At 44.4% G+C, this 288358-nt stretch overlaps 2 pseudogenes; both read left to right on the forward strand.

The window, feature by feature from the left end:
* The first annotated feature begins 219666 nt into the window (after positions 1-219666).
* Positions 219667-219784, forward strand: LOC126426392 (5S ribosomal RNA; annotated as a pseudogene).
* Positions 219785-226437: 6653 nt separating this feature from the next.
* Positions 226438-226555, forward strand: LOC126425949 (5S ribosomal RNA; annotated as a pseudogene).
* Positions 226556-288358: the final 61803 nt, after the last annotated feature.

Consider the following 288358-nt stretch of genomic DNA (forward strand, 5'->3'; position numbering starts at 1 on the left):
GCGCGCTGGACGGGGATGAAGACAACACAACACAACACGCAGTTCCTGAGCGGAGAAAATCTCCGACCCTGCCGGGAATCGACCGGACCCGTAGGACGACAATCCGTCACGCTGACCACTCAGCTATCGGGGCGGACATTTGAAACAATGGTGAGTGATTTTGAAATTCCAGCGCACCCTGCAATTCCCAGCTTATTGAACGTTCTCCGCAGTTGTCGTCCTCTTATTTTTCGTGACAATACTTGTCAATGACTGTCATGAACAGCAACAATCTGCCCACATTCGAATTTACTTAGCTCCGATCGTTCTGCAGTGCCTTTTGCAGCTGCCGCCCCGTTAATTTTCGGCACAATCAACTTTAATCACGTTCTGGCACGGTCACTCGACACACAGTTTCTACTGAATTCTGACGAAGTGGGCGACGTTTTTCCGCGCTTCCTGCATAAAGTATAAATGTTGCATACGGCACTTCTTGAAAGAGGAGACACTTCGACTGCTTTGATTACGGTAGCATCTACCTACGTTCGAATTCCCCAAGTTCCGGCATAACGCATTCATAACTAAACCAAGGTCACAAAAGTCATGGCACAGTGATATGCACATGTACGGATAGCGGTAGTATCGTGTACGCAAGGTATAAAAGGGCAGTGCATTGGCGGAGCTGTCATTTGTAATCAGGTGATTCATGTGGAAAGGTTTCCGACGTGATAATGGCAACACAACGGGAATTAACAGACTTTGAACACGGAATGGTACTTGGAGCTAAACTCAAATGAGACCTTCTGTTTCGGAAATCGTTAGGGTATTCAGTATTCCGAAATCCACAGTGTCAAGAGTGTGTCGAGAATACCAAATGCGAGGCATTACCTCTCACCACGGACAATGCAGTGGCCAAAGGCCTTCACTTAACGAGCGAGAACGGCCGGCGTTTTCGTAGAGTTCTCAGTGCTAACAGGAAAGCACCACTGCTTTGAAATAACCGCAGAAATCAGGGTAGAACGTACAACGAACGTATCCGCCAGGACAGTGCGGCGATACTTGGCGTTAATGGGCTGAGACGAGCGACGCGAGTGCTTATGCTGACAGCACGACATCGCCTGCAGCGCCTCTCGTGGGCTCGTGACCATATCGGTTAGCCCACAGACTATTCGAAAACCATAGTCCAGGTCTCAGTTGATAAGAGTTGATGGTACGGTTCCAGTGTGGCACAGATCCACGGACGCAAGATGCGTCAACAGGTCATTGCGGAAGCTGGTGACGGCTCCATTACGGTGTAGCTGTGATTACATGGAATGGACTGGGTTCTACATCTACATCTACATGGTTACTCTACAATTCACACTTAAGTGCCTGGCAGAGGATTCAACGAACCATTTTTATATTACTTCTCTACCATTCCACTCTCGACTGGTGCATGGGAAAAAGGAAAAACTAAATCTTTCCGTTTGAGCTCTAATTTCTCTTAATTTATTATGATGATCATTTCTCCCTTCGTAGGTGGGTGTCAACAAAATATTTTCGCATCTGCAAGAGAAAGTTGGTGATTGAAATTTCGTAAATAGATCTCGCCGCAAAGAAAACCGTCTTTGTTTCAGTGACTGCCACCCCAACTCACCTATCATATCAGTGACACTCTGACCCCTATTGCGCGATAACAGGAAACGAGCCACCCTTCTTTGCACTTTCTCGATGTCCTCCGCCAATCCTACCTGGTAAGGATCGCACACCGCGCAGCAATATTCCAGCAGAGGACGGACAAGTGTAATGTAGGGGCTTTTCGCATCTCCTAAGTGTTCTGCCTAAGAGTTCTTACCCACAATATTATCTTTGTGGTCTTTCCAATTTAAGTTGCTAGTAATTGTAATTCCTGGGTATTTAGTCGAATTGACAGCCCTTAGATTTGTGCAATTTATCGTATACCCAAAATTTATCGGATTTCTTTTAGTACCCATGTGGATGACCTCGGACTTTTCTTTGTGTAGTGCCAATTGCCACTTGTCGCACCACACAGAAATTCTCTCTAGATCATTTTGTAATTGGAATTGATCGTCTGATGATTTTGCTAGACGGTAAATTACAGCGTCATCTGCAAACAATCTAAGGGGGCTGCTCAGACTATCACCTAGATCATTTATGTAAATCAGGGACAGCAGAGGGCCTATGATTCCACCTTGTGGAGCGCCAGATATCACTTCTGTTCTACTCGACGATTTACCGTCTATCACTACGAACTGTGACCTCTCTGAGAGGAAATCACGAATCCAGTCACACAACTGAGACGATACTCCATATGCACACAATTTGATTAATAGTCGCTTGTGAGAAACCGTGTCAAAAGTCTTCTGGAAATCTAGGAATATGGAATCGATCTGAGATCCCTTGTCGACAGCACTCATTACTTCATGGGAATAAAGAGCTAGTTGTGTTGCACAAGGATGATATTTTCTGAATCCCTGTTGGTTATGTATAAATAAGTCATTTTCTTCAAGGTGACTGATAATGTTCGAGAACATATATGCTCCAAAATGCTACTGCAAATTGAAGTCAGTGATATGGGTCTCCAATTCAATGGGTTACTCTTATTTCCTTTCTTGAATATTGGTGTGACCTGTGCTACTTTCCAGTCTTTAGAAACAGACCTTTTGTCAAGTGAGCGGTTGTGTATTATTACTAAGAAAGAAGCTATTGTGGCTGCATACTCTGAAAGGAACCTGATTCGTATACCGTCTGGACCGGAAGACTTGCATTTGTTAAGTAATTTAAGTTCTTTCGCAACACCTAAAATATCTATTTTTATGTCACTCATGTTAACAGCTGTTCTGGTAGCGAATTCTCGGCCCAACTGAACCAATCATTGTCTGGAAATGATTACGTTCGGATACCTGGAGACGATATGAGGCAACGGTCTTGCCGCAGTGGATACACCGGTTCCCGTGAGATCACCGTAGTTAAGAGCTGACGGGCTTGGTCGGCGCTTGCCATGGGCTGTTGCCAGTTTTCGGGGTGCACTGAGCCTCATGATGCCAGTTGAGGAGCTACTCGACCGTATAGTAGCAATTTCGGTCAAGAATACTATCATAACGACCGGGAGAGCGGTGACTGACCCCACGCCCCTCCCATCCGCATCCTCCACTGAGGACGACACGGCGGTCGGATGGTCCCGGTAGGCCACTCGTGGCCTGACGACGGAGTGCGGAGTGCTTTTTTTTTTTTTTTTTTTTTTTTTTTTTTTTTTTTTTTTTTTTTTTTACCTGGAGGCGATATGCAGCAACGGATTGATTGCATGTTCCCGAGCAGTAGTGATGGAATTGTTATGGATGACAATGCACCACGTCACCAGGTCATAGTTCTTTCTCGATTGGTATGAAGAATATCCTGGACAGTTCGAGCGAATGATCTGGCCACCCAGATCGCGCGACATTAATTCCATCGAACATTTATGGGGCATAATCGAGATGTCAGTTGGTGCACAAAATCCTGCACCGGCATCACTTTCAAAGATACGGACGGCTATAGCGGCAGCGTGGCCCAGTATTTGTGCGCGGGACTTGCAGCGACTTGTTGAGTGCGTGCTACGTCCTGTTGCTGCATTACGCCGGGCAAAAGGAAGACCGACACGGTATTATGAGGTATCCCACGAGTTTTGTCACCTCAATGCAGGCAGAACACTGTTCTGGCCAGTTATTGTAACGTGTTGTGGTACAGGTGCCGTTCCTGATCAGATACAACACCGGAACCTGCAGGGTTTGCAGGCATCTGCATTCACACTATTGGCCATCAAAATTGCTACACCACGAAGATGATGTGCTACAGACGCGAGATTTAACCGACAGGAAGAAGATGCTGTGATATGCAAATGATTAGCTTTTCAGAGCATTCACACAAGGTTGGCGCCGGTGGCGACACCTACAACGTGCTGACGTGAGGAAACCGATTTCTCATACACAAACAGCAGTTGACCGGCGTTACCTGGTGAAACGTTGTTGTGATGCCTTGTGTAAGGTGGAGAAATGCGTACCATCAATTTTCCGACGTTGATAAAGGTCGGATTGTAGCCTATCGCGATTGCGGCTTATCGTATCGCGACATTGCTGCTCGCATTGGTCGAGATGCAATGTCTGTTAGCAGAATATGGAATTGTTCGGTTCAGGAGGGTAATACGGAACGCCGCGCTGGATCCCAACGGCCTCGTATCACTAGCAGTCGAGATGACAGGCATCTTATCCGCATGGCTGTAACGGATCGTGCAGCCACGTCTCAATCCCTGAGTCAACAGAAGGGGACGTTTGCAAGACAACAACCATCTGCACGAACAGTTCGACGTCGTCTGCAGCAGCATGGACTATCAGCTCGGAGACCATGCCTGTGGTTATCCCTGATGCTGCATCACAGGCAGGAGCGCCTGCGATGGTGTACTCAACGACGAACCTGGGTGCACGAATTGCAAAACGTCATTTTTTCGGATGAATCCAGGTTCTGTTTACAGCATCATGATGGACGCATCCGTGCTTGGCGACATCGCGGTGAACGCGCATTGGAAGCGTGTATTCGTCATCGCCACACTGGTGTATCACCCGGCGTGATGTTATGGGGTGCCATTGGTTACACGTCTCGGTCACCTCTTGTTCGCATTGACGGCACTTTGAACACTAGACGTTACATTTCAGATGTGTTACGACCCGTGGCTCTACCATTCATTCGATCCCTGCGAAACCCTACATTTCAGCAGGATAATGCACGACCGATTGTTGCAGGTCCTCTACGGGCCTTTCTGGATACAGAAAATGTTCGACTGCTGCCCTGGCCAGCACATTCTCCAGATCTCTCACCAATTGAAAACGTCTGGTCAATGGTGGCCGAGCAAGTGGCTCGTCACAATACGCCAGTGACTACTCTTGATGATCTGTGGTATCGTGTTGAAGCTGCATGGGCAGCTGTACCTGTACACTCCATCCAAGCTCTGTTTGACTCAATGCCCAGGCGTATCAAGGCCGTTATTACGACCAGGGGTGATTGTTCTGGGTACTTAATTCTCATTATCTATGCACCCAAATTGCGTGAAAATGTAATCACATAGTATAATATATTTGTCCAATGAATACCCGTTTATCATCTGCATTTCTCCTTAGTGTAGCAATATTAATGGCCAGTAGTCTATGTCCAACCATGCATTTTTCGCCATGTTTTTGTCCAGCCCTTTACATGTAGATGCGGACAGCGCACTCGCGTGTGGAAGGCTTTGTGAGGTGACAAACACAGTACAACAGGTGCGGCGGGCAGGCATCACTAAACGCGAGAGGAAGCTTCAGATGCAAACGGTGCGGCGTGAGCTGCAGTCTGCGGCTGCAGCCGGCCTCTTAGTCACGGCGGTGTTTGCGGCGCGGGCTCGAGTAGCACTTGAAGCGCGATGCGTTGTGGGAGAGGCCAGCCGCGGCGGTTATTTTGTTGCGGCCGTGGGAGCCACCCACCGCCCGTCGCCAATATCCTTGATTGAGTTACGGCCGGCGCACGCTGCCGCAATTACTCGACGCCTCTCGCCCGCTGTCGGGCGGCCCGCTTCCATTCAGTTCTCACCGCACGGGGACAGGGGTGCGCCGCCGATTGGCCACTCTGCGGGGTGCGTCTGATGGCCGCGCCGTCGACGTCACGGCGCACTTCACAGGCGGCAAGCACATGGCCAGCTGCCGGCAAGAGCGGTCCTCGGCCTTCAGCCACACAGCTCTTTCACACTCTTCGCGTGTGGCACTCCTCTTTTACCGCGTGTCGAATGGAGACATTTTGTGACAGGGGTGTAAGTGGTGTGCCGACAATGTAAAAACTAGAAGAGAGGGCACGACACAGGCATCAAACATATCGTTTTATCTCTTCCTCGCAGATCGCAGCAACGACAAGTTGTTAACCACAGTGAACAGTGTGTTACACAACGGACAGCTAGGCAGCAGCTGTGCGCGTGTAAACTGTTCAACAGGCATGCACACCATTGTAAAGTTCTACATATCTAGTGGTCAGATTACTCAACAGCTAAACGAGATATCTACTTAAATAATGTGAGGTATGGCTCAAATGGCTCTGAGCACTATGGGACTTAACATCTATGGTCATCAGTCCCCTAGAACTTAGAACTACTTAAACCTAACTAACCTAAGGGCATCACACAACACCCAGTCATCACGAGGCAGAGAAAATCCCTAACCCCGCCGGGAATCGAACCCGGGAAGAGATACCTACTTCACGGTCCATTATGGTTCACCTGTAAATAAAAGAAAATGCTTTTATATACCAACTTATAGCTAAATGTTCCAAGTATGTTCACAAAAATAAGAAAATTAGAGGCGACTGTGCAAAACGATTTGAACGTCCTTTGTATGCGTGAGTAATTTATATGTCACAAAATCGTTGGATCGATTTCAACCAAACTTGGTACAGATATTACTTATTATCTGGAAAGAAACGCTGTCCAGGTAAAACCACAAGTGATCGACGATGAAGTGGGCGGGGTGGTGACTGAAAATGGACACGCCAAGGTAGAAGCACAGTTAAAACTACACTAGCCAGACCTCTTGTACTGACAGACACGAAATGTCGAGCATCGCGGATTTTCGTTGTAAAAATTGCACGAATTCAGCGAAAAGAAATCTCTCGCGGACTCTACAGTAGTACCAGCAGCTCCTCATAAGCTACACATTTTTGCAGTCCTTGTTAACCAACGCTTGACTTGGCGTAAAGAACAAGGCCTCTGGACCATGACTGACTGTAAACGAATTATTTGGAGTGGTAAATCACGCTATACACTGCTGCAATCCAATGGAGGGCTTTAGGTTCGCGAATGATTTCAGAACGTTATCTATTTATATATATGAAGATGGTATCTGTTCTTTCGGACATATCCGAAAGGACAGATATCATCTTCATATATATAAATACTTAAGGCTCACCGGCCATTTGACCATCTTCTTCTGTGCGGATGCACAGACAGTGCCCTAACTCTTACGGGAAACGGTAAAAAGCCGAGAGTAATGAGTATAATGGGTAGCGACACTAAGAATGTAGTGTGTGGACATATAAGGTGAGAATGTGGGTCTTGCGGGAGGCGTGGGTGAGATAGTCCCTGCAGTCGCACTGTCCTCCATGGCTCAGATGGATAGAGCGTCTACCATGTAAGCAGGAGAGTCTGGGTTCGAGTCCCGGTCGGGGCACACATTTTCAACTGTTCCCGTTGACTTATATCAACGCCTCTATGCAACTAGGGGTTTTCATTTCATTGTAAGAACGTTATCTGCCAGCATGTGTAGTGCGAAGAGGGAAACAGAGACGAGCTGGTGTTTCAGGATGGGGATGTCCTTCATAGTTACGGTGTGGTCTCCTCATTGCGATTAAGTCAGCGCTAAACATCGAAGGATATGAACATATTTTACAGCATCGTGTATTGCATGCGGTAGAATAACAGCCCGGAGATGATGATTAATTGTATCAGAATGAGAATGCACGCTTTCATAAAGCAGGCAATGGTTTATGGACGATTACAGTCTTGAAATGGACGGGCCTGCCTATAGGCCCGATCAGAGTCTAATAGAACACCTTTGGCATAGATCAGACCATCGACTTCATTACAGACTCCATCGTCCACCAACATTAGTACCGTCCCTGGCTTCGGCTCTAGACGAACATGTGCTGCGATTCCTCCACAGGCATTCAGACACCTCATTGAAAGCGTCCCCAGTGGATTTCAAGCCGTTATAAAGGCGAAGGGTGGGCGCACCCCTTATTAACGTCGACTAATAGGCGTTCGGATACTTTTGATCAGGTGTGTATGCAGGTGGTAGGAAGTTGGTGATGGTCGCTGCGTGATGATATTGTTTAGAAGCTTATTGCCTACGGCGAGGGCTGCGACCATGACACATCATATACGGTACGTCCATAATTAAAGTTTGAAAACGCCGTAGAAAGAGATGGGAAAATCGGTTTTTGATTGTCCTGATACGTAAAATCGCGTAAAAAGCAAAATGACACGGATTTTTAATCGTAGTTGGGCCAAGGACACGTAAAATCGCGTAAAAAGCAAAATGACACGGATTTTTAATAGTCGTTGGGCCAAGGACACGTAAAATCGCGTAAAAAGCAAAATGACATGGATTTTTAATCGTCCTTGGGCCAAAAACCGCATGAAAAGCATATCCTGTCCACTCTTATTGCCACAAGTTGGAATCGAGGAACAGCATGTTCCGTAGCAGAGCGGAGTGTGTCGGGGGTTACGTTCAGAATGCGTTGCGCAACCCGTACATTGAGTTCAGTAACGTTCGTAATTGGAGCACGGAGCACAACATCTTTCAGATAACCCCACAGCCAGAAGACACACGGATAAAGATTAGGTGATTTGGACGACCAGGCTGTCCGGAAATGACAGCTGATAACTGTAGCACTTCCGAAATGCCTCCGCGACATCTGCTTCCCTGGCTGTGCAATAAGCGGAGGAGCGCCATCTTGCGTAAAAATGACCCTACCCGCACATCCACGCTGCTGAAGGGTGGGAACGACTCCGTTTACTAGTGACAGTATAGGTAACAGAACTCGCAGAACTCATCTCCTAGAAAAAAGGCGGCCCTATGATAAACGGTGTCGTTAATCCGCATCACAAAGTTACCTTTGCAGACTGAAGTGGTGCATATTTTCCATTGCCCATATTCTGCAATTATGCATATTGACATGTTCCTGGAAATGGAAGTGGGCTTCGTCTGTCCACAGAATGTTCCAATAGCATTAATTTTCCACTTCCATGCGAGTGAGAAATTACAGAGCGACCATTTGTCTTGCTGCCAGGTCAGCGGGAACCAACTCCTGGACATGAGTGATTTTGAATGGAGAAAACGCAGGACGTTTCGTAGGATTTGATGCACCATGCTCGCAAGGATGTTCAGCGTTCGGGCAATTCCCCGTGCATTGCTGCGCACCGCCACTCCACCCCTCCTGCAATGCTGTGGCCACATCTACGACAGACGCCGGATCAACTGCTTTCCTCCCTCTGACACACTGCACTTCAAAAGAACCTGTCTTTTCAAATTTTGCAATCATTTTCTTCAGACCCTTATCAGATATCAGTCCAATGCCTGTTTTCATACGTATGAGTATCCGGAATTTCTGTAGGGCTGCTGGCGCGCAGTCACTGTTCTTGCAATAGAGCTTTACCTTCAGCGCCGGATCCTTCATGGACACGGTCATGTTTGGTGTCTCGGACGCAAAATGAAGAACATCCGTGTGCTGCGCCTTTGTTGGTATGCATATTCTGAGGCTTACAGCGCCATCTGTTGAAGTTTCCCCCTGCGTCAATAATATGCTGTTCAAATTTGACGCCATTCTGTCTGAGCAGTGGTTCTCTTGCTACAGCGTTTTGAAACTGGAACTTTTACTTGTGGATATCCTGTACTTGAGCTATTTATTAGGTCTACAACTTTGCTTTCGCCGTTTTGCAATAGACGGCAGTAGTGGAAAGTAGTGGTGCAAGTCATTCATCGTAAGTGTCATACAGTAAGCTTCTGAGAACACAGCGCCATCAAAATGCCAGTCGATTTTTGATTACATCATAAAGTTATTCTCGACTGAAAACGTCACCTTATGAGCCCAATTATCGTCATCTGCTGGAGGTTTTAATTTTCTGCTTTGATATGAAGAAATGTGCGGCTGACGCTCATAAAAAGCTGGGTAAGACCGATGATGAGACGTTTGTTAGTGACAGAACTCCTCAGGAAATGGTTTCCATGCTTCAAAAATGGTGATTTTGACGTTGAAGACGGGCATGGTTGTGAACGAAAGAAAGTTTTCGATGCTACTGCAAGCGACAGGAGATCGTTATCGAAAGCAATTGATGTGTCTGAGCCGAGCACTGAGAGACAAACGGCCACACTACAGCGATAGACATGAAAAGGTGATTTTGCAGCATGACAGTGCACGACCCCATGTCGAAAATCCACTCAAAGCATGCTTGGAAACGTTGAAATGGGAAGTTCTATCCCATCCGCTGTATTCTCCAGATATTCCTCCCTATGACTGCCACCTTTCTCGATCTATGACACACGACCTAGCTAACTAGCACTTGCGGTCATATGAACAAGTGGAAAATTGGGTCGATTCATGGCTCCCCTCAAAAGATGCCCAGTTTATACACTGTGGGATTCGTATGATGCCCTAAATCTAGGAGAAAGCAGTGGCCAACGATGGCCAATACTTTGAATTGTAAATTTTTTGTAAGTTTTTCACAATAAAGTCTCGAACTTCGAGAAAAAACGGCGGAAACTAAGTTCTAGACCTAGTAAGCTTGATTTCTAGACGGCGTGTTGTGCGCCTGAATCATGTAAAGTCGAGCCCTCGTACCGACATAGTAAACCCACAGTTGAAATGATGGCTTTGTGTTGTACACCTTCCATGAGCCTCATTACATTGTAGGTATAAGTTTATATTACGACCAGACTGAGCTTAGTGGCGACGCCTTAGGAACTGCAGGGTGCAAATGTGGGAATTTGGTCCCGTTTTGTGTTACAAAAGCCAAAACGAAGGGACGGACCTACGAGGCAGTACGTGGGGCGAAGCACCTGGAGCCGCGACTAACAACGTGAAAGCATCGTAGCCGCGCGCCAAACAAACTCGATCACGTCGGTCGCTACAGTGGCTGCCCCAACGGTTGAGGCGACAGGTGCGCGCATTGTCTGCCTTGTAGTCCGGTAACGGCGCAGCGGCGGCTCGTGCTCTATGGTGACGCAGTGGGCTGTATCGGGCGGCCCTTCCTTCCTTCCCGTGCATTGTGTGGCGTCTCGTCTCGCCTGTGACAGGTGGCGTCTGCCGCTGCAGTCACCGTTCACTGTAGACAGGCCGTTAAAACCAACTCATAAGCACATGGCAAGCCAGATGGTGTGGCACTGACGAGCCGTACGACATAGTCGATGAGAACACAGTCCAGGACCATGACGTAGCGTACTATTAAGACTGGAAATTTTAACGATACAACCTTTTGTATTCCGCCTGGAAGGCGTCGCGTGGATCTGCTCCTGCAAACTGAAGGGTAGGCCGAATGAAGAAAGCGAGTAGGAGCAGGAGGGGACAAGCACTTCGGGACTGCGATTAAAATATTACATGTTGACTATAGGCAAAAAGAAGTTAATAAATGGTTACAAAACTTTGCGTACATCCCGTCGTGAGTAGTACAAGGTCTCAATAGCAAGTCAACACACACTGTAGTTTAAGCGATGTTCCAGGCAGTGTGCTCTCGATGAAATGGGGAGAATCTGTAGGGGAGCTCGTAGAGCTCTCCCGTTCCGGCTAGAGTGCGCTGTCGTCGGTGTCTGTGTCGTAGTGTCAACCTACGCTGTGGCATCGTAGCTATCGATACCACACAACCGTTCCGTGGAGCTGTATTTCGGGTCTCTGCGTAGTGAGTGGTGCCGCTTACAGACCAAAGCCACCGCGGATTCTCCGCAGTAACCAGCCTAGAGGCTAGAACACTGGTGCAGATGGGCTTTCGCGAGCAGCAAGGACGCTTTAGGTTGTCGTCATACTATCCGCGGCATGAAACTGGCTTGATCCCCACCGTGCTGCTGAATCTCCAGAAGCGACCCAGCTTGCGCACGTGTGCCTAAAAGTGGTATACCCGTCAACATCGTGCTCCAGCGGCAATCCGTACTGCATGTGAAACGCGGGAAGTACACAGTACACACGAGTTCTCAAAATGGGCAACCGTAAACTATCTGCGGTAGACTTAGCCGTCCCCGAGCGAGACGAGCCAGCTGACGACGTGAACATCAAGCGATAAAACCAACCGTGCAAGACGCAGCGCCACCCCCCCCCCCCCCCCCCCCTCACACTGGACGTGCTGGTCAATGTTTATACATACATGGTTCCGATACTAGGGTCGTTCCACTTCGTATATCTAGCAGAGCATGACGGTACTGGAGTAAAATATTTGCCATAAAGGCAATAAAAATCCTGTAACATCACAAGATACAGATGAGAATAGGACATGGATTGCGTTTTTGGGCTGCACGCACTAGGTCGTTAGTAGCTCTAAATAACAGAATATTTACAAATAACCTTATACATATCTATTGGACAGCATACATTGCCAAATAAAAGAGCAAAACTTAATTTACAGTGCACAATATTACAATTACAACATTACCGTTTATAATATTACAAAACATTATTAACAGTGATGAATGACCGGCACATAAATAAATATGTGAGAACAATGGTTAGGATATTGCATGCCGAATGTCAGCCTCAATTTGAATTACCGACGCGGTGACAACGCCAGTTTAGGTCATTTATGTTTGTGTTGGCCATAGAGGTCATACGTGGATAGACGAATTAATGTGTTGGTGGAGGAAGGAAGTTTCGCATAAAAAAATTCAGATATGGATCGGATCTACTCTGGAACAGTTTTTATTTGTAAGTCATTGTGAATAATAGCATTCATCACGACCCATGGAGAATTTAATGCGCAGTGCCTTGTTTTGAACAAATTCAAGATGTCCAGACGCGGCGTGTCCCCATATGGGGCAGGCATACGACTTGAGTGGTCGTATTACCGATTTGTAAAGTAGTAGACTGTTTTTTCCCTGTTTAGAAAGGACCTGTTTGTTAAAGGATACAAGGTAGCTAATACTCTGTGTGCTTTATTCGTACCTCGGTTATATGCTTAAGTGTAAGACGTTTATCGACGTGAACTCAAAGATATTTTGCGGAATCAGACGAAGGAATTCTTCCAACGAATAGCAGAAGCGAGGTGCGTAAATCCTGTCTTTTCCTTGTATAAAATCTGACTTGACTTTTGCCCACATTTGTCTTGACCCCCTATGCCGTAAACTTTTTCTCAAGCTGCTGTAGAGCCAGAAGGAGTTAATCTTCAGTGTTTGGTACGTTGTTGTCTGTGTAATATATTACCGCATCATCAGTGAAGGAAGTTATGTTGACCAGTCACAAGTCTGTTATGTCTGATAAATATATATGAAACAGTGTCCCAAAAGGTAACCTTGTGGCACGCCGGCGCTTATGGGGTAGACATCAGAGGCAGTGTCACCAATGAATATACTGAAAGTACGGTCTGTAACATTCAAAGTAATTCATCTGACAACGTACCGTGGGTATTGTAATTTCATGAAGTTATAGAGTAAACCATTTTGCCACACCGTATCGAAGACTTTAGCAATATCAAGGTATATTATGCTGTGGATTGAGCACCATTATAGCCTCCTGTAATTGCTTCCATAAGAGGCAGTAAAAGTAGTCGAACTGCATGTTTTGGACGAAATCCAAATAGCGTATTTTGGAGAACTGATTTGTCGTTGCATGCTTACAGAGTCGAAGTATCCTCGACTTTCGAAATGTTTGATGAGAGACAAATTGTCCGTAATTTTTGGGGTACCTATGGTGTTTGGTTGGTTTGCGTTTGATGATATGCTCCCACTGACAGGGGAAATGCTTTAGTTTTAACATTGAATTAATTACGATGACCAACACTTTTTGTGCTCTGGGAGGCAAGTTTCCTAACATCATGTTGCATATCCCATCAATACTAGGGGATTGAAGTGATTTTAGTGGAGGCAGAATTTCCCACAGATTAATGAATCGATGCGCTCATTTTCATCATCGATGTAATTGCTGACAGTAATTATCTTCCCAAAGCCTGCGCCTTTTCTCTTGGCGGAATAGTCACAGTGCGTGACTAAAGTCGACTTACGAAGGATTTTCCGAGTAACAATTAAGACAGAATTTGAACCTGAGGTGATCAGCTTAAGTCAATAGTGCCATGAGTCGTTTCGATGTTGCTTTATTTTTCGCTGAGTTCCCTAGTTAGCATATTTAATTCAGTCTTTACTGCTGGATTACGCGTCCGTTGCCAGAATTTCCGACCGTAGTTCTTGGTTTTCTTAAACCGAAGAAATTCAAGAGGAAATTCAGGGGTGTAATTTGTGCGATGGAAGTGGTAAAGAGCTGAGGTTAGCCGCTGTGGTCAAAAGGTCGGCAAATAATAGAATTTGTAGCAGTCTTTATGTTGGAGACAACATCAATCATTGCTTAAAGTCATTGCTTATATAGTTTCCAGTTAGTATTCCTGGGCGACTTAATTATCTCTCTGCCTGGCGACGTACCTCCGACGGATACTAATAACGGGTTATGATCAGAATTTAAGGTACAACGAAGATGGGCACGTTATTATACAGAATGACATCCTGAACGGTTGGGGTGAACGCCGTTTGTGGAGTAATAAGGTGGTTTATTTGGTGAAAGAATCACTAATTTGGAGGTGTTATAATAGGTAAACAACATATTTCCGTTGGGGTTGATTGTCCTTGAATGCCACGTTGGATGTTTAGAATTCAGACGACCCGCTACTATTACGGTATCAGTAGGGCTGCTCAAGACAGTATTGAGGTCAGCCGGTAGAAGTTTTCTCAGAGGTGGCTGCTACGCAGAGACTAACGTTTTGGCACACTGAAACGTTCGTATCTACACAGCTGTTGCTCCTAGGTTAACTGTCTGCGGCAAGAAGAGTTTCCCAGTGCTGTATATTTTGGCGGACGAGTGCGGCAGTGCCACCGCCTCATCGGGGCTGTCTATCAATACGATAGCAATTTAAATCGTGGCATCTTAAAAGCTTCTGAAGTTTGCGAGTGAGTTTCACTGAGTAAGATTACATCAGGTAAGATTTCACTAACGAAAAGTTTCAGTTCATGAACATTGTTTTTTATGCTGTTTGCATTCCAGGAAATGACTTTAAGGTTTCCCCCTGCTACAGCGTTTGCCATTTAAAATTTTTTAGTCATTACATGTGTAAGGTGTCAGGCAAACCCAACACCTTCCATGAAAACCCTGACATGATAGCAAATCCAACAGTACGTCACATAGTTCCGAATAAATCCTGACATTAAATTAACCAAAGTAATACGATCAACGAGTGAGCAAATGGAATACCAGAGACTAACACAAGAACGCCTAAATGCATGACATACCTTCCCACCGTGAAACAGACGCAGTTCCGAGGGGAGAAACGAGAACAGAAGCCGAGAGCAGAGTCGCGTAGGCTAGGAGGCCCTACGATAGGGGACGGACACCTACGTCGCCAGCCGACCGCCAAGACCATGTTAAAAGATAGAGCGCTCCATAAGAACAGTATAGATCTTATGATAACACTAAAAGGGCCACACCAGCTGCAAGTTTTAGCGTGAGACTATACGCTTCTCTGTTAAGTAGCAAACATTAAAAAACATTGCCCCACCATGAAGAATATAACGTTTCTCATTGGATAGACAGAATTTTTGTAGGCGGAGCTTAAGGTTAACATTGAGACCCTGATTGGTCAGTTGAAAACACAGCCAGATAACTTTACTTAAACCAACTTCGGTAAATTGTAGTAAGGAGAAGTTAGAGAGAGTTGCTTCCGAGACGGCGATGTGTGTGGAGCTGCGTCGTCCGCCGCCCGCCGCCCCCTGACGCTGCCTAACCAACGACATGGTAATGAACGCACGCGATGCTGCATAACAGCGCATAAGGCTTCACTCAGAACTGCAGAAGTCTCATCTGTTACACCCCTTTTCACGTAATACTAGTGTCGATCGTGAATTAAACTTTGTGGTATTCACATTTGCTATTAGAAGTCAAAAATCTGAAACGCGATGATTTTTCTGTTATATAATTATTGAGAAGCCACATCAGCCACTGTAATTTACGACAAGTTAAACAAGTAATTAAAGATAATTGAGGGTCACTGTAGACCATTTTTGATAGTTTTCTCTTTTATGAAACTTAATTTAAACCTAGATTATAGATGTGATATGGCATAGGTCATCCTTCGATTCATTGTAGAACCTGGAAACCCATTTAGGGAATATTCGTTCACATTTTTGTTCGATGTACTTGGTTTTTATCATCGTGTATTAAAATTTTTCCATTTATCCATAGTGCAATTTATAAACAATGTTTTGTGAGGAGAATAAAATTTCCAGTGGTAAACGTAACTGCTTTTTCGACGTTATTTTACCAGCTAACTAAAAATAGGAAAGCCTTGAACCCCTTCCACTAAATTTAGTTAGTATTAAGATTCTTTTACAGGGTGTGCAGTGGAGTTGACGCTGAAATCATTAAGTATTTGATTATATCATCGCTAGTCTCACTGAACTCTTACGAACGCTACATGTCATGTGTGGTCTGGCGTCTCCTTACCAGCAATAGGTCCCAGGTTCAAACTAGTTAATTCCCTAAAAAACACGCTCAGAGCGTCGTTGCGCGAAAGTGGTAGGGAGACACGACTTAGGACAAACAGACAGCACGCAGAATGTTAGACATGTAATAAGATTCCTGATATTGACGTATTTTGTGGTGAACTGATGATCATTGCTAGACTTCTACAGAGCCGGTCTAAGAGATCTATTACTCTGCGATGCGCTAACATTTCTAAAAGATTTGTCAGATTATTTCTGAGAGGAGATGTTGGAGTATGTAATAGTTCCGGAGAACTCAAGTTTGGCCGTAGAAATTGCTGGTTAGCTGACGGCTGCGAGAGATGACGGGAAATCCTTTGCTCCATTTGCGGCGTTCTGCAAATGATACTTGCTTTGGAGGTGTGATGTCCAAAGACCTGCATTGTAATGTCCGTAATTCTCAAACCTTTGTGCTACTCTTGAAGTGCTTTCACAGTGTTTCTCATTTGTTTCATTTGCTGGTATTATTTATTTTTTCTTTCAGATGGCTTACTGGAAAAGGTTTTAATTTTAACACAAAGTGCTTCTCCTTCTTGAGTCTCCAATGCCAATACTGGTTCAGATGAGTCTTAGATCACTGTTCTTTTAATCCTAGAAACAGATTAGATAGAAACCTGAATGTTTGATTGCTACGTTTCTCCAGCGAACAATGTAAAATAGCTAAGCCAGTTTCATTCACAAGTAAGAGTATGCTACATGACACCTGCTGATAGTTTATGTAGTCAACACAAAAATGAGCATTTGTGAAGACTGCGAACTTCAGTCAGCAACTTGTTTAACGATTATATCCGGTAAAATGAGTTTCGGTCCTCTTTCGCCTTCTACTCAAACCGGAGTTCCATATGTAGCCAACACAATACATTGATGTTGGTTACAATGTGCTCCGGTAGAAAGCAAAACCTTCTTTCACCTGAAAACAGTTTTCCTTTTCCCATTAACTTTCAATGGAACTTCATTTTCCTTCTGTGTGGTTTCTCCAAGTGGTGGAATGAACTCTTCATAATTTGGAAGCAGTAGGTTTGCTTCAGCTGACGAGAAATCTTTGTTTCTCATTTCTCCTGCAGCTATTGGTTTCCCATCAGCATGTGCGAAAACTGCCTTAACTGTCAAAGTGATGCTGCATATTGCGAGGTGTATGCATGGTGAAGACTAGGTGTCAAGTACATGACCTCCCAATTTAGATACCATACTTCGACATCTCGTTGCTCTTCTACTGGCAGCATAGAAAGTGACACAGCAATGGGTTTGTATTCCAACTTCCACAGATCCCGTGCAAACCGAACTGTATCTGATCTCCATCCTTAATTATGTACGTTGAATCAGCAAGTAAGGCTTGTATCTCTCAACCCTGGAGGATTAAAGATGTGACATACTTTGCTCCAGCTTCTATCAGTTGTACCACAAGAGGCTTCTGTGGATTTGCTTTATTCTCACTTTTGTGTTCCACATCCACTATCATGTTTTCCTGTATATAGACTGAGCTTCCAACAAATCTGTGTTCTTTCATCCGACGGTATTTTTTCTCCCAGTCAAAAAATGATATGTATCGCGTTGCGAATTACTGAGGATCTACACTCTCTACAAACGGAACAAAGTATTATTAGCTGCATATTTGCGACGCAGTCATAGTAGTTATACTTGTAAACGGATACCAGTAATGAGACATTTTCTAAATGGTTCAAATGGCTCTGAGCCCTATGGGACTTAATTTCTGAGGTTATCAGTCCCCTAGAACTTAGAACTACTTAAACCCAACTAATCTAAGGACATGACACACATCCATGCCCGAGGCAGGATTCGAACCTGCGACCGTAGCGGTTCCAGACTGTAGCGCTTAGAACCGCTCGGCCACACCGGCCGGCTGCACTGTTCATGTTTGGCACTGCCGGCAGTTTATGGCAGCAGGGCTGGTTCCTGCTGGGCGTTCACTTGGCGGTGCTGGCGCGAGCGAAGTAGCTGGTAAACAACACAACCCTTGTATGAAGCGGGATGGCTTCCGCCACAGTTAACGCAAGAGGCTGTAGTGTCTCTGGGTTTTTTACAATCTGACGTTAGGTGATTTTGCGAGGACGTTACACAAAGCGCTTCCACATTGCAATGTACTGATGAATGATTAAATCCTTGACGCCTATGACAAAGGGTGGAACAACGTGATCTGTGACCTTCCACAGTTAGACCTGAAATACGACATAACTTTTGTGTGTAGCTTTAGCACTACGAGTTAATATTACTAAGAAAAGGGATATGGTCGTTTGTCATATGGTGAATGCATTAGTAGGACAAAATCTACTTGCTATCCTAAGCTAGTTAATTCAATAGCTATCTCCTCCTCAGATGTTGTAATTGGTAGCCCTCTAATGACTGCTTTTAGCGGTTTATTAGCTGATCAGTTTCATAAAAGTGAAATTCTTCAAAGAAACTGATACAATTCCTGTAATCGTAAGTGTCTCAGTGGTAGTGCTTACGTCGTGATCACGTCGTGATCTAGCCAAATACGGGTGAGAAATGATCCTCTCTAGGTCTCTTGCTATTTCTTTCCACTTTTTAGCGTCGTATAGAAATACGGGAGAGACCATGATTTTTGTAGGTAGTTACGGAAGGTGTTTGTTGACGGGAGGTTCACTCTCACTGGCAATTTTGAACTGGCATGTTATACTGGACTCCTTGATGCCACAGGTGTTCCATTCCTGTCGAATGGATAGCTGCTGTCTGCCGTGGTTGCTGGAGCAGCTGGACATGTGGAAAGCTGACGGCTGACAGTACATCTGCATGTCTTCGGTGGGCGACGGGTGCTGGCTTTCTGGTCAATGTAATTTACCTTTTCTACGTTGGTGATTTGCGACTGCAGCGCTCTCCAACGCAGATGTTGGCTGTATGAGCTCGATCGTGCAGTTTCTTTATAAAATAGACAAATCTAAAGTTCCTACATTAGCTCTAGTAACACGCATATGCTGTTCATTTTGTTCTGTCTGTAACAGGGCTTACTTCGACCGGAACGCGAAGGAACTGTGTACCGGCACTTCTCAAGGGATCTTCTTCTTCTTCTTTTATCAATCGCAACAATTTCCCCCTCCTACTCATACACATGGAACACCTCTGACTCTCCTATACCATACGCAAACTAGATTCCAATAATCCAATCATCTCCCTTCTGCTCATCAACACTGGTACGCTGCCGCGCCTTTACACCTACAGCTACACCTATACCTATACCAACATGCACTCCACATCCTATCCAAATGCGACTTCAATCAATACACTCTCCCAGTCAGTCAGATCCGGCCCGATATTTATCCCTCCTACTAACTTTCAATCTTAGCCACCTATCCCACTCCACATCGGGGCTCCTCATCCCTATCCCTTTCCATCCCTTCCCATCCCTTTCTTATGGTTACCCACACACCATACCCCTGCCCACCCCGCAACCCTGTGGAATATATGTATTCTTTCCTACCGAAATAACTTTATCTCGGTGCAGGTCCTTCAGTTTTTAAGTGCAAGTGCAGTGCGTTAGTGCCTTTTCGTAGAATTTCACCACTCTGTAATGTGTTTTAATTTTCGTTTTAGATGTTCGTGTTTAGTTTTTGTTTAAAAAAGTGAGTCCGCCCACTTTTCTTTATCTCATTCTTGTCATATTTTTAGAAATGCTCTTGGCTGAAGATCGGAATATTGTATTGTGGTGGCCCACCCCCGCCCATATAGAAGAGAGACATAAAACTACGAAAAAAAAATAAAACGCAACGTAATTGTAATTCAACACACCGCCAGCACCACTGAACGTGGCGAACGTGATGTGATCGGCGGGGGCGTGGTACTCTCGTATGTATTTATGTGTGTGTGTGTGTGTGTGTGTGTGTGTGTGTGTGTGTGTGTGTGCGTGTGCAGTATACCCAAGATGAGCTACGTTGCGAAGCTGTGATCGGTACACACCGGTAATCTTCGTGTCGTCTCAGGCAACCTCAGCAATCTAGGAGCATGGCGATGTCTGGTGTTGCGTGGGTCAACGGGAAATAACTAGCGTAAACCGGCCGGAGTCGCCGTGCGGTTCTAGGCGCTACAGTCTGGAACCGAGCGACCGCTACGGTCGCAGGTTCGAATCCTGCCTCGAGCATGGATGTGTGTGATGTCCTTAGGTTAGTTAGGTTTAATTAGTTCTAAGTTCTAGGGGACTGATGACCTCAGAAGTCAAGTGCTCAGAGCCATTTGAACCAGCCAACTAATGTAAGGACTGTTTGAACATGAGCAACTGTATAACGTTCTTTCAGAAAATCTTGTTTCTTCCGTGTCGTAATTTCTGCCATAGCTGCCGACAAGTTACGTTTAAGCCGCGCGGGATTAGCCGAGCGGTCATAGACTGTGCGGCTGGTCCCGGCGGAGGTTCGAGTCCTCCCTCGGGCATGGCTGTGTGTTTGTCCTTAGGATAATGTAGGTTAAGTAGTGTGTAAGCTTAGGGACTGATGACATTAGCAGTTAAGTCCCATAAGATTTCACACACATTTGAACGTTTTTGTTACGTTTAAAGCATTTGGTAAACGTATAAATCGGTGCTTCATGTCTCATCGTGTTCTGTTTTTCCTAACTCTTCAGAAAGGCGGAATTACACTTGAGCCCGACAGACCAGGAACATCTTCTTCGTTCATCGCCAAATGCTTCATTAATTAATACTGGATACGCGTTCACCGAGCAGCTGCAATGGAACTGTTTGAACGTTGCGGCTGGCAGCAGTTGAAAACATGACGTCATAGTCACTAAAACTACCGACTTGTGTCGATATTTATCGAACAGAACAAGGGAGAAAAGTGGTACTGCTACGGGGACAGACGGTAACAACTGTTGTTTTTATTAAATCTTGCTATTTTATTGTTTTGATTATAAGAAATTATGTTTTAAATAACCATATTTCAGAGCAGTGTCTTGTGAAAAATGATTTCCCATTGTTCTTTTATCACAAGCTTTCAAAAATCGAAATTTGTAATTTTGATGGCTAAGGGGGAGGGGGGAGCGAAGAGGGTTGTGCGACTGAACAGATGCGTTCCGGCTCCTAATTTTTTCGAAATTAAACACTGAGCTGTCGTATACATCAATAACAACTTCACTCTCTCTTACTTGATTCTTTTTCTATTCAGACCATGCGAAATACAAAGTTTGAAACAACAAAGCGCAAAATATCTTACTGCAAGTAGGGCATACTCCCTTGTAAACGTAGTCAATTGATCAAGCTGACACCTGAGGGAGAGAGCACATTTGTGTTTGAATAATTTCGAATATTACAAATCACGCTCCTGTTAAATTAATAATGAAGTACCAGAACCGTTTAGAAAAAGGGAAATGAATAAAAATGTTTCGCATTTAGCAGGATGCAAAACGCCGACATACCGCTCCCTAACTCAGTGGCTCTATTCACTGAGCTACACAAAACTTTTGTACCATACCACCATGTCTTCTATCTTATCGTGTCCTGAAGACTTTTATCAGCGATATATTATTAACTGTCGCAGCTCGTGGTCTTACGGTAGCGTTCTCGCTTCACGCGCACGGGGTCCCTGGTTTGATTCCCGGTGGGGTCATGGATTTTCCTGCCTCGAGATGACTGGATGTTGTTGTGTTGACTTCATCATCGTCTTTCATTTCCTTTACGGTCGGAGGAAGGCAATGACAAACCACCTCCGCTGGGACCTTGCATAGTCGGCGGTGCGGGTCTCCCCTACGCTCCTCGGAATATGGGACCCCATCATCATCATATAACTGACATTTATTGGGTTGGTAAATAAGTTCGTAGCGTTTTTCCATAAGTTTAATAAATGTAACTGATACACATAGGCCGGCCGGAATGGCCGAGCGGTTCTAGGCGCTGCAGTCTGGAACCGCGCGACCGCTACGGTCGCTGGTTCGAATCCTGCCTCGGGCATGGATGTGTGTGATGCCCTTAGGTTAGTTAGGTTTAAGTAGTTCTAAGTTCTAGGGAACTGATGACCTCAGAAGTTAAGTCCCATAGTGCTCAAAGCCATTTGAACCATTGGATACACATAATAGAGACATTAGTCATCAATAACATATTCCCCTTCACTATTTACAACAGTCTGCCGACGCTGGGATAACTTTCCGATTCCGCGACACTAGAAATAACATACTTTTGAGACGAAGAACACGTCGAGCCATGTTCGGAGAGCATTTTCATCCCGAAAGTAAGTTGTTTGTAGCTTGTTCGAAAGGATCATCCCGAAAGTAAGTTGTTTGTAGCTTGTCCGAAAGGGAGCAGAAAAGGTGACTAAGGTGGTTGTGAAACTACAATAAATGTCAGCAGTGATGCTGGATCTCGGGGAACCAATTCGCAGTACACCACACCGCCGCTGTTCTATCATATGCATGGCATTACTTTTTGTGAGTGCGCGCAGATCTCTGTACGGGGAGTTGCTGCTTTGTTCGGACTCAGTTATTCCTTTCTTTTCCCTATATTAGCATGAAGACACCATTTTTCATCACTAGTAACAATACAGGATAGGAATGGCCAGTGCCGTTGACAAGCCAATGTCGTACTACGGTGGAATGATAACATTTCATCACATTTGCCAGTTCCCGAGTACACTGACGCGTATCATTATGGATTAATGTCCTTGAATGATCTTCTTGAAACCCCGAAGGTCTTCCTGAATGTATAGTCATTAATGTCAAACCGTTTCTCCTTAAAACGAGGAAGCCGTTTTCTTGTCGTTCTCTGCCCAGTGACATGATCCCCATGCATACGCAAACGATTCTGGCTGCCTCTGTTGCTGTGATACCTTTACTGAACTGAACCAGAAGAATGTGTCGGAAATGTTCCGATTTTTCCGCTTGGCACTCCATTTTCTAGAGTCCACAGATTCATTCATTATCTCCAAATGGCAAAATGACGATATGTAAATTGAGGTAGCAATAGTGAACTACAAATAAAAAATGACAATCGATAAATAAACCTATAGCAACAGGAAAACCAACATGCAAAACAAAAGCGCTATGAACTTATGCACCAACCTATTAATTATAACAAACCGTACCGAGAACAACGCATTTATAATGGAAACTGAGTGTCCTTATGCCTTGAGGTAGTGTACTTTCATAAAATGCAAGTTATAGTACGAAAATTCTGTAACTACCAATACGACGTTTCTCGTAATTTTATTACAACAAATCGTACCAATAACGGCGTATTTATTCTGACGTTTTGAAGCGGCATATATTCAAAGGACGTAAGTTATAAGCTAATGTAAAACCCACCAAATGATAGCTTCAACCAAAATCCAACAGGGCGTCTACCAACTCTCTCATGAAAGGAGAGAGGGCCTGCATGTGAAGTAAGTGGCGTTCTTCCATGTCATTGGTCTACGTTCAGCTGCCATATCTGACATAACTGGTACTGCCCTTTGTGTTCCTAGAAGACTCTGCAGAGTACCTTTTCCACAACAGGACGTCAGAAAGTCGGCCCGCTGAACGCTGACATTCGAATGAGCGGTCTGTGCTCCCGCCGGTGGGTAGCCCATAGTGTATGCCAAATGCTGTTAGTAAGTCAGAAAACTAAGGTAAGTAGAGACAAAAACCAAATATTACAATTAATGTTTAAAACCGAGAAATAATAGCTGACGGCCTAGTGAAGTTCACTGACGTAAGGAAACGTGAAAAGTGATTTTAACAGTAAGCAGCGTGGGTATGATGGTCGCACTGTGATTGGCTAAGCTTCTTTGTAAGTGCTTAACTAGCAGAATGTGCCGTCTGTTCAGTACTGTCTCTCGCTTCTAGAGGAGACTAGGTGGCGCTCATCTTCACAGTTTAGTGGTGTTTGCTTCAGATGGAGGCTTATTGGACTGCAGTTGACGTGAATAGGGGGAGTGGTATGCCGTCTTGGTACCTAGTAACGCTATTGGAGCACATTCCTTCTTGCAAAGTTTAAATCACATTTGTGTTTCTGCTGTATGTTTGCGCGTAGATTTTCCGTAGCACATACTTATGACCAGCAAGAAATAAAACGTACTTACGTTTGTAATACTGCACCAATGCTCTGCTAAAAGCGATAGTAATAGTTGCTGTAGTTAACATAAATGTAACTCGTCACATGGCCTATCGGACTGTTCACGCTCCTAGAGAGCCGATCATTACCTATAAAGAAAAATAGAAACCCCGCAGCCGGGTCCTGAAGACCACGCGACGGTCGACCAACCGCCGTGTCATCCTCTTTCATCATCGGATACTGTATGGGATGAACTCACCGCACTCCCGGCCGTTGTCGACGTTCGACCTTGGAGCCGCTACCTGGTAGCTCCTCAGCTGCAGTCACGAGACTGAGTGCACCCCAGTCCAGTCCTCGCACCAAGGAGAAATCCCTGGCAGTACCGGGATTCAAACCCAAGTCGCCTGCATGTGAATCTGTTGAGTTAACCACTCTTTTGTTTTTATTTTCTTCGCAGAAGGATCCTTCCTAGGTAGAGGCAAAGTGGACAGCCACCATGTCCCGTTCCCTCCTCCATGAGCAAGGAGGCATAGGGAACGTGGAATAGAGGTACAAGGAAGATCAGTGGTACAGGTTTTGAGTTTTGATTTGTTTATTTGTAATCATTTCCTTCGTAGCAGGAAACGAGCATCACGAGATGGAGGGAGCGGCAATTCGTCACACTCAAGGGCGTATCAACGCAAATTTTTTCGAAGAACAACATTCCTATGACCACAGAATAACCAGTACGAAGAACAGAAAAGCCGTGAATCAACTCTTCATTGCAGTATAACCACCCAACTCCGGGGTGGTTTAAGAAAGATACTACAAAGAAAATTAGAGAAGGATTGTCTTTATTTGGGATTAGGGAAAACTGCACAATCTCTTTCATTAAGAAAGTGTCGAAAATCATGGACATCGTTCTTTATTATTGCTGTCTGTGAGACATTTTATTTCGTCTGGTAGTTTATCGAAAGCTCTTACAGCATAATATTTTACCCCTTTCTGTACCAAAGATAGGTTAAGCAGAAGTCTTACACTGCCTTCTACTTAAGCTATCTTTGGCACAGAAAGGGGTAAAATATGCTGCTGTTAAACTTTTCGATAAATTACCAGATGAAATAAAATGTCTGACAGACAGCAGTAGCAGTTTCAAAAATAAATTGAAATCGTATCTCCTTGACAACTCCTTCTACACCATACATGAATTCTTGAATAGGAGTAAATAAATCTATAGATATAATATATGCATTTTGTGCTATTTAAGGGAATGGGGTAGGTAATAAAAATCTTAAGCTTAATAAAAACCTTGGGCCATGAGTGAATTTCTTATCCATTTGACCTGTTCCACATCATAACGGCTACCTTAAGCTTAAAACAAAATCCTTGATTTATGTGTGCATTTTTATGCATTTGACACGTTCCACATTATAACGGTTATCGTGAGATTGATCAGTGAAACACGTAACTAACTAACTAGCCATCAGCAAACAAGTAGTGTACTACGTGGCTACAAATCCGTTTCACAGAGTTCATCTTCGTTTGTGGAAAGTATCCCGAGTCTGGAAAGAGGAGCATGTCAGGAAGTATCTGGTATGGAGTCGTGCGAGAAATTAAGGCCAGCATCTGTCGCACTAAGAACCAGACACCTATCGCCGATCCGCACACCAGGCGATGCTTGCCCGTGTGCAGAACATCACAGGTGACTCGCAATAGGATGACTGCGAGGTGAATTCTATGAAGGCTTGAATTCTATGTAGGCTTGACCGGCATACTTGCTTCCCATTGGCCATAAGGTACCATGTAGACTCGATGTCAATAGCAAAATAAGAAGCGCACACCGATCGCCGGAGGCACGCCAGTCGTCGCGGAGATGCTTCCTCTCAACCACATTTGGTGACCCATTCTGCTGAAGAAAACCATATATCGCCTTCGTGGAGATGCAGCACTGTGGCAGTGTTGCATTATGGACATGGCTCATTTCAAGGAAAAAGTGGCGGAAGTAAAAGAAGGGCGGCGTGACGTCCGAAAACAGGATACGGGCTGAGAGAGAGTGTGGTGCAAGGGTCTCCAGCAACAGGCTGGTAAGGTACATGGGACAACGGCACCACAGTCCGTGACATGATGCAGGCCTAAACAGCTTCTGCGCCGCAGGAGGGTGAAGGGGTCACACCGTATCTTGAACAGATAACTGTAGAAAATATATGAACCCGATGCCAGTGGCTAGGATGGCGGGATGGAGAGTGTCTTTGTGACGCGGAGATACGTGACGCCAAAGTATATGCATTAACATATTAGGTCAGTTACAGAAGGTAGAGGGCTCGTAAACGATGATCTAGGAGGCCAGCTCGTAATTGGGACAATAGGCGCCGGCAGTTGAGGGCAATCGTGCGCTGCAGATCACTTGCGAAATCGAGTCCTAAGCGATGTACAGTAGGAGCTCCACGCAATGGAGCAGCGCTGTACGCAGGAATCCCGCACCAATGGCCACAGCGCTCGATTTGTGGACGTTAAGGCAGCTATCAGTAGCTTTGCCACAGATGGCAATCCAAGCCAATCACTATCTGACCTCAGCACCACTACAGAGAATGAGGACACAGTCTGCATAAGCAGTGCAGATGAATACATGACCACCAAAAGTGGTTCAAATGGCTCTGAGCACTATGGCACTTAACATCTGAGGTCATCAGTCCCTTAGAACTACTTAAACCTAACTAACCTAAGGACATTACACACATCAATGCCCGAGGCAGGATTCGAAGTTGCGACCGAAGCGGTCGCGAGGTTCCAGACTGAAGCGCCTAGAACCGCTCGGCCACTCCGGCCGGCCCCATGACCACCAAGAGACATCTCGGACAAGCTTTGACGGAGGCCACAGAGCAACGGTTCCATGGCAAAAGCATACGACAATGCAGAGAGCGGGCAGTCTTGACGCACTGAACGACAGACAAGATGAGAGGAGTGAGACGGCCATTGTAGAGTGCACGGAACGCTGTTCTGCGATGGACATCGACGGTAGTATTAGGATATTCCATATTGCGGGGCACCCCTTTCAGTTAGCTGTGATCGACCCGGTGGAACACCTGGATGAAGTCAAGAGTGGCCGAAAGTCCGGGCATACGACGAGCGTGGCAAAGAGCAGTTATGACTCGATAGTGACAGAGGGCAGTGTGGATATTACTAGCACCTTCCAAAGAGGTCTAATCAGGAAAAACCACATAGCAGGCTGTCAGTTTAAACTGTGCAGCCATCAACTGGGTAAAATTCTTCGTGTGGCTGTTGAGCAACGTCAGGTAGCGATAACTGCATCTCTGTCATGTACCTTGAGACTTGTGGATAGGAATGAGGGCACCATCGAGGAAACCATCTGGAATCTGCACGACAGGCAGCATAAGGTCCCCACAAATCCGCCCGTACCGGTGCATGTAGAGGACGAAACGTCAGATAAAAGAGGCGACATGTTCATAGAACCCGCCCAAATAGCATCTTGTCCTCGGTGACTTCTGCAAGCAGATCCATCGTTACATGTCCAGGAACCGAGCCAAAGGAGAGTCAGGAGATCACTATGATGCTGGCAGGGTCATGACGTTTTGCAGAGTAGAGCATAACATAATGTGTGTGGAACACAGATCTATGTCATGTTGGATATCTAAGCGCCGCCCATCATCAAAAGTAAGAACATTAATCACAGTCCTCCGATGGTGGCACTATTCGGCTATCGTGCGGTACATAGACGGACGCTCCTGGGTTAACCCATAGTTTGTGCGTGCGCTGACCATACTTTCTTCCAGGTGAGCTGAGAGAGGGTAGTGAGCTGTGCCTTGGCATGATTCACCATTACCTGATGCTCTGGTGAATACGGCATCGTAGTATATTCCCAGAGAATGGTGAAGTAGAAATCCTGGATTCGTGAGCACCTCGCCGAAACCTCCCTTCTGCAACCAATCAAGGCCTTGTGGAGGGCTGGCTCCCTGTAGAGGACCCATCATGACCAGACATACTGATATGCATCACAGCATCGATAACAAGCTACCCATGTAGTCTTGATGAGCTGGCATCAGTTGGGTAAAGTAATATGGATTGTTGTTTGTTTGCATGGTCTCCAGCTGCGCCACACGCTTCGGCAGCAGAGATTGACGGCAAAGATATATGGGTCACGGTCAGAAAACACAATGGGCTAGACTACTGCAGTCTGCGCCCCACTGACAATATTACAGGAGACACAAATTCGAATGAAGCGACTGGAAGAATGGCCAGTGAAATGCATAAACCCTGGACGATTACCATTAACATCCTCGCAAGAGTTCACGAGGCTGAGGTGCTGGACAACTGCCTCTAGCACCGCACACAGAGGGTGACATGGTATCTGATCTTTGGGCACTTGCAGGGAGTTGACGTCACCTACTGTGATTAGGGTATCCTGTCATCCCAGGAAGAGAGGTATGACCACCCCAGAGAAGAAAGTTGAACGTTCCCTGCAGTGACGCAAACCAGATGACACGTAGACATTGATGGTCCTGACGCCACCAAACGTGACAGCCATACCTGTGGCATCTGGGAGTTAGAGAGCACGTCAGCAAGCATGCCAGCGTATAAGAGGATCGCCAGTAGCAGAAGCATGAGAGACTATGGGAGATGTATGCCATAAAGCAATGGGGAGAGCAAAAGGTTGCAACAAGTACCTCCTGAAGAAGTACAACGTCAACAGCAGCAACATACAGCATGTCATGGAGTAATGCCAGTTTATGGCACACATGAATGATACTGTTATTGACCGTTTGTATGCGTGAGTTTGAAAAGTTGCCATCGTTAGGAATGCGGGTGTTGCAAACAAGGAGAAAGCACGGGACTCTTCCCATTAGGCCCTCGTGTAAGGGCACATCACTGTAATGGGGTGGGAGCCGACCCCATCAGGTGGGTCTACCGTACTGTACCTCTCCAGAATATTCATCCTCAGCATCAACGTCGTCTGTCCAAGAGACAGGTTTCTTACCAAGCTGGTTCAGTGGAACACTATCAGAGATGCACCCACAGTTAGGGTCAGACAATAAAAGGGAGCAACCACATCAGATACAGGTGAGTGCTGACTGGAAATGGAAGTGGAGGGAGGTGTTGCATCGTCCGGTGCCAGGGCGTAAAATGACAGTGCATCATTGGTAGGATGGTAGTCATCGTGTGCACATATCCAATTTAGGCAGTCATTAGAAGGTGTACTATCTGTCGCTTCTGTTTACTCGGTGACCGTTGCTTCCTAACATGCTTTTCTTTGTCGGATGACGGACAGCTGTCGTCCAACATGCGGCCAGATGGCGGAAAACGGAGTTAGGTACAGCTCCATGATCAAAAACCAACGGCTTGCTTCTGCTGATGGCCACTATCCGTTGGTACTGCCTTCGGCAGCAGTCTAGGAGAGGAGTCGACGCTGGTGCTGACTGATTTCGAATGAGTGCACCAGGCAGCCTCGTCGCAGATGATAGGGTACCGTGACACAAGTGGGTCGGTGGAGTGCTTAGTTAAGCAACACGAAGTGGAACGCTGTGTCACCGGCCAGCAGAGGACGCACACCAGGGTACGATCAGCAAGGGTGGTAATCGGGTCAGTTATGCCAGCCGAGGAACACCAGAACATTTCACCGACCTACTGAGGAAGAAGAAGAACCACACACGTCAGTGGTGGAAAGGCATGTTTAAGGACTGGCTCGTCGTCAATGTAAGTCGTGAGGTCTTGGAATGATGCAGAGCCTGAGTCATTTAGCTCTGCCATCAATTCGGAGTCATCACTGTCATCGAAGTCATCATAACAGTCACCATTGTAATGCAAATCATCGCCTAGAAGGCGCCAGAGTGACGCCACAACTGTAACTATCGTCGGACACCGTGAACAGGTCATGGGAATCATCGTTTGGGGTGCGTTGTGGTAATACTGTCACCATCGTCCTGGGATGTTGTCTTCACAAACGCAATGACAAGGGCAGGAGGTGGGAGGACACCGGGCCACAGACACCAGACAGTCGCGGGGAGGGATGGTTGCTGAGGCTGAGGCAGGAACTGAGCTGTTCCACCGCCGCCGCCACGCCGCCCCCCCCCCCCCCCCCTCCCTCCAACCATCCAGTAGTGATCACAACAGAGGCCCACGGCCCGAGGTTCCAGTCGCCGCAGTACTACCAAGCAAGACACCATAGCGCCGCCACTGAGGCGGCGGATTCCAGTTGCGCCAGGGCAGCTAGAGTCGCCGCAGTCAGCGCGTGTGTGTGCGTCCGCCTTCCACCTTCGTCGCCGCTGAGAATCTTAGGAGCGGAATCAAACCTCGCCCAGAAACCAGTTGAGCAATAAATGTTGTTATTCTGTCATCAGCCATCGGTGGACATATCCACGCCATCCTCTTCTTACACCCAGAAGAGAACCCACGTTCAACCCGGCGACGGGCAATGCCCGCTAAGACAGCTCGTTTACACTGTTGTCAGGAGGACTGCTGAGGCGTTGAGGAGGACGGATCCCGTGGAGTTAGGCGTCACCTACAGCGATAGTGTGCCACGCAGCAAAGGAAGTGAGTGCCGATTTCGGCTCTTTTTGTTTAGAGCCTGTTGGGTTGTCCCTTTTCCTGTCTTTTTCCTGGATCATTTTTTGTATTCTTTGGATATACTTTCCTGTTGATTGAGTTGTAGTCATACTAAAGGAACTTTCAGCCGCTGAGGTCATCAAGCAACTCAGGGATCAGATAGATAAATTACAGTTAGTGATAAATAAACTCAGAGCGGCGAAGAGGGAGCAGTCAAATCCCAACCCACCCAACCTGGATGGCACTGCTGCGGGATTGGTTACCCCGTTTTCAGGGAAACAGGGGGAAGATGATTTTACCTTTCTAGAAAATTTGACTACAGCCGCCAAACTGGGCGAAAAGGGCCATTTGCAACGTTTTGCTAGACTGAAATTAACGAGAGATGCTAGAGCACGTGTTATGTGTAATGAGAATGTAAGGGAGGCTAAAACATTTGAGGATTTTCAAGAAGGGTTAATAGAGAGATATCGGAAGAAGAACACGATAAGATACTGTCGGAAACAAAATACTAGAATTTTCGGTAAGCAGGATGAATAAATTGAAAGTTTCGCCGATGGTATTCGCAAAATCAATGTAGGTGCCTATGAGCTCACGAATGATGGTAGGGTTAACTCAGTAATTTTTCTGGAAGCAGAGGAAAAGGCTCTTGATGTATTTTTGAGGAGGTTACAACCGGAAATGTCAAGAAAGACTGGTTTGGAATTTCCTAAGAGTTTGAGTGAAGCAATGTATATTGCATCATCATTAGAGGAAACTGAGTCACTGGCTAGGACACATGAACGTTGGACCGTGTTTAGTAAAGACATAAATTGTTTTCAGTGTGAGCAGAAGAGTCATGTACAAAGAGATTTCGGACAGCAACGTTGCAGGTATCGTAAGAAATTTGGTCACTTGGACCGAAAAATGAATTCCGAGAACATCTTGCTGCGGGAGACACTTTCGGCCGTTCATGATCCAAAGGAAACATTAATTTAATAGTGGCTTGGTGATAGGAAAACGCCATGATGGTTGATGAATTCGAACACGAAGACAATCCGCTAAGCGGAAGTAATCAAACGCTTGCTTGCTTCGCAAGCAGCACAACAGGCGGGAAGCAAACAAGGTGTGATCACCTCAACACTGTCAAAGGCAGACTTAACCACATAATAACATACGGATATTAATTAATGTAATTGCCACATTTTCGACCAGCTTCCTCGTATCGTGTGTCGGCTGTTTCGTAGAAGAGCCAACTGAGATAAAGCAAATCTACTCAGGCACCAGGCTATTCTCACTATTGCCATGAGCGTGTATAAAATCCACTGAGGCAACCAATCACGAACGATTTTTATTACGCTGCTTTTTACAACCGACTGTACAAGGCACGAATATTAGCATTTTCGAAATGGTAGTCGATAATATTCACCTTCGGGATAAGCAACAAAGAAGACAAACAGTAATAAGTACGTGTCAAACAAGTTTATAACATAAACATCAGCAAAACTGAAGTATGGTTAACTGAGTGTATTCCACACAGGTTAGGCGAGTTTTGCTACTGGGGCAGCAAAATAACTTACGCATACAGAAGCGGAGGGGATGCAAAATGTTGACTGGCGTTAACAGGAAAAGATTTACGAAAAAGACAAAAATGTTAGTGTCACGAACCCTTTTTTGAAAAGAGTCGTGCGGAATGTGGTATTGTATGGAAGCGAAACGTGGGCGATAAGCAGTACTGACGTAGTTTCTACCCACATTTATGTAGAATGTGAAATACGTTGGATCTTTCTTGAAGCACCCGGCTATATAAACTGAGGAGAGCTGCTTAACGCACTCTGCCTGGTACATGGGTACGGGGTTGCAGAAACGTTGTTTGAAGTTTTCATTAATTTCCTCAAATATTGCTTCCAGACATTCTTCTTTAGATTTTCTTGATTCCCTGTTAACTTTCTTAGTCTGTTGTGTTCTGACTTATTTTTATGGTTTCTTACCTCAATCGGTAGAAACTGAATCATCTTAGTTGTCTGTCTGTTTGCCCGTCTGTTAAGATCACTTTTCCTCAGGAACGCGTAAAAGTATCAAGTTGACATTTGTCGCATACTAATGCCTACAGTCCCATTGCAATTTTAAAAAATTAAGCTTCTAAGCCTTGCATTCAAAAGATACGGCCATATAGTCATATATTTTGACAATCCCAGACTCATTCACAAAAACCTATAAATGAGCTATAAATATACACATCGGGGCTGGGGATCTAGTGTTGAAGCACGTGCACGGAAACGCAGACGCAGAGGAAGCAGCACGATTGAATCTCGGTCGGACTACGTATCTTTCAGTCATCGTTTAACCCAACCTTCACCTCTCAACAACGTCAAGAGTCCATATTAAATTGTTAAATTTTGTGTGTGTGTGTGTGTGGGGGGGGGGGGGGGGGAGGGTGACTGCGGGTGACTGCGAATCCTCCACTACAGTCCACTGTTCTACCAGCTGAGCTACCACAAGGACTTTTTTATCAGAATTTTTTTATTTATTACACTGCAATGACATTTTTCATACAAAGAATTATAAAATTTTTCAGTCTATCTGATTAGCAAAACCTACCTAGTTCTTTTTGGTTTCTGTGAAGGCTGGTATGCGCATTGATAATGCTCTTCCTCATCAACTACATCATTACCTCCCTCATTTTAATGTGGTTTGTTGAAGGAACGTGTGCTGTTTCACACAAAACTTAATCCTTGACTCCAATGTGAGTAGTAGAACGTTAATGCGGTAGACGATCGTTTCCGAGATTTTTGAAGTTTTCAGCTGTTTTATGTTCAGAAGAAAACGCAAATAAATCTTCCTCTTTTATTTCTTCCTCTTTATCGAAGGCAAATGAAAATAAATCTTACTCTTTTCTTTTTACTTCTTTATCAGAAGAAAATTCAAGCAAGTCTTCTCTATCATGGCTTTTATTAAAAGTAAACGAAAATAAATCTTTTCTTTTTCCCTCTTCACCAGAAGCAAATGCGAACAGTTCACCATTATCCTGATCTCCAGTGAGGCCTAGATGTTGTATTTTTGCTCTACATGGAGCAAGTTCTTCATCGGGTCGCCCCTTGAAGTGACTGAGCAAAGGCCTTATTTTATTTGATAACGGGAAATCCTTTGCTCCTTTTGCGGCGTTCTACAAATGATACTTGCTTTGGAGGTGTGATGTCCAAAGACCTGCATTATAATGTCCGTAATTCTCAAACCTTTGTGCTACTCTTGAAGTGCTTTCACAGTGTTTCTCATTTGTTTCATTTGCTGGTATTATTTATTTTTTCTTTCAGATGGCTTACTGGAAAAGGTTTTAATTTTAACACAAAGTGCTTCTCCTTCTTGGGTCTCCTGTGCCAATACTGGTTCAGATGAGTCTTAGATCACTGTTCTTTTAATCCTAGTAACAGATTAGATAGAAACCTGAATGTTTGATTGCTACGTTTCTCCAGCGAACAATGTAAAATAGCTAAGCCAGTTTCATTCAAAAGTAAAAGTCTGCTACATGACACCTGCTGATAGTTTATGTAGTCAACACAAAAACGGGCATTTGTGAAGACTGCGAACTTCAGTCAGCAACTTGTTTAACAATTATATCCGGTAAAATGAGTTTCGGTACTCTTTCGCCTTCTACGCAAACCGGAGTTCCATATGTAGCCAACACAATACATTGATGTTGGTTACAATGTGCTCCGGTAGAAAACAAAACCTTCTTTCGCCTGAAAACAGTTTTCCTTTTCTCATTAACTTTGAATGGAACTTCATTTTCCTTCTGTGTGGTTTCTCCAAGTGGTGGAATGAACTCTTCATAATTTGGAAGCAGTAGGTTTGCTTCAGCTGACGAGAAATCTTTGTTCCTCATTTCTCCTGTAGCTATGTGCGAAAACTGCCTTAACTGTCAAAGTGATGCTGCATATTGCGAGGTGTATGCATGGTGAAGACTAGGTGTCAAGTACATGACCTCCCAATTTAGATACCATACTTCGACATCTCGTTGCTCTTCTACTGACAGCATAGAAAGTGACACAGCAATGGGTTTGTATTCCAACTTCCACAGATCCCGTGCAATCCGAACTGTATCTGATCTCCATCCTTAATTATGTACGTTGAATCAGCAAGTAAGGCTTGTATCTCTCAACCCTGGAGGATTAAAGATGTGACGTACTTTGCTCCAGTTTCTATCAGTTTTACAACAAGAGGCTTTTGTGGATTTGCCTTATTCTCACTTTTGTGTTCCACATCCACTATCATGTTTTCCTGTATATAGACTGAGCTTCCAACAAATCTGTGTTCTTTCACCCGACGGTATTTTTTCTCCAAGTCAACAAATGATATGTATCGCGTTGCGAATTACTGAGGATCTACACTCTCTACAAACGGAACAAAGTATTATTAGCTGCATATTTGCGACGCAGTCACAGTAGTTATACTTGTAAGCGGATACCAGTAATGAGACATTTTCTAAATGGTTCAAATGGCTCTGAGCACTATGGAACTTAACATCTTGGGTCACCAGTCTCCTAGAACTTAGAACTACTTAAATCTAACTAACCTTAGCACATCGCACACATCCATGCCCGAGGCAGGATTCGAACCTGCGACCGTAGCTGTCCCGCGGTTCCGGACTGCAGCGCCTAGGACCGCACGGCCACCGCGAGACATTTTCTAACCATTGTTATTAGGCAATATAAACATTAACACGCACGCATCATGCAACTGTAGCTGCACTTTCCCCCGTTAGATAACTGGGGTATGATAGATACACTCGGGTCGTTGAAGCATCGTCCACTAGAAAGACTTGACCAGGCCGTTGAGCCAGACAAAGTTACAGTATTTTTATTATTATCACCCGTATGCAAAGATAATAATACTGCGCGCGAATCCCACTCGCAATTGTTTGGTTTTTCTCTTCGAAATATCTTCTTTGTTCTATTAATGCTACTGTCACAATTTACCCATCACTTCCTGGGTTAGATTTGTGAAGGATCAGTTATGTCATTTTCTGCAGTTGTTATTGCTTTTTTTTAGTTTTTCCTAACAGTAGTTTGTTGTTTGACTTACATTGTCTTACAGCTAGAACTTCAGGGCGTTCCTATAGTTTTCTCTGCTACTCAACTTTTTAATTCAGCTGTCGTAGATTTTTCAATTTTTACTTTGAATTTGCAATTACTTCTTGGTTGTAGTTAGTACTGCTTTACGACTAAGTTATGGTCGTTGCATACATCAGATCAAGGGTAAAATCAACAGTAAAATGTACTTTGCATAATTTGATTTCTTTCTTTCTTTCTGACCGTGATGTAGGGTGCAAACAGAGCTCAAAATCTGCAGCATCGTACCCAGAGTCTATTGTGTTCCTTTGATTTGGAGCCGAGAGGATGGTCTCCACCACAGACTCCGTCGATTCTGTGACGGTCATGGCTACAGACTTCTATACCTGCGTTACGAGGTTTCTAAGATCCGAATACATGAATACCAAGCTGGAAGCCAGGTCCTGCCTCCGTTACACTATTCATAAACATTTAGAAACCTTTAGCATACTTTCACATAGAACAACACTAAATGCATACAGTTGGGGTACACAAATTTCATGCCGCCTGGGACGGGAGGGAGAGAAAGGGGGGGGGGGATACAGGAAGAGCACACTCCACTCTCTACAACTAACATTACTAAATTCAGAAATTAATATAGAAACCCCGTGAAGACATAGGATAAGCGTTAAAAAAGAAGAAAATTTTTTAGGTGGGGAGGGGGGCGGCAAAGGGGATTGGCGATCGAAACATGAGTACATTAAGGAAGCTCAGATGGTCGTAGATTCCAGCAGTTAAGCAGAGATGAAGAGGCCTGCATACAGACTAGCGTGGAGAGGGAGATGTAACCAATCTTCAGATGGAAAGCCGCAACAACAATGTTTATCATGTAACTTGAAGATGGAGGGTGGTGAAAGCAGACGAAAGGGAAGAAATTATTGATTTCAGATACAGACGGGACTTAATGTGACATCGCCCACCCGGTTGGCCGTGCGGTCTAACGCACGGCTTTCCGGGCGGGAAGGAGCGCCTGGTCCCCGGCACGAATCCGCCCTGCGGATTTGAGTCGAGGTCTGGTGAGCCGACCAGTCTGTGGATGGTTTTTAGGCGGTTTTCCATCTGCCTCGGCAAATTAGGGCTGGCTCCCCTTATTCTGCCTCAGCTACACTATGTCGGCAGTTGCCGCGCAAACAAGTTTTCCACGTACGCGTACACCACCATTACTCTACTACGCAAACATAGGGGTTACACTCATCTGACGTGAGACGTTCTCTGGGGGTTCTACCGGGGGCCGAACCGCACAATAACCCTGGGTTCGGTGTGGGGCGGCGGAGGGATGAAGTGGACTGCGGTAGTCGTCGTGGAGTTGCGGACCACTGCGGCTGCGGCGGGGATGGAGCCTCTCCGTCGTTTCTAGATCCCCGGTTAACATAACATAACATAATACGACATCAGCGGCGACGAGTGAAAATGTATGCCAGACTGGGATTCGAACGGGGGTCTCGTACTTACTAGACAGTTGCTTTAACCGCTGCACCACCTGGACACAGTGTCTATCCCTCTTGCTGAATGTCTCAACCCGTCTCCCAGTCGACGTACATTTCCACCTAGCGCCACCTATCCGCAGTCCTCATCTGTGTTCTCCATGCTCGCTACTTTGAGATCTCCTTTGAAGATCGGACGTATTTGTGCATCAGCACTGACGGTGGTGGACGTGTCCGAAAGAACAGACACCACGGATTCATATAAACAATGTTTGTTCTAGCCCTCTTCGATCTAAGGCTACATTCGTGGCTGGTACCAAACTGATTTTGAGCACTTTCTCAGTTGGCACTCGGAAGATTGGCGGCTGTCTCTCCTGAGATCGAAGACTGCGTTACTGTGGCAACTGAACGTCATATACTGTAAGAAACGAGTGGGGAGTGAGCGGCCCCCCTGTTGGCAGCGTTGTCGCGAATGAAGAGCGAGACGGCGGGAAGGAGGGAGGGAAGGATGGCCGTGCTATCGAGCGGCCGCGCGTGTAATCCCCCGGCGGCGGCGGCTGGTGGCGGAGGGAGCGACGGCCCGCCGCCGAACAAAAAGGGCTCCCGTGATCCCCAAAGTAAACACCGGGGGACGCGCATCTTCAATAGAGGCCGATAAAATTCGCTCGCGCGCTGCTTTGATGCAGCGCGGGGCACAAGTCGGCGCGTGGGATTATGGGAGCGGCGCGGCGGAGCCCCGGGCGGCGCATCTGCCGTCGCCGGCACCGTGGCCAGGGCCGCGGCAGCCCAAGCGCCGCCTGCCAGCTGCCGCCCCGCACCGCCTATCGCCTCCCCACACTTACTCGCCCACGGCCCGCCACTAGTGGTGCTCTCCTCATCACAACTCGTCTTCATTCTCCAGCCATCTCCGGTCCGCGTGAGTGACGCTCTTTGTCGATTCTCTCGTATTGTGGAGGCTTCTTCGCTATAAATAATCCAGATCGGCATCCAGCGGTAGTGTCGGCCTTCGAAGTATTGGCGGCGCCTGGTGGGGATGGGCCAAAGGTATCTATATTTCAAATTTCGATATTTTTCACTCCATCGATATACACTATCGACCGAAATTGAAGCAACAAACTGCTATTTCCCCATCCTGCATCTAATTCACGATATAATCATACAAACTGTCAAGAGATTTAATTACGATTGTGTTCTGCACGGAAGGTGACATCAGATCAACGGAAAACCACGTCAGGAATGACGTTACGGTACCTACCAAACGGGGCGGTGTTTCAGGGTAGTCCCTCATCCACAATCGGTGTGTACACTATCACAGACGGTGCAGTATGGCACAGAGGAGATGCCTACACTCTCTCTGCTGTGGAGGAGGGTCATGGGAAGAATGGAAACAAGATACTGTTGTGCCTTGATGGCTTAATGTGAAACGTTCTGTTGTTTCTCGGATGAGGCGGCTGTTTGTAGAGACCGAAACTGTATCCCGCAGACGAGGACAGAGCCGATCACGTGTGACAACACAGTGAACCGTTATTTGGCTATAAGTGCATGATGGTACCTCTTTAATGCTGGACTGCAACTGGCATATGCCCTCGCAGCATCCCCTGGACGTGTTGTATCGAGGAAAAATACGCACAGAAGGCTTCAAAAATGGTTCAAATGCCTCTGAGCACTATGAGACTTAACCTCTGAGGTCATCGGTCCCCTAGAACCTAGAACTACTTAAACCTAACTAACCTAAGGACATCACACACATCCATGCCCGAGGCAGGATTCGAACCTGCGACCGTAGCAGTCACGCGATTCCAGACTGGAGCGCCTAGAACCGCTCGGCCACAGCGGCGGGCCAGAACGCTCCAGAAGAGTGACCTTTATAGTAGGAGACCAACAGTCCGTTAACCTCTGGCGTCTGTTCACTGAACGGAACGTCTACAGTGGAGCTGTCACTATGCCACCTGGATCAACAAGCCACCTGGACGGTCGAAAGTTGGGCCAGGCCAATGTTCTTTTCCACAGACGACTCCCGATTTGGTCTGTAGAGTGACTTTCTACGGATTCGCATCTGGAGGGCACGTGGAACACGATTTCGGAACCCAAACATTGCCAAGAGAGACCGATATCGAACATGATCCTTAATGGTGTGGGCAGGGATTATGTTGGCCATTCGAACATCTCTTCAGGAAACTGTACGGGTGAATCGGCAAGGTTTAATTGTTGTCATGTATCGTGACGAGATCTTGGGACCTCAGGTGCAGTTGTTGCGCCGGCCGGAGTGGCCGATCGGTTCTAGGCGCTATAGTCTGGAACCGCGCGACCTCTACGGTCGCAGGTTCGAATCCTGCCTCGGGCAGGGATGTGTGTGATGTCCTTAGATTAGTTAGGTTTAAGTAGTTCTAAGTTCTAGGGGACTGATGACCTCAGAAGTTAATTCCCATAGTGCTCAGAGCCATTTGAACCATTTTTCATTCAACTTTTCCGCTTTGCTTAGTGTGGTACAGTCTTCGGATACTTACGATTAAAAGAGTCAAATACCCTTCATATCTTTCCATACTCTTTGCTTCTTTGATAGCAACTGACTCGGCTAGAAATATCGTACTTCCATTGGGAACTAAAACCTGACTACTACTTGGGATGTGTATTTGGATAAAATTGCTATATTTGAGTAGCAACAACGTAATAAGAATTAGGCAGGCACTATACTGCACTGACGAAAACTTTGGAGTAATTGGGCAACATTTACGAACGTACAACACAGATGCAGTCTTCTAGTTGTTTATCGACAAAAGACGAGTGATCATTTTAAGTCGATGTAAGGTTAAATTTTTTGTAATTTAGAAGACAACGAAAAACAGTGAACTTTCGAATGTGAGTCTAGGCAACCTACCCTGTGCTGTTAAGGAACCTGGTATCTGACTTCCTGAAGACAATAAACTGAGTGCTTAGTATGCTTTTCAGTCCGAGCAACGACATTTCACGAGATCCGATGTGGAGAAAAGAAAGGCAGTTGTATGAATATCAACACCTGAGACAAGAAACCAGTACAGAGCAAGGAAGGAAATGCTGAAAGGCAGACGGAGTAATAAATACTAAACAATGGAAATGAATTTCAGCAAAATGTTATAGGAAGCGAACAGGAGGTAGATGAGAAATAGATGGGAGATACGATTTTGCGACAAGAAATTGATAAGCCCTGAAAGACTTAATCGAAACAAGGCTCCTGGTGTAAACGGCATTCCCTCACAATTAGTAAGACCCTTGGGGGATCCAGCGACGAAAAAACTATTTCACCTGGTGCACCAGATACGTGGTGTTAAGTGCAGAGACAGTCAAACCTCTGTATAACGATTACCAATCCAACGATAAACCCGGGTACAGCGATAATTTTATATCGCCCCAGCTGATTTCCTATATTGCTATAATTGGTCCCTTAATATGAATCCATTTCGTCGTGTTAGTTGTGTTTTCTTTGCTCCTAACAGTCTTCTCACAAAAACGTCAGATAATTTACTGGAAGGGAGATTAGAGTACAGCGTCCAGTAGATAGTGCGGTCATTGGGAACGGAGCAGAAGCTCGGATGTGGAAAGAAAACGGCCGAGACCTTTTGAAGGAGACATCCCAACATTTTCCTGGAGCGATTAAGGAAAATCACGGGAAAGCTAAATCTGGGTGGCCGGACGAGGATTTGAACCACCGCCTTCTCCCAAATGCAAATCCAGTGTGCTAACCACTGCGCCACCTAGCTCGGAATATACTCGTAATTCACTACCTGATGTTTTCTGCATAGTCGTAACTGCATCACTAAGCGGACTACGCTTGTCAGTATAGACTAACAGTTTTGCGTCCACGCATCCACAATTCAGCATCTGCTGCCCAGGGGTAAATAAGCATTAATGGTTTGCTCTTGCCACATGCACTTGGAGGCACTAACCAAAGTACTACCCCTAATAGCTATAATTATTAGTTTGCAAATGGAGAAAATATTGTTGTATTGTTTTGTACGCTGTCCACAGTCATCAACAAAAATATGTGCACTTATACCCCTAAAACGGTTATATGAGACTGGCGAAGATTTCAACGAGAATGTAATAATTGTAATACCAAAATTTCATCTTCTGGATCGATTCGGTCCAGAAATGTATTGCTTTTGACCTGGAAACGTCGCAGAAGCTCCTCACAGGCATCACCGAGACGAATTCTTAATTTATGACCAATTTTGAGCTTGATGTCCTTCAATATATGTTAGTGTCATAAAATCAATCACTTGAAAATGGCATACATAAACAACAATACAGTCAAATGGCAGTGTGTTCATTTAAAAATTTATAAATCTCAATTCAGCAGACTGACGTGGCTCATCTTGAGGGAACTTCATTGCAACTCAGCACATTATAGACAATATTGTGTGCTGAAGCAACAGTAATATTCAAACTGGGGGATGTTTCATTTACAGCAATAGGCCTCTCGCCTTCCACAGGCTCTTCCACATCGGCAACGTTATCGCTCGCCACTACGCGGTGTGACTGCCTGGGTGCGGAAACCCTTCGACTGAAGTTACACCGCTTTTAAAATTTCTGCACCACTCGTAGAAATGTCGCAGAGAGACACACGACACGCCGAATGCGCTTTCATCCTGCGACGCATTTTCATCGGATTAAAAACTTCACTACTCAAAAGCCATACCAAAGATCACTGCTCCAACAAAGTGTAGATCGGCAATGGGATGGCTATTTTCCTACTGAAACCATTGGTCGTACACCGAAAAACAAAGGTAATTTCTGTCAACCGCCAAATCAGTATTACAGCTTTTAGGAATTTTACTGCGATTTTAAGGTTTTCTTTTGAGTCTCCCTTGTATCCACGGTGACGTCACATTTTCTGTAAATCTATTTCTGAGTTCGGTGTATTTTTGATTTACATGCCGTTCAGGAATTTTATGAAATGGATGCGAAACAAAATGTGAATAATTGTCAAAATGGAGCTGTCTCTCACCTTTCAAACTCCACGGAAGTTCTCCTGCAGGAAACCATCGGGCCACAAAAGGCGAAGGCCCCACGTTTGAGTTTCGGTCAAGACACAGTTATAATGTGCCAAGAATGTTCAGATCAGTATTGCAGAGCGAAAATTCCTTCCAGGTGTCAACGTAATAGAAAAAGTGCTATATACAGGGAAAAACAATCAGTTACAATGTTTGAAAGACTCTTTACTCTCTTTTCTTTTAAAATAAAAAGCTGGTGAAAAATTATTTGTGGTCATTGTCCCTCTTCAGTTTCCAGATATTGCTTAGTGACTTGCACTTTCACAAAGAAATCCAATTTTACTCTTTATCAGTTGAGGCATGTAGTACCAAAGGAAAGAGACGTGTTGTACTGTATCAGATTTGGCACGTATACTGATGGAAAAAAATCGCAGCACCAAAATGTAATTAATGAAATTTCGGGAATACATTTCTCAATATAAGTGATTACCATCGCGAGATCAAAGATTAATGGGGCACGTGATAAGCCATTGCAAATCTGAAATGCTGGTACATTATTAAGTAGTGCATAGGCAAAGTGTCGAATTCAAGCATGCAAACGGGCATGCTTTGTCTTGTACAGGTGCCGGATGTCAGTTTGTGGGATGGTCGATCAAAACGGGGACATTGTCATCCGATGATGTCCCATAAGTGCTCGACTGGAGACATATCTGGTGATCGAGGAGGCGAAGGCAACACAGTAGAGCATGTTGGGTTACAATAGCGGTATGTGGGCAAGCGTTATCCTATTGGGAAATACCCCTGTTCATGAATGGCAAAACAACAGGTCAAATCACAAGACTGAAGTCTATGCAGTCGGGGTGTGTGGGGTAATCGCGAGAGTGCTGTTGCAGTCATACTAAAGCGCACTGCGGACCCTAACTCCATGTGTAGCTCCAGTGTGTCTTGTACGCAGAGAGGTTGGTTGCAAGCCCTCAACTAGCCTCCTCCTAACGAAGACACAGCCATCACTGGCAGCAAGTTAGAAAGAGCTTTTATCAGAAAACGCAATATATCTCCATACTGCCCTCCACTGAGCTCTCGCTTGACACCACTAAGTCACAAATGGCGGTAGTTTGTGGTCGGTGGAATGCACGCTGCAGGGTATCTGGTTCGTTGCGTTACTGTGATGCCAGCTGCTGCTCAAATTGCTGCCGCAGATGCAGAACGATGTGCCAGAGCCATACACTGAACACGACCGTCTTCCCCTCCGTAGTGCCACGTGGCCGTCCGAAGCCCAGTCTTTATGCGACCGTACATTCTCGCGACTACCGCTTCCAGAAATCATGTACAGTGACTACCTTCCTGCGAAGTCTTTCTGAAATATCGCAGAAGGAAATCCACCTTCTCGTAGCCCTATTACACGAACTCGTTCAGACTCTGTCAGACGTTGGTAATGGCGTCTTTGACGCCTTAAAGGCAGTCTTGACTGATACCAACTCACCACGTCCAATCTCATCAGTAATTAACTCTCACGATCGTTACAGCGCGTATGTAAGGCAAGGCAAACGTGATCTACATCGTCACATTGACATCAATGAAATCTACTGGCATGAAATTTGAATAGACATCATCTTTCAAACGTAGAAATCGCATACCAACTTTCGTTTATATTGCACAGCTCTTTGGTGTTGCAGATTTTGTCCGTCAGTGTAAAAAAAAAAAAAAAAAAAAAAAACCACTGTTGCCAGCTCTGTAGTTTCGTTATATGCACTTTGTTGGGATCTCTAATAAAAATGGTTCAAATGGCTCTGAGCACTATGGGACAACTTCTGAGGTCATCAGTCCCCTAGAACTTAGAACTACTTAAACCTAACTAACCGAAGGACATCACACACATCCATGCCCGAGGCAGGATTCGAACCTGCGACGGTACCGATCGCTCAGTTCCAGACTGTAGCACCTAGAACTGCTCGGCCACTACGGCCGGCGAACTCTAATAGTAAGAAATTGCGTGCACATTATTAGACGAGTCTCGTTTATTTCGGAGTCTTAGTGATTCAGCTGGTTATGTACTGAACAAGTAATGGCAATATTATTTTTTCGTGCGCTGTCAATTTCAATAAGACTTCTTTTATTTTTCCTTTCGTATGATGTGATTTGTATCTTGGGCACTGATTTGTGATAACTATGCAGTTGCACACGTATTAGAAGCACTAGCTGAGACAGGAGAGGACGTGACAAATCGGATCATAAGAATGACTCTCAGCCGTGCTGAACTGCTTCAGTATCTTTGTGCACCAGAGGCATTAAACTCTGGCCTAAAATACTTCAAACGAATTCCAGGACTTCGGTAAATAGGTCTCGGCTGCTTTCTTCACTTTACCTCCTACAAGTGTTCCTGCTCTATCGAGCACACTGGACTCGCATTCGGGAGGACGACGGTTCAAGTCCGCGTCTGGCCATCCAAATTTAGTTCTCCGTGACTTCCCTTAATCGCTCCAGGCAAATGTCGGCATGATTCCTTTGAAAGGCCGATTTGCTTCCCCATCCTCGAAACATTCCGAGCATGTGCTCCGTCCGTAATGTCCTAGGTGTCTACGGGACGTTAAATCCTAACTTCCTTTCCTCGTCAGAGACACCATTCCAGCTAATTTTAAACCTTTCCTATTCTAGACCCACGTCAGAGGCGTCCTGCCACGATTGGTTTACCTGCTAGAAGTCCGGGTGCTGTCGGTTAGCTGTCATATAAGCCTGATATCCTCGCCCCGTAGATTCTACGCTATGATTTGCAGTTGTTATTTTAAGCATGATTTTGATCAAGATCCCGTCGTTACCTTAGACTGGTAGCTCGACATCGAGTGAGGTTTACAGTTCCACCGTATCCCCAAGTAGATGGCCTGAGGCATAATGGAGCAGATGAGGGGCAGGAGCAGGTGAGCGGAGAAGAGGCTGTAATGCGAGTCGCGCCGCTGATTGCCTCCCGCGGTGGGGGCGGGGCCTCAGTCCCAGCAGCCAATGGGATGGCGCGGCGCGGCGCCAACCCAGCCCGGCCGCAGCCCCAGTACAGGCGCCACGGCGGGATCTCGCCGGCAGCTGGGCTCCTGCCCTGTTTCTCGGCTCGTGTGCGGACGACAGCTCGGTGGGGAAGCGTATGGCTACAACGGTTCGTCGAGCCTTTCTGCTGGTTCCGAGTGCGGAGTCTTCAACAAGAACATCATCTACATATAGATCTCAACCAGTTAGACGATAGGCAGATGCGAAACTGAGCTTCATTTGAAGAATCCTCGGGAAGTTTAGTGCACCAATTGCTCTTACCTGGAACTCTTAGCGAACAGGACTGACAGAAGAAAAAGAGAAGACCCAAAGAAAGGAGAGTAGCACGTTACGACACCAGTTACTATAGTAACCTCTGTCTGCCGCTGTCATACTTCCTGGAAGATACTTTTCAGCAAGGACAGAATGTCCATATATGAGGTTTCTTCTTAACCGGAAGGGGGGGGGGGGGGGAGGGGACGTTCATGAAATAGACCGAAAATGTAAATGTTCAATTTATTTTTTATTTATAAGCACAAATCATGGAGAATCAGTTTCGAAAGTTTCAACGATGATGCAATCGCGTTCGAAGTACCTGAAAAAGAATTAAATGCGTGACGTGCCCCTCCTGTCACACTCACTTGTAGAAGCAACACTTCACTAGCTCGGTGAACAACGAATCCGTCGACAACTTTCATGCAAATTTCCATGGAATACATCTAGACGGCTGTGTTATGTATTCCTTGGTTTACAGGTCATCTGTGACTCTGTTCCGTATCTTAAAAACAATAACAAACCGGCTACTTTGTTCATGAAGTAACAATTCTTGATTTGGTTTGTGCTACAGACGGGGACTTACGGAAGGCTATCAGACGGAACCTAGTCAGTGTAAGTGACATGAAAACTGCAATATGGGCTACACATTTCCACATGGTGTCAGCAGATGCACATCACATTCATCATCTGTGATACAGTAGCTGATGTAAATATCTACAGAGTTGGAGGGATAACGACCGTTACACTCACAAAGAGAGGCTTTCAAATTGTATCCCGGGTGTTGTCAAGCCCACTTTACGGGATTCTGGCCAGTCCTGGACTTCTAAAATAGTGTGTTCATCGCAAAATCCAGAATCGATGGAAAATATGTCTTAAAACCACATTTTGATCTGCTACAGTTATCAGAATTGAAACTTATGGTGCAGTTCTTGTATTTAATGATGGGAAGGTAGGAAGGATGAAGGTATTAGAGAGAATGGGCTTTAATATAGGAAATTTCTCTCAAGACATCTTGAGGAAAACGGATTTACAGCACTTCTCTGCAGCTTAAAAGTCAGTTGAAGACCTGGTAAACGAAAGAAGCCAGAAACAAGAAACCAGAAGAGAACCCTGAGTACTAATCTGCAGCGTTGTGAAGAGACGACGTAAGGAAAACGTTAAGGTTGAACTTTGAATTGAATTTCTCGAAAATATTTTTTTTAATGTTTAAGTAACTTTTTCTCAAAATCAATGAAAGCTAGAATTATAAAATTTTGTACACTTTCTCTCTAAACCAAATAAATGTTGTCTCAAGAGTAAATTTTGGAATTGTGAGTGTAAACTGCCGGCCGCTGGTGGCCGAGCGGTTCTAGGCACTTCAGTCTGGAACCGCGCGACCGCTACGGTCGCAGGTTCGAATCCTGCCTCAGGCATGGATGTGTGTGATGTCCTTAGGTTACTTAGGTTTAAGTAGTTCTAAGTTCTAGGGGCCTGATGACCTCAGATGTTAAGTTCCATAGTACTCAGAGCAATTTTTTTGAGTGTAAACTGAGATATGGGGGCGAAGCACTTGTAATTTTGAATGAATTTTATATTATACTTAGAAAATTAGTGTTACAGTTATCCTATTAGACAAAATGGTTCAAATGGCTCTGAGCACTATGGGACTTAACTTCTAAGATCATCAGTCCCCTAGAACTTTGGACTACTTAAACATAACTAACCTAAGGACATCACACACACCCATGCCCGAGGTAGGATTCGAACCTGCGACCGTAGCGGTCGCGCGGTTCCAGACTGTAGCGCCTAGAACCGCTCGGCCACCACGGCCGGCCCTATTAGACAAATTCACAAAACCTCATGAGAGATGCTTACTGTACGCAAAGAGATTAAACACAAAAAAATTTGTGAACAGTTTCTGAGAAAAAGTACATACGTTATTTTTGTAACATAAACGTCTTGAATTCCATAGAAAAGTTAAATAAATGTTATCCAAGTAACTTAACAGTAAATGTGTTAATTTCATGTAAATCATGGCACAAAATTTCAGTGCCGTATCTTCAAAATTGTGGATTTGTGCATCTTTTAAATAGTGCGTGTTTTTCATGAACGTCTGCTCTTAAACCGAGTGTGAGCAGTAATCAAATGTTCTCCTCTTTGAAACTGATAGTCCGCAGTTCTATGTCATTTGTCCTAGCATGGACTCCCGCACTCTGGTTATCGATGGACAGGTCGCAGTGAATGACCTTTCGGTTCCTGAGGCAAAACATTCGCGCCCATGAGTCGAGCCACGAATTCCCGCCTGTGTTGAGACGGAGTACACATCAAACATCAACAGACAGAACTGATTTTTCTCCAGGCTGCATCACTCGTGCAGAGCCTACATACCACAGTCCTCTGCGTCACCACATAACGTAAGCCCAGATGTGTTCTGTCACAAAGCTCCTCCACCAAACCAAGAGAATTTCTGAGGCTCTCTCTGAGCTGAACACTTGAGTACTCTGGCACTGCACCACTTTCTGCTGCTACTGTGTGCGAAGGAAACGCCTTGTACCACACCGCTTTACTGGTTGCAAAGTATTTTTGTTGCTTTGTTGTTGCGTCTATAGCATTTCGTTCCACTATTGCTTAGAAGGCGGAGATTGTTAATTATTCACAACAAAATAAAATAAATATATGAGTCATGCACACGTCTTTTGATTACATCCTCTCCTTGTTTCGAAAATTTACCGGAATATCTTCAGAATAAGATCTAATGCTGACAACTGTCAGCTTACAGTGGGAATACACACTTAGCCATCACATGGTACGTACCCGTATAAGCTGACTGTATCGACCTGAAGAGGGCAGCTTAAGCCCTAGAAACGTAACATGGATGTAACTGAAAAATTGTTTTACTGGTGCCCGTGAACTTTGTTTTTATCCCAAGGATGCCCCAGAAAGTATGAATTTAGATTTAAAATAAATTGTCATTTGATATGGAAATTACATGAAGATAAACACGTTCAATTTTTTAAAGAACTTCAGCTCCACAAATTTTGTCACCAGCCGTCGGATTACAGCTTGCTTACACCCTCCCTACTACCGCCGCTATTTTTTGCACAAAATACAGTATCACAATAAGCAGCGTGTCGAGATAAAGCACTGATATTTCACTAACGTTTGGAGAATTCGAAAGAAGCTTTTTGGTAGCTAATCACATCTTTAGAGCTGGTAATTTACGGCACCATTTATGTTTACACGTTTGTAACAGTTGAGATGCCGAAGTTTATTATTACTGGTCTAAAAGATAATGTTGACGTAATCGATGGCGTATAGAATGTCAAACATGTCTACGTTAACTGGATGTCTTGTTGTTGTTGTTGTTGTTGTTGTGGTCTTCAGTCCTGAGACTGGTTTGATGCAGCTCTCCGTGCTACTCTATCCTGTGCTCGCTTCTTCATCTTCCAGCACCTACTGCAACTTACATCCTTCTGAATCTGCTTAGTATATTCATCTCTTGGTCTCCCTCTACGATCTTTACCCTCCACGCTGCCCTCCAATACTAAATTCGTGATCTCTTAATGCTTCAGAACATGTCCTACCAAACGATCCCTTCTTCTAGTCAAGTTGTGCCACAAACTTCTCTTCTCCCCAATCTTATACAATACCTCCTCATTAGTTATGTGATCTACCCGTCTAATCTTCAGCATATCTTCTGTAGCACGACATTTCGAAAGCTTCTATTTTTTTCTTGTCCAAACTATTTATCGTCCATGTTTGACTTCCATACATGGCTACACTCCATACAAATACTTTCAGAAACGACTTCCTAACACTTAAATCTATACTCGATGATAACAAATTTCTCTTCTTCAGAAACGCTTTCCTTGCCATTGCCAGTCTACATGTTATATCCTCTCTATTTTGACCATCATCAGTTATTTTGCTCCCCAAATAGCAAAACTCCTTTACTACCTTAAGTGTCTCATTTCCTAATCTAATTCCCTCAGCACCAACCGACTTAATTCGACAACATTCCATTATCCTCGTTTTGCTTTTGTTGATGTTCATCTTATATCCTCCTTTCAAGACATCCATTCCGTTCAATTGCTCTTGCAAGTCCTGTTGTGTCTCTGACAGATTTACAATGTCATCGCCAAACCTCAAAGTTTTTATTTCTTCTCCATGGATTTTAGTACCTACTCCGAATTTTTCTTTTGTTTCCTTTACTGCTTGCTCAATATACAGATTGAATAACATCAGGGAAAGGCTACAACCCTGCCTCACTCCCTTCCCAACCACTGCTTCCCTTTCATGTCCCTCGACTCTTATAACTGCCATCTGGTTTCTGTACAAATTGTAAATAGCCTTTCGCTCCCTGTATTTTACCCCTGCCACCTTCAGAATTTGAAAGAGAGTATTCCAGTCAACATTGTCAAAAGCTTTCTCTATGTCTACAAAGGCTAGAAACGTAGGTTTGCCTTTCCTTAATCTAGCTTCTAAGATGAGTCGGAGGGTCAGTATTGCCTCACGTGTTCCAATATTTCTACGGAATCCAAACTGATCATCCCCGAAGTCGACTTCTACCAGTATTTCCATTCGTCTGTAAAGAATTCGTGTTAGTATTTTGCAGCAGTGACTTATTAAACTGATAGATTCACATCTGTCAACACCTGCTTTCATTGGAATTGGAATTATTATATTCTTCTTGAAGTCTGAGGGTATTTCGCCTGTGTCATACTCCTTGCTCACCAGATGGTAGAGTTTTGTCAGGACTGGCCCTCCCAACGCTGTCAGTAGTTCTAATGGAATGTTGTCTACTCCTGGGGATGTCTTGTATAAACTGCAAATCTGCCATATCTAGATTGATTATCTGTCCTAGAGTAGGGCTACAGCGGTCTAAAAGAATGCAGTCGCTGCTATCCACACTTGGTTCCTTACGTCTCCAGAATGTCGAGAGGATGTTTGTACTGGAAACATTCAGAAGCGGCATAATTGAGCATTTAGTGCGACGAAATAAGCGTTTATTTGATGAAACTACTCAGCAATCCGCTTTTATTTACGCGCCACTTATTCAAGTTCGCGTGTTTGCTGTGCTATATGTGTGTCTGCTTGTTTGTTGAAACTGAACTCGCATCTGTTGATCAGAGGCATTAAATAATTGTCAGTGCAGTGATTGTGAGGGGAGAGAGGCGTACAGAGGAAAACTCAGCTACTGATGCGCGGGAGGGGAACAACCCTGTGAATACAGAGTGCGAACTTCCTTTTATGAAACGTCAGTTTGCAGCTAAACTCTGCCAGGAGGCCTCAAGTCCGCTAGGGTGACGCCACGGCACCTGCTGTTTATATCTCTGGTTAGCAAACCAAAAGTTATTGTGCAGTTGCAGATTGGTCCGACTTTTCCTTGGTACGAGACACGCGTTAGCTGGGAGTAATGTATAATGAGTTAAGCTCTCCTCGTTGATTGGGCTACAAACACCACATTGCATTACTACGAGCAGACATGCCATCCTGAAGGTATACTGCGCATGTCCTACTCTGCTTGAGAACCGGCTCATCCACTCAGTTACACAGTGATTAAGGTTAAAACAACCTCTAAACGCAAGGCTTTCGATTTATAAAGCTTGAAATTTTGATAGAAGAGTGACGATTCATGCAAATTTGTGTATCGAATAGCTGTTTAGTTAAGGCGAGCACAAAGAAAATTGTGATGAATAATTCTAGTGCTATCCACATTTGATGCTTGATCACAACTGTTTTTCATATAGTCCATGTAAATAACCGCTTATTAAGTATACAGAGTTCGTTTCGAGATATCAGAAGTACCAGGTGGTTACAATTAAAAGTGCATATACCTGGAAGGAGAGACAGCATTGGTCGTATATTTTTGCTTATTATCGCAAAATCGATTTTCGGTCACTTAGTGACCATCTTCAGTGCTGTAATATACACTCCTGGAAATGGAAAAAAGAACACATTGACACCGGTGTGTCAGACCCACCATACTTGCTCCGGACACTGCGAGAGGGCTGTACAAGCAATGATCACACGCACGGCACAGCGGACACACCAGGAACCGCGGTGTTGGCCGTCGAATGGCGCTAGCTGCGCAGCATTTGTGCACCGCCGCCGTCAGTGTCAGCCAGTTTGCCGTGGCATACGGAGCTCCATCGCAGTCTTTAACACTGGTAGCATGCCGCGACAGCGTGGACGTGAACCGTATGTGCAGTTGACGGACTTTGAGCGAGGGCGTATAGTGGGCATGCGGGAGGCCGGGTGGACGTACCGCCGAATTGCTCAACACGTGGGGCGTGAGGTCTCCACAGTACATCGATGTTGTCGCCAGTGGTCGGCGGAAGGTGCACGTGCCCGTCGACCTGGGACCGGACCGCAGCGACGCACGGATGCACGCCAAGACCGTAGGATCCTACGCAGTGCCGTAGGGGACCGCACCGCCACTTCCCAGCAAATTAGGGACACTGCTGCTCCTGGGGTATCGGCGAGGACCATTCGCAACCGTCTCCATGAAGCTGGGCTACGGTCCTGCCCACCGTTAGGCCGTCTTCCGCTCACGCCCCAACATCGTGCAGCCCGCCTCCAGTGGTGTCGCGACAGGCGTGAATGGAGGGACGAATGGAGACGTGTCGTCTTCAGCGATGAGAGTCGCTTCTGCCTTGGTGTCACTGATGGTCGTATGCGTGTTTGGCGCCGTGCAGGTGAGCGCCACAATCAGGACTGCATACGACCGAGGCACACAGGGCCAACACCCGGCATCATGGTGTGGGGAGCGATCTCCTACACTGGCCGTACACCACTGGTGATCGTTGAGGGGACACTGAATAGTGCACGGTACATCCAAACCGTCATCGAACCCATCGTTCTACCATTCCTAGACCGGCAAGGGAACTTGCTGTTCCAACAGGACAATGCACGTCCGCATGTATCCCGTGCCACCCAACGTGCTCTAGAAGGTGTAAGTCAACTACCCTGGCCAGCAAGATCTCCGGATCTGTCCCCCATTGGGCATGTTTGGGACTGGATGAAGCGTCGTCTCACGCGGTCTGCACGTCCAGCACGAACGCTGGTCCAACTGAGGCGCCAGGTGGAAATGGCATGGCAAGCCGTTCCACAGGACTACATCCAGCATCTCTACGATCGTCTCCATGGGAGAATAGCAGCCTGCATTGCTGCGAAAGGTGGATATACACTGTACTAGTGCCGACATTGTGCATGCTCTGTTGCCTGTGTCTATGTGCCTGTGGTTCTGTCAGTGTGATCATGTGATGTATCTGACCCCAGGAATGTGTCAATAAAGTTTCCCCTTCCTGGGACAATGAATTCACGGTGTTCTTATTTCAATTTCCAGGAGTGTATAACTTAAATTTGTAAGCACTGGTGTCAATAAGCTTGTCTATGTGATCGCCGTAAGCTTATTGACACCAGTGCTTACTAATTTAAGTTATATATTGCAGCACTGAAGATGGTCACTAAGTGACCGAAAATCGATTTTGCGATAATAAGCAAAAATATACGACCAACGCTGTCTCTCCTTCCAAGTATACCCATTATCTGGTCGTAGTGCACAGGACACTATGGAGCCGCCAATCAATTAAAAGTGCAGCTACTTATCGGAATTCCAGTGTGGGCTCTACAGTAATTATTATACGGCAGCGAAACTTGGCAGATAAGCCAAGTGCTCCAATTCGGAACCGATTTACGCTGAAAAAAAAAAAAAAAAGTTCCAATTTTGGCCACAAGGTGCTAATCTAGTGCTATACAACATCTCGTCGATGTCTCCACTGCCCATGTTGAACAAAGCGGCATTAAGCCTTTCTCACTTATTTGACATGTTCTGCCAACGCCCGATTCCTAATCAGTTATATATGGAAACATTTCAATAGAGCTTTGTTACATTCACAATGCCAGATTTTGCCCCTGGTAACCGAAATTGGAACTAATTTATTTTTTGGTGCATGGCGGTTCCGCATTAGCGTATTGGAATATCTAGCAATTTTCGTTGCGATACAATAATTACAGCCCACACTGGATCTTTGTGAGTAGCTGCACTTTGATTTTAGCCAGTTGGTATAATATGTCTAGTGGACATTCATCAATGGAACTGAAAGGGTACAGTACCGCCCGACATTGAAAATAGGTACAACATACTTCATTATTTTTGTCAGAACAACACATTTCTTTTTGTAAAACTAACTCAATTTCAATTAATACAGCGAAGCTGGATACCAGTGTGGGAAAGAATGACAATTTATTTATTTAATTGATCACATGTGCACTCCCACAAAAATAAATCCCTACATCCAGTTTGGTGAGATCTGTGAAATGAATGAATGTATGGTCGTCTGCTAACCGCAGATAGTGAATGTGAATATATGATCATCTTTGAGACGATCCTTTGGCCACCTTTGGTGGGACCAACGAGATGAAACTTACTGGAGCTTTGAGCGCCTGAAATGTGGCTGACCAATACGGTAGCATGGTCTTCCCCCAACCCGACAGAGGTGCGAGATGACCTGGAGAACGGCCATGTTTCAACACTCTGCCGCTGGATCTTGTGCTGTTAAGACCTGTTTTAGTTGTGCTCCGTAAACACAAAAGAGTGGAGACATGGTATGCATGTGGAATAATTAAGAGTAGTTTGATATAATAATTTCCTATTTCAGGAACTTTTGTGGGGAGAATTAAATGTCAGGCAGGTAATACTGATGGGACTGTAGTAATCTTCGGAAGTGACCAACGGTCACAATGAAACCACGTGTAGCAGTAAGTTGAAATACTTCCGTGTGCTTAAGTTAAGCTGAATTACTAGCGTGTGTACAATAAGTTGAAATATTTAAGAAATAGCGTGTGTACCATAAGTTGAAATATTTAAGGAATGGCGTGTGCAGGACTTGAAATTAGAGACGAGTGCTTCCACGTGGTGAGTACTGTGTGAGTCTCAATCTGTGTATAAGACAAAAGATAAAGAGAAGTACTCGTCCATGGTATCAGTTGAGGACTCGCGTGTGTGATGAATACGTTCTTAATATTACTTTGCGTGATATGATTCCGTGTGACGCTAGATTCAAACTCTGAGAGAGAAGCAAGGTGAGTCGGCCGTCTATCCAGCAACGCCACTTGGCTTGCATTGCACAGGAAGACGTGCAAATATCTCCAGAGTTCATAGTAGGAAAGTAGAATTACAAAGTGGGGCAGTGTCGTGTGAAACTGGGATAAATACTAATTGAAGTGGGAAAGCTGAAAGTGATAGTGTTGTGACTATTTAGTGTTTTGTATTCCATGTCGTAGTGTGGTGTATGTCATGTAATTTGGGTATGTGTGGTTTGCATGGGAGAGTAGCAAGGTAGTTTCAAAAGATTAGTGGGATATGCTTGTTCCTTCTGTACCGCTCGGTCTGGAGGAAAGTTACGTGATGATGATTGTGGGAGTCGAAGTGTGAGAAATAATAAAAGATCCACCATCCTATTCAGAAAGTGCACTGTAGCGTTAAATAATTACGAGACCATAATATAGAGATTCACCAATGTAAAGCCATGCCCACTGGGCGGAATTTCTCATGTGTTATTGTTGTAGGTTATAGAATTTGTGTGTTTAGGTTATAGAATTTATCGGAATAAATAAGTTAGTGAAAAGAAAAAGATTGGTGGACTTTTCCTTCGAATTGTATGTTGTCATGATGTCCCGAATTTATAATGTGTGCGCCATTCATATTCAGTGCGGTGGCCACGTGTTGATAAAAGCCGTTAAATAAAAGACAAAAAGAAAATGTGGTATTGCCAGTGCGTAGTGAACAGTCAGAGTTCTGTAAATTACTGATAGTCAGATGCGTGTTTCCGTTGCGTATTATTCATACAGGACGACAATTTGTAACTTAATTGTGAGTACGAGAGTTCATGTTACTCGATAAATAAGAATGAATCCACTCGCTTGGCAGACCACTCATCTTGCAGGCCTCACTGCTTGATGCCACAGTATGAGCAAGGCATGTGGGTGCCTCTCAGAACAAAAGCTTTTTTGAACTCTTAATGGTTTTTTATTGAATGTTATTATTATTGAAACGTAAATTCCGTCCACAGGCCCTTGCGGACCCAGCGGTACCGACCGTCCGCCGTGTCATCCTCAACCAAAGGCGTCACCGGATGCGGATATGGAAGGGCATGTGGTCAGCACACCGCTCTCCCGGCCGTATGTCAGTTTACGAAACCGGAGCCGCTGCTTCTCAGTTAAGCAGCTCCTCAGTTTGCCTCACAAGGGCTGAGAGCACCCCGCTTGCCTACAGCGCTCGGCAGACCGGATGGTCACCCATCCAAGTGCTAACCCAGCCCGATAGCGCTTAACTTCCGTGATCTGACGGTAACCGGAGCTACCACTGGTGCAAGGCCGTTAGCCGCATTTGGTTATTATTACTACATCGAATAAAGTACCTGTTTTATGAAAGAAGTACACTGAAATATGCAGATCAGTCGTAAATTTTATAATGGCCAGGAATCACTAAGTGGGAGGGTTTAGTTTGTCTCTTAACGTCATTCACAAGTCTTGTACCGCAGAATGATTTATTTGGTGTGGCTGGGGAGAAATAAAGACATATCCTGGGCTAACGCAAGGAGCTGCATTAGTAGGTCAGACCAGAAGTGACCGAAAGTTATTGGTTCGTGGGCTGCTTGCTGACAGAGCAGCAGCTACACTATGATGCCATGCAGCCTTAGTGGAAACACCGCAGACACAGTAGGACGGCAGAACTGTCGCAGTGTCCATGGCCCGGTTACTGCAAAATGGCTCTGAGCACTATGGGACTTAACCTCTGAGGTCATCAGTCCCCTAGAATTTAGAACTACTTAAACATAACTAACCTAAGGACATCACACACATCCATGCCCGAGGCAGGATTCGAACCTGCGACCGTAGCGGTCGTGTGGTTCCAAGCTGTAGCGCCTAGAACTGCTCGGTCACCCCGGCAGGCCCGGTTACTGCACACTCGAACCGTGCATGGACTTGTGACTTACGTGATCAAAACCAATGTAGAAAAAGCAAGTTCGGGCCAAGACCATATAAGTAGACCTACTCATCATTTTAAGTCAGTCGTAGTCTGCCAGCCACCAGTCTCCAGGAGGGACGTACGTCGGTTCATTAGTCCACAAATCCATGTGTCTCAGAATCTACGAGTCATCATGGTTCAACCAGTTACCCTCTGCCAGAGGTAGCTGTGGTGCTGGTGCTGCCGCGGACTTAGCGCTCTCCAGCTGGTGGATCACCTGGAGCGCTTATTCTGCTGCCGCTAACTTCGAACCTTGATGTCTCTGGTTACTGTCCGAGGACGTACAGGGGCTTGTCCCGCCATTTCTCCTGTGGGAAAATTTCTAGCTGACCGCCTCTGCCGTGGACAGACACTGCTGTTGTGAGCTGCCTCTTCTGCGTGGCATCCCCACTGTCGTAATACACACTATATGTAAAGTGGAGGGGGGGAAAGGAAAGGAAAAAGAAGGTGAGAGATTGCAGGGCACTCTCCCATCTAATACGGTGTTGTGCTGCATAATGTTCTTAGAGAAGTTGATCTTTATTACTTGGTTGCTATATCTGGATACGATCTGGCTTCATTCATGTGATGAAATGTTTGGCAGTAGTTAGTGCTCTTGGTGGTGTGCTCTCGTGAAGGAATAGCAGTGAGCTTTACCTGCGTTCAAAGGAAGAGGGTGCCGATTTAAACAACTGCAGTAGAAGCGTACAGCGGCTGAGGGCCGAGGGGACCGTTTTTTCTGCAGAAGCTGGGTGAAAACATTTGCGGACTGGCAAGTTCCGCAGTTTCATTGTGCAGACACGTTGGATGGCGCCGGTCGGTCGGTGGCCGCGTCCAGGTAGGCTGACTAGCGCCGAGAAGTTGCCGCTGCAATGGGCAGAGCATTGAACACCGGCAATAAAGCAGAGGATGGGCCCTTGTTAGGCAGGAAGCCGATGAGAGGACTGTGGGTTTCTGCGAATTTCCATGGGACAGGTCACTGGCTCCCAGACGTCCAGACACGGTTAAAAAACATATTTGTGAAGGTACGAGACTTAGTGAATTTATGGCCATTCTTTGGAAAGTTCTAAATGGATACAACAGGGGAGATAATGATCTTTTTATGGAGGGCTGTGGTTCCATCCAGGTCCTGTTTTTAGCAAAAGACATGGCGTAAATGGGTGGGAAAGAGACTTTGATGCTGAATCCTTTTTCCTTTTCTCCCAATTAACTTTAAAGTATCTGGTTGGTCAAATCTGTGTATGCAGAGCAAGGGGCAGTCTCCCAGTTCTGAATGCGGCGCTGCAGCTCGTGATTGGCTTGTGGTAAAGTGGAAACAGCCTAAGATGTAAATGTGCTATGCTGCCGAGCTGCTGAGGAAAGCTGAGAGAAAGAGAAGTACAGACTGTTGTACTGGCGCTTCGCTAGTAAAGAACTAACGGTGAGACTTGTGTTCTTTGCTAGTGTGCCACTTAGAGCCTGTACCAGTCACCATCTGAATTGTCAGAGGTACTGCTTCTACCATCACGCACACAACGAGTGATACATGGGTGTAGTTATTTGTTTTGAGTCGGCTGTCCAAACATTTGATATATTCCGCCACGCATAGCCGTGGCACAGAGTCAAATTGGTTTGGTAGACCAGCAGACAGACGGGTTCACCTGGTCACAGGAATCCACGAGGGTTTCAGAGGCTCGTGGGGAAGTACCTGCGTTCCGGATTAGCCTAACGCGAGACCACGTACTTGCATTTTTTCAGGCACGTTCTATTAATAACAGATTAACCGATTGCTGCCGTCCACGACTCCAGTCATTGAGCACATCGTGGTGTGCCGCCCTGAAAGTATTCACTCCTAGAGTGTAGGACTCCAATATATGCTTCTCAGCACCCTGTTCTTTGGAAACATATTTTTCTTTATGGAATAGTAGAGTACGAATCTTTTATAGTAGTGTAGTTTTTGGTCCATACCACAGATTCACATTGATGAAGTCAGATAAAGCGATTAGTTCTGGTTAGTATCGTGTGTTAATCCCCAGCTGATCACTTTGTTCACCATAGGCTGCATATTAGTGAAAGCGTTTGTCAAATAAAAATGATTGTGTTACATTTCTTTAGCCATCTTTTGTCATGTAATGTTAAGAATGAATAAATTAATTCTTATCTGGACCACAACTCCTCCCAGTGTTCGGATTAACATTACCTTTGCCATTTTTATTAAGGTCTTGATTACAATTGAAAGTAGGAAACTTGCAATGGAACTAATGATATCAGCTGCATAGAGACTGTATGGAGTCAGCGCCAACGAATGAAAATGTATACTGGACCAGGACTGGAACCCGGGAACCCCTGCTTATTAGGCAGCTGCATTAACCACTGTGCCACCAGGAAACAGTGTTTATCGCAAATGCGAGATATATCTGGGCTTGCATCTCACATTCCCATCTAGCGCCACCTATCCACCGTTCACATCCACGTCCTCCACTCTCGCTAGTGTTAGATTTCCGCTGGAGGTCGAACGATGCATCTGAAGCGATAGCTGTGGATTCATTACTCATCGAAGAGAATCAATTACACGAATGCGTGGAGTGTGTTCTTCTGGACATGTCCAAAAGAACAGACATCACGAATTCATACAATACATACTTTGGACGTCCCCACGCGGAGCTGTTAGGGGCCTCTAGCCGGTGCGGTCGACGCGGTGCTGCTGACCTGCCGGCTGTGAGGTCTGTGCTGCTGCTGGCGTCGGCACTTCACCAGCTGCCCCTGGCCACGTGTCGCGCGCCCCTTCTTTGACTGAGCTCGCGCTGTTTGCGCCGTCAAGGGCGCTGGCATCCCAGGGCAACGATACAACGAATGTACTTTGAGTAACAAAAGAATGGTTTTCCATTACAGTTTCTCTGACGTCCCGTCGGGCGTCTAATAGCCACCTAATCACCAGTCCACTGCAACCCTCTCTTGTGTAATCATCCAATGTAGGCTTTTACGGCCGGTGTTGTCTTCAGTTAAAACTTCCGGGTGGAGAGGCAGTGGTCGATGTATAAAATTTCCACCTAACGTTTCGTCTCCATCTGCGGGAGACATCTTCTGAGGTCGAGCCCTCCATCAAAGAAGAAAAGAAGCCAGAAGTCAACAACGGTCACCTACTGGAAAAGTTTTCCTACCGTTTATTAATAAAGTCACGGACCGTATCGGGAAAGTTCTGGCCAGTTATGGGATCGAAACAATCCTCAGACCCACCAAGAAGATTAAGGAATATTTAAGAACTGTAAAAGACGCCCGACACCCGCTAGCAACACCTGGGGTATACAGAATTCCATGCAGTTGTGGACAAGTATATATTGGAACAACGGAAAGAAGTGTCAGCACCAGCTTAGCCGAACATTAAAGAAACTGTCGCTTAGGACACATCGAAAAATCGACTGTAGCTGAGCATATTGTTCGAGTGGGAACCACGAAATTAAATTCAAAGAGATAAGCGTTCTAGCACGAACATGCCATTATCATGCGCGCATGTATAGAGAAGCAATAGAGATTCACAAACATCATAACAATTTTAATAGAAAAGAGGAAGTTTTAAAGTTGGACAAAATATGGATGTCGACGTTGTACCAGCAGAATGACAATCGATTACTCTTAATCGAGAATGATGACTCCTTCTAAAGACAGACATACCGTCGGCATCACGTGACGAATGGTGGTGCCCTCTATACGCTCTATAAATGCGAGAGTACCTGGAGCCTCAGTGGCAGTAGTCGGACGACCTCAGAAGATGTCTCCCGCAGATGGAGACGAAACGTCAGGTGGAAATTATAAAGTACGTTAGGTGGAAATTGTTAACCACGGCCTCTCAGCCGGTAAGTTTTAACTCAAGGCCTCTCTTGTGTGGTGGTATACTACCATCCTGACCGAAATCTATCCAGTTCCAGTACCTATTATAGAGGGTGATCAACCAGGTCATTCCATATTCTGGCCCTTAAGAAACAGCTAGATTCAACAACCGCATTACATGCATTAAGAGTCTTCGATGCAAACGAAGCTTTAATTCGTATGGAAATGACGTTTCTTACGACGTCATTTATCCTCCAAGTTCTTGTCGCATTGTGTTTAAATGATATTTGAAGCTTTTAATCGACTTCTCCCGTCATCATCGCCATGAGCTGACTGTTGTAACTGATAGTGTGCTGGTATTTTTCATGCAACGGTGCATCGAATTACATCATGCCAAGGTCAATCAACTTAGACATAATAACAGAGATTATGTGAATATGTGCAACGGAGGAATACTAGTCAAGACTTCGATGTAGTTGCAAAGAAAAGAACTCTGTATATTTCTAGGTAGCCTCTCAGGTAGAACGCCCGCTTCCACTCACCGCTAGGAGAACAGACCCTGTTCCGTTTAGAAGCGTTCTCGGTTCTCACGTAGGGTATTAGCGTCGCTAAGGTAAGAAACGAGTTCTTGTCTAATTTTCAGTTTGAGTATGACCCATCGAGTCTTTATTGATGTTCCTCTCCCCTCTGCACACGGCGCCACATGTTTACAGACCACGGAAAAAGTTTTCTTATTTAAGTATACATGACGGAACGTATTCCTTGCTAAACACGAAATGACAACGTCATCGTATATTATTTATCAGCTTAATGCCAATTTTCCTTTGGAGGTTTGTATCCAAAAAGTATAAAGCTACGTTTTATAACGACTATGTAGCGCCGGCCGGAGTGGCCGAGCGGTTCTAGGTGCTACAGTCTGGAACCGCGCGACCGTTACGGTAGCAGGTTCGAATCCTGCCTCGGGCATGGATATGTGTGATGTCCTCAGGTTAGTTACGTTTAAGTAGTTCTAAGTTCTAGGGGACTGATAACCTCGGAAGTTAAGTCCCATAGCGCTCAGAGCGATTTTTTTTTTACTATATAGCCATGAAATCGCATCGGGGTAGTAATAATCCCTTGAGAAACCCTCATTCCCTTGGATTCAACATGAAATAGACGTATGTCTGGAATTTCTGAGAAGCTCTCCGCTAGCACTCCCAGCATCTCCATATAATAGTGCCAGTTTATACTGTAGTACATGTCGAGCAAGTCATCGGCTTCACTTTCACCACACACACACATACACACACACACACACACACACACACACACACACACACACACACATATATATATATATATATATATATATATATATATATATATACTCCTGGAAATTGAAATAAGAACACCGTGAATTCATTGTCCCAGGAAGGGGAAACTTTATTGACACATTCCTGGGGTCAGATACATCACATGATCACACTGACAGAACCACAGGCACATAGACACAGGCAACAGAGCATGCACAATGTCGGCACTAGTGCAGTGTATATCCACTTTTCGCAGCAATGCAGGCTGCTATTCTCCCATGGAGACGATCGTAGAGATGCTGGATGTAGTCCTGTGGAACGGCTTGCCATGCCATTTCCACCTGGCGCCTCAGTTGGACCAGCGTTCGTGCTGGACGTGCAGACCGCGTGAGACGACGCTTCATCCAGTCCCAAACATGCTCAATGGGGGACAGATCCGGAGATCTTGCTGGCCAGGGTAGTTGACTTACACCTTCTAGAGCACGTTAGGTGGCACGGGATACATGCGGACGTGCATTGTCCTGTTGGAACAGCAAGTTCCCTTGCCGGTCTAGGAATGGTAGAACGATGGGTTCGATGAGGGTTTGGATGTACCGTGCACTATTCAGTGTCCCCTCGACGATCACCAGTGGTGTACGGCCAGTGTAGGAGATCGCTCCCCACACCATGATGCCGGGTGTTGGCCCTGTGTGCCTCGGTCGTATGCAGTCCTGATTATGGCGCTCACCTGCACGGCGCCAAACACGCATACGACCATCATTGGCACCAAGGCAGAAGCGACTCTCATCGCTGAAGACGACACGTCTCCATTCGTCGCTCCATTCACGCCTGTCGCGACACCACTGGAGGCGGGCTGCACAATGTTGGGGCGTGAGCGGAAGACGGCCTAACGGTGTGCGGGACCGTAGCCCAGCTTGATGGAGACGGTTGCGAATGGTCCTCGCCGATACCCCAGGAGCAACAGTGTCCCTAATTTGCTGGGAAGTGGCGGTGCGGTCCCCTACGGCACTGCGTAGGATCCTACGGTCTTGGCGTGCATCCGTGCGTCGCTGCGGTCCGGTCCCAGGTCGACGGGCACGTGCACCTTCCGCCGACCACTGGCGACAACATCGATGTACTGTGGAGACCTCACGCGCCCCACGTGTTGAGCAATTCGGCGGTACGTCCACCCGGCCTCCCGCATGCCCACTATACGCCCTCGCTCAAAGTCCGTCAACTGCACATACGGTTCACGTCCACGCTGTCGCGGCATGCTACCAGTGTTAAAGACTGCGATGGAGCTCCGTATGCCACGGCAAACTGGCTGACACTGACGGCGGCGGTGCACAAATGCTGCGCAGCTAGCGCCATTCGACGGCCAACACCGCGGTTCCTGGTGTGTCCGCTGTGCCGTGCGTGTGATCATTGCTTGTACAGCCCTCTCGCAGTGTCCGGAGCAAGTATGGTGGGTCTGACACACCGGTGTCAATGTGTTCTTTTTTCCATTTCCAGGAGTGTATATTCTACGACGTACCCGAGCGTACAGTCACAAATCAAGCACAGAATTACAATAGGCCGAGTCTGACGGTTACTGCTTAGTTATCGGAAGATTTCACTCGATTAAGGCCAAAGTAGCTACAATAATAAGTCCCAATCACTGGAATTCCTATCATCATTACCAACTCACTGCTTTCTGATCGAAAAGTATGGTGAATAAAGAAATTTAAAACCGTGGCAGAAAACGAAATGTGAATTTTCCCTCAGAGGCGCAGTGCCTAACACCAGGTGTGTTGTTAAATGTTAATAACGCGTCGTCTTCTTAGTAATTTCTTCAAAAAGTGTCGGGCTCGTAAATTCAGTCCTGTATGTTACTGACGCAAATACTTGCTGAAAGTTCTGTGAGGAACGTAAGAACTACACATCTCCTTGGGATGGGCGACATTTCATGTAGCTACCATAAAACAACTACAGAGTGCAGGGTCGTTCCTCTGTGGAAGCAGTGCTAGTATTCCAACGCGGAAGCTGTGACACATTTATAGCAACAAGAGCGCTGTATGTTTTTGACTGCAGTCCTGTACTCCCGTTTCGTATAAATGTGATATACTGTAGGAGAGTGAAATACAGAAATTTTACATTCACTTTTAATGTGTGGTTAGGTGTGGTTGTCAACAAAGAATAAAATACATTAATTTTGTTATTTATGGGGATATCTTTCATCAAGAGACAAAGGTAACAAATGGCTCTGAGCACTATGGGACTTAACTGCTGTGGTAATCAGTCCCCTAGAACTTAGAACTACTTAAACCTAACTAACTTAAGGACATCACACACATCCATGCCCGAGGGAGGATTCGAACCTGCGACCGTAGCGGTCGCGCGGTTCTAGACTGTAGCGCCTAGAACCGCTCGGTCACTCCGGCCGGAGCAAAGCTAACAAGTTCATTCAGTGCGAAATCTGTAGTCAAACATTACGTTCCAAAGCAACTGGGAATAACCTGAAAACATATGGACCAAAGGCATCCAATAACTCGTTTGTCAATTCACAGTAATGCATTCTATTTCACATGTTTCAGTGTTCTACACACTCTACGTGAAACCTATTACATAATAAGTTTCTGAAGTCAGTTACCTGACAGTAACTGCAATGGGTAATCTGTTACTAGTAATTAATAGTTTAGCGCATCGTTACTATTTCTAAGAGCATTGACCTATCGAGAGACAATGAATGGTTGCACCGATGCTATGACTGTAGAGGGCCACGGATGGGGGGAGGGGCGGGGGGGGGGGGGTGGAGGAAGGGGGAAGAGGGCAGGGCCGGGCACCGAGTATAGTTCGCAAACCGCGCTGAGCATTTCGCTGTTTGCAGCCTACTCAACAGCAGGGAAGGGAGGGACATCGAGCGAGAGCGCATACAAGGAACGAGACACAGGCGAATGTTGGTTGAGCAAGGCTTGAGACGACAATGCGTGGCACGGCAGGGTAATGTGTTGATAAACAGCCAGATTATGGCGCACCCTCCCCTGCGCTGGCGCTGTGGGTACAGCCACTACCGCCGCCGCCGCTGCCGTTAAATATTGACACGACAGTCGAAGCCGCATAAGAATTTGCTTTCGAAGCGGCTGGGCGGGCCGTGAGGCGATTACGGCTTCCCGGCCGCCGTACTCCGCAAAGCTGCCTGCGCCGTAATTGTCGCAAGAGAGCCGGGCCCGTTCCAGAACGTACTGTCTACGGCGGGTGATCCCCCCATAACGCAGCCAACGATCATAATCGTTAACCCCTTTGTTTGGATACTTGATAATACACTGACGGAAAAACATCAGTACACGATTCTAGTCGGTTCCAATTCACTCAAGATTCATTGTTGCAAAAGCACAAATGAATGATGATGATATTTGGTTTGTGGGGACTCAGTTCCGTAGCTGTCAGTGGTCTTACAAATTCCCAGTCTTTTCACTTCCCAATTTTGCAACTTAACCAGATGATGATGAAATGATGACACTTTTTTTTTTCACTAGCTGCTTATATTTTATGACCGTCTAATTTCTTATGGTGGGTCGTATGTTGCCACTTAGCCGCTGTGACTGGGTCCGGGGTCCGGAGTGACTGGAGGTAACTCCACCCCGGCTCCCGTCGCCACTCACACCGTTGCCTGTGTCCCTCCACGTGGAGGCGGGCTCTATTTGTTTACATCCATTTGATATCTTTTTCTTGTACAGCATTAGAAAAACTTATAACTAATACCAAATCAAGTGAAATATTACTAAACAAAACGAAATTAAATATTTAAACAGAAGGAAGGAAGAGAATTGAATAGAGAAGAGATAGGTATAATATTGCCCGTCACCTGGTTGTGGGCGAGGCACCGGGTCTTGGAATGACCCTCAAGACGCTGGCCATCGCTCACCATGCCTTTAACATCTACCATACTAAAAACTAACTTAACTAGAAGAGATTAGGATACGTTAAAACTAAGACTAAGACTAAGACCTCCATGTCCAGCCTGCTAAACATTTTACGATATACAATAGAGAGGTAACTAATTTTGTGCTTGGCTCAAAGTTGCTAATGAAAGGGTACTTGTGGTAAAAGTAATAAAGGTAATGACGCTAACGGTTTGTGTTGAGCCTACAAGGCTCCTAGTAGAGTACATCAGGCGCAAGCACCTCGCGGCCCCGCCGACAACACGACCTGAACGGTGGTTTTCCCCGGTCCACCATAGACAACACAAACACCCATTCCCTGGGCGTAAAAAAATCCCAGACCTGCCCGGGACTCGAACGCAGGACCCCGTGATCCAGCGGTAGTAACGCTAGCCACTGGACCAAGAACTGCGGACAATCGATATCGCGTACATGAAATGATTACATTTGCAGATCAATGACGTAAGCCGTTTCTGTTGTACCAGGTATCTGCATGCTGCATCATCCATAGTAGTATATGCCGTAGCTTCCATGGACGGTAATGCAAGCGCTGACTCTGGCAACCAATCGGTGGTACAGATGGCGAATGCTGTTCTGGTAAACATTATGCCACGCCTGCTCGATCTGCTCACGTGGTTCTGTAACAGTTGTTGTACGAGTCACTTCTCGCCCCATCACACCCGACACGTGCTCGACTGGAGACAAGTTCGGAGATCAAGCTGGCCAGGGTGAGAGGTTCCATGCCCTCTTCTGCATGTCGCCTCTCGTTTTCATCAATTTTATTAATGTTCTATATAATTGCATGGTGGTAACAGACCGAATAAGGTTATTGTAATGAGAGTGTTTGTACTGAGAGCTCAAAATACTTTTCACTTGATTCCTATGCATGTTGGGTTATTTCCCTGGGTGGCCTGTGTGAGGCGAGCATCGGAGGACGCGGCACACTGCGTTTCCGGTTGGGGGCTGCACTTCTCCGAATACTGGGAGGGTCCTACAATAGGCTTAAGCGCCTCGCGGAAAGACTGACGTCGGTGGGGTTTCGCCTATTGTATGCAGGGCGAAACGACCTGCGAGACGTCTGAGTGTCGCCGCAGTTCACGTGTTTACCATTCCGGCGCGTCTGGAACGAAGACTCCTGGCACCGACAGACTGCATTATCCTCTCGATTCTGAGAATACTTGTGGACTGTGCCTTGCTGGGTGCGACTGTCTGGCACCGGATGGCCGTTGGTCTAGGCATGTTGTTTTCATAGCCGGTCAAACGGCGAGTTCAGTGCACTCAGCTGAATAGCAGAGGCATGATTGGTCAACTTAAACTGAGGTTAGTTGACGTCATAAAGCCCTGATCGAAATTGGAGGGAACGGTCGCTATTGGTGCAAGTGATGTTCTGAGACAGTGTGGGGGAAATCTTGGAATCAGAACTGAATGCTGATTCCCGGTTTTCGCGGATGGTAGGGAGTTGAGCAATGTTGGCTTCGCTCTTGCGTTGTGCGGGCGCAGGGATTCGTTTCCTGATCTTTGTCGGAGTCTGACGGTCTTGCGACTTCGTCGCACCTTTTCGACAGAACTTAGAATTCTCGTACAGCCATCGAGGCCAGGGGTTGACACAGAGTTGCTGCACAGCTGAGGTCGGCGCCTACGTCATCAGAACGCTGCCTACCGACGAACTGCTACAGATTTCAGGATTGGTAAAGTAGTTTGAGGCTCCGACATTGTAGGACCTATCAATTTTATACTCAAGTCCTCAACAGCACACTTTGCTACAAGTCCACTTTGCTTGTTTCTCCATGTGATCTCATTTGAGCTCTCACTACTAATCACGATACTGCAATATACTCAGGAGAATAATATTTGATTCACTAGGACATCCAGTCATTATCGTCAGTCTATCACAGAGAGTAGGAGCCCCTTGTACTCGAGCCAACTCTTATTCTCATAGTAGTTCAGTATACCGTATCCTTTAACCTACTGTTTGTGTTGATAATCATGTGCCTTTATGTTCTGATGTATTTATCTCATTGCAGTATTTGATCCGCATATCATTTCGTAGATATATGCAGAATCCCACTTCCTCTTATTATGATAAACTTCTCTCTTTTTTTCTCTGAGTGGATTACGATTTTTATTAAATTATTGTGAGTGTGAACTCCTTATTCTAGCAACTAGCAGGGTCCACCATCATTTCCTTTCGTTACCGTTGTGCGCATAATTAATTAGGTGGTAGGTAAGGGGGGTCGAGTGTATGTCTCGTTCTCATGCAAAAATCGACAAAATTAAAGAGTTACAAACTCTTCTCCATCCTGGCACCTCGCAAGGGAAGTTGCTACACGTTGATTTTCATGGGCAGTGTGTGGGCAAGCAATATCCTTTTGGAGCAACAAATCACCGTCCTGTTGCAAAAACGGCAAAAGAACAAGTCTAATAACGTCCTGCACGTACTGAGCACTGATTAACATCCCCTCCAGAAACACGAAAGATGAACGAGAATTGCAGCTTATCGCACCTCAGAGTGGGCTAGAGTCTCTTGAACGATTTACACTCCACGAGACAGCGCTCACCAGGTCTACGTCGTACACGCAAACGACTATCACTTGCGTGCAGGCAGCATCTGCTTTCATCGCTGGAAGATAACGGTGCACCATCCCATCTTCCAAGTGGTCCTCTGACGGCACGAGTCGAGCCGTGTACGTCGATGCTATGGCGTGAGTCAAGGATGGGCTAGAGGTGTGTGTGCCCGTTAGTCTGTACTGATGTGTCCGAGCTCACAAGCCCTCTTTATCTATGCTGTGGTAGCTGTACGATCTGCCACTGGTGCCCTTTCAATAAGACGATCGTGCGGGTGCCAGTGCTGCGTGGACGTCCACAACCTCACCTACGGATGTGAGAGTGTTCACGAGATCATTTACACCAGCATCGTTGCGCAGCTGTCTCAGCACGTCCAACTTGAGTGGCAGTTCTCCGAAAGGACCATCCCGTCTATCGGAATGCGACAGTTTGACCCATTTCAAGCTCGCTCAGTTGGTTGTAGGAAGAAGGAGTGCATCTCCACAGCATGGGTGCCTGCTTGCTTCACGTGTTTGCGCCAGACTGAGGTTTCTGGATGTGCGCATTCCCTGTTAAAGGGTAGCTATGTCACTACGCTATCTGTCTGCGGACAATGCTGAAACCATTATCAGTACATCCACTAACACCCAAGGGACATATGTCGTGATCAGATCAAAATTGACGTCGTCCTTTCAAGTGTACTATTTTTTTTCACCGTTGCATGAAATGTAGTGTAGGACATCCGCCATGGTGAAAAAGCTTATGCTCTTCTTTGTCAGCTCTGAGATGCACATACCGACAGCTAAAACTATGTAGCGTGTCCAGCTTTAATTGACTAGTTCAAATGGTTCAAATGGCTCTGGGCACTATGGGACTTAAAATCTGAGGTCATCAGTCCCCTAGAACTTAGAACTACTTAAACGTAACTAACCTAAGGACATCACACACATCCATGCCCGAGGCAGGGTTCGAACCTGCGACCGTAGCGGTTTGTAACGAATGAAGTTGCAGGGAAGGTTATCATGATGGTTACTGTCCCCCTGGCAGCTAAACAACATTCTCTAGACACATTTTTTATTTTACTTCTGTATGGGAAGTTATTTGGACTAGTCAATTGCGGGCCGGTGTGGCAGAGCGGTTCTAGGCGCTACAGTCTGGAACCGCGCGACCGCTACGGTCGCAGGCTCGAATCCTGCCTCGGGCATGGATGTGTGTGATGTCCTTATGTTAGCTAGGTTTAAGTTGTTCTAAGTTCTAGGGGACTGATGACCTCAGCAGTTAAGTCCCATAGTGCTCAGTGCCATTTGAACCATTTCTTAATCTGGCGGCCACATCGTCAAACAGGGGATGCTCATAGACCACGTGGCCTGGAGTGCCTTCCTCAGCGCCGCATTCACACGAGGAGGTAGCTCGCTTCCCGAACCTCAAAGATATGTCGGGTACAGTCCATATCCCGTGAGGGAGTGCAGAAGCCCTTTACTTGGCTTGAAATATTTAAGTTGTAATCGTTCTCTGATACCAGGTAGGAGCTGGCGAGTCCTTCGGCCAGTATCTTCGTTGTCCCAGTATTCCTGCCAAAGTTCTTCCCCCCTTCTTTTGATCGCAAACTTGTTTTCTATGTGAACTCCCAAAATTTGTTCAGTCTTGTAAAATTTGCATTTCTTAACCCAGTACCATGGTGCCTCTTCCCTTATTTTTATGTCCAAGGCACAAAGCCCCCTAAATACATCAATGACCCCTTCTCCCAGGAGATGTTCTATAAGCCCCAACTGAACGCAAGAGCATGTTACCCTGCATCCTCCTCACGGCTGTGGCAGGCATGACCCTCCTGAGCCTCTGTGCCTAAACTCCTGACCTGTAGTCCACTGTGGAAGTTAGAATGGTGTGGCGGAACCTTCTATGCCCAATACCGATTAAGTTATTTAGTACTTCTAACGACCGCTGGGTCACTGTGTCGATATGCTGGGCGAAACTCCATTTTTCTTCAGTGGCAAGACCCAGGTATCGAGCCTCTCTTTGCCGAATAACTGGTGAGCCCTCGATTTGAATTGTTGGATCCCTGGCTAACTGACCCTTCAATATAAAAAAATTGGTAGACTTTTGGTATTTTGGCACCATTGCGTCAAGATGGTCATTGCCCTCTCTGCCTTGGATTCTGGATCTTCGCGTTTGTTGCAGCCTACCAGCAGGAGGAGGTCGTCCGCTTAGGCTATCGCCTCTAGCACATCTGCACTGCTCTTCAATTTGTCCAGGACAGGCTCCATGTTCATATCTTAAAAGAGTTTTTTTGCCATATAGTTCAATAATTGTCACCCTGTAAATTGTGAAAATAATTCTTTCGCCAGCAGATTCAAAATCCCTTCGCGACCTGTGGACAACTGCCAGACACTCAGAAATTGCAGTGCTTGGTCGAGTGGATGAGGCACTCGGTCAGCTGTACGTGAAATGAATATTTCAAAGGAAATTGCGTGGCGAGTTTTGCAAGAAATGAAGCTGTATCCCTACTAGCCACAGAAAGTGCATGCTTTGTCTCTTGCTGACTTCGGTGCTCATTTCATGTTCTGTCAACAGTTTTTGTAGCGCCTTATAGTCGATCCTCACTTTCCTGCGTATGTGCTTTTCCCGGATGAAACCTGTTTCACCAGAGACAGAATGCTAAATAGTTGCAGTAGCGACGTTTGGACCAGTCAGAATTCCCCTTGCTACAGTTTTGAAGACAGATAAGGCGTCAACATGGCATAGTCAGTGGTTACGTGCCAGGCCCATTTCTTCTTCCTCCTCGCTTAAACGTGTCAGTGTACACATTGCTTATCAGAGATGTGCTACCGAGGTTCCTGGAACATATCCCACTTATCATTAGTCAGTGGATGTGTTTCGTACATGACGGAGTTCCGTCTCACTTTGGACTGATCGTGATGAGCCCCGACTCACTTTCGCCCGAGGATGCAGTTGGTTCAGATCTGACATTCCCTGAAAAGTGGATAGGCAGAGAAGACCCTGTTCTGTGGCCAGCAAGTTCATTTGATCTCACCCCACTTGATTTCATCTTGTGAGGCCATGTGAAAAATATATGTAGACGACGCCTGTGGAGACTGAAGAGAATTCCTGTCGAGAATTCTTGCTGTCTGCGACACAAACGACACCGGCATGGGGGGTATTAGAAAAGGTACTGCAAAATTTTGTGAGATGCCATGACGCCGGTGACACTATTCTGAACGCCTGTTAAGTTTAGAATCTTGTGAAGCTTGTGCATGTAAATAGAATTCATTATTGATGTACCGTAGACTTAGGTTTTCTATCTCCCTGACATCAAGTTACGTGCACCGTTACGTTACTAGTCTGTAAACAAGTGAAATTATTTGATGGTATTGGGGAGCATTCAGGGAGAATTTTGTACTCACGATCAGGTTTCGGGAGTTGGGGCGCTTAGTTTGAGCGCTGTGTTAGGTTGTGGCGGAACTTGAGTAGATTTTCGCTTATACCTTTCGATACTTTTTTCTCCGCACTAGGGTCCGTTAACACAGATTGAAAGATTTACAACTCTGAATAACAACTGAACTGGTTTCTCGATTTTACTCCTGCCCAGTTGGACAGTTCTCAGCCAATGTCACGACCTCACAAACTATAGCATTAGGACCCTATTACCTGCAATGCTGTAATATTGTGTATTTCCATTACGGATTATGTTTAATATTGTCCTGTATGTAAAGTGTAGTTTACAATGTTACAAACAAATCTGGTGCACAAAATAAGTGAAGAGTGCTCAGTTTGACGGTTTTTCCACCAATTTCGCGACCTCACAAACTTTAGCATTATAACCATACAACCTATAAAACTCTAATGTTGTGCAGTTTATGTATTGCATTTCGTATTGTTCGTTGCTTAATGTGTATTAAAAAACAAGTTTGCTGCACAATATTCTGTCCAAGTGGATTCTATCTTTGCTTATAATATTTAAATACCTAAGCGCTAGAGCCCCTCCCGACACTAGTTTGGTTTTTTGCTGAAGGTGGCGCAGTAAGCCGAAAACTAGGTAGAGAAACTAGTTGTTCGATCTTAAATATGGAACTGACCTACCAAGAAATGACGGAAAAATCCGTAAATAAGAATGAAACATTCGCCCTTCTCCATCATTCCTGAAATTTTGTAGCGTCATTACGGAATCACATTGTCCATTGAAGTGGCAGAAGTAGTGGGATATCTCCTGACGTCGTGTCGGACTTCCTTTTGCCCGCCACAGTGCAGCAATTCGACGTGGCGTGGACTTCAGAAATATTGAGCCCTGCTGCTTCTATATCCATACATATTTGCGAGAGTGTTCCCTCTGGATTATGTCTCGTAAACGATCTATTTGTGTCCAAATTATTCCTTCGGATTGTCCACAATGTTCCTCGAACCAATCGCGAAGAATTGTTGCGTGACGCGTTGTCATCCATAAAAATTCCAACGTTGTTTCGGAACATAGGGTCCACAATGGCTGCAATGGTATCCAAGTAGCCATATATAACCATTTCCACTCAATGATCGGTTCAGTTGGACCAGAGGACTCAGTCCATTCCATGTAAACATAGGTCATTCCATTATGGAGCCACCACCAGCACACAGCCTTTTTGGGTCCACCCCTTCGTGGGGGACTGCGCCTCACTCGAACCATACCATCAGCTCTTACGAACTGAAATCGGGACTCATCTGACCAGGCCACTGTTTTCAGTCGTCTAGCGTCCAACCGATATGGTCACGAGCAAAGGAGACGCTGCAGGCAATATCGTGCTGTTGGCAAAGGCACTCGCGTCCGTCGTCTGCTGCCATAGCCCAATAACGCCAAATTTCGCCACACAGCCCTCACGAAAACGTTCCTCATGCATCGGATATTGATTTCTGGGCTTGTTTGACGAAGTGAACAGGGTTGGAGCGATCAGATAGTGGTGCCGAAAGTACCGTCCGCCACACACCATTAGTTGGCTTCCGGAGTCTGATGTAGCTGTAGATGAAGTGTCGCTTGTATGGCCGGCCAGAGTGGCCGAGCGGTTCTAGGCGCTACAGTCTGGAGCCGAGCGACCGCTGCATTCGCAGGTTCGAATCCTGCCTCGGGCATGGATGTGTGTGATGTCCTTAGGCTAGTTAGGTTTAAGTAGTTCTAAGTTCTAGGCGACTGATGACCTCAGAAGTTAAGTCGCGTAGTGCTCAGAGCCATTTGAACCATCGCTTGTATGCTATCAATGGCAACTCTACGCAAACGGCGTTGCTTTCGGTCGTTAGTAAAGCCCGTCGGTTGCTGTGTTTGTTGTCCGTAATGAGAGGTAATGGCTGAAATTTGGTATTTCGGTACACTCTTGAGAGTGTGGATCTCGGAATGTTGAATTCCTCGATGATTTTCGAAACGGAATGTTCCATCCCTCTAGCTCCAACTAACATTCGTATGTTAGTTCACGTCGTACTGCCGTAATCACGTCGGAAACTTTTCCACATGAATTAAATGAGTAAAAATGACGGTTTTGCCAATGCACTGCCATTTCATAGCTTGTGTACGCAGTACTACCGCCATCTGTACATGTTTATATCACTATCCCACGACTCACGTCACCTTAGTGTGTACCGTACGCGTCTCTCTGCTTGGTCGGTCAACGCACACCCGCGTGGTGCGAAATTGATCATATCCGTTTTGGAATAAGAAACATCCTTGATATTGTTCCCGATAGTTGCTATATCACTGGTCGACCAGACAGGGAAGACTGATAGGTGACATCGTTAATAGCAACCACACGGGCAACAATAGGAAGACTCAGCTCCACGGACAGAGGTGGCTGCTCCCGATCCTGTCTGAATCTTTGCTCGCCTCTGTGTCGCAAACACACGCAGTACGAGTACCCGTTTCCGTCCGCCATCCCACCATTTATAGCGGGGTCGCCACTGCCTTGTCACGGCACGCGTTGCTGTTTGCGCGACGCCGAAAATGTTTAAGCTGGCGGTGCCGCGCCGGTTGGCCGCTTGGCTTTTCGGACTTCGAAAACAAACAGCGCGATGGAGGTGCATGAAAGATGCAGGCCGGCGCCGTTTTGCGAAATTTGCGATCCTCGCGCTCGGCGCTTTTCCGCGCCGCCAGCCGTCGCCGGGTAACAAAACGGGCATTATTCGCCGTTGTTGGCCGCGTGTATACACGGCCGTGCACTTGCCGCGGCTGTTTCCACACGGCACGGCCGCCGGCTGCTTGCCCGCCCCCGTTCCGTTCATTCCGGTGATTAAAGTGGCGCCGATACAAGGCGGCGTGTGTTCAGAGCGGTGGAGCTGCTCGTGCATCGAGTGCGCTCCGCATGGCACTCCCCGATGGCTACATCGCCGGTCAACAAGCTCTAATGCTGATTCTCAATACTTCACTCTCATCAGCCAGTCCTACACAGGTCGTCAGGACACAGGGACCGCGACAGCAGATGAATAGCGACTGCTCGTACTCCCGATGCCGCTGTCTTTATTGTGTTAGGTCCACGTCGATAGTTGAGGCTTCTCGAATCTTAGTACTTTCTCATTTTTAGGGATCCGTGTCCCTGTCGGTCAAAATGGAACCCTTATATTCTCATTTTGATGTCTGTCTGTCTGTCTGGCCGAGCGGTTCTGGGCGCTACAGCCGGGAACCGCGCGACCGCTACGGTTGCAGGTTCGAATCCTGCCTCGGGCATGGATGTGTGTGTTGTCCTTAGTTAGTTAGGTTTAAGTAGTTCTAAGTTCTAGGGGACTGATGACCTCAGAAGTTAAGTCCCATAGTGCTCAGAGCCATTTGTCTGACTGTCTCTCTGTTTATCTGGCCTCTCAAAACCCTTTTCCCAGGAACGGACAGACGTATCAAGTTGAAACTTATGTCACCTATTTACGTCTATGGTCCCCTGGCAATATAAAATGATTCAAGCTCATAACTCAATGCAATCAAAAGATACGGCCATGTACGTCACATATTTTGACACTTGGAAAATCAATCATCAAAAGCTACATGGTACTTCTCGTTGACGTAGAATCATGAAATTTGTCAAAAAGCAAGGTTTTACAATACAACCTAAGGAAAAAATCGAAAATATGTATTTTGTAATTATATCACAAATATTATTATGTGGAATAATTATATACTGCTGCAGTCACTTTTTACTAATATTTTATTAGCACAATACATTTCGGCAGCATGCTGCCATCATCAGGTGGATCATACAGTTATTTATACATCAGCTGATACGTTATGTACATTAGCTGTGTGTGCCAGTGGGGTTAAAAATCGAAAAATAAACATGTGTGGAAGGATAAATCTGTTAAAATGTGTACATTATGTGAATAGCATGGTTAGGTAATACGTTTACTTACATTTTTGATGGTGATTTCATTATCTGGCACACAGAGCACAGTAACAGGTAAATCACAACTTAGCATTTTCACAAACGTCTGTTTACTACTTTCCAAAGAGCTTTAAAATCTAAGATAAACTACTTACAATTTCAAAGACAGTTATATATACCTGTAGTGAAGTTGAAAACTTTTATCTAGATGTATTGGGAATACGGAGAATGTTACATGGATACTTAATGAAAACTATTCTGTCAATGAAATAAACATTTAGGGTTGGAGAAGTTTTTGAAGAAGTTAACATTATTACTTTCAAGCTTATCATTTAATAATACATCTCCATGTGCTGTGACATGAATGAAGATTTCCAGTTTTTCATATAAGTTCATTAGGTGTCCCTTATCCTTTTGTGCAATATATGAAGATCATTCGCTATATCATGGAATGGGTGGCCTGTGTCTTTTATGTGTGTGGCTATTGCTGATCTATTGTAATTGTTAGTGTGGTAAGCATTTATATGTTCATTATATCTTATTTGGAAGTCTCTCCCAGTTCGGCCTATATAAAAGGATCTGCAGGTATTACTATTTTATAGATGCCTGACTGCGCGTGTTTATCAGTCTGTGTGAGTATATTGTGTCTCAGTGTGTGTTGCAGTTTGTTGTGTGTTGTAAAGGCAATGTTAGTGTCGTGTCATCTGAGAATGTTTGCTGTTTCGTAGGAGAGTTTGCCTATGAGAGGTATGTAAGCCGTGGGCTTCTTTTTCGTTTCATGTATGGAAGGCGATTTGTCATTGTTTTTCCGTTTTTGAGTAAGGTTATCAATTAATAATTCATCATAGCCATTTGCTGAACTATTTGTTTTATTATGCTGAGCTCATCAAGATGTGCATATTTATCCATTGGTATATTGTTGGGTCTGTTAACTAGTGCTCTGTATGCAGCAAGTGTGTGTGTTGTGGGGTGACATGGTGAGCTGTGTATTGTGGTATCTGTTGCTGTTGCTGTTGCCTTCCTTTAAAATTTGAAGCTGCGCGAGTAGTTTTCTTTACTGATGTTTAGATCAAGAAAATTGATGCTACCATTGCTCTCATATTCCAGTGTGAATTTTATATTACTATCTTGTTTCAGTTTTAAATTTAAAAAAGAAATCACAAATAATGTTTGGCATCTTTTATCAGACTGTCCGTTTGTCCATCCATCTGTTAAGTCCCCTTTTTCTCAGGAACGGTTACACGTATGAAGACGAAATTTGTGTCACTTACTAAGATCTCTTGTACCTTGGCAGCATAATAAACGCCAGGTTAGAGGTCAGTAGAGTCAGAAGATGATATGCCCAATTACGTCACATATTTTGGTACTCTCAAATTCACTCATCAAAACCTACAGTGTACTGCCCGTCAACCTAGAATTATGAATTTTGCCAAGGAGCATGATTTCACAGTACAACCTAATGCAAAAAATTCGAAAATGGACAACGAAAAAGTATTCTTTCGTCATTTGTTATTCAAATTCAAACTTGAAATTAAAATATTCCGAAAGTCTTGGAATCCCTGAGACCGATATCTCACCGGTATCAGTGTCGATAACAGGCAAAAGTCGTCGAGATTCTCGATTTCCGGAATGGATCAGCTATCTATTTAGAAGGTCTGACGAAAAGACTTCCCTTATTACAAATGACAGTTATAGACGAACTAACATACTTTTAGAAATGAAATACAACGGTAGGCTGAATTAAAAGATAAGTTGTTGTTGTTGCGGTCTTCAGTCCAGAGACTGGTTTGATGCAGCTCTCCATGCTACACTATCCTGTGCAAGCTTCTTCATCTCCCAGTACCTACTGCAACCTACATCCTCTGAATCTGTTTAGTGTATTCATCTCTTGGTCTTCCTCTACGATTTTTACCCTCCGCGCTGCCCTCCAATACTAAATTGGTGATCCCCTGATGCCTCAGAATATGCCCTACCAACCGGTCCCTTCTTCTAGTCAAGTTGTGCCACAAATTTCCCTTCTCTTCAGTTCTATTCAATACCTCCTCAATAGTTATGTGATCTACCCATCTAATCTTCAGCATTCTTCTGTAGCACCACATTTCGAAAGCTTCTACTCTCTTCTTGTACAATCTATTTATCGTCCACGTTTCACTTCCATACATGGCTACACTCCATACAAATACTTTCAGAAACGACTTCCTAACACTTAAATCTATACTCGATGTTAACAAATTTCTCTTCTTCAGAAACGCTTTCCTTGCCATTGCCAGTCTACATTTTATATCCTCTCTACTTTGACCATCATCAGTTATTTTGCTCCCCAAATAGCAAAACTCACTTACTACTTTAAGTGTCTCATTTCCTAATCTAATTCCCGCAGCATCACCCGATTTAATTCGACTACATTGCAGTATCCTCGTTTTGCTTTTGTTGATATTCACCTTATATCCTCCTTTCAAGACACTGTCCATTCCGTTCAGCTGCTCCTCCAGATCCTTTGCTGTCTCTGACAGAATTACAATGTCATCGGCGAACCTCAAAGTTTTTACTTCTCCTCCATGGATCTTAATTCCTACTCCGAATTTGTCTTTTGTTTCCTTTACTGCTTGCACTATATAGAGACTGAATAACTTCGGGGTTAGGCTACAACCCAGCCTCACTCCCTTCCCAACCACTGCTTCCCTTTCATGTCCCTCGACTCTTCTAGCTGTCATCTGGTTTCCGTACAAATTGTAAATAGCCTTTCGCTCCCTGTATTTTAACCCTGCCACCTTCAGAATTTGAAAGAGAGTATTCCAGTCAACATTGTCAAAAGCATTCTTTAAGTCTACAAATGCTAGAAAGGTAGGTCTGCGTGTCCTTAATCTATTTTCTAAGATGAGTCGTAGGGTCAGTATTGCCTCACGTGTTCCAACATTTCTACGGAGTCCAAACTGATCTCTCCCGAGGTCGGCTTCTACCAGTTTTCCCATTCGTCTGTAAGGAATTCGTGTTAGTATTTTGCAGCCGTGGCTTATTAAACTGATATTTCGGTAATTTTCACATCTGTCAACATCTGCTTTCTTTGGAATTGGTATTATATATTCTTCTTGTATTCACGAAATATAATATAGTGCAGAACTGCCTTTGGCATTCGTTACATTCTGAATTCTCTTGGTCTTTGACGCTTATTACTCCTGATACTTTGATTCACTACCTGTTAACAAATTTTTGAGACACTCTCTTGGAAGATATCGAATTCTGAAGAAGTTTTTCAGTATAAAACGTAGTGGCTCGATAATCAGTCGTAAGTTTTAAAAATTCTTTTTATCTCTTTCATTCCCAACTCGTGACAACTTGGAAAAGGGGAAGAGGGGGGTGACTCTGTTATAGGACTTGGTTCTCTCCAGCCAATTTTCGCAAGCGGTTGGGTATGGGTCAAAGAAAATCGTAACTGAGAATAAGCATCTGTTAGAACACTGTTGCTACGAGACAGCTTCTAAAAAATTAAAATAAATGTTTTCAAACAAAATGGCCTAGGATCGTTGTTAGAATTTAAAATTTATTAACCTGCTGACCAGTTTCTATCGTGGTATGATGATCATCAGACCAGTAAAGCACCATTACGACGGAAGGAGAGAGCGGCAGTGAGAGCGGCACTGTTGCGAGCGGCACGCGGCGGACCGCTCCTCGCCACTCTCTCCTGTCTTCGTCGCGGGCATCGAATGCTCTGATGTTGATCGCAGTACGATCGAAACCGACCACCTGACTGATAAATTATAGATTTTAACAGCTTACATGCGATTCTAGGCTGTTTTTATTTTAAAACTTTTATTCCAGTTGCGAATATTTGGGAGAGGATTCCAAGTTACGGCATTTGCGAAATAACCAAGTTAAGCCTCCTGGAAACGTTGGTCGAACTTCGAGATTGAAAGTATTTTATTTGATTTCATCGATAATGTCCATTTGTCAGATAAAAATTGAAATCTGGTGTGTGAGTGTGTGTTTGTGTGAGGCCTGGAAAAAGCGTTCGATAGTGTCAAATGATGCAAGATGTTCGAAATTTCGAGAAAAGTAGGGATAAGCTATAGGGATAGATGGGTAGTATACAACGTATACAAAAGCCAAGAGGGTACAATGGGAGTGTAAGACCAAGAACGAAATGCTCGGATTAAAAGCGCTGTAAGACAGGGATGTATTCTTTTGCCTCTACTGTTCAATCTACACATAGAAGAAACAATGACGGAAAAAAAGAAACGTTCGAGAGTGGAGTCAAAATTCAAGGTGGAAGGATTTCAACGACAGGATTCTCTTACGACTTTAGCGGCCTGAGAGAAAGGTTCAAATGACTCTGAGCACTATGAGACTTAACATCTGAGGTCATCAGTCCCCTAGACTTAGAACTACTTAAACCTAACTAACCTAAGGACATCACACACATCGATGCCCGAGGCAGCAGCGAGGTTTCGGACTGAAGCGCCTAGAACCGCTCGGCCACAGCGGCCGGCTCTGAGTGAAAGGGAAGAACAATTACAGGCTCTGTTAAATGGAGTGACCAGTCTAATGAGTAAAGAATATGATCTGAGATTAAACCGAAAAAAGACGAAAGAAGTAGCAGATATGAGAACAGTGAGACACTTAACATCAGGATTGGTGTTACGAAGCAGATGAAGTTAAACAATTCTGCAACCTAGGCAGCCAAATAACCCATGAAGGTCGGAACAAGGAGGACATCAAAAGCAGACTAGCGCTGACAAAAAAAAAAAAAAAAAAAAAGTGTTTCCTGGCCAAGAGAAGTCGAGGATTATTATAGGCCTTAAGTTGAAGAAGAAATTTCTGAGAATGTATGTTTGGAGCACAGCATTGTGTGCTAATGAAACAAGGACTGTGTGAAAACGGAATAGAAGAGAGTGGAAGCATTTGAGGTGTGATGCTACAGAAGAATGTTGAAAATTAGGTGGCCAGTTAAGGTAAGGAATGGGCAGGTTTTCTGCAGAACAGCCGAGGAAGGAATACAGCGAAAACACTGACAAGAAGAAGGGACAGTATGGTAGGAAATCTGTTACGACATCACGGAATAATCCACCCAAATCCCCACGCGACTGCGGGGGCTATTACAAAATCCCGTTTTGCAGCAGGAATAATACTGTCTGAACTGTACACCTCCCCTGGCGTCCACGTTACATATTTCATTTGTCCTCTTCTTTCGTTCCCGTTCCCCTCCCGTACATTATGTTTCAATGGTTTGCGCAGTTTCAGTTCTCACTGTTTCCACGGTTCTCTAGCCCCTTCTGAGCTCATTGATGAAGAGCTCCAGGTATTTAATATGCCCTTTTTCCTGTACTAATTACTTTCAAGAACGAGGTCGCCTAAACAAATGAAGTTTAGGACCTATACTTTCTTATACAAAATGATTTTTATTATTTACTTCATCTTCGTTTGGGATCTGAGAGAGGGTTTTCTCGTATCGTGTATATTGCGAATCACTCTCCTCTGCTACTTAGCACCAGAAAAATTACTGTCGAGTTATATATAGCACCACAATTGATTGTTCAGGTAAAGAAAATAAGTTCTCTTTCCTCACCCACTACCAATGGGATTGCCCCGTTTGTGGATGGATGAGAACACTCACGACATTAGTTCCGTTCTTTCGTTAGTCCGTCAATTAGTTCGCTGTTGGCGACTCAGACCGGATAAGCAGTGAGCAATTGCTACAGTAAACGGATCAAGAACGAAACTGACTCTCATTCGAATATGTGAGGGAAAAAAAAAACCGGTTCAAATGGTTCTGAGCACTATGGGACTTAACTTCTGAGGTCATCAGTCCCCTAGAACTTAGGACTACTTAAACCTAACTAACCTAAGGACATCACACACATCCATGCCCGAGGCAGGATTCGAACCTGCGACCGCAGCGGTCGCGCGGTTCCAGACTGTAGCGCCTAGAACCGCTCGGCCACCCCGGCCGACGTGTGAGACAACAGTTTATCGCTTTAAAACAAAGTCTTCAGCTAATAATACCAATATTTGGAATCTCTAAATAACTGATACTTATTATTGTGCTGTGGTACTCACGGGCGGTAACTATTTTTAATAATACTGATTGTCGTTTCATCTTGTGCGTGGGCTGGAGCGGCGCGTACCTGGATGTTTTATCTGGAGTGAGGATAGCGGGCTATTACTGCCGGTTATCGCGGCCGATACCGGGCCCTGCAGAGCAAATAAACACGGCGGCCCGATAGCGCGCTCCTCGCCGCTGCGAAGCGTGAGTCTACGTCTCGGCTGGTGGAAGCGCCCGCTCACCGAATGTTTCGGCTACGTGCGTTTCCCTGCCGACGTATTCCTGATTATTTTATAGGTGCTGCAACTACAGTGTGAAAAGATTCTATAGAGCAGCTTGGTAAGACTGTTGCCCCATTTGATTCTGTTTACGTCTCAATCTCTGCACCGCTTGCTTGTCTGCAGAATAGATCTATTAACTCTGAGCAGTGAAGTTAAGGGCAATTCGGGGTTTATCTGATGTTAAATGCAAGCCAACTTGTGCTTCGCGTCACTATTCCACGAATACTTTTTGTAACCCACTTATTTTCTATGTGTAATCCAGTCACATACTTAACATGTCCTTCCTTTACCTACCTTGTGAATGTGAGTGAAATCGTATTTTCATGTGTCTTTTCAGGTTTTTCCTGTGTTAGGAAGTTGAGCTGCCGTGCGGTTAAAGGCGCTGCAGTCTAGAACCGCAAGACCGCTACGGTCGCAGGTTCGAATCCTGCCTCGGGCATGGATGTTTGTGATGTCCTTAGGTTAGTTAGGTTAAACTAGTTCTAAGTTCTAGGGGACTAATGACCTCAGCATTTGAGTCCCATAGTGCTCAGAGCCATTTGAACCATTTTTGAAGTTGAGCTGCTTTTTGTCTGGTGGGAGTACAGGATAATTAACTTCGTATCTCTTACCGGGGCAGAGAGGTCTATTCCTCGTGTGCGAGAGTTGTCTGGTTGTTAGGCTGGTGGCAGAAACCATATTGAGCCACGGCGCCATTGAGTTGGTGGACTGTTACGTCTGGCATCACAGGCTCAGGTGTAGTATAAAAAAAAGTTGATGAATCAGCGATGACTTTGAACTAGCGCCATCGGGCGTCCGCCCCGAAGGAATACAACAGACATTAACGTACAAAAACGAGAAAAAAGTGCCACGAGCTGCGCAAGGAGGGCCTGCGCACAGCGAAGATACCGGAGTACTTCGCAGCGGTCAGCGTCGACTACAAGCAGCAGGCCGACATCCCGTCGGCTGGTTGGCAACATTCGTGTCGGACGACCGCTCGTGGCCTGGCTGCCCTCTTCTACCTGGCTTTCATCGGCACCACTCAGTAGCCGTTGCGAGGCGCCGTGGATCTATGGAGTAGCATTCTGTAATCTGTAATTCTGGTGATTTGTGTCATTGTCTAGCTGCCCTCCTTATTATTTTCTGGTTTGCACGTGTCCCCCGGAGTTTTACTCGGTCGGCTCTTTGGTAGGCTGTAGTACTGTACTAAGACATCAAAAGGCTGTAGTACTGTACTAAGACATCAGTTGTCGTTTGAATACTTGTCCCGCTGTTATATTGCCTTTCCTTTCTGGTTTTTACTCGATCATTAATGTTGTAATTAATTTGATCTTGGTCGTAGATACAGCCGGAGAGATTGTACTAAGGCAAAGGTTGCCTTGTGGTTAGCTTTAGCTGTTAACCGGTTCAGTTCTTTGATTGCAATTGCATTTCTGATTCATTAGTTATAATTTGAGCAAGCTGTTGTACTAAGCTGTTCGTTTCTGTGTTTGAAAGACCGCTTCATTATTGGTGCATTTTAGCTGGATCTTGTGGTTCCGCAAAGAGAGTAATGTTTTAAGACGTTCCTTTAGAGCGGTCTTAATAACTGACAATCTGTTTAACTTTGAAAATATTAACAGCCATCTGTCACCAGAGCTTTAGTCAAAATAAAATTGTCAGAAGGGACGGGTCTGGATCCAGTCGCACCTTCGTTGACAATTGAAATTAAGAGGTTGGTTCGTTTGAAATAAGCCTTATCATTGTCATATTGTTTGCTAATTTGTTTAACCTTTAAGCACAGGTGCGCATCTTAACCTCGAACCTTTCGACAGGCAGCTTTCAAATTAAAAGTTAAGTCATCTGTTTTGAGTAATTGAATCACTCTTGTCATCAATGGTGCTTATATAGTTTTCATGTGTTGTTGCAGAAGGGCATTTAATAAGACAGACTGTGTCCAGCGCGGTAGTTAACACCGCTGTTTCGCCCGATAACGGGCGGGCAGCAAGTCCGGCTGTCTTGTAATCATTGTCATATTGTTTGTTGTTTTGCAGTACAGCACTCCAGATTTCTTTTGCAAACATCAAAAGCTTATTCAAACTAAGGTTTAAGGTCAGAAGAATTTTGCAAGTTTGTTCATTTTGTTAAAGATAATTTTATGGTTAAATGCTTTGATTAACTGCCAAACACAGTTTATATATCGTTAAATAAACAGGTTGTGTGAAAAGAAAGTTATTGGTGGGTCCTCCCTTCCACGTTGGTTGGCACGGGAAACTAAATTCCTCAATAAATCAAAAACACCCGAACATATACTTGTGACAAAAAATGGTTCAAATGGCTCTGAGCACTATGGGACTTAACATCTGCGGTCATCAGTCCCCTAGAACTTAGAGCTACTTAAACCGAACTAACCTAAGGACATCACACACATCCATGCCCGAGGCAGGATTCGAACCTGCGACCGTAGCAGTCACGCGGTTCCGGACTGTGCGCCTAGAACCGCACGGCCACCACGGCCGGCACGTTGTGACAAACAAGATGAAGAAGGAAGTAGAAATTCCTACTTCTGAAATTAAAAAAAGATTCTACTTACCTGCCTCTTCAAAAAATAAGAAAAACGTACATATATGTTGACAAAAGGTTAAAAGACGTTATAAGAATATACGTATTCGTAAAATAAGATGCAGTAATTGTGGTGTCACCGCCAGACACCACACTTGCTAGGTGGTAGCTTTAAATCTGCCGCGGTCCATTAGTACATGTCGGACCCGCGTGTCGCCACTGTGTGATCGCAGACCGAGCGCCACCACAAGGCAGGTCTCGAGATACGGACTAGCACTCGCCCCAGTTGTACGGACGACGTAGCTAGCGACTACACTGACGAAGCCTCGCTCCTTTGCCGAGCAGATAGGTAGAATAGCCTTCAGCTAAGTCCATGGCTACGATCTAGCAAGGCGCCATTAGTAACATTGCATGTATCTAAAGAGTCTCACTTGTATCACCACAATCTCCAGATGTTCCAAAAGGATGGATTAAAGTTAAGTATTCCAGAAGCTACGTACTTTTCTTTATAGCATTCATTACGTATCCTGTTTCAGACCTCACGCCCATCTGCGTGAGCGTAGCGCGTGCCTTTCGGCTTCCTCTCATTGTGTCTAGGCTGTCTTGTCTAGACACAACAGTAATTTTGTAGAAATAAACATAGGGGAAAAATAAATAAGTAAAAAAAAAAAAATAAACACGCTGACGGTTCGTGAAGTCTCCTCGGAAACAAGGCGTAAATATGCGTTCCCAATTATATACATGCACGACTGGATGATTTTTGTCTTTCAGGCTACATGAATTGAAGATAAGGCTTTTGAGGATTCAGAACTCATAGCCTAAGTAAAAAGCTATAATAATAATAGCTATTGGAATATTAGTTTTACATCTAATCGACCAGTTGCAACCCCTCACTCTATAACGGTGTTACGCTTACTAACAGGATTTTTGCGTATGACCGGCCCGGTGGCATCGACAGCGTACCGCGAATGTAGAAGAGTTTTAGTTGTTGCTAATTTTTGTGTCCAGCTTTCCTCAGCTACTTCTTCAGTGCTCATTGATTTTGCAGAGAACAGTAACTACTCCTCGTATTTTGAATTTAACTTTTATTATTGATTTTAATTAAATATAATTTCACTTAATTGTTTTAGGTACCTTCAGTTGTCTACTAAGAGGTAAGAGATAATTATTTGCTCAACTATTCATATTTTTATGAAATTTTCTTGGTTTTCAAGGCAAGTCAGTTGAGATGAAATTCTCGAGCTTTCGACAACATACATTGATAGTCCTCGAGAGTTGAAAATCTGACTGCCGCCATAGTTATGGCGGTCGCCTTGTAAAGGAGTAACAAAAAAGGTATTGCAAAACTTTCAGGAAACGTATCTCAATCGTAGACGAAGAAAATATGTTACATGACACGGGTCCGGAAACGCTTTATTTCCACGTTAGAGCTCAGTTTCCGCTTCTGTTCATAATCACATTAATCATGGGAAAGACACAAGATACGAACTTATCAATACAGTATGAAAGACTTCTTCAATGAAATGTTCAAGATGACTTCTGTTAGCAAGGATACGAGCATCAACGCGCCATCGCACTGAATCAAATATTCCAGCCTTTACTACCTGCTAATCCGTACACTAAATGTGCATCTGCGAACTCCGCATTTGAGTGCACTTCCATTAGCCGGCCGAAGTGGCCGTGCGGTTAAAGGCGCTGCAGTGTGGAACCGCAAGACCGCTACGGTCGCAGGTTCGAATCCTGCCTCGGGCATGGATGTTTGTGATGTCCTTAGGTTAGTTAGGTTTAAGTAGTTCTTTCTAGGGGACAGATGACCTCCGAAGTTAAGTCCCATAGCGCTCAGAGCCATTTTTGAATCATTTTGAACTCGTCTATGCATGAGAAATGTTTCCTGGAAGTTAGACCTTACCTTTTTGTTATACCCTGTATACTAATCAAGGCTGTCGTTGAACCTGTTCTCTTGCTTTGCAAGATGGTCGGCTTACCGCAAAAGACATAAAAGCCATCTTGAAGACTTCAGGGGCTAAAGTTTCTGATCGAACCGTCAGACAGAAACTTTGCGACAATGTTTTGCTCCAAGGAAGAAGCCTTGTCTCAACAAAACGCAAGGGCTGAAACATGTGCAATGGGCATTATTACACAGGGAATGGACGAGAGCAGGCTGGCCTAGAGTTATTTGGAGTGCAGTGCCATGATGTGGAGCTGCAAGGCAAGTCATGTCATTGGACATCTGGCAGTGTTACAGGGCAACATTACCGCAAATAAGTACCAAGACGAAGTCTTAAATGTTGAAATTGCTACCCTCCCTTCGCGATTTGTTTTAAGGCAACGACCATTCGTGCATCTTTCAGCAAGACAGTACGCCATGTCATACGGTGAAAATCAATAACAAATGGTTCGGTTGCCATCAAACTAGTGTGCTGCCTTGGCCTGGCAAAAGCCCCGTCCTCAACTGAGAATTTGTGGTCAAGGCTTAAAATCATGGTTTCACAACAAAATCCCAGTAACAAGAGGGAGCTCACAGAGACAATTGTCAATTAGTGGGTTCAGAGTGATAAAACCAGATGGTGGACTCAATGCAGTGCAGAGTCGAGATAGTGATTAAATCGAAAGCATATCTCACAAAATATTAATAAATATTGCAATAACTTTTGTCCCAAATAATTTTTGAAACTGTCTGGTTGTGAGTATTTTATTTGGCTTTTTAAAAAAATTAATTACATTTTTGTATTTGAACTTTAATTTGCAAAATAATGAACATCAAGGTATGTTTTCTGAACATTTTTAGTAAAATGTATTGTACATTTCAGCTCCTGAACCCAATATTCAGTGAATATCTACAAAATATCCATAATTAAGGCCACTATTGTACATCATTCTAGTACGACACGGAGTTCAGGAGATATGAACTTACAAACATTAAGTACAAGGCCAGACGCTGTGAGGTATGGGCGTGGACGCGCAGCTATAATCTAAACACCTGGGCAAAGCCGGATTTCTCTGTTAGTGTAAATACACTACTGACCATTAAAATTGCTACACCAAGAAGAAATGCAGATGAGAAACAGGTATTCATTGGACAAATATATTCTACCAGAACTGATATATGATTACATTTTAACGCAATTTGGGTGCATAGATCCTGAGAAATCAGTACCCAGAACAACCACCTCTGGCCGTAATAACGGCCTTGATACGCCTGGGGATTGAGTCAAACAGAGCTTGGATGGCGTGTACAGGTACAGCTGCCCATGCAGCTTCAACACGGTACCACAGTTCATCAAGAGTAGTGACTGGCGTATTGTAACGAGCCAGTTGCTCGGCCACCACTGACCAGACGTTTTCAATTGGTGAGAGATCTGGAGAATGTGCTGGCCAAGGCAGCAGTCGAACATTTTCTGTATCCAGAAAGGCCCGTACAGGACCTGCAACATGCGGTCGTGCATTATCCTGCTGAAAATTAGGGTTTCCCAGGGATCGAATGAAGGGTAGAGCCACGGGTCGTAACACATCTGAAATGTAACGTCCATTGTTCGAAGTGCCGCCAATGTGAACAAGAAGTGACCGAGACGTGTAACCGATGGCACCCCATACCATCACGCCGGGTGATGCGCCACTATGGCGATGACGAATACACGCTTCCAATGTGCGTTCACTGCGATGTCGCCAAACACGGATGCGACCATCATGATTCTGTAAACAGAACCTGGATTCATCCGAAAAAATGACGTTTTGCGATTCGTGCACCCAGGTCCGTCGTTGAGTACACAATCCCAGGCGCTCCTGTCTGTGATGCAGCGTCAAGGGTAACCGCAGCCATGGTCTCCGAGCTGATAGTGCATGCTGCTGCAAATGTCGTCGAACTGTTCGTGCAGATGGATGTTGTCTTGCAAACGTCCCTATGTGTTGACTCAGGGATCGAGACGTGGCTGCACGATCCGTTAGAGCCATGCGGATAAGATGCCTTTTATCTCGACTGCTAGTGATACGAGGCCGTTGGAATCCAGCACGGCGACCCGTATTACCCTCCTGAACCCACCGATTCCATATTCTGCTAACAGTCATTGGATCTCGACCAACGCGAGCAGTAGTGTCGCGACACGATAAACCGCAATCGCGACAGGCTACAATACGACCTTTATCAAAGTCGGAAACGTGATGGTACGCATTTCTCCTCCTTACACGAGGCATCACAACAACGTTTCACCAGCCAACGCAGGTCAACTGCTGTTTGTGTATGAGAAATCGGTTGGAAACTTCCCGCACGTGAGCAAGTTGTAGGTGTCGCCACCGGCGCCAACCTTGTGTGAATGCTGTGAAAAGCTAATCATTTGCATATCACAGCATCTTCTTCCTGTCGGTTAAATTTCGCGTCTGTAGCACGTCATCTTCGTGGTTTAGCAATTTTAATGGCCAGTAGTGTATAAAGGTAAACAAAAGTTTCTGGCGCGAGACACTGAAAAATATTTACACTTAAGCAAGCAATTGTAATGTCTTACTTCTTTTGAGATCACCGAATAGAGCTAATACAAACAATTGTTCGGTTAAATACAGTTGCAAAAGACGAGTATTTGCTATCCTTCTATACAGCATTAAACCAGGTTATATTCGTAGCTCATTTTCGCAGACGCTTAAATGTGTGACGCCCCGCCCTCGACGTAATATATTTCATAATGGAAATGCTGTCGACAGATTTCCCGGAGTGTCCCACGTCTCGTGGAGTAGAATAGCGAAGACAAAGGTGAGGGAAGTGGGAGTGGAGGGACGAGCACTGGGGGGTTCGTATTTTGGCGGGCCTTACCATTGTTGGCGGCGACCTCTCGACGCGCCCCCTAAGCGGCCGGCCATTGTGTACTCGCTAAGCTGGTGCACCCTCCGCCACCCACCATACGCCGCGGAGACCACCTCGTCTCAGCCGAAGCCGCGGCCCACGCCAGCGCTCTGACACCAAGTTACCTACAGATGCGCCAAGTCAACTGCCTCCAGGTAACTCCGCAGGTAGGTGGGCCTTCAGACTGACGAGCAGAACACAAGTGCCCTAACCCGATTACCCAGAAACTTCTCTCACAGGAAGAGGATTTGTAGTAAATGAACACGTGTCTCAGGCCTACCTATAGATACCTAAACGTTTATAGAAAACGGTATTCAAAGTTTTTGAGGTACAGTGTATGGCTTTTAGCGAGAGATAATCTCAGCCGGAATGGTGGCGTAACGGCTAGTCTCAGTATCTGTCAGTCTTGCCTTCCGTGTTCGCAATCCGATTATTTTTCTTATTTCTTTCATTTATTTATTTTTAATGTATCTATCCATGTCCGTAGAAGGTACACAAACTTTTCTTATCAAATTAGGAAACACAAGGGCGTTAAATTAATTGTAAAATTACAACCGGGTTTCACAATAAGCGTCATACATTTATTATATGATATACAATGAAGAACCAAACAAACTGGTACACCTGCCTAAAATCGTGTAGAGCCCCCGCGAGCACGCGAAAGTGCCGCAACACAACGTGACATGGACTCGACTAGTGTCTGAAGTACTGCTGAGGGGAATTTACAGCATGAATCCTTCGGGACTGTCTATAAATCCGTAAGAGTACGAGGGGGTGGAGATCCCTTCTGAACAACACGTTGCAAGGCATCCCAAAAATGTTCAATAATGAAACTTCCTTGCAGATTAAAACTGTGTGCTGGACCGAGACTCGTACGCAAGATCTTTGCCTTTCACGGTCAAGTGCTCTACCATCTGAGCTACCCAAGTGCGACTCACGACCCGTCCTCACAGCTGTAATTCCATCAGTTCCTCGTCTCCTACCTTCCAAACTTCACAGAACCTCTCCTGCAGACCTTGTAGAACTAGCACTCCTGGAAAAAAGGATATTGCGGAGACATGGCTTAGCCACAGCCTGGGGGATGTTTCCGGAACGAAATTTTCGCTCTGCAGCGCAGTGTACGCTGATGCGAAACTTCCTGGCAGATTAAAACCTTGTGCCGGACCGAGACTCGAATTCGGGACCTTTGCCCGGGGAAGGCAATAGTTTAGTGGCGATACTTTAGTGGCAACTCACACATAATGTATTACTTTATTCAAAACTAGCACTTGCAGTTGATGGTATTATGAATCAATGTACACAACAGAAATTTCACCAAAAACAATTTCAAACAATTTGAAAGTTAACCCTAATGGTGACTGTTTAAATGATTGAAAATGTTGACATCATTTTATTGTTCAAACAACATTTATTTTTTTCTAAGAAAAGACATAAAGTATGCTAAACAAGTTATTGATTGAATAACATAAACAACTAACAAGTGGTTTAAAACTACACTGGACAAGGATCCTGGGTTGGCAAAGACAACTTACCTCTCGCCCTAAACGTGTGAATAACGCAATCTGAATTGATCTAACGCTGAGCAGACTTTGATCGATCAAATCTACTGAAGTCTCTCTATATAGGTGCAGCTGAGAGCAAGTGGCGATTGAGATCTGTACCCCATGACAATGCCAGAGCGGCAGTACGTTACCCTGTTTGCTTCGTGCGGCGATGTAAATTGCAGCTGGTGAGATGTGTGCGGCTGAGGTGAGACGTGGAGGCGGCACCTGTGAGTCGATCGCGGTCACGAAAGAAATGGAAAAAATCTCACAGTCTAGCGATCAGACAGACGGATCGCAATTTACTCTCTACCAGAGTCCTGAAATCACGGTAGATTTCTGTGCTTGGCACACCCGTTTGCTCGTCGTGGCAAGGACCAATTTGGCTCACTTATACGAAAAGTGCACAAGGATACCAAATGTCAAGATTGGTAAATCAAAAACGAAAAAGTGTACCCTGGGCAAATGAGCAGTTCGAGACGTTTGAAGTCACGCTGTCAGTACAGTAAGAACTTCACCACAGGCTCCCCAATCTAAACTATTCGTAAGTGACGTCAGACATGCCAGAGCCTCGACCAGAAGTGCCTACCAGTCCGAAGTCCAGCACCCAAGAGCTTCGCACCTCTCCGGAAAAAATTCCATTTTCCCCTCAAAGTGCATGAGCGACACCACCTTCACGCTGTGTTGAGCCAATCACATGGCTCTAGAGGCGCTAACTCTCCCCTCCCACATGACAGCACAAACTCATGTCAAACCAGAGCAATAGTTAAGAAACCCACATCTTTGGAAAAAAAGTAACTGCCAATTTCACACAGGGGGAAGATGAATTTCTTCGAAGTCGTGTCATTTCCCTCAGCAACATGCAAACAAATACAATCTTAAAGATCTTTATCTAAATCGCCTGTGCCTTGGAGCTTGTTAGTCCTAGCCATGAGATGTAATAAGTATTCTACCTCTAAACGTTTCTCAGACGCCGAAGTTTCTTATGCAACTGAGGCAGGCAATGGAAGTGGTTCACAGGCCTATTTGCAGTATTTGCAAACACAAAAATTTGTGAATTTTTATTACGCGTAGCCCTGCACACAATGCCTGGTTTACGAGTCCACTGTATAGACACATTCCTCCAGACCATCGCCCACAGCCCAGGCTTTGACTGGTGCCACAGCAGGTATCGCGGCATTGTTCTGCTGGAGACCTGTCTTCATGAGGGGCTGCCCTGTCCGCACTGTATGGCTGTGGTCCTGTCTGGCAAGATTTACTGAGGGATGGGCTCGCCGCCAGTTGCTTTCAACTTCCAGCATACCCTTTCTATAACCATAAAAATACCTCATTCCTTTAGTGCCCTACCAGGCTCCATCACTGTCTGCTCAAGCCGTTACCTTTTAGAGTCTCACTCAAGCTGTGTCAGGTTGTAACAAAATCTTTAATTATTTTCTGTACATGAAAAATAGGTGAGGGAGTACCTGTCCTCTCCTAAATTCTCTGATTCAGTTTTTTTTTCTTTTTAAATTCCTTTAGCAGGCATACATTTTGTAGTCGAATAAGGATAACGTTATTTCAATATATATTGGAAACATTCATGTAGTAATCTTCTGTGGACAGGGGTAGAAAAATGAAGAACAAAAATAAAAATAATAAATGGCATTCAACGATGGGACACAAAATTGAAGCCGTGATGCTAGCAAAATGGAGGCACAGCTTCAACTACCTACTTGCTAAAAGGCACGTAAAGTACCTCGTTTTCTCAGAGACGGTCGAATATATAAGTGTAAACCAATATACGTGTTTGTTTATTATGACCCACCGTCCACTGTGCAAACGTGCTGGAAAATGAGGTTATGGCACTCGCCATATTCTCCTCATGAGCCTCGCAGTGCATTTAGCATCAGATTTACCATTGAAGGTCGGCCTTATAGTGGCCGCTCGTGTTAAAAAACTCCGGCTGATGTTTGCTATCTACACTTATCCCTATTAAATACCCCTAGCAGAAAGCAATAGAACAGCGCGCAGCCCTTTTGGAGGCCGTCTCGGCGAAAACATTACGCAACCGTCTGTACAGTGCCAGTTTGGCCTCTACACATCCATCAGAAGCAAGGTGCAAAGCGCGACACTTTCCCTTCCACCCACCAAAGCACCTCGGGCAGGTATGGAACCAGGATCAGTGGCGTCAGGCTCCCTTCACCGATGAGTGCATGATTTCCAGAATGAATTTTCATTCTGCAGCGGTATGTGTGATGATCTGAAACTTCCTGGCAGATAAAAGCTGTGTGCTGGACCGGATCTGGAACCTGTGACCTTTACCTTCCCCAGACAAGTACTTTACAGACTGAGCTACGCAGCGCCACTCACAACTCGCCCTCACAGCTGTGGTTCCGCCACTACCTCATCCCCTACCTCCTAAACTTCATAGTCGGCCACGGTGGTCATGCGGTTCTAGGCGCTGCAGTCCGGAACTGCGGGACTGCTACGGTCGCAGGTTCGAATCCTGCCTCGGCCATGGAAGTGTATGATGTCCTTAGGTGAGTTAGGTTTAAGTAGTTCTAAGTTCTAGGGGACTGATGACCTAAGATGTTAAGTCCCATAGTGCTCAGAGCCATTTGAACCTAAACTTCATAGAACTCCTCGCGAATATCTCGCGCAGCTATATGGTCCAGTCATAATAATGTGACCATCTGTCAAAAGAGTGAATAACCAACTTTTGCTGAGAGTATGTGCAGGAAGACAGTCAATGACGTTCTCGAAGGTATCGAGAGGGATGGGACTGACTCCATTGTTGGGGCCACCTGCGGTGGATTTCATGGTTGAGAGTCCATGGCGCGAACAGTCCTGTTGAAGGGGTTCTACATATTCTCGACTGCTGCTCTTCCCAACACACACGCACACTGTGAGCCGTGTGACATGTTGCATTGTGCTGCTGGTTGTGCCATCGTGCCAAGGAAGAAGAAACTGCATGTAGGGGTGGAAATGATTCCCAAGGATAGATGCATACATGTGTTGATCCTGAAACGTCCCCTTGGAAAAATTAGTGAATTACTGTGCTGCTAAACCTCTTACATTATTTGCTTTTCAAACAGCTGAGCAGAACTGAACGTACTCAGACATTACTCTCTTTACTTATTCTGATGAACACTAAACTGACACACAATATTTTTAGCGCAACGAAGTCTGACTTTCAATAATCCCAACAAGAGAATGGCCCTGACTAACATCAACCTATACCTTTCACAAATCACTTACCTCACAAAAATCTTCGTTACTCGGACTACTGCAATACAGCGAGCGCCACTACTGCCAGCTAAATAAAAGATTCAAACTACTGAAGGCACTAACTACTGATAGGCATAGTTAGCAAATGAAAGATTTTGATAGAGAACAAACAATGTATTTACCTTAATAGTGTTCAAAAGTCATAATATATGTATCAGTCCATGATATCCAATATTACAAATTTACTCTTTCTGATGGACACACGTCCAGATCGCCCGCTCTCAAAATTCCGCCATATCTCTTCCCACATCCGCCACTGCTGGCGGCTCACCTCCAACTGTGCAACGCTACGCGCTGTCAACAGCCAACTGCCCAACAAAACAATAGCGAATATTACAACAATGCCAACCAGCCACAGATTGCACAAAGCACATCCAGTGATTTTCATACAGAGTGCTACGTGGCGTTACCAACATAAAAACCTAAACACCCTACTTACAATCTGTTTGGCTACCAGAAAGACGAGATCGCCTATGAAACTTCACGAAAACATGCCCCTGACCATAACATTCCCTCATCCGGCCTGGAAACCTACGGCAACGGTTAGGCCATATACGACATCGGTTATCTGTCCAATGGAGCACAAAGGTCAGTCACCTAAAAGGCTACCTGTTGCCATTCAGTACATGTCCAGCTGCGGTACTGGTGTCCAAATTCCAGCGTTCGTCGCCGATGAACACCAGTCAGCATGGACTGCGGAGGCCTATAATAGCACGTTCGCTGAAGGTCGTTAAAGTTCTGGTAGCCTTTGGTTCCACTGGGTGGTCAGTTAACTCAGCACTTGCACGTCTATTCGCCCGTACACCTCTCTGCAGCCGTCGTTCACCCCTGCTACCTATGGCCCGTGGTGCACCACAGTTGCGTCGGCGCCGGTTTTGGCTAGCACCATTTTGCCACACATCGTATACTTTAACCACGGCGGCACGCGAACAGTTTACATACCGGGTGATCAAAAAGTCAGTATAAACCACGGAATAATGTAGACAGAGAGGTAAAAATTGACACACATGCTTGGAATGACATGTGGTTTTATTAGAAACAAAAAAAAAAAAAACAAAGTTCACAAAATATCCGACAGATGGCGCTGGACAGCAAAACGTCAGTGACTGCGCATGACAATCGTGTATAAAAGGAGCTGTAATGAGAGAGAGGATCAGATGCGCCACAGTCGCAGCATGTTGACGTTACCTGAAAAGGCGCTATTAGTGAAGCTGTATTATTAGAATGAGGAATGTGCTAGTTCAACGTTACGATCCTATCGCCATAGGAAGGGGATTCGAACGGGTAAAGGTCCGTTGACAAATGCAGCTGTGGCGAGAATGATTTCGAAATTCGAAGCCACGGGTTGTTTAGACGATAGACCCCGTAGTGGCCGACCGAGCACAAGGCGTAATGCTGCTGAGACAGTTCAGGAAGAAATGGAGACTGTAGCGGGTTCGTCTATGCACGGGGAAGTCAGCGCTCGTGCAGTCGCACGTCGCATCGGCATTCCATACACTACTGTTTGGTTGGCACTTAGGCGTACCTTCCGATGCTATCCGTACAAAATCCATCGGCATCATGAACTGTTACCTGGCGATTTAGTGAAGTGGAGGGCATTTGCGGTGAGGGCGTTTCAATAGATGGCGGAAGATGACGATTGGTTGAGTAACGTGTTGTGGACCGACGAAGCTCATTTCACGCTCCGAGGGTCTGTCAACGCCGACAACTGCAGCATTTGGGCTACCGAAAATCCTAGAACTGTCGTGGAAACTCCATTGCACGACGAAAAAGTCACGGCATGGGTTGGATTTACCACATCTACCTTTATCGGGCCTCTTTTCTTCGAGGAAATGCGTGATTCTGGTTTTGTAACTGCTACCGTGACGGGGTGAGAGGTACGCCAATATGTTACAGAATCGTATCATCTCCAGCCTGGCTGATAAACACCTGCTGGAACGTACGATGTTTATGCAAGATGGCGCTCCACCCCATATTGCTACACGCGTGAAAGATCTCTTGCGCGCGTCGTTTGGTGATGATCGTGTGCTCAGCCGGCACTTTCACCATGCTTGGCCTCCCAGGTCCCCAGACCTCAGTCCGTGCGATTATTGGATTTGGGGTTACCTGAAGTCGCAAGTGTATCGTGATCGACCGACATGTCTAGGGATGCTGAAAGACAACATCCGACGCCAATGCCTCACCATAACTCCGGACATGCTTTACAGTGCCGTTCACAACATTATTCCTCGACTACAGCTATTGTTGAGGAATGATGGTGGACATATTGAGCATTTCCTGTAAAGAACATCATCTTTGCTTTGTCTTACTTTGTTATGCTAATTATTGCTATTCTGATCAGGTGAAGCGCCATCTGTCGGACATTTTTTGAACTTTTGTATTTTTTTGGGTCTAATATAACCCCATGTCATTCCAAGCATGTGTGTCAATTTTTACCTCTCTATCTATATTATTCCGTGATTTATTCAGCCGGCCGGAGTGGCCGAGCGGTTCTAGGCGCTACAGTCTTGAACCGCGCGACCGCTACGGTCGGAGGTTCGAATCATGCCTCGGGCATGGATGTGTGTGAAGTGCTTAGGTTAGTTAGGTTTAAGTAGTTCTAAGTTCTAGGGGACTGATGACCTCAGAAGTTAAGTCCCAAAGTGCTAAGAGCCATTTGAACCAATTTGATTTATTCAGTTTTCAAATTTGTACTGACTTTTTGATCACCCGGTACTTAGCTCTTTCTAAAATGCTTCCGTGCTTGCCCGAAAGCCAATGATAGAGCCGTTTTGGATGTCGGATAAATCATTTCGTTTCTGCATTGTGACAACGACTGCAGTGTTTCCCACATTCCCCGTCTCGATTCATATACCCTCCACTGCTAGTGCTCCGCCCTGCTGTTTGAGAGAAGTTACTGCACGCTGACGTCGAACTTGTAGCTCTCGTGAAAGAAAGGATACGCAGAGACCTGGTTTAGCTACAGCCTGGGGGTATCATTTTCGGAATGGATATCTCTTCTCTGGAGTGGAGCGTGTGCTGGATTTTGCTCGCAAAACTTGGTCGACGTTACCTTATTTACGGCTTTTCTTTTACGCAATTCCAAATACTGATCATTTTCTGGCGTTGGTGCATATGTTCCATGTTCGCATCGATACTACGCACTTCTCATAATACTGAGGGATTACTTCGCTATTACATGTATTAGCAAAATTGGGTGGATTTCGGTGACGAAATCTAGCCACTTAGCTCTAATGTTTGTGTGTAAAATTTTTGCCTCAATATTTCTTCAAACTACCGACCAATTTGTGTAAGGATGTTTGGCTACCATAGGATGAATAGGATCGCATTGTGTTAATTCTTGATATACTCATGCTGAGAACTGCTTCATTGAATCCTTTCTCAGATAGGTTGTTTCTAGTAGCAAATTTTGCATTCTGGATCGATATAAATTGGCGACCTTGAAAGCAAGGTTCGGAACGTTTGAAAGACATTTTCTGTGATGCTTCCTGCGCCTTCCCTGAACAGCTTGCTTGTCTGTTTTAGGAATAAATGCATTATACAATAAATTGACATAAAATTGAGGCACGTGAGGTACTGTACACAGGGTGCAAAATTTAAGGAAGAAAGCAACTTTCTCGTAATGTGTCACTGCCAATAACCGCAACTCGATGGAACTTGGGCTATTCGTAGATAGAACTGCGACAGCATGGCACAGAAAGTAACTGGAAGAAATGGACAGAAATGCCACTTTCATTCAAAGACAAAAATTATCCGGAAGTTACCGTGATGCTCCCTTGCACATTACTACCGGTAGGACACGGTTATTAATAGGGTGTGTGATGACCACGCACGGCAATCCACGCTCTGCAGCGTACTCCCGTGCTGGCTACGAGTTTGATAAGGAAATGTTGTTGCAGGGTTTTGCATTCATCCACCAGCGTGATTGACAACTGTTGGGTGGTCGTTGGTACGTGTGGACGGACGTCTCCCCAAAGCACCCCACACGTACTCGACGGGATTTAAGTCGAGAGAACGAGCAGGCCAATCTATTCGTGGAATATCGTCTCGTTCCAGGTGTTCCTCCACATATGTAATCTGAAGCGGTCGCTCATAGTGTATGCATATTACTTTGATCACTCTACAAATTCTGTTTCTTGCGTAAATATCGACGTGCATACCTCACATAGAGCAAACCCACGTAGCCGAGTGATCTTCGACTATTTCTGCAGTATCTTTGCTTTGCTACACCGCCTTTATCTGAAAGCATTCCATGTTGAGCAGTATTGAGTAGCAGATGTACACTCCTGGAAATTGAAATAAGAACACCGTGAATTCATTGTCCCAGGAAGGGGAAACTTTATTGACACATTCCTGGGGTCAGATACATCACATGATCACACTGACAGAACCACAGGCACATAGACACAGGCAACAGAGCATGCACAATGTCGGCACTAGTACAGTGTATATCCACCTTTCGCAGCAATGCAGGCTGCTATTCTCCCATGGAGACGATCGTAGAGATGCTGGATGTAGTCCTGTGGAACGGCTTGCCATGCCATTTCCACCTGGCGCCTCAGTTGGACCAGCGTTCGTGCTGGACGTGCAGACCGCGTGAGACGACGCTTCATCCAGTCCCAAACATGCTCAATGGGGGCAGATCCGGAGATCTTGCTGGCCAGGGTAGTTGACTTACACCTTCTAGAGCACGTTGGGTGGCACGGGATACATGCGGACGTGCATTGTCCTGTTGGAACAGCAAGTTCCCTTGCCGGTTCAAAATGGTTCAAATGGCTCTGAGCACTATGGGACTCAACTGCTGTGGTCATAAGTCCCCTAGAACTTAGAACTACTTAAACCTAACTAACCTAAGGACAGCACACAACACCCAGCCATCACGAGGCAGAGAAAATCCCTGACCCCGCCGGGAATCGAACCCGGGAACCCGGGCGTGGGAAGCGAGAACGCTACCGCACGACCACGAGATGCGGGCCCCTTGCCGGTCTAGGAATGGTAGAACGATGGGTTCGATGACGGTTTGGATGTACCGTGCACTATTCAGTGTCCCCTCGACGATCACCAGTGGTGTACGGCCAGTGTAGGAGATCGCTCCCCACACCATGATGCCGGGTGTTGGCCCTGTGTGCCTCGGTCGTATGCAGTCCTGATTGTGGCGCTCACCTGCACGGCGCCAAACACGCATACGACCATCATTGGCACCAAGGCAGAAGCGACTCTCATCGCTGAAGACGACACGTCTCCATTCGTCCCTCCATTCACGCCTGTCGCGACACCACTGGAGGCGGGCTGCACGATGTTGGGGCGTGAGCGGAAGACGGTCTAACGGTGTGCGGGACCGTAGCCCAGCTTCATGGAGACGGTTGCGAATGGTCCTCGCCGATACCCCAGGAGCAACAGTGTCCCTAATTTGCTGGGAAGTGGCGGTGCGGTCCCCTACGGCACTGCGTAGGATCCTACGGACTTGGCGTGCATCCGTGCGTCGCTGCGGTCCGGTCCCAGGTCGACGGGCACGTGCACCTTCCGCCGACCACTGGCGACAACATCGATGTACTGTGGAGACCTCACGCCCCACGTGTTGAGCAATTCGGCGGTACGTCCACCCGGCCTCCCGCATGCCCACTATACGCTCTCGCTCAAAGTCCGTCAACTGCACATACGGTTCACGTCCACGCTGTCGCGGCATGTTACCAGTGTTAAAGACAGCGATGGAGCTCCGTATGCCACGGCAAACTGGCTGACACTGACGGCGGCGGTGCACAAATGCTGCGCAGCTAGCGCCATTCGACGGCCAACACCGCGGTTCCAGGTGTGTCCGCTGTGCCGTGCGTGTGATCATTGCTTGTACAGCCCTCTCGCAGTGTCCGGAGCAAGTATGGTGGGTCTGACACACCGGTGTCAATGTGTTCTTTTTTCCATTTCCAGGAGTGTATTTTGAAGAATGACCAGGAAATTTTCTTTATAAGCGTGGCATGAGATTCGTGGAATTAGAGTACGAGTACGTTTTATGCAGTTACGGAGAGAGAAGCTAAGGAAATTATTTGTGAGTTTTTCTGGAGTTTTGAGAGACTGAGGTTAGCACCAAGCGCGGAGCATTGTCTCATGTACTGAGGTTGTACTATCGAAGCTCAGACAATAGGATTGTTATATGGACCGCTCTGATTACAAGATGAGAGTCCCCTTGCTTAATGTTATTTCTTAAAGTCATGATGTGGAAATTGTATTGTGAACTTGCCCGCCCGGTTAGCCGTGCGGCCTAACGCACGGCTGTCCAGATTGGGAACGAGCGCCTGGTCCCCGGCGCAAATCCGCCCGGTGGACTTGTGTCGAGGTCCGGTGAGCCTGCCAGTCTGTGGATGGTTTTTAGGCGGTTTTCCATCTGCCTCTGCCAATACGGGTTGGTTCCCCTTATTCCGTCTCAGCTACACTATGTCGGCTATTGCTGCGAAAACAAGTTCTCCACGTACGCGTACACAACCAGTACTCTACCACGCAAACGTAGGGGTTACACTCGTCTGGTGGAGGCATTCTGTGGTGTCACCGCCAGACACCACACTTGCTGGGTGGTAGCCTTTAAATCGGCCACGGTCCGTTAGTATACGTCGGACCCGCGTGTCGCCACTATCAGTGATTGCAGACCGAGCGCCGCCACACGGCAGGTCTAGAGAGACTTCCTAGCACTCACCCCAGTTGGACAACCGACTTTGCTAGCGATGGTTCACTGACAAAATACGCTCTCAATTGCCGAGACGATAGTTAGCATAGCCTTCAGCTACGTCATTTGCTACGACCTAGCAAGGCGCCATTACCAGTTACTATTGATACTGAGTCATGTACAGTCAAGAGCGACACTCATCATTAGCGGATTAAAGTTAAGTATTCCACCAGCTACGTCCGTTTTTCTAAAGTCTAATTTCCTTGTCCTGTTCCAGACCTCACGCCAGCCTGCGTGAGCTAAAACGTGTGCCTTTCGGCTTCCTCTAATAATACGGTGTTGGCTCTTCTGCCAACCCACAACACATTCCCTGGGGGAGGAGGGGGGGGGTTCACCGGCGGCCGAACCGCGCAGTAACCCTGAAAGTGTGGTTCGGCGTGGGGCGACGGAGGGGTGAAGTGGACTGCGGTAGTCGTCGTCGGTTTGTGGACCACTGTGGCTGCGGCGGGGACGGAGCCTCTCGGTCGTTTCTAGGTCCCCGGTTAACATACAATACAAATGTGAACTTTTAGTTGGTTTTTAAAGCATTACTTTTAAAATATACTTTCATCTGAATTTTGTCAGAAGTCATGTGTTATCGGTTAAATTCCCACGCTTCATTCAGTATATTATGCACGTACGTACATTGCACTTTGTGGTACGGAATTTTCAGTCGTAGCTTTTCCAGCTTCGCTTTGCTACTGACATGTGAGTGCTATTTCGAGAAATCTGCAAAAACTTTTGCAAAGACATCAGGTAAGTGAAAATACAGTTTAGTGGCAGGAATTTCTTTGTAAGTTCAGTTGCGCATTTATTTGAGAATTCAGGATACATTCAGGGTAATATTGCATTTGTATAGAAACAGTTGGCCTGAATTTGAAGACTGAGTTAAGCAAATCACATTAAGTCTTCGTTGAATTCGATATACAGGGTGGTCCCGAATTCATGGTACAAACTTTAATGGTAGGTACAGGACATTGTAACAAGGATTTATTGTATAGGAATGTATAGTCGCAGGTGACGCGGTGAGGCGTAAACAGGGGAAAGAGAAATGGAGTGATCGGTTGGTGTCACTGCCGGTAGAGGGCAGTAGATGAACATGATGTATCGCAGTAGGGACAAGCGCCATTCACAATTGTGCTACCGTAGACGATGGGTGACTTTACGTATGCAGAAAAAGCAGACATGCATTACATGTACGGCCGTGCAAATGGTAACGCCAGAGCTGCGTTACGAATGTATCGCGCGGAGTATCCTAATCGACGAATGCCGGATCATAGAATTTTTCAACGGTTACATCGTCAACTTTGTGAAACAGGTACGTTCGACGTCAACAGACATGACGCTGGTCGATTAAGAGCTGTACGCACTCCAAGACTGGAAGAACGCATCTTGAACATAGTGGCTGATAGACCCGAGTCAAGCACAAGAACTGTTGCGCGTGACGTACATGTGAGTCATCAGACTGTATGCAGAGTGTTAAATGAAAATCGCTTACACCCCTTCCATTTTCAAAAAGTACAAGCATTGAATCCGGCAGATTATCCTCTTCGCGTGAACTTCTGCCAGTGGTTGTTGCAGCAATGTGCGTTGCAGCCGGATTTCGTAGGTCATGTGCTATTTACAGATGAAGCGACATTTTCACGCGAGGGTGTCTTTAATGCGCACAATTCCCATGTGTGGGCAACAGATAATCCACATGCAACGCGTCCACATGCGTATCAACAACGTTTCGGTATTAATGTGTGGGCTGGTATTGTGAACGACTTTTTGATTGGGCCATACTTACTACCCACGCGACTCTGTGGCGAAAGCTATCTTATTTTTCTGCAAGAAGTGTTACCAGAACTGCTGCAAGATGTTCCGCTCGCCATTCGTAACCGCATGTGGTTTCAGCACGATGGAGCGCCAGCACACTTCAGCACTGCTGTACGGAATTACCTGAATGCCACGTTTGGTGCTAGATGGATTGGGCGTGGTGGACCAGTCCCTTGGCCACCCCGATCTCCTGATTTCTCTTGCCTCGATTACTTTTTATGGGGACATCTTAAGAGTCTTGTTTATGAGACTCCAGTTGACTCAGATGAGGATCTCGTTGCTCGCATATCTGTAGCTGCTGCAGGTGTGCGTGAAATACCAGGCATCTTTGAACGTGTACGCCAATCGCTGCACCGACGCTGTCAAGCATGTATCGCTCATGGTGGACGCAATTTTGAACACTTACTGTAAACATGACACTTGTCAACAACGATTTCAATAAAATCTTTCGTTTTCCTTTCGGCCGTTATTTCTCCTGTTTACGCCTCACCGCGTCACCTGGGACTATACATTCCTATACAATATATCCTTGTTACAATGTCCTGCACCTACCATTAAAGTTTGTACCATGAATTCGGGACCACCCTGTAGTCAGAGTTTTGTACAGCGCACGAGAGGAATTGGTTTGGTAATCATTTCTGAGAAGTTTTGGTAGTTTTACGAAGGTCAACTCAGGTAGGAGCAGACAAGCAGTTAAGTTACAATTGATCCACAAAAAACCAGTCAGAGCCGAATGTACTCCTTGCACTCCTGAGGAGTCGCACATGGTGATGGCGTATAGTGCCACAGTAAAGTTGATCCGTGAGTTTAACGTGTCTATGATTTGGAGATCAGTATGCCCGCCGCTCGGGGTAGCCGTGCGGGCTGGGGCGCCTTTTCACGGTCTACGCGGCTCCCTGCGTTGGAGGTTCGAGTCCTCCCTCGGGCATGGGTGTGTGTGTGTTGTCCTTAACGTAAGTTAGTTTAAGTTAGATTAAGTAGTGTTTAAGCTTAGGGACCGATGACCTCAGCAGTTTGCTCCCATAAGACCTTACCACAAATTTACAACTTCAGGACGTCACGGCAACATTATGCCTCTCCGCACCATAATACCTGAACCACGGAAACGATCATGTCCAACAATGTTCCTGGGTGAATTACGTGTTCCCACCCCTCGTCATATGAGGATACGTCCAAGTAGTATCGAACCTGATCGTTTTGGTAGTACAAGTGCTATGGTGTCGGAAGGCATTATGTTACACTGGTGTACTGATCTCCAAATCTTTAACCACTTCACACTCAGCGGTCAGTGTTAATGAGAGTCTATAGACCTTCCGCTTGTGCCTCTTTTTAGATATGCATTCGGCCCTGACTTCATTTTAACGGACGACACTGAGCCCAGCATCGAAATGCGTTGGTGGAGGAGCTCGTGCACGAGAAGATATTCGGCGAATGGACTGCCGCTGCCCCGAGTTAAATCTCGTGGAACACGTGTGGGATGCGTTGGGTAGACGTACTGCAGGACGTCTACCTGCAGTAAAGACCATCCAGCGGCTGTGGTCCGCGTTGCTGGAAGAATGGAGCGCCCTGCCACAGGGCTGCTTACCAACCTCGTGACCAACTTGGGAGCAAGCATTGGCGTCCTTGGCGATCAAACGCCTTATTATGAATCACACCCCGCTTCTGTTATGTCCAGGGTATCAATTGAATTGCGTTTACATCAGTGTTATTATTTTCTTTTAGTAAAAATTTCATTTCTGCTCGTCTCATGGTATATTTCTTTTAGTTAAATTTTGTAATATACTACAGCAGTTATGGTCCAAATTTCATTGACATATCTTACTTTGCAGTGATATATCATGCAGAAGTTACTTTCGTCCTTAAGTTTTGCACAACACATACGAGTGATGCCCAGAAATTAATGCAGCTCATTTTTTTTCTCAGTCTAAAACAATGTTACGAATGCTAGACGTTACGTATGTATTATCTGAAGTCTCCTGAGTCAGTGTGCCAAGTTTCCCTACTTCCGAGAGATAGTGTAGCTGCAGGACAGTTTCAAAAAGGCGTCTGTAGGTGATGTACGTTACAAGCAAAGTGCCGTCATTGAATTTCTCACTGCAGAGAAAAAAACTCTGGGGAATATTGACAAACGCTTGTGCAAAGTCTATGGAGCGTCTGTTAATGACAAAAGTACAGTTAGTCGCTGGGCACGGAGGGTGAGGTTTCAGAAGGCGGTCTGGCAGAGTTCCACTATTTGCAAAAATGGTTTAAATGGCTCTAAGCACTACGGGACTTAACATCGTGGCCTAGCCGTTCTAGGCGCTTCAGTCTGGATCCGAGCGACCGCTAAGGTCGCAGGTTGGAATCCTGCCTCGGGCATGGATGTGTGTGACGTCCATAGGTTAGTTAGGTTTAAGTAGTTCTAAGTTCTAGGGGACTCATGACCTCAGATGTTAAGTCCCATAGTGCTCAGAGTCATTTGAACAATTTTTTGAACTTAACATCTAAGGTAATCTGTCCCCTAGACTTAGAACTACCTAACTAACCTAAGGACATCACACACATCCACGCCCGAGGCAGGATTCTAACCTGCGACCGTAACAGCAGCGCGGTTCCGGACTAAAGCGCCTAGAGCCTCTCGGCCACAGTGGCCGGCCCCGATTTGCAGCGGTGGGGGAGACCATTCACGGCCGTCACACCTGACTTGTTGCTGTGAGCTGATGTTGTCATTCATTAAAGGATGCTATTCGTGAACAACATTTAGAGGAGGTGATTCACACAATGAAGCGCTGGTTCCACCACCAGGTCAACGAATGGTACCGACAGGGCATACATGCCCTTGTTTCGTGCTGGAAGAAGGCCATAAAACGGTATGGAGACTACGTGAAAAAATAGGGTGTCATGTCCATTATAATTATCCGGGCTGTTATGCCGTGGTCGGTTGATGAATTCTGAGGTGATTCCCAACGTTTCGTCTCCGACTTCGGGAGACATCTTCAAGGGGGTCCGTAGCTTGATGGAAGGTCCAACACACACACTGGCTCGCTTTGTTGGACCTTCCATCAAGGTACGGACCCCCTTGAAGATGTCTCCCGAAGTCGGAGACGAAACGTTGGGAATCACCTCAGAATTCATCAACCGACCACGGCATAACACCCCGGATAATTGTAATGGACATGATATTTCCGGCCGTGAAAGTTTACAAAATAGGGTGTGTAAATAAAACACCATTTTTCTAGTATGTAGTTCTCATTATGTTCAACAAGGAATTGTTGAAGAAAATATGCGGTGCACTGCTTCCATGGCAACCCTCGTATGTCACAACGATATAGAAACTTGGGTGTAGAGTATAACAAACAGTTGTTTTGTTGTGGTCTTCAGTCCTGAGACTGGTTTCATGCAGCTCTTCATGCAACTCTATTCTGTACAAGCTTCTTCATCTCCCAGTACTTACTGCAACCTACATCCTTCTGAATCTGCTTAGTGTATTCATCTCTTGGTCTCCCTCTACGATTTTTACCCTCCACGCTGCCCTCCAATGCTAAGTTTGTGATCCCTTGATGCCTCAGAACATGCCATACCAACCGGTCCCTTCTTCTTGTCAAGTTGTGCCACAAACTCCTCTTCTCCCCTATTCTGTTCAATACCTCCTCATTAGTTATGTGATCTACCCATCCAATCTTCAGCATTCTTCTGTAGCACGACATTTCTAAAGCTATTCTCTTCTTGTCCAAACTATTTATCGTCCATGTTTCACTTCCATACATGGTTACACTCCATACAAATACTTTCAGAAACGATTTCGTGACACTTAAATCTATACTCGATGTTAACAAATTCCTCTTCTTCAGAAACGCTTTCCTTGCCATTGCCAGTCTACATTTTGTATCCTCTCTACTTCGACCATCATCAGTTATTTTGCTCCCCAAATAGCAAAACTCACTTACTACTTTAAGTGTCTCATTTCCTTATCTAATTCCCGCAGCATCACTCAACTTAATTCGACTACATTCCAGTATCCTCGTTTTGCTTTTGTTGATGTTCATCTTACATCCTCCTTTCAAGACACTGTCCATTCCTTTCAACTGCTCTTCCAAGTCCTTTGCTGTCTCTGACAGAATTACAATGTCATCGGCGAACCTCAAAGCTTTTATTTCTTCTCCCTGGATTTTAATACCTACTCCGAATTTTTCTTTTGTTTCCTTTACTACTTGCTCAATATACGGATTGAATAACATCGGGGAAAGGCTACAACCCTGTCTCACTCCCTTCCCAACCACTGCTTCCCTTTCATGTCCCTCGACTCTTCTGCCATCTGGTTTCTGTACAAATTGTAAATAGCCTTTCGCTCCCTGTATTTTACCCCTGCCACCTTCAGAATTTGAAGGAAAGTATTCCAGTCAACATTGTCAAAAGCTTTCTCTAAGTCTACAAATGCTAGAAACGTAGGTTTCCGTTTCCTTAATCTATTTTCTAAGATGAGTCGTAGAGTCAGTATTGCCTCACATGTTCCAACATTTCTACGGAATCCAAACTGATCTTCCGCGAGGTCGACTTCTACCAGTTTTTCCATTCGTCTGTAAAGAATTCGCGTTAGTATTTTGCAGCTGTGCCTTATTAAACGGATAGTTCGGTAATTTTCTCATCTGCCAGCACCTGCTTTCTTTGGGATTGGAATTATTATATTCCTCTTGAAGTCTGAGGGTATTTCGCCTGTCTCACACATCTTGCTCACCAGATGAACAAACAGTACCCTCTGCTAATTCTCTTGGAGTGCACAGCAGATGACGATAAGCAGTGACGTGACGCGGTGCTGTGTAGCAGGCGGAGCGGCCAGGTGGGCGGGCGGCGGCGACGGTTAAGATGGCAGCGGCGGCTGCGGCGGCGGCGGAGGGGTGTGGCAGGGGAGCGCGCCGTGGCCTGGCGAGTGTTTACAGTATATTGTGGCGGCTGTTTGCTCGGTTCGCCTTGCTCTCCACTTGTGTTTGCAACCTGTTGCTAGACAATGGCCAGCCGTGGTCAAGACACCACCGCACAGCCTCGGCCAACACGGCGTGTGCCCCCGTAACGAGCTGGCGCTCCCTGACCACGCCCACCCAGGTAAGTACGTAAACTGCGGCCGGGAGCTGCAGTTTCTGTATCCGGGAGGCACTTTGCGATGCTACACCTGCGATTCTGGATGCTTCAATTTCGCGGGATTGCCGAAACAGCGTTGCTGCTAACAACATGACGCTTTTACTGCGTTTGCTGATAGATCGAAATTAGCATTATGAAATAAATAACTTCTGCAGTCAACAGCGCCTATGACGCCCTTCAAAACGTTTCTTTTATTGGTTGAAATGGACAATGAATTACTTGCTGGTCTATTGCGGAAATTACCTGCAACAATGAGAAGTAATTTTCGTGAGATAACTAAGCGTATCGGACGTATACGTCTCAATGTTACTGTCGTAGAGACTTGGTACATAGTATGTGTATAGTGTGTAGACGATGTGAGAAGGATATTGTTCATACAGCCGTTGCACGAGCTATAACCTTCATCACGTGGTGTTACGCATTAATAATATAACTGGAAAGAATATAAACTGAAGCGCCAAAGAAACTGGTATAGGCATGCGTATTCAAATACAGAGATATGTAAGCCGGCCGGTGTGGCCGTGCGGTTTAGACGCTTCAGTCTGGAACCGCGTGACCGCTACGGTCGCAGATTCGAATCCTGCCTCGGGCATGGATGTGTGTGATGTCCTTAGATTAGTTAGGTTTAATTAGTTCTAAGTTCTAGGCGACTGATGACCTCAGAAGTTAAGTCGCATAGTGCTCAGAACCATTTGAACCATTTTTTTAGATATATGTAAATAGGCAGAATACGTCGCTGCGATCGGAAACGCCTATAAAAGACAAGTGTGTGGTGCTGTTTTTAGATCGGTTACTGCTGCTACAATGGCAGATTATCAAAATGTGAGTTTGAACGTGGTGTTATTGTTTGCCCACGACCGATGGGACACACCATCTCCGAGGTAGCGATGGGGATTTTTCCGCACGCACCATTTCACAAGTGTACCGTGAATATCACGAATCCAGCAAAACATCAAATCTCCTAAATCGCTGCCGCCGGAAAAAGATCCTGCAAGAACAGGACCACCGACGACTGTGCAATCCTTCCACAAATTGCTGCAGATATCAGTTCTGGGCCATCAGCAGGTGTCAGCGAATGAACCATTCAAAGAAACATCTTCGATACGGGCTTTCGGAGCCGAAGCCACATTCGTGTAACCTTGATGACTTCTCAACACAAAGGTTTACGCCTCGCTTGGGCCCGTCGACACCGACATTGGACTGTTGATGACTGGAAACATTTGCCGAGTTTCGTTTCAAATTGTATTGAGCGGATGGACGTGTACGGATGTGGAGACAACCTCGTGATTCAATGGAAGGTCATCAGGGCACTGTTAGAGCTGGTGGAGGCTCTTTAGTGGTGTGGGGCGTGTGTAGGTGGAATGATATGGGACTTCTGATACGTCTAGACACGACTCTGACAGGTGACATGTACGTAAGCATCCTGTCTGATCACCTGCATCCATTCATGTCCATTGTGCATTTCGACGGACATGGTCAATTTCAGTAGCACAATAAGACACCTCACAAGTTCAGAACAGCTACGTACTGGCTCCAGGAACACTCTTCTGAGTTTAAACAGTTCCGCTGGCCACTAAACTTCCCAGAAATGAACATTATTGAGCATATCTGAGATGCCTTGTAACATGCTGTTCAGAAGAGATATCCACCTCCTCGTACTCTTATGGATTTACGGACAGCCCATCAGGATTCATGGTATCAATTCCCTCCAGCAGTACTTCAAACATTAGTCGAGTCCATGCCATGTTGCGACACATCTGCGTGCTCGCGGGGGCTCTACACGATATACGGTAGGTGTACCTGTTTCTTTGGCTCTTCAGTGTATAATAATTGGTGACTTTCGCAATCAGTGTTACGTAATAATAGCAATGATCTTTTAATAATAATATGGTTTCGTGACTGACACATATTTGAACCCTTTCGTTTCTATCCCATAGAAAATTACATTTTACCCCTCGAGGATTAATTACCCCCAGGCTGCTGGAGATAACCGTTTACTATGGAACACTTTGACATCGGTATCTTTATCAACAACACAGCTACATCTTACTATGGGATGGTTGCGCTACTCCCAGCAGTGCCCCGTTCCCGAATAAAGAAATATATTATTAATATTTATGTTATGTTGAGTTTATAAAAGTTACTGCTGACGTTTATAGGTTCTTGATAGCTGATACACTCAATCGAAGCTAGATGACATCCATTTTATGTATGGAGAAGCATAGTGCAACAGCCGAGCACCAATGCGCCAGTTTCAAAACTATTTCTAGGATGGAGGTCACCAAATCATGCCACATTTCAAAGACTTGATGGTCGTCTTCTTGAAACAGGATCCCTTGGACCGGACCGATAGAGACCGATAGGCTCGCATCGTGCAGACTCTTCAGTTTGAGAATACTGTGTCACAGCGAATTTAGGATAACCGCAGCACCAGCTTACTTGCAATGGCCAAGTAACTAAATACCTTGAACACCAGTGGTAGGACGTTCTGTACGGGTTGGGCATGCATCCATTTGGGTTTAGCTGATGGTTTTCCTCAGCACGTGGAGTTTTGCCAATGGCATTTACGCCAAACTGTGAACATCCTATAATTCGAAACGTGTGTTTCGTTTACTGACAAGGCTGCATTCACAAGGGAAGTAATAATCAACAGTCACAAAAACCATGTCTGGGGGCTGGGAAATCTTAAGGCAAGTCATGTGTTCCACCATCAACTGAGATTTACCGTAAATGTGTGAGCTGGTATTATTCACGACCATCTGTTTGGGCCGTATCTTCTGCCAAACATGCTTGATGGAGGACATTACAGTGTGTTTCTCAGAGAAGTATTTACGGAAACGTTGGAAAAAAAATGGTTCAAATGGCTCTGAGCACTATGGGACTTAACTGCTGAGGTCATAAGTCCCCTAGAACTTAGAACTACTTAAACCTAACTATCCTAAGGACAACACACACATCCATGCCCGAGGCAGGATTCGAACCTGCGACCGTAGCGGTCGCGCGGTTCCAGACTGTAGCGCCTAGAACCGCTCGGCCACTTCGGCCGGCAAACGTTGGAAAAGTCTGTCTTGTAATCAGGCAACGATAATGGTACCAGCACGACGACGCGTCGCGACACTTCGTCCTTTATGCCAGAGAACATTTAGACAATGTTTTCCTCAGTTAAAGGGCTGGAAACAGTGTGACAGTATCGTGACTGCCACGTTCTGCCGACTTCATTGTTGAGGATTTTCTTGGTTCAAATGGCTCTGAGCACTATGGGACTCAACTGCTGAGGTCATAAGTCCCCTAGAACTTAGAACTACTTAAACCTAACTAACCTAAGGACAACACACACATCCATGCCCGAGGCAAGATTCGAACCTGCGACCGTAGCGGTCACGCGGTTCCAGACTGGAGTGACTACAACCGCACGGCCACTCCGGCCGGCGAGGATTTTCTTTTTCTTTTCTTATGAGAGGGAGGTGAAGATTTGGTGTACAAGACGCCGACGGATGCTGGTCGCCGTTTGACTGAAGCTGCAACCATTACTCGTGAAACACCTTGTTGTTTTAATTGTGCAAGACAAGCACTAGCACCCTGATGCCAGTTGTGCATTAGTGTAAGCAGACGACATTTCCAGCAGCATCTCTAAAACAATAACATCACACATGGCAATTTGAGCGCTATGTCTGACCATCACTAGCAGCTTAACGGTGCACATATATAGAAAAGTGTCCTTTCTTTTATATCCTCTTCTTCCTTTTTCTTGTTTCCGTCAAGGTACAACCTGTCTAGGATGGGATTCATTGTACTCAAGTTATGGCAGTTTTTTTTTTATGTGCGATTGGACCCATACGGATCACGCAAAGCTTTTCCGATTCAATTTTTTAATTCTCCAAACTTCTCTCATTCTTTCCCCATGAATTCTCTTTCTTTCCTCTGTCCATTTTGTCCCCTGTCTCTTGCAAACTTCATTCGCGGGTTGTACTTTCCAACTATTGATTTTTTGCCTGTATACATTTCTGTTTATAACTTCTGAAGAATTTATTTGTGCATTTGCTAGATCTGTTTTGGTTTCTTGTATCCAGGGTATGGTTTTCTATTTTTCAATGTATATTAAAATTTTGTGGGAGAGTCTGGGTGTTGGGAGTCTGTGGATATGACCGTAAAATTTTAGTCTTCTTTTCCGGATGTCTGCGGCGAGGTTAGATAATTTTTCTGTAGTTTTCCGAGACTGTAACCTGTATCCATCTTCCGTTCTTTTTGGGACAAGAATCTTTCTGATAATTTTGCGTTCCTCTTTCAGGATGCCTCCCAGGTCGCCTTTTCTATGGAGTGTGAGTGTTTCGCTGGCATATAGTGCATCGGGCTTGATTACTGTATTGTAGTGTCGTATTTTTGAGTGAATGGAGAGACACTTTTTATTGTAGATGTTGTGGGTTTTCCAGTATGCTCTTTTCAGTTTTTGCAGTCGAACTTTTTGTGCAGTTTTCTCTCCCCCTGTGGGTTCTAGGACCTCGCCTAAGTATTTATTTTATTTAACGTTGCGGTCGGGGCTCTTCCCGTTACCAGTTACCTAAGGGAAGGTCGTCGTCTGCGCCTCCTGACTGCGAACTACCTACACATTGTTCTGTATATGATCCTATTTTAATTGCCTGTGTATCGTGGTTGCCTAGGTGAGGCAGTATTTACGTAAATGATCGTGAGAAACCGCCTAAAAATCAGACTGAGTCTGGCCGCTGTACCAGCCAAGGCTCGCCAGTACACCGCGCGCTTTCTCGTAAGCAAGCACTTTGCGCATTGTGCTATTTAAGGCGGACGTTTTATCTGTTATAAACACTATAAAACAATTTTAATATTACTTTTTACAACTTCGTATTTCCTGTATGTTTATTATTAGGATTTAGGAGTATTTTATACTTTACCGTACATGTAGTCTATTGAGTTACGAATGATGGACAACGTGTCTCTGGTAACAAAGATAATGAAGCAGTAAAGATAGGTGCACCTGTCTGAGTGCCACAGTACAAGGCCCGTCTTCATGCGTCCGTGGCGGCCAGGAATGTGGCTGATTTATCGCCGCGTTATCAGAACGCGGCGTACGCTCTCCTACAGACTTTTCTGCACCTCTTCCACAGCACCAGGAGTGTAATATTAGTGTGGTGCACGCATCGCAATCTTCTCTATTCTCCGCTGTCAGTCAGTGTCGGTAAATCGAGAAATGATAGCATGTACAGGCGACGAATGAAGAAGGGTTACAAACATATTACACAGTTCAAAACACTAAATTATGCAGAAACTAATGACGAAACAAAACCAACAACATGAGCTATAATTTCGAATGAAAATATGCGTTACCCAGGAAATATTTACGAATCGTTTTGTCTTGCCTGTGGTTAGCAATATATTGTAGTTTTACTTTATAACGTTATTCTTTCCACCATCGCGATGTAAATTGTTTACGACTTGCAAAGGAGCTTTGGTAACGTTATGAGACCTTTGTAAGCTCTTCTGATTGTCCAGAAACAAATAAACTCATCGGACAAAATATAAGACACCCTTTTAAAAAGACCACACTGGCGGCTTTAAAGCATGGCAGATGGTGCAAAACTGGTACGAGGAAGCAATTTGACCTCCATCGCTGACAGAATGAACTGGTCTATATAGAAGAGTCGCCAGTGTGGAATCAACGCAATAACGTGGATCGACGTAGAGACGTAGCATAATGTCAGTAAGGGGCTATAGCGTCCATGACTACACCGTGAATGAAGTTACCCAATTTGTTGCTGTTTCAACGCGGACTGCCGACGTGTATACAAAATGACCCACTCCCAGTCACGTAACACGACGTAAGAACGATGGTCGTGAGGAAATCCTTGCCGATCGTGACGGAAGACGAGTGTCGAGCCTTTGAAATGACAATCGGTTACAGATCCGACACGAATTGCTGCTGCCATTTAAAGCAGGCACATCTTAACCAGTTTCCGAGCGACAGTTTCAAAGGGAACTGTTTTCATTGGAGGTAGGTACCTCGTATTTGATCATTCCTGCACTTCTTTAGTGGATCAAACAACACAGAAACTGAACAGCACCTATCTGGAGCCTTGTAGTGTAGTCCTAAGAGTCGCGAATTTCCCTCTTTTCAAACGATGCAAGTCATCGGGTGCACGGACGGCTCGATGCGTAGGTTAATCCTCAATACAAGGACGCTCTACGTCACCTGGACATGATTTGTTATGATTCAGAGGTGTTAACTGCAACAATCTCGGTGTCCATTGCCCTTTATTTCGCGTCTTCGTGATGAGTGTGCTGCAAATATTCCCGTCTTCCAAGATAACAACAGTCGTATCCTTGGTTACAGGTACGATCGTTGTCATGCACGATATCAAACCTCGATTGGTCGGCTAACTCCCATCCTATCTTAATCCCATACCAAAAGCCTGCGCCTATTGGGAAGAGAGGATGAAGTCTGTGACCCCGTAATTTGGTAGTTATGCAGAATATAACAATCAATTACTGGTTTTAGCTGGATGTGCCACGACTGAAGACACTTGAGTACTACCTTCCTTGCTGAACTGAGGGCGTTATAATTGTTAGATGCAGTATTATACGACGTTAGTCTGACGTCTTCTGTGAATCACAACTTCTTTCTGTCCATAGTTAGTCTGTGTAAGGTAACTAGTTTCACATTCTCTCTAAAGTCACCGCGCCACGTTACTTACGTCCAAAATTGAGGCCTTCGTGGTCATTTGTTGACACATCGCTCTTTGGTTTCTGTCTCGGTTTCTACTGCCAATACCTGTTTGACGATGTTTCTGACATTTCATCAGCATGAGTGGCTGGAATTATCAAAGCTTTACTCTCCGTTGCTCATGTCGGACTGTAGCGGAGCTCGAGACCAGAGATTATATGTACCTGGCGCTCCAACGTCTGAGGGCCTTCATTACTGATGTGGTGTCCGCCTACATAGCCGAGTGGCAGTTTACCTTTGGCAGGCAACAGAGCGGACAAGCCAGTGTTTCCGTGTGCGCAGCGTGAGCTCGCCTTGTTTACATTCTGACAGTCGTTGCTTAGGTGCCGGCCTTACGTCTGCGATACATAGCGGAACGTTACCGTGAATCTACACTCTGATTTACTTTCTGCAACGATTATGCCCGACCAACACTACCAAAGCACTCGAGGTGGAGCGCTTTCTGCTAGAGGATGTTAAGATCCCGGCCACCGACATTACAGGAACGCATTTGTCGATCGTGAGCAGCAGAGTCTTTGTTAATATCACTAACGACGCGGCATGCGAACGTATCCTGCGCGAGACCAAACAGGGGCTCCGCTTCTGTCATGGTGACGGCAACGTTGGGGTGGCAACCGTCGACCTCGCGGGCTAATGTATGCGAACGATGCACATTTTCGAACTATCATTCGAACTTCCTGCAGAGAAAGGCTTCGTAGCTCTCCGATCATACGGCACAGACCATGGGCCATACTGCGAAGAAATGGAAGCAGTTTCGGACGTATCCTGTCCTAAACGGAGTCCGACAAGTCACCATTGATCTCCGAAGCCAAGTCCCGGTCTACTTACCGATCGGCGGATGCCGTGCAATAACTGTGTACGACGGCCAGCCTCGGACCTGTTTCGGGTGCGGCAAAGAAGGCCACCTTAGATCCGAATGCCTACAAAGGCGTATTACGCAACTTCCACACGCCGACGGACCACCCGCGTCGCATCCTACGGTTCTAACCCTGACCTACGCCGCTGCTCTCGCGTCTCCTACCGCCTCGCAAAGCCCCCTGAACGTAACAACCCCAGTCGAGGACGCCTAGACCGAGCGAGGTGGCGCAGTGGTTAGCACACCGGACACGCATTCGGGAGGACGACGGTTCAATCCCGCTCCGGCCATCCTGATTTAGGTTTTCCGTGATTCCCCTAAATCACTCCAGGCAAATGCCGGGATGGTTCCTTTGAAAGGGCACGGCCGACTTCCTTCCCCGTCCTTTCCTAACGCGATGAGAGCGATGACCTCGCTGTTTGGTCCCTTCCCACCAAACAATCCAATCCAATCCAATCCGAGAGGACGCCTAGGAAGGCTCGCCTCCTCGGCTGGCCATCGACGTCGCTCTGACGGTGCCGACTCTGCCGGTCGTTGACCCAACCTTCGGCAACAAGATGGAGATCGACCTGCTCATCATCACTACGGTGGCCTCCTTGCCAGAGCGACGCTACGCCCTTCCGTCGTCGGACACGGAAGGTCGCGGAAGGAAACAATGTTCTCAAAAATGGGTGTGAAATCTTACGGAACTTAACTGCTAAGTCATCAGTCCCTAAGCTTACGCACTACTTAACCTAAATTATCCTAAGCTCAAACACACACACCCATGCCCGAGGTAGGAATGGAACCTCAGCCGGGAGCAGACGCACAGTCCAAGACTGCAGCGCCTTTAGACCGCTCTGCTAATCCCGCGCGGAGAAACAATGTTCTCCGAAACGTCGCAAGAGAAGGCGCCGAACCATCTGCAGCCTAAAGGAGACGTTGCAGGTCGAGGATGAAGCCACCATCGACCCCATCGACGTACACGAATCCGCCACTGCCGAAGGAGACGGTGTGCCTGCGCACATCCCCCCCCCCGCCCCCCCCAAAGCACCATGCGGACTCTGAACTATTTAATGAACATAGCAAGGACCGCTACTCCATCTTCCGAGAACAACATGGACGATACATCGGAGACCGCCTCCGCGGCATGGCAGGACGATGAGGTCAAGGAGGAGGACCCATTACAGGACCCTGTGTCGCCGGCGCCGGCGCTTAGCAGTTAAGTCCCATAAGATTTCACCTACGCCCTTCCGCTGACGCCAGAGTGGACCAGCCTCTAGCAGTCCGCCACCTGGCCTATCAGCAACCATCAACAACTGAGAGCGAAAATCCGCATCATGCAGGAGATGTTCTGGGCTTCTGATACTGATGTCACCCTCCTACAGGTAGTTCACTTGGCCAGCCTCTGGGATATCGATGGCTTTAGTGCCCACGCCTCTGCAGGTGATCCCATGGCCTACAGAGTGGCCATCTACTTCCATGGAGGGATTCCTGTCACCAAGTCACCTTCCTTCCATCATCTCAGAGAATGGTACTCACTCCCATGGGACACTTCTTGTTAATGTCTATGGCCCTTCAGGAACCGACCAACGACATGAGGACATGGGCTCCCTGTTTTTAGGATAATACGAATAGTGCCAGCTCAGAGGTAATTTTTACTGCATTCTGCAACAAAAAGATCCGGTTCTACACTATACGACATGCCAGGAACCTCCTGCTCTACCATATCTGGGAAGGTCAAATGGTTCAAATGGCTCTGAGCACTATGGGACTTAACTGCTGAGGTCATCAGTCTATCTGGGAAGTCCGACATGGCGACCGTACTGGCCATACCTTTCTTACCAGTCATTCTGAAAGCCTTCTAGACAGGATACATGCCTTAGGATATATGACTTAGATCTGCGATATGGGACCAAAAACGTTGGCTGCTGGATTCTCCCGACCACTGCACTTTCATCTGAGTAGTCCTCCCCCTGCCTCAATCTCTATGGCCAGCTGTGCGCCGTGGAAACTGAATAGTTCTCATCTGTATGATCTGGCTTGTCACCAGCAATTCAATAAGACATGGGCAACCTGCAAACGACGCCCTCCCAGCTACCGCTCAACACTGATGTGTTGGGTGGACTGCGCCAAACCAGCGATCTGGAGTACACCGATGAGATACGGGAAGGACTTGGTCAAATGGCATCGCAACACCAACAGCTTCTACTACACAATCCTCCGAGATATAGTTGTCCTGCCGCCAAACCCCAAATGACCATTTGGAACAGGAAAGAACTAAGGTGAGGATAATGGCCCTGGCACACTGCAGGTTGCAGGGAGCAGTGATACAGACACAGCGTCATGATGGGGTGGGACTGCAACTTCCCTGCATGCCTCATATAGTGTACGACGAACGACAACGTCGTCCACATCTCATAAACACTCTGGTGACGCTTCATGGTCCACAGGTGACCACTCAGTATGACATCGTTAAAGCATTCGTCAGACACTACCGACGTACTTACAGGGAGGAAGATGCCGATGCTGAAGCAGACGATTTCATTTTGCATTACCACACCTGCACCCCCCCCCCCCACCCACCCACCCACATACACAAACAGAGGTAGACGCTTTCTCAGTGGCGGTCGCACGAGACGAAGTCGATAAGGGTACACTCAAAAGATGGCACGGCATTGATGGTTTATTTATAGAATTTTACCGAGCCTTCCAGGGGCTCGTGGCAATGTGGTGCACCACTGTTTCAGGAACTGATGACACATGACCAACCAGTCCCACCCACCTTTGTTGAGAGCATCATCATTCCAGTCACAAACCAGCCAGTGGTTTGACGGTTAGAAGCTATAGATTGCACACCTTACTCAACGCTGATTATAAGATCTTCGCCTGCTTACTGGCGATGCATCTCCCAACAATACTACCCCATTTCCTCTCTCCAGAGAAAACGACTCCTCAGGGACAGGTTAACATATAAACTGCCACAGGGGAATGCCGTACCTTGATTGTAATGGCGGCGGCCTGCAGATTCCATGCAGCGATTTTCGCTGTAGATTTCGATAGCACCTTCGCTAATGTGCGCCACCTTTTACAGTTTTCGGTGGAAGCCCACAAGGGCATCACTCCCTCCCTTCATCGACGTCCTCCGGTGACTTTACAGCAGTGCCATTTCACGAGACCAACTCAATGACGTTTAGCAGGGCCGCTACCCATATCCTGTTCAATTCGGCAAGGGTGTCTTCTTTCTACCCTTCTGTATGGTATTGTCCTAGAGCTTATAATTGGGGACCTGACGACCGACCTCTCTGATCTCACCCTTCTTGAACACACTTTTCACTGTCAGGGCACATGCTGATAATCTTCTCCACCTCACCTGCTCCGAGATTCGAGCAGTCCTCAAATTCATTACACTTTATGAGGCTGCTGCTGGCAGTGTCATGAACGTTGCCAAATCTTCTGCACTGTACATTGGACGAGGCCTCCAGGAAGGAGAAGCGCAACCCTGCAACTCTTGCAGATGTTCCGGTACTGCGGCATTACCTTTATCCTTACAGTTCCGCACACAATGGCGACGACCTTCAGTCGCCTGTTACACATCATCCATAACGGCGTCCGCCGATCATTATGTGAAATCAAAATTGGTCCACAGCATGCAGGTTCTCGCTCTACCAATGACAATTGGGCACAATCTTCAGGCGTCCATTGGTTATTAGCTTATGGCAGGTTCCATGTTCGAAGACCATTATGAGACACTTTCCCTGGCCCCATGGGATGGTGGCCTCAGACTCGTCAACGTCCGTATGTGAACTGTGGCCTTGTGTATGAGTACTATGAGGAAACAATGGACTGGATGGGACACATCCTTAACATGCAGCTTGCTTGAGGTTCCTTGCCTGCATCCACCTCAACACCAGTGTCTGTCGGCCACATTGTGCCTCATTTGTCTCACATTTAGGCCTTTTTCGTCGATTACAGTTCCACGCATACCAGCCTCCTAGATAGATGACCACCCAGTACCAAGGATTTTTACAGCTTACTATTGCATCGTAATCCCTGTAATGTGATGGAGACAAAATATCCCTCAATCCAGTGGCCCATAGTGTGGAGTACATCCACCAGACCTTCCTTCTTACAGGTGTCTGGTCAATATGGTATCACTTAGTCAACAGGAAATTTGCCACAAAACAGCGACTACACAACACAGGTTTGTTGGATTCCTCTCCTTGTCTCCTTTGTCAGCAGCTCAACACTGACGACCACCGTCTGAACTGCACCTCCTTGCATGACTGCCTGCTATATCCAGATGCTACCAGATACGATCGAACTGCAAATGTTTCTACTCTTGCAGGACAAACATTTTCCCATCGCCAAATGTCATGCCATTACATGGGTCAAGGGATGGGTAGTCGGTTACCTATTCCATGAGGGATCAAAATCCCGCCTCGACTTCTGGACCTATTTACAAACAGCCCATGAAGTGCTCTAAAACACGCCTCATTACCAAAAGTTATTTGCGAACTATCATTGAGAGGTCTTTGTTAGCCATCCACTTACCTGGGGAGTGCCTGGAGCTGAGGATATCTTCTTCCCCCCTCCACCTTCTAGCGATGTCTGAGTTTAAGCCGTCTATGATCGATTCTACATCCTACCTCCGCTGATGGGAGAAAGCGCCGTAAATGTACGGATTTTCTTTTTTATACCAGTATTTTGTTTTTTGTTCTATGTGTATGGCGTCTGTTCACCTAATATCATAATAATAGTAACAATTACAACAAAAAAGTAAATAAACAACCACAAAGTCCCCCACTTCTGTTGATTTTTGTGCCTCCCACTTTCTGTGCCCCATAGGCTCAGTGGCAGTGAGGAGGACACTGTGGCCAGGCATTGGCATTCGACCCTTGCCCACTCTGTTTCCACAGCCCCCACCAGTCCATTCCTAGAAGAGGCTATTAAAGCAACTGTAAAAAAAACTGTGGTCAGAGCATCTGACAGCTATGCAGTGGACCCCAGTGTGATTCTTGTCTTTGGGACTGGGAGTTGTTTTGTCCCTATCATCATTGACACGCAAGTCGTCCAAAATGGCATCAACTGAAAAGACTTGCAACTCGGTGCCCGGATTTCCACAAGGCGGGTCTCCCAGCCATCAATGCCATATGATCATTTCATTTCACTGCTTTGGTTCTCTCTTGCTATCTGCAGCAGCCATTCACTGCAGCATGGGAATGCAGGGTGCATTCAGCTTGAGGCTTTCCTCTTCCATGTTGAAGCTGTTATCATGTTTGTGGATTTTTATTTCTTCTCTGAACAAGCGGCCGTCGTAGCTCTTACCCACAACGAGACACTCCGTGTCGGTGTCTTTCATTAGCCCACTGAAACCCAGATGAGTGTCCCCCACAGCTTAACACTGCACCCACTGGCCCACATCCTTGCCGTGGTGCTTGTTTCAAGCAGCTGTTCTCCTGGTTAATGTTGTATTCAGACACGATCTTTGCCTAGGTGTAGCAAGCAACATGGTTCATGTGAACAGACTACATGTTTCCATCGATCCACTTTCTAATGTCGAACATGGGAATATGTAGAGGTCTTCTGCTGTGCAGCCCGATGTTCAATAGTGTGTGCTAAGCGGTGTGCTCCGAAACGTCTGCGTCTGCACCATCATATTGCTCTGTCAGATCGACTGTAGTTGGTCAGTTACCGTGCTCTTCAGAGCGGGCAACTTTCTGATCTTCTCGTTCTCTGCTGTGGCGTGGACGCTCAACACCATCTCGCCTATTCGTAGTTCCACTCTCCTTCAACCCTTCGATGGCTTTCCATAAATTCTCATGACAGGAGCATGCAAACACCTACAGCTGTGCCTTTCCAGCATGCTCATTCCCAGCACTATGCCATGACAATCTGCCGTTCGTTAAAGTCGCTTAAATCAGTCAGTTAGCGCATTTGCATCCTATATCGCTAGAATGATTCCCTATCCTTCTCAGCTCCACAATTGAACCTACCTTAGAGCATCGTATGGCAGGAGTGGTACAAGGTGGCGTTCGGTCTTGAGGTGAGGGGAAGCACCCAAGGGGGAGGGGAACAGAGAAAGAGAGAGGGAAAGGCAATGTCATTTCCATGATTACAAAATCGAGTTCATTATATAAAGAACTTTGCACTACATCAACCCACTTATCACTGTGATGTTGCATCCCCACTGGCCTGGGTGCTTGTTTGGGAAGGAAGGATGCAATAAAGCCATTGCATTCAACATTCTGGTCATTGGTAACCCAGTCACTAGCATGAAGATGGAGTGATGTCTGAGCTCGTCCAACACATGTGCTATTGGGTTCAGGTCTGGGGATCGTCCTGACCACGAGAATACCTCAATATCATGCAGACAGTTCATAGAGAAACCTGCTGTGTATGTTGAAAAATAGGACAACAGTCATGTCACATGAGAAATGACATAGGAGGTCACTCAAAGTCCATCAGTGCTCCTTCTATTTCTTGAATTCGGAATTCTATCTGTAGGATAGGTGTGTAAATGTGGGAAAGAAAGAAATACAAGTGATATCAAAAGACATTTATGGTCAAACTAGCATAAAAAATCAGCTTCTTAAATTTTTTGTCTCATTTTTTGCAAATACTATATTTTTTAATCTAGTTAAATGGAAGTTTCACTGAGTTTACAGTAGCTCAGCTCTGTGATTATTGCAGAAGGAATAATTTACAAGTGTATAGCAGATATAGAAAAAATGATTTAATTAATTTAATTGTTTCAAATAATTTACCTCATCCTGCAAGAACTCTTGACAATTTGAAAGCAATGGAACTCGAAGCTAGAGCTATTAGAGGATACATTAAATTAAAGAAACCAGAGTTAGTTAATTCTATTGACTTACAGGTGTTTAAATTTCATCCAGAACTATTTCGAAACACTATATCAAGGCCAAAACAAGAACCTAATATATTATCACTTTTACAGATTTGATGAAGAAAAAATCGACCACTGAGGTAAGAAAAAGTAGTGAGACTAGATCAAATTCACCCATTCAGCAGCAAACTATTCGAGTAAGAAGAAGACAGAGGCATCTTTAGAGTTGACTATCAAAAACAGACTCAATCACAATTCATTTATTAAGGTGACAAGTTTCCACCATTGCTTCAGACCAGTGAGTAAGAACCTCCTTCTGATGGTAAATCGCTACTGACAGCGAGTAGCGATTTACCACCAGAAGGAGGTTCTTACTCATTGGTCTGAAGATGATCACAGTAGTGGTCGACACCGGTCACTGTAATAAATAATGATCAAGACTGTTTTTGATAGTAAATATTTATAACACATTGATCACTGTTCACTCCCACAATGTATTCAAAAGTAATCCATCTAAAGAGCATTTGTCTGAGATTAAAGAAATAAGATCGAGATTTAATGAAAAATTTCAAGCTTGGTCTGTTGACTATAAAATTGTCCTTAATGATGCTAACATTGCTAAACTCGATAGTGCTTGTAATCAAACACTAAATTCAATGGTAGAAGTAACAAAAAAGAGCTAAATTTAGAAAAGTTGAATATAACATCCAAAAATATTTTATCCAATTTCTACAAGATACAAAGCATCAGATAATACTAGAGAATCTGTTCAAGTTTTGTGGAATAAGATCAGATATATGTACACATGTACACATCTTATGAGACTATTGATATAGCAGATTCCTCACTAAATATTCAAATGATAGTAGTTCCTAGAGGCAGTAAAGGTAAAAATTAATAAACATAGTTGATGATTAAAAAAATGTCACAGCAAATATTTATAATGATAATCCATGTTGTCCTAGAAAAATAATATCTGCATTAACATACTAGACAAATAAAATTTTGGGCGGAGAACCAACTATGAACAATATCAAGAAAATTAGACAAGGAGTTAAATACAAATTACAAAAAGAGGTAACTGACATATTATGCAACAAATTTTTTGAATACAGTGAAGAAGCGTTTACTTTAGATAACATTAAAAATGTTGAAGAATTATTGGATATTCAAATAAATGTCATACATGCTGAGAATTTCAATACAGTTACTTATAGTAGCCCTTAGAAAGAAATAAAGATTTATCTGTATAAATATCACAACCATTTTGGTGTAATTATCAGTATGAAGGCTCTTAGGATTTCTGTAGTATATGTAATAAGCTATATAGCAACAAAGATAAACATAATTGCAAAATAGAAAGAAAAATCTGTACACTATGCAAAAGTCCAGAGCACGAAACTTTGCAAAACAAAATATACTGTGAAAACTACAGTAGCTACTGTTATAAAGGATTCTTAAAAATCACCAAGAAGCCTGTAATACAGCTTGTAAAGGATGTAAAAAGATTTGTTTGAGAAACTGTAGGAACTGTAATCGAGTAGTGAAAATTGGAAATCATAAATGTACATGCAATACAGATTGCAAAAAGTGGTTTTTGTGAAAAAAAGAATTGGTAAAGATTTTGTAATCCAAGGTTGTCCAAATAGTAGTAAAGATGATTGTTATATTAATGGAAAATTCAAAGACTTCTATGTTAATCAGTGCCAGAAATGTAGAAAAATAGTTGCTGGTGAACAGTTTGAGTATTGTGAAGATGGATTCTCTATGAGAGTGAATTGTGCCTATACAGAAGGATACATATGGTTTGATTATGAAGCTCAAGAAGCAACTGGTATATACATATCCCAAATCTCATAATAGTTCACAATTTTAAGGGAGATACTGTTTATAAATTTAAGACAAATGAAGAATTCTGTAAATGGATGATATCTGAGAAAAACAAATATTATACTTTCATAGCTCACTGTACAAAAGGATACAATTCACAATTCATTTTGAAGTACTGTGTTGAAATTTAAATAAAACTGTATACTGCCTATACTGGAACTACATTAATATTATAGGAGATAAAACAGTTAGGTTCCAAAAATTAGAGAAAGCATTACTTTTGTACAATGGCCTCTTAGAAGTTTTCCAAAAACATTTGATTTGAAAGAATTGAAGAAAGGGTACATCCCACATTTATTCAATATACAAGAAAATGAAAATTACTTAGTACCAATTCCAGATATACAGTATTATTGTATTGACAGTATGAAGCCAAAAGATAGAGAAGCATTCTCAAATGGCATAGCTCAAGAGTTAAAAAACATTGTGTGTTCAATATGAAAATGAAATTGTTGAACACTTTAATTCTGATGTAGATTTCTGAGCAGAGGTAGTTTAGAAATAAGAAAACAGTTCCTGGAAATAGCTAGTATTGTTGCAGGCTGTTATTTGACGATCGCTGGGGTTTCTATGGCTATATACAGATCTAAATAATTACCTGAAAAAACAATCACTGAATTGGATAAAGAACAGAAAGAGAATTATTGTAAAGAATCCACTGCTTCAATAAAGAGTATAAACAATAATAATATCTCACATGCTGTTAATGGTGGAGAAGTAAAAGTAGCTGACGGAAAAGTAGATGGCTTTGATAAAGAAACTAATACTATTTACCAATACGATGGTGGCTTTTGGTATGGCTCTGAAACATATTTTAAAACTGAGACAATTAACAGTAAAAATAAAAAAACAATGGATGGCCTTTATCAAAGAATTTTAACACAAAGCGCAGAAATACGAAATATGGGATATAACTTAGTGGAGCCGTGGGAATGAGATTGGCTTAACTCCTCAGAGTATAAAAATCTTAAAAAATTAAAACAGTTACCAGAAATTGTTGAATCATTGAATCCTAGAGATGCTTTTCATGGTGGTCGTACAAATGCAGTAAAATTAAGAGTTACAGCTGGTGGTGTTAACACGAAAATATGACATGATTATGTATGCAGCCATTATCCAACTGTACAACAGTACTATTATAATCCCACACAACATAAAACAAAAACATATGGACCAAGATATTATTCTAAAAATTAGTATGAATTTATAAAATGTACAGTATTGGCACTTACAGAATTGTATCATCATGTTTTCCTTTAAGAATAAATGAAAAACTATTGTGTCCCTTGTGCATCAGATGTGCAGAAGAAAAAATCAGCAAATGCAATCACAATGATGAAGAAAGAAGTTTTATTGGACCATGGGTAACTGATGAAGTAAAGTTGGCTGTAGATATGGGATGTAAAATTTTAAATCTCTCTGAAGTGTGGGAGTTTAGAAATAAAAACAACAGCTGCACTCACTACATATGCTGCTAGACTTAGATTGTATGATAGACTAAATGAACAAAGAAAAAATGATGTATATTTTGAAACCGATTCTGCAGTATATATTGATGATGGCAATGCCAACTTAAAGAAAGGTTGTATGTTGGAATATGGACTGACGAGCAAGGAGATAATAAGTTGATTACTAATTGGGTTTAAACTGTACCAAAAAGTTATTACTATGTGAAAAATGATATAAAGCACCGTGATAGAATTAAACGGATTCATGTTAAATTACAAGAATATTCCAATATAATATTAATTGAGAGTGAAGTGAAGTAAAAGATACAATTAGAATACATTCAGATCACTGGAGATGTTGATACTAAAAATCTAGTTAATGTTCTAACGAATAAAGAATTCCTATTTCAGTATGGTAAAAAAGTAGTTCTAGAAAATTATCATACATTACCTTAAGGATATTAAAATAATTTATTATTTAATAAGTTATAATAAGTTTAAAATAAATTTTCCATGTCTTCTAAAGTAAAAATAAAATTCATATCACATTTCTTATACTAATGATACAAACTTATTAGTTGAGTTTTGTTGTATTCACTATCTTCCAAATTTACAATTTTTGAGTGATAAACCATTAAAATAATGAATAGGATTTAATAGATTTTTGTATCATTTTTGGTGAGTTATTTATTGGTAAATTATAATTCGCTGCTTTTTTTAGTCATAAAAAGAGAGAATCTGAATTTTTTATTTCCCCTCATATCTCTATATCAGTTCATCATAACTATGAAATTTCATATTGTGTTCTTCTGCATAAATTTGCTTTAATATATTAATACTTTCAGTATGGTCTTCACTTCTCAAGTGTTGTATAATTAAAGATGGTTTACAATATTCTTTGCAAATATTACATTGCACTTGCCTCTCTCTTGGTTTATTATTTCTATCAACAAAATATCAAATTTAAATGTATCCCACAATTTAGTCATATTTATAATATTAAAAATTTATGGACTTATTAAAATTTATTCTATGTATATGGATACTCTACTTTAAAAGTTTAATAACGCAAACAATTCTAATTTGTTTACAAAGATTAGTGAGATAGAGGTAAATGAATTGTGTTACATTACAGGCTGTGAAAATTTAAAAACTAGATATGGAGAGAAAATTTGTATGGTGCTTGATAATAAATTTAAAATAATTTTGCCAGACAGGTTTAATAAAATAATAACTGGGACTTTCAGTTTTTTGAAGATGGCAATATTAAGCTGAAGTATAAAGGTAAGAAGACAACTAAAAATAACAATAATGAATCTCACGATCTGGAGTAATATTTTAATTCCTAGTTGATCTCAGATTTAAATTTTAAAATAGGATGTTATTGATTTAATTTTTATATTTATTTTTTGCAGATGGGTGGGTTTTATCATTAAATAATTCCCTAGTTCACTGAATGTACCCACTTATTATTAAAAATCTTATGGGCTAATAGGTAAATTTGCAAGAAAGACAACTTCCAAATTAAAAAGCTATTGTTATGTCTTTTCAGTAAAGTATCAGTAAAGTATCAATATTAACCCAAACTTAATTAGTTTAAAAGGTACTGTTAATTTAAGATTCCCCAGATCCAAACTCTCAGTGCCAATTACAGCAAACTGCTATAATTTCCGTGATCTGTTGATATACTTCTGATTGCCTGATTGTTCTGAATCTATTGACACCTGTATTAATGAGCAAAGATTCTTAATTAAAAATCACTAAATTTTCAATAACTAAATTTAATTTACAATATGGATCCCTTGATTATTGCTAATTGTGTAAGCATAAATTAGCATTGCATTACCTAAGTAATAATATGTAAAATAATATATTCAATCAAATTATAATGACAATATCAGTAGACACCAAAGATGAACTTTCTGATCTATAGAAAGAAGTTGAACAACATTCTGAAGTGAGTCTTTAACACTACAAAGGCAGAGTTTCAGACATTCCTAACATGGTGGAAAGGGTCATTTTTATGCCACATAATATATTTCCATATTTGACTTAAATAAGTACTTCATGAATGTTTGTTAATCCATACTTTATTTCTAGTCATCACAACCATTATTTACAATTATAAATAATAATTACTAATTTACTTGAACAACGATATATCACACAAATTTATTGTTGCTGCTGCTAACAAGTTTCTTAACGATAGATTTTAATTTATTAACTATCTATACAACCTTCTAGACACATTAGTATATTTGGTCCATTTTATTCTCACATGCACTTTACAAACAGCTCTGTATTACTTTTCACTCAAGTCATTTGAAGCTGCTAGACGCACTTAGCACAGGTGATTTCTGTTTTATGTGCATGTTCTCTGCACACGGCTTTGTGGTACTATACACAGTTTTTGTTGGTCTTGTAGCCATTGCAGAGGCTGCTTTCGCACTTCCTCCACTTTCTAGGTGGTTTCAGTCCTATGTCCTCTTCCATTGCCTGATGTTCTTGCTCTTTAGTTCCCTTGAGTTCATTTGTCAATTGAAGTATGAACTCCGTCCTTTCCATTTTCTTGTTCATTACTAAGTTATAGATGACCCATGCATTTATTGCCACCGTGTCCAGTATGTTGTAGAAGATATGCATTGGCCATGTCCTACATGCAACCTTCATAATATACACTCCTGGAAATGGAAAAAAGAACACATTGACACCGGTGTGTCAGACCCACCATACTTGCTCCGGACACTGCGAGAGGGCTGTACAAGCAATGATCACACGCACGGCACAGCGGACACACCAGGAACCGCGGTGTTGGCCGTCGAATGGCGCTAGCTGCGCAGCATTTGTGCACCGCCGCCGTCAGTGTCAGCCAGTTTGCCGTGGCATACGGAGCTCCATCGCAGTCTTTAACACTGGTAGCATGCCGCGACAGCGTGGACGTGAACCGTATGTGCAGTTGACGGACTTTGAGCGAGGGCGTATAGTGGGCATGCGGGAGGCCGGGTGGACGTACCGCCAAATTGCTCAACACGTGGGGCGTGAGGTCTCCACAGTACATCGATGTTGTCGCCAGTGGTCGGCGGAAGGTGCACGTGCCCGTCGACCTGGGACCGGACCGCAGCGACGCACGGATGCACGCCAAGACCGTAGGATCCTACGCAGTGCCGTAGGGGACCGCACCGCCACTTCCCAGCAAATTAGGGACACTGTTGCTCCTGGGGTATCGGCGAGGACCATTCGCAACCGTCTCCATGAAGCTGGGCTACGGTCCCGCACACCGTTAGGCCGTCTTCCGCTCGCGCCCCAACATCGTGCAGCCCGCCTCCAGTGGTGTCGCGACAGGCGTGAATGGAGGGACGAATGGAGACGTGTCGTCTTCAGCGATGAGAGTCGCTTCTGCCTTGGTGCCAATGATGGTCGTATGCGTGTTTGGCGCCGTGCAGGTGAGCACCACAATCAGGACTGCATACAACCGAGGCACACAGGGCCAACACCCAGCATCATGGTGTGGAGAGCGATCTCCTACACTGGCCGTACACCACTGGTGATCGTCGAGGGGACACTGAATAGTGCACGGTACGTCCAAACCGTCATCGAACCCATCGTTCTACCATTCCTAGACCGGCAAGGGAACTTGCTGTTCCAACAGGACAATGCACGTCCGCATGTATCCCGTGCCACCCAACGTGCTCTAGAAGGTGTAAGTCAACTACCCTGGCCAGCAAGATCTCCGGATCTGTCCCCCATTGAGCATGTTTGGGACTGGATGAAGCGTCGTCTCACGCGGTCTGCACGTCCAGCACGAACGCTGGTCCAACTGAGGCGCCAGGTGGAAATGGCATGGCAAGCCGTTCCACAGGACTACATCCAGCATCTCTACGATCGTCTCCATGGGAGAATAGCAGCCTGCATTGCTGCGAAAGGTGGATATACACTGTACTAGTGCCGACATTGTGCATGCTCTGTTGCCTGTGTCTATGTGCCTGTGGTTCTGTCAGTGTGATCATGTGATGTATCTGACCCCAGGAATGTGTCAATAAAGTTTCCCCTTCCTGGGACAATGAATTCACGGTGTTCTTATTTCAATTTCCAGGAGTGTATTTACAGGTCATTTGATCAACTACGTCCACCCTGTACTTCGTTGCATTGTAGGACGTTACAATTTCAGCTTTTTTCTTTCCTTCCTTTCTTGCTGCTACTTCAGCATGCAGCGTATTAAGAAGAATGACTTTTTATTCTTATTTCATTGTTATACAGTCAAGGTGCAGTCTGTGTCGCCACTATTGTGCCATTTTGTGGTGAAGTGTATTTCAGCATTTGGCTTCCTTACTGCCATGGCGATTTCATGGCAGATCTTGTTCATTGCACCACCTAATGAAGTTTTCTTTTCTTTGAGTTTCTTAGCAAGTTGAAGAGACACAAAGAAATTGTCTGTGATCACATTTCTTCCTTTATTTACAAATGGCTCCATGAGATGCAGAACGAAGTACTCTCCAAGTAGTTGTTTCTCTCTATGTGTGTCCTCTTTGCCAAGGTATGGGAAAGTATTAAATATATACTTTACCGTTACATCAACAGCCAACCAGAATTTGGGACCATATTTGTCTGGTTTTTTGGCCGTGAACTGAGTAAACCTGCATCTTGCATTTCTTGGTAACAGTTGCTCGTCAATGGTTATATTTTCTCCAGGGCAGTAAGAATTAATACTGTTTTCAATGAACGTGCCCCAAAGTTCAGACACAAGAGCGAATTTGTTGGCTGCCAGGCGTTCAGCCTGGGTTGATTTTTCATCAAAACGGAGAAATCTGAGAAGCTCCTGAAATCTGTCTCTTGGTATAATATGCTTGATAAAAGCAGGCCCCCAGTAGTGCGACCATAGATCATTCACAGACATACCTTCTGTGCATAATAAGCCCTGAACAAACATGGTGGCTACCAGTTTCACCAGTTCCTAAAGTGGCATAGTCCAGTCATTGTTTTTTAGTACTTTTCGAGCATTTTATTCTGGGTAATACTTCATGAGACATAACATTGCTTCATCAAAAATATGACAAAAGGCACTGATGACAGAACTGTCTACCCGTTGGTAACCATAAGCAGTGGGACCTCGTCTCTCCTGCAGAACATTCACAGCTGACTGCCTTCCAGCCGGCCGGGGTGGTCGAGCGGTTCTAGGCGCTTCAGTCCGGAGCCATGCGGCTGGTACGGTCACAGGTTCGAATCCTGCTTCGGGCATGGATGTGCGCGATGTCCTTAGGTTAGTTAGGTTTAGGTAGTTCTAAGCCTAGGGGACTGATGACCTCAGATGTTAAGTCCCATAGTGCTTGGAGCCATTTGAACCGTTTTTGAACTGCCTTCCAGAAGATGAATAGTTTCCAATTTCCCACACCGTTACGTCCCTTGCAATCAATTTTGTAGACGCTTCCAACTGTATCTGCTGTGGTGAAAGAGGTGATGATTGACATATACCAGCATCTGAATCCTCTTTCATTAATCGCTCTCGTTCACAATGTATTCATCTTCACTTATGTCAGGTACATAATCATCATCTTCATCACTGAAGTCAACTTCCGATTGAACTTCAGAATTCTCTAAGAGATATAATACTTCTTCAACAGAAAGTCCACTCTGACGATGCATGTTCGAAAACGTGTTTCACGTACAAAGACTGCCTTAGTGACACAACGTAAGTTGTGGTGGACTAGAATGTACACGTGCCAAGTTGCAACAATGGGGAGCAACTGTTCTGGGTTACTGCTCACTGTTGCCACTGTATTGTTGGATAATTTACTTATATTCAGAAGAGACGTTACAGTGGGGTCGAACTCACCCCTCCGCTGTTCTAGGTATACTGAATGAAATGGCGAAGAAAATTAAAATATTTTGTAAATACTAAAATATCTTCAGAAAGAGGAGAAAAATTAGAAAAATTATATAATTTCATTAACGAAGTAAATAAATTGAATATGACAATGAACGAAAAACTTATGAGAGGGGTCATTTTGACTCCTTCCGTTGTTCTAGTGTTAAAGGTTCAAAACTCGCACCACTTTCAGTCAGTGTTGTTCCAGTTCGCGCTCTCACTGAGCCTGGCCATTCCGTTGAGTCTGCCCTAAGTCTTCGTATGATATAGCTTCAGCTGGTCTGCATTTTAATACAGACTCAGCGAATCGTTGGTGTTGCCTCTCCATTCATTTAACACAAGCTTAGAGAACACGTTTTATAATTATGAGCAATAGATATCAAAATGTGTATTTTGGTCATGAGAGAAATTTTTGTGACTGTAGTAATGGTTTTGTGACTGTTTCTACCTAACTGCGTATGAGTCAACTTTTAATCACTTTATCTGTACTGCATATTCCTTTACTTTCTGACGATATTAGAACTATTGAGCTCCTCATGCCTGTACTACCTCTTTGCAAACATTGTTAGAGACTGTAAGAAACCTATCGACCACCAGCAGAATCTTAAAGACGTGACTGAAGATTGGTAAATTTCCACTTGTGAGCTCAAAAAACTTCTCGCTATTCATTTTAGGGATAGATCTTATATCATCATTTTTAGGTGGTGATCCAGCGAAACTGCGCAGCTGTTGTGGGCTTGTACCACACAGATACGTTTAGTTACATGACATATCCCCAACTATTATCGTCTTTTGAGCTACAGAACTCATGTTTAATATATTCAATTCATTAAGTTGTCCGTCACACAATAACTGTTATTTAATTCATGTGATATGTGGTGCGATGTACTTATCAGTAAGGTCACCCGATACAGGTCTTCCTGACTCCCTCAGGGATTTGTTAATGTTTCAGTCGTAACCTCACAACCTGCCTTTGTAAATGAATGCTTCCTTAAAACAATTGTAGGATCTCATTAAAGAGTCATCTCCACTTTAGTTGGGAAAAATAATAACAGAATGTCATCTAAAGTATTTTAGTGTCGTGATCTGTTACTGAAGTCGAGTGAGAACAACCTACGTTGAGCAGACAGGGATGTTCTTGACGCTTTACATAATATCGATTCAGAATGTCAAACAATATGTAGCTGACATCCTCTGTCGTAATCGCAATCAGGAGTTAACACCTTTCAGACTCTTGTTGCAGTGACAGTCTATTCGGAAAGACGGCTTATGGAGAAAATAGCGTTAGCGACAGCGTGACTTTTAGACTTCATGGAGCAATATAACTTTTATGAACTGTTTCTCCTTACAGAATATAATTCCGTTTGTGACAAATCATACAGGAAATGAATTATGTTAATGAGTCGTGGTGGATGCATCGTGGTACGGCTACCATTCGCATCACGCACCACGCAAACGTTGCCTCTTTGATATGGTATATGTGCAGGGTGATTTTATTTAACGTTTACATCACCGAAGCGACGTAGTTCATACTGAGACAAGTAATTCAATTTAAGACACATTGAGATGCAAATGTCGGGAAATACTCCAAAAGTGGATGACAAACGTTAAACATGTGACGTACCTCGCCACATGTGCAGCGGTGGAGCCTGTTGGTCTGTCGCACGTGATCATCCCAACAGAAAAATATTGACGTTAGTGTGGCTCCGGCAGTGTGAGCGCGACTTTAGCGCTTGGGGCTCAGGGCTCGAATCTTGCGTCTGGCACGCAATATTTTCTTTTTTGCACTGCGTTACACAATTATGAGTTTACGTTGAGACAGTGTTCGTTAAATTACTTATTGCTCTTGGGGTCATTGTCATGTACAGCATAACAAAACCTTATTGTGCTGCATCACAAGTAAATAAGCGTAATCTTCTAAATTGCATCGCTAGTGGTAAATGACCTATGTAATCGTCGCAAAATAATGTCTGTAAACGGATCAAAGGGAAAGAAACACAGAATTAGAACAGCTCTTGCTTGGGTACAGCGAGGAGGACAGTAAGTTCGTGACTTTTACGTTTACAACAGATCACTTGGACAACATGTACAAAACAGAGTAGCCTAGCGGAGCGATGTGTAGCACTTCCCCCTACCGGAAAGGGTAGAAACGACAAGCTCAGTCGCTACACGTGCGGCTAGGTACGTCATCTGAAGACGTCACATTTTCAACACTTGTCATCCACTGTTAGAGTATTTACTGACATTTGCGGCCCGATGTGTCTTATATTAAATTACTTGTCTCAACGTCAGCTGCATAGCTTCGGGGTTTTTTAAACTTTAATAAGACTCACCGTATATGATTTTCTATTTAATTGGAATCTGTCACGATTGTCACTGCACATACACGAAGGTGATCTGATTTTATACATTATAAATGGTTCTCAAAAGTTACGACTGTGAAAACAACAGGTTTGTTTCTTCTGCTACCAGTCACGATTTCCTTTATTTTATTTTTCTCACGACCTGTTTCGGGAAATGATTCTCATTTTGAGTGCGTTTTTTTGTGTTTCTTATGACATTTCTATGTGCTGTTGTCAATGTGTGAGAGTCTGCTTCATTAGGTTGACTTTACTACAATATATAAGAAACGCGCGATTTTTAGTTGGTTGTCGATCTTTTTGTGAAGTTGGTTGCGAAATTTAGAAGAATTTGTACTCACAGTTTTCTTATGGTTCATTTGTGCAGAGTCTCGCACATTAAACATCACACAAAATTTGCTCTGCACTTTAAACATCGAAAACAGCTTAGACAAACAAAACATTACAAAGATGTTCCTACAAGTAGTCAACAGAGATAACATTATAGGTTTTCCACAGAGTATGATATGCTTTTGTACAGAAGTTATTTACCTTAACAATTTGGATCATAATTTACTTATATCGATTTTACAATTGTGCTTGCTTCTATGTGCTACTATTTTTATTTAAATATACGATCGGAACATCTGAAGAAATTCACTGATTCACTTTCAAGTTTTTCGTTTAATATTTTAGCTTCATATTTTGTGTAATGTGAATATATCTCCAGTTCTTCTAGAAAATCCATTTTATGTCCTTTATTTAGTCGGTGGAATGTTTTGACATTTTGCTCTGTTTTTCTAAATGGGTGTCCTGTATTGTGTATGTGTGTTGCTATGGCTGATGTAATGTGTCTGTTGTGTGTGTAGGTTTTTATGTGCTCTGTGTATCTGGTGTTGAAATTTCAGCCTGTTTGTCCTAGGTAGAACATGGAGCATTCCTGGCATGTTACCCTGTATATTCCAGAGTCTGAATAAGGATCATGATTACACTTTATATTTTGTGTAGTTTTTGTGTAGTTTATTAGCTGTAGAAAACCCAATTTTGATTTTTTGATTTTTTAAAATATTTGCGATCTTCTGTAATACATTGCATATGTATGCGATACCAGCCATACATTTGTTTTTCTCTTTTTCTTCTGTGGTGCAGTTTCCACCTAGATCTTTCTTCACTCTGTCTAGGATTGTGTCACCCATGGAAGCATTATTGGTAACTGCAATCTTTTTCACTGTATTTATTTCGTGTTGCATGTTTTCTTAGTTCAATGGTATTTTAGTTGCCCTTGTAGCACTGACCTGTACGCTGCCTGTTTATGGATATTTGGGTGACATGAGGTTGCAGGGATTGTGGTATCGGTAATTGTGTTTTTTCTATGAATTTGGATTGCATGTGTTGTTAGGTCTTATAATTTTAGGTCCAGAAAATTAATGCTTTTATTTTTCTCATGTTCCACTGTAAATTTGATTTTCTCATGTAAATTATTGAAGTAATTTAGAATGTCTTTGGTATCCCCTATCACTAACAGTAGTATGTCGTCTACATACCTCCTATAAAATTTAATTTTCCTTAGACAAGGTTCGTGGCTGTTAAATGATTTTTGTTCTGAGTGATTTGCTGATTGATGTCCCCCTGTCGGCTGAAGAACATTTGCTTGAAACATCTTGCGATTTGCAGGTGGACAAACAGTTATTTAGGGTGGTCAAGATAAATGGGACACCCTGTATATGTCAGCTATGGTACCAGATATACACGAGCCCATTGCTAGGCTATTTGGTTGTTTATAAATGTTGACATTAAGAGTGAAGTAGTTTTAACTTAGGGTTAGCTGAAGGAGATCCGAAATTCGACAATTTCTGTGTATGAAAGTTTCTTGTGTTTCATAAGGTTCTTTTGTATTACTGTTACAGTTTCTTGTACGGGTATGTTTGAGTAAAGATTGGTGATGTCAAGTGATATAAACTGAGCATCTTGGGGGAGCTTTCTGGTTTTTAGTGAGGTTTTTTATGGAATATGTTGCTTCATACGTATAATTTTCATCAGTATATTATTCAGTTTTTGTGATATTTTGTATGCTGGGCTATTTATAGAGCTGACCACGGGACGTATCGGATTTCCATCCTTGTGTATTTTTGGCTGTGCTCTTAGGCGTGGTGCATTTGGGTTCATGCGTGAAAGAAAAAAAAAAAGATATTTTCGATATTTAAAGTGTACAGCCAGTTGTGTGTGATGTTAAGTGTGTGTGAGACTGCACAAATGGACCACAACAAAAATGTAAGTACAAATTCTTCTGCCACTAACTTCACAAGAAGATCGATAACCAACTAAAAATCGCGTGCTTTTTTATATATTGCAGTAAAGGCAACGAAATGAAGCAGACTCTCACACGTCGACAGCATCACATAGAAATGGCATGACAAACACAAAAAAATGCACTTCAAAATAGGGTTCATTTCCCGAAACGTGTCGTGTGAGAAGCAAAGAAAATCGTAAGTGGTAGCAGAAGAATTTTTTATAAACTAACCTATCATACACGAAGGTATCCGTAATATTGATATCCGACACCTGTGTAGTACTTTCAGGAAAGAGACGGCTGGAGGGACGTAGTGACAGGCGAGCGGCGTGTTGACCTCTCAGACGGAGCCGCCCGCCGTCTCGGGTTGCGGCTAGCGTCCCGCCTGCCGCCTGCCGGCTGGCAAACAGCGGTGACGACTTGCGCAAGGCGCGCCGCCTCAGCCGCGACCCTCTGCTTGCGGAAACCATCAGCAGGCTGTGTTTGTCCACGGCTCCGGCGCTCACCTTACGTTACAGCCGGCCGTCTCACGCACGTTTACTTTCCATCCGAGTACGACACTGTATTCCACGTAACCTATGCCGTAAGCACCGCATTCGCACGTGGGCGCGAGAGGGTACAACGATTTTATGTCAAGAGCAGTCCAAATTGAGAAAATGGACACTGTCTGTCTGTCTAACTCTCTGTCCGTCCGATTGTTAAGACCTGTTCGTCTCAGGATCGGTTAAAGGTATCAAGTTGACAAATGCGTCATATACTAAGGCCTAAGGTCCCTCGGCAGTGTAAAAAATTGAAGCTTCTAAGTCAATACAATGATCGGCCGTTTACGTCACATATTTTGATACTTACAAACTCACTCACCAGAACCTATAGGGCACTTTCCGTTGAGCCGCGCGGGTTTAGCCGAGCGGTCAGGGGAGCTGCGCCGGCCGGAGTAGCCGTGCGGTTCTAGGCGCTACAGTCTGGAGCCGAGCGACCGATATGGTCGCAGGTTCGAATCCTGTCTCGGGCATGGATGTGTGTGATGTCCTTAGGATAGTTAGGTTTCATTAGTTCTAAGTTCTAGGCGACTGAGGACCTCAGAAGTTAAGTCGCATAGTGCTCAGAACCATGGACTGTGCGGCTGATCCCGGCTGAGGTTCGAGTCCTCCCTCGGGCATGGGTGTGTGTGTTTGGAAGTCTAAATAATTTAAACTTTTAAGTCAACGCAGTTAAAACATACCGCCATATATGTAACGTATTTCGATTCTCGCAAACACATTCATCAAAGCCTATAGACGAACTACTTATATATGTGTCGGACCTGGTGGCCTATAGTGCGATCCACGGACGAATGCGATTCTCACAGCTCGAGACACGGACGCGGATCGTATAGCTGCCGGTTGCGACCAGTGTATAGACGTGCGTTGCGCTTGAGGAGAGGGCGTATACTTTCGCTTAGCACCACCATCAGCTGTGACAACTCGCAACAAATAGAATAATCTGTGGTGTCACCGCCAGACACCACACTTGCTAGGTGGTAGCTTTAAATCGGCCGCGGTCCATTAGTACATGTCGGACCCGCGTGTCGCCACTGTGAGATCGCAGACCGAGCGCCACCACAAGGCAGGTCTCGAGATACGGAATAGCACTCGCCCCAGTTGTACGGACGACATTGCTAGCGACTACACTGACGAAGCATCGCTCCTTTGCCGAGCAGATAGAATAGCCTTCAGCTAAGTCCATGGCTACGACCTAGCAAGGCGCCATTAGCCTTACAGAGTTTGATAGTTATCGTATGAAATGTCTCATCAAGAACGATGTATACAACAAGGATGAATTAAAGTTAAGTATTCCCAAAGCAACGTACTTTTCTTTATCGCATTTATGAAGTATCCTGTTTCAGACCATCAAGTCCGCCTGCTTGCTTAATGGCCGCTTCCCTTAAATAATGTGCGTAGTGTTGGTAATCTGTCAACACTACATAATCATTCACCAGATAGCTCTCTACGATCAGGTTTAGTGCTCGCATTGGCAAAGACATTCGCAGCAGAGCGCTGAAACTCTACAGAACGCTCAGTGGTTGTCGGAGAACGAGGCAAACGACATATTTGGGCCCTGCAACGAACTGTGACGTCACACTAGTAGGCTTGCCGACGCACCTTGGGAACGTTTGACTCCGTGCAGGGCCCAGGGTCATCAATATTTTATTGGAAATTTGTGTCAAATACTAAGGTCTACAATCCTTTGGACGTCTAAATGCTTTTAAATTTTAAGTCAATGAAGTCAAGGGATACTGCGCTATATGCAACTTATTTTGATACTCGCAGACTCAAAACCTATAGACGAACTTCCTACATACATGTCGGACCTGGTGCTCTCAGCCGGCCGCGGTGGTCTCGCTGTTCTAGGCGCGCAGTCCGGAACCGCGCGACTGCTACGGTCGCAGGTTCGAATCCTGCCCCGGGCATGGATGTGTGTGATGTCCTTAGGTTAGTTAGATTTAAGTAGTTTTAAGTTCTAGGGGACTGATGACCACAGCAGTTGAGTCCCATAGTGCTCAGAGCCAGAGCCTGGTGCTCTCAATTTTGTCGTGGCTATCGAAAACTTGCTGCATTTAAACACGCGGTTCAGAATTATTGATCTCGACTGAAACAGACGGCTGCGACGTCACGTGCTGTGACGTACGCGCCATGGCCTGTCTTTTGCGTGGGCCTCTATCGGAGAATGCGTGACGTAGAAGCGCAGAACGACCCTAAAGTCGACCGCCATCGTTCGTGACTCCAGCTATAGCGGTAAAGCGCGTGCCTGGAAACCGAGAGATCACAGGCTCAAATCTCGGTCGGATTGCGCATTCTTTCGAAAGTCTTCGCTTGCACTTAAGCTTCACCTCTCAATGATGTGAGGAGTCGCTAGAAAGAGCATCCGTTTAGGATTTCACATTAAACTGTAGATTTGGATGACTGGCGAGGCTTAGGAATACGCAAGTCGCCGGAGGGACGTCCAATATAAAGACTTACCCAAGACCACTGAGCCGGACGAACGTATTATTATTATTATTATTTCCTCTATCGTAATTAAGTTTGTTGGGTATCCTCAGAGCGGGAGTCCTTCTCGCACTTGTCCGCTTTTTTAAATGATTTTATCCACCAGAAATGGTTCGTGAAAGCCTGCACATGCCAAAACAATGCTTTTTTTATGATATAACTTTTTATGCTGCCAGTTATGACTTCGTCTTGCTTATTTCTTGTATGATGTATTTCGGGAAATGATTACCATTTTCAAATGCGTTTACGTGTATTATGGCATTTATGCGTTCCGTTTCTCATTTGTGAGGTGCTCCATTATTCATACGCAATTTTGTAATGGAGCTTTTTACATAGTTATTGGCGAATTAGGGAAAAAATTACTTACAGTGTTTTTTGTGGTCTTCTTAATCTTCACATCCATTTGTTATAGTGCATTTACTAGTTTCAACATCTACTGCGCACTGTAAATTGTGTTTAATACGTGTGAGTTAAATATAAACTCACACGTATTAAACAAAATTTACAGTGCACAGTACACGTTGAAACTAGTAAATGTACAATAACAAATAGATGTGAAAATATTTTACTTGTCGACAAAGCTAACTCTTCAGATCGTCCACAGGGCATGCATACTATTCTTTCGTGCAGAGGGTATTTGCTTATGTTTTATTTACGAAAGTACTTATTTCTGTATATCAGTATTTTATTTGCTTATTTAAACGTAACAGAGAAACATCCGAAGAAATTCCTTGAATCACTTTCCAGTTTTTCATGCAATATATCCTTTTTTTCCCCTTAAGAGCCGAATATATCTCCAGACTTTCCAGTAGATCCGTTTAACGACCTCGGTTTAGTCTGTTAAGTAATTTCACTTTCTGCTCTACATTTCCACATGGCGTCCTTCATGGCGCTTTGTTGCTGTGGCTGACGTGTGGCTGCTATTACGTGTTTGCGCTCTGTATATATGGAATGAAAATCTCTACCTGTATGCCCTATGTAGGACATGCAGCATTCGTGGCATGCCATTTTATACCAGGGTCGCTCACGGCGTGCAGAACTTGACACGTGCACTATAAGCTGCACGGGAGTACTCCGAATTTCAGCATGTCGGCAAGTCTCGGCTTTGCTCGGTCCTTGCTCGGGACGGCTCTGTCCGACGAGACATTTCATTTAGCAGTGCGATGCGTCCCAGCTTCTTCCAGCAACTGGTGCCGTATTTTGCGGTTGACACGACTTTTTGTCCGTTCAGCAGAATCGTGGTGTCAGCGCTGTTTATCTTTCACTATTTATTCGCGATACAAAGAAAGTTCAGAGGTGCAGCGGTTGCTTGCTCAAAAAGAGGCCGTCCAGTGATCAGTCGTCCCGACGTTTAAAAATGAATGGGAGTCACAGGAGAGAAGGACGAGAATTCTGATTAGGTGTTATACAATCGTATAATCGACGGGTACAGCAGATTTGCTATGGAACGACAATACAACGCAGTTGCAGATTTAGTTGAAGGTGAAAGAGTAAAACATTGCACAACTATCGACAGAAATTTTGTATGGGATTCGTTGTTGTGAACATGAGGAAGCACTATGTGTTAAATGAGCAGGCATGGAGGACATGATGAAATTCGTGATACAAGTAGTGTATTTTCTGAAATCGCACGCATTGTTATATCATCAGTTATAACAGTTTTTGATGGAACTGTACAAAGTGTATGGAGCGGTCATATACATCACATATTACTCCAAAGGACGTTGATTAAGTCGAGGGCAATGCCTGGAACGATTTTTCGATTTAACACCCACTGTTGAGTTTCTGAAGGAAAAAGGAAACCAGGAACGATAAAAAGAACTAGCAGAATAGATTGCAGGCTTGTCAGTTTAAGTGGGCTTCACTGCACGCCACCCATAGTAAGACGTCGGAAGGCGAGAAATTTCTTGTTTCTGATTTGGCTGGGATGCAGTTAATAAGAAAATCGCATTGTAGAAGGGATAACTTCCGAAAAAAATGTCCATCTCCCTGAGCTCACTGGCGTGAGAGAAAACGGGAATTTTGAAGAACCCGTTTGGGCGTTGAAGCATTTTGATGACACTGCCCGTTTCACATGTTTTTGAGACCATTTCCTTTTCAGTTGAAAGCGCCCCTCTGCATGTTCAGGTGGAACTGATCGATCGGAAATGCAGTTGCCGTTTAAAAGACAGTTTCTTTTATGATAAAAGTAGTCATGGTTTCTACGTTATTTCCCTCAGGAAGAGTTTTCATGTCTCCACAATGATGTTGCTAACGCGATACAACGTTTCGATCAATTTGCTTGAAAAGCTCTTCCTTTTGTGAAATTGAGTCACCATTACGTGACAAGACGAGTGCAAAAAATCTGCGAAATTGTCTGCATCTGTCTAAATGTCTACAATTACAAATTATGTTATGACTTAAACGTGCGAAATATAATTAAATAATACAGAATTCTTTGTTTTTGGTATTTGTTATTATAAAAGAAAAGTAGAGCAGTCAGCTTCATGCAAGGGGTGGCCACGATGCCTCCTCCTTCGTGTCCTTGAACTATCCCTTCCTATTTATTTATTTTTGTGGAGCAGGAAAGGCCGCGCGCAGTGGCCGTGAAGTCAGAGGCGCCATGTCACGGATTGCGCGGCCCCTCACGTCGGAGGCTGGAATCATCCCGCGGGCATGGGTATGTGTAGACAGTGTTCATCTCTATCAGACAGATGGCACTATATGTGCCATACACATCGATGGAGTGTCTCGTGATTCGTATATTTACGTTTGGCTACCAAATATCAGGCCGCTTTGACGTTGGAATGGAGAAGAGCGCCATGCACTGAACGCCAGACCACAGACCAAGTAACAGAGGGTGGACGGCTTTCAACCGGATTTCGTGGAAGACATCGCATCATCTACCAACAAACATAATGTGTGCCCTCTGCAGCCGCTCTCTCGGCAGGCCAGTTTTGACATAACTGAAGTCCACAAAAAAAACTCCTTAGGCTGAGACAGTGTCGGTGAAATATGCGCCACTGCAGTCGATGGTTTTTGAGAGACGGAGAGCCAGTTCTTCAATCAGAACTTCCGTGAAGCTGGGCTGGCGGTCATTCCACATCTTCGTCCGTAATCGTGACGTCATGTATAGCAGCTGCTCTAACCCGCACATTGACCGTTCCGAGACCGCCCTTTGATCATTCTTGCACTGGCGGAGTAAGCAAAGACTGCCTGTAAACTGCGTGCTCTCGTCTTCGGCATCAAGAGGACCGGAGCCAGGTGAGGTATCCCGGACGCCGGATGGATGTTGACGTAAGCCACCCGCTGGACCAAGTTCAAAGATCGCAACCAGTTGCTACAGACATCCGTAGCCTCGGCCATCTGGACGCACTCTCCGTCAGACACAAATTCCTATCATCCCACTAACTGCACCGCAACGACACGATCAAGAGCACTACACGCCTGCAGAATTCTTGGCCGTCCCTATTTCAGAATCTGAACTTGGATCAAGATGCCATAACACACGAACAAATCGCATTTTAGAATGGGAATCTTTCGAAATGCGTTGTGCAAGAGGTAAATAAAAGAAAATCGTGTCTGGCAGCATAAGAAGTTATTTCATTGACAATTTCGTAACATTTCTCTTTCTGTCCAGTCTATCTTGTGATTTTCTACAGGAATCTTGACGTTGGTTTCTTCCTGCCTTTATCGTCTGCCTCCACTATAAATTTCTTTGTCACCCCAGTTAATTCACAGTAACGTAATTGTTGCAGTATACTTCAAATATAATTTTACTCTGTAGAGAAAGAGGATCTAATCCTCAGTGGATAGCTGAGCTGAGAATGACATACTCGAAGAAACTTGAAAAGGTCTTCGAATTGGGGGCATTGTCAGGCGGTGTTACGTAGTATTAGCGCGTTCTGTCTTGCGGGTAAGAGAGAGGGAGGGAGGGGACTGGAGGGAGATGACTGGTATTTTTTGCGGTGTGTCCACCGTTACGTGTGCACTCCCTGCAGATGACTTTACAGTGTATGTCTGGTAGCTCAGGAATGCGTTAGTAACGAGAGGATAGAACGCTGTGCTGTTATCACATACGGTGTTACCTGGTTCACTGAGAGAGTGGTGGCCTCGTAAAGCGGTCTGCGAAAGGGCGGAGCAGTGAGGTCTTAGAGCCGGAGGCGGCTGGGTCCGGCGCGTGCCGCGCTGCGTCCAGCTGGTAGGTAATCCCGCAGCGGCGCTCTAAACTGTTGCGTCACTACACAAACTGCAACACGGCCCGCGTAATGCGGCTGTAATCTCCGATGCAGCAAAGCTGCGAGCACGCGGCCCGCCCTTCTCCAAATATTTATGCAGCGCACGCGGCCGGCGGCCGGCCAGCGCGGCAGCTCTCCTCTCAAGGCGGTCAGCACGGCTCCCTGCCGTTCTACGTCCGCCACACAACGGGATAAACTTGCACACTTTTCATTCCGTCAACGACGGTACCGAGGTACGAGCAAGACCACCGAAGTGGCCAGAACTTGGATGGATGACGTGCGCTGTTCACTATTTTCCCTTTGCAGTGAGGATCGCGTAAAGGGTGTCCCAGACATTTGCTGTTTTACCTGCTCCGTAGGGTTGAGTACCTTCTCTCCTCGTCCTCCTCCTCCTAGGTCATGCTTGAAACCACTTTTCTCGTGAACCGATAACAATAAGGAACCTTGGCATAAAAAAGACCAATTAATGCAATTCATTCAATACGTAAATATGTGCTGGGGCACTTCATCTGTGATCAGACAGCGTATTCCCACCTACTTCATACGATAATATTTGTTTCGCCGCTCCGGGCGTACAATGCGGTAACGCTCGTTTCACAACAATTCACAAAAATGTGTCGTCTTTTTTACACACGCGATATCGACGACCGCATAATCGGCTATCGACTTTAGTTAGCATTCGATACGGGCCTCTCACAAGATTTCATGCATGCGTATCTGAGATTTACATAAACACTTCATTTCTAACTTGTGTGAGACTGGTTCCATCTTCCTAGAACAGTTGCGCAAGGACGCTCTATGAGTGTTTTAGGAATTTGGTGTTGAAGCTACGGCCTGCAAGGTAGGAAGATACCATCTCTCGCATGCAGAGTTCAGAAGAATGCAGCAGTATGGACAGTGATGTAATCAGACAAGGATCTCAATGCCGCTTCCACTACACTCCCTGTTAAGGGAACGTTATAGCTAACAGAAAGTAATGGACAGGTTGTCCGGCCCCGGTAGCTGAGTGGTCAACGCGACAGACCGTCAATCCTAAGGGCCCGGGTTCGACTGGATGTTGTCTTAATCATCATCATTTCATCCCCGTCGACGCGCAAGTCGCCGAAGTGACGTGAAATCGAAAGAATTACACCCGGCAAACGATCTACCCGGCATGAGGCCCTAGTCACATGGCATTTCCAATGCATGCCACACTCTAATAAAGTCGTGAAACTCTCTGCTGCGACAGTTGTCGTCTGACACCTGGAGCAACACTAGCGCTGCAAGCGATGAGAAAGCAGCGTAATAAGGAAAATGTTGGGTTTTAATTACGTTTCTACTTATTTAACGAGGTAGTTGTTATATTTTGCTTTCGACGCGTTAGTAAATTACGGAGAGACATGAATTATTCTGAATTACTTTAAAACAGCCGAATCTGAGGGTAATTCAATGACACAAGCTACAACTTATTGATGAAGGAGTCACTTTAATATGTGAATAATTGTTCACTCCGCTGAAAGTAAGAGAATATAAGCACATAATTAATGAAGGAGAATCATATATCTCTGCTGTTATTTTTGTATAGAGCCTAATGATTCATCCACGCTTATACTTCACTCGACTTTCAAGTACTCGAATATTTTTGTAAATGTAATTACTTTTGCTTCGAAAGCGCACGTGTTGAAGATCCTTGCCGTTTGTAGCTAAAATGTAGCAATAATAATTGTGGAGTTGGTATCTTCCGTGTTGAGGAGGAGTTTTATTGCTTTTGACATTTTAAGATGTGAGCTACAGTTGTGACGGATTGTTTGGTACGGTAAATGGTACGTTGCATTCCACACAAATTTCCTCCGTTTCCCATTCATTGATGTGGCTGAAAGTGTACTCAACAAAACTTCGCGTTTATGGGTAGATACACGGCGTCTTTCTGCAAAAGGACAGGTCTTTCACTGATTACTAGCTATTTTTGTTTTTAAAAGAAAACGATATTCGTCAGTAAGTAATTGTATGTTACAAGAGATTAGTAAATTGTCCTGTAATGTAACGTTTCATACCTCTCAGGAACCTTAGAAAACTAAAGAAAGACAAATGTAGTGTCATTATACAATTATTGTCGATTTTTATGGCACTGTATGAACTCTGTACTGTCAAAACTACGTCACGGATCAACACGATCAACAAGCTACAATCCGATGTCGTATTTAAAATTGTAGCCCTATATATATATATAGGGCTATTACAAATGATTGAAGCGATTTCATAAATTCACTGTAGCTCCATTCATTGACATATGGTCACGACACACTACAGATACGTAGAAAAACTCATAAAGTTTTGTTCGGCTGAAGCCGCACTTCAGGTTTCTGCCGCCAGAGCGCTCGCGAGCGCAGTGAGACAAAATGGCGACAGGAGACGAGAAAGCGTATGTCGTGCTTGAAATGCACTCACATCAGTCAGTCATAACAGTGCAGCGACACTTCAGGACGAAGTTCAACAAAGATCCACCAACTGCTAACTCCATTCGGCGATGGCATGCGCAGTTTAAAGCTTCTGGATGCCTCTGTAAGGGGAAATCAACGGGTCGGCCTGCAGTGAGCGAAGAAACGGTTGAACGAGTGCGGGCAAGTTTCACATGTAGCCCGCGAAGTCGACGAATAAAGCAAGCAGGGAGCTAAACGTACCACAGCCGACGGTTTGGAAAATCTTACGGAAAAGGCTAAAGCGGAAGCCTTAGCGTTTACAATTGCTACAAGCCCTGACACCCGATGACAAAGTCAAACGCTTTGAATTTTCGGCGCGGTTGCAACAGCTCATGGAAGAGGATGCGTTCAGTGCGAAACTTGTTTTCAGTGACGAAGCAACATTTTTTCGTAATGGTGAAGTGAACAGACACAATGTGCGAATCTGGGCGGTAGAGAATCCTCACGCATTCGTGCAGCAAATTCGCAAGTCACCAAAAGTTAACGTGTTTTGTGCAATCTCACAGTTTAAAGTTTACGGCCCCTTTTTCTTCTGCGAAAAAAACGTTACAGGACACGTGTATCTGGACATGCTGGAAAATTGGCTCATGCCACACCTGGAGACCGACAGCGCCGACTTCATCTTTCAACAGGATGGTGCTCCACCGCACTTCCATCATGATGTTCGGCATTTCTTAAACAGGAGATTGGAAAACCGATGGATCGGTCGTGGTGGAGATCATGATCAGCAATTCATGTCATGGACTCCACGCTCTCCCGACTTAACCCCATGCGATTTCTTTCTGTGGGGTTATGTGAAAGATTCAGTGTTTAAACCTCCTCTACCAAGAAACGTGCCAGAACTGCGAGCTCGCATCAACGATGCTTTCGAACTCATTGATGGGGACATGCTGCGCCGAGTGTGGGAGGAACTTGATTATCGGCTTGATGTCTGCCGAATCACTAAAGGGGCACATATCGAACATTTGTGAGTGGCTAAAAAACTTTGAGTTTTTGTATGTGTGTGCAAAGCATTGTGAAAATATCTCAAATAATTAAGTTGTTGTAGAGCTGTGAAATCGCTTCAATCATTTGTAATAACCCTGTATATATATATTTTTCCACGCCTCCACGTCTCCTCCTAAACTACTGGATCGATTTGAACCAAACCTGATACACACATCACTTACATTGAGATGACAAAAGTCATATGCAGGTATATTGATGGCGGTAGTGTCTCGTACACAAAATATAAAAGGGCAGTGCACTGACAGGATAGACATTTGTACTCAAGTGATCCATGTGAAAAGTTTTGCTACGTGATTAAGGGCGCACGACTGCAATTAACAGACTTTGAAGTAATTGGAGCTTGACGCACGGGACATTCCACTTCGGAAATCGTTAGGAAATTCAATATTCCGAGATCCCCAGTGTTTAGAGTGTGCCGAGATTACCAAATATCAGGTATTACCTCTAACCACGGGCATCGCCTTCACTTAATGATTGAGAGTAGCAGCGTTCGCGTAGAGTAGTCAGTGCTAACAGACAAGCAACAGTGCGTGAAATAACAGCAGAAATGGAATGTACGATGAACGTATGTGGTTCGGTAGTGCGGCGAAATTTGGCGTTAATGAACTACGGCAGCAGCCGATTGATGTGAGTGCCTTTGCTAGAAGCAGGTCATCGCCTGCAGCGTCTCTCCTGGGCTCCTGACCATATCGGTTGGCCCTGCACGACAAGAAAACTGTGGCCTCGTCAGATGAGTCCCAATTCCAGTTGGTAAGCCATAAACGCAAGTTGTCAACAAGGCACTGTGCAAGCTGGGGCAGCTCCACAGTGGTGTGGACTGTGTTTTCATGGAATGGACTGGGTCCTCTGGTACAACAGAACCGATCAGTGACTGCTGCTCCCAAGCAACCATGAAATATTTATGGATAACAATGCGCTATGTCACCAGTCCACAGTCTGAAGAGCATTCTAGAAAATTCGAGTGACACTAGCGTTCCAAGCAGTGAGAAAGCAGGCCACCCAGATCGCCTCATCGAATATTTTTTGTAAAGTTTAGTGCGTAATAGTTACTTGAGTTCCATAGAACTACACAAAATCCTGCTGATTATCCCCGGGCAAAAGGAGGTCCGAGACGCCATTAGGAAGAATCCAACGACTTTCGTCACCTCTGTTTACTATCTGGAAAGAAATACTGCGGGGATAAGAACCACCAGTCTCCTATTAGAAATTGGAAATATGTGGTAAGGACTATGGGACCAAACTGCTGAGGTCATCAGTCCCTAGACTTACGCACTACTTAAACTAACTTACGCTAAGGACAACACACACGCCCATGCCCGAGGGAGGACTCGATCCTCCGACAGGGGGGAGCCGCGCGAAACATGACAAGACGCCTCAGACTGCACAGCTACCCGATACGACAGTCTCCTATTGGGTTGGGGGTGATGGATAGAAAAGGCTAGGGGAGGAGAAGGTGGAGAGGCAGAGAGAAGGAGAAGGAGATGGACACAAATACAGGGAGAAGAACAAAGAGAAGAAGAGTAGATCGGCAGAGAGATGGGGAAGAGGAGATGGACTCGGATAGGGGGTGTATGAGATGGACAGAGGGAGGGAGAGAAGGAGATGGGGAGGTAATAGGAGGGGATAGGAAGAGAGAGAGTAGGAGCAGCTGGAGAGTCAGGGAGGAAAGATGAGATAGAGAGTGAGGGGTTTAGGAGTCGGACAGGGAGAGGGGGAGGATAGAGTTAGAGGAGGGAATATGAGATGGACAGAGGTATGGGTTGGGAGGTGGAAATGAGCAGAGAAGGAGTGGAGGAAATGCATAGAGAGAGGGCAGAGGAGGAGATGGACGTAGGGAGAGGAAAGGACGATGACAGAGAGTTTGGAGGACGGGGGGGGGGGGGGGGGGGGAGGTGGAGGAGAAGGTGGAGGAGATGGAATGAAAGCGGGGCAAGGAAGAGATAGACCTGTTTAGAAGATTTGAATGAATACAGACCCAGGTAACGACCAGTACACAACTAGTATTCATTACATAAAAAGATTACTTGACTGCACTCGGTTGGAAATAAAAGTTCACAGTGTGAGTTAACGAGCATTTCTCTCTCATTTGACTATATGGCCGAAGGAGTCAGCTTTCAGGAATTGTAGAACGAAGCCTGTCATCCAGGACCGGATGCCATAAAGGGCGCAGATTCACCACGAGATAGAGAAACTCACAGGCTTCTATTGTCTATTGAGACCTAAGCGCTGCAGTGTGCGAGTGAGACAGACGAGAACCTACGTCATAGGGAAATCCAGTAGAAGGCTTTGTGGCCAAGGAGACGTAGTAGTGTTAAATATGGCGGACCTAAGGTCGGTCATAAAAGGGAAACATTTATGAAAATTATTTAATTCTGTAGTAGTGCAGGGAATTAAGCCATAGCTATTTTAATCTACCACCTTTCACAAATTTTCATGATCATCCCAATAAAACTTGAATATTGATCATATCTATGATGGTTTAGGATTTACTGTTAAAGTGAAATTAACAAGTTTTGTAACAAAGACCTGAATGCTAAAATCTGAACGCCTTGGTCGATCTTGACGATCGACATTTCATATAGAAGCGCAACATTAAAATGACAAACGTTGTAGATATCAACTCTGTAACTTTATTTGTTAAAATGATATAGTACATCTAAATTATCAGTATTTTCAGTTAAGCATCAGATCATCATTTCCTCCACACAGAACACATTGAACAATGACAGCATGGCACGTTATTGAATCACTAGGTAATAGAATATTTTTTGTAAAGTTTAGTGCATAATAGTTACTTTTGTTCTTTATTTATTTATCAGAAAGAACATTGGGACAAGGCTAATGGCCGTGACTTTAGAAGTTAAGAAGGAAATTGCATTGGTTTTATGTAAAAGAATTTAACGTTCATAATGTAATGGATATTATTGTCACTTTATTTAAAACGTGAAAGCGGCCAAGCTTTATTTTTTTTAAATATGTTAAAATGTAAAGTAATGTAGAAAAACCTGTAGTCAATCAGATGGACGGCTTCAGGAAAGGGAACTGCGCTAGTCAGTTGAGCGAAGATGTTCGGCGCGCGGGAAACGCGATCGGAGACGGGCAGAGGGCAGTTATGGTCTAGACACCAAACAGGACAGTTCGGCTGGAGACACCAAAGGGTACAGTTTTGATTGAGACGCGAAAGCGGACAGTCGGTCTTTAGGCAGCTAGGAAGTGAGGCGACTTCGCGTTGTGTGGTATCGCGGGACTTAGTCTCTGAGCGGTGAGCAGCCGCGTGCCTGGTGTGAACTCTAACTTTTCGTGAAGATAACGAGGTTAAATATTAGACTTGTATTTCGCGATGAAATTGTGAAAGATCGAACTGTGTCAAATGGATATGCGCTCGAGCGTAATAGTAACTCTAAATACGACCACTTTCGCTATTAGTTTGTTTGCTGTATAAACATTCTAACCAAATGGCAACTGTGTGGTCTACATCATTTATGGGTCGTTAATTTAGCTCCCGATATTATTATTTCGGTTATTATATGTTATATCAACTGTGTATTTCGCAAACTTGCCAACAGCCAGACAATTTAACCAAAGGGTCACAAGTGTCTAATTTAAGGCGTGTAATGCGACACGTGCGGTTCAACCCCTAGACGAATTTGAGGCAAGACATTACGATGAAGAGGAACCGCATGTGAGCCAAACATCTTTGGGATGTTAGCTCGCAATTGGGGGCTCGTCCGGGGTAGGAACTTGGAAAGTGTTAGTTGAGGGATTTGAATTCTGCGAAGTGTTTCCAAAAGTATTATCTGAGCTTCGATAGGCAGAACCTCTAGTAGGAGATAAATGTGAGATCGGTTCAGGACTGAATATTAGGTTCCTTTAACAGTTGTGAAATTACAATTGTAATTCTCACAGTTAATGACGTTCTGTGACCTAGGTCCCAAGTCTGTGGCAATTCAGGCAGTTTGCGTTGGGGGCTCTGAGCTACGAATTGTGCAACATTTGTGTGCACCGAGTTTTAGCAGTGATTAGGAGTGATAATGAAAGTAACGCGGAAGAAGAGGCGACATCGAAAGCACGTGGTTCCAGCCGGCAGCGGCATCTTCAACAGCGATTCATCGCGCGGCGGCAGTTGCAGTACCACAGCAGAAGCTACGAGATCTACAACGTCGGCTTCAACTGCAACATCGGCAGCAATACCATGGCAGAAGGATCCAGCACGACAAAGCTACGTACCTGCGCTGATACCGAGATTATGTATGGTTCCGTATTTCAATCGCCAGTAATAGACGTCGCTAATATTAAGCAGTCGATCAGTTTGTGTGGGTCCGAAAATACTAATGAGCCGTTTAGCCCAAAGTCGGAGCGGAGGAGCGTGATCGGCGGTGAATTTAGTAGGGCAAATAGTCTGAAATCAGGCAAGGGAGATAAATTGTGGGAGACAAGATGTCGCAATTAATGCAAATGATAAGAGGATTGGGACCCAAAATTGATTCTGTTAAAACCGATATGGGATCCAAAAACTGATTCTGTTAAAACGGATATGGTTGACATAAATTTGATTCGGTTCAATCCGAAATAGCTTCGGTTGTGAAAGACGAAGTAGGTAAAATGGCTAATGGAATCGAGGAATTGATAGATGTAAAATTAAAAACCGTTTAGGATGAAATGGGCAAAATTTCTAATGAATTTGGTATACTTGACTCTAAGATAGTTCAAACGGAGAAAAGTTTCAATGATAAGGTGGAGAAGTTGCAGGCAGATCTGCGAGGCAACGTAAGAAATTGTGTGAGTAGGCAAGATGCTCTAATGCTAAGATGACAGACGCCATTAGCAACTTATCCGTTCAATGGTAATGGGGAGAAAGAAGCAGATAAAATAAAGGAACAAGTAGAATCTGGCATTAAAATTGAAAATAATATAGTCAAAAAGCAAATCAATGAAATAAAAATCGAACTGAATGAGCCTTGCTGACCCCAGCTTATGCGTTATTTTAAAACTTGGCTGTTACTCTGTGTTTGTTTTCCCACAGTTATTGTTGTTATGCCATGGTTCTTCCTCTTTCTACGTGTGACAGCAGTGGTGTGTATCGATATTTGCACCATATACCATCTTTGGTCTGGTGTGCAACCAGTCGGTCGGTTGGAGCGGATCAGCATGCAAGTGTCTGCGCGGAGAAGTCGGCCGGGCCCGCTGGCGGTCTCTATGCAGTGCTGGGGCTTGTGGGGGCTATTCCGAGTGCTACGAGGTTCGTGGCTCACCGACCCAGGACATGACAGCTGAGTGGTGATTTTAATTACCAAAGCCACGTCTGTTCACGTTGTCCCCTTGGTTGGTGGTTCGATGTTGGCGGTATTCCTGGGAGCAACAGCAAGTCTTCGAGTTGGTGAAGATTTAGCTGCCGTGTGGTGGAATTAACTATATTTGTCGATTTGAAATTCAAGTGCACCAGCGGAATTTTCTGCCTTGTGGCCGTTAGTGTTCCAGTTACCTGCCATGGTCGCTGACATAAATTCAGGTTTAACGTATATTTGGTTGTGGGTGGCTGTGTCTGTAACGTTTTGGCTTTGGAATCCTAGTATACTGGTTGTCTTGTCAGTGGATCCCTGACTGTCTCTTGGTTGTGTTGCCGACGGATCAAGTGTAGTTGGGCCGACTTCTTGTCTCACCTAAGCGAATGTTAAGATTTCAAGGGCAGACTGAGGGCCCTGGAAACTTCTGACCGCTGTTGCCTATACTGCCTTTCTTGTTGGCGTTTAATTGTGTATTTTTAATGGCTCATAGCCGATGGTTGGAATTTGTAGGCTTGTAATTGTGTTTTTAAAATCAAAGGCCTTCATCCGTTTTAAAAGAAAGTTTTTCTAAATTGGGCAAGTCTTACATTGTCTGAAGATAAATCTTGGGCCTTCTGGCTGATGAAAATTTATTGTATTGTTTTAAAGCATCGGCCTTCAGCCGCTTTAAGTTTTAAGGATCTTACTTATCAAGTATTGCCTTTTGGAAGATAAAGCTGTGGGCCTTCTGCCTGTTAAAAATTTATTGTAGTTTATTATTTTTGCCCGGCCGGTGTGGCCGAGCGGTTCTAGGCGCTTCAGTTTGGAACCGCACGACCGCTACGGTCGCAGATTCGAATCCTGCCTCGGGCATGGATGTGTGTGGTGTCCTTAGGTTAGTTACGTTTAAGTAGTTCTAAGTTCTAGGGGACTGATGACCTCTGATGTTAAGTCTCATAGTGGTCAGAGCCATTTGAACCATTTTTTGTATTGTTTTTAAAAGCATTGGCCTTCAGCCACTTTATGTTTTAAGGATCCTACTTATCAAGTATTACCTTTCGGAAGATTAAGTTGTGGGCTTTCTGCCTGTTGAAAATTTATTGTAGTGTATTGTTCTTAAAATGATGGGCCTTCAGCTGCTTTAAAATTTTGTATTCTTACTTATCAAGTCTTACTTCGTTTGGCCTTAAATACTATTTAACGTTAAAGCCTAGAGCCTCCTGTCTCTAAAAAAATATTTATAGCAGTTGTATTTAATTCATGGGCCTTCAGCCGTTTTAGACTTAAAGACGTTTTCTGTCGATAGTCAAGCTTAGAAGTTGCGCTGTAATGTGTGGACAACTAAATAAAGTGTTATGTTTGGAGTGTAACTGACAGCCGCTCATTCTGGCCCCCTTCTACAATTCATACTACTTGTCCTTGTCCTGCGGGTTTAGCAGGGCATCTCACTGAATTCCTTAGGTGCACGTCAATCAATGTTCCATGCATGAACTTGGGATCGATCAACTGTTTGCCAACGACGGGAAATATCACCCAGTAAATTTACTAGCAGCATGCAGGGATGGTTTTATAAGGAGAATGTCCGACAAGGCGAAGATAAAATTCGTGGAAAGACATTTGGAATGTGAGCCGCAATCGTGGGCAAATATACACAGTGATACGTTCACTACCTACGAAGTATCTGAAAGCAGTTTCCTGAACAAGTCCTGGAGTGAAGCGAAGCAAATGCGAATCCAAAATGGGTTTCTGAATGGGCCAACATTTAAATACGGGAGCGGGTCGATGCGAGAATTTTGTAAATGTGAACTTGCGAGACTAATGCATGTGAAACGTCCATTTGGAGTGCTTACTGAAATTACGACGCTGAAAAGGCGATTACCGGATAATTTGCAGTGGTATCTAGTGCAGAGTCCTAGCAACTCAATAGACGAAGTTTTGGACTTTGTAGAAAAATTAGAAAGGGGGTTGAAATTTAAACGGCAAAGTAAGCAGACAAACAGTTTTCAGAGTGGAAATCTCAACTACAGTCCGAGTAATTACTATGAAAGATATCCTTGAAGCTATCAACGGAACGCAAACAGCAGCTTAGATATGGGAAACGGTAAGAGGAACACATCCAATGATAAATTTCAAATGGGTAATGGGAACGGATACTTTCGTGACAGGGACCGACACCAAGAACGTAGATTTGAGGGACCAGCACCTGGCGAAATGAACCAGCGTAATGGGAGATCTGGAAACTAGGTTTCGCCGCATCTCAGGTCCGGAGATGGCAAAATAAACCGGCAATGAACAGGACGCGAGTAAACGGAAATGTGATGGTGTTAATAAATCGGCAGAAAAACATCAGAACAGTGAAATCAAATTAGTAATAGATGAGAATCAAATAGATAAATTTTCAAATCAGATCGTACATAAAAGGCGTAATCCTAATGAAAGACATCGATAGAGGCGATGACGACGATTTAGGGCTAAATGGTTCGTTTTATGAATATAAGACTAAAGAGGGTGTGAATGTTAATACAATGAAAGAGTCTATGTGCCAAAAGGAGGCTGAGATGGAGCTGAATTTGGTGGAGTTAGATGGATAGAAAATTCTAAATGCTACTAACCAGCGGTAACGATTGTAGTCATGAAGGTGATGATGTTTCAGGTGATACTGCGATGGTGATAGTTGTTTAGTAGGTTAATAAGAGCGGTGTAGCACTAGTCTCATTAGCTGTTGATGAATTTGTATGTGTATCGCCGGATATTGGTGAAATAATTTTGAAGGAAGGTAGTAATGACGTTTTATGCGCTGAAGTTACGAAAGTTGAAGCTGCGGTATTGATACTTCAGAGGAAAAAATCTGTGCGTATCTTTCTACTAATGGAGGTGAATCCGAAATTCTGGATGGCTCTGTGGATCTTGAATGTTTGTTTGAGAATGTATGTGGATCTGAATTTGATGTGCGATCTGAAATTAATGTGGCGCAGGAGCGTGTAGGAGAGAAAAAGGTATTATACTCAGGTTTAAAACAAAACACAATGGAATATAATGGTGCTGTTGATTCTGAAATTGCACTACACTGTAGCTATAATTTATGTGATGTAACGGCAGAGGATGGTGAAACTATGAACGGTTCTTATATTGGTGATTTGTCGATGGAGGTAAATGAGGTCTTATGTAACGAGACGCATAGTGTGTCAGCGGCTATTGGAAGTGCTGCTTGTGAAGGTGTTTGTATTGATTTGGAAGTAAAAAGTAATACTTTATTTCATGATAAAGATGTTATAGCTACCAATTTCGATAATTTTAAGGGAGAATACAATAAGTTTGATTCCAATATTGAAAGTGATATTTGGACGGAACTGTATCTTAAGGTGGAATGTGATTTTCTGTAAATGATTGGCAATGGTACAGTAGAAAATTACGGTCGTTATTTGTGGGCTCGAGAGACGTTTAAGATAGCGAGAGGTCGAGAAGGAAGAAAAATCAAGCTGGGAGGAAAGAAGCATTTAATGAATTATTTTGGGACGAGTACGAAATCGAGGGTTGGACCGAACAGGATATGTGTACTCTAGAGATGGAAGAGAATGGAGGAGACATTGAGAAGGGGGAAGCAGGCTAATAAATAAGTTACCTGTGCTTAGATTATAAGATTATTTAGAGAGGATAATTTGCAATGTTTTATTTCTGGATTTATTGTAGCTTGTTTGTTGCTTTGTCGCATAAGGATTTTTTTTTTTGGCGCAAGGTCTGTGCAATTACGAAGAGATAGTTTAGAGGCACATTTGGGTGCGAGGAGGTCGGAGAAGTCAAGTGTTTGGTGAACGGTATGAAGTCAAAAATCAGATCACAGTATGCATATATATTAGGTTTTTGTGGGTATACACGGGATTTATTTATGTGTATGTATGTGTTAGGCTTAAGTTTTTGGATGGATTTATGTTTGTTGTAATTTGCAAATTATAAGTTATGGTCACACCAATTTGGGTGCGTGAAGGCCAAAGAAATTTGGAAAATGAAAATTAATAATGTTACCTAGGACGACAGATGAATGTTTATCTAATTATCTGAGAATATTTGGGGCAATAATTTATTGTTGTATAGAGTAATGATTTGTGTACGCAGCTACACTGCATGGAATTAAATGACGGGGAGATTTATTCATATTTGTTGTTAGTTTTGAGACTAAGGAAGTTATTTAAATTAAAAGAAAATATTAATTTGCCGATGAAGTCAATTGGGAATTTGTCACTAGATGCATGTCTCTAGTGGGCCTTGAACAGCGTGTCAGAATCATTGAAGAACTAACGAGCATCTTGCAAACGCTCTAAATCAATTGTTTGCTGTGTAGTTTAGATCTGTTTGTATCGATGCCACTGGGGGAAGCGTTCAGCGCAGATCCTGGGTGGTTTCGGAAAGTATTTGTTTTCTGGTATGCAGAGCCATATAGAATTTCAACACATGGGGCAACTGAAGTGAATCCAAGTCCAGACGTCATGGGGTTGGGTGGACACCTCTCATTACAGATGTCGGACATCGTAGGCTAGGCAGATTGGTAAAACAGTAGTGGAGGCAAACTGTGGTGGAACTAACATCAGACGCCGATGCTGGGCGGAGTACAAGTGTGTCTGAATACACAGTGTATCGAAAACTCCTAACGATGGGCTTCCGCAGCCGAATGCCCGTGCATGTGCCTATCTTAATGTTGTGGGTTGGCAGGAGAGTCAGCCCAGGAATATTGAGGAAGCCGAAAGGCACGCGTTTTAGCTCATGCAGGCTGGCGTGATGTCTGGAACAGGTCAAGGAAATTAGACTAGCAAAAAAGGACGTAGCTGTGGAATACTTAAATTTAATCCATAAATGGTGAACATCGCCATTATTTTACAGTATCAATAGTAACTGGTAATGGCGCCTTGCTAGGTCGTAGCAAATGACGTAGCTGAAGGCTATGCTAACTATCGTCTCGGCAAATAAGAGCGTAATTTGTCAGTGAACCATCGCTAGCAAAGTCGGTTGTACCACTGGGGCGAGTGCTAGGGAGTCTCTCTAGTCCTGCCGTGTGGCGGCGCTCGGACTGCAATCACTGATAGTGGCGACACGCGGGTCCGACTTATACTAAAGACAGCGGCCGATTTAAAGGCTACCACCTAGCAAGTGTGGTGTCTGGCTGTGTAACCACACTTAACATTACGACATCGGCAAATGGGCACTTGACCATCGGTTCAAATGATTCAAATGGCTCTGAGCACTATGGGACTTAACATCTGAGGTCATCAGCCCCCTAGAACTTAGAACTAACCTAAGGACATCACACACATCCATGCCCAAGGCAGGATTCGAACCTGCAACCGTAGCGGTCGCGCGGTTCCAGACTGTAGCACCTAGAACCGCTCGGCCACCCCGGCCGGCCTTGACCATCGGCACTGGACGTTTGCGGAGTGGCAGAACGTTGCATGATCTGATGAATCCAATACCTTCCTCATCATTACGATGGGAGGGCGCGAATCCGTCGTCTTCCAGTGGAAAAGCTACTTGACACCTGTCCTGCGGGTCAAAGACAAGTTCGTTGCGGCTGCGCTATGCCCTTGGGAACATTCACGTGGGCTTCCATGGGTCCAGTGGAGCTCGTGCAAGGCACCATGACTGCCAAAGAGTATCGTACACTGGTTGCAGACTACATACTCCTTCATGAAGATCATGTTTCATGATGGCAGATCAATTTTTCAGCAAGATAATGCGCCGTGTCACAAGGTCAGGAGTGTGATGGTATGGTTTGAGGAACAGAGTGGCGTGTTCCAATTGATCTGCTGGCCTCTGGACTTGCTAGATCTGAACACGATCGAACACATATGGGATTTACTGAATATGGCGTCAGAGTTCATCGTCCCCCTCCCCAAAAATTGCGGGAATTAGGAGACTTGTTTGTGCAGATGTGGTGCCAACTCCCCTAACGACCTACTGAGGTCTCATTGCTTCCGTGCCAGGATGCTTCGCCGCTGTTATGCGTGTGTAAGGTGGACATACCGGCTGTTAGGTAGGTGAACATACTGTTCTGGTTGATCAGTGTACATAAGCTCGCTTCTGTCTCTACTGTCATAGGCTGGTATGAAGTCTATGAAGATGTGATGTGTGTAAGTCCCACGTTCTTTACATTTTCTAGTATTTGCCATGTCGTGAAGCTCTGATCAAAAATAGATTTTCCTAGGCAAAATCGACGCAAGTCACGAACAGCACTTTCATTATAAGGGAGCAAGTCTGCTTTACATCTGGAGGCTGTTAGCCTGCTGTATTCCCGAACAGAGAATAGCAGCATTAAGGCGGACGGTCGTCAAGCGTACAGATGGGAACCGAGGCGGTGACGCCACGCTGCGCTCGGCTGCACGATGCGATGCGATGCGATGCCTCGCTCGGCGCGGATCGGCGGTCTCCGATGAAGCGGTGAGGCCGCTGCAACATTCACGCGTGTCAACACCCGGCAATCACGTTACGCGTGCATATTGCCGCAGTTTGCCCGCCCGCCAATGTCCATACCAGTTTAATGGCGACGCATTAAATTAATCATCGGCCGAGAATTGAACCGGCGCCTGTTTAAGTTTACTGTTGGCTGCGTCGGCTGCCGCAGTGCCCGCGGTAACGTTGTTATTAAAACGCGCCGCTGTCGCTGTCGCAACTCGCCTTCCGCGGTCAGCCCTGGTCAGCTCTGGCCAGCTGCCAGCTGTCACGGCCCGGCGTGCAGCAGCGCGCGGCTGCACACCAATAGCTGCGCAGGTTCAGCCGCGAGTGACAACTTTCCACTTCTCTATATATACACTACTGGCCATTAAAACTGCTTCACCAAGAAGAAATGCAGATGATAAACGGGTATTGATTTGATAAATATACTAGAACTGACATGTGATTACATTTTCACGCTATTTGGATGCATAGATCCTGAGAAATCACTACCCAGAACAACAACCTCTGGCCGTAATAACGGCCTTGATAGGCCTGGGCATTGCCTCAAACAGAGCTTGGATGGCATGTACAGGTACCGCTGCCCATGCAGCTTCATCACGATACCACAGTTCATCAAGAGTAGTGAATGGTGTACTGTGACGGGCCAGTTGCTCAGCCACCATTGAGCAGACGTTTTCAATTGGTGAGAGATCTGGAGAATGTTCTGGCCAGGGCATCAGTCGATCAGTTTCTGTATCCAGAAAGGCCCGTACAGGACCTGCAACTTGCGGTCGTGCATTATCCTGCTGAAATGTGGGGTTTCGCAGGGATCGAATGAACGGTAGAGCCACGGGTCGCAACACATCTGAAATGTAACGTCCACTGTTCAAAGTGCCGTCAGTGCGAACAAGAGGTGACCAAGACGTGTAACCAATGGCACCCCATACCACCACGCCGGGAGATACGCCAGCATAGCGATGACGAATACACGCTTCCAATGTGCGTTCACTGCGATGTTGCCAAACACAGATGCGACCATCATGATGCTGTAAACAGAACCTGAATTCGTCCGAAAAAGTGACGTTTTGTCATTCGTGCACCCAGGTTCGTCGTTGAGTACACCATCGCAGGCGCTCCTGTCTGTGGTGCAGCGTCAAGGGTAACCGCAGCCATGGTCTCCGAGCTGATGGTGCATGCTGCTGCAAACGTCGTCGAACTATTCGTGCAGATGGTTGTTGTCTTGCAAACGTCCCCATCTGTTGACTCAGGGATCGAGACGTGGCTGCACGATCCGTTACAGCCATGCGGATAAGACGCCTGTCATCTCGACTGCTAGTGATACGAGGCCGTTGGGATCCAGCACGGCGTTCCGTATTACCCTCCTGAACCCACCGATTCCATATTCTGCTGCCGGCCGCGGTGGTCTCGCGGTTCTAGGCGCGCAGTCCGGAACCGTGCGACTGCTACGGTCGCAGGTTCGAATCCTGCCTCGGGCATGGATGTGTGTGATGTCCTTAGGTTAGTTAGGTTTAAGTAGTTCTAAGTTCTAGGGGACTGATGACCACAGCTGTTAAGTCCCATAGTGCTCAGAGCCATTTTGAACCATATTCTGCTAACAGTCATTGGATCTCGACCAACGCGAGCAGCAGTGTCGCGATACGATAAACCACAATCGCGATAGGCTACAATCCGACCTTTATCAAAGTCGAAAACGGTACGCATTTCTCCTCCTTACACGAGGCATCACAACAACGTTTCACCAGGCAACGCCGGTCAACTGCTGTTTGTGTATGAGAAATCGGTTGGAAACTTTTCACATGTCAGCAAGTTGTAGGTGTCGCCACCTCATCCTTCGTTCTCCAGTCAGACGGAAATTTTAGATCAAAACATACTTGCATTACATTCATAATAAGGGGTATGTGTTGTTTGTGGGAGGAGACCAGACAGCGAGGTCATTGATCTCATCGGATTACTGAAGGACGGGGAAGGAAGTCGGTCTTGCCATTTCAAAGGAACCATCCCGGCATTTGCCTGGAGCGATTTAGGGAAATCACGGAAAAGCTAAATCAGGATGGCGGGACGTGGGATTGAACAGTCGTCCTCCCGAATGCGAGTCCAGTGTGCTAGCCACTGCGCCACCTCGCTTAGTCGTAATGAGACTCAAGACTGTGTGAACGCTAAGATGGAAAAAAAGCTGCATGTGATGCATTTTCTCCTATTGCTTTGAAACAGCATACTACGGCATAAACGCACTGCGTAGTAAATGAATAATCAAACACACAGTTCACACAGGGTTCGTTGACACGTGCTTGCAAAAGATACTCGAAGCCCCACTACTGACGTCACGACTGCAAAAAGCAGTCTGAAGTCTACTCGACCCAGTTTTGAAGCTTCGGCTGGACACCATTGTGGTGGAGTCTGTTAAGTACGAGTGTATTGTGGCTTACAAGGACACACAACGAACTTTACATTTTTGTCGGGGGATATATACTATCAACTGAAGACATGAAATCTGTAAATGAGTCCGTAATCATTTTATTTTTGGCACTTTTATTTTCAGAAGTCCGTCTTTATCACACAGATTTAACAACATATGCTGATATACGATATGTGAAATTGGACTCATACTTGAAATCCATAAAAAGCACAAATACTATACAATACAGCCCTTAGTCCGGTTAGGTAACATACAACCTTTTTTCAATGCCAGTGTATATCTTTCATAACGCGTCTTTACAGTTTAATACCGGTTTCGCCTTACCGCCATCTTCAGATCTGTTGTAAATATAAATATAGAGTAAAATGTAGTATGCACTGTCTTTAGTTAAAATTTTTTCTTTTGGCTAAATCAACGTCTGACATTTTGGGAACAGTTTAGCCTCGTTCTTGGAATGACTTGCGCAAACTTATCAATTGAAGGCATGAAGTCTGTGAATGAGTCCGTAATCATTTTATTTTTGGCACTTTTATTATACACTATATTTGTTAGTCGTAATTATACTTTATACACATTCCAGTTTACTTGAAAAAAACTGGTGAAGAGTTGCGCAGCGCTTAACTTCACAAACAAATTCAATAAAGAGGGTAATATCACCTTTCATAGTTTCGTGGATGTTTTTAGATGTTTTGTATGTTAATGTATTTGCCTATTAAATTTGTATTCCATGTTATAATATAATAAATATTAATTTAATTGCAGGTTTCCTACGTCAAAATCACAGTTTTTAGAAAAATGGTTAAGTGCTGTCAGAAAGCAAGGTTTCCCATCGACAGAAAACCATTTTTATGTTCCTTGGGAACTATTTAAATTGCAAAAGATTGAAAGGCGGTGCTGTTCGATCTTTCTTTCGTTCTCCGAACCATATACGGCAGAATGTAAATTATTTTTGTAAATCATAGGGCTTATTATACTTTATTTTAACTACAGAACTTTAAAGACACTGAAATGCCAGCAGGAGAGGACGATTCTCTTCAGTCGTCGTCGGTCCCATTCTTGCACGATGTATTCCCGGCCGCAGCGATGTTGGAGATTTGATGTTTTACTGGATTTCTGGTATTCACGGTACACTCGTGAAATGGTCATAACCTGCAATTGTAGCAGCAGTAACCGATCTAAGAAATGCGCCAGACACTTACTATCTTATATAGGCGTTGCCAACCGCAGCGTCACATTCTGCCTGTTTACATATCTCTGTGTTTGAATACGCATGCCTATACCAGTTTCTTTGACGCTTCAGTGTAGGATCTCATCAGAATATGCAGTAATATGGTAATATACCATACACCATCGCCAAAGACATCGCATTAACCAGCAATATAAAGTTTCCGTTCATAAAATATAAGCTGAAAACACCTTTTTCCTGGCCTTACCCCATGTCTTCGTGGGGTCAAACTATTATTCCAGATCTGGTAGCGTTAATACTAGAGACTGGCCGGATGTCCTTCCTGTCGACAACTGTTCCCCCCCCCCCCCCGCACCTCCTCCTCTCCCCCCCCCCCCCCCCCCCCCATGACGGAATTTCTGCGCCCCATCTTGTTTGCATGTAGGCCTATCCATGTGAAAGTGTGATAACGATTTCTAAATGTTTACCAATCATGTAACTGACGCGAGATGTGTGCACTAGTGCGATATTCACTTAGTCGGATCCAGGCTGTCCGCAACACCTGCATACCTCCTCTTTTAGTTAATCCACCGGGTGGACACGATCCGGTGTCGGTACGCCCCCCCCCCCCCCCCCTGGGTCCCGGTAGTGACGTACGAACGAACGCTGCTATCCGGGCGGGTGATTTTCTTAAACTTAATCTACAACAAAAATTTGATAAACGATACCAAACGACACCCATTCATCTATTTCATTATCTGCCAACGCCTTTAATGCACAAGGTACTTGCCAGATGTTTTCGGATGCGTACTGTATTCCACTCTGTACGAGAGTAAGGTTAAGCTGTGGATAATGGAGGTGATTTTTGCTTGTAATGTTGTATTTATGAACACTACAATTATTTTCATATTGTGACGTAAGAAACATAACAAATTAAATTGACTGTTAGGCTCTTCTTAGTACGCCTTATTTATTAAACGTAGCTTACATGTATGATTGAGGATGGACACCCTCACAGCACGTTTACGTGCAATATATACTTTCGTGCCTATATGTGGAATTACGGTAGAAAATTATACCTTATGTTTTCAATGAATGTGTGAGCGTACAAATCCAAATGGCTCTGAGCACTATGGGACTCAACTGCTGTGGTCGTAAGTCCCCTAGAACTTAGAACTACTTAAACCTAACTAACCTAAGGACATCACACACATCCATGCCCGATGCAGGATTCGAACCTGCGACCGTAGCAGTCCCGCGGTACCACACTGCAGCGCCAGAACCGCACGGCCACCGCGGCCGGCTGTGAGCGTACAGTGCAGTTTCATTAGAGTCTGCCTTTCTTGTGACTGTTAGAAATATTTCAGTCGGTGTCAACAGAAAAATATCATCCAACGTCACAAGGCCAGTGTCCCACCTCGAACTGTTAACTCCGAATAAAAAGAAGACAGTTCTGCTTTACCACCCACCAAGGTCATTTATCTGTAAGACTCTGCTGTTGCGTACACTCGATGACTGCAGGTTAACAGTGCTACAGGCTACAGAGGCACAAGCCGCTGAAGAAATAACACCTCTGTGTAACAGAAAATGAAGACCAGAAGATTCACAAACCAGCAATTCACAGATCGTTGGATGCCGTGGTTCACTCCCACCACTGCGAAAACCACAATACCAATCTGAGCGGCGGGTCAGGGATTTTCTCTGCCTCTTGATAACTGGGTGTTGTGTGACGTCCTTAGATTAGTTAGGTTTAAGTAGTTCTAAGTTCTAGGGGACTGATGACCATAGATGTTAAGTCTCATAGTGCTCAGAGCCATTTGAACCAATCTGAGAATGGCCGGTGATAGCCGAAACCAATAATTTCGTTTTGAAATTGTTGTCAATGTGCCGGACACGGATGGAGTAGCCACATTTGCAGATGTTTAGTTATCATCTCAGCAGACAATAGAAACCAGCTAAAAAAGAAAGCAATCGAACAGTAAAAACAATTACAAAATGGTGTAACGCCAGCAAATTCACAGTCTCGAACAACGAAAACAACATACATTATATGAATGCACAGCCTCTGTTCTGTTCAAATGGTTCAAATGGCTCTGAGCACTATGGGACTTAACAACGGAGGTCATCAGTCCCCTAGAACTTAGAACTACTTAAACCTAACTAACCTAAGGACATCCCACACATCCATGCCCGAGGCAGGATTCGAACCTGCGACCGTAGCGGTCGCGCGGTTCCAGACTGAAGCGCCTAGAACCGCTCGGCCACTCAAGCCGGCCTCTATCCTGTACGAAAGGACAGACACCACATTTTCGTATAACTGATTTGCCTCGACGGGCAATGAGTCCACTGCCTTCAGTGCAGATGCACATATATGTCCGACCTCCAGCGGGAATCTATAATTATCGAGCATAGCATGGAGGACATTGATGGGGACTGCAGATGGGTGGCGCTGTGGCGCTGCTTAGTAATGTGGGTCGGCCGAGCAGCATACCGAGATAGTCCTGGAATTTGAGATTAACACTGCGTGTGGGTGGCGCAGAGGTTAAAGCAGCTGTCTGTTTTAAGTAGGAGATCCCGTGTTGGAGCCCTGGCTAAGTACATATTGTATCGAAAGGATCACTGCTAAGAGATCCTTACATTAAAATGGGGAACGCAAAAATTAAGCACAACAGAAACAAAATATTTGGGGGTACATGTAGACTAAAGAGACATCTTCAACGAACACGTACGATTGACAACAGATAAAGCAGAGAAAAACTCAGCACGAATAAGTCAGCCAATTACAGACTACCAAGTACAGAAATACCACTGTGCACTCTTCGAATGAGTATTTAGCTTTGCTGCAAGTGTATGGGCACACTATCTAAAAGCCGCCACGAACAGAAGAGCTGCCAGACGAGTGCAGAGAAGCGTGTTGCTAAGACTATATAGAGCGTTCGGTACCACATCAGTAGAAGCACTATATGTGGTACTATGGATATATACCAAGCTGACAGTTATAGCGCAGCATCGTACTCGTCGAAAATGGGCAAATGTGACAGGACAGAGGATGTCGCTGGAGTACCAATACACAACAGACGCAAACATACACTCTGAAGACTCGGCAGGAAGAATGGGATTTTAGTGGTAAGAGTCGCCGTGTTAACGATATATTCCCTAATGTACAGGAGCGGTTGGAAATGAACTAGGTCAATCCCAGCCGTGGCATGGTTCACTGTCCTTATCCCATTGTCTGAAGCTGCGTGACACTGAGAAATGACTTATACTGCACGTGGGAGGAGGTCAGAACTCCAGAGCGCGTCATCCTGACCTGTAGGCAGTTCAGTAGGGTAGGGCAAACAGGACAACTCAAAACGTCATCAACACCTGACATCTTATACGAGTACAACATAGCGCGCATTGCACCTATCAGTCCCCTAGAACTTAGAACTACTTAAACCTAACTAACCTAAGGACATCACACACATCCATACCCGAGGCAGGATTCGAACCTGCGACCGTAGCGGTCGCGCGGTTCCAGACTGTAGCGCCTAGAACCGCTCGGCCACTCCGGCTGGCTATAGAAGCGTGGAACACACTAAATACACTACTAGATAACACCATCTCTGCAACACTAAGCACTGACTACTGGAACAGAAGACCATATCGTGCACAACAAAACTTGTACCACTCAGATAGATTCCACAGGCTAGATAAATACAACGAGGGACGAACGGGCAACTGTTGAAGACGCACGTCGTATAAGACATTCACTGATTAGCAAGTAACTGCTAAGTATACAGATGTGATTTAGGTATAGATAGTGGTCGGTTATTGTACCCAAGTGTCACTACAAACTTTTACATCCACATCTGCATCAATACTTCGCAAGCCAGCTGACGATGCTTGGGAAGAGTCATTGTCGGTAAGCATTTGTATTAGCTCTAATTTCTCGAATTTTCTCGTCGTGGTCTTTTCGCAAGGTGCATGTGCGAGGAAGCAATATGTTGTCAGACTCTTATCTGAGTTTACTCTCTAGGAATTTCAGTAGCGAACATCTTCGTGATGTATAACACCTGTCTTGTAGCGTCTGCCACTGTGGTTGGTTGAGCATCTTTGTAACTCTCTCTCGCCGACTGAACGATCCCACGACGAAATGCGGTGCTCTTCGTTGGCTCTACGCTGCCTCTTCTATCAGTCCAATCTGGTAAGGGTCCCAGACTGATGATCAATACCAAGGGATCGATTGAAAAATCGAATTGTAAGCCACTTCTTTAGCGGAAGAGCTACATTTCATTGAGATTCTTCCTGTGAATTTATCTGGTGTCTGCTTTTCCTACTATTTGGCTTATGTGGCAATCCCACTTCAGGTAGCCCTGGATATTGCTCCTAGGAACTTTGCGGTAAATACACTTACGTACTAAATATATACTCATACTCATAAATTAAGGATTATTGCAGAATATGGTGCCACACAACGTGGCACTACACAAAACTGGCGTTAAAAACGTAGGCATATAGGGAACACACACGACACAGATCTGTAAGTCCACGGTATTGGTGATAAGTTGAGAAAACCGTCCCGAAACATATGTGCTACAAAACGCCACTATTTCCTGCGCATGTACCCCGACATCAATACGGGATATGATCACCATGCACACGTACACAGGCCGCACAACAGTTTGGCGTACTCTGGATCAGGTGGTCGAGCAGCTGCTGGGTATAGCCTCCCACTGTTGCACCAGTGCCTATCGGAGCACCTGAAGTGTCGTAGGGGTTTGAAGACGTGGTTTAGGTCTGGAGAATAGGTAGGCCACTTCATTCGCCTGATATCTTCTGTTTCAAGGTACTCCTTCACGATGGAAACTCGATGGGGCCGTGGGTTATCATCTATCAGGAGGGTCGTGGAACCCACTCCGTCCCTGAAAATGCGAATATACTGGTGCAAAATTACGTCACGATACACCTGACCTGTTACAGTTCCTCTGTCAAAGACATATAGGGGTGTACGGGCACCAATCATAATCTCACCCCACACAATCAAACCACGACCTCCATACGGGTCCCTTTGAAGGACATTAAGGTGTTGGTATCTGGTTCATGCCAGATGAAATCCCGGCGAGAATCACTGTTCAGACTGTACCTGGACTCCTCTATGAACATAACCTGGGACCACAGTTCCAATGACCATGTGCTGTGTTCTTGACACCAGGCTTTACGGGCTCTCCTGTGACCAGGGGTCAGTGGAATGCACCTTGCAGGCCTCCGGGTGAATAAACCATGTCTGTAGACCGTGTGTCTAGAGACAACTGTTCCAGTGGCTGCTGTAAGGTCCCGAGAAAGGCTACGTGCAGTACTCCGTGGCCGTCTGCGGGCACTGATGGTGAGATATTGGTCTTCTTGTGGTGTTGTACACTGTGGACGTCCCGTACTGTAGCGCCTGGAACGTTTCCTGTCTGTTGGAATCGTTGCCATAATCTTGAGATCACACTTTGTGGCTCACGGAGGACTCGTTCTACGACCTGCTGTGTTTGACCTGCCTCCAGTCGCCCTAGTTTTATATCCCTCATAACGTCATCAATATGTGTTCTTTGAGCCATTTTCAAGACACAGTCACCATTAGCGCGCCTGGAAACGTCTGCACACTTACTCTCTGCACCGTACTCTGACATGCACCAACACACCTCTGCGTACGTGGACTGCTGCCAGCCTCACCGTGCGACAACCGCAGGTCAAATGCACCGCATGGTCATACACCGAGGTGATTTAAACCCGCAAACCGGCCACCAGAGCGTTGTTTCACCATGTATCAGCATTATCCTTAATTTATGAGCATGAGTGTAGATAGTGATGGGTCATTGTACCAGATTTTCACTATAAACATGTACGTAAATGTGAATATTAGATTTAGATATTGATCACTGTGATCATAGTTCATTATCAATTTATGTATTACGACTAGTCGCTCCAACAAACTGTCTGCATAATTTAACAGGCCTAGGGTCCTTGATATCTATGCACTGTGAGAAAATGAAATAATTACATCAACGAAAGGAAAATAGCTTCTTATCCGAGGTAGTAATCGCTACGGGGTACACAGAAAATACAATGAGTATACGAATTGATTGTGCGTTAATTCTGAACGGAGTAAGTGCCGAGGCTGTTTAGAAATGGCAAATGGCAGAAACATGGCTGAACAGTTACATTCAGACCCACCTAATGAAGCAGATGTGCATAAAAAGAAGCGCAATGCATAACTGCAGGAAAAAGAGTCCATGAACGAAAGGCAGTATCTGTTTTCGTAGTTTTTCAATAGGAATTTACATATTTGAAAGATAGATTTTATATTTCGTCGCTAATGTATACAATTATGAGCGCTCCAAGACTGCATCGTGTAGAGCAAGAAGGGTAGCTGTGGTGACAACCCAGAATCTTGGCACTAGTACCGTGATTCATACACGTGAAGACATTTTCACATTCACTGGAGGTAACAGTTTTTTGAACATTGACGACTGGTCTCTTCCTGACAAACGAATCCTGTGAAGAAGCGGGAAAAACACTATGTGAAAATAAAACTGTTCTTGTGGACGGGAAATCTTACAACTGTTCGAAACAATTCAAAGAAATGTGTACCATACTTAGTGACATTGGAGGCATAAAAGAAAATGTGAAGGTATTGACTGTTTTATTTGCTTTGCGTTTCTGAAGAAGAGAAATTTGTTAACATCGAGTATTGATTTAAGTGTCAGGAAGTCGTTTCTGAAAGTATTTGTATGGATTGTAGCCATGTATGGAAGTGAAACATGGACGATAAATAGTTTAGACAAGAAAAGAGTAGAAGCTTTTGAAATGTGGTGCTACAGAAGAATGCTGAAATTAGATGGGTAGATCATATAACTAATGAGGAGGTATTGAATAGAATTGGGGAGAAGAGGAGTTTGTGGCACAACTTGATTAGAAGAAGGGATCGGTTGGTAGGACATGTTCTGAGGCATCAAGGGATCACCAATTTGGTACTGGAGGGCAGTGTGGAGGGTAAAAATCGTAGAGGGAGACCAAGAGATGAATACACTAAGCAGATTCAGAAGGATGTAGGCTGCAGTAGGTACTGGGAGATGAAGAAGCTCGCACAGGATAGAGTAGCATGGAGAGCTGCATCAAACCAGTCTCAGGACTAAAGACCACAACAACAACAACAACATTTTCTTTGCTTTCAGACAAAAGTCAAAACACATATGAAAGATATATTTCGGACTGAAAAATAAGATACCTGGATGGTCACCGAAAACTAATGTGTTAGACTTTGAAATGACTGTAGTTAAAGCTATGAAAACATAGTTGAAGCTATGAAACATCTCTTTTCGGTTGGAATTTTCACTTCAGTCAGCGTTTGTGGAAGAAAATACAAAAAGTGGGATTAACGCAGGAATACTGGGACAGAGAATAAGTCCGACCGTTTTGCCACACATGTGCTGCAGTGATATATCTAGCACTAAATAGTGTTGATGAAGTGTGGATGGTAATAATGCAGGAGCCGGCCGATGTGGCCGCGCAGTTCTGGGCGCTGCAGTTTGGAACCGCGAGACCGCTACGGTCGCAGGTTCTAATCCTGCCTCGGGCATGGATGTGTGTGATGTCCTTAGGTTAGTTAGGTTTAAGTAGTTCTAAGTTCTAGGGGACTAATGACCTCAGAAGTTGAGTCCCATAGTGCTCAGAGCCATTTGAACCATTTGAACCAATAATACAGGAAATGCCTTGTGGAGAAAAGATCATGAAATTCGCAGACTACATAGTGAATCAATGGATGGAGAAGGCTAGTGTACCAACTGAAATGTGGAACTCATTTAACCAGCGGTGCAGGAACACGAATACTAAGGCTGGCATAGGAAACTAAAATCCTCAGTATATCAAAAACATCTAGACGTATAGTCCTGAAGGAGGAAGCAGTAGATACCATATTTGAAATTAAAGTGATTCTGCCGGCCGCGGTGGTCTAGCGGTTCTAGGCGCTCAGTCCGGAACCGCGCGACTGCTACGGTCGCAGGTTCGAATCCTGCCTCGGGCATGGATGTGTGTGATGTCCTTAGTTTAGTTAGGTTTAAGTAGTTCTAAGTTCTAGGGGACTGATGACCACAGATGTTAAGTCCCATAGTGCTCAGAGCCATTTGAACCATTTTAAAGTGATTCTATTTGCCTGCCTCTTCAAAAAAAAGAAAAAAAAGGATACATAGTTCTCTACAAAAGGTTAAAGGACATTAGCAAAGTCCAGAACGGGAGGTACAAGATGATGTTTAAAATCTTGTCAGCAGAGCATCCGCTACTACTGTTTGTTCCTTTGAGAGTTGGAAAACCCACGGCTAACATGTCTGGTCGGAAAAGCCATGTTGACGTCACGGGTCGCGAAGCCCACGACATCCTGGCTGTGCCAGCGGAGCCACAGGTTCTCGGCCGCCAGCTGCCGTCTTAGCACGCCGAGCCATCGCATTGCTGCCAAGACCATGTGGCGAGAAACAGCCCAGCTTTCTGTAAGTCAGAGTTTGGCGCCTGACTGTGCCTACGGGGCTGGCACACGCGTGCCATATCGATGTACACCCTAACACAAAAAATGCAAGCTGGCCTACGTTGGCGGCAGTTCTGCGTCTGCCAAACGTTAAAAATTCGTAACCACCATACCAAAGAGGTGCCACGTTTATCAATAGCGCAAGGAAATCTGCCATTCGTACCTGTGTGCATCACCTTATGAGTTGACTAACATGACATAAAATTAATTTAATCCCTTCAAACCCACAACAAAATATATGACATCATAGGGAATGAGAATGGGTTATGTTGAAAAATTAATAACAAGGTCCTACGCCATCACAAAGGGATTTGCTAACTAATATACAGTTCAAGAGAAACAAACATATAAACAGAAACTTCAACTGTATAATATTTCATTAACACGAACTCAGGTTGGTTGGCAATAGAACCTAACTGGACCTTATGTGTAGATGAGACTGGCTACTGTGAGTGGAAGAATACCAATCTAGGCAAGCACACTCTTCTCTATCGTTCCACTGATTGGTCTCTCTCCTCAAAATATAATTACGCATGCAATGGATACTGGGAGTGACCACTGTGAGTACGAGTATGCTGTAAAAAAGATGGTCGTGAAAACGATTGATAAGTTTTTGCATTTGCTGAAGCTGCACAGTGTTACAGATATAGCCGGTGAAAGACGAGATGCCATCGTCTGCCTGCGGGTGCTGCCAAAGCTGCAAGGTTCGGTGGTGTGTCATACTGCGGAAGATGACCATGCGTCTGCCGGTGATTGTCTCACGTCCGCAAAAATATTAAAGTTTCGCCCCAGGTGTCCAGACGAGTTTACAAGTAACTGCTTTCTCCGTAGAAATAGAAGAGCTATATCATCTATACTACGCGATGGTCGAGAAGCAAGTCCTAGCCTCTACCGTTGCTCAAAACCTTCCGTAAAACGGCTGTTCTCCCCAATGTTCTTGAATAAGTCTATCTTGGCCCAGCAATGGCTACTGCGCCAATCATGTTTTCTAGCAAGGATACCTGATCTTTTTCAACCAATCACTGCAGTGCAGTACACATTCTGTTCTCCGAAAAACCATCACATAATGCCTGGAGGTCCTGCTGCCAAACCCCCAGCGCATTTGACAAGATGAGGAAAGCTTCCAGTGAAAACAAGCTCGATCTCATCCATAGAACGATTTCGTGGGTGCCGTTTTGGCGAGGAGCGGCAGCATCTAAGTAACGTGACATCCGGAGAAATTCCTCATCTCGTCTCACATGGTACGCTGTTCTTGTAATAAACACATTAGCCGGGCGCCAGCCCAACGTCGCTTTACCTGGATCCGCACACGGGATAAGGAGACCAGACTCACAGACCCACACACCATGTCCACTCGCTAATAAAGCAGTTAGGTCGATGCCCGACGCGGCCAGTTTCTAAATAAGTGTCAGTTCACATTCAGCCATGGCGTTCCCACCCTCATGCTTCCGCCATTAGCGGACCGCCAGAATGGAGCCTACAAACCACTGCCCTGAAGGGCCCACGGCCCACGGCCGCTTTCGGTGACTACAAAGGAAGGCTAACACCGACAAGGTGCTGAGAACTCGTCTGCTGCCCCTAATGCAATGGACACCTCCAGCATTCAAAAAACTCTATAGCCGAGTTCAATTTTATTACTGCTACTCAAGTCATGCAAGTACTGTGAGATCAGTGGTTTACCCTAACCCTAATAGTCCATCAGATTAATATCAATCAGGGAAAATTTAGATACACCAAAGGCAAATGATATTGTATGATAATCACCGAAACATTATGAAAGGGGAAGTGCCTGATGGGTATTACCACAGCAGTGGCCTGCCCGGAAGGCACTGCCATCTTTCAAAGAAACAACGCTTCGTGAAGGAATTATCCAAATGGGACAGAAATCGGTATATCTCATGTACATGTGCTGACAACCAGACGATTGGAATTTCAAAAATTGTATGATTTATGCGAGAGAAAGAGCTTCAGAAATTTAGCAAGTTAATAACGCATTGGTCCACATCTGGCCCTTATACAAGCAGTTTTTCGGCTTGGTATTGATTGATAGAGTTGTTGGAAGTTCTCTGGAGGGATATAATGCCAGATTATGTCCAGTGGGAGTTAAAATCCCGAGCTGGTTTGAGAACCTTGCCCATAATGCTCCAAACGTTCTTAACTGGGGAGAGATCTGGCGACCTCGCTGCCCAAGGTAGGGTTTGGTAAGCACGAAGACAAGCCTTGTGGTGGGCGGGCATTTTCTTATGAAATGTAAGCCTATGATGACTTGCCATTAAGGGTAAATAAGCTGGGCATATAATAACGTCGCCGCTCTTCTGCAAGTGTGAGGTGGATGAAAACCAAAGGAGTCCTGCTACGGAAAGAAGTGGCACCCCAGACCATCACTCCTGGTTGTTACCTCACCGCTGTCTGGGGTGTCTTCTGACTCGTCTTCATCCTGGAATCTAATGGAGTAGAGCTGACTTCAGTGATCAGTCCAGGTTCGAAGTGAGCGCTGATGAACAGCGAAGACGTGTCTGGAGATACCCAAGATATTGTTCAAATGGCTCTGAACACTATGACACTTAACATCTGAGGTCATCAGTCCCCTAGAACTTAGAACTACTTAAACCTAACTAACCTAAGGACATCACACACATCCATGCCCGAGGCAGGATTCGAACCTGCGTCCATAGCGGTCGCGCGGTTCCAGACTGAAGCGCCCAGAGCCTCTCGGCCACACCGACCACACCGACCGGCACACCCAAGATAGCGGTGGTATACCAGTATACAATGGGAGTTGGACAGGGCCTCTGGTGCATTACAACCCTACATGAAGACTGATATCCTGCCATCGCCGAGTTGCGGCCTCGCATCGATACTACCGGAACACTGCAAGACGATCTCAGAAGGGCCACTGGAGCTGCTGTGATCCATCAGACTTTAATTAACAGGTTACGAGAAAGGACTGTACGACCCGGCCGTCCTATTCGAGTACCCTGCTTGACACAACATCTTGCAGCTTGCCTTCAGTTCTGCAGTACCCATGACAACTGGCAACTTAGCCACTGGTGAAACGTGTTATTCACACACGAGTTCAGATATATTCTGAAGCAAGATGATGTCAGGGTTCATGTGTGGACACCTGTGATAAGCGGTACCTTCAAATATTGTCCAGGAACTCGACAGATTTCCAAGGTTCTGTGATGTTGTGGGGAGGTATCAGTGTAGCCGGCCGCTGTGGCCTAGCGGTTCTAGGCGCTTTAGTACGGAGCCGCGCTGCTGCTACGCTCGCAGGTTCGAATCCTGCCTGGGGCATGTATGTGTATGATGTTCTTAGGTTAGTTAGGTTTAAGTAGGTCTAAGTCTAGGTGACTGATGACCTCAGAAGGTAAGTCCCATAGTGCTTCGAGCCAATTGAACCATTTGTATTAGCGTTAACACCATACACATTTTGTCGTTATCTACGGTCGCCTTACCACGACGCAGTAAATCGAACAGATCCTGTTGGACATGAGGTGGGTACTGCTTACACTGGTGGCGCTGAATTTCTTCTAAGGCCAGGGCCCATGTGGCCGGTGTCAGTAGGGATGTCTTACAAAGCCTGGACATTGAACTAATGGAATGGTTGGGGGTAAGTCCCGACCTAAACCCCACCGTTCATGTGCGGGACATGCTTGAGAAACATGTTCGTGGTCATCCTGTTCCATCAGTTCTCCAAGAATTCCTATGGGCTCTCATTGAAGAATGGGAACAGATATCACAGGGTGGCCTCTTTAGATTTACACGAAGCATTCCACGCAGGTGTCAGGCAGTCATATACGCTCAAGGATGGAATACTCTTTGTTGAAGCTCTCAAAGTCCAATAAAACAACCCAGGACGAAGGGATAAACGATTGTTCTCAAAGTATAGCCAAACGCACCGAGAATCACGGGATGAATGACTGTTTCCATTATGTTTTCAACACCTATCTGACGTTTCAGTTCTTTTTATGTAAACAATCGAGGAAGTAATTATTTGCTGTGTACTTAATTTGTGCAAGTTGAAAGTATAATTTGGTAACATTCCCAGTCCTCAATCATTGCTGAGTATAGTACAGCAGACACCCAAATTCACGTTTCCCTAATTCTTTTGAGGATATTGGAAAATCGGTACAAAATATTGGAAAATCGGTACAAAAAAATGGTTCAAATGACTCTGAGCACTATGGGACTTAACATCTGAGGTCATCAGTCCCCTAGAACATAGAACTACTTAAACCTAACTAACCTAAGGACATCACACACATACATGCCCGAGGCAGGATTCGAACCTGCGACTGTAGAGGTCGCGCGGTTCCAGACAAAATCGGTACAACTCTACGATGAATGATTAAGCTCAGAGGAATGACTATATAGAGAAGTAGCTGTAGGGTGTAACTAAATGTTGCAAGTAAAACATTTATTTTTCACTGTGGATTCTATTTAGCTGCCCATCGGGCCTTGAAAGAAAAATATATAAATAAATAAAAAGTAAATAAACGTATAAAAAGGCTCTCGTGTATTCAAGTCTTCTCTAGCTTCTGAATTTCTCTTGTGCGCCCTTTTATTGTTCACATGAATCTCATCACTGCTGCTTGTATGCGGCTTCCTCCCTTAACCTGAATCCTCTGTCTAATTTCGTCTTTAACATCCGTTACGGTCTGCTCATTCTGCACATTGACAAAGGGGATAGCGCACAACCTCTTCTCCACTTCCCTCTCAAATACTGCCATCCTTTCATGTCTTTCGAAGCTCAGAGCAGCAATTTGGTTTACCTACACGTAATACTCAGTTCCTTAGCGCATTGGTACAGTCACAAATTTATCGATACGTGCAGACCACAATAGCCCAAATCACCGTTTCCGAGTAACTGCTCAGTACGGTGCGCTATTTACGTATTAAAGTTCCGCGGCGGGTCCGCCCAGCGCGTGCGAGTGACAGTGGGGAATGGAGCGCACGGTCCGCTCTCGGGGACGTTTTTCGAGCCGCGCGGATGGCGATTCGCGGTGCCGGCGTCAATTACTGCAGCGCAAACAGCGCTTTGTGCATCCGCCGTTAAAAATTCACCGCGATCGAAGCCACTCTGCGCCACAATCGGCGGGCTGTCCTTAAAAACCATGTCGGCGGCGCCGAGCGCTGGGAACAATGGCACGGCGGAAGCCCAGCCGACAGCCGACAAGCGGTGGCGGGACAGCCTGAAGCCAGCAACCAGCAACCAGCAGCTAGATGCTGCGGGGACAGCGCCGGGAAACCTCGCGACACTGCCGCCTTTGGATGCGAGCCCCGCAGCACACGGATGGTAACGGTGTCTCCCGAGCTGGTACGAGCACACTTACAGCATACCCACCCTGCACCATTCCGCATCCTTGACGCTATGGACGTACAGAAGAGGGGACAGGGTGATCGATCCCCCTCCCCACGTAATACTCTAACTGGAAGTCAGAGTGGGATTGCCCGTCAGCGTTGGTATCTGAAGTCTGGATGGACGGCGGTACGGTCAGCATCCTTAGGAAGCAGATGAGACTGTTACGAATCCTCAGGCCGTGTCCTACGAAAGCATCAGAAGAGGCGGACAGCGAGCGACGTCTGGATACACGACGCTCCAGCAACAAGCTAGTTAGTTAGTTAGTTGGTTGCGTGTTCCATTGATCAATCGCACGGTACGGTAGCCGTTATGATGTGGAACGTATCAAGCGCACAAGAAATGCACATATGAAACAAGATTATATAGGGTGTTACAAAAATGTACGGCCAAACTTTCAGGAAACATTCCTCACACACAAAGAAAGAAAATTTGTTATGTGGACATGTGTCCGGAAACGCTTACTTTCCATGTTAGAGCTCATTTTATTACTTCTCTTCAAATCACATTAATCATGGTATGGAAACACACAGCAACAGAACGTGCCAGCGTGTCTTCAAACACTTTGTTACAGGAAATGTTCAAAATGTCCTCCGTTAGTGAGGATACATGCATCCACCCTCCGTCGCATGGAATCGCTGATGCAGCCCTGGAGAATGGCGTATTGTATCACAGCCGTCCACAATACGAGCACGAAGAGTCTCTACATTTGGTACCGGGGTTGCGCAGACAAGAGCTTTCAAATGCCCCCATAAATGAAAGTCAAGAGGGTTGAGGTCAGGAGAGCGTGGAGGCCATGGAATTGGTCCGCCTCTACCAACCCATCGGTCACCGAACCTGTTGTTGAGAAGCGTAAGAGCACTTCGACTGAAATGTGTAGGAGCTCCATCGTGCATGAACCACATCTTGTGTCGTACTTGTAAAGGCACATGTTCTAGCAGCACAGGTAGAGTATCCCGTATGAAATCATGATAACGTGCTCCATTGAGCGTAGGTGGAAGAACTGAAATGAGCTCTAACGTGGAAATTAAGCGTTTCCGGACACACACACACACACACACACACACACACACACACACACACACACACACACACATATATATATATATATATATATATATATATATATATATATATATATATATATAACAATACAGAGTTAAAGATTAATATTTCTATTTTTTACCCCATTCCCTTAAATGGCACAAAATGCATATACTATATTTACAGATTTATTTATTCCTATTCAAGAATTCATCTGTGGTATAGAAGGAGTTGTCAAGCAGATATGATTTCAATTTATTTTTGAAGTTATTACCGTTGTCTGTCAGACATTTTATTTCATCTGGTAATTTGTCGAAAATTTTTATAGCAGCATATTTTACCCCTTTCTGTGCCAAAGATAGGTTGAGTAAAGGATAGTTAAGTCTTTTTTTCTGGTATTATAATCATCAATGTCACTGTTGTTTTTAAACTGGTCCATGTTGTTGACAACAAATTTCATTAGTGAGCAAATGTAATGTGAGGCTGTTCTAAGAATTCCCAATCTTTTAAAAAGATGCCTACAAGATGTGCGACTATGAACCCCACACATTATTCTAACCACTTTATTTTGAGCAGTGAATACCTTTTGTCTAAATGTTGAGTTACCACAAAATATTATTCAGCATCGGGCGGAAAGCTCGGGTGTCCTGCGTGCGAGCGACCATCTCGCGCTGCATGATGGCTGCTTCGAGCCGATTAGCTGTTTCTATAAATTATCTTTACCTAGGAACATAAAACGAAAAGGAATGCTGTGCATGAAATTTACGAAGGGAGGAATTTTCATGCAGAGTTTCACAATTTATATCATCAGCTACGAAGATCATCATACAAATTCTTCGAATAAACGTTAAAAGACAGGCGTTTCTTTCTCATTCACTAGCACGCCTTTCATATTTAATTCTTTTTGAATAAAGATTAGCACATCTTTTATGAAGCAATATTTGAGGTATCTTCTTTGTGACCAGAATGAGATTTTCACTTTTCAGCGGAGTGTGCGCTGATATGAAACTTCCTAGCAGATTAAAACTGTGTGCCAGACCGAGACTTGAACTCGGGACCTTTGCCTTTCGCGGGCAAGTGCTCTACCAAGGTTCGCGGGAGAGCTTCTGTGAGGTTTGGAAGGTAGGAGACGAGATACTGGCAGAAGTAAAGCTGTGAGGAGGTGCGAGGGGGGGGGGGGAGTGTGGGGGCGTGAGGTCGTGCTTGGGTAGCTCAGTTGGTAGAGCATTTCAGCGCGAAAGGCAAAGGCCCCGAGTTCGAGTCTTGGTCCGGCACACAGTTTTAATCTGCCAGTAAGTTTCATATCAGCGCACACTCCGCTGCAGAGTAAAAATCTCGTTCTGGAAACATCCTCCAGGCTGTGGTTAAGCCATGTCTCCACAGTATCCTATCTTTCAGGAGTGCTAGTTCTATAAGGTTCGCAGGAGAGCTTCTGTAAAGTTTGGAAGGTAGGGGACGAGGTACTGGCAGAAGTAAAGCTGTGAGGACGGGCCTTGAGTCGTGCTTGGGTAGCTCAGTTGCTCGCCGGCATGGTAGCTCAGCGTGTTCGGTCAGAGAGCCGGTTGGCCTCTGTAATAAAAAAACTGACTGGAAGGATCAACCACCGAACTTGAACAGGATATCTTGCGACGTCCGCAACGACCAAACACAACGATCAATAACGAACAAAATGCAAAAAAAGTTGCTAGAGCACTTGCCCGCGAAAGACAAAGGTCCCGAGTTCGAGTCTCGGTCTGGCACACAGTTTTAATCTTCCAGGAAGTTTCATATCTTCTTTGTATTTGTAAAGGTCTCATTTTCTCTGCCTTGTTTTTGTAATAAAAACGCAATGATGATTTCAATCTGCTTTCCTTCTTTCATTAAAATTCACACCACCCTCCAAAATAAGAATAGCTCCAAAAGCCCCCAGTAGAAAAATGTTTTGTTGGCAAATTTAGTAGCCAATCAAAGCAATTACGTATGTAGTTTCCCGTAAGGTTGTGCAGATCTCTTGCTATTCTTAGTTAGGGCGGAGTGTGTTCCGTGAGACCCGCTCGGCCATTGCATTTGCGGAACCGCCTATAGCAAGTCGTATTCTGCCCTTCCCGAAGTAAGGGAAGAGTCATGGCTCACTCTGAGTCGTGAGTGAAATTCACTCGATGTGGTGAAAGCAGAATGTCTTGCTCCGAATAGGCGATAATAACTGTTAGGGTTTTGGATCAGAAACAGTGTTACAGATAATCTTTGCTTAGCAGGATGTGTATTATCAGTAATTATGCAATCGCAATAGCTATCGCCTATTCATTCAGCCTCCGTATTAATCTATCTATCGAAATATCTGCACCAATGATGCTAAATACAAACAAGGCACCACTTTTAAAGTGAATGAGCAGAGCAGCATTAGACTGTCTCGTCAATAAATTAAAGACGGATGTTTTTTACATGATCAAAACCCTTTAAGAGCCGATAAATGCAGAATGGCTGACCATGCTAAATATAAAGAATGAGAGCAGCAAATACGAGCTAGTTGTGGTGTAACGGTAGCGTTCGCGGTTAGTAACTACGACTACGAAAAGGTACTGGGTGCGACCCACGTTATTTCCTGTCTCAACTACAATTCTGCATATTAGGTTTTATGTATACTGTTTACATTGCATCGCGAAGTATATTTTTAAGGTCTTGCGAAAGTACCTGATCTTTAAGTGTATACACACCTATCCCAGTGTATCACACGCATTAAATTCCTAATAAATTACAATGAACAACCATGAAATTTTACAGGTATCTGATACTGCTAACGTATGTCATCAGCAGTCAGTGTTGTGGCTAAGCGTTTCTGTTAATCTAAACAATCTATAAAAGTAAAGCATACAAAATTTTATGAAACGAAAGTCAAACGTTTTGTGAAATGAAATAAAAAATAAAATCTATTAGGTAACGTGTGATGCACCTCATTTTCTGTTCATGATTTCGAGCATTATTTAAAGGCACGTAAAACGTTTCTCTGATCTATTTATTTCTTTTACACAAATCATTTCACAAAATATTTGATCGACGTCTTCCATTTTTTATTTTCAAGTTTTATTCAGAAAGCATGATCTTACTGACTCCTCGTTTGCCTTCCTAACGTCTTCTGTTCTCGAAAATCCTAACTTTGGTACTTGATTCGAAGGAAGCCTTTTTGAATTTAAATACCGCACCGTTGTATCTTTTTATGTACAAAATAGCTAGACCTTGAACAGATGAACTTTTTGACAGTTCATTCACATAGCTCTGCAGCAGCTTTCCATGAAGTATTTCACTTTTCCCTCGACTCATTAATTAAGTTTTCTGTAACTACCCTCACTAGTTTCAAGCAGTTAAATATTTTCATGCAAAACTAGATCTCACGCTGGTCACTTTGATACCCCTTTGCCTGTGTCTCTCTCTTTGTTTGGCTATGAAATTTCGGACAAACCTCACGGTGTAATTTATAGGGAGGCTTGTTTTCACTCTACTCACGCGTTTGCAAAAACGTATCGAGTGTTAATCATACGATACAATAGCCCTTTTTGTGTGTTGTCATGTCCAGGAAACGTCGTTTCGATATCTTGAACCGCTTATGAGAAACGACGATTCTTACGACCACTTGATCCCCGAAGCGCAGGAAAGAATTCGGACTATCCGTGAGAGACCTGTCCGCGGATATTACAACCAACAATTCAAGAATGAAAAGAGACATCATTCCGGTCTCAACTTCAAATGCAATTTATATACAGGGTGTAAATATTAAGTTGACAAACGAGAATAACTCGAAAAATAAGCTTCACATGAGAAAATGTGTAGAATTCAAATTTGATTATTTTCGAGGGGGATATCTGCTGGTGCTAAAATTAGTCCGCCACCCCAGCCCCCTGGGGGGTGGGGCGGGAGGCAACTTTAAAATTTCAAATGGGAACCCACATTTTTTATTGTAGAATCAGATTATACATAAAAAACTACGTACATTTTGTCGTAAATATTTGTTTTGATTCTTGGTAGTTGGCGCCGTAATTCAAGAAAATCCATTTTCTCGTTTTTGCGTGGAAAATGGTTACGGATAAATAAAAAATATTTATTTCGCAAATTTAGATTCGTCAAAACTAAAACCCTCCTTCTCTCCCCATAGGGTCGGGTTTGAGAGAACACGGAACAAACAAAACTTATCCGAATCTGCGGAAAAAATTAATATTTGGGTCAACATTTGTAAAACTCTAATTCCTATCGACCCATCTGCCTCACCTCCGTCTTCACTAAGGTCTTCAAATCGCACCCATCACCACCTGAATCAACACCACCTCCTCCCCCTCATCCAGTGTGGCTTCCGACCCTCCTTCTCCACCGAAGACCAACTCCTTAACCTTGTCCACCTTCTCTCCCTCCAACTTAATTCCTGTCGCTCCACCATTTTTGTTTCCCTCGACCACCAAAATTCCTATGACCTTGTATGGCTTCCCAGTCTCCTCTTTAAATTCCAAACCTACACCCTGTCTATCAATTTTGTCCATCTGGTCGCTTCCTTCGTCTCACGCCATCCTTCCTATGTCACCCGCCATGACACCAACTCCTGTATCTTTTATCCCACTGCTGGCATCCCCCATCTCCCAATCCTCTCCCCTCTCCTCTATCTCCTGTACACCGCAGATATGCCCAAGCCACCCCCACATGTCCGCCTCCTCCAATATGCTTGCCGATGACACCGCCTTCCTGGCTGTCTATCCTACCCTTCAACGGTCCCAACACACCCTCCAAACCCACCTTGATCAGTTCACCACTGGGTGCAACCAGTGGTTCCTTCGTATCAGCCCCTCTAAAACCCAGGCAAACAACATAGGCTGCACCATCCAATCCTTCTGTCTCCATGATTTCTACCTAACTATTTATGGTCATCCCATCCAGCTCACCCCCACCCTCAGATACCTTAGTCTCACCCTCCACCGTCACTTCTCCTGGGCCCCTCATCTCCTGACCATCCAGCAGAAAGCCCATTCCTGCCTCTGCCTCTGAAAACTACTGTCTCGTCGGACATGGGATTGCATCCTTCCACCATCCTCCACACCTACAAATCCCTCATCCGTCCTATCCTCTGTTATGCCAGAGTTGCCTGGATCTCTGCCCCCCCTCCCCCCTACTTTCATAAGGCCCTCCAAATCCTAGAATGCCACACGCTCCAACTTCCCTTACATTTCCGCTTTCCTTCCCCCACAAGACTCCTGTATGACCTCATCTCCTTCCCCCACCTCTTCCTTTTCCTTCAACATATCCGCATCCTTAACACTCTCCACAGGCTTGATACCCCCACCCCTGGTTTCCTCCTTCTTCTACACCCCTCCACCCATTCCCATGTCTCTATCGCTGTCTCCCTCCCTCTCTCCACCTCCACACCCTCCATCACCTTCATCAGGGCACTTTCCAGCACCTCCCACTCCCGGATGTTGAACTTCGCCATGAGATCTTCCCTTCCTACCAAATGTAGCCTGGCCTTGTTCACCCCTCTCCTGGGTCTCCCCTTTTTCCTCTCCTCTCCTTCTCCCAGAGCAGATTTTCCTCCTTCCCCCTGAGTCTCTGCACCCCCTCCTCGACTGTTTCCCTCCTACATCTTTCCCTCCCTGGCCCCTTCGGCGTAAATCACAAATCCGTTGACTTATTAATAAGCCTATTCCATGTCTATTCAGCTGTGCTCTGGACTTAGAATCCGAATGCTGGATTGGAACTTGGACTTCAACGTTCACTAGGCTTATTAGTAAGTCAACGAACTTGTGATTTCCGTTGGAATTATTCAATTCACTTGCACTTCCTGGACACGATGTAACCACGATCAATTTAAACAATTATTCATAAAGTGTTCATCTACAACGTGTCACTTGGTATTCTAATTATTTGTATTGTGTCAATAAACCATAGAACGACAGCTTTGACCATATCTAGAAAAGTTATTCAAGTTGTCAACGTGCGGCTCTCAGTCTTTCTGCCGAGTAAATAACACTCTTAAAGAATAGGGAGAAAAGGGCCTTTCCATACTTTGTGAAATAATAGCATTCCTATCCATAAGATGCAATCTACTGTTCCGAAAAGAACACAGAAATTTATTATCATTTTATAAGAAAAAGTTTCACTTAATTTCTCAGAATTTTTGTAATAAATAATATTTTTCGTTCGTTTAATGTTTTCCTTATACTAACTAGCAATACTCCCGTACCCAAGCCTTCCACTAGTTGCGTAAGAATGTATAGAATATTTTTGTGTCTTTTCCTTGCAGCTCAAGACTCCAGAAGATATTTGTTGCTGTATGTTTTTCAAGCAGTTCTTGTTGGTACATTAGGAGCATCTGTCTGACTTCTGTAGTAGTGTGGGGTGGAAATTGTTTCTTGCAGGAGCCAAAGGGTGCTTGTTGGATCAATCCATTGCGCAACTTGACAGAATAAAACCCACACACTCACAGTATTGGCAGTCGCATTATGGCGTTTACGTGTCATCTCTTCAGAATTCAACAACAGCCTCATAACTACAGTTTCAGTGTTCTTGTGTAATATGCTAGATGCTATTTACAGTGTCCTAAAGACTCATTCGAAAGCTAATATTTTCACTCTTTGACCGTACATCAGTTAAATACGACGAAATATTAAAGCGTTCTATTACGTATTTTGGTGTTACACTTCATGTAAATGCACTAAAAGACAACGTCAAATTGCAACGGAATAGTATCGGAGAAGGGGAAAACGTATGGCAGAAACAAAAAAATAGTCTGAAAATCGATCAATAGATGGCGCTGTATGCGTCAGAACACGTAAATTAAAACACTTGTCGTGCGTACGACCCATTGAAGATGGTATAAACATGCCGGATACACGGCTTTTTCTCCTATCGCGTCTCCGACGTTCGCCATGGCTGTCTTAATGCAGGATCGCTCTCTGCTTGTAAAGCTATTCTACAAGAATTATGACTGTGCACACGTCGCTCTGCAGAAGTTACAGACACTGAAGGGTTTGATAAAAGGCGTTCGTCCGATGACTGCCGTGGATCTGGAGAAAATGATTCGGACATTCGAAAAGACGGGTTCTTTTGGTGTGCAACCTGGTAGAGGGAGGAAACGAATTGATCCGACGTCAGTGGAAGCAGTGGCCACAGCAATGCAGGCGGGGATGAGTGGTGGTGTACAAAGGTGTAGTGCACGGAGAATTGCCAGAACATTGGACATATTGGCGAGCACGGTGCATTAAATCCTACGAAACATCCTTCTTTGCTATCCATTCAAAATTACCCATATGCACGAGTTGCTTCCTGTTGACCTGCCAGCAAGAGAGACCTTTGCTTTAGAATTTTTTGCTCGTATGGAGGTGGACAATGATTGACTGCGGAAGATTTTTTGGGCAGACGAAGCCCACTTCCATCTGGCAGAATTGTCGAATATGGACAACGGACAATTTACGCGAAATCAACCAGTACCACTTCATCCTGAAAAGGCCACTGTATGGTGCGAGTTTACGGCATCATTTATCACAGGGCCATATTTTGTCGAAGAGACAGGTGGTTCCGGTCCTGTTACCTGTACGGTCACTAATAAGTGCTATAAGTGTCTTTTGCGCAACCACGTCATTCCAGCTCCCCAGCAACGTGGATGTGTGGATGGGATCATTTTTATGCAAGATGGCGTTCCTCCGCACATTGAAAATCCTGTTAAGGAGCTGCCGAAGCGCCATTTCGGAAATGCTAGAAATATCAGCAGCCGTTTCCCTATAGCCTGGCCGTCCCGATCACCTCATGTTAAACCATGTCACATCTGGCTGTGGGGCTATCTGAAAAATGTTGTGTTCAAAGTAACGATTGCAAACATAGCAGCATTGAAGGCTCACAGTCCGCAACACTTTCTGAACGTGACCCCAGAAACAGTACGATCAGTTGTGGAACATGCTGTTCTTGATTTCAACTTGTTGCAGAAAACGGTGGACAGCATACTGAACATGTTTTGCTCCAGTCACACGGAAATTAATAATCCAATTTAATTTCGATTGATGGTTTTTATGCGGTTTTTAGCCTCAGAACAATTAAAAACCGATGTGAGTGGTGCTTTTTATGCTGTTTTTGGCGTCAGGACAGCTAAAAACTGATGCAATTGATGCTTTTATGCGGTTTTTGGCCTCAGGACGATTAAAAACAAATTTTTTGCGTCCGATGTGATACGACCTTGCCGTGGTTGATGGGCTTACTAACTAACATATCACACCTGTACACCCATGCACACTGACTGCTACAGTTTGTTTAACGTCAAACGTACATCTTAGGCATTGTTGTATGATTCATTTGTCATTTGTAGTCCACCACTATTAAATTAAGTCCCTTACATTTTGTAACTATTTATTTTTTTATGCCATACGTTTTCCCCCTTCTCCGATATTATTCCGTTGGAATTTGACGTCATTGTGACAGCGATTTGAAAGTTTAACATTAATTATAATCATCGTGTACATTTGACAATTCTCAAACAGAAGTTTGATTTTTTGAATCACTCACCTCCGAGAACAGTTATATGGAAGAAGGGGGTTCAAAAGCTATTAACGCATACGAGGAAGAGAAGTCATACGGAGAAATTGTGTTTCACTAAGCAGAAGTGCATAGGTCATGTCCAAAAACGAATGTGGTCAAGGCCGCGACGAGTGGAAACTGCATACAAGGGGAAGAAATTAGAAATGGCAGAGGATTAGATGGTAAGAACAGACTCGCAGAATCTCTCATAGATAAAATTCAAAATTATTATGGTATGGCCATCAGGTAAAACGTTAGTGTAGAAGGTATGAGAGAAACTGTATGGGCAGTTATGTTTCAACTCTCTTCATCAGTCGATAAACCCATTCATGGCCTAGGCCCTCCAGGAAGTTATTCATGTCGGAAATACAACAGAGAACTGTAAAATGATGGGAAATACCTTCATAGCGGATGTCTTGAACGAAACTTTCAAAGGTTTGTCAGATGTAAGACACTGAAGAACTTTGTGCTCACACTTATAATCCTAACAGTGGCATAATCTGGGCCACAATTCCCAAGACAATGTTTATGTCAATTAGTACACTTCATTTTGGTGTCTTTGATTCTGTGGCAGCATTCACCGAAGGAAATGTTGCAATGTGTGACGTCCTGACCGTTACAAACTGTTGGTTGTTTCACACTGAAACAAATGTTAAATTTAGGTAGAGAAAGGCTTAGGCCATCAGATGGAGCTGTCAGAGACCTTGAAGCAAGAGCGAGACAGCGCAGATGAGTAAGAAAAATAAAATCGTAAGACGAGATGGAAGAGGTAGCGTACAATCCATCATATGGAGCAGTGAGGCATTGACACCTTTAATAGCTGTTTCCCGTAAGTTATAATTTTGAAGAATAAAGTTTACTTTTTGTTAGTTCATTCTTCCTAGAACCTGTTCAAACTTACAGGGTATGCTCAAAATGTTTCAAATGGCTCTGAGCAGTATGGGACTTAACATCTGAGGTCATCAGTCTCCTAGAACTTAGAACTACTTAAACCTAACTAACCTAAGGACATCACACACATCCATGCCCGAGGCAGGATTCGAACCAGCGACCATAGCGGTCGCGCGGTTCCAGACTGAAGCGCCTTAACCGCTCGGCCACACCAGCCGGCCGGTATGCTCATTGGAGTACTGTGCGTATTTTAAGAGGGGGGTTTCTTATTTTGTAAATCTCAAAGAAATTAGAGCCTTAAATAGGCAGAAAAGTTTATACAGCTTTTTATGTCACTTTTTACAAAAACAAGTATTATCTGTAAGGTAGTCAGTACCTTGATAAATCCCTCTATTAAAGTGGTTAGAAATGTGTAACCTACAAGTGACATTTTAAAAAAAAATGTTAATTCGAATAGTTCCTGAGAAAAGGTTCCTTTTATATAAACAGATTTTACATTGTTTATTGTGAGGGACTAACCAAACTGTCTGGAACACCTTAACGAACATTTCTTCCCACAGTACTATCGTTTCTTATTGGAACACGATGTGTAACGAGAAAACTACTAGACCTAACACTGATCCTCGAGGGACTCTCGATGCTAGAATAATCGAGGATAATTTAAGGTTGCGGAAGATTACCAGCATTACTTTGGCCGTACGATGTTCATAGTGGACAGCTGCGCGTGTGCGGCCTGTGCGTCATTAGCGCGCGGCTGCAGATGGCCGGCCGGGGCGGCGCGGGCGCCACGCGCCTCGCAGGTGGCCGGCGCCGCCCCCGCCGCTGCCGGCCCTCGAGGCGCCACGCGCCGCCCCCCGCGGCCGCCGCCGCCGCCGCCGCCGCCGGCGCGCCTGTCGCGGTTTCATTAGCGGCCCGGGCCACACCAGAGCGGGGCCCGCCGTTTTAATATCGCGCCTCGCCTGCCTCTCCCTGCCCGCAATAAACACGGATGTCCGCGCCGCCTAATGCCGGCCGGCCGCTTTATCTGGCCTAATATGCACCGCAGGCTGGAAAAAAAGGAAAACCGCCGTTTCTTCACCACCACCGCCTCCGATCCGCGCACGCGCTGCGGGAGTCCCAGAGCGGCGAACACACGGTTTCGACCGGCGATACCAGAATGCTATCCGTTCTGCATCTGCTTTTATTTCCATCACATTTTCTACTGGGTTGACGCCATCCTATGTTTTCCACTGTGTCCATCTGCATATACAAGGTGGTCCATTGATACTGACCGGGCCAAATATCTCACGAAATAAGCATCAAACGAAAAAACTACAAAGAACGAAATTCGTCTAGCTTGAAGGGGGAATCCAGATGGCGCTATGGTTGGCCCGCTAGATGGCGCCGCCATAGGTCAAACGGATATCAACTGCGTTTTTTAAAAATACGAATCATCATTTTTATTACATATTTTTGTAGTTTGACGCTTATTTCGCGAGATATTTGCCCCTGTATAGTCGCAAGCAGGCTTATGGCTATCAGATGAACTACATGGTTCCAGAGACCTTTCAAGTCTCAAAAACCTATGACGTATATATGCAGACTGAAGCAACGACAGAAAATTTACACCAAGGCAGGATTCGAACCTGGGTTTCCTGCTTACTAGGTACATGCTCTAACCACTTTTTTTTTTTTTTTTTTTTTTTTTTTTTTTTTTTTTTTTTTTAAATCTCATTTTGTTCCCTTTCATTCGTTGCATCTGCTCGGGGCGGGCGTCTTAGGACATCCGTTTAAGTTCGTGGTCATCTATTAATTCAGTTTTTTTTTTTACTACAGAGAGCTGCTAACCCTCTGACTGAACACGCTGAGCTACCGTGCCGGCAAACCACTAGGCCGCCTTGGTACAGTAGCTTTGCACACCTGCATGGGTTACCCTAGCACGCTTCCCACTTCAGTCCAAATACCCGTTCACACCTCAGCCCATTTGGTATTCCCCCGAAACTCGAACATCATTGCAGATGCTCTCCAACTCTATTGCAAGAGCAGCCCAGCACCGAATGGATACAGTTCGAGAGCCCCTGCAATGCTGTTTGAGTTTAGGAGGAATATCAGGTGGGCTAAAGCGTGAATGGTAATTTGATTGGGAGGTTGATGGGGAGGTGGGGGGGGGGGGGGGGGAGAGGACCAAACAGCGATGTCACCGGTCCCAGAGGATTAGAAAAGGATTGGGAAGGAAATGGGCCGTGCCCTTTCAAAGAGACCATCCCAACATTTACCTGAAGAGATTTAGGAAAATCACGTAAAACGTAAATCAGGATGGCCACACATGGGTTTGAACTGTCATCCTCCTGGGTGTGCTTACCACTGTGGCACCTCGCTCGGTGGAAATTTGAAATGAGGAGGGTGGCATGCGGGGTAGTCTACCCAGCTGTGCAAAGCTGCTGCGCCAGGGTGCCGTAGTGGTTAGCGCATCTACCTAGTGAGCAGGAGAACCGGGTTTGAACCCTGCCCTTGGTACAATATTTTATATTTTGCTTCAGTCATCCGATATTTATCATAGGTGTTTGAAACTTGAAAAGGCCTCTGGAATCTACAGTTTCATTTGACTAAAGCACTTACGCCTGGATTTTGGGCAGGATTCCACGTTTCGTTCGAAGATTTGGTGCTACTCCAATACAATACGAGGGCCTCTGCAATGCTGTTCGAGTTTAGCTGGGGCTGAAGCGTGAATGGGAATCTGGACTGAGTAGAGAGGCATGCTAGGGCAGCCCATGCAGTTGTATAAAGCCACTATGTCAGGGTGCCGTAGTGGTTAGCCCAACTGCATAGTGAGCAGTAGACCTGGGTTAGTATCCGCGCCCTGTACGAATTATCACTCGTCACTTCGGTCTGCGAAAATACACATATAAAAAAAAACTTTTGCATCACCTCGGTTCCCAGAACTTGAGATACGTTGACTGTGGATATTCTATCACAGACGCAGTCCCTTCGACTGTTTAGAGATGTCTCTAAACCCGACCGAAGATGTAAACAACCATGCATGAGCAGCGCCTATTAGACGGAGGGGGTCCGACAGCTGCTCCGATCCAGTCAATCCACCAGGAATGAGGTACAAGGCTCATGCTGTATGTAGTTCAACCATGCCTAGACGGTCAATACCGCAGTTCGATCGCGTCCGCATTGTTACTTGGAGCCAGGAAGGGCTCTCAACAAGGGAAGTGTCCAGGCGTCTCGGAGTGAACCAAAGCGATGTTGTTCGGACATGGTGCAGATACAAACAGACAGGAACTGTGGATGACGTGCCTCGCTCAGGCCGCCCAAGGGCTACTACTGCAGTGGATGACCGCTACCTACGGATTATGGCTCGGAGGAATCCTGGCAGCAGCGTCACCATGTTGAATAATGCTTTTCGTGCAGCCACAGGACGTCGTGTTACGACTCAAACTGTGCTCAATAGGCTGCATGTTGCGCAACTTCACTCCCGGCGTCCATGGCGAGATCCACCTTTGCAACCACGACACGATGCAGCGCGGTACAGCCCAACAACATGCCGAATGGACTGCTCAGGATTGACATCACGTTCTCTTCACCGATGAGTGCCGCATATGCCTTCAACCAGATCATCGTCGGAGACGTGCTTGGAGACAACCCGGTCAGGCTGAACGCCTTAGACACACTGTCCAGCGAGTGCAGCAAGGTAGAGATTCCCTGCTGTTTTGGGGTGGCATTATGTGGAGCCGACGTACGCCGCTGGTGGTCATAAAAGGCGCCGTAACAGCTGTACGATACGTGAATGCTATCCTCCGACCGATAGTGCAACCATATCGGCAGCATATTGGTGAGGCATTCGTCTTCATGGACGTTAATTCGCGCCCCCATCGTGCACATCTTGTGAATGACTTTCTTCAAGATAACAAATTCGCTCGACTAGAGTGGCCAGCATGTTCTCAGACATGAACCCTATCGAACATGCTTGGGATAGACTGAAAAGTGCTGTTTATGGACGACGTGACCCACCAACCGCTCTGAGGGATCTACGCCGAATCGCCGTTGAGGAGTGGGACAATCTGGACCAACAGTGCCTTGATGAACTTGTGGATAGTATACCACGACAAATACAGGCAAGCATTAATGCAAGAGAACGTGCTACTGGGTTTTAGAGGTACCGATGTGTAGCAGTCTGGACCACCACCTCGGAAGGTCTCGCTGTATGGCCATAGAACATGCCAAGTGTGGTTTTTATGAGCAATAAATAGGATGGAAATGACGTTTATGTTGATCTCCAATCCAATTTTCTGTACCGGTTCCGGGACTCTCGGAACTGTGGCGATACAAAACATTTTTTGATGCGTGTATCTTACATATTTCAAAATGCAGCAGGAATAGACGTTGGTTACTTTCCCATTCTTCCTGAAGGGTCTGTGAAGGTGGAAAAGTCGGCAAGTGATGCGGTGGTCTATCCTTCTGCTGCTTTAAGTGTTCGAGAGTCTACTGCTGCATTTGTCGTTGTTGACGTTAGTGTCGTTCCTTACGTTTCTGCTGAACTGTTGTTGTTGGTCTTATTGTACGCCCATTTGCCTTTTGCAAAACAGCATAAACTCCTCCATAGTCCTGTCACGTTTGTCCTGAATTATCACAGGTGGTTTTGTTTCTTGGTCGCCACAGATATAGCCGTTGTTTTTCTTGTTGTACACACGAGTGCGCAGTGCTTATTGACGCAGAACAAGAATGGTTCACACATACAAATGAATGTAATGTCAGCGGAGCGACCTGGTCGGCATAGATTAGAACAAAAGATTTCAATCTATCTACTCAAACATCCGTTGTATTTAAATGATCTGCATAAATTCATCTATATTATTTTCTCAATAATGGCGCACTTACAGTCTCTTTTTCCCGCTTATGATACCCTGACAGAATTGTTTAGGTGCACAAGTTTTTTAGTACTTCAGCTTTTGAGTCAGGGTTTACTCACAGACAATATACCAACATTACTTTAAGCCTGTACATTTACCAATACATACATTTGCAAATGAAGAGAGTGACCAAGCCCCTATGAAAAAATCGTTGGTTAAAATAGTAGGTATTATTCCTTCATATGGAGCAGGACAAGTTATAGATTACGTGTAACGCTGATGTCGAAATTACCAGAGAGGCGGCAAATCTTCGGACAGAAAAAGAATGGAGTAGTAAATAGATTTTGGCCTTAATTTGGAAACCATTATGCCATTCCCTTGAAGTACTTTAGGGAAATTAAGCGAAAGACTGCATTTCGATGGCCAGTTGCAAGTCTAAGCCCGCCTCTAATGGAATGCGATTGCGGTGTCTCTATGCCTGGGTCACCAAATGCGCTTCTGCGCTCACACGACAAATCTGCTCTTACTTACTTTTCACATTGGTTCTAAGGCTGGAGAGAAAGAACTTGCATAGTGACCCTTGGGCGATTTTTATTAGAAGAGCGATGGGGACGCCGTCATGACTGAGACGTCTAGATCGCGGAAGGCGAATCGTGAATCCTTATCTCTTTTTCTCGGCGTTTCACCTTTTGCAGAGGGATGAATTTTCTCTATGCACTATGAACTTCTGGAAGTTTCAGAGCTCGCTGACTGTCCTTAGAAACTTGATGGTCTCATCTTAATTGCCAGAGCGTTTTGCGTAGCATTAAAGGGAAACTATTTCTGAATTAACGGTAGGAAATTTAACGAGATGTTCTGAGTTAACACAAAACAGAAGAGCGCGGAGGGTACCGATCGAATGTGATGTCCACATATGAGACAAAAGTCAACCAATCAGTAACAATAGCGCTGGTTGGGTGAAAGACAGAAATGTTGAACAACTGGAACAGTTTCTAGTAAACGCGACAATTCGCCGTCATAGATCACGATGAGACATCCTTTGGTACTGTGAGTTTCATGTTGAAAAATTCGTTTCAGCATAAATATTTGATTTAAGAGGAAATGAACTCTAAATTTCAGGAAGCCATTGGCAGACCTTGTGAAGCGCGGAAGCTAGGCTTCGGTGTCCTGTAAGGACAGGGCGAAGAAGGTCATTTTCAGCAGTTTTTCTTTCCCTTGAAGTGGAAGTTATGATGATTGGGATTGGTAGATCCACATTTAAAGTGTGGGTAATCGGCAGCAAATTGCTGTAACATTAAACATTCTAGGTGGCTGCTGAGGAGTACCCATCTGAGCATAGTTGACCATGGTGTTGAGGAGCTAAGCTCTACCTATAGGAATATTTAACCGAATGTTAAACTGAGTTTCTTGTCAGTGAAGTTTACATGCAGTAACAAATAAATACACTAAATCTGCATATTTTAGTCTGGGAAGTGCAAAGAACAATTTGGCTGCTTAAGTTCATGGAGTACGTAATTCGGCACAGAAACACTACAGATGTTATCACATGGAATAGCAGCTCAGACTAATATGTCTCACTATGAAAGTGAATATGGGGTCGACATTTATTCACACAATCCCGCAAGTACAGGAGTAGTTGGATTACCAGTCAATATCTTCTTTGCCGACCGAGACTTAACAGCGTTACGTAGCGAAATGTTGCAATGTAACGTAGTATTGGCGCGTACTACTTGACTCAGTTACATTATTTATACATATAGGCGCAATTTGGTGAAATGGAACGGGTACTTAATGTTTGTTACAGCGAAGGCGAATGGTCGACAACGATTTATTGGGAGGATCCTACGAAGTGTACCGTTCCTACAAGTAACACCGTGTAGGAAGACTCGTACGACGCATCCTTCTACATCTGCTTCTACGAGTACATCCGCACTCCGCATACCACTGTTAATTGGGTGGCAAATCCACATTCCGTTCACGTATGTAACGCAAGAGAATGACTGCTTAAATGTACCTGTGCACGCAGTAATTTTTTTGTTTCGCGGTCCATACGGCAACGATGAATAGGAGGCTGAAATATATTTCTAGATTCCGCACTTATGGAGAATGTCCAAAACGAAAATTTTAAAAAGTCGTTCTTTTTTCCTTTTTTTGGCTTGAAATGTTCTCTGCGATGTCTCCTTTATTGCTGTGTTCACCACAAGTTCGCCATAAACTCCGTATTCTGGTTACAAGGCGATTAAAACTATTCACACCGAGAAAAAAATAGTCGAGACCTAATTTCAACGACGGCCTAACGGGCAGTATGGAAATTATGAACATGCTCGAACTTGAACTCGGAACAGCGTGTTACATCTTCTGCACCAAAGCTGACGAAAAGCGTGTGAACAGAGCAGCGGATGAGAGAAGTTGCCAAAGAGGACCGTATGACCACCTTGGCCATGAAGACGATGGAGGAGGACCTCTTTTCGGATCTCAAAGGATTCCTGTATAGTTCACGTGTCGCTGAGTGGAGGTATGAACGCGTTTTCCTCGAAACCGTATATTTAAAATTGGCTGGAAACATAACTGGAGAACGGTACATACGATTTTTTTCGGAATTTGATGCCAGAGTTCTACGTAGCCGTTTAGCTGTGCAGCGTCCCCTTAGAAAAATTGGTGAATTACTGTGCTAATAAACCCCTTACGTTATTTGCTGAACGTACTCAGACATTACTCTTTTTACTTATTCTGATCAACACTAAACTGACACACAAAATTTTTAGCGTAACGCAATCTGACTTTTAATAATCCATACAAAAGAAAGGCCCTGACTAACAATAACCTATACCCTTCATGAATGACTTACCTCAAAAAATCTTCGTTACTCAAACTACTGCAGTACAGATAGCGCCAATACTGCCAGCTAAATAAAAGATTCTAACTACTGAAGTCACTAACTACTGATAGGCATAGTTAGCAAATGAAAGATTTTGATAAAGAACAAACAATGTATTTACCTTATTAGTGTTCAAAAGTCATAATATATATATATATATATATATATATATATATATATATATATATATATATCAGTTCATGACATCCAGTATTACAAATTTACTGTCTCTGATAGACACACGTCCAGATCATCCGCTCTCAATACTCCGCCATCTCTCTCCCCACATCCACCACTGCTGGGCTCACCTCCAACTGCGCAACGCTACGCACTGTTAACATCCAGCTGCCCAACACTACAATAGCAAACAACAATGCAAACCAGCCACAGACTGCACACACCACAGCCAGTGATTTTCATACAGATACCAATAAAGAAACCTAAACAGCCTACTTACAGCTGTATCTTGAAAACTCTATTTTCGGAAGACGCTTTTGTCTCGATTTCGTGAGCGAAGAAGATGTCGTTTGTTTCAAAACGTTACCATTTTGTAAGAACTTAATATTTGTCCCATAGGAGAGTTTCTGGAATTCCCGCCGATGACCAACGTTCCGGCTGCAAGGGTCCTTCCATCCGGTTCAGCGTGTACAGAGAGAGTCCAAGGTGGACACAAAATTGAGTTCTTAAAGACGAAAGAGTAAGGAATGAAACAATATCATCGGATTTAGCGATATATTTTACTTTACTTGCAAAAAATAAACACTAAAATCGCTGATTTTTCAGGGGTTCAAAGAGAGCTACCCCATAAATTCACGTTTTCGAAACATTCTAAATACGCTTTCGCGAAGCAGTTGCCGGCTATGTTGAAGCGTCTGCCTCTTGAACACTGCTCGAATGTTTGGGATATCCAACAGGTTGAATTAAAGAAAACACATTGAAGCGATTCAGGCACGTGCTGCTACAGTGGTCTCTTTGAACAGTACGAGACCATTATGGAAACGCTTCGTTAACGTAGATGGGCACCCTTGGACTAATGAACGTACTTGAGGAAATTTAGAGAACTAGCATTCGCGACAGCATGCATCACGACGTTAAGTGGTTTTAATGCTATTAGGTCTTATGTTAACTGAGTCCTCAGAAACTGTGGCAAATCGGTAGTAAGACATACAAGTAGGTGTTTGCAATGACAAACATAGACCTCAGAGTAGGCTTCAAATTAATCTATTATCACAACCATTTTTTGGTTTTCTTGGTTCAATGTATTTTGTCTGTTTCAGACGGGTTTCGTCTTTTCCTTTAAGGCATCTCCACTGGAATCTAGGATGATACAGATTTGTTTTGTATGCGATCTTTGTGGATTATAGAACAGTTCAGGTCATAATTTTTACGTAAATAGGTTATTACCTACAGTTAATCGAATTTTTAGCTGGCATCTGCATCTCCTGACATCTGTGACATCCTGGCGGTCGCATTATGATTTACTCACGAAACGTACCCACATTTTCACGTTACGAACTTTTTTCTTCACAATTCTTGTTTTTTGCACTAATTGCTGTGGAGCACTTCTGTCACTGACTGTTGATAACATACCGAAAACTGTGATTAAGAGTCGTAACTACTTCATGTTGACCTACGTCTCCTCCTATTTCGTGTACATGTTGCCAACCTAACAAAGTATATTCTGCAAAGAAAAGTTTGTTTATTTCTCTTCTCTTTATATTTGTGTGTGTGTGTGTGTGTGTGTGTGTGTGTGTTGGTGTACATGGGGCGTGTGGATGATGGCCACGCAAACAAACTTGTTATCTAACGATTTGAGAGCCAATCTGAGCAGCCCACTTAGGTTGTTTGCGGATGACGCTGTCGTTTATCGACTTATAAAGTCATCAGATGATCAAAACAAATTGCAAAATGATTTAGGAAAGATATGCAAAACGATTTAGGAAAGATATTTGTATGGTGCGAAAACTGGAAATTGACCTTAAATAACGAAAAGCGTGAGGTCATCCACATGAGTGCTAAAAGAAGTCCGTTAAACTTCGGTTACACGATAAATCAGTCAAATCTAAATGACCGTAATTTCAACGGAATACCTAGGAATTACAACTACAGAAAATTTAAATTGGAAAGAACACACAGAAAATGTTATGGGGAAGGCTAACCGAAGACTGCGTTTTATTGGCAGAACACTTAAAAAATGTGACAGATCTACTAAAGATACTGCCTACACTATGGTTGTCCGTCCTCTTTTAGAATACTGCTGCGCGGTGTGGTATCCTTACCAGATAGGGTTGACGAAGTACATCGAAAAAGTTCAAAGAAGTGCAGCACGTTTTGTATTATCACGAAATAGGGGGGAGAGTGTCACTGAAATTTTGCAGGATTTGGAATGGACATTATTAAAACAAAGATGTTTTTCGTTGCAGCGGAATTTTCTCACGAAATTTCAGTCATCAACTTTTTCCTCCGAATGCGAAAATATTTTGTTAAGTCGACCTACAAAGAGAGAAAACGATCACCATAATAAAAGAAGGGAAATCAGAGCTCGCGCGGGACAATATAGGTGTCCGTTTTTTCCGCGCTCTATACTAGATTGGAATAATAGAGACTTGTGAAGGTAGTTCGATGAACTCTCTGTCAGAGTGTTGCAGAGTATCTACGTAGATGTAGATGTATGTGGTGTTTACATTCGTTGGGTTCGCCATCTTACAATGAACTTATCACATTCCAACCTTAGGCCTTGCTACAGACGAATCTGTCATAAGGTTTCAAAGGAAGTAGGAGGTGTGGGAAAGGGGTCAGCAACGGACGATAATCGATAATTATGAACTTAAATGTTACTGCTGCTCGTTTCACTCACAGCAGTTTAATCTGTGCTATTAGGTCCTAACCTAACCACAACCTCGGAAATTGCGATTTATACTGAGAAAAGCATGGTTGTGAACATCAAGGAATAAAGACACAAAATTGGTAATGAAAATGTGTGCCGGGCCGGGAGTCGAACCTGGGATCGTTGCCTTTCGCGAGCAAGTGGAGAGAGAAAATCCATTCTGGGAACAGTTCCCTAGGCTGTAGCAAAGTTAGCCGGCCGCGGTGGCCTTGCGGTTCTAGGCACTTCAGTCCGGAACCGCGTGACTGCTGCGGTCGCAGGTTCGAATCCTGCCTCGGGTATGGATGTGTGTGATGTCCTTAGGTTAGTTAGGTTTAAGTAGTTCTAAGTTCTAGGGGACTGATGTCCTCAGATGTTGAGTCCCATAGTGCTCAGAGCCATTTGTAGCTAAGTTATGTCTTCGTAGTATCCTCTCTTGCAGGAGTGTTAGTTTCGCAGGGGAGCTTCTGCGAAGTTTGGAAAGTAGGAGACTTATTGGCTGAAGTAGAGGTTTGAAGGACGTAACTGAGTCGTGTTTGGATAGCTCAATTGGTAGAGGACGTGCCCGTAATAGGCGGTGATTATACGTACACCTACATATCTTAATTTTTTTTTTGCCACTTATTGAGCCTGTCATTTACATGTGTAGTGGAGACGGTATTTTTCCATTTCATTTTGTTACGCCCGCCACAGGGCGACAGGGTTGTAGCCTCTCCCCGATGTTATTCAATCTGTATATTGAGCAAGCAGTAAGGGAAACAAAAAAATTCGGAGTAGGTATTAAAATTCATGCAGAAGAAGTAAAAACTTTGAGGTTCGCCGATGACATTGTAATTCTGTCAGAGACAGCAAAGGACTTGGAAGAGCAGTTGAACGGAATGGACAGTGTCTTGAAAGAAGGATATAAGATGAACATCAACAAAAGCAAAACGAGGATAATGGAATGTAGTCAAACTAAATCAGGTGATGCTGAGGGAATTAGATTAGGAAATGAGACACTTAAAGTAGTAAAGGAGTTTTGCTATTTAGGGAGTAAAATAACTGATGATGGTCGAAGTAGAGAGGATATAAAATGTAGACTGGCAGTGGCAAGGAAAGCGTTTCTGAAGAAGAGAAATTTGTTAACATCGAGTATAGATTTAAGTGTTAGGAAGTCGTTTCTGAAAGTATTTGTATGGAGTGTAGCCATGTATGGAAGTGAAACATGGACGATAACTAGTTTGGACAAGAAGAGAATAGAAGCTTTCGAAATGTGGTGCTACAGAAGAATGCTGAAGATAAGGTGGGTAGATCACGTAACTAATGATGAGGTATTGAATAGAATTGGGGAGAAGAGAAGTTTCTGGCACAACTTGACTAGAAGAAGGGATCGGTTGGTAGGACATGTTTTGAGGCATCAAGGGATCACAAATTTAGCATTGGAGGGCACCGTGGAGGGTAAAAATCGTAGAGGGAGACCAAGAGATGAATACACTAAGCAGATTGAAAAGGATGTAGGTTGCAGTAGGTACTGTGAGATGAAGAAGCTTGCACAGGATAGAGTAGCATGGAGAGCTGCATCAAACCAGTCTCAGGACAGAAGACCACAACAACAACAACGCCACTCGCATTGCCGGCAGTCCCCGTGGTGGCTGCGGCAACATTTCTGCACGCGCATCTGTCGCCAGTTCGCAGCCCGGGAGACAGTGGGGAGGGTGTTCCTCGCGGCGCGGGGAGCGTGCCCGCGGCCAGACTGCAGCAGGAGCAGGGGTTGGTGCCTGGGGTGGGCAGGGTGAGTGTTTTGCAATTGTCGGCGGGCGCGCGTCTCTGTTTGGAAAGGGCTGAGCGCAGGGCGGGGGCGTGCGCGGCCGCCGCTCTCTCAATTGATACTTCGCCCATTGTTCGGCCTGCGAAAATACAGCCACCAGTTCAGCTACAGTCCTCACTCTATTTTCCGACGTCGGTTAGCGACACGCTGAGTTTGAAACGCAGTCTGTAAACCGGCTTTGCACTGCTTGAGGAGCGTGCGCCCTCATTGGCGAGTACACGACACTTCCGAGTAGTCCGTTCTTTCACTGCGGCCCTCGCCCTATTCCTGTTTTTTGGCAAAGCACATGTACAAGCAAGACAGAAAATTCCGTAATTATAGATGGAGACTGCGCTGATTTGATTTAGCGGGGCCAGCGTGTGACCTTCGCTTTTACAAACAACAATGAAGCGTAACACATTGGAGATTAACGACTTGCCGACAACATTCGTTCAATGATTTGATAACGCCTACAGATTGTAACAGTAGTAACTGCTTCTGATGTCCTCTAACTGGTTCATATTGATGCTACTATTCGGATATACGAATAGAATTTTGGTATTGCCCATCCCAGCAGCGCATACTGTTCTATAGGGTCCTACAAGCAAACAAACATCTGTCATTTCTGTACTTTCGTCGTTTCACAGAGGCTGCGACCACAAAACACAGATACAACCCACAAAATGAACACATATAATTTGTTCACACAAGTAGATAAACTCTTTAGCAATATTTGCGAGCCGAGCGGGATTAGCCGAGCGGTCTAAGGTGCTGCAGTCATGGACTGTGCGGCTGGTACCGGCGGAGGTTCGAGTCCTCCCTCGGGCATGGGTGTGTGTGTTTGTCCTTAGGATAATTTAGGTTAAGTAGTGTGTATGCTTAGTGACTGATGACCTTAGCGGTTAAGTCCGATAAGATTTCACAAATATTTGAACATTTGAATATTTGAGAGTAAGTGTTCAAGTGATATATTGTCACTTCAATGTCCCTGGGAAAGTGGGTAGGCAGTTTCCAAAGTGTGTCAATAAAGCGAGCAAGCAGTCTACCACCAAAAATGAAAAAAAGAAAAACACGTTATTTATACTTCACTTTTGTAATGTCTGCAGAATAATAAAGTAGTAAAACTAGTCTTTTCCTCGTAAATCAAATCACTATGTCAACAAACTTCGTTACTTGAGAAATTATGTAAAATCCTTGCATTGAAATAGTCATTTATAACATATATGTACTACGTAATTTTAATTTTCTGAGTTATTGCGAGTGAATTATCACAGAGATAAACAGTACGCTGACATGGACCCTTTTTTTGGCGTAGTTTAAATATATATTCGGTAATTTTGTGTCGACAAATGCTAATTAGCATCTGACGGTATGGTTGCACAGATGTGTTTTGGCTGTTTCCTGGGGTGACTGCTGCACATATCTTTGGTGCTCACGCTTCGTTATGTCGTTCATCCCTGGTCTGGATCAATATGCAGCGACGCTAAATCCTATAAATCACGTGGAGCGACTCCAGAACCTAATAATACTGCGACGTCTGCTCCCAAGAGTCAAGCTGTCAAAACACAGTGAAAAAAAGAAACCAATTTTCACTGCTCCACCGTAAAACATGACAAGACGCAACCGACCGCTGGTCGTAGAAACCACCACTCAGTGTTAACTTTGAGCGACTAAGTAACGTACTCTTTATAATACAGCTCGCCCATTTATTCATTCTCAAAGCCAAACATATTTGACGCTCGGCGCGTAGATACAATACCACTTATGACTGCATCTAACCATGCAGTATAGATTACTACTCGTACTACATCAACGACAATAGTTCACAGTTCTTGTCTCGGTGGCTTAACACAGTTCAGAATCGTTTTTCGAATGTAAACTACATTTATATATTTGTTTTTTTATACTACAGGATGATTCGTGTCATAGCTGATTTATTCCACTTTACCACCAGCTGTCTCTGACACGTTTTGAGACTCAAGTATGTTCACAGTATATTGTGTCGTCTTCTACAATGACTTTTCCCCAATCTCTTCTATCTTTCGAATCTTTCGTCTGGTTCTTCCACCTCTTGCAAGCTTCTCTTCTTCCGTGTTCGCATTCCACTCTAGATTATTGGTATTACAAGCCACAGAAGAAATATATCGATAACATATCACTTTATCTCTCATTACCATTGTTCTCGTCTTATAACTTTAACAAATAATGTTGATCAAAACTCTTCCTTCTTCTTTTACCGATGAACAGTTCTCTTCTAGATAAAATTGTAGACCTTTTTCTATAATATAATTTTGTCTTAATCTTTCGCTGAACTTCCTACACTGCCCTTCAACTGTCTCTCTCTCTCTCTCTCTCTCTCTCTCTCTCTCTCTCTCTCTCTTTCTCTGCGTTATTAACACTAAGCACGGATTTAATTCTAATATTCGGCCGAAGTCTAAAATTACAATGTAATTACATATACGTGTAAAATACAGACGTACGTTATACAAAATTATCATAACACAAAAAATATGTAATTTAAAGAAAAAGCAATGCAGAATCCGCCACAAGACGTCACCGTTTTTTGTGTACTACCATATAGAGTGAGTCACTAACTATTGCCACGTAGAATCGAAAGTGTGATAGTAGCTGAAAAGATTGTGGGACAAATGTTGCATGAAACAACGCGGGGCCATAATATGACGTTGACATTTTGTTGCTAGGTGGAGTCGCATCAGAGATATGATGGTCAACTTTGCTTTTTTAAATGGAATGCTGTAGTTCGGTACTTATTTTCTGATAGCAGAGACGAATCCAATGATGTGTAACAGTAAGGTCTTTGAAGGTCAACGAAGGTCAAAAAGGTGTCATGAACGTCCATCTACAAGTGTTCGAAGTGTTAAGACATCAGAAAATAACCTGCTTGGTACTCGTGGGAGCTGTAGAGGATTAAAACTGTAGGGAAGACAGGGACTGGAAAATGTCCAGGAAAATGTTGAGAATGGAGGGTGCAAGTGATACACTGATAAAAGCGGTCAGCGCAGAAGAGGAATTCGTGGCGGGCCGCTTACAACCAGGCAGTCAGAAGACTGATGACTCAAAAGAAAATCCAGTTTTTATCCCAAGTACGGCCTTGTTAAGTTTCACGAACTTATTATTTCATTCTTGTTCTCTATCTACCTACAGCCTCCTCCACGTTATTAGTCTGCAAATCAGTGAGGTTTACATTACAGAGGGTTCCTCCCACTGTGTCAGTTATAAGGAATTTTTCCCGATCGATTCATATATGGAGCATGACTGCTTAAACGTCTCCGCGAGCGCTATCATGAATCGTCCTCACTGTCTCTGTGGCAGCGATACTTAGCAAGACTAGCGTATTTCTAGAGCCATTATTTAGAGCTGATTTTTGGAATTTTGTAAGTAAGCTTTCTCGTGACGGTTTTTGTCTATCTTCAAGTGTCAATTCAGTGTCTTTACCATCTCTGTGATGCTAAAGACATCTCTCCCGCGAGTCAAACAAACCTACTACCATTTGTGCAGCAGAACACCAGCACAAAATTTCGAGGCTGTTCAGCGACATTTTTTGAGTATTTTGGAACAGGGACCAGTGGTCTCCGGTGGTTCGTTACGATGTAACTATATTTATTCAGTTTGTCACCCTAATTACCTTTATTTATGTGAAAATACCTTAACAACACTGAAAAAAATTTTTAATGCGACAACACAGATAATGCATCAGCCTTCAACAGATGCAAAATTAGTGTATTAACGCTGCCGCCAACGGGAGAATATCTCGTTCTAGCGTCGATGTACCGCTCTTGCATGGCGTTCAGTGTACCCATACACGTGATGCATTTCGGTAAACCCACAGTGTTGTGTGTCACTGTTAACTGCTGGAAAAAAGGTACTGAATGCAATCTTGATGTCTGAGAGTGAAGTAGACTTTACTGTTATCGGCTGCAAGTACGAAGAGTGAATAGAATAAGTGTTCCCAAGCAAGACACACGGTACACACCGTAGACATTTGCAGTGTTATACAAGTATTTTTATTGCTATACAGGTGCAAAGAAGAATGAGAGCAAGAACTCGTATGAAATGCAATTGTTCTGCAACGTGCCACGTTTTCCTTAAACCAGAATACTCAGAAAAAATGTCGCTGAATAACCAAAGCAGTTTCGGTGGTGGAGTTGTGGTTTGTCCTCGATATGTGAGGAAAGTGCAAGTTCGATTTCGCATAATCGTTTTCAGGATCCATGCTGGCTGGCCTGGAGGTCATTCTGTTAGAGATCTCTCATTACGTTTGAGCTCCGAGTATGTTCTAATATTTTACAACAAATGAGTGTCAAGGATATTGGACAGTAGTTCTGTGGATCACTTCTGCCACCCTTCTTGAAGAGCAGTGTGCCCTCTGCTTTCTTCCCGCTACTGGACACTGGTTTTGTTCAAGGAATCTAAGGTAGATTATGATTAACAGGAGGACTAACTCAACCCCAAATCGGTATAGAATCTAATCGTAATTCCGTCTGGGCTAGTGGTGTTTCTCAAAACCACAAATACCTACGAGTAAAACATCTTTGCGGCGGCGTGAGGATTAAATTGGGGCAATACCCATATATTTTCATTTGTAATGGATCATTTAAAAAAAAGAGCTCAGCTTCTCTGCCCCTGCTTTGCTACCCCTTCACTTTCAGTACATATCTTGCCTGTCAGTGTTTGGACACTAAATCTGGTACCACTAACAGTATTTATACATGACCAGAATTTCTTTGTGTGAGGCTTCTTCGAGAACGTACTTCTATGATAGTCGTTAGATGCTTCGCACATTGGCCTCTTGCCTGCCAAACGCGATTCGTTCTATAACTCCAAATATATAACGCTCTGCTTTGTTTTACACCTATGATACAGTAGTCTCATACTTTTTTGTCGCAGTATGTCTATTCGGTAAAAGCATTACAAACACAGTTCCTGTCACACAATAAATTCAGTTTGCAATGCATATTAGCATACGAAAATTATCTCCAGTGTTGAATGAATTGTGAGAATGTCAGCTTTAAAACTCCTCAGGGGATATTCTGCGTTTAAAGGAAACTGTTTAAAACTGTGTTTTTAAGCAGGAACTGCTTCACATAAATGCTCTGTAGCTGCGGCAAACTTCGTCTTCTCGATAAATTTCGAGAAGTTCGAGTAGATGAATCAACCGGTCACCTTATGCGAATAGGTGGTTCTCTTGGGATCAAAATGCTAGAAATATACAACATGACTGTTGGACGGCGCGTTTCCGCAGTAATGTTTTCTTCATTGGTCATCACATTTCCGCAACTTGGAAAAAAAGGGGGGAGGGAGGAGGAGGAGGCGTACTGGCGACAGCCGCTTTGCTGCTTTTCAGCCAAATGGTGTTAAAATGCACGTATAGATTATTTCACTTAAAACCGTTATAACAATATGACTAAAATTAAATACTGATGATTTGACGATATACAGTAAACATACAGATGGCGATGGTATGGCATGTGAAAGTCTTCGATGACATGCTGCTCCTGGCAAGCTCGTGGAGATCGTAATTGGTCTGGTCAATTTTGTAATTTTGCATTTCGTGTAGTTTTAATGACATCGATAAAATAGTTTTGTACGCTTAAACAGATAATGCTTGTACATATTCAAAAATGAATCATCAATAATAATAATAATAATAATTTTATCATTTTACGGAAAGCTTAACTATTTCTCCTGTATTTGATTTATTTCGAAAACTACTTACTCAATTTTATTTCTGTTTGAAGTCATCGCCATTAAAATTTTTGATAATAAACTTTAAAAAAACTATTTCAACGAAATTATTATCGACGAGTAATCCATTTCTTATGTAAAAGAAATCTTTGATACATGTATAATCTTTGCTCTTCTTGGCGAGTAGTTGTGGAAAGTTGTTGTATATAGTTGGTGGGCTGAGAGATGGGAAAGTTTGCTTTGTTTCACGCACATTTTACGTTGTGCCTGTAATTGTTTATTTGAAGGGCAATTATTTGGAAAGCATGCAGTCACGTTAACAGTGATTACGAATACCGGCGACTTTCATTAGCTGCCGGCCGCGGTGGTCTAGCGGTTCTAGGCGCGCAGTCCGGAACCGCGCGACTGCTACGGTCGCAGGTTTGAATCCTGCCTCGGGCATGGATGTGTGTGATGTTCTTAGGTTAGTTAGGTTTAAGTAGTTCTAAGTTCTAGGGGACTGATGACCACAGATGTTAAGTCCCATAGTGGTCAGAGCCATTTTGACTTTCATTACTGGTATTAAAACTCAACAATAGACAAACAATATCTCTCTGTATTTCATTAGGAATCTTAAGTACCTCAGGACCGTTTTGCCGCCAATGTAAAAAAAACATACACAGCACTAAGAAACATGGCAAGACAAAATAATTACTTTCAATACAGATAGTGGAAGTGACAAACAATTTCTGTCATCCCTAGTCTTCAATTGTTTATGAACTTGAAGAAAATAACCAGAACCAGTTCATTACGAAATACGAAGTTTGTAAAGACCTCAGAATATATCAAATATCATGAGAAATCATCTTTGCGGTGGTGTGAGGATGAAATTGGGGCAATACCCACCGATTTTCATTTGTAATGGAACATTTCAAAAAAAGAGCTCCGATTCTCTGCCTCTGCTTTGCTACCCCTTCACTTTCAGTCCATGTCTTGCCCGTAAGTGTTGGGACACTAAATTTTGTACCACTAACAGGTCAGCCCCACTAAGAGTTAAAGGTAGGAAAGAAGCTTGGAGAGTCAAGGAGCAATACAAGTGGACCGCTCATTTTGTATGGTAGCGGCGGAGAGGGTAGGTTTACTGGGTTAGAGGGAGCCTCTACACGTTTCTTTGGGATAGTCTTCGAAGGGAGAGGGGCAGCCGCCAACCACTGTTCGCGCAGCATCAGGAAAGTAGATCGTTTGTTTGTGGATTATATTGCTACATTCTAAGCAGAAGCGAGTTATATCCCTATCTTTCGCTGTGTACTTTTACAGGTTACTCTTACTTTTTTTGTGAGGCATACTTTCGTGTAGTAACAGGGTAGAATAGAGTTACGCTGCTCATAGTGCAGCTGTCGGTTATTCTGAACCACCAACGACAATTGCAAACAGCTTAACCGGGCGCCAAACTGAATCCAAGTATCTTCGGGATTTTTTGTTTGGACACTTTATTATGAGCTTCTAAGCACAAACGAGATACTTATTTAGCTTTATCTGTGTGTTTTTGTAATTTAATCTTAAATTTCTGGTGTGTTTGTGCAGTGTAGATTTCCTGCAGCATTAGTATGAATAGGACTGTAAATGTTGTGTTCGCAAGCGATCTGAGTTGGAAACCCTCCACTCACATCTCCAGGCAGTTCTGGCTATTGTCCCGCAATTTGAGCTGTTACCAGTGCTCAACAATGTGGAGGGGCTGGTTGTGGGGATCTAAGGGTGGCCCTTCAACTGTGATCAGGTGGAAGGTGGTTACAAGATCTGGAATGTAGCGAAAGACTTTCCAGGGGGCTGAACGAATGGTCACTTGCCTGACAGATTTCAGGCGCTATTTGTGGCTGATAAAAATCCTGAGCCATTTTCAGTAGTTTGCCCTCGTTCTGAAGAAGTCACTCAGCCTTTAGAGAGTGGGATTATGGTCGCTCTGAGCTCCAATGTAAGACGCATGATGAAGTACCCTAAGATAGTACGCCATACGATTATTCCTTGACTTTTGATGAGGTTGATTCTGAAGTTCCCATGATTGCCCCAGAAGATGCAGTTATGGGCACAGTTATGGAGGGACCACTGAAAAGCTTGGAGGTTCGGGTGGAGGCAAGGAAGGTCGTGTCATCGGAATATTAGAAGTTTGGGGGCAGGTGGCAGGGACATATCCACACGTGTAGATGAGGAGAGGAGGCATCACTGATCCTGTATGGCTCACTAGCCTGGTGCAATTCTTTCAATAGCACGCCACTTCAGTGACTTGTGTGCCGCTAACCTACTTCAGTTATCGAATTGGGGAAAGAGGATCTACAGTTTAACATGTCGTTTCTGGTTTCTCCTTACGTCGTTCAGAGGTGAAGGCTGGGTGAAAACGAAAAATCCAAAGTGAGGCTGGAATTTGATCCCACGACCTCTCGGTCTCCAGTCAAGCACTTTACTTCTAGACCATCATGCCCGACATCTTTCGGGGATGCTAGTCCTGCAGATGGATGTAGTGGTAAATAATTGGGTGTCGGGTCTGGTTGATGGTGACAAACGAGGGGTGATGTACCAAAAACGATCTTGTTGTATGCGTAGCAAACAGAAAAGCCTTCACAGAAATGCAGAGCAAACGCCTACTTGGTGTACCCGCAGAGCGCACGATGGGGGACGTAGGTACGTGAGGCGCTCCTGGCCGGGTCGCCACTGCCGCAAGGCCGCGCAACACTCGCTGTCGGGCTGTTTACCGGCCGAAACAAACGGCGGCAATTAGCGGTGGCGACAATGGCGCCTAACAAGCGCCACGGCCGGGCCGGGCGACGCCAGCTGTTGACTCAGATGGCCGCGCAGGTGCCGCCCACCCCGGCCTCCCACCGCAAATATTTGCTCCCACCAATCGCCCACACCGTAATCCCTCTCCGCGCACATTTCTTTTCTCCTTACTTCGTCTATCCTCTTCCCTTCTTTTTGCGAACAAGGTCGTGAACTGTGTGCCTGCCAGAGGAGGAGGTAAGCGTCGCGAGGCTCTCAATTTGTTTACATCCAATGTCGTGTAACGCCTACTATAACCTGCGAAACATTTATAGGAGATTATTTAGCTTTTTGCGGACGTCGACTGAACTGTTAGCAACAGTATATATTCGTGGCTTTTAGGCCGATAGTATAACGTGCTCGATGACACCAGTTTTTGTCCTACCGAGGTCCATGCTCATCTCATGTCCTGTTCTACTACTCTCAGTAGTTCAGTGGCACAACAAAAAGATCAGAGTGGACCGTCAGTTCATCAGCGATTCTGATGGAACGGTGTCAGGATCGACTGCCAAAATATTGTGGCCTTTGAATACCAGTAGCTGGCAATACATCAAATACCACCACAAAAAGCTCATTTGTCATTAAATGCATTTTATAATGAAATACAAATTATGTCGGTTTACAAATACGGTTTGGTTTTGTCTGTTCTTCAGGAAAACCTTTATAAGGTTATTATTGCAAAGCGGATCACTCTTCGTATGGACATAAAAATGGTTCAAATGGCTCTGAGCACTATGGGACTTAACATCTGTGGTCATCAGTCCCCCAGAACTTAGAACTACTTAAACCTAACTAACCTAAGGACATCACACACAGCCATGCCCGAGGCAGGATTCGAACCTGCGACCGTAGCGGTCACGCGGTTCCAGACTGAAGCGCCTAGAACCGCACGGCCACACCGGCCGGCCCATGTGGACACACACTGACACAATAGACATAACCAATAAACACTTCTACACACATTATAACGACGTATTAGTAATTATCCAATTTTCATAACCATGAACACGTCTATATATATTGTAACGACATATTAGTAGTTTGCTCCCTTTTTTCTTGTTTAAATGTAACTAAGAGGAAATATAATAGTCTGGATATAAATGTGCTTGATACGCCCGATAAACCGGCTGGGCAAAACAGGATAGTGGAAGGAGCCAAAGGTTGAGGTCAGTTTCTCCTTCTAATTGTCACTTATTGTAATTTAATAACCTTTACTACCAAAGCGGCACATAGCCGGACCTTTACCGAATGCAACTCTTTCACGGCTGAAGGCCTCCAAACAAGAAATCTTAACACTCAACAAGATAAAATCCAATTAAGATGGCAATAAAATAATTTTAATAAACCAGCAAACATACGCAAATTTCAATAGAAACGGCTGAGGGCCACAATCAGGTTTCAAATTTTAAAATATATTACCATAATCTTTTAAAGGCAGAAGCCAGCAATGTTTAAGCTTGAAAGATAAATTTAAAAATTAATTAAACACCGGTGGCACTCAGAAGCCTCCAGGGAGGTCGGTCTGCCCTCGGTCACACAGGTGACATTCACCCGTACATTAATTCAAATTGTACACTGCAATTCACGATCAGGTGTATCACGAGGGTTTACTTCGTCCTTAAAGTTCATACTACGTAATGAACAGCAATATAAGCACGAGCAGCAAAATTACCTGAGCCGAGTTTGTAATCTTTGTGTTGATATTGGCAGTTACTCTTTCCCAAGCTGTCAGTTCTTTCTTTACTCCTAAATCTCGAACATGGCAGCAATCAGCAACTGTAGAACTATGGATACAAAGGGAATCATACAGTCAAAAAGTTGCACGTCAAAGTTTTGACAGATATAAACTCGTGTTTATCAGAAGAAGTAATGACACCTAAAAACTGGATATGTTACGACTAGTATACGGAAGTCATACGTGCAGTAAAACAAACATCAAAAATTACTTATAAACTTACATGTTACATATTGTGAGAAACCAGAAACGAAGTCAGAAGGCTTAGTCAACAGTAAAATGATCCATATATATATATATATATATATATATATATATATATATATATATGGCATAGACATAAGACTTAGTCAACATGATCCAAAATCTAATGCAGACGTGCATCATACATACAAAGAGACAATCACCTGGATAGAAGGAACAAGCGAGCAGGAAGTTTATGCCCAGGTGATGCTCACATAAGAAGCAGTACCAACCACAAAAAACACCTGACAAGTAAATAAAATTACATCTCATGAACAGATACATACCAAAAAATTTAAAAAATTATAAACTTATGCAAAAGATGAAGAGAACTACGGGGTACATTATAGTAGAACTAAATGACAGACTGCATGTTTAAGAGAAATAAATCTCGAAATAGTGTGGAAAACCCGATATGGCTACTACGTAAATTTAAGAACAAGCTGAAATTCATCGAAAAATTTCTGTTTTTGGACTGTAATTGATCGTTAGGAATAAAGTCCTTATAACTGAAATTGTGCTTAAGATTTTTAAATTTCTCCAGCTAGTCCAGTCTAACACTCTTCACTTCCCTACGCAAAATAAGCAGGCCTTGTAATTTAACAGAGGCGTGTGCACAGTGTATGAGACTCTCGGCATAAGTAGAGCCCTGAACGTTACCGCCTCCTTTACACAATAAATGTGTTTCCTGTCTCCCCTATATAGAAACACGGTCAGTCATGACATCTTTTATGGATGCTAGAATGAGAAAATGGTTTATCATTACGCTTTAGGACGTGAACTGTTAGTTCAAAACGAAAGTTTACAGATATACTGATTTGCAGGAAGGCGGCTTATTTTGTATCAGATATTTCCTAGAAACGGCATCGAAAAGAAATTCCCTTCCCTTTACCTTCCGTTTTCCAGTTTTTAATGTTCTAGTGTAACGTTGTTACTTTAATTTTCTATGAAAGCGGTGCTGATAGACAACAAAAGCGGTTTAATAGCTGTGAGCTGTCTGGGGAAGTTAACCTTGCATTACTGAGCAACTGTTTCACCAGGCATCCAGTCTAGCCTACCAAATTCCCAACCAGACTAACATTAATTATAATCTTTTAATCGTCATGCGACAACCGGTGATACATATATAAAAAAGAGAATTTAAATGAAAAGAAATAAATCAGTTTATATTTGGAAATTTATTTTAACATTCATCATCGAAATTTCAGTATATTAAACTTGAGTCATAACTAAGCTGGTGCCTTATGTAGGACTGTAAAAAATGTGAGTTTGTAGTCTTACGGAACACATCAAATAGGGAGCCAAGATTGGGAGACTACATACAACACTGCATTCATAAAATAACACACAAAGAACTTTGAAACATATGCAAGAGGAAATTAACCACAACCAACCGATTCAATTTTCACCCAAAGAAGTTACGTTCGTAGAGCAATCCTGTCCGTCATGTAATTACCACAGACTGGTATACTAAATTCATACTAACTCTCTGTGAAATCTTCCCGAAAAGAACAGCTGAGGGCTACTTTGATGCTTTCACTACATGCTTCACGTAGTCAACTTGGTTTACACGAAGAGTGTAACTCCACAATAATTTTGTTAATTAAAATAAATTACATCGAAACGCAATTTACTAAAGAAAAACTTCGAACTGGTTACTATCGTCTTACTATGAACCTGATGGGTCAAACAGTTGTATAAGCACGTGGTACTGGTCTCATAAAGTACACCCCACGTGGGTTGAACATAAAGAAAAGTTGCTATATTAAAAAAATATTGTCAAGACGAGACGTTATAATCACACGAGCATTCGCATTTAAGATTGATGATCTTAGTTAGAGTTACTGATCAACACGTGGTTCCACTTTACTCACAAAGTAGTGACAAAGCAACTACCGGAAGATATTCTGAACTTCACAAGCGAATTACACTGTGTTGCAATTTAAGATAACATTAGATATTTTAGAGCTAAACCTGAAATAAAGGTGATTAAATTTTCAGTTAGGCTGAACTTAAGAAATCCATTGTCCTACGGACGTAGCAGACACGCGCTTAGCCGGAAATCTTACCACTTCAGACGCTCGCCGCGGACAGACTGCCGTGGTTCCCTCCTGAGGGGTGCCTTACAAATACAAACGGAAGTGACCAGAGAGACAGCTTCCTATGCCAACATGACAAGGGACGGACAGGAACATACTAAGAATGGAAACCCCTCTGCTTTTAGAAAGCGTAGCTACCTTTTCTGACGTTGGTCCTACTGTTCTCTGGCAGACAGGCTTGTCTGCTACCCTCAAACATGCAACTACTAATACATTTGCTTATTCATCCCCTCACACAGAAGGGAAGGGGGATGACAGTATCTTATCATATACAGTACATAAAAGAAATCGGATGTAGGTTCCCTATGAGACTGTGTGACATGAATTACGTATAAACTGTGTTTTAAAGTGTAGTAGTGTGACAGATCGTTCTTGTTTATGTGTAAAAGTAACACGTTTCACTGCTCAGTCTCCTCCCAGATAGTCAGAAACACCACAGTAAATTTAGAAGAGGAATTTATGCCGTAAATGACAACAGATTTAAGAAATTAACATGAAAAGAATCCAACAGAAACCTTTCACTAGAGTGGAACATTTCTTAGCAGTTTTAGTATACAACATTTGGTTTACTAGTGACGGTTCGTAGTCGTTATTACACGCTGTAGTTTTAATGTAATATCTCTTCCCGAAAATTCTCCAGGGATAGCGGAGTACGCCGCTCGGGCGGTCTAGGGCGCTGCAGTCATGGACTGTGTGGCTGGTCCCAGCGGAGGTTCGGGTCCTCTCTCGGGCATGGGTGTGTGTATTTGTCCTTACGATAATTTAGGTTAAGTAGTGTGTAAGCTTAGGGACTGATAACCTTAGCAGTTAAGTCCCATAGGCTTTCACACACATTTGAACATTTGAACATAGCGGAGTAACAAAAATACGATGAATATCAGAGTGGAGAAAGACCAGTTTGTGTCCTTGGGCCAAATCAACAAGCATAATATTATCAGGAGAAGTTTCCTAACGAAGTATCATGAAGTCAGTTTTATCGTTTTTTTATACCGACAGTAAGATAAAGCAAATTCAGTTCATTACTTTTGTTCTGCATTTCTTTAGTGAACATTATTTTCTCATGAAACTGACTGAAAATATGAAATATTTCATTTAATTCTCCATAAGTACTACCGAATACAAAAATTGAATTGTCAACATACCAGCATAGAAGGTACGTTAGTTTTTAGCTCAGAATTAGTCTTGAAGAACTCTTCAGTTTATGAAAATGTCAGTTAAAATGGCCGCAAGGGACTACCGATGGCCAAGCCAAAAGGCTGTATACGTGCGTATCACTATCACCGCGTCAATGCAAGCGACTTTGGCAAGGGCAAGTTGTTACATCCTGGTGCCTTGAAAATCGGAGCTCGGAAACAGCGCGCTGATCGGCTGTAGGTTTGCTACTGTAGTGATTTTATATGGAAAATGGCTTACAAACGGTGGAGTAACGAGTAGGCGACAAGGTGCGGACGTCCAGGTATTATCACCGAATGTGGAGGTCGGAGGTTCGCGCGCTATTTGAAGCAGAACAGGTGACGGTCTTTGACAAAGTTTGTGCCGCCAGAAGTATGCTGTACTTGGCGCTCAGCAGCAGACGACACCTGTGAGTCCCCATGTTGACTCAACGACATCGCCAGTTACGACTGCAGCGAACAGGGGATCATAGACATTGGACCGTGGATTAATGTAAAGATGTTGGCTGGTCAGAAGAATGACATTTGTTGCTACGTCAGGTCAACGTTCGTCTTCAGATACGCCAACATCGAGACCAACGCGCCACAGATGCTGGGGGCAGTATCATGCTATGGGAGCATTCATCCGGCACTGTTGTAAATCGTGTGAACATTACTGCGGATCATCAGCATCCATTCTTGCTTCCGCGATGTCGATGGTATCTTCAGCAGGACAATTGTCTGCGTCACAAGGGCATAATCGTGATAGTGGTTTCAAATGTTCAAATGTGTGTCCTATGGGACCAAACTGCTGAGGTCATCGGTCCTCTTCAGGGAGGAGCCGCGCAGTCCGTGACATGACGCCTCAAACCGCTCGGTCACCCCGCGCGGCTGATACAGTGATTTGAGGAGGCTGGTAGTGAACTCACACTAATGTCTTGCTCGCCAAAGGCGCCTGATATGAACCCGACGGAACACGCCATCGGTCACAGATCCGCGCAAATGCACCACCAGCCCGTAATTTATGGAAACCACGTAGCCTCTACGTAGATACCTGGTGCCAAATACCTTCAGAATCCTACCAGGGGGCTACCGAATCCATGTCAGGCTTAAACGCTACTGTGTTGATTTCCAAATGTGGTTCAACAATTAACTGGTCAAAGTATTACGGCTCATCAGTGTACTTTGTAGACCTAGTTGGCACTTGTCTTCGTTAGTGCGCGACACAATAACCGATTGAAATTAAAATTTGGTAGTTACCAACGTCATCTCATTGCCACGTCGAAAATTTTTTCTCTATGTTTGTTTGGAGCGTAGGCCCTGGTTGCCTGCATTCGGGTGGGAAGGTTATTTGGAATATTTTGGTACTACTATTATACATCGCGGAGGTTGAGATTATTTCTCGTGACAGCCGAAGGAAAAATGCCAGAGTGTAGGCCCGTTGTACAATTGTATTTTCTCAGGACAAACCGGGACAACATTGAATGCGTATTGCCGCATAAGGAACCTGTGCTGTTGACAGCTAGCACACGACGCTCGCTTTGGGACTTCCATTTGGATTTCTCGGTCGGCCTCTGTCGCCAGCAGCACTGGAGGCGGCTTGTTTGCCCAGCCGCTCCTAGGACCGAACGTGCACACTCTGGGGAACCGTTATACGGCTTCCGTCTCCATACGCGGAATTCTCTTCGACGGCAGCACTAACAGTACTGATTTATGGCGTGCCAGGAGAGAAGTCTGCTACTTGCGACGTTCGTACATAAGGGCACTTCAAGATGTCACTGAATGTTCACATATGTGATTATTTCACCTTATATTTTCTGCAGAGCCGAATTTACCCGTTGCAGACATTGGTTTAAGAAACGTGAGAAAAGTCTGAGCATGTGAAGGCACCAGAAGTAGGTTGACATTTGGAAACCGTATTTTAAACTACAATAATTTTCAGGGGCACTCTGGTCATAAATTATTTGTTCTGAAAAGCGGACTAAATTGGACAAGCTAGGAAAGGCCAGAAGAGAAATGGAAAGCTATAGAAGCATGCGTAACTATGGGATAGAAAGAGGACGCTTACGCACACAAAATTGACAAATGTAAAAGTAATTTCGGGATTACACTAAGGAAGTGCTCTATGGTTGCTACTGTCTACAGTTTACATAAATGATCTATTGCATAGCGTTGGACGCTCTATCGCGAACGGTGCTGTAACTTGCAATAAGGCAGATCTGCAGAGGATCGGCTATTGGTGCCTTACCCATAACATTACGAGAACGAACTGCAAACCAGCGAAAATTCAAAGAAGCATCTGCATAAACGCAGCGTATTGCGCATAGACAGGCGAAGAAATCCACTGTTGTTTGATTGCACTGTTGGTGAAAAGAGTAAGTATGGTAAAATGCATTCTAAAGAGAAAGAAAAAAGAAGAAGCACCACGATGGAATTATCCAAATGGGACAAAAATCTGTAGATATGCTGTACGTGTACACAAACAAATGGTTACAGTTTCAGGAAAAGCCGAGCGGTTCTAGGCGCTACACTCTGGCACCGCGCGACAACTACGGTTGCAGGTTCGAATCCTGCCTCGGGCATGGCTGTGTGTGATGTCCTTAGGTTAGTTAGGTTTAAGTAGTTCTAAGTTCTAGGGGACTGATGACCTCAGAAGTTAAGTCCGATTGTGCTCAGATCCATTTTTTCAGGAAAATTGGAAGATTTGTTCAAGAAGAAGAGCTTCATAAACTGAGCAACCGTATAACGCGCTGGTCACTCTCTGGCCCTTCCGCAAGCAATTATTCGGCTGTTCACTGATGGATAGAGTTGTTGGATGTCCTCCTGAGAAATATCGTGCCAAATTCTGTCCAGTTGGCGCGTTAGATCGCCAACATCCAGGGATTGCTGGAATGCCCTGCGCATAATACTCCAAACGTTCTCAATTGGGGACATATCCCGTGACCTTGCTGGTCAAATTAGTGACGGATACAAGCTGTAGAAACCGTTGCCGTGTGCGGGCATGCATTATCTCGCTGAAATGTAAGCACAGGTTGGCTTCCCATGAAGGGTAACAAAACGAGACGTAGAATATCGTCAACGTAGCGATGTGCTGTAAGGGTGCAGCGGATGACAACCAAACAGGCCCTGCTATGAAAAGAAATGGCACCCCAGAACATCGCTCCTGGTTGTCGGGGTGTATGATGTCGACAGTGAGGTCGGTATCCCACCGCTGTCCGGGGAATCTCCAGACACGCCTTCGATGTGGAATCTCATCGACTGCCGTAGAATTGTCTTCAGTAATGAGGCCCCCTTCGGATTGAGCCCCGATGATCAGCGATGACGCTGGAGTGTGATGGACAGGGTCCTCTAACCATATCGGGAATTTGACGATATAACGCGCCAGCTGGACAGAATTAGGCACGCTGTTTCTCAGGAGGGTTTCCAATAATACCGTCAATCAATGTAAAGCCGAATAACTGCTTGCGTAAGAGCCAGAGGCGGACCAATGCGTTATTCAGTTGCTCAATCTTTGAATCTCTTTCTTTTGAATAAATCACCCTAATTTTTGAAATTTTAGTCATTTGTTTGTCTGTACACGTACATCAGATCTATCGATTTCCATCGCATTCGGATAATTCCCTTGTGTGGAATGGCCACATAAAACAAATAGTAGGAAAAGCAGATGCCACGCTGAGATGCGTTGCGAGGATCGTAAAGAATTGTACGAGGGTAAGTCAATTATTATCCACAAATTAGTTATAAAATTTTATGGTAATCAGATAGGAAACTTACAAGAACATCATTTTTCGACATAGTCTCCTTGCGTTTCTACGCACTTGGTCCGTCGTTGTACAAGCTTCCTGATGCCCTCACAAAAGAAGGTTCTCGGTTGAGCTGCGAGCCAGGAATGCACCGCTTCCTTCACTGCACGTCCGAGGCAAATCGACGGCCCCTTAATGCCTGTTTGAGTGGACCAGACAAGTGATTGACAGAAGGTACAAGATAAGGACTATATGGAGGATGATCCAGTACTTCAAATTTGAGTTTCTGGAGCGTTTCAGCAGTGTGGCAGCAGTATGCGAACGGGCATTGTCGTGCAACTACACAACACCTTTTGACAGTCATCCTCCGGCATTTACTTCGAAATATAGGCTTTAGCCTGGCAGTAAACATCTCACTGTAACGTACACTATTTGCTGTTGCGCCCCTTTCCCCTTAATGTTCCGATACTGGACCTTGAGCGTCCCAAAAAACCGTAAGCATCAGTTTTCCTGCGGGTCGTTGGGTCTTAAACATTTTCTTGAGCGGCGAATTTGGATGTTTCCATTCCATACTCTGCCGTTTGCGCTCCGGCTCGTAATGATGGATCCATGTTTCATCACCAGTAATGATCCTATCTAAGAAGTTGTCCCCTTCGTTACCATAACGATCCAAATGTTTTTTGCAAAAGTCCAAGCGCGTTTGTTTATGCAACTGTGTGAGTTGTTTTGGGACCCATCTAGCACAAACTTTATGAAATTCAAGTCTATTGTGAATGACTTTGTAGGCAGAACCGTGGCTAATTTGCAGACGATGTGCCACTTCGTCAATAGTACACGTCTGTCTAAGAGAATCATTTCACATGAACGCTCAATGGTTTCTTCATTTGTGGCGGTAAACGGTCGTCCGGCCCCTTCATCGTGCGTACACTTGTGCGACCATTCCGGAATTTTCAAACCATTCGTAGACACTCTGCTGTGGCAAATCGCTTTTGCCGTACTGTACCGAAAGCATTCGATGAATTTCGGCCCCTGATACGCCTTCCGACCACAAAAGACGGATCACTGAACATTGCTCTTCTTTGGTGCAAATAGACAGAGGAGCAGCCATGATTAACAGCACGCCAGCAATAACAAAACTAACCTAGCAGCCTGAAAATTGCAAAGACATAACAACAAATAAACAAAGCATGCGTCATCAACGTAAAACGACAGTAGTACCAAAATAAACAAAAATACACTCCTGGAAATTGAAATAAGAACACCGTGAATTCATTGTCCCAGGAAGGGGAAACTTTATTGACACATTCCTGGGGTCAGATACATCACATGATCACACTGACAGAACCACAGGCACATAGACACAGGCAACAGAGCATGCACAATGTCGGCACTAGTACAGTGTATATCCACCTTTCGCAACAATGCAGGCTGCTATTCTCCCATGGAGATGATCGTAGAGATGCTGGATGTAGTCCTGTGGAACGGCTTGCCATGCCATTTCCACCTGGCGCCTCAGTTGGACCAGCGTTCGTGCTGGACGTGCAGACCGCGTGAGACGACGCTTCATCCAGTCCCAAACATGCTCAATGGGGGACAGATCCGGAGATCTTGCTGGCCAGGGTAGTTGACTTACACCTTCTAGAGCGCGTTGGGTGGCACAGGATACATGCGGACGTGCATTGTCCTGTTGGAACAGCAAGTTCCCTTGCCGGTCTAGGAATGGTAGAACGATGGGTTCGATGACGGTTTGGATGTACCGTGCACTATTCAGTGTCCCCTCGACGATCACCAGTGGTGTACGGCCAGTGTAGGAGATCGCTCCCCACACCATGATGCCGGGTGTTGGCCCTGTGTGCCTCGGTCGTATGCAGTCCTGGTTGTGGCGCTCACCTGCACGGCGCCAAACACGCATACGACCATCATTGGCACCAAGGCAGAAGCGACTCTCATCGCTGAAGACGACACGTCTCCATTCGTCCCTCCATTCACGCCTGTCGCGACACCACTGGAGGCGGGCTGCACGATGTTGGGGCGTGAGCGGAAGACGGCCCAACGGTGTGCGGGACCGTAGCCCAGCTTCATGGAGACGGTTGCAAATGGTCCTCGCCGATACCCCAGGAGCAACAGTGTCCCTAATTTGCTGGGAAGTGGCGGTGCGGTCCCCTACGGCACTGCGTAGGATCCTACGGTCTTGGCGTGCATCCGTGCGTCGCTGCGGTCCGGTCCCAGGTCGACGGGCACGTGCACCTTCCGCCGACCACTGGCGACAACATCGATGTACTGTGGAGACCTCACGCCCCACGTGTTGAGCAATTCGGCGGTACGTCCACCCGGCCTCCTGCATGCCCACTATACGCCCTCGCTCAAAGTCCGTCAACTGCACATACGGTTCACGTCCACGCTGTCGCGGCATGCTACCAGTGTTAAAGACTGCGATGGAGCTCCGTATGCCACGGCAAACTGGCTGACACTGACGGCGGCGGTGCACAAATGCTGCGCAGCTAGCGCCATTCGACGGCCAACACCGCGGTTCCTGGTGTGTCCACTGTGCCGTGGGTGTGATCATTGCTTGTACAGCCCTCTCGCAGTGTCCAGAGCAAGTATGGTGGGTCTGACACACCGGTGTCAATGTGTTCTTTTTTCCATTTCCAGGAGCGTATAACTAAATGGAGGATAGTAATTGATTTACCATCGTAATTGACCCACAAAAGAGTTGGCTTGCAAAACAGTCATCCGACCGATTGCTGAGTACTGTTCATCGATCTGGGACCCTTAACAAGAAGCATTAATAGAAGGTGAAACTAAGGCTGGCGCCTTTCATCGTGGACCGTTTACTCGGCACGATAGGATTATGGAAACAGTCAACAAGCTCCAGTAGCAGGTAGTGCAAGAGAGACATTGAGGCATTGTTGATCATGCGGAACGCTGATCAGGAATTAAACGAATCACACGAATATAGAATTCACAGAGGAATACTAGGGAGAAGAGTGATCGAGGAACGTTTGCAATTCGAAAGAGTATTCGTGGTCATCCTCAAAATAACAGTGTCCATAATAGAATTCACAGCAATGTTCCCCAGTCTTTCAACATCGACTATAAAGGCTGCTAATATACAAGACACTAAATATCCATGCCCCAGCTGCTAATAAGAATAATAGCAAAAAAGACAAAAAAACGTGGATGAGTTTTGGGAGGCTTCCTATCAGACAGCAACAAATACCAACAAAAGTCATGCCAAAATTTTAGTTGGAGATCGCCCACTTAGGAAGGGGAAAGACATGCCGAGATGTTATCAGGAATTGGCCAATACAAAGAAGAACCAATAAGATTGCATGAATTCTGCAAGATCCGTGACATAATCTCAGTCAACATACTTCATGAGAAAGCCAAATAAATCCAAAATCTTGAAACACCCAGACGGGAAAAAAATAGAGTGGTAGACGGATCATGTTTGCATTGATAAGAACTACCACAGGTAAATTTACAGTGTGAAAGTTCTGAGAGGAACAAACACAAGTTCGAATCATTACTTCATCCAAATAAAAATGAAATTCATCCCACTGAGAAAGAAAAATATTCCTATTCCAAAAATAAGGAAATCTATGACCCTTATAAACTGACAAATGAGAAGGAAGACGAAAAGAAAGCTAGGAATATAAAACTAACACACGGTCTAGAGAAAATAATTCCTCACTGAAACAACTAGCTGAACAAGAACCCCAATAAAATCAAGGAAATTATCAGCGGCCTTGCCATAGTGCTAACACCGGTTCCCGTAAGATCACCGAAGTTAAGCGCTGTCGGGCTGGGCTAGCACTTGGATGGGTGACCAACCGGTCTGCCGAGCGCTGTTGGCACGCAGGGTGCACTCAGCTGTTGTGAGGCAAACTGAGGAGCTACTTGATTGAGAAGTAGCGGCTCCGGTCTCGTAACCTGACATACGGCCGGGAGAGCGGTGTGCTGATAACAGGCCGGCCGGAGTGGCCGTGCGGTTCTAGGCGCTACAGTCTGGAGCCAAGCGACCGCTACGGTCGCAGGTTCGGAGCCTGTCTCGGGCATGGATATGTGTGATGTCCTTAGGTTAGTTAGGTTTAAGTAGTTCTAAGTTCTAAGGGACTGATGACCACAGAAGTCCCATAGTGCTCAGACCCATTTGAACCACTTTTTTTGCTGATCACACGCCCCTCCATATCTGCATCCAGTGACGCTGGTGGGCTGAGGATACCACAGAAGCCGGTTGGTACCTTTGGGCCTTCATGTCCTGTTCGGGAGGAGAGAAAGAGGAATGATGAATGTGATAAAACATTGGAAGATGGACGCTACGCTTGGTTGAGATATCAGAGTAAGAGAACGGAAGAATCGCACTTGGAACTCACGAAAGCAGAGAAAGATAACCTAAAAATTTATAAGGACGGTGAAAATTCAATACCAAGAACATAACACTTAGTGATACAAAGAAGTAGCGAGAAAACAAATACAGTTTGGAACCGTGCGACCGCTGCGGTCGCAGGTTCGAATCCTGCCTCAGGCATGGATGCGTGTGATGTCCTTAGGTTAGTTATGTTTAAGTAGTTCTAAGTTCTAGGGGACTGATGACCTCAGAAGTTAAGTCCCACGGTGCTCAGAGCCATTTGGGCCAATACCTTTAAGGCGTCAAAGATGCCTTGATCAACACCTCACCGAGATTGAACAAGGTCATGTAATAAGGCTACGAGAATCTAGATGTTCTTTCTGAAATACTGCAGAAAGACTTGACAGGAATGTAGCCACTGTATATTATTGATGGCAGCGGTGGTCACGAGAAGGTACGGTCACAAGAAGACCGGGTTCCGGACGGCCATTCAGCACTACCGAGAGCAAAGACCATTAGGTTCGGTGTGTGGCTCTGGCGCAACGTATTGCATCTGCAACAGCAATTTGAGCAGCAATTGGCACCACATTGGCACAACGGACTGTTACAAATCGATTACTTCAACAATAGCTCCGAACCGGACGCCCTGTAGCGTGCATTCCGCTGACGCCAAACGATGGCCATTCGCGACTCCTATGGTGTCAAACGAGAGCTAACGTAAGGCACGGTGGAAGTCTGTTGTGTTTCCTGATGAAAGCTGGCTCTGCCTCGTTGCTACTGATGGGCGTGTGTTGATCAGAAGGGAACCTGTCTGAGTGCTAGATACATTTTACCTTACGGCAAGAAAAAAGGAATAAAAGTGAGATAGTGTTAATACTCTCATCCTTCTTTACCTCCTCTGCATTATTGCAGATGACGTGTCACTGAGCACATTTGTACTGTGCATGCAGTACACGTGAGGTGCCTAGTTGTTTCCACTGCCCTGTGTGGAATACATAAGTTCTTGTACACTTCACTAACGTGGTGTCTTCATGATGATGATGTCCCCAGCGCAGAAAACAGCACGCAGGTCGTGGATTCTTTTTCTTGAGGCTGAAATTAACTTCGCAAGCAACTGCTGCTACGAATAAACTATAACTCATTTGGGATGCCACTCGCGTTTTTATTGATATAGATACGAGAAACTATTCTTGATCACAACGTATTGAACATATCTCTCCACAGTCATTGTATCTGGCTAAAATAACATGAAATACTTCCTGCCACAGACATGTCTGTCTACTGGAACCGTCAGAACTGTAGTAAATAAAATTGCATGAAACAAATACTGCTATAACAGACAACATGTCTGTCTACTGGAACGGTCAGAACTGGAGAGCCGTACTACCCGAGACACTTCGCGCGCCAAGTCAGCAAGACGTGACCCGAACGGCACCAAAGTGCATCGGCAGTAATATCGTCAGTCTTTTGTTTTAGTAATACTTTGATTTTAATAATTTTGAAATTGCTGATTGATAGCTGGCTGTTGAGAGATGTTTATTTAAAAAAATGAAATAATTTGGATGACAGGTTTAATTAATAATGGCAACTAAAGTTTAACATTTTGGCGCCCTACCTCCGAACACAGCAGCCAATCACAGAGCAGCAGCATCATGTAGGTGGTCTTTCTCACGGGAATGGTACCGAATCTAACATCTGTCACCTATACCTCATCTCACATTGCGTCATCTCTATACTTCTTGCATCTCCACTGCCCTGGGAATAGCTTCCTGGAGCCTAATATGATGGCTGAATAAGCCAGAAATATTACAACCTACACGTGGCGTTACGGCTAGGGTGCGATTTCGTATGACAACAGGAGCACTTTCGTTTATCCCACGCAACCCGACTGCAAATTTGCATGTCCATCAGGTGATCCGGACTATTGTACTGCCATTCATGAACAGCTTTCCAGGGGGTGTTTTCCAACAGGATAACACTTTACTACGTACCGCTAATGTAACCCATCATGCTCTACAGAGCGCCTACATGTTGCCTCGGCCTGCTCAATCATCAGATCTGTCTCCAATCGAGCACATATAGGATATCATTGGGCGACAACTCTAGCGTCAACCGCAACCAACATTAAGTGCCCCTTTTTTAACCGTCAAAGTGCAAGAGGCATGGAACTCCAACCCACAAACTGACATCCGGCCCCTGTACAACACAATGCATGCATGCAAGCGTGCATGCGTACATCCAAAATTCTGGCGGTTACGTCGGTTATTAATATACCAGCATTTCACATTTGCAAAGGCTTACCCCGCTCTTAGATTAACCTGTGCTCACTTAAATATGTTACCTAGACAAATATATTCCCGAAATTTCTTTACTCTAAATTAATTATTTATTTTGTGTTGCGATTTTCTTCGTCAACGTATGTTCCTATAATCGAAAATAAAATGTAGATACACAATTGTTGAGGCTTTAGTGGCCAGTTGTAAACGAATTGCCAACTGGTTTCTGTATCGGGATCTTCGGCCGACGTTGGTGTAACGATTTTTCTGACGTTTCGCCGAGGTGAATGGCTGGCATTATTAAAGGTCCACCGTCCATTGCTGATGGCGGACAGAACTGCAAATAGACCTTATTCCTTTTCCTGTCTAATGTACGGCTCTGCGTAATCAACTACCTACGCATAAAACAACATCCATAATCGAACATGACTACTTTCTTGTTCTGAGTAATGTTTTACGTACAAAGTAAGTACATCAGTAAAAACGAAAAGTGTCTTTATAAGCCGTTTCATGAGGTTTTTTTTGCAAGTGTATTGAGTAAGCAGCAAGAGTGAGGAGCTGGGTGAGCTTCGTCAGCTACAATTCATTCATTTATACATTCATATCTGCTTAGCAACACACACATATATGTAGGTTATTAAGGTGGTGGTGGTGGTGGTTAGTGTTTAACGTCCCGTCGACAACGAGGTCATTAGAGACGGAGCGCAAGCTCAGGTTAGGGAAGGATTGGGAAGGAAATCGGCCGTGCCCTTTCAAAGGAACCATCCCGGCATTTGCCCGAAACGATTCAGGGAAATCACGGAAAAACTAAATCAGGATGGCTGGAGGCGGGATTGAACCGTCGTCCTCCCGAATGCGAGTCCAGTGTGCTAACCACTGCGCCACCTCGCTCGGTTAGGTTATTAAGGATCTGTGCCTTCGCTGACCTGGCACAAGTTTGTTTATAATACTTTGATGTTACATTACGATGGTTCAAAAATGGTTCAAATGGCTCTGAGCACTATGGGACTTAACATCAATGTTCATCAGTCCCCTAGAACTTAGAACTACTTAAACCTAACTAACCTAAGGACATCACACAACACCCAGCCATCACGAGGCAGAAGAAATCCCTGACCCCGCCGGAAATCGAACCCGGGAACCCGGGCGTGGGAAGCGAGAACGCTACCGCACGACCACGAGATGCGGGCTTACATTACGATGTTCGTTTACTATTCATTCCATCAGTGAATGACAGTGTGGGTTAATGTGTCTGCGCATTGTGGTGCTAAAGTGATAGCTTTGGTCTCATTTCGGTCTGCTGGTTGTGCAGCCTAGACAACTTTGGGATATTCAGACAAAGAGGTTTGCTTTCCTCTGGTCAGGACGCTGTTGTGGTAGACTGATTTTTTTCTGCTACCTGGATAGAGTCCGATTGTAGTGATAGCTGAAAGGATTACTGATCGTCTCTGGCTGGAAGTGTGAGGACGGTAAGAACTCGTCTGTTGTAGCTTCAGTATGCTGTTGAGATGGTGCAAGTTCTAGCGTAGCTGAAGTTTTAATACGTTTCTTGTGCAGCTCTATGCTTTTATTATCGTGCTACGTAAGTCATTTGGATTAGAAAGCATTAGGATTTTTATTACTATTCGTTTTTTGCAAGGAGTTTGCTTTGTTGGGCCACATGTTAGAATGTGGAAGTGTGGTCTGCCAGTCGTGTTTTCTGGTGTGAATATGCTTGTGTTCCTTATGCTGTAATTTCTTCCTTTTCAAGGTTTTTCATTACGTAATTTTCTGGTTATTTGACGTCGATATCCTTTTAAGTTCCACGTGTTCGCTTATGAAGTGCGTAGCCTTCAATTACCTGGTCCTGTTCTCGTCTACTTAACTTCCGGTACTACCCTTTTGTCTGGCAAAAATCTTGAAACGGTTTTGCAATTTGCATGATTTTGCACGGAGTTCCTTTGTGTAACGTCGACCATGTGCTAGGTAAACGGATGAGCTTTTAGCGTCTCGTTTCTCAGTTTCTTTCTCTGCCGCTAGACATGCAGATTAATTACATTCACGAGTATATTAATTTTAATTTGCATCCTTTTTTAATCAACTGTAATTTCCGTGTTCTTTCATAGCGGAAATACACTACTGGCCATTAAAATTGCTACACCAAGAAGAAATGCAGATGATAAACGGGTATTCATTGGACAAATATATTATACTAGAACTGACATGTGATTACATTTTCACGCAATTTGGGTGGATAGATCCTGAGAAATCAGTACCCAGAACAACCACCTCTGGCCGTAATAACGGCCTTGATACGCTTGGGCATGGAGTCAAACAGAGCTTGGATGGCGTGTACAGGTGCAGCTGCCCATGCAGCTTCAACACGATACCACAGCTCATCAAGACTAGTGACTGGCGTATTGTGACGAGCCAGTTGCTCGGCCACCATTGACCAGACGTTTTCAGTTGGTGAGAGATCCGGAGCATGTGCTGGCCAGGGCAGCAGTCGAACATTATCTGTATCCAGAAAGGCCCGTACAGGACCTGCAACATGCAGTCGTGCATTATCCTGCGTAACTGTAGGGTTTCGCAGGGATCGAATGAAGGGTAGAACCACGGGTCCGTAACACATCTGAAATGTAACGTCCACTGTTCAAAGTGCCGTCAGCGCGAACAAGAGGTGACCCAGACGTGTAACCAATGGCACCCCACACCATCACGCCGGGTGATACGCCAGTATGGCGATGACGAATACACGCTTCCAATGTGCGTTCACTGCGATGTCGCCAAACACGGATGCGACCAGCATGGTGCTGTAAACAGAACCTGTATTCATCCGAAAAAATGACGTTTTGCCATTCGTGCACCCAGGTTCGTCGTTGAGTACACCATCGCAGGCGCTTCTGTCCGTGATGCAGCGTCAAGGTTGGGTTGGGTTGTGTTGGGGGGAAGAGACCAAACTGCGAGGTCATCGGTCTCATCGGATTAGGGAAGGAAGTCGGCCGTGCCCTTTTCAAAGGAACCATCCCAGCATTTGCCTCAAGAGATTTAGGGAAATCACGGAATACCTAAATCAGGATGGCCGGACGCGGGATTGAACCGTCGCCCTTCCGAATGCGAGTCCAGTGTGCTAACCACTGCGCCACCTCGCTCGGTCAGCGTCAAAGGTAACCGCAGCCATGGTCTCCCAGCTGATAGTCCATGCTGCTGCAAACGTCGTCGAACTGTTCGTGCCGATGGTTGTTGTCTTGCAAACGTCCCCATGTGTTGACTCAGGGGTCGAGACGTGGCTGCACGATCCGTTACAGCCATGCGGATAAGATGCCTGTCATCTCAACTGCTAGTGATACGAGGCCGTTGTGATCCAGCACGGCGTTCCGTATTACCCTCCTGAACCCACCGATTCCGTATTCTGCTAACAGTCATTGGACCTCGACCAACGCGAGCAGCACTGTCGCGATACGATAAACGGCAATCGCGATTGGATACAATCAGACCTTTATCAAAGTCGGAAACGTGATGGTACGCATTTCTCCTTCTTACACGAGGCATCACATTAACGTTTCACCAGGCAACGCCGGTGAACTGCTGTTTGTGTATGAGAAATCGGTTGGAAACTTTCTTCATGTCACGACGTTGTAGGTGTCGCCACCGGCGCCAACCTTGTGTGGATGCTCTGAAAAGGTAATCATTTGCATATCACAGCATCTTCTTCCTGTCGGTTAAATTTCGCGTCTGTATCACGTTATCTTCGTAGTGTAGGAATTTTAATGGCCACTAGTGTACTTGTGTAATCCTTCAACCGTTATGGTTAGTAGGGCTACATACTTCAGCCCATTGTATATTTCTGTATCCGGTGTACCGTTACGTTTCTGATTTCATGTCGGTCATGCTAACGTTTCGTGCCAACGGCGATGCCGCAATGGTACCACCGGTTCCCGTCAGATCACCGAAGTTAAGCTCTGTCGGGCTGGGCTAGCACTTGGATGGGTGACCATCTGGTCTCTGATGCGCTGTTGGCACGCGGGATGCACTCAGCCCTTGTGGGGCAAACTGAGGAGCTACTTGATTGAGAAGTAGCGGCCCCGGTCTCGTAAACCGACATACGGCCGGGAGAGCAGTGTGCTGACCACATGCCTCTCCATATCCGCATCCAGTGACGCCTGTGGGCTGAGGATGACATGGTGGTTTACGCTAACGTTTCGTAACTGGAGTTCTCGCGTCTTCGGGCACGCCACCTGTTAGGCCATTTGATTTATTACCATTTCGAAATCCAACCTTCCATGTTTCCATTGACACACGTCTTTATTTACTGAACATTCTTTTGATGTTAACTGAGCGAGGTGGCGCAGTGGTTAGCACACTGGACTCGCATTCGGGAGGACGACGGTTCAATCCCGTCTCCGACCATCCTGATTTAGGTTTTCCGTGATTTCCCTAAATCGTTTCAGGCAAATGCCGGGATGGTTCCTTTGAAAGGGCACGGCCGATTTCCTTCCCAATGCTTCCCTTACCCGAGCTTGCGCTCCGTCTCTAATGACCTCGTTGTCGACGGGACGTTACACACTAACCACCACCACCACTTTTGATGTTACATAGATACGGTTCCACAGTTTGCTGCCCTGGTGACTGAGAACCTGCGCCGCCCCCTGCTGGCCTCCCGCACTCTCTCTGGCGCGGTGCCGCGTTCCCTGACGGGAGGCAATATGGAGCGGCGCGCTCGGCGCTCAGTTTATTAGGGCGGCGCCGATTGGCCCGTGATTAAACGGAGGGCCGCCCGCCGCCGGGGCCCGGCCTTAACGGGATTTCTCGGCGAGCGGCAAAAAGGGCGGAATCTCGGCGCAGCGCGGCCCGACCCCCAATCACAGCTCGCGGCGCGGAAAACTCCCCGAGGCGGCGCCCTCCCCCCATAACATAGTAATTAATTCATCGGGCAATAAAACAGGGAGCAGATTGTAGCTATGCGGCGGCCCCTGCTCGCACAATGGGCCCAATCAGCGATAAGCCGCGCTCCACCGGCCGCAGCGAAAATCCTGCTAATGTCCCACGGCGGGACATCAGGCCGAGGCGAAGCGGAGCGGGGGGTGACCGCGCCCGCCGGCGGCGACAGGGGCCGGCCGAGCGTGCAGCGGCGAGGCACTGATTCACCGCCGCTCTGCTCTCCCCGGCAACGAGTCGCTGTTGCCACGGTGGTCTGCGTGCAGACCTTCCAGACAGCCGCAGCTTCTCTGCGCATTTCAAAATGGTTCAAATGGCTCTAAGCACTATGGGACTTAACATCTAAGGTCATCAGTCCCCTAGAACTTCCAAGGGAACCTCCCCAACGCACCCCCCTCAGATTTAGTTATAAGTTGGCACAGTGGACAGGCCTTGAAAAACTGAACACAGTTCAATCGAGAAAACAGGAAGAAGTTGTGTGGAACTATGAAAAAAATAAGCAAAATATACAAACTGAGTAGTTCATGTGCAAGATACGCAACATCAATAAGGGTGTAAGCTCAGGAGCGCCGTGGTTCCGTGGTTAGCGTGAGCAGCTGCGGAACGAGAGGTCCTTGGTTCAAGTCTTCCCTCGAGTGAAGAGTTTAATTTTTTATTTTCAGACAATTATTATCTGTCCGTCCGTCCGTCCGATGCGAGGTAACTGCGCCGTAGCATGAGGACGCTACACCTAAACAAACATCGAAACACATGTCAGTCGACTACAGCGCACGCAAGAGACAGTATTCCTACTAACGAAGCTCCCTGTCTGGCAATTGACTGTTCGCTACTTTGGACGAGAGTGCATTAAATACGTGAGATGTATTCCGTGGGCAATATGAATCCAGCAAATATAGCTCGCGACTTCAATAACAAGGTCAATGAATATTTTCCGAACTCTTAAGTTTGCGGTGCGGTCGCAAAACACAGACACTAAACTTATTACAGTGAACAGAGACGTCAATGAACGAACGGACAGATCATAACTTTGCGAAAATAAAGTAAGAAAGCTTTTCACCCGAGGGAAGACTTGACCCAACGATTTCTCACTCCGCAGTCGCTCACGCTAACCACGAGACCACGGCGCTCCTGAGCCTGCACGATCCTTGATGTTGCCTATCTTCGGCATGGACTACTCAGTTTGTACATTTGCTTATTTTTTTCATAGTTCCACACAACTTCTTCCTGTTTTATCGAATGATCTGTGTTCAGTTTTTCAAGGCCTATCCACTGTGCCAACTTATAACTAAATCTGAGGGGGGTGCGATGGGGAGGTTCCCTTGTTAGAACTACTTAACCCTAACTAACATAAGGACATCTCACACATCCATGCCCGAGGCAGGATTCGAACCTGCGACCGTAGCAGCAGTGCGGATCCGGACTGAAGCGCCTAGAACCGCTCGGCCATGCAGATTTCTAACTAAAACTGTGGTGTCGCTGCCAGACACCATACTTGCTAGGTGGTAGCCTTTAAATCGGCAACGGTCCGTTAGTATACGTCGGACCCGCGTGTCGCCACTATCAGTGATTGCAGACCGAGCGCCGCCACACGGCAGGTCTAGTCTAGAGAGATTCCCTAGCACTCGCCCCAGTTGTACAGCTAACTTTGCTAGCGATGGTTCACTGTCTACATACGCTCTCATTTGCAGAGACGACAGTTTAGGATAGCCTTCAGCTACGTCATTTGCTACGACCTAGCAAGGCGCCTTATTCAGTTACTTGTGAATCATGTTCCGTCAAGAGCGACGTTCATCATTAATTGATTAAAGTTAAGTATCAAACCAATTACGTCCGCTTTGTGAAGTCTAATTCCTTGTCGTGTTCCAGACCTCACGTCAGTATAGTTCTTCCCTCCTCACGCCAGCCTGCGTGAGCTAAAACGCGTGCATTTCGGACTCCACTCGCAACACGGTGTTGGCTCTTCTGCTAATACAAAAGAAAGTAATCGTCGTATAAATGTACACAGATTGCCATTAAAATTGCAACACCACGGTTCCCTTTTTCTGGTTATACAGTGTAAGGCTTGATCAATTGTTAACGCAACCGCTTTCGCGGCTTGCTGCCGGCCTTCGAGATCGGCTGCTGTGCGCGGAGTGCGGGTGACAGGAAGTTTGCAGTGAATACGAGGTGTGTGAGAGAGGTTATTTCTATCGACCGAAGTTGTTTTCCCAAACAACTAGGTGGTGTTGAAAGATGAGTCCGCCATCCCCGAATTCCTCTTCACTCCACACAACGTTTTTCCACTGTTCAATCGTCCTCTTAAGTGGCAATAAAGTAGCCCCTCAAGACTGCTATGCCCGGGCGGAGTAGTTGTTCCCAGTCTTGGTACCAACGCCGAAAGGGCGGCCGTGGTGGCCAAGCGGTTCTAGGCGCTTCAGTCCGGGACCGCCCGACTGGTACGGTCGCAGGCTCGAATCCTGCCTCGGGCATGGATGTGTGTGATGTCCTTAGGTCAGTTAGATTTAAGTATTTTTAAGTTCTAGGGGACTGATGACCTCAGATGTTAAGTCCCATAGTGCTCAGAGCCATTTGAACCATTTGAATTTGAACGCTGAAAGGCTTCAACTGGTAATGCCTTTAACATGTCGGTCACATTCTTTTGAATTTTGTCGAGAGTCCCAAAGTGACGTTGTTTCAAGACATTTTTCAATTTCAGGAAAAGACAAGAGTCACTAGGAGTCAAATTAGGTGAATAGAGGGGCTGTGGGACAACACTAATGACTTTTGAGGTCGAAAATTCCGTGATGCAAGACGTTGTCTGACATGGCGGGGGTGGGGGGTGGGAAGGGGGGAAGGGGGGGGGGGGGTTCATATGTTGCAGCAGTACTCCGCCTCACTCGAGTCACCCTATTACTGAACGTTTCACGGACACGGTTGGTTGACAGTTTGTCCTCCAGAAACAATCTCATGTACACGTTCGACGTTTCCGTTGATTTTCAAAGTTGAAGATCTCCGTGAGCGATTTTCAACGTGTCTCGGGCTTCCAAAAATGATTTGTGCCAGAGGAAAACTTGTGCTATTGATAAGGAAAGTTACCCACAGGCCTGTTTCGACTTTTGAAAGGTCGCGCTCGCGGGTCACCCAACTTCAACTCAAGACTTGACGGCATAACATTGCTCTAAATTCCGTTGGTCCATTTTCCTAAAATACAACTTCAATGACGGTGCTCTCAAAAATCACGGACTGAGACAGAGCATCTGGGCCGCGTGGGTTTAGCCGAGCGGTGTAGGGCGCTCCAGTCATGGACTGTGCGGCTGGTCCCGGCGGAGGTTCGAGTCCTCCCTCGGGCATGGGTGTGTGTGTTTGTCCTTGGATAATTTAGGTTAAGTAGTGTGTAATCTTAGGGACTGATGACCTTAGAAGTTAAGTCCCATAATATTTAAAAAAAAAGAAACACATCTGGAAGGGACGGACATGCCGGTCTACGCAAGCAGAACAACACAACGTCGCCAGATCGCTTGCAGTGCTGTCAGTCTCATTACTTTTCTCACACATCTCGTATAGTATGGTTTGTCGCCTCCCTTCGTTGTTGAAGCTTTTCTGACATCTGCTCAGAAAATGGTTCCCTCTGAAAATGGCAGCAATTTCTTCACGAATGTTAGTTGAAAGTTCGTCTAAAGTGTGTCCATTTGATTTGTATACTTTCTCTTTGAATGTCCCCATGAGATGAAAATCGCAGCGGGTTAAATCGGGGGAACGAGGGGGTCGTATGTTGTCCGTGATAACTCTATCTTGCAACACGTCATGAATTCCTGTAGTGAGGAGTTGGCTGTATCTGAAGTTGCACAGTCCTGTTGAAGGCTTGCGAAAGCACGTTCTCTGTCAGTTAATTGGCCGAAAAGAGCTACAAAATGTTTTCAACAGATGACTCAGTGTTAATTGTTATTAGTAAAAAATGGCCTATTATTCTTTCACCGCTAGTAGCGTAGCGTACTCCTATTTTTTGGTCGTGAGTGCCTTCTGTATTACGTCAGGCTTTTCAGAACTCCAATAACGGCTATTTTGTGACTTAACATATCCACTTAAGTGGAAACGTGATTCGTCCTAAAAGAAAGTTAGGTGAGGATCAATTTCTCCGTCATGCATCCTATTCAAAATCCATTTAAAAAGCCGCAATCTTTCTGTAGGGTCATCCAGCTTAAGTTCTTGCACTGCAGTTATTTTATAGGGCTGTAACTGCAGTAACTTTGAGCCGTTTGAACAGAGCCACAGCAAAATTCCCATTTGCTGAGGGAGAGAGAGAACAGAGTTTCTAGCAGATCTTTTACAGAGCATGCCCTAAGATATCCAGAGATTCATCCGTCCACATTTCCTGTCAGGAGTCGTAGTCTGATAGGGAAGCTGAATATTAGGAAATGCCTCTTTAAAAAAATCACGCGCTGATTTTTTACGCACGTATTAAATATACATCAATGCCCTTTGGCGAATAGAATACTATATTTTCGCAATTGCACTTGAAACACAATACCCTGAATCACGTCGCCTAACAAACGTGTGTTATCTCCCCATCAGTCCCGGCTGCCCGGGGGGGAAAAGTCTCCACCAGGCGGTTGCGTTAAGCATTGATCACCCTGTAGAATGAAGACGTACACTATGTAATCAAAAGTATCCGGACACCCCCAGAAACATACGTTTTTCATTGTCGTTGTTGTTGTGGTCTTCAGTCCTGAGACTGGTTTGATGCTAGGTGCATTTTGATGCCACCTACTGCCAGGTACTCCGCATCAGCAACCTCAGTAGTCATTAGACATCGTGAGAGCGCAGAATGGGGCGCTCCGCGGAAATCATGGACTTCGAACGTGGTCAGGTGATTGGGTGTCATTCGTGTCATACGTCTGTACTCAAGATTCCCACAGTCCTAAATATCCCTAGGTCCACTGTTTCCGACGTGATAGTGAAGTGGAAACGTGAAGGGACACGTACAGCACAAAAGCGTATAGTCTGACCTCGCCTTTTGACTGACAGAGGCCACCGACGGTTGAAGAGGATCGTTGTGTTTAATAGACAGACATCTATCCAGATTATCACACCGGAATTCCAAATTGCAACACGATCCACTGAAAGTACAGCTAGGCGGGAGGTGAGGAAACTTGCATTTCATGGCCGAGCGGCTCCTCATCAGCCGCACATCACGCCGGTAAATGCCAAACGAAGCCTCGCTTGGTGTAAGGAGCGTAAACACTGGACGATTGAACGGTGGAAAAACGTTGTGTGGAGTGACGAATCACGGTACACAACGTGGCGATCCGATGGCAGGGTGTGGGTACGGCGAACGCCCGGTGAACGTCATCTGCCCGCGTGTGTAGTGCCAGCAGTAAAATTCGGAGGCGGTGGTGTTATAGTGTGGTCGTGTTTTTCATGGAGGGAGCTTGCACCCATTGTTTTTCGTGGCGCTATCACAGCACAGGCTTACAATGATGTTTTAAGCACCTTGTTGCTTCCCAATGTTGAAGACGAATTCGGGGTTGGCGACTGCATCTTTCAACACCATCGAGCACATGTTCATAATGCACGGCCTGTGGCGGAGTGGTTACACGACCATAACATCCCTGTAATGGACTGGCCTGCACAGAGTCAGGACCTGCATTCTATAGCACATCTTTGGGATGTTCGTGCCAGGCCTCACCAACGGACATTGATACCTCTCTTCAGTACAGCACTCCGTGAAGAATGGGCTACCATTCCCCAAGAGACGTTCCAGCACCTGATTGAACGTGTTCCTGCAAGAGTGGAAGCTGTCATCAAGGCTAAGGGTGGGCCAACACCATACTAAATTCCAGCATTACCGATGGAGGGTTCCACGAACTTGTAAGTCATATCCAGCCAGATGTCCGGATATTCTTGATCACATAGTGTATCATTAAATTTGTAGGTGACAGTGTATACGAAAGTAGCGAACCCACGAATGCTTTGCAATCACTGCACATTTATGTGAATTAAATATATGTGCTAATCTCATTCTCACCCCTCTCTCTGCATCTCCTCGTTTCCTCCACCCTCCCCTCTCTCCTCTCTCTTTCTGTCAACCTCATCCTTCGGTCTCTCCTTGTCCACCTAGTCTTGCACCCCAACTCTGCGCTTGAGCGTTGATAATTATTATTGCATAGAAGGCCTTGATTGGGAACTAAAACCGCAAATGGGTAAATCGATTGCGACCATTGGCAGTCTACGCTCACTGTGAGAGAGACCTCTCCAGGTGCTGAGTACGTGAGGACAGTAGCTTGAATCACAGGATTTCGCGTAGCTGTTATCTGCAAACGGGTAGGATTACAAAGTCTTGGACGATTCACATTGCATAGTATTATTTAAATTATAAACAGATGACCCATAGATACAACTTTCCTGTTTTCTGTTAAAACAGACTTCGAGGGAGAAAACGAAACAGCACGCTGGTGTGTGTACATTTTTTTAAAGTCTTTTAAAGGAGAAAGGCCATACATGATGTCTCTCCTAAGAGCAGTCGAGCGCAATTTCTCCGTTGTTTCATCAGATACTTGCAATTTCGTTTTTGCATTGTGTAGCTGGAGTGAGCTCAAATGCTGATCATCACGGGGCTAGGATGTAGAGGGTTTGGGGAGGGGGGGGGGGGGGGGCGGGGGGAGCAAACTGGGATATCTGTGCCGGGAAACAATTAGCGATTTCAGGGGGCGCCAAATTCACGTACCTGAAGAAGAAAAAAAAAAACTTGTTTCACAAAGCGCCAAGCATCCAGCCCACGTTGGTCTAGCGATTATTCATTTGATTCTGAAGGGTATCCCTGTTGGTTTTTGAACATTTTTGAAGACATTCTAAGTTGACTGCTGAACGATTCACAAGTTCATTTTTGAATGCGTGCATAATCTACGTGATGCCTGTGTCAGTGGAATCCCCGTCGGATCAAGAAATAAAAAAAAAACTTTCCCGCAGACAAAAGGGGACGAGCTGAGTGGAATAAACCCGAACGCGTGAATACCAATCGCTGTTTGTTTATATGGTTGACTGGGGGTGTGAATGATAAGCGTTGTTATAATTACTAGCGAAATCCATAGATTCAGACAGTCAGAGTGGGAATAAACGACTAACAAAAATAACAGTTAAGAAAGATTACATATTATCTTTTCGGTGCATCCAAGAAAATGAAATTCTGACAGGAAATTTTTGCCAGGTCGCTAAAGTTCCAAGGATCAGTTGTATAATCCCCATTAAGTTCTGTTCTCGGAATAGCGCGGAAAACATGTTATACGAACACATAATAGTGCCTAACCGGAGAACAAACGCGGGCTAACTGAACCGGTGATTCTGGCAGATTTAGCGAAGTTAACTGGATAATAAGCTCTGGCAGTGGCAGCAATAGTTGAAGAATTAGTGATGAGAGGATTGTTTGTTAGAAATACAAAGGAAAAGAAACGGTGACATCACACCAATTATTTGGAAGAATACGAGGATTCCAAATTTATGCAAAAATTTCGTACTACTGCTTGCGAGACCGGAGCATATGAATGAAAGATGAAACTATTACGTAACATAAAATTTATGCTTGTAATAGTGCTAATAGGCATTTGATATTGGTACTTCGTGAATTGTATTCTGTCGTTTTATCTTTATGAGGTAGATAAAAATAACCATTTGAGCCAAAACAGTCTCTCTTATTTGACGTGTGTTACAATCGCTGCAATATTAGAAAGGCCGTTCTATCTAGCAGACAGTGCCAAAATAGACGTAATCAAATCGAGAAACCACTTGGGTACTATTCGTATTAATAGCTTTTTCAGTATTAGAGAGCGACATTTTGCTTTTTAATGTAGCAAAATGTTTGACGAACATTGATGAGGTAATAGATTCTTTCGCAGAAACGAAAGCACGCCGTGTAAATCTGTAACAATATTAGACAGAAAAAATGCCGCGACCTAAGGACTGAAGAAATGAGTGCTATCTTCCTTGCCTCTCGTCGTTATTGATTTTATATTTCCCATATTTAATTTTACGTCACACAGAAGAGAGGTATTAGCTAAGAGGCAATAAAGCTTGCAAATTTTCTGGAGTTCTTATTCTCCCGGTCACTAGTAACCCTACCCATTGTTAATTGTGAGTTTTTTTAAGGGGAGAGAGGCTGTCAAACGGCCGCCTGAGAGCAGGAAAGGCACCACAGGACATTTCAATTTCCACTGTCCTGAATATAGGCTTGATAGCTTCCGCTACTAAATATACACCTTTGAATTCCACAGAGCGATATACGGTGACATGCGATAGAAGAATGCTGTGTGAAGAGGCGTGGCACTGCACTTTGGCACACTTAAGACCAAATAACATGTGTTACATTTCCTCGAACATATTTGTTTTTTATATCAAACTCTTCAGTAAGATCTGCGCTAAAAATGAACATATTTTCGTAAAATCGATTGTTTGAATTTTTTGACGTCCTATCTGAAACGCTCGAGGAGAGGAGTGGGAAGTGGATGCCACTAGCAAGTTTTCGCCCCGGTTCGGAAATATGATAGACCCGAAGCTGCTCGTCATTTCTTTCATGTGACGTCCAATGTCGACTGAAAGCGACGGTTTGTTTCTCGTTTCAAACAAAATTATTTTTAAGGCGGTATTCCACGTGCCCATCCCAAAGAGCGGTACCAAATTAGTTTAGGGCGATGATTGTTTTATTGATATGTATAAACAGGGACAGTAAAACACAAAGAATAAATAACAGTCCAGTAATAACTAAGTAGCGGTATACGCTTGGCAGTAGCAGTCAGTACGGGCCAGACCAGCACTCTCGCTGCTGGATTACTGATTATTCTTTGTATTTTACTGTCCCTGTTAATACATAACGATTAAACAAATATGGAACTAGACTAACCTGGAACCGCTCTTTAGTATGGGCACGTAAAATTCCGTTTTAAAAATCATTGTATATTTAACGTGAACAAACCGATATTTTCCATCGACAGTGGGTGTCGCATGATAGACGTGATGGCTACAAACTGTTTTGGCTGCCTATGGCTGCACAGTGCAGAAGCGAAGCTGCATGTACCTTCTGAACTTCTATTGAAAATGTGTCTGATGACTCTTAGGAGCCGGCCGCTGTGGCCGAGCGGTTCTAGGTGCTTCAGCCTCGGGCATGGATGTGAGTGATGTCCTTAAGTTAGTTAGGTTTAAGTAGTTTTTACGTTCTGGGGGACTGATGACCTCAGATGTTAAGTCCCATAGTGCTCAGAGCCATTTTTTGACTCTTAGGAGACACACAGGACGGGACAATCAGATTAAATGCGTTAATATCACAGTTCAAACCGACTGCGACAAAGAAAACCAAACCGCACATGTTTACAGCACATTTTCTTTTATTTTCTGTTATTTTATTTTTAACTCACAGACGATTTTCGACGCTACCTAATGGTTTTCTGCTGCTTAGTTGTTATCTAACCAGCATCCCAAATGAGCAAACCTGTTGCTACTTTACATGATGTTGTTCGTGTCTTAGGTAATTTGGCTACGCATGACTCTGTTTAGATAGAATAGATCGATGCAGTGACAGGGTTGAGCTGCACACGTCTGCTTTCATGCCCACCAGCTAACTTCTGCATATAATAACCTATAGCTATGATCCTGCAGTCAAATAGTCTATGCATTGGCTAGAACTGTGAATTAATAAATACACAGAAATATGAAATAAAAGTAAATGAATAGGTTAATAAAAATGATTCTATTATAAGGTCTGTAATTGAAGTAGATGGTAACGATTTACGAGGAATAACGTTTATTCCAGAAAGTGAAATAAACGACTTTAATACCAAACACGAGATGTGGGACTCTCGCCTCACTATTGACAATGGAAGGCAACTGCTCCACACTACTGAGAGACGGTGCAGTCACCCTGGGCCCCCATGAGCCCATGATATACCCAATGGCTGGCTGCCTACGAGATGTCCTTGATTTGGCTCTTATCAAAGAACTACCTTGTAGTATCTCAGTGTGCATGTAGACTGTCCTCATCTCGGACCATGTGCCTATCAATCTTTATCTCGACCGCCAGCGTCTAGACAATCATTGTACGACCTGGGAGCAGTACAGGACACAGTTAGCAAGGTACTGGCTTCAGCCCCTGCATCTGAAGAGTTTGCCAATGACACATCAGTTCGCTATCTCACCAAGCATGCGCTGAGGGCTGTCATGACTGTAACACCACAAGAAAGATGGAAACCAGACCTTACTCGGCAATTGCCTCCACATATACTGGTGGCAGTAATTGAGTGTTGTGGGAGTGGCAGCAAACGTGACACTGTGCAACCAAGCAGCTGCTAACTCTGATGTGACGTGAGATTAAGGCCACCATCAGTCTGCTGTGCTGTCGGGACTAGTCATGATGGGGCACCATAGGGGCTGTGAAGACCTTCCAGGGTAGACAACAGTGGTTCCAACCACTGAAAGTCGGCCAAGAGATTATCTGCGATCTGGTAGCCCAAGCCAACAACATTGCAGAAATCTTCACTCCGATAGAGGACGCTGTGGATCCAGAGCACACACCCTCGTCCGGAAATAGCTTCCAGTTGTCGCAATGCGAAGTAGGATAACATCTGGAAGAAGAGGTAGCATAACCAGTCTGCTGCCTCAAAGTTCGCAAGACAGCAGTCCTGCTCACTTGCGTGCCAGATGACTCCCGTTGTCACAAATCATCTAGCAGCGATTTTCAACAATACTCGCCATACAGTGAGTTAACCAGCAAACTAGAAGAGAATAGAAGTCGTGGCCATTTCTAAGCATGGGAAGAACCTAAACTCCCGAACAGCTACTGGTCCATCAGCTTGCTGTCAGCCGTCAACAGGTCGTCTACTCCATCCCACAGTGGAGGAGCAGTTGTTACCAGAGGAACGGTTTGAATTTCGTAGGGGACATGTGACGCCTCCACGAGCTGCTGTGCCTAGTGGAGAAGGCGTTGGATTCTCTTGAAAGGAAGAAGTATTTCAGGGAAGTACGTCTCCGTGTCTCAAGGACCTTCAATCCAGTGTGACATGAGGGGCTGCTTTTTATAGTCTTCATCATGGGTGAGTCGTTGACACACATGTACGTCATCTAGTCTTAAGTTGAAAGGTGCACCTTCTACATTCGCCACAAAGGCACATCGACAAAGCGCCACATTTCCGACAATTTGCCACAGGGGTCCAACCTTGGGCTGTGCTTATAAGTTTTGTACACAGTTGATGCACCAAGGATCCCTCTCCCCCCCCCCCCCCATTCCTCCCTCCGTCCGTCCCTCCCTCCATGCCCAGCTGGGCCTCTACTTCGACGACACGGCGATCTACTCAAAAAATGGCTCAAATGGCTCTCAGCACTATGGAACTTAACATCTGAGGTCATCAGTCCCCTAGAACTTAGAACCCCTTAAACCTAACTAACCTAAGGACATCACACACATCCATGCCCGAGGCATGATTCGAACCTGCGGCCGTAGCAGTCGCGCGGTTCCGGACTAAAGCGCCTAGAAGGCGATCTACTCCAGGAGCATGAATGTCGCTCGCTTTTCATGCCACCTCCAACGGTTCTGTGACGTCGTGACTCAGTGGGCAACGCAGACTTAAGTTCAATGAGGTAAAGACACAGACCCTTGTAACTGACAGAACTGATTCATGAAGACCTCACGCCTGTAAATGTTAAGAATGGCAGTGCCTTCGGTATGCACTGCTAAATGGCTTGGCGTCGCCATCAACCGTTGCCTCAAGTGGAAAACACAAAAAGACAGCACGTAGACTGCCTCTACTCTGTCCCTTTCTCAACCCACAATCTTCATTCTCGCCACAATTAGCATCCCATGTACGTGAGCCTAATCCATCCCTTCCTTGAGTATGAAGACGTCGTATAGGGAAACGCTGCACAGACGCACAAGATGCGATTCGGAGGACTCCAGAACAAAGCCTTCCTTCACGTCTTCCATCTGCCGTGAGATTTTGCATCCGCCGAATCCCACAGAATCAGCGAATTGCTTCTCATACGCGGGAGATTCGAATGAATTACCAGTTCTTCTGCCGGTAGACAGCACGATCACCACATTATATACACACGCTTGGGATATGCATGCAATGCCCCAACACCACGAGATGGTCCCGTCAGCGCCGAAATTGAAGTTTCGGCAGCACCGGCAACTAGGAAACACAAGAAGGAGAGCAGTACTAGGAAACGAACAACGAGGAAGCTAATTCAGTTCGGAGCACAGCCACGAATGCTTGAACTCCACAACAAATCGGTGAACATGTAAAAACCCATCATTAAACCAGCTTGCTTGCCCTTGGTGCAATAACTGTTTTATATCCGAAGATGTCGGTGATGAAACGCTGAGAATAGTTTTACATATCGACCACGGCCTCTCTACTCGGAAGTTTTAACCGAAGAAATAATAAAAACTTCAATATCCAGAAAACATCAGAAAAATGGCAACAATTTCTAGTAATCCGAAAACAAACATCGAAAACAATTCGGAGGGAAAAAAGAAATTACGACAAACGGCGACTAGATGAGATAGAACAAGACTTTAAGAAGAACAACACCAGGAATTTTTATAAGACGTTTAAAGAACATATTGCAGGATACCAGCCACCCAATCTTTGCCTTACTTAAGGAACCGGATGGTTCACTAGAAACCAAGACGAAGAATAATTGCCAAATCCTCGCAGACTATTTCAACAAACGTCTCAACTGCGAAAGACCTACAGAGGATATTCACTACCAGACGTCTACAGCAAATCCCGACTCTAAACCACCAACCATCAACTAAATAGCAGAAATTATCAAGACACTGAAAAACAATAGAGCCCCAGGAGAAGATGGAACTATTGCAGAACTATGGAAACTAAACGATGAAAGAACAGCAAAAATCCACAAAATCATATTAAACATTTGGGAAACTGAACAGATCCCTTCTGAATGGAAATGGGCACTCATCCATCCACTGCACAAAAAAGGGGACAAAACTGAACCAAATAATTACAGGGGTATCTCACTCGTGCCGGTCATATATAAAATCCTATCAAAAGTTCTCATGAATAGATTAGAAGAACAAGCTGACCCACAAATAGGAGAATACCAGGCTGGTTTTCGCAAGGGATGATCATGCATAGAACAGATCTGGAATCTGAAAATGATTCTCCAGATGAGAAACAACCGAAACACAGTGGTCACTTTTGTAGATCTTAAAAATGCCTACGACTCAATAGACAGAGTAGCGCTCTGCAACACGCTGGAAGAATTCAGCATTGACAAAAAGACAAGAGCAATCATTCTGCAAACATTAACTGACACAGTCTCCAAGGTTAAATTTATGGGGGATATCTCTGAACCATTTGAAACCCAAACTGGAGTGCGACAGGTTGACGGACTTTCACCATTACTCTTTAATATTATTCTTGAAAAAATTATCAGGACATGGGAAAAAGAAGTCAAAGGAATCCAAATTGGCATTAGAAAATATAATAGTTTCAATGTGAAGTGTTTAGCTTTTGCAGATGACCTTGCAATTCTGACAAATAATAGAAAAGAAGCCACTAAAGCCACAGAGAAGTTACACGAAATTGCACAAATAACTGGCCTGCAAATTTCGTATGAGAAAACCCAGTACATAGAAAGAGTGCCACAAGACAAATTGCCTATTGTGACAACCCATGGGAAAATCGTACAAGTACCACATTTTAAGTAACTGGGAGAAATCATCCAGCCATCTGGGATCAACCTAAAGAATAAAAAAACTACAGAAAGCCTATATACTTACGTGGAATTATTATAACAAAAATTCCATATCCATTAACGCAAAATTGAGGCACTACAACACTGTCTACTTCCGGAAGCACTGTATCCATCTGAAACAACACAAGTAGGTGGGCAAACTGAAATCAAAGAAATAGAGAAACAATAAAGGCCGGCCGGTGTGGCCGTGCGGTTAAAGGCGCTTCAGTCTGGAACCGCGTGACCGCTACGGTCGCAGGTTCGAATCCTGCCTCGGGCATGGATGTGTGAGATGTCCTTAGGTTAGTTACGTTTAATTAGTTCTAAGTTCTAGGCGACTGATGACCTCAGAAGTTAAGTCGCATAGTGCTCAGAGCCAGAGCCAATAAAGGAAAATTCTCAGGAAAATTTTTGGCCCGATACAAGAGCAAGGAATCTGGAAGAAGAGACCAACATCAGGATTATGTAAATACACAGACATGATTACGGATACAATAAGGAAAAGAAGAATGCAGTTCTACATCCACAGGATGAATGAAAACAGAATTTTAGGCGAATTCTTAAAGTCATCAACTCAGGCAGGGGAAAAACAAAATGGATAAAAGAAGTTGAAGAGGACCTCAGACAAGCTCACATAACAGTAAACGATGCAGAAAATTGAACTAAATTTGACACCACAACACAGAAGAGACCAGGATGCAAATGGACAGCGCAGCGAAAGAAACAACACCGTGAACACATGAAGAAACTTTTGGGCTCAGAAAAAACATAAACAATTATCATAAAGGAATTCAAGTTCAAACGCTCTCTTTAAATGGGAATAATCGAAAATAATAATAAACATCTAGATGTTCGACTGAACCACCAGCGAAAGTAAGATACTGTCGGAGTGAGTTCCTTAATACGAACGAGGATGGTGTTTACCCCCGCCCATATGTTGAGGTAGCAAACAATTAAAATGGAGCACACAGTGGTGCAAAGTGTTTTCGTTCCGAGGCGCACCTGCCAGCCAGGCAGCCCTTAACGTGTCAAGAACCGAGCGGCGGGAAACTCTTCTGCGACGCCGCAGACAAAACAGCTCCAGCCGTGTGCAAACACCTCATTACGGCCCGCGAGATTTTTATTGGAGGCCTATTAATATATTAAGCGCTGGTCGGGGCCGGGGGCCGGGTCGCTGTTTGCGAGCGGCCGCCTCCGCGCCTCGTCCCTCCCAGCTGTTTGCTTCTTACGGACGCGCATACTTAATTCAGAGCGCAACTCCGCTGCGTGTCCTCTGTTTGAACGCGGGCGCCTTTCGTACATATTTATTTTCTGGTTTGCTCTTCTTTGTGCGCCGTGTCCACAGGGAAGAGTACGCAGACATCTCTTTCTCCCTCTCTCCCTCGCCTTTTGTGTGTGCCTATGTTTGAGCGCGTGAATGAGGAGAAAAGTAACTGAAGGGCCAAAGGGGTGGAAGCGTGTGAATTTTCCATCCTTCCGGAATAATATTTTTCAAATTTGTAATGATAGTGATGGATAAAAGTCGGCTCTCTAGTCTGTTACGGCAGTGAGTATTCAAATATTTGTTTCCGCTGTTGACGCTACTCGAATACCAACAAAACGCGTAAACATTGCAGGATGGCAACCACGTATGGATTTTCTTTAATTAACGTGGAAATTTTCTATTTTCTGCGGGCGAAAGAAGTGACGGGATTCACAGGTGTAACAGAGAGGCTACGTTTATTAGTAAAATGAGGAAACCAGTTCGCTTGTCGTAATTCCCCACGAACACGGTTTGCATTGGATATTGCACCAAATATGGGATCGTACGAAAATGATTTTTTTCTTTGCGAAGTTATTACAGTGTCCACTTAGTGTGTTCGCAGTTTATTTTCTTTCATTATTACCTCACAGAGTTCAATGTGTTGGTAAAATAATATTTTATTAAAATTGATTGCCATTTTCGGCCCTATAGCCATCATCAGACTTGAAAATTTAGAAGCGTTCTGTAGGCGTCTCGGATCTAATGGTGGCATCAAATCCGAAAAAAGTAGTCAGTTTTAGTAAAATAATATGTGACATATCTAATCAAGTATCTCACAAAGGTCACCGGTCATCTCAGAAGGTACAAAGGACCTCATTCCGCTTGTTTTCTTGTTTTCTCAAAGAAACTGAGAAATGTTTCTCAAGTAATTTAAGACTGTGTGTTAGTATATGCATTACGTGTTCCCATCTCTTGCCTTATGAGGGTACGTCCAGCATGGTCGAACTTCTTACTTTTGTTGGTCTAGTTGACATAATGTTGCATGACGCCCAAATCTTTGACAAAGTAACAGAAACCGGTCAGTTTTATTGCCACTCTGCACTCCTTCAACGTATACATCGTTTCAAGGGTTCATTCGGACCTGACTTCCTTTTTATGGATGACAACACACAACTGCATAAAAAAGGGCAAGAGAAACAGTTCTTGGAATGAGAGGATATTGAGCGAATGTAACCGACATACACTATGTGACCAAAAGTGTCTGGACACTACCTAAAACATACGTTTTCCATATGAGGTACATTGTACTGCCACCTAGTGCCAGGTACTCCTTATCATCGACCTCAGTATTCATTAGACACCGTGAGAGAGGAGAATGGGACGCTCCGTGGAACTCACGGACTTAGAACGTAGTCAGATGATTGCATGTCATTTGTGTAATACGTCTGCACGCGAGATTTCCACACTCCTAAACATCCCTAGGCCCACTGATTCCGATGTGATAGTGAAGTGGAAACGTGAAGGGACACGTACAGCACAAAAGCGTACAGGCCGACCTCGTCTGTTGACTGACAGAGACCACCGACAGTTCAAAAAATAGTTCAAATGGCTCTGAGCACTATGGGACTTAACATCTGAGGTCATCAGTCCCCTAGAACTTAGAACTGTTTAAACCTAACTAACCTAAGGACATCACACACATCCATGCCCGAGGCAGGATTCGAACCTGCGACCGTAGCGGTAGCGCGGTTCCAGACTGTAGCGCCTAGAACCGCTCGGCCACTCCGGCCGGCTCCACCGACAGTTGAAGAGGGTCGTAATGTGTAATAGGCAGACAACTATCCAGACCATCACACCGGAATTCCAAACTGCATCACGATCCACTGCAAGTACTATGACAGTTAGGCAGGAGGTGAGAAAACTAGGATTTCATGATCGACCAGCTGCTGATAAGCCACACATCAATCCGGTAAATGCCAAACGAAGCTTCGCTTGGTGTGAGGGGCGTAAACATTGGACGATTGAACAGTGGGAAAACGTTGTGTGGAGTGACGAATTACAGTACACAATGTGGCGATCCGATTCCAGGTTGTGGGCATGGCGAATGCCCATTGAATGTCATCTGCCAGCGTGTGTAGTGCCAACAGTAAAATTCGGAGGCGGTGGTGTTATGGTGTGGTCGTGTTTTAATTGGAGGGGGCTTGCACCCATTGTTTTGCGTGGCACAATCACAGCGTAGGCCTACAGTGATGTTTTAAGCATCACCCTGCTTCCCACTGTTAAAGAGCAACAATTCGGGGATGGCGATTGCATCTTTGAACACGATCGAGCACCTGTTCATAACGCACGGCCTGTGGCGGAGTTGTTACACGACAATAACATCCCTGTAACGGACTGGCCTGCACAGAGTCCTGGCCTGAATACTACAGAACCCATTTGGGATGTTTTGGAACGCTGACTGCTTGCCAGGCCTCACCGACCGACATCGATACCACTCCTCAGTGCAGCACTCCGTGAAGAATCGGCTGCCATTCCCCTAAAAAACGTTCCAGCACTTGATTGCACGAATGACTGCGAGAGTGGAAGCTGTCATAAGTCTAAGGATGGGCCAACACCATACTGAAATTCACCATTACCGCCACGAATTTGTAAGTCATTTTCAATCAGGTGTTCGGATAATTTTTGATCACATGGTGTATCGTCGAGCCCGTAAGGGAAGCGTTGAGGAGACATATTGCAGAACGTCCACGTGCACCTGGGCCATCCTACAGTAGTCAAGCGCTCTGGTGCAGGCAAGGAACCCACCTACCACAACAAATACTCACCAATGAAAGTGTCTGTCGTGTTCGTCAGGTTGTGTATTTCTTCCACATACCTTCTGAGCTGTACCTACTGTAACAGTTCTTTCTATTGTCCAAGTTTCGTCGAGCTATATTTCTTGGTAATGAAAGATCATGGGAAAGTTTCATACATCCTTACGTTTTGCACGTCACTGTATTTATTTGGGTAAACCAGGAAGAATTTCCTCTGCTATTAGTGTTAACCAAATATAGCTCGGAATAACATGTGATGCACACGACAACAGAACTGGTCTGCAGTGGGTCTTTTGGAGAAACTGAAGTAGACGGTCTTTATATACATTGTAAGACGTCGTGGTCTCCTGACCTTCATTGCTTACATATTCCGCCCTCACAATCATATTCTGCACATCAAGAAGCTTCATTCGAACCCAAACTCGATAAGATTAAGCCAATGTTGTATGAATGCAAATAACAAATAAATCGCAAGTGCGCACCGAGATTGAAATACTCGAGGCTGGCGTACACACACACGTTCAAGACACGGCAGTCACAAAAGCTTACAGTTCGGGAGAGGCAAACCGCACGCCAGCAGGCCGGTCCCTACAGAGGACGAGTCATCCTATCTACGTCGTCTGGCAACCGCCCATAGAGCAGACAGCGTTTGCCCGAGTGAAAGGGAGAACGACCCCGTGTTTGGCTTAAAAGCAAATTCCGCTCTGTCGAGAGCGAATCGGTAAGCGTTGTTCACTGTGTTGGCCGCCACATTTATTGTGCAGTGTGAACGGACAGAGTTATAGTTAGATGCCTGCGAGCGAAATTTTGAGTGGCATCGCGGTGAACTGGTTATCTAACCGGTATACCACGCCAATACTTAGACTAGGGGCGAATAGGGCTCCTTGGCTTCATCAAGGCGTAGGGACAGTTGGACTGGCGAAGGTCAATCCAGATAGAATGAGAGTTATCTTATTTGTCAACAGTGAGCGGCGCAGACAGCAGTCATCACAGTTTACGGTATTGTGCGCTACAGCTATTGCGAGCCCCATATTTCCTCCACAACAGTACACTTCACTGCATTTCACACATGACAGCCTCGACCATACCTAGCAACATTCTAACGGATAAATATTCAAGTTGAGTAGGCGCGGCTCTCAGCCATTCTGCCAAGTCAATAACAATCTTAAACTTTGTATAGAAACTTCATTAGCGAATCCTAACCTTGAGAGGTAACTTCACATTCCGAAAAGAACCAGGAAATAACTTGTACAGTTCATAACTAAAAGTACCATTGTGATTTCTCTGAATTTTAGCAAAATAAATAATAATTTTCATTAGTTTCATGTTTTTCTTACGCTAACTAGCATTACTCCAGTACCCAAGTATCCCACTAGTTATGTAAGAAATTTTGTGAATATTTGTGTCATTTCCTTACAGCGGACGACTCCTGAAGATATTTATTGAAGAAAGTTTTTCAGGCATTTCTCTTTAGAAAGTTAGGAGCGTCTGTCTGACTTCTGTAGTAGTGTGGGGGTGGAAATTGCATCTTTCAGGAGCCACAGGGTAAAGGGTACATCTCAGATTAATCCGTTGCGTAGTATGACAGAATAGCACCCACTCGTCGCTCACAACTCTGATACGCTGCAAACTAATATCATGATTAAAATTGCTTCGTTGTTTAAGAGTGCAAGTAAGATAGGATTTTTTGTTTTACATATATTGCTACATTCCCTTGATGCCTCAGAACATGTCCTACCAACCGATCCCTTCTTCTGGTCAAGTGCCACAAACTCCTCTTCTCCCCAATCCTATTCAGTATCTCCTCATTAGTTATGTGATCTACCCGTCTAATCTTCAGCATTCTTCTGTAGCACTACTATTTACCGTCCATGTTTCACTTCCATACATGGCTACACTCCATACAAATACTTTCAGAAATGACTTCCTGACACTTAAATCTATACTCGATGTTAACAAATTTCTCTTCTTCAGAAACGCTTTCCTTGCCATTGCCAGTCTACATTTTATATCCTCTCTACTTCGACCATCATCAGTTATTTTGCTCCCCAAATAACAAAACTCCTTTACTACTTTAAGTGTCTCATTTCCTAATCTAATTCCCTCAGCATCACCCGACTTATTTCGACTACATTCCATTATCCTCGTTTTGCTTTTGTTGATGTTCATCTTATATTCTCCCGTCAAGACACCATCCATTCCGTTCAACTGCTCTTCCAAGTCCTTTGCTGTCTCTGACAGAATTACAATGTCATCGGCGAACCTCAAAGTTTTTATTTCCTCTCCATGGATTTTAATACCTATTCCGAATTTTTCTTTTGTTTCCTTTACTGCTTGCTCAATATACAGATTGAATAACATCGGGGAGAGGCTACAAACCTGTCTTACTCCCTTCCCAACCACTGCTTCCCTTTCATGTCCCTCGACTCTTATAACTGCCATCTGGTTTCTGTACAAATTGTAAATAGCCTTTCGCTCCTTGTATTTTAGCCCTGCCACCTTTAGAATTTGAAAGAGAGTATTCCAGTCAACATTGTCAAAAGCTTTCTCTTAGTCTACAAATGCTAGAAACGTAGGTTTGCCTTTCCTTAATCTTTCTTCTAAGATAAGTCGTAAGGTCAGTATTGCCTCACGCGTTCCAGTATTTCTACGGAATCCAAACTGATCTTCCCCGAGGTCGGCTTCTACTAGTTTTTCCATTCGTCTGTAAAGAATTCGTGTTAGTATTTTGCAGCTATGGCTTATTAAACTGATTGTTCGGTAATTCTCACATCTGTCAACACCTGCTTTCTTTGGGAGTGGAATTATTATATTCTTCTTGAAGTCTGAGGGTATTTCGCCTGTTTCATACATCTTGCTCACCAGATGGTAGAGTTTTGTCAGGACTGGCTCTCCCAAGACCGTCAGTAGTTCCAGTGGAATGTTGTCTACTCCGGGGCCTTGTTTCGACTCAGGTCTTTCAGTGCTCTGTCAAGCTCTTCACGCAGTATCATATCTCCCATTTCATCTTCATCTACATCCTCTTCCATTTCCATAATATTGTCCTCAAGTACATCGCCCTTGTATAGACCCTCTATATACTCCTTCCACCTTTCTGCTTTCCCTTCTTTGCTTAGAACTGGGTTTCCATCTGAGCTCTTAATATTCATACAAGTCGTTCTCTTATCTCCAAAGGTCTCTCTAATTTTCCTGTAGGCAGTATCTATCTTACCCCTAGTGAGATAAGCCTCTACATCCTTACATTTGTCCTCTAGCCATACCTGCCTAGCCATTTTGCACTTCCTGTCGATCTCATTTTTGAGACGTTTGTATTCCTTTTTGCCTGCTTCATTTACTGCATTTTTATATTTTCTCCTTTCATCAATTAAATTCAATATTTCTTCTGTTACCCAAGGATTTCTACTAGCCCTCGTCTTTTTACCTACTTGTTCCTCTGCTGCCTTCACTACTTCATCCCTCAAAGCTAGCCATTCTTCTTCTACTGTATTTCTTTCCCCCATTCCTGTCAATTGTTCCCTTATGCTCTCCCTGAAACTCTGTACAACCTCTGGTTCTTTCAGTTCATCCAGGTCCCATCTCCTTAAATTCCCACCTTTTTGCAGTTTCTTCGGTTTTAATCTACAGGTCATAACCAATAGATTGTGGTCAGAGTCCACATCTGCCCCTGGAAATGTCTTACAATTTAAAACCTGGTTCCTAAATCTCTGTCTTACCATTATATAATCTATCTGATGCCTTGTAGTATCTCCAGGGTTCTTCCATGTATACAACCTTCTATCATGATTCTTAAACCAAGTGTTAGCTATGATTAAGTTGTGCTCTGTGCAAAATTCTACCAGGCGGCTTCCTCTTTCATTTCTTAGCCCCAATCCATATTCACCTACTACGTTTCCTTCTCTCCCTTTTCCTACACTCGAATTCCAGTCACCCATGACTATTAAATTTTCGTCTCCCTTCACTATATGAATAATTTCTTTTATTTCATCATACATTTCTTCAATTTCTTCGTCATCTGCAGAGCTAGTTGGCATATAAACTTGTACTACTGTAGTAGTTATTAAATATACTAGTAGTTATTAAACCTACTCCTGGCCCGCATCTCGTGGTCGTGCGGTAGCGATCTCGCTTCCCACGCCCGGGTTCCCGGGTTCGATTCCCGGCGGGGTCAGGGATTTTCTCTGCCTCGTGATGGCTGGGTGTTGTGTGCTGTCCTTAGGTTAGTTAGGTTTAAGTAGTTCTAAGTTCTAGGGGACTGATGACCATAGCTGTTAAGTCCCATAGTGCTCAGAGCCATTTGAACCAACCAAACCTACTCCTGCATTACCCCTATTTGACTTTGTGTTTATGTTTAGTATTGGAGGGCAGCGTGGAGGGTAAAAATCGTAGGGGGAGACCAAGAGATGAATACACTAAGCAGATTCAGAAGGATGTAGGTTGCAATAGATACTGGGAGATGAAGAAGCTTGCACAGGATAGAGTAGCATGGAGAGCTGCATCAAACCAATCTCAGGACTGAAGACCACAACAACAACAATATTGCTACATTATTCAGTACTACATATACATTAATTAAAGTTACCTAGTTTATTCGCGTCGTTTCTTTGTCTTCCTCTTGTGGGTGACGTCTCGAGTATCTCTCTATAGCATACAACAGAAATGAACTAACAGAGCGGTAGTCCACGGTCCTGTGTGCCGCTGTTTCAGGAGGGAAAAGGTCGTGTTAGAATCAGTCGCGTTATTCGTCGCCGAATTCACCACAACTCTCAGGGAACACTTCGAGGAAGGACTAAAGGAAGTACAAATGGTTCAAGTGGCTCTGAGCACTATGAGATTCAACTGCTGAGGTCTTAAGTCCCCTAGAACTTAGAAGTAGTTAAACCTAACTAACCTAAGGACATCACAAACATCCATGCCCGAGGCAGGATTCGAACCTGCGACCGTAGCGGTCTTGCGGTTCCAGACTGCAGCGCCTTTAACCGCACGGCCACTTCGGCCGGCAAAGGAAGTACATCTTCAGGGTTATATTGCAGCCAGTGACCTTATAAGCATCAATGAGTTCGTTCACAAGGCACTAGTAATTATCGGATCCTCTGTTTTCCAAGAACAGTGTTGTTATATTGTGAAAACAATGCCACATCAGCAGCTGACCAGGATTTAGAGTGGACAAAAAAATGCCTGCCCCCCGACAACTGGCGTATCTGTAGAATAATGAATATTCTCTTTGTGATCTTCTCTGCGCTGAATCTTGGAGGCCTTTTGAACAAAAGCTGAAATGCTGCTTCATTCCTGTGCAACAGTCTTAACATATGCTGTCGTGAGCCCCAACTTAACGTGCAATGGTGGGAGAACAATTCTGTTCGAATTTACTAGAGGTTCTTCGGCAATATTTGTTGACCCAAGCACTGGCACTCCTCGGCAACTCTCACATAGACGTCAGCAATACCTGTAACCCCCTCACACACACAAATCACCGCAGTGACTTTGATATCTTCACATAGCAGACATTCACTTTACAACGGATTTCAACGTGGTATAGATTTATTTAGCTAAGGCGGCATATGTGACAGGGACGGATGAGCCTTCATTACCGTTGCGTAACAGTAGAGCCTTCAGGCTTGTTTCTGAGGCATCTATAACACCTTCATTCGTCTGGCATGTATGTAATGTTCATGTCTTCAACAAACCGTCACTCTCACTGCAGAATGTAATGTCACCTTCAGTACTGAAATTACTCTCAAATTTTTTTTCTGATGCTCCTGAACCACAGACACACACACGTCTTGGTCAGCGAGGAGAGTCCATTGCTGCGCTCGTGAAGCCACGAGTCCAGTTTTAGAGTTTGGAAGACCTAAATTCCTAATCAAATGACTGAGATCACACTGTGTGATTCTGTGTGGTTCTTCAGATGACGATGTTAGTGTACATGTTGCGTTAGTGTCGCTGGAGGATGATAACACTTTTTCGGCTGTATGTTTCGATTCACTACCATTGCTTGATGGTGGTACATGTGGGGAACATGAGCTGCTGGACGCATGACAGATGGGACATCAGGGCACTTTATATTCGTCCTCCTCTTTGTATTGACACCTTTCCGGAAGGGAGGTACCAAACAGAAATTGCAGTTCGATGCGTGATTTGTGGGTTCACGCCAAATAGCAGGCAAACCAAACTTTGTGAGAATTTTTATCGGGTCAAATGGCTCTATGCACTATGGGACTTAACGTCTGAGGTCTTCAGTCCCCTAGACTTAGATCTACTTAAACCTAACTAACCTAAGGACATCAGACACATCCATGTCCGAGGCGGGATTCGAACGTGCGACCTCAGCAGCAGCGCGGTTCCGGACTGAACCGCCTAAAATCGGTCGGCCACAGCGGCTGGCTTTTATCAGGCATCCAAGTATTCAGTTGACAAGAACATGAGTTTCAACACAGGGGTGGAGCCCATAACTTATCTTCCTCTCCAACTCGACATCCGAAATACAAGCCGTATGCTTGTTTCAGTGCTTCAGTCTGTAGCCGCCTTCTTGAACCACAAATGCTCAAATGCAACAAAAGTTATCAGATCTGTTACTGCAAGTGTAGGGCATTTTTCTGAAACCATACACGAGCAAAATAGCACCGTTCTTCATTTTCAATATTTCATCTCACATACTCGTACATTCGCTGCCAACCGCCGAGACACCCGTTTCAGTAACAAGTGAACAGCACTAGAGCACGGAGCCGCGACAAACGACAAAAGTAGCTCTGCTTTCTATGTTCATCAATACCACATGACTGGATGAGCGCACACGTGAACGATGGTGTAAAAAAGTGTTGCCAAATTGTACTCGAAGCATCCATTCTACTCACTTCCAGCAGAAGAACCCCGGTCACAATGCCCAAATGTGGCACTCATAATGTCCCGTAAGTTTGCTTGTGAAACGTAAGCACCTCATTTACTTGTAACCCTGAGCTATCAGACAATTTTAATCCTGAAAATCGTGTTCAACGCATCTAAATTTACAAAGCACGACTCCTTTCGTTTCTGTAAAAATTAAAAAGTGAAAATTAGTGGACCAATATTGCAGTGGATACTATTTACCTCTAGTCTTATCTCTCCATAAATATGGGTGTGGTTCGGAGATATTATTTCTCCACAATCCAAAACCTGACGCACATGTAATAAATGATGCGTACTAATTGTCTAATTAACGGCGCTTTTCACCAGTTGCCATTATTCCACACCTCTTTTTCTCCATTAGAATCCGCTTAAAGCCGAGAAAAGCACAGAATTCCGTTTGAAAGATTCTGTTTGAAAGCAAGTAACAAGGCACTTTTTACGAACCTTGATTCGCAAATCTAGAATTCAATTTGAGGTCGTCTTTACTATTTATTACTGAGACATCAAAGTTTGTGCAAAACACAGACATAACAAACTAAAATGTGAACAAGAAATTTTATCCAGTAAATAATAAATATGTAGACAGAATACGTGTTCCACAGTCTCACTTCACCAAGGTACTGTACTACGCGAAGGAGAAACTTTACCCAGTTACCCATATTACTCTGGTAGACAAAACAGATGGACAAAAGTAACTGTCGCATGATGTATGTGCCAAGTAATATAGCTCAAGGGAACTTGGACTATACACAGAAAGAACTGCTATATTATCGTACGGAAGGTATATGAGAGAAATACGCAGCGAGACAGACACAAATTACACTTTTATTCAAAGACAGTACTCACACTGGGTCCGCAGCTCGTGGTCTTGCGGTAGCGTTCTCACTTCCCGCGTACCGGGTCCCGGGTTCGATTCCCGGCGGGTTTAGGGATTTTTCCTGCCTCGAGATGACTGAGTGTTGTGTCGTCTTCACTATCATCATTCATCCCCATTACGGTCGGAAGAAGGCAATGGCAAACCACCTCCACTAGGACCTTGCCTAGTACGGCGGTGCGCGTCTCCCGCATCGTCCCCTACGCTCCTCGGAGTATGGGACCTCATCATCATCATCATCATCACTTACACTGGACGTTACAAAAGGCGGGGCTTGGTTCTTAACAGAGTGTGTAATCACCACGGATAGCGAAGCATGCTTTGCGGCATGTTCTCATGCTGTCCACAAGATTGGTAAAGAGTTCTGCTGGATGCTCGTAAGTGCATGTGTAGGTTCTGCAATGACACATCCCACACGTGCTTTATTGAACTGAGTCGGGAGAACGGGAAGGCCAGTCCATTCTTCGAATACCTCTTGTTGCAATAGATCTCCCACCTGCGCAATTCGGTACGGTGCCGCGTTCTCATCCATAAAAATGAAATCAGGAGAGAGCGTACCCCTGAAAAGAGGCACAAGGGGAAGCGGTACAGTGTCACAACAACATTTTGTAAATTGAAGGAGGAGGGAGGGCAGAAAGGATAGGAAAGGGATAGAACGAGTGATATCAGCTGCATCCGGACATTGTACCGAATCAGCGTGAAAATGTATCCAGGACCAGGACTCGAACACGGGATCTCCTGCTTACAACGCAGTTGCGCTAACCACTGCGCCACCCAGACGCAGAGTTCAGCGCGGACTCGCGGATATACTCGCATATCACAGACTTGTATCCCGTGTGCTGTCTGTTGTTTCGGAACACGTACGAAAGAACAGACACCATACTTTCATATACGCTGAGGTGACAAAAGTCATGACACCTACTAACACGGCGTAGTACAGCAGGTGGACGTGATAAGCACTCAACAAGTAATTGGATGTCCCCTGCAGAAATATAGGGCCGTGCTGCCTCTACAGGGGTTCCTAATTGTGAATGTGTTGCCAGTGCTGGTTTTTATGTACGAACTTACTCCAGATTTTGTCCTATAAATGTTCGATGGGATTCATGTCAGGCGATATCGGTGGCCAAATCATTTGCTGGAATTGTCCTTTTCAATTGTGAACAACTGTGGGCCAGTGACATGGCACATTGTCATCCATAAAAATTCCATTCTTGTCTGGGAACAAGTAGCTGAACCCAACCATTTCTAGTCAATTATCGGTTCAGTTGGACCAGAGGACACAGTCCATTTCACCACCAGCTTGCACAGTGCCCTGTTGACAACTTAGGTCCATGGCTTCGCAGGGTCCGCGCCAAACTCGAACACTACCATCATGTCTTATCAGCGGAAATCTAGGCTCATCTGATGAGGCCACGGTTTTCCAGTCTTATGGGGTCCAACTAGTATGGCCATGAGCCCAGGGGAGGCATTGCAAGCGATGTCGCGAAGTTAGCAAAGGCATGCGCGTTTATTATCTGCCGCCATAGCCCACCAACGCCAAATTCTGCAGTTGTTTTAAGCAGTGTTGCATGTCCGTTAGCACTGACAACTCTACAATAGCACAGCTGCGTTGTTCTTGGTTAGAGGTAATGCCTGAAATTTGGTATTCTCGACACGTTCTTGACGCTGTAGATCTCGAAATACTGAATTCCCTAACGTTTCCCGAAATGGAATTCGCAAGCGTCTAGCTCCAACTGCCATTCTGCGTTAAGTCTGTTAGTTCCTGTCGTGTGGCCATAATCACGTCGGACACCTTTTCACATGAATCACCTGAGTACGAATGAGCTCCGCCAATGCTCTGTCCTTTCAAAGCTTGTGTACGCGGTACTATCACCATCTGTAAAAGTGCATATCGCTATCCCACAACTTTCCTCTCCTCAGTATGTGTCTCCCCACACAATAACACCTGGACAACCGAAACAACCACATTCGGCAATGCTGGACGTACACTCGTATTAAAAATGAAGAAATTCCTCCAGCTGTATTTAAGGTGGTGATTTTATTTTGGCAACTAGTTTCAACGTTGTAACAACGTCATCTTCAGGCCCATACGCTTGTTGACGTCAACCGCGTGCGGCGGATACTAGAAGTCAATGGTGAGATATGGATGTGCTCCGTGTGGAAGATGGGTAGTAACTAGTATGAACTTTAGACCGGTCTAACTTCATACTAGTTACTACCCACCTTCCACACGGTGCACGTCCATATCTGACCACTGACTTCTAGTACCAGCCGCACGCGGTTGACGTCAACAAGTGTATGGGCCTGAAGATGACGTTGTCACAACGTTGAAATTAGTTGCCAAAATAAAATCGACACCTTAAATACAGCTGGAAGAATTTCCTCATTCTTAATATAAATTTATACCAGCTGACGTCCCACTGTCCTTCATTTCAACTATGGATGTACGAAGAGTACACTCATATGGCGAGAGCTGGAAAGAAGTAATGAATCCAGGAACACGTTCGTTTTAGTGGACAGTAGAGAGTAGCGAGCAGAGGTCATAAAACGCTACGAGGCGAGGCGGCCGCTGGCACGACATATTTTATCAGCGGCCGTGTGGCAGTGGGTCTGCTACCCGTGCCGTAAGGGTGGGCGCACGCGTGCCTCGACCGGCGGCCGCCGCTGGCGCGCCAGCACGCGACGGCTCAAGTACCAGGGCGGGGGCAGCCGGCCGTGCTTCCGGCCTGGCGTGCCCGCCACGTAACAAGTAACATCTGCTCCACGCCCCCGACACCTGACCCCCTGAATCTTTCATGCTGGCGTGACCCGGTCAAGCGCCATCACGCTACCGCTCCAGCACTCACACACACATACACACACACACATACACACGCACGCACACACATACGCCCCATCAAGTGCGTTAGTCACAACCTGTTATCGTCCAGCACACCGATTTGCCGAATACGACAGTCACATGACAGCATTAGACCTAGAAGTTTTATTTATCCATGGATCACTTGGTGAAAAGAAGGAAATCATTTTCTTACATACTGCCAAATAAAAATGTAAAGCTACGAGAAGAGAAGGATCGAACGAAATGAAGCTTCGCGAGCTCAGAGGGTATGTGACGTTATTTCTGTGATTAAAAATCGAGTCAACTCTACAAAAATCTTTGTGAATGAGCCCGTTTATTAGTATGACCTTCCACTCACTCTGTTCTGGATCCGTGCACTGACTCTGTTGAGGAGGGTATCACAAAACCGTTGCATCCTCTCCTGAGGCAAGCCGGCCAACAAGTAACCGGTCCTTGATATGCTGGAAATTGCACTAGGACAAAGCTGACGCCTGAGTTTGTCCCACGCATGTCATGTCGGGGACAGATCTGGGAATCCTGCTGGCCACTGGAGTAGCCCGACATCGTGCAGACAATTCCTAGAGACACATTCCATGAAGTGACGAGTATGTTCATGGAGATATGTTGCGTCTATGCAACTAAATCGCAGGCAGTTTTTTTTTTTCATTTCGCTTCTGTTATTTATGAAGTATCTTCAGTGGCGATGTGGTCACACAGGCTGATCACACAGTGAAGAGTGCAGGTGATATGTTGCAACGATAGGGACCGAATGATCACATCTCCAAGACCACACACGTGGATTAGCACTTTGGAAATCGCCACTTAAGATGCTTCGTAAATAGAAGCGAAACTTGTAAGGCAAAAATAAACTGCCTTTCATTTGGTTGCAAACACGGAACATACCTCCATGAATTTTGAAACAACTAAGGAAAGACGGAAAAAGAAAAAAAAATATATTACGTCGAATATTTGGTTGATAAGTGGTACCATTGTCAGATGAGAGGACGTAAGGACGTAGCACATCGGTGACATACCTTTACGCCATTAGAATTTCCTCAATCACTACCAGTTGTGACTGGAAGTGATACCAGATGGCTCCGCACACCAAGGAACACTAGGAGGAACCTGTAACTCTCCAAAGGGAATGTGAGAATGGGGCCCCTTCCTACGTCGCTGCCACATTAAGCAAAAATGGTCATCTGGAGTCGGAAAGAACCGCGATTCATCGCTGAACACAATACAGCGCCATCCATTAGCAGTCCATGCTAATTGCGGCACCACTCCAAACGCAGCCATCTGTGTGTCTAATCCATTCAGTCTGTGGTGCGATAAGATGCAGGCCGCTGCAGGCAGTCCATTATCTGCTCTGCAAAGCAAGCGCAGCTATGAAGGTATTACAGCGTGCTTGGTGCACTATGCAGTGACTCTCCTTTTTGGTTGCAAGACGTGGTTCACCAGAATCTCCACAACTAGTATGACCGCTGAAATGTTCCTATGCAGTCGAACATCTAGCCACTGTCACATCCCAATGTCCCACAAATAAAGATATTGCACGATTCGATCAGCCAGCTAAATGCGGACCCACGATGAAGTACCTTTTGAACCCTTGTCACCTGCTTGTTGCATCCATTTGTATTGTATTGTATGGAACAGGGGACCTAGAAACGACGGAGAGACTTCGTCCCTGCCGTTGCCCTCAGTGGTTCACAACCCCACAACAGGCTACAGCAGTCCACTCACGCTACCGCCGCCCCACACCGAACCCAGGGTTATTTTGCGGCTCGGCCCCCAGTGGACTCCCCAGGGAACGTCTCACACCAGACGAGTGTACCCCAATGTTTGCGTGGTATAGTAATAACGGTGTACGCGTACGTGGAGAAAGTGTTTGCGCAGCAATCGCCGACATAGTGTATCTGAGGCGGAATCAGGGGCAACAGCCGACATTCGCCGAGGCAGATGGAAAACCTCCTTAAAACTTATCCACAGACTCGCCGGCACACCGGACCTCCACACTAATTCGCCGGGAGGATTCGAGCCGGGGACCGTCACGCCTTCCCGTCCGGAAAGCAGTGTGTTAGACCGCACGGCTAACTGGGCAAACAACGTTGTATTCATAGTTGGTGCGAGGTAAATGGGAAAACTATAAAACTCCAAACATTTCATATACCAACAAAATATCAACACTTCTATTCATACCATATACAGGATAATAAAACGTAACTTTGGATCACTGCAAGCACCCGTTACACCAATGATTCTTATGTATTTAGCACTGTAAAGTCTTGTAAATATTTGGAGTAATAACATCGTGCAATGACTCTCGCTACGACTCCTCTGGGTTATCAGAGACGTTAGTGAGCGGTGTCTTAAACAGACACACGGACGAACAAATTTGCATGCAGTGAGTAGATGAGAAGGCGTCATTTGTGCCAACCGTAGGAATATGGCGAACACTGTACATAGTGTGGTGGACCCTGCTGGCCCGTTTAAACGTTGCATTTTCTATGTTTGTCACAGCAATGAACGGTGACGGATGCAGTGGCTGCGGCAGAGGCTACATTAAGAGGGCAGAAGTCTACTCCACCATAGAGTCATCCACTGACCCACGCGCTCGAAAATTCAGGAACTGACAAATGCTGGTCGGGGGCAGCGGGCTGGGCTGCTGAGAACGTTTTTGAAAAATGAAGCCGGCCGAAGTGGCCGTGCGGTTAAAGGCGCTGCAGCCTGGAACCGCAAGACCGCTACGGTCGCAGGTTCGAATCCTGCCTCGAGCATGGATGTTTGTGATGTCCTTAGGTTAGTTAGGTTTAACTAGTTCTAAGTTCTAGGGGACTAATGACCTCAGCAGTTGAGTCCCATAGTGCTCAGAGCCATTTGAACCACTTTGAGAAATGAAGATCTACGGCGGGATCACAATAATGACGAAAACGAAGTTGGTTTTGATGCCATGGATGGGTGGCTGTTCTGCCATGAACCGTATAATGAGCTCGGTCAGTCGTCTCCGTGACAACGACAGATTCCCATTTGTGAGGTTCGTTGTAAACACGACAAAAACTTCCCTCGAGCGGGACTTCGTGGAAATTTGGTGTCTAAGGCAGGGTATCGAGGGATATGTAGATGCAGCGAGGTGCGGTAACGACATCCATGTAACAATTCAGCTGGCGAACATTTTGAATAGACATAGTTTGAAAGGAGCTGAGGGACAGTAAAAAAACATTTTGCCTCCTCTGTGAAGCACGAAGTTTGAACATCTGAGCCTTGAAAGTGTGAGCGAAACGTTCGGCTACACCTTTCGATTGAGGATATACCAAACCCATTCGAACATGCTGAATCTCATTTTCTCGGCGAGCTGTTGAAACTCTAAAGAGGAAAACTGCGGACCATTGTCCGGAACGATTATCAGTGGCTAACCGAAACAGAAGGGAGAGCTCTTATAAAGCTAGTGATGGTCCACCATTGGAATGGTCCATTCATTAGAATGACAAAAGGATATTTGCTGTGTGTATCTACAACAATTAGCCCTGTATGTTCCAGAAGGAACTAGTAAAATCAACATGGATCCATTGTCAAGGACCGTGAAGTCGAGGCCAACTGTAAAATCCGTGGCATAGCGCTGTCTGTTATCCATGCATGCGTGGCAGTGGGCAGTCTTCTGTTCAATCTGCCTAACGTGATTCAGCCACGAACGATGCTAGCGCGCCATTTGCATGGCATTTTTTAACGATTTCCTAATGTCTTCTGTGTAAAACTCAACTTGTTGATCCAATGTTGTGGCAGTCACGAGTAATGTTTGTTCATTAGGAGTATGCAACAAAATCACACCATTATGAAGAGAAAGGCTACTGCAGTGCACATGGTGTTTTCACGCTAATTCATCAGAAACTGATTTTGGATTATGAGATCAATCCGTTCAAATGTAATACTTGAGCATTCATAGCAACTGACCGTGTTCAATAGCTCGTGTGACCAACTGATAATCAATGGGGAAAGCTTGCTGTGATTGCTGATCAAATGAGTCAATTTGAAGAAGCTTCTGACGCATCGAATTCAGTATCACTTCCTATTATTGAGTGAAATAGAGCTCTAATTTATCCACCAAAGAGGAAGTAGCTTACAAAAACATTTCTGGATATTACTTTTCAGCCTGGGACTCTAACCAGTATGTATAATAGGAAATACATCTAAAAATTGCAATTATGCTGTTGATTAGTCGTAGGAAGATGCTTAACGTACCCCTATGTGTTAGTCACTACAATACGGGTTTTCTGCTGTAAATCTGAGGAGTATGTTGCAGGTGATATATTGCTTACTTGCATATACGAAACGACTGTAATGAGGAGTAGCCATCAGTTATCCTTTACACTTGGGTGGAGTGTGGATGTGGTTTAAATGTCAGATATTCTCTCACCACATACTGTAAGGTGATATGCAGGTGTTATGCATTTTGATACAAACACTAGCATCATCCGGAAAAAAGATCTGTGTATGTTCTAAGAACTGACAGGTTGACATATTGTAAGTGTAGCATGTATATGTATATCATCTAGAGACTCGAACACTACAATTTGGACCAAAGTGTAAGTGTTGGGCTTGTTTTTAAAGTAACTACCACTATATGTATGCGCACTTCCCATGTGGGAGAAAAAGATATATGCTGCTCCAGCCTGAATACGCTATCATGATCATTCCACTCTCAAAAAGCATGTTGGAAAAGATGAACGATGATGTGATTAAACGCTAAGTCTTCACTGTATGCAGTTGGTTGTAGCTGATCTGTGAAGCAACTGAACCATTGTAAATGGAAGCTCTGTGACAGTGTTAGGATTATATTACGTAGCTATGTCCCATTGGAACAAAGAGAATGTTTCTTGCGGAATTCACTTGGTAGATTTAAATAAACCACATTAACTTAAGACTCAGACACTATTATACCACCACCATCATATATTCGCAGCAATGATCTTAAAAAGAATATGACAAATGAAATTATGGCATATGAAGAGGAATATAGACAGTCAATTGCTTCTCAGTCATTGTGCTAGAGTGGGAAAGGAAACAAATTTGATAATACTACCACACTGCGGACAGATGATTGCTGGTGCAGTCGACCTTAAAGTAAATAAAATAAGTAGGTCTAGAACTCATCTAATGAACAATTACACAATCATATGAAACATTAACTACCTTTAAATACACAACAAGAGCCATCTGGAGCAATCTAAAGAAGGATGGAAAAGTTGGAAACGGAAATTCTATATATGTTGAAGAGTGTAGAATTGTTAAATGCGAGAATGTGGGAACAAGAGGTGTCATCTACATCTTTCCCCTGATTATAGCATCCCACAAAAGTCTTGTGAAATGACCACAATGAGAAATAATGGAGATCTTCCAAGCACCATTCGCAAATGTCTTACAGATAGATGACTCTAGCAGGAGAGGAAAGTACGCCTGACATCTTTCAGGAATGACACACTGTATCTCTGATCACTGTGATAGTGAAACTCAAATGAAGGGTGACTGAGCTGTCATTGTTAGAACGCCAGTTCATGGTTGACATATTCATCGACGATCATTCGGTAGCAATAAGAGAAACATACTAGAATTGTCAAAGCTTAATTGGACGTGAATTTTTGAAAATATGAAGTGATATAGCTCTGGAAACTTACACAGGCTTTGCGTCACATAGAGTTAGTGTTGTATTCTTTGTAAATGGTGTACCAATAAGCTGTTAAGGTGCTCGATTAAGTCTTTATTATGCATCTGTGGGTTAGCACATAGGTTTTAGCCAATGGCTATCTAATGTGCTCCACTGAGATAAAGTTATATAATTGCTATCCTGCTCAAAACTGCGTGTGGTAGGCACTCTGTAATATTTGTCTCTTTAATAAGTATTGCACATTTTGTGTGTTGAGAGAAGATAACTGTCCAAGAGAACTGCACAAGGAAATGGTCAAAGCCATCACTGCTCATTTTGTCACGATATGTATAGAAGGATCTCATAGAGACTTGGTTGCTGCGGGACTTGGCTGCAGTGAGTCGTCTCACTTACCTGCATCAGGGTGTTGGGTCGGCAAGGGGTGGGGTGCAAGGTGCTACGTCTGGTGAAGACAGTGTGGGACCTATGCTCTTAATTTGTTTATCCACATGAGGTGCTAGCACCAGGCCTTGTTATTCGCTGCCGTGGCTATTTAACCCTCAGCCGATGGTTGCAGCGAGTGGAGATAGGCAATGTTGTCTGCGTTCAGCAAGCTTTGAATATGACCTAGAGATGCCATGCTACAGTTTGTGTTTGTTCTAAATAAAGAAATAATCGTTGCCCTCCTTTCTCCCTACTGATATCCTAGCTGATCATGTGTGCAGTAACTGCTGCAGCAAGGAAGCACGAGCGGTCAGTGTTATCTTTTTAGTGTACATGCCTACTCGGATTTCCCACCGTTACTTTACTATTCCACATTAATCTTAGAATGTCAGGATCTTAGATTGTCCGACCCATCTTAGCATACCTAACAGTGACGTCACACACTAATAACGAAGGAATAAATTCCATACAGCGTAAAAATTTAGTAGTAGCGTATTTGTTGCATTGCACTAAGCATGAACTATTTGGGAACCAGTGCAATTTGCTTAACTATTGCACTCTGGTGGTATTTGTTAAACAATCAGTCTTGTACTTATGTGAGTATTCTTAAAAAGTGGGAGAAAATTGGCAAATCTATAAAATTACCATATATTACGGTAAATAATATCACAGTTGTGGATCATTGATTAGATCCTAAGCAAAGAAGACTAAGAGCCCAAGTGAGTGGTTTGTATCCATAAGGACGTTAGAGAAAGTGGCCAGGACGTTTAGATAAGGAGAACAAAGGATCCCTTGTGTTGAAATGCCCATACCCCACTACTTGTTATTCTTCCCATTCTGACCGTGAATATAATGGGATAAAAATTAATGTAGATGTAACATACTTTAATGTTACATATCTTGTAGAAGTGGTGTTCCTCTGTACTTCAAAAAAAGAAGACATGACTCCTAGAAGCTGGAATATAATTTCATTAAATCACTATTCTCATATAATATTGTCATACGCAGGTCGACCTATTTACACAACGTGTAAGTAAGTCATGCTTGTTTTCTAGGGCGAGTTATTGTGATAAAGTGTGAAACATTAAACATCGTACAAAGCTTTCGCTGATGTCTGCCTATTATGCAGGTATATTAACAAAAAATTGTACAATTCTTACCTATTCTTAATATATGAAGACAATAGCAGACCCTATCATGGTAGTATTGCTTAATTACAAATTGCATTAATAGGTCGAACAGAAGATTATAATATTATTTCTACTAGTAATGGATAAAAAGTCATATTGCAGCTTCCTGGCGGTCATGTGCTTTTCTTTCTTTTTTCTTCTAGTTAGTTGCAGATGTAGATGCCTCAGTTGGTAGATCCTATCTCATTGCCTCGGTGCCCACTCGTTTGTGAGCTGATAGTACGACTTGCGGACCAAGCGCGAATCCTACGGGGGCTCATGGGGTTGCAGTCCTTCCCCCCAAAAAAAGTTTTGCTAAAGATGGTTATATTTTTACATATATCTGTATGAAAATGTAACAGTACGAAAAATAAGAGTCCCGATCCGTGCTAGCAATTCTAAAAACTAAGAGAAGCACAGAACTCAGCCGCAATTGGGCGACGAATTAAATTCATTGCCGCCAAGTGAAAATTTGCGCCTGACTCGAGCATGGATCTATCGCTTTACACGAGCAGTCATCCTAACTGCTTCAGCTACCCAGGGACACGCTTTCCGTCCAACCATATTCTCAAGTTCTCGCACACTACACATACAGCGTTCATTGTCCATTACCCTCATCGCTCGCAGCTTTAGCCAATTCCGACATGGCGTGCATCCACACTGAACTTATCATAATCGTCAATGCACACATTTATTTTATATGTGTAGCGTCTGTTCTGTTAGACATGACCGACACAACAAACATTACGCATATAATAGCTCTAGAATTGTTTGCAGAGGGATTGCCAAGCGGCTGGGCTTGCGGCCTGGTCACTCACAGTGAAAAGACAAACAAAGTAAAGACGCCCACTTACTGCGTGACCATACTTGTTGTCAACCACAAATCTCACACGATTCGTGAGCCCTTAGGTAGAACAGGCAGTCCACGTGAAATTCAGTAAGGCAAAGACAATAGAAATGAGAAGACCCTCCAATATATATACGAAGTGACAAAAGTCATGGGGTACCTCCTAATATCGTTCCGGGCCAGTTTTTGTCTGGCATAGTGCAGCAGCTCAACGTGGTAAGAACTCAACAAAACTTTGTAAATCCCCTGCAGAAATACTGAGCCACGTTGCCTCTATAGCCGTTCATACCGCGAAAGTGTTGCCGGCGCAGGATTTTGTACACGAACTGACCTCTCGATTGCGTCCCATAAATCTTCGATAGGATTCATGCCGGACAATCTGGATGACCAAATCATTCGTTCTAATAGTCCAGAATGTTCCTCAAACCAGTAGCGAATAATTGTGGCCCATGACATGGCGCATTATCGTCCATAAAAATTTCCTCATTGTTTGAGAACATAAAGTCCATAAATGGCTGCAAATGGTCCTGAAACAGCTGGACGTAATCATTTCTAGTCAGTGATCGGTTACATTCCATGTAAACACGTCCAATAGCATTATGGGGCCACCACCAGCTTGCACAGTGCCATGTTGACAACTTGTATTCGTGGCTTCGTGAGGTCTGCCCACACTCGAACCCTACCATGAACCCTTACCACCTGAAATCTGGGCTTATCTGACCGGGCCGCGGTATTCCAGTCGTCCAGAGTCCAACCGATATGGTTAAGAGGCCAGGACAAGCACTGCAGGCGATGTAGTGCTGTTGGCAAAGACACTCGTCTCGGTTGTCTGCTGCCGTAGCTCACTAATGCCAAATTTTGCCGCACTGTGCTAACAGATACGTTCGTCGTACGTACCGCACTGATTTCTGCGGTTATTTCAAGCAGTGCTGCTTGTCAGCTAGAACTGACAACTTCACGCAAACGCCGCTGCTCTCGGTCGTTAAGTGAAGGTCGTCGGCCACTGCGTTGTCCGTGGTGTGAGGTAATGCCTGAAACTTGGTATTCTCAGCACACTCTTGACGCTGTGAATAGGAATATTGAATTCCCTAACGATTCCCGAAATGGAATGTCCCATGCATCTACCCTCAACTACCATTCCGCCTTCGAAGTTTGTTAACTCCCGTCCATAGCCACTTCAGAAACCTTTTCACATGAATTACCTGAGTATGAATGACAGTGGATTGCCCCTGTATATCTCGTGCACGCGAAACTACCATTATCTGTTTAAGTACATAAGGGTATCCCATGACTTTTGTCACATCATATATACTCAGTTTCTGGAACGTATGCGGAAAGCTTTGAAAGAAATTGCATTGAACTCATTTACTTTCTCTCATTCTCATAGTCTGCAGACGTGTTTTGACAATCTTTGTGCTAGGCAAAATAACGACAATTATGAATGCACACATCTATTTTGTACTATGGAAATTATGAAGATTTCTAAGTTGTGGGAATCTGTAGCTTTCTTCAGTCTATAGGTTGACGAAAGTACAGGGTGGGGCAAATAAAAGTTGCCCAGACGAGATGATACGATTGGATTTGAATGTATGCATATAATCACATCCCGTTCGCGTGCACCACGTGCACGCTCGCCGAGCGATCCACACGATTTCAGAACGGAGTGTAGTCTGTGCCACTGTGAGTGGAGCAGTGCAAAGGGGACCGTAGTACTCATAGCGGAGCAGCGGATGTTCGTTGTGGATATTACGAGACAACGAGGTAGTGGAAACTTTGTGGTCAGTTGTCTGGTGAGAAGTTTAATGGTGTCAAAGTGCCAGAAAAGAGGGTCGAGCAACGCTTAGTCCGACAATGACGTCAGTCAGGATCTGTTTTGAACAAGTCAAAAAACATGTTGAAACGTGCCCGCGCACCAGATAATGCTTCAGAGTCCTACCAAATAAACCCGATGCCTGTCACAAGAGACCGGCATGTTATGTCGATCATCTGATGAATACCCCACCTGGACCTGCAAATGCATCCCTACAGAGAGTCTGTTGTTCATTCATTAAAACCAACAGATACTGCCCAGCGCCTCCAGTTTTGTGGCTGGCTGTTCACTCTTCACTGAGATAACAATGTATGGCTTGGATATGGATCTGTTCTTTATTTATGATTGTACCGGTTATGTCAAGCCACAGAATCAAAAGTTCAGGGCAACGGAGAATCCGCATAACTTCCACAAAACGCCATTGCATGATCAGAAGTTTGGGGTTTTGTCTGCAGTTGCTGTGGGCCGTATTTTTAGTCCCACCTTGTTTCATCAGACGCTGATTTCTGCGCGTTATTTTTCCAACATTTTGAAACCATTTGTGGCAGCATTAACGGAGGAGGAAAAGACCTAAAGTTATTTCCAACATAATGGAACAACTGGCCATACTGCCGACCGAACCTTGGAGCACATTTCTACAATCTCCACGCCTGATAGAGTTGTCAGCAGATGTTATTCGGGTCGCGGCCCCAGCTGGCAGTCCAGATCATCTCAACTGTCAGTGTGAGATTATTTTTTATGAGGAACCCTCAAGTCTAAGGCGGATCGCAACAACCCTCATAGTCTTCAAAAACTGCTGCAATTCCAGCGGTCCAGCTTCAATCCGCCTTCAGCAACTTGCTGACTAGGGCCCAAAAGTGGCAAGAGATGAATGGTGGTCACTTTCAACATCTGCTGTAGTCAGATTAGTACCGTATTTCCTTTCCTCTGCTGCATTTCTTTGTAGCATGGAACTCTGTTACCCGGGTCACTTTTATTTGCCCCACACTGTCCTTCTCAGCTTGCGGACGTATGATTTTCAAAGTATATATTTTCCTGACTTGCAGTTTATTGAAAGTCCTGCTACGGCAGTGCACTAAGCCCTGATGCAAGGAAATTACTATCACTGTTATATTAAATCGGTTTATATACTTGCTGCTGTCATTAAAATCCTAGGCATTTGTGCATCTTTAAAATGGGAGGGAGGGAGAAGGGATGGAATTTTATATTGTGGAATGGGACTGAGGAGGGATGCGAACTGTGGTCCCCCGCCCTCTCCTCACTCCTGCAAGAACTGAAATCGGAATCTGTGCAGTCCGTAGGATGCACCTGGTTAGTCACCTGAGACTCGGCTACGGCGTGACGGCGCGTTGTCTCGAAATAGGCCTGTGTTGACAGTGAGTCAGAACGTGACAGCCACGGCAGGCACTTAAAAGTCCACTGCCAGCTGCCCGCATGACAACTCCTGCGGTGGTGACGAGATTCCACCGGTTTGCCTGGCAACGTCAGCAAAAGCCTCGCTTCACCTTAGTAGTCGACTAGTAAAGTCTGCCTTGGATACCATGACTCCCAAGTTCTCACCATAATTAGAGCTCTACGCAGATTGATGCATCCATTACCATGACAACACTGTATTTCTATATCAAGCTGAACTCCCGTATGTGTGATACGTAAACTTTGTTGGTGTTTTTGACGGATAGTTATACAGGAATTGTTGTAACTAAATGGGGTTTGGAATCCAGTTCTTCCTTCTATAAGACGAGACGACACTGGGAAATACCATTGGAGGCCATCGTCATAAATGTTTCTGACACAGACCAGGCTTACTACAGCGTGACGCACATGTAAAAGAAATTCATTACATATTTCAGTCTCGGGTCACGCAAGATGTTTCATCACCGCTTTTGACTTACTACCAAGTCATCATCAGATGATCTTTTTAAAAAGAAAGGATGGGGATAACAAAACATTAAGAAATTGAATTACAAACCAAAGTAACTTCTGTACATAACTATAGGACCACGTTACATAGGCCTATATCCAAAGGAAACTGGAAAAAAATGGGGAAAATAATTTATAAAGTGTTTAAACTTTGGTAAAACACTTGTAGGGGATGTAGTAGTAAGAAATAGAAAAGTTCGATCCCCTAGTGGGTGAATATCTCACTCCCCCAACAATTCAACATTTATCTCTTTTTTTTAATTTTTACGAAAACAGTTCATATGACGAAGACATCTATTATGACAAAAAAAAACATTCTAGTGAAATTTTGCTCATAGATAGTCATAATCATGTTTGAAGCAAGCTAATCAATCTTCGAGACAGTCAATCTAGAAAATTAAAAATCCATTAACCTAAGGGTTTGGTATAATTTTCAACTTCGATTTTAATTCAGTTACACCTTCTTCCTTTTTTCAAACATCTACTTGGCTCATATACGTATAGAAATATATATGCAGCACGTGATGTTAGCACTGACATCTGCAGGTAAAAAAAGGAGCGGTTGATATTCCTTTTAAAACTGAGTTTTGTTGATTCAGAATAATTTTGCTATATGTACGACAGCGACACAACTAAAACCACAACATCTCTTGAACAAACAAGCTGTTTTGTATAATTATTTACAGAAAACCATCCTCCAAATCTTCTGTTAAATCACTGCGAGTCACGTTAATGCATCTTTGTCCTCGGTCGCTTTTGTACGTTGTTGTGCAGCCTTAAGTCACCCTTCATGCATTTACACTTTCTTCCGAAATCATGAGTGCAGCCGCATGAAATCAATAGTAATATCTTGCTTGGAGCTGGTGGTCGTTTCATATGAAGTGGGGAGAGAGGTGTGTTTGAATCCCCCCAACCCCAGTTTCTGGAGTCCAAGGTCTTCTCCAATCACAACTGGACTTGTAGATACACTCGGAGGGAGTTAAGAAATACTACGTCAGTAACGCGTGGCTAACGGGAGGGTGTAACAGCATTGTTTGCCTGACCCACAAGTACATCAAAACACTGACATCGGATACCATTTAAGGTGTCATAGCCAGGGCGCTTTTCTGTTTTGTTTGGAGAGAGAGAGGATGAACTTTTCTCCTAATTTTCCAGTAGCCTCAGGAGACGAAGCTGAATCACTGAATATTCGTGGAATATTATGAAGGTGCGAGGATGGATTGAATAGTTGCAAACGCCTGCAGCTTCCGTTTACCAAACACGGAGGAAGTGCTGTGGCAAACCACTTGCTGCGTAAAGAGGTAGGACTGATTCCTTGCAGTCGTGGATGGGTGAGGAGTTACGCACATCTATACACCAGTAACAACTCATTCTGAAGCTGTCTTTACCTTACTTCATCGTGATAATGTCTTTGTCGTCTCGATCAAGAGCTATAAATAGCACGAGAAGATCAACATCTTGACCGATAATAGCAATTTGGTGTTAAAAAAAAAGAGATTTATTGTTGGTGGTGGTTGGAGGGGGGGGGGGGGTGGTACGCACCCTTCCTATAGGAGCCGGATATGAATACAAACAAAGCATCAAGAAATCTTGTTTTCCGTTCATTAAATCACCCTAGTTTTCAAACAATTTTTGATTCAATGAAACTTAACCACTAAGTGTTTGTGTTTTACTTAATGTTAAATTAAAATCATTTTTGTATTATTTTTTGTTCACATATCCTCTGATCTTAAATACATTAAACAAAATGGCGATCTGGAATAGATAAATAAATGCCGTTATTATGATTTCACCCTTTGGAATGGGATTAGTAACGGTAAAACGGGACTTCATTATAATTGGTCGTTATCACCTGGCAAGTATACTCCTCACTAAAAATCAGTAAATCGTAAATGGTCTCAAGAACAGCGTATATGGTGAATCACGACAAACAGAACGGAGGTTCTCCATGCTATACGGTAGGCAAGTTACAACAACCTCTCTGAAGACTAGGGCAAGGTGGTCGCTAGGAAGATATACCATTAGAAGATGTACTGGGTTTTAGAAAAGCAGAATTTTGACGTCTTTCATGATTCAATCATGTCGACTTACGTCGGTGTGCAACTGAAGAAATGTAAATTATGAGTCAACTTTACTACATCCATTTGCCAAATTTCGTAAGGAAGCATACGCTGCCATCTGACTAAAGCATAAACGTATTTAGCACTTTTTATTTATATATTATTACATTAGGAATCGTTATTTTAGATTATAAAAAGTCGTGGCACTTCCTGATTTGATATATGTTTTATTACTAAACTGTGTGCTGGCGCACTTCTTTTATGTCTGCTTGTCTTCGGGAGCAGCAGCACTTTGTCTTCAAGAATAGCACGCAGATTGCTTTCACATTGTTCCAGCACGTGGATATGTCGTACATGAATTACGGTTGCTGACTGTTGCACGTACTTACTTAAATTGCTTTTATTAGGTTGCATTAAAACAAAACCGCTGACAAGCGACCACAGCCATCTCATTAATGTAGTGTGTTATGGCCTTTAAAGTCAAATAAAAGTATTTGGCTTAGATGTTCCGTTTTCTTTGTTCTACGATTTCATTCGCAGAACCTTCCTTCACGTCCAGAGCTTTCCACAATGAGAACGATCAGCACCTTACCTGGAATGAGAGACTGTTGCAGGTACCCGTGCGGCATTGAACCTGTAGAGTTCCAGCACTGGCATATTTTTAAAAAGTTCCAACAGTTTTTTCTTGTTTTTTTCCATAGTTTATCACAGTACAGTACTTAAGTTACCCATAAGCCACTTACAACGCTGAGTTTACGATTCTATCGAATGGTCCTGTGACAGGTTGTTATTGATCTAGTGTGCAGGTCCCGTCTTTATGACTTGTTTACTCAACTTGTCGCATGAAACATGGCTCCATCATGAAATGTACATACAGCCCACAAGCTGTTGTTTCGATTCTGAATCGAGCCAGTATTTACGAAGTGAACTAGTAGCAACATATTTCCATGGCTTCGGCTGTTACGTAATGAATATTTCTGTACAGCCGCAACTGAGGTGCAAAAGACTCTTCCGTTTTCTGTTTCAACAGATATCTGTAGATCGCCTTCGCTGGTTTTCAGGTGAATACATTCACTGTGCTCTTCTTAAACGATGTGTAGTTGTCTTAATGCATTCTGATAATCGTGTCGAAACTTACATTCTGTAAAATCTCATTATGAGTAAAAGAAAGGGCATTTCGTAGTAAAATTCTAACTATGCGGGACGAGTTAGGACAATCGCCCGTGAAAAAAGGGGAGGAGAAATATAAGATCCGTGGTGAATCACTGAAGTTTACGTATTTACGTATTATTTATCAGTGCGATGACGTAAACGTAGCTCACAAATAAAGCTAAGAATGTCCTTGAATACTACCGCACAGCTCTTGCGAAGCTAGTAATGAAACAAACAGATATATTTCTGAAAGCTATTTTAAAACGGCGATGGCGATGCTTAAAATGTTAAAATAGGAAGTTTGAAACACAGGAAAGGGGTGCTTGGTCAATGCTTTTCGTTCCTCTTAGTCTTAAGAAAGGGTCTCTCAAAGTTTGCACCATGATTTATCTAACGCTTCGTATAGCAAGTATGCTGTTTATAAGAAAAACCTAGAAGCTTAATCTTAGCATGAAGACGGTAATTTTGGAGTCTAGTACGCAATCTATGCTGAAATGTGTCGTAAAGTCGTCTCCGTATATGTTAGAAAATCGAGCAGTGTTCATTTGCTTCGTCCGGCCTATCCATCAGAATATCACATGCCAGAACCGATATGATAGCCATTATCCAGTCTTAGCTGCACAGGAAGTTAACGCTCTGCTGTTGTTCTTGGAACTACGGCCTCACGACAGCGAAATCCTTAATGCCATTAGGTAGTTTAATTTTAGATCATTATAGATGAATTGAATAAGAATTATACCACTTACAGTAGATGAATAAGAATGTATCGTAAATAAATGTAAAAAATAAAGGTATCCAGAGGAATGTCTGAAATTCTCACCTCACTGGAATCAGAATATGGCTCCGCTCTTATTTTGAAATAGTTGGAGAAAATTCGAGTTCTTGAATACAAAATTTATAACGATTTTCATACTTACTGTCTTTGCACAAAATCGCGGGCAAGTCTTCACATAACTACTCTCGTATTAGAAATATTGAACGTTGTGTCTGTATGTGACGTACGGATAGCTGTACACTGCAGGCACTGTGCACTGGATAGGTCTTCTCCACTGACAAGGAATTCAGGCGTCAAGAGTACATTGCATAGGCGTCTCAAGGGAACTTTGTCTCCTTCATTGGCGGAAAGGGACTCGTCACGGCTACGCGGTCTAATTCACCAACTGCATTCAGTTCTAACAACTTTTCCTCCTAATCAGGCATGACCGTGTATCTCAACAGCTAGATGATGGCGATCAGGGGAATCGTATATTCACAATCTGTTTCTGGTTTAAGCATCTACAAGTGCACAGTCAGCCAGTCAATTTCGCAGGGTCCACGTGTGCTCTTTACTTTGTTTCTTTGCTGGGTACATGTTTTGAACAATCCGAAGGGCAGGCGAGAACAAGCAGCGGACGACCAATTTCTTGGCGCAGTGTCGTCTCTTCTAAGCCTGCGACCTTAAGATCGCATGCAACTCAGCGTGGTCTCTCAAATGACTCTAGAGGGCACACACAAAGAATGCAGATGGTCCGTAAGGGAATCCCGCTGTTCAGATTCATCTGTATTTACGATGACACAGAATTGACAACCATTCAAAATTTGTATGAAATATGACATGAGAACACATTCTGTCGTATTCTGAAAAAAAAAAAAATCTGCTTCGTCATGTTTATGCTATGACTCATAACAATATCACATCACCATCTCAGTATAACGGAGGTTCTATGACGATTATAAGTCGGCACAACAGTCTTTTCATAGTACGGTTTGGTGTTTCGTATTAACACGGGTAAGAAAGACAAATCCGTCAGTGTGCGAGACGGATCGTCCTCGTGTCCTAAAAATGCATGGATATTTAGGGAAAAAATCGACCCACCCTTTTCCGCGAACCCAAATAAAATGAAGTTAGGAAAAGTTCCCACAACGTGGAGGTCATCAGAGACTGAGCTATAGTTCATGTGGATATTGTAGGGGAACGATGCAGCCTTGTCAAAGGAAATACCGGAAACTTAAGTCAGAATGGCACCAGGTCTTTTTTTTTTTTTTTTTTTTTTTTAAGCTCTTTTCGAATATGAGTCCAATGAATTATGTCATGTGCAAGTGCAACATCCCCCGTCCCAACCCGTACCAACTACTGCTCTTTCAAGACATCCTCGATAGTCAACGTGAAAGTTCTGTGTAAATAATAAAAATATGACTGACGTACTCTGTTTTGAATAATAATGAATCGTAGTTAGAAACTGAACTGTCTTAATGAGAAGGAATGTCTTAAGTACTGGTAACGTGAATAATCTGACTACTAGAATTCTGAACAGTATAAACTACCTGAATAATGAACTTTGACATAAAACCGGCGATAATTAGTTTTGCAAAACTGATCGCAGATCCGAGAACTAAAACTGATACACAACACAGAAAAATCTAACTGTCTCTGAATGACGTAAAGTGGCCCTGATTGAATAAAAAAAAATATCAAAATATTTAGTCCTTACCTTTATTCTGTGCGAATCTGGATAACGTGTTGCAATGCTGCACTGTCTTGCGCGCCGCTATGCTAAAGCTGCAAATTACTGTATCTGCACAGAGACACTCTTGAGGTGCAATGGGATCTCTGTTAGTTGGAAATCGAAGTGTTTTAGGAACACACTTGGTTCCTATACTGCTTTTGAAAACACTATGATCAATTAAAAACAAATGGTTCAAATGGCTCTGAGCACTATGGGACTTAACGTCTGGGGTCATCAGTCCCCTAGAACTTAAAACTACTTAAACCTAACTAACCTAAGGACATCACACTCATCCATGTCCGAGGCAGGATTCGAACCTGCGATCGTAGCGGTCGCGCGGTTCCAGACTGAAGAGCCTAGCACCGCTTGGCCACACCGGCCGGCGATCAATTAAAACTCTAAGAGAAACGTAGGTGAAAGTGGCACTGCAATACTAAAGAGTGACTTCAAAAAAATTACCTTATAATTGTTCTTCGAGTAAATAAAAGATTCCATTACACTTCCTCCTTCTCAGACCAGTTGCTATTACATAATCATATTTAAACACATCGATTAATTGAGACTTTACATTTGCAACGTAATAGCACAAGTGCGCCGTCCGCATTGGCCGAGCGGTTCTAGGCGCTACAGTCTGGAACCGCGTGACCGCTACGGTCGCAGGTTCGAATCCTGCCTCGGGCATGGATGTGTGTGTAGTAGTTCTAAGTTACATAGGACTGATGACCTCAGAAGTTAAGTCCCTTAGTGCTCACAGGGGAACCCCCCCATCGCACCCCCCTCAGATTTAGTTATAAATTGACACAGTGAATAGACCTTGAAAAACTGAACACAGATCAATCGAGAAAACAGGAAGAAGTTGTGTGGAACTATGAAAAAATAAGCAAAATATACAAACTGAGTAGTCCATGCGCAAGATATGCAATATCAAGGACAATGTTAGCTGAGGAGCGCCGTGGTCCCGTGGTTAAAGTGAGCAGTTGCAGAAGTTGGTTCGAGTCTTGCCTCGAGTGAAAATTTTACTTTCATTATTTTCGCAAAGTTACGATCTGTCCGTTCATTCATTGACGTCTCTGTTCACTGTAATAAGTTTAGTGTCTGTGTTTTGCGACCGCACCGCAAAACTGTGCGATTAGTAGATGAAAGGACGTGCCTCTCCAATAGGAACAGAAAACATTTGATCGCAAGGTCATAGATCAACCGATTCCTCCACAGGAAAACACGTCTGATATATTCTATACGACACTGGTGACGGCATGTGCGTCACATGACAGGAATATGTTGTTGACCCACCTAACTTGTACACTTGGCGAATGGGTAAAAAGATTCTTCTACCTTGCCCGATTTAGGTTTTCTTGTGGATGTGATAATCACTCCCAAAAAAGTGATGAAAACATAAGAGTTTGTCACATAAACTGCAACAAATGAATGCAACAGTTTCACAGTCGCACAGTTTTCCCTGTGCTCTGTCAAAACATATGTTTTTTACGTTTTCAAATGTTTCCGTGAGTAGACCGTCAAATCCTGCATATGTCCAAGCAAATCTGAACATGTCCTGGAATTTTGGAGAGCGAAGTTGATTATGTGTGAGTGCCTGAACTTTGATAATTGTCTGAAAATAAAAAATTAAACTTTACACTCGAGAGAAGACTTGAACCAAGGACCTCTCGTTCTGCAGCTGCTCACGCTAACCACGGGACCACGGCGCTCGTAAGCTCATATTTCCTTGATGTTGCCTACCTTCCCATGGACTACTCAGTTTGTATATTTTGCTTATTTTTTTCGTAGTTCCACACAACTTCTTCCTGTTTTCTCGATTGATCTGTGTTCAGTTTTTCAGGGGCTATCCCTGTGCCAACTTATAACTAAATCTGAGGGGGGTGCGATGGGGAGGTTCCCTTGTCAGAGCCATTTGAGCCAAGTACAAGTGCTTCCTCGCTTTAACACCACTAACCAGTTTATGCTACTACGCCTACGCGCACACCAAAGATGATAACCTAACCCTGCGATTCAGCTTACAACATCGTCGCTTGCTCAAGTGTAAGAGTTACAGAGTAGAGATATGGCATTATTGTACAATCGATTAATACTCAAATGACACCTATCAAACGAATGTGGATAACGTGGATGCTTTGCGGTGAACAATAAATGAGAGTATCAAAGAAACAATATATTATGAACTGCAAACAGCACTCAGTCTAATACATGACCAATCAAGATTAAAAAATGACATGTTACGCATAAAACCATACAGACGCATTTTTTGGACCAGCAGCGAATGATTTTCCCACAAAGCTGCACATGTAACGCAATGTACTGCTTTGTATACTTTTCCGCGCTCTCTTTGAATGTCTTGACCATCATAACATCGTTCGAACCCGAAACATTAAGGAATACAACGTATTTTTTACTGAGATGGTCTTGAGTACAGATAGAGTGACTGACAGTGTAGTACGAAGACGAACGCATCGGTAAACGGCGTGCATCCTGTCGTAGTACAGGACTCATGAGGGGGCTGTATTGATTTCTGCACATTTGTTTTCCGGGATACCCCTGCCGTGACAGGAAATAATTTGACTCATCGATTGCGTACACGCCATCTGCTGCCCACGTACACGAACGGATTTCTGGCGAAGCGGATGTCGCCATTTAACCAGTTAAAAAGCAGACTGAGTCGATTTTTGACCTGTCTTTCGAATACTAAATACATGCATCGTATTTACTGTGTGTTACTGGAAGCAGAGTATCTTAAACTAGGCTAGAGGAGTCCTCCGCCGTTACGTGGTGGTGCCGTTGCTTCTTGCTGGTGGCAGGTTCAGTTCCCATTTCGGTGATGGGTCTTTGCTATTACCATACATAAGAATGAGAGGAAAATTGCTAGCAAAGCGATCAGAAATTCCAGGAGAAGTAAGTGGAATGAGAAACTTGAAGAGGCAAACACAGCCGTCATGAAACTAAAAATCACGAGTCTTTTTCAGGGAAATGAAGAGCAAAATTAAAGGCTTCGAGGCAAAAGAACCTTTCGTAATGGGACAAGATGGCACAATACAAACTGACGAGAAAGAGGTGTGCGAGGCAATGGCTAGGTATTTTAGGGATTTGCTGGATGCAGAAGCACCGACGGTAAAGTGGACAAACTTACGCTCTAGGGACGAAAGTCAGGATAGTCTAGACAACGCACCCACCAGGGCAGAAGTAACAGAGGCAATTAAAAACCTCAAAAACAACAAGCCATTAGGCTATGGTGGTACCTGTGCTGAAGAGATCAAGTGGGGTGGCCTTGAAATAGAAAGAAGTATGTACAATATAATAATGGATATCTGGAGTAATAAGAAAATACTCATAAACTGGAAATAAGCCATTGTAGTACCACTACATAAGAAAGGGGAGAAGAAAGTACTGAAATACTGGATAACTACAGCGGCATCTCTATCTTAAACACAGAGTACAACGTTTTGTCAAGAATCTCGCTGAACAGAGTTGAAGAACAACTCGGGCCGACAATAGGAGAGTGACAGTGTGGCTTTAAAAAAGGGAGGAACTGTACAGAACAGCTGTTTGGATTAAAAAGGATAATACAATACAGAAATAGGAAAGGGAATAAGATAACAGTGACATTTGTGGACTTCCAAAAGGCCTACGATTCAGTTTTCATATGTACTCTGCTTGATGTGTTAGAAGATAGAGGACTGGATGCTACAGCACGTGCAACTATAAAGGAAACGTTAAGCGACACTACTGCCAGTATCAGGCATCACAGTACGCTGTCAGACAGCTTCAAAATAAAAACAGGAGTCCGGCAAGGGAATGGACTGTTAGTCTGTAACCAATTTTATTTAACCTGGTTTTGGATGAAGTAGTGAGACCGTCGATACAACTATATAGTAACATGAAGATCAAAGGTGTTCAAATAGGGTTCAAGGTCAAACATAATGCAACAGTTGACTGCCTCGCATTCGCAGATAACATGACACTCTTAAACGAGACACTAGAAAATCTAGCCGAAACAGCAGAAAAGGTTGGACTGAAGATTGCATATAAGAGGACCAAGACATTGAACACTGAGTCTGACTGGATGATAGATGGCCTAGTGGTTGAGAAAGTCAACAGTTTTCGGGAGAAGATAACTGGTGCCATACAGGCAATAGTGGCGCAGTAGACAGGGCACAGCTCTTGCAGAAGCATCGGTTTGCGGTGAAATCTGTCACGGAATGCCAAATTGCGTCATTACACAGCAACTGTAAGAAATGCTGCTCTGTATGCATCAGAAACGATTACACTCGGCAAGAGAGCTTGTATACAGTTGGAGGAGAAGGAGTGAAAAATTTTGAATGACGTATGGGGCACAAAAAAACATGGCCATATCTGGGTACAAGGAACACGACGGAAACTGTATGAAAATATTGAACCCATATCGAGCGAGGTACGGAAGAGGAGGTTACGATTTGTTGGGCACATCATGAGGATGGACGAGGAGAGGTTGACTAAGAAGATTTAGAATGCGCCATGTCATACGGGAAACAACAGGGTGAAGAACTCAGAGATGACTGGAAGGCTGTAGGAATAAAAGAAAGGAATCTGCTGGCAGTTGTACAGGACAGGGAGAAGTGTAAAGGGCTGGTGGATGGTCATATGTGGCCGGACACCAAAGTCAAAGTTGTCTTAACAGAAGAAGAAAGAAACAAAAGCAGCGAGAGAATGAAGAGGTATTGGAAAGAAAGAAGACATGAAAAACAAGCCACACGTGGTCCTGAAGGGTCCTGACGAAGCAGAAGAATATATATATGATGAACAATTTGATAGACAACGTCTATCAAACCGGGAAGCGACCTCAAATTGGCCTATAAAAGCCACGTAAGGTACTATCGCACAGGAGTGTCGCCTGAGATTTTCAGTATGCTCTTGCTCTCTGACACTATCGATTTAGACGCCTATTTCGTTAACACTATTAATTTTTCCTATACGGAAGGAAGGAAAACGTCTGTAAGCGTTACGCAAAAACGAATTATGTTTACAATTCGATCTAAACACAGCCCTTATAAGGAAAGTGGTTTCATAATAAAAAGACCAGGTAAATAAAATTATTTATTTGTTAATTTTTTGCTGTTGTTTTTAAGTAATGTTTACACTGAAAGGGGTGTGTATATAATTTTACCGTTTTTGAATATCTTAGGACGGGCATGTAATATTTGTACCGTTTAGCTACGTGTGCGCAGTCTCGCCCGGAGACTGGTCAGCTCGTCTTCGCTCTGCTGGGATGCGTGCGTGTTAGGGGGGAAGGGAGTTGTAGCGGGGCGCCGTGGCAGCGAGCTCGTACAAAAAGGACGCAGAACACGCTGCTCTTGGCAACTATTTTATTGATCTGACGGAAGATATTATTAGTGCAAAAGGAATGCTACCACTATGCATTTAATGAGATGGATTTACTAAGATACACATGGTATGCAACAACTTCTGTTCATAAAGAGAGTATGCATTCAGAAACAGACAGTCCAGAAGCAAAGCAAACGGATAAACATTCACATACTCTTCTTTACCTTTTTTTTATTTTGTGAGATAACTTTCAACGTAAACGTAAATTTGACATTTTATAAGTGCAAGAACAAGTGATTTGCAATATCCAGTGACGGTTTCAGACAAAATCTGGCTCGCGAGGACATGATAAGGGAAATTAAGACTCATATGGTGCCATATGCAACGTAGTTTTACCCTTGCTCCAAACCGGCCGCGATGGCCGTGCGGTTCTAGGCGCTCCAGTCCGGAGCCGCGCTGTTGCTGCGGTCGCAGGTTCGAATCCTGCCTCGGGCATGGGTGTATGTGATGTCCTTAGGTTAGTTAGGTTTAAGTAGTTCTAAGTTCTAGGGGACTGATGACCACAGCAGTTGAGTCCCATAGTGCTCAGAGCCATTTGAACCATTTGAACCCTTGCTCCATTTGCTAGGAAATGAGTAATGCTCGCAGGGGATATCCCTCCGCCGTGCACCATACAGTGGCTTGTGGAGCTTAAATAGTAGCAACTATTTATTCACAACCGATACAACAGAGTTACATGTTTTCACCTGTTACTGTCCTTCAAAGTAGTACCCAGCGTTGTGTAGAACCCGTTGCCAGTATGTGGAAGGCGTAGTATAGCGTTTGAAGAGCCTGTTCTGTTGATGGTACGAATTGAGCCGTCTACTGCCTGTCGAATCTCTGGAACAGTTCTGAAGCAAATGCCACGAAGTGGTTCCTACATCTTTGGAATCAAATCAAAGTCACAAGGGCTTAAGTCTGGGGAGTATGGTGGATCTTACAGTTCTTCCCAGTCCCATCGACAACACAGAGCAGCCACAGCTTGCGCTGTATGCGCCCGCGCATTTTCGTACAAAATGATGGGTGGTTTGTGTAGAAAGTGTCGCCGCTTGTTTCGCAAAGCTGGTCGCAGGTGATGCTCCAAAAACGAGCAGTAATACTGTGCACTGACGGTCTGCCGTGGAGGAACGTAATGCTTTAGGATAACACCATCACAGTCGTACACCAGAATCACCATAACTTTAGACCGCTCCATTCGCACCATCAACACGATAGGCTCTGTTAACGATATACTACGACTTCCACGTCGCTGGCAACGGGTTCTGCACAACAGTGGTGACTACTTTGAAGGACAGTAACATGTGCAAACATGTAACTATGGTTGTGAATAAATAGTTGCCACTATTTAAGTTCCAACCCTCGAAGATAGATATTTGAGTCTGTTTGCATGCTTGATACTCTACACGTATTCTACACCATTTAGTTGATCTCGACGTCACCTACACCACTGTGATAAGTTGTAAACAGTTACCTTTTATACTTGGTGTCCCTCCTAAAACTAGACGGGTGTATTTTCTCTGCCCTTTCAGCTGATATAAGCAATTTCGTATCTGCAATATGTAGCTGGAATCAGGCCAGACAAATACTGCTCAGCCGGCCGCGGTGGCCGTGCGGTTCTAGACGCTACAGCCCGGAACCGCGGGACCGCTACGGTCGCTGGTTCGAATCCTGCCTCGGGCATGGATGTGTGTAGTATCCTTAGGTTAGTTAGGTTTAAGTAGTTCTAAGTTCTAGGGGACTGATGACCTCAGATGTTAAGTCCCATAGTGCTCAGAGCCAAATACTGCTCATCACGTTGTAAGTAGGCTGTTTAGGTTTTTATATTGGTAACGCCACGTAGTGCTCTGTATGGAAATCACTGGCTGTGCGGTATGCAGTAGACTTTGCCACTGTTTCTATATTTCGATACAGTGTATCGATACGTGCAACTGTTTCAATGTTTCGGAACGGCTGTGGTTCACTGTTTCGAAACAGTGGTGTTTCATTCCGCCCCTGCCTCGGATAACTGGATCAGATTCGATCTCGAGCCAGACACTGAAACTGTATCGTTGTTTCAAAATAAGGCTGTTTCAGTCCACCTGTGCTTGGAACGGACTAATTGTATCGAAACAGTGATGTTTCATTCCGCTCTGTGTCGGACGAGATTCGGGCTCGGCACAGGTACTGAAACACTATATACCACTTCATGAAACACTTTCAAGAGTGTCGAAATCTTTTTGACAAGAAATAGCATGAAACTTAAGATATCCGAAAATAAAGCTTCGTTTCTAGCTGACTGTCCTATTCCGAAATGGCGTAACATCTGCTTTATAAACACTAACAAAACAATAAAACAACGCATACCATTCACATTCAAAATAATAAATATGTGAAAATTATTTAGTTAAATTACACTTTCTTATAACATACGCTTCTCTGTCCATCTGCAATAATCATATTAAGAAACGCAAGTAAGCATACAACATTTTGAATAAAAAAAGGCGTAGAGTGACAGTTATTAGACATATAGGTATAATTGCAAGCAATCTGTTTGACATATCACTGATAGTGTAATGGTGAACGGGAAGGGCTGAGAAGCATGGTGAATTTATAGTTACGGTTATCGACAGGGAATGTCAAATTGATTCCATATTTTTAGATTTCCAGAAGGCTTTCGACACCGTTCCTCACAAGCGTCTTCTAACCAAACTGCGTGCCTATGGAATATCACCTCAGTTGTGCGACTGGATTCGTGATTTCCTGTCAGAATGGTCACTTTCCTTAATAGACGGTTCGAAACACCTTGAAAGACAAAATTTTTTTCTGTTATATTTTGTTATTTGTTCAAATTGTTTGGCGTTATTTGTTACTTATACAGTAGACATTCAAGATGATAAAATGTGTAGGGATATTAGATTACAAAACACAAACTGTTTCACTGTTTCGAAACAGCGTATCGAAACATTACATTATACTGTATCATTTATTTCGAAACCGTTACTTATTAGTAATGCGTTCTATCTTGATGCCGGCATGAGTGGCCGTGCGGTTCTAGGCGTTACAGTCTGTAACCGCGCGACCGCTACGATCGCAGGTTCGAATCCTGCCTCGGGCATGGATGAGTGTGATGTCCTTAGGTTAGTTAGGTTTAAGTAGTTTTAAGTTCTAGGGGACTGATGACCGCAGACGTTAAGTCCCATAGTGCTCAGAGCCATTTGAACCATTTGTTTTTAATTGATCATAGTGTTTTCAAAAGCAGAAAAGGAACAAAGTGTGTTCCTAAAACACTTCGATTTGCAACTAACAGAGATCCCATTGCACCTCAAGAGTGTCTCTGTGCAGATACAGTAATTTGCAGCTTTAGCATAGTGGCGCGCAAGACAGTGCAGCATTGCAACACGTTATCCGGATTCGCACAGAATAAAGGTAAGGACTAAATATTTTGATAATTTTCTTATTCAATCAGGGCCACTTTACGTCATTCAGAGACAGATTTTTCTGTGTTGTGTATCAGTTTTAGTTCTCGGATCTGCGATCAGTTTTGCAAAACTAATTATCGCCGGTTTTATGTCAAAGTTCATTATTCAGGTAGTTTATATTGTTCAGAACTCTAGTAGTCAGATTATTCACGTTACCAGTACTTAAGACAACAATGCCAACCAGCCACAGACTGCATACTAAAACACGTAACTGTAACACGCTATTAAACAGATGGTCGTTTCAACGCCCTTCATGCGAAATCCAGTATCCAGCAGCGAATGAGCAGCTCTTCTGCCTGGCGGAAGCAGTCGCGACAGATCAGGGCGGAACTGTTGCTGTGGCAGTACTGGTTATCCTTTATGTTTTACTGTCTCTCTTAATGCTCGTCGATAAAATAGATGTCGGACTAGTTTAACATGGGACTGCTCCGGTGAATGGAAACGTAAACTTCCGGTTTAAAAATTATTTTGATTATAATAGAAAACAAATTCAACACTTTCTGTTGATACTGGGCACAGCATGAATTACGTGATGAGCAGTATTTTCGAGGGCTGAATCCAGCTACGTATTGTAAAACGAAATTTTAAATATCTGCCAAAACGCGAGAGAAACTTCACATGAGGATTCTTAGGAGGGACATTCTGTGTGTAAAGGGTGAGTAAACTGCCCCTACCGCTGGGTTTTATGCAGGCCCACAACGCCTTCAAATATCACGCACTATATTTTCATATTCTTTCACTCGGTACCTGCGAACTATTAGTCCTACAGAAATAAAATGAATGGGACATTTTTGAAGAAAATTTAATTCAGTTAAATTTTCTGGTTGGATAGGTTTTAGGTTGACACCACGGTTTCGATTTATTCAAGAAAAATGTGTCTGAAAGTCACTTTTGTACTTTTTCTTCAATAATGCGAAAACTGCGGCCTCTGTCGAGACCGCATCCCTGTACAGAATTTAACTGCATCAAATTTGCTACAAAAAAGTCTCACTGAGTTTTCTTCTGTAGGACTAATAGTTTGCACGTAGTGAGCGAAAGATTAAGAAAATCTTGCACGTGATATCTGAAGGGGTTGTTGATTGCACGGAGCTCTCAGTGTTAGGTGTAGCTCAGCCACCTTGTGTAGATTATATATACAGACATGGTGAACCAGAGCTCAACGAAAAAAGTTTCAGAGGTTGTTCGAGAATACTGTATGAGTATTTTGGTCTCCAGCGGGTCGTTACAGAGTTTATGCATATTGCTTGGTTTTTGGCCGCAGTCAGCTGCCGGCCGAAGTGGCCGTGCGGTTAAAGGAGCTGCAGTCTGGAACCGCAAGACCGCTACGGTCGCGGGTTCGAATCCTGCCTCGGGCATGGATGTTTGTGCTGTCCTTAGGTTAGTTAGGTTTAACTAGTTCTAAGTTCTAGGGGACTAATGACCTCAGCAGTCGAGTCCCATAGTGCTCAGAGCCATTTGAACCATTTTTGAACCCCAGTCAGCTATGTGTGTGTGTGTATTGAACTGAAAATAGTGCACAACAGTGCAGAAGTCGACGGCATGTGCTGTGTGTCTTGTTTGGAGACAAACCTGTGCTTGCCGCAGGCATAGTAAGGCTCACTTCACACTAACCACTCCAGCTTACATTCAGTACTCCTCGCTACAGTCTCTGGTTTGTTTTTCCGACAGGGTTAATTGTACGATAACAGTGATACACAGCAGCGTGAATAGGTTTACCGATGAACTGTTGCCCGATGTGCATCTCGCGTTCGGCAAGTGAACGCAATGGAAGAGCGACATAACGACGCTACGCTGATCTGTTCCCTCAGCGAGACCAACCACACCACAGCACTTAGGGTTGTTCCATTAGGCGACTGTATATGACAAGACTTTTAAAGTGTTGTGAAGATAGTTTCATAGAAACAAAGCTAATTTGCATTAACAAACCGAATAAATCGTAATTACATTAATACTCTATAACGAGCCACCAGAGATTTTGGTATTCCTGAACAGTCTCTGAACGCTTGTTGGTTGAGTTCTGATTCATCCAGAACATAAACTGGTGATCCATCCCACGCCCTTTGTCTTTCAAGTGATGTGTGGATCCGATACATACAGACAAGTGCATGTGGTATCAGTACCAAATTGAATTTCTCTCCATTATTCCACTTTTGTAAGCAGACTCTTAGCTGCATCAAGAAAGAGCGCCCCATAAGCGTGACAGGACAATTCTTTATAACAACATCAATTTCCCCATATGATAGCAGTCGGTTTAATTCTTAAATTCTATGTTTTACTCTTGTAGTACTCCGAAATAGGAATCGGATTTTGAAGAGTGAAACGTCGTTGGATGTCTCGTTTAGAACTTCGATACTAGCCTTCAGTTATAATGTTTTTTCGCAATTCAATAAGTGAAAACAGAATTACGAAATCTGAAACGCCCCGAAAATGTTCGTTTTCAACAGCTGAGCTGAGTCACCTTAGGGTACAAACACGAAACCTACATCGTAAAAACAAACTGTCAGTGAAACAAGGGTGGGGGGCGGGGGGGGGGGGGGGAGTGTGTATTTTCCATTATAATAATGTTTCACCAAGCAGACCCTCACAACAAAGACAACAGAAATTATGATGCTAGAAGGTATGCCGTTGTCAGTGCTATGAAACATGTACTTCATGTGCGATGGAGTTACTCCTCTTGTATTGTTAACGCTGTGATGGTGCGTCACATAAATTGACATTTTAAAAAAGAAAAGGGTTTTTGCTTGTCTGACGTGTCAACTATAAATTATTGCAAGACCTGCGTACGTGTGCGCGATGTATAATAAATATTAAAAAGTGTAATTATTACCACCAAAGCTCACAAACAGCGATGTGATTAACAAAGAACATTTTTTGTCTATAATCTCTGCGTAATGAAAATGAACATGACCAGAGACTATTGTTTTACTGAACTCTCTCTCCTTTTTTGTTTCCTCTAGTGGAAGGCCGCCATTGTATAGCCGTCTGGTATTGAATGTAAGTTTGGCTGTAATTTAGCAAAATATACTTATAATTGTTAAGAGGAAGTGTGCATTATTGATGTAGTGGGCACCTCTCATGATAGTAATCATCAATTACGCTCGACCATTACGTTGACGATATTTTATAACTAGAAATTCATGTCATAATACTAAATGTAAAAATGAGAGATTTCCCTATTTTGATCTTCCAACAGTTTCAGAGCTAACAGAGTAAAAATAGATTTCATTTATTAATATTTAGAAGAATGAGTTCAGTATGTTTTAAGTTTGGCCGCTTAACGGCAAACGTGATTCTCTCTAGTTTTGCCTTGCAAATAATGAATAATAAATAATGAAAAATATTCCATTCAACGAGCATAACAATATCTCAATTACTTTATGGAGTTTGGTACATAATGACCAGTAGCCCCCTGAGAACCAAATTAATTATTACAGGTTGCGTAAAAGCACGCACATTTTCTTTTCAAAATATCAGCGCTCACGCGAATCATCTATTAGAACGCGGTGAGTCGCGCGTTGCTTTTAAAATATTATTCCGTACGCACTTCGGAATAGCCGAGGTCCGTACATATGTCATCGTGGTATTGGGTTATTTCAAAGTCTCATGCTAGCCCACAATATTTAACAAAGTAAATGATATTGTAGTTTTTAATAGATATTTATTTTTATTAAGTACCGCGATAAGTAAAAGAAAAAAAAATAGCCGTGTACCGCGATAACGCCCGTTGGCTTCCAAAAAATATTCCGTGGCACATCGATAGGAAGATATGCATCATGTTCCAGGCCTTCAATTTCTCCGGAAGTACACCCGGTAGATACGTGGGTTTATTTGAAAGCTCTTGTGTATCGAACCTCAGTACAAGATACAAAGGCTTATGGAAGGCTCCTCAAATACAACGTAATACTCACTTATCGTAGATATCATCCACCGTCATGTGATATATGAGGACGTACATTAGGACCAAAGCTGCTACTCTGCCCATCTGCCCATTGCGCCACCGAGAACAATGCGTCATATACAAGGTGTTAGGAGTGTAAGTGCGGCCATTCTTGTTGGTGACCAAGGACAGTGTACTGAACATTACTTCAGGATTTACTCCATTTGCAGACTTATAATTGCAGCTATTATGACACAGCTCATAGTTTGTGAGTTGTTTAGTACCTCCAAATACATGTGGTAAGAGCAAGCTAATTTTCCCCTTGGAAGCAGGTCAGGCGATTTGTAGATGTGGGGACGCAAAACAGTTAGTCTATACTGACAGGCGTAGTCTACTTATGGGTGCACTTAAGATCGTGCAGGAAACATTAGGTAATAACTTAACTGAAGTATTTGCGGGAGGACTGGTAGACAACCAGGCAAAAAACAACAAACGTACTGAAGGCAGCACATTTTAAGGTACCAATAATCAGGATGAAGGGGGGGGGGGGGGAGTGTCAGTGGTATACAACGTAGCCTCCGCTACACACCACAAGCTGGATTGTGGAGTATAGATGTAGGTGTAGATGTGATAAGTCGAACGTGAAAGTTCTCGTAGAGATGCATAAAAAAGAAATGAACATTGTCATATTTTAGCGACAGCATATATTCCGTTTTACTGGAAAGGTGTGATCCCCATAAATTAAACATCATTAAGCCAATTATCCCTGTGAAAGATAAATGTTTTGCAAAGAAAATTAAGTGGAGGAGGAGATTAGTGTTTAACGTCCCGTCGACAACGAGGTCATTAGAGACGGAGCGCAAGCTCGGGTGAGGGAAGGATGGGGAAGGAAATCGGCCGTGCCCTTTCAAAGGAACCATCCCGGCATTTGCCTGAAGCGATTTAAGGAAATCACGGAAAACCTAAATCAGAATGGCCGGAGACGGGATTGAACCGTCGTCCTCCCGAATGCGAGTCCAGTGTGCTAACCACTGCGCCACCTCGCTCGGTGGAAAATTAAGTCTCGGAGTATGTAAGCACAAATCACATCGACGGACAGAACAAACCTGTTTATATTTTACAGCCTTTGAGAATTAGCAGGATTAATATTTCGCGGATTCGCAGTTTCATACCTTAGTTCCACAGTTAAGTTTACCTGTAGCCAATATAGTGGTCGTCAAAATATGTTGGTTAAGAGCCAATATGGACATTGTAGGACGACACTTCGAGCTGCTTAGGAAGGGCCGTGAAATGGGGGGGGGGGGGGGGCAGGGTAAGGTGGCCCCTTAAAGACAAATTCATTTTTTCCAAACCGTGGCTACTGACCACTTCTCAGCAGGCAGCAGCGCTGTTCAGGGCTAAAAGCATGCAGTGGCCACTTTTCCCATCCTCGCCTCTTTACCACAGCTTCCCCCACCGATCTTATCATTAATTGGTTATCGGCACAAATTAGTTCAAAAATGGCTCTGAGCACTATGGTACTTAACATCTGAGGTCATCAGTCCCCTAGAACTTAGAACTACTTAAACCTAACTAACCTACGGACATCACACACATCCATGCCCGAGGCAGGATCGAACCTGCGACCGTAGCGGTCGCGCGGCTCCAGACTGAAGCGCCTAGAACCGCTCGGCCACACCGGCCAGCCATAAATTAGCATGTCATACTAATTAATAACAGTAATGTCAATATGATAGACAACCACAAATGTTTACTACACGCTTTCAATGTCATTTTTCTTTTACTCATTGCGTCATATTACAACAGCCCCAATTTGATTTAATATTACTTGCTACAAAAATGTATCATACTTGAAGATGAGTCTCTGTGATGTGGTTTCCCGAATCTGTGTCACTTTCGTTTGATATTTATACAACAGCATCTGATCGGTGCTTGTTGCGCACGCTCCTGAGTTGTCATCATTGGACGACAAAGAATAAAATATACATCCGCTCATGTCCTCTAACCCTGAAATGGCCGTACTACTTACCCCTCTGCCCCTGAGATAAGTGGCTGTATTTACTTAGATCACGACCGATTTCACCAAATTCAATTAAATTAAGCACATCTTAAAATACTATTTAAATTAAGCACATCTTAAAATATTACTGTCTCTGTAAGTATTTCTGTTGGTTACTGAGAAAGAAAAATGCTGTCTTAAGAAGCTCTTAACGTTAGTTGATATTTTTAGATTTTGCTGTTAGTCGCTAGAAGCGTATTATTACAAAATACAGGTGAAAAACGCGGGCCGCATGAATACATGATTTGGAC

Source organism: Schistocerca serialis, chromosome 1 (assembly GCF_023864345.2).
Source record: "Schistocerca serialis cubense isolate TAMUIC-IGC-003099 chromosome 1, iqSchSeri2.2, whole genome shotgun sequence".
Lineage (NCBI taxonomy): Eukaryota > Metazoa > Arthropoda > Insecta > Orthoptera > Acrididae > Schistocerca > Schistocerca serialis.